Genomic DNA, 287,473 nt, shown 5'->3' with positions numbered 1-287,473 from the left:
GAAGCCTTTAATAAGTAAAATGCATGATGAATTGTGTTAACTTCAGGTGACTGACTTGGCCATTCAAGAACATTCCACCTCTTTGCTTTAACAAACTCCTGGGTTGTTCGGCTGTATGTTTTGGGTCCTTGTCCATCTGTTTTATGAAACGCTGCCCAATCAGTTTGACTGCATTTAGCTGGATTTGAGCAGAAAGTGCGTCTCTGAACCACCTTAGGATTCCACCCAAGCCATCGTACTGCCTCCACTCTGTTTTACAGATGAGGTACTACGCTTTGAATCATGAGCTGTCCCACACCTTCTTCATTCTTTCTTTCTTGCCATCATTCTGATAGAGGCTGATCTTGGTTTCATCTCTCCAAAGAATGTTCTTTCACAACTTTCTTTAGGTGCTTAGCAAAGTCCCATCTAGTCTTCTTGAGGCTTGTGAGTAACTTGCCCCTTGCAGTGAACCCTCTGAATTTATCTTCATCCAGTCTTTTCTTTATGGTAGACTTGGATACCTCCTGGATGGTGTTGTTCACTCGGTTGGCAGTAGTGAAAGGGTTTTTCTTCACCATTGAAATGATTATCAGGATGTACCAAACTGCAGATTATACCAATTCTAATATAGTAATTAGTAATGCATTTTTAAAACTTTTTGCAGCTTATGGATGGTGTGTTTCACCTGAGAGAATTGACAACATTTTGTCTGTTCACAGCAATATCATCTAAATGCAAGCACCACACCTCAAATCAACCACAGGCTTCTTAATCTCTTAATTGACAAGAGAATTGGCCACACCTGCCCATGAAACTTTGAGTCAACTGTCCAATTACATTTGTTCCCTTTAAAAAGAGGGTGGCACATGTTAAGGAAACTGCTAAATCCTTCCTCCAATTCGAATGTGGATACCTTCAAATGAAGATGACTGAGAATATGCATATATCTAACTACAGTATATTTGGAATATGTTTCAGTAAACAGTTAAAACATCACAATGTGTGTCAGTGTCCAAATATATTTGGACCTAACTGTAGGTTTTTATTTGAAAACAAAAATCTACTCTTAAACACCTGGGTTATGGATTTTAAATTTGCAGGAAGAACATAGCTTTATATATGTAGATTATGTGAATTGAATATGGAAATCATTTGAACAAAAGTGAGCAAAACGTAAGAATGTACAGTTCATCTGTATTGACTGGGACGGCACCAGTACAGCTGCTTTTAATAGTGGTGTAGATGACTGGAAATACAGGGTGAAGCACTATTAATATTAGTTCAAGGAACCTCTCAATCTCTCATACCTGACTACAGAGTATTAAATATAAAGATCATTATTTGTTCAGAACCCCTGTATGAAAGAGGGCCTTAACAAGAATTATCAGTTTGAATGTTAAGTAGCACACAGATGAAAAAAAAACAACATTAGTCCAGTAACTAATGAACAACAAAAAGAAGCAGTGTCACAACCCAGTCACTTCCTCACTTTTTCTGTGAAATAAACATTTTTTTAGATGGGTTTGCACAAATCGTGCTGTATGTTTAAGGTCCTCATCCCTGCATCTTAAAATCATTCACAAAGTAATAAATAGAAATATGAAGTTCGAGGTCATTGTGTTGAAAACCAGTGTAATGTATTTTGATTTACGGTGGAAACACCTAAATTAAGTTTGATCATTTGACTGCTGTTTGTTGTACTGAAAAGTGTGGGGTACATTTGTATTCAGCCCCCTTTATCTGATACTACTGAATAAAATCCAATGCAACCTGTAATGTAAGTGCCTCCTGTAAAACATTTTATAAACCCTGAATATATTTCTTATCCCTTTCACAAAACTACACTGCTTTGCTTTGGTCTGTTTCATAAAATATCAATACAATACATCAGAGAATTTTAAGCCTGACAGGTTTTCATTAATATCCATTATAAATCAAAATCCAGAGACCATGAAGTAAAGAAAATATATCCAATACAGTTAAATAACATGAATATTTATCTTATAACATTTTTAGTAAATCTATGAACATGCTTGTGTTACTTTCTTGTAGCGACATTCCTGCAACTCATCCATATTCAAAGCAAAACCGATCATTTTTGCATTCCTGAGCTTTTGGTTGGTGAGGATATTTTATTTTAAAGCAATTATGAACGTTACTAATGACACTGTTTATATCAAAGTGCATTCCTTCTCTTTATCACATCTTGCATTGTTTCAAAAAACATTAAAACAGCCATGTGTAAAAAGATTCGTTGATCTTTAGTGATACTTTGATCTTCTGATCCAATTTTACATGAGAAGTATGGTCTTTCACTTTCTGTCTGTTTAATAAGCAACAAGATATGTTGTTTTATGGTTCAAGGTTAAAGGTTAACAGTCATTCAGCTGACTTACAGGGCCATAAAGAAAGTTTATGATTGAAGGCAGTTGTGTTCTCCTTAGACAACCATCTAACAATACTTTTCATTTTGCTCAGACACTCATTTTCTACTTTGTCCACTTACATTACAGGAAGCAGTTAGTGTGCTTGTTTATAAACTGTACAATGCCAGACTTTCAAAGAGCATCAACCACTGATCTTCTAATTGGTTAAAGATGATTAAACATTTATTTCCCATAAATGTCAGGAGATTATGATTGTCATGGCACTCTCATATGATCTTGCCGTGCCATGCAAAGTTACCCCACTATAAAACAAAGTCCAGTGCCAGGTTTTGTACCTCAGGCAAGTGAGTTTTTCATTGAAGATAAAGTTGGTTCACAAATTTACCAAAGAAAGAAAAAGTTAACAAGACGTTTTCTGATTAACTTCATGATTCAGTTTTGTGATATTATATACCAGGCACCACTGTGACTTCACACTAGGCTTTGTATTAGACTTTATTATACATTGTTCTGCTGATACATTTTTATTACTTGTCTACAGCCTTATTTTCTGGAAACGTTACAGAAAAATGAGGCGGCCGACTTCTGTGCAGTGCTACCTTTTCTTTAGGGCACAGCAACTCATCTTTTATAAACAGCATCGCCTGCTTTAACCTAAAATGAAACACTTTTGAGGTTGGTAACTTTAAACTGGTATAATTAACACGTATTGTATGATTGAAAATATTATTTGCATAAAGTGGTTCAGTGGGTTTTTTTGTAATATACGTTTTCCACTAATGTAGCATGACTGTGGTCAGTAATACATTTTCGTAACAACTTGTTCTTCCTCTTTTTAGACACAGCAGAGATATCTCAAAATTTGACTCTTTTCTATGCAAATATATGTTAACAATTTAAGTTCCCCCCTGGGCTCGGAGGACATTAGCTCTTACTGATCTAGGTTTGTGGAACAGTCTGTGTGTAAAGTCCCAGTGACTGAACATCGCAAGAGATCTGGTTGAGCAATCTTGCATCTGTCTTTCAGGATGTGGCTAAACTCCATTATCTGAATTTCTCATTCCCTGGACAAAGTTTTCACAAGTTGGGCTCACTTCCTTAAACTACTCGCTATGTTAGCTAAAAGCTCTGGATTAAAACAGATTATTAAGTAAAACAGTTCTGATTAATTCCTCCTTGTTGTAACTCAACATTTTATGGATTCAATTCATCTGTCATGCTACATTTTTACATTTGTGCGTAACTCAAAACCTTTGTTCACAGCTTTAACCTTTTTTCTTCTCTCCTTTTCCTTTCTGCTTAGTTCTTTCAGTTTCCTTTAAACCAATAAAGCACTACTTCTCTAAAATCACATATCAAAGTTATTTCTGTACTTCAGTTGCATGGGTGGCAATTAAAGCAGTAAGCAGTTTCCGTAAGTCGGGTAAAGAAAAAGATTACGAATCACTTTTTAATGCAGCACACATTTAACAACATAAGACAAAGCTTAAACCAACAATCATTATTTTTGTTTCTTTAAAGAGAACTGGTGAAAATGTTTCAGTGTTAACTGACTGAAAAGCACATACAATGCTGTGAAGATGTATTTGATAGTACAGATTTGCAAAAATGTTTACTTTCCTGTCACATTTGAATATTTCAAATCATCAAAGATAACCTGAGTACAGGCAGAAAAAAATGTTTTCAAATTATAATGCCATTTATTAGGGCAACAAACACCTCTTCAAACCGTCTGACCCTAAGCCTAATGACTCTTTGTTATAAGTGGCAATGAATCTTTTACATGACTATATGAACTTTTGCCCACTTTCTGTGCCAATATTGGTAATTTCAGCCACACTGGAGGGGTTTCAAGCATCACCTGTCTAAGGTCATGGCACCTCATCTGATTTGGATTTAAGTCCACGTTTTGACTAGACCACTCCCAAGCTTAATTTTGTTAATTTTTCTTTTGTTGTGTTTGAGTCATTCAGAAGCGAACTTCCTTACAGGTATGTTACGGATTACCATGCTGCTAAAGGACCCAGTTGCATTTATACTTAGGATCCCAACTGATAGCTGGATATTCTCCAGTAGTTCAGGATTTTTTAAATAATCACAGAAAGTCCTCCTAATCCTGAAGCCACAAAGCAGCTCCAGACCATCACACTACCACCAAGTTTGATTCCTGGTATTGTGTTTTCTTCTTAAATGCTGTGTAAGTTTTAGTCCAGAAGTAAAGAGGCACTCATCTTCCAAAAAGTTCGTCTTTTGTTTTTTCATGTCCAAAGAATATTTTTCCTTCATTTTTAGGAATGATCAAGATATTGTTTGGCAAAAATCAAAGGGGCCTTTCAGAACTTTTAGGTCAGCAGTTCTTTGTTTATGTCTTGGAACTTTCTTATTGCTGTAATTTTTCCTCAGAAACTTTTTGACATTATTGAATCACGAATTTTGACCTCAAATAACAGCCTGCAGTGCTTAGGATGTTATTCTGTTTTTTTTTGTGACCTCCCTCATGCTCGTTGGTGTTCGTAGAAGTACTCTTGGAGTAATGTGCACTCCTGAGAAGGTTTTCAATTGTTCTAGAGTGGGTCTGACTGTGGTCCAATGGATTCCCAAAGCTTTAAAAATCGCTTTATTGCCCTTTCAAGAATGATGGACGTCAATGACTTTGTTTCTCATATGTTCTTGAATCCCATTAAATTTGGTCGGGTTGTGTTGCTTTTTAAGATTTGCATGCCTGCTTCATTTTGTCAGATGGGCTCTATTTAAGTAATTTCTTATTTCTACAGGTCTGGCAGTAAGCAAACCTGTGTAAAGATAACATCTGGTTTAATACGGTTACTTTTGCCCATAGGGGCACTGGTCCGCAGGTTTTTTCCTTTAATAAATGAAATAATTGTTTAAAAAACGTTAAGACAGATTTTTATATAAACTCATGTTACTTTTGTGTGATGTTAAAATTTGTTTCATGATCTACAACATATAAATGTGACAAAAAAGCAAATAAAGAGCCCAGCAGAAACTGTTAAGGGGGCAAACACTTTTTCCACAGCAATGTAGACATTAAAAGTTACTAGTGATATTGTGTTGATCTCATAATATTTCGTACTAGTACAAACAGGAAATAATTTAAGGTAGCCTGTAGGTTTGATTGGTGCAATACATGTAGCTTCACATTGTAAAAATACTGGATTTACAGCATCAGTGATGTGAATAATTAATCATTCCGTGTTGAACTCATAAAAAGAAAATTGCTATTTACATTTCAGATACACTTTCTGACTGATCAGAAATCCAGCTAGTACTCCTCTGATTTTATGTCCGACAGCATGTTGCTGCTGGTGCTAGGGCTGGTGGTAACATGGCTTTCATTAAGTGCACTGAGGACAGGTGGGGTGGGAGTTGTTGTGGAGGCCTGCTGGGAATGTTGCAGCTTCTTCCTGTTGATCTTTCTCTCTTTCGCACGTCTGTTTTGAAACCAGATCTTCACCTGACAAACACAAACAGAAAACTTTACCAGATGTTTACAAAAACCACAAATACCACATTTGCTATTTTTGTCACATTTCAGTCACAAAATTCAAAACATCTTATTTGGATTTTTTGGTGGACAGATTCTCTTCAGGGTTCACATGTGATCTGGTCTTATCTGAACCTTTGAGTGGTTCTATAACCTAACCCTTCTTTGGGCTTTTCCACAACTTTATGTCTGACCTGTTTATTGTGTTCCTTGGTCTTCTGGATGTTGTTTGTTTACTAATATTTTCTAACAAATCTCTGAGGCCTTCAAAGAACAGATGTATATATACAGAGACTACATTACATACAAGTGGAGTCCATTAACTAACCAGATGACTTCTGAAGCATTTGGTGGCACTAGATTTAGATTAGGGGTATCACGGTTTTCGCCTAATAGCCCAGTTAGTAGGACTGTTGCCTTGCAGCAAGAAGGTCATGGATTCACATCCCTTTCTGGGGTATTATAGCATCCAGTTGTGCATGCATGGGTTCTCTTAAGGTACTTCAGCTTCCTCCCAATGTCCGAAAACATGACTGTTAGGTTATTTGGTCGTTCTACATTGCCCTTAAGTATGAGTGTGTGTTTGCATGGTTGGTTGTCATGTGTCTGTGTTGCCCTGTGATGGACTGGCAACCTGTTCAGTGTGTACCCCGCTTCTTGCCCCACACCACTGGAGATAGGCACCAGCCCCCCTGCAGCCCTGTAAGGATAAGCAGGTGTACACAATGGATGGATGGAATACAATTTTGAGATGTTTTTAAAATGAAACCCATGCATAATTTTCCTTCCACTTCAGAAATATACATTAGCTACTTTTTGTTGGTATATTTAATTCTGATAAAATACACTGAAATTTGCCGTAGTGAGACAAAATGCAGAGAAGTTCAAGTGGTGTGAATACTTTTGTTTGGCTCTGTGGTTAAAGCAGCCTGCCCCACCCTTTTGACTCATGTAGAAGTTTAGTATTGTCGAAATTCTTAAGAATTACTTTGGGTCTTTCCCGGTATTACAGAAAGCTGTGGGTTTGGCTGACTAAATGAGCAGGCAGAAGAAACATTAATACAAGCTGCATAGAAAATAACAGTGAGCTATTTATGTTTATTGCTGCTGATGTATTTGGCCATAAAACATTAACAGTTTATGGAGATTTTTCAAAGGTTGGACATCTAAGCAATATTGAAAAAGTTTCTGTAAACTAACGCATCCTTGTTTGTTCTTATCTCATGTTTAACTGCAGTAAAAAAAAAAAAAAAATTAAACTAGAGCAGCACACTGTATAATAACAATGAAATCACAATATAGCAATGCATATCAATGATTGAAATTAAAGTGGCACATTCACACACTGTCAAATTATGCAACTGGAACATTTTATTTTAACTTTCTTACCACTGTGTTGCGTTTGTGCCTAACCACATCATGCAACAGACGAGAACCAACAGCTGTAGTCGAGAATGTGAGATTATTTCTCCTTTTTATGCCCGATTACAGATATTGTTAGCTTGGGTGTTAGCTTAGTCCAGAATATTGTCTCCTTAACATATGATAACCAATTATTGGCAGAATACCTTATGAACAGTAACAAAGAATGCTCAAAGATGTGTGTATTCAGTTTCGTATCATTGTTCCCTACAAAATCTCTCATGATGTGCACAAATACCATAAAATTTGGGTTTGTATTCTTGAACATGTGTGCAAAACTATTTTCATAAATGTAGATGAATTTTGGTAGCTACATTTATCACCTCTTATAATCAGTTTGACACAAACAATCTTAGATGACTCTGTGTCTGTTTCTGAATCCCTTTACTGTTAAAAAAAATACTCATTTTAATTAATTAAAGTTTCTTGGAAAATATTTGATATAAAAAGCCTTTAATTAGGCCAGTTCCCAAGTAGTCAATGGGTCTTTCTTTCCTTTATGTTTAGTCATGCTTTGCTGCTCTTAAACTATAGTGTTCACCTTATTCGCCTCACCTGTCTCTCAGAGAGTCCTAGAGCCATTGACAAGTCGGACTTCCTCCTCATGGTGATGTAGCGGTTGCACTGAAACTCCTTCTCCAGTTCCAGCCGCTGGTGGTCAGTGTAAACCACCCTATACTTGTCCTTTGTCCGAGTCTTTCCAACTGAATTGCAAAAAAATAAATAAATACATTTTAAACATAATTATAACGTTGAGTGCTGAGCCCCAAGGGACATTAAATAAAAATATATTAAAATGTCTATTTTCTGGATTTCTCAAAAGTGACTGTTAGTGTTTTTCACAAGAGTTTTGCAAGATCCAGAGCTACGTTTTGCAAGATTTAGTAGTTTTACTTGTTGCAAGATCCCACAAAAGTTTTCTGCAAACATGGCTGCACACCATACAGACAATGTTTAGCATTTCCATTCATCTGAACATAATGAGTTGCATGTCTCTCAAATGATCGATGACCACTGAAACAAACATGAAACTATAAGTGGATAGACTTCTGTTGGTAGAGATTAGACGTTTCTGGTCATGGAGGTATATGCCATGTGCAGCTGGTAAAGCTTCCTCTCATTGCTTTATTTCTACAAAGTTCCTTGTAGGTCTATGAAGCGGTGTAAGAGATGCATAATGTGTTAGTGAGTCACACGTGGTGGGGGAAGTGGCCAAACATGTCTGGAGCCAACTTCCAGGTCAGGCGCCGCTTAAACCCTCATCCGCTCTATTAATCACGCTTATACTAACTAATGTAAAGACTCCATGCGTCGCCTTGCTGCTTCTCCTTATCTGTGTTACTTCTGTTTACATTGGTGTTTTCACAGGCAGCCATTCTTTGAAAAAAATGTTCACATACTTACTGTGAGAGTTATTGATTAGAAAATTTTGAGCATGTGACAGCATCGATTGAGGCAGATCCATGCACACATACAAACAAAGGAAATAGGTGGAGCATGAACGCTTACTGTCAGTGGACGTTTAGTTTGACTTCTTCTACAAGTCCTGCAGTGTGATTTGACAATGCGTTGCACCCACACAGTGGACAGAGAGGGTGGGGAATGATAACTGTGCAGACTTCATGGCCCTTAATGTTAGCTTTGCATTGACATCTCAAAGCGTGCTGCCGGAAGGGAGAGGTGAACAGCATGATGAATGCATGAGTCCACAAACTGAATTAACTCCAATGCGCATAATGTTGCTGTTTAGGAAAAAAACATGCAGTCACCTGTCCCCTCTGCTGAACTGCTGTTTCTCATGTTGCTGCACTGCATATACTGCATATAGTGGTTGGAAAGTTTATCAAGATTGTGCTTTTCCTGTTAGAGTAATAAGCTGACATTTAAGGTATCTGATACATGATAGGCTGCAAGATAACTTAGTACACGTGTTTAAACTGCGTCAGATAATGGCTGTGTGTATGTCAGAGAGAGAACAAGTCTGTCTTAGAAGGTGTCCTGTGGAAATATTACACAACTAAAATAAACCAAAACGGGTTTTTTTCCTTTAGTCTTGTTAACAATAGATAAAGTCCTACCTGAAAATGTCTGTCTGATGGGTTCAGGTGGTCTCCTCCTGGAGCTGAAGGGGTCCTGCCCTGAAATGAAGCTGTAAGGGGTGAGAGACCCCCCTCCGCCAGCGGCTGAGGGGGCGCTGCTCAGCTCCGAGAAGGTATAGCTCACCTGCCCCGCGCTGGGGCTCGAACCCGGGAAGCTGTAGGGGTACTCCTCCCGGGGGGTGTAAACGGGGTTCCAGGTGGTCGTCGACGGGTCGGCGACCCCCGAAACTGTGTGGTGGTAACCTGGGAAGTCATAAGCAGGCGGAAGGTACTGACCGTTCAGGGTCAGCGTCTGAGCCTGGTGTCTCACCGGCTGGGAGTTGGGGTACATGCCGGAGTCCTCTCTCGACAGGTGGGGTTAGATCTCAGGTGAGTCAGGACTCTAGGCGCATGTTCGGCTGCGTTTGTATCCAGCAGACCTCAGTCGGAGGTTCGGGGCTATAACTGCACCTGAGTGGTGAGGATACACACCTTTATGGATTTACTGGCAAGGAGGTCAAAAGTATCGGAATGACGTCACGACTTACCTGAAACTCGCCTGCGTGTTAAGGCGACGCCAGGACAATGGCCATAACCTACCTGCTCTGCCCCGTAAGGTCCCTTTGATAAGAACAGTATGTGAGGAAAAAACTCGTGATTTTAACTATGATTGTAAATCAAACTGGATCAGATCAGGGTCAGGGCTTTATTTAATTACTGCGCATTTTACCTCCCTACACCCGGGCCTTATTTTACACTGACAGACAGCTAAAGCAAGTATTTAAGACGAGTTATTAGAACTCTCTTCCTATAGATTAAAGCTTTAAATATTCCCTACAAATGATTCTTTAAATTTCTTTTAATTTTCAGAGGCAGTTTTAAAAATTGCACCCTTTTCCTGAAAACACCTCACACAAATTGCACAACTACAGCTCAGATGGTAATAATATATATATATATATATATATATATATATACTCAGATTTATTAAAACTTTGTTTTGTTATCATATAGTTAATCACGTCTCATTTACTTCTTCTTTTCTCATTGTACAACTGTTTTACAGTTTTGCTTTAATACTGCGAGGGAAGAAAAGTACCCCATGCAGTGCAATAAATAAAGTGAACAATATATACTTGTATGTACATAATCGTACCACTTAATCCTCTCTCGCTGATTTTCTGCAGAACAGCACCCAATAAAATTTTATCTGCTTATGTAAGTTTCTTCCTGGGGGGTCTAGGGTTGGCAGAGAAAACTAAGAGATACCGTAAACTCTGTGATCATTGAAAACATTGGAAGGAATTTTATGTTTGTTAGAAATATTTAGCAGTACTCTCATGATCCTTCCACCTAAGCTTTGTAAGGAGGAAAAAAGAAGTACTGTTTGGCTCAAAATCAATTATAAACTGACCGATTGAGGTTTGAAGAAATCTTTAAATTTTACTAACATGTTTCCTCTGACCCGAAGTCATTACATTTTTAAGAGACCCAGTCAAAGCATCTGTGGAGGGAGCCTAAGATTAGAGTGAAGGCGAGGAAGAGATGGACCTCATCTACAAAGATGAAGGTTCAAAATGCAAGTGGAAACATGCAAAAAGCTGCTCTGCAGTTATAAGAAGCATGTGAGTGATGTAATTCCAATAAACATTTTTCCATCTATTAATAAAAAGACAATTTCTTTATTAAAATCTAAATAAAAACTTCTTTTTTTAAACTTAATACTCCTTTACATTTTTCCTTCACCATTTCCTAAAATGTTGTGGTTTTCATTGTTGTTTCAGCTTTGAATTGTTGCTATACTGAGGGATATTCCTGTATGACAACCGATTTCTAAAAGACTTTTTGTATTAGCTACGGTTTTGGAAATGTTAGGAAATTACTGATGTATCAGCAAATATTTAATTATTTCCCCATAATAAACATGTTTCCTTATTCGTTTCTTGCAATTAACATTTAATTACAGTCAAATATTGTGACTTCTTTATGATTTTTGCATCATCCCTAACAGTAAAGAATTACAAATGAGGGATTGCTGCAACGTCAATGCCAGTGACTGTCCACTGTCTCTACATGCCCATCCAGGAGGAGTGAATGCTAAAAGTCACTGATTGGATGCCATCTGCTGGGTTTCCTTAGATAGAAAAACTTTTTTATCCAATTTGAATAAATAACTGAATCTGACTGCATTATTCAATGGTTAGGATTAATTGGAATGCATGTACCTGGCATTCTGAAGTGCCTTGAGACAACATGTGTTGCGATTTGGGACTATATAAATACACTGAACTGAACTGAATTACATGTGCAGAGATTAAATTAAGTGATGATGTGTTTAGGGTGAAAGCTCCATCCTAATAAAATTTATGTTATAGAATTATGCTATAAATCTCTGTCCTTCCAAAATAAAAGCACTGGACTGTCACTTTGAACTACAGTCGCGTCATATGTGTTTAATACTTATAAAAGACCATTTAAATTTAAAGTTTAGTAATTACAAAGTGAATGTACACTCACCGGCCACTTTATTAGGTACACCTTGCTAGTACTGGGTTGGACCCCCTTTTGCCTTCAGAACTGCCTTAATCCTTTCGTGACATAGATTCAACAAGGTACTGGAAACATTCCTCAGAGCGTTTGGTCCATATTGACATGATTGCATCACACAGATGCTGCTGATTTGTCAGCTGAACATCCATGATGCAAATCTCTCGTTCTACCACATCCCAAAGGTGCTCTATTGGATTGAGATCTGGTGACTGTGGAGGCCATTTGAGTACAGTGAACTCATTGTCATGTTCAAGAAACCAGGCCCAAAGTGTGCCAAGAAAATATCCCCCACACCATTACACCACCACCACCAGCCTGAACCGTTGATACAAGGCAGGATGGATCCATGCTTTCATGTTGTTGACGCCAAATTCTGACCTTACCATCCGAATGTTGCAGCAGAAATCAGGGTTTATCAAACCAGGCAATGTTTTTCCAATCTTCTGTTGTCCAATTTTGGTGAGCCTGTGTGAATTGTAGCCTCATTTTCCTGTTCTTAGCTGACAGGAGTGGCACCCGGTGTGGTCTTCTGCTGCTGTAGCCCATCCGCCTCAAGGTTCAGCATATTGTGCATTCAGAGATGCTCTTCTGCATGCCTTGGTTGTAACGAGTGGTTATTTGAGTTACTGTTGCCTTTCTATCAGCTCGAAACCAGTCTGGCCATTCTCCTCTGACCTCTGGCATCAACAAGACATTTGCGCCCACAGAACTGCCGCTCACTGGATATTTTCTCTTTTTCAGACCATTCTCTGTAAATCCTAGAGATGGTAGTGCGTGAAAATCCCAGTAGATCAGCAGTTTTTGAAATTCTCAGACCAGCCCATCTGGCACCAACAACCATGCCACGTTCAAAGTCACTTAAATCACCTTTCTTCCCCATTCTGATGCTCGGTTTGAACTGCAGCAGATTGTCTTGACCATGTCTACATGCCTAAATGCATTGAGTTGCTGCCATGTGATTGGCTGATTAGAAATTTGCGTTAATGAGCAGTTGGACAGGTTGTACCTAAAAAAGTGGCCAGTGAGTGTACATTTAGTTCACCCTATGCCCTTTTTCAAAGTATACACAAGAGGGCAGCAAAAAGCAGGCATCCATATTTCAAGCAATCCATATCCAGGTCGAGATTCATCTTCCTTCAGTGACACTAAACGTGCTGTTTTCATTCACTGCACATTTCCTGCTGCTTTCTTTACATTTTTCTGCACTCAGCTGTCATCATTCTGTTTTCCATCAAGCCTTTCTTAATATTTCATGCTTGCAGCCTACATACATTTGAGTATAACAAACATTCATAAAAGATTCATGGCATTATCTTGGTGAAAACAGTCATTAATGTACAATCTGTTAGTAAGAAGCATAATCCTGTTAATGGAGGCAGAAGTGCTGCTGACCCAAGCATTAAGTGCACTATAAACATCAAAGACATACCATCAAAAGCTGGAAATACATTAAAGGTCGCCACCCAGAAAAACCAGTTGTCATGAAAATAGTTACATGTAGTTTAAACTCTTAGCAAATACACAGAGGATTATGTTACTGCACATCAAGAAGTATATCACTTCTGAGCTTTTCTATCCTGAAACGTCTACTAAAATTGCAAGCTTTTAATACCCAGTCAGCACCTAAAGGCCTGCTGATGTTTCCTGTAAATGAAGAGCAGAGGTGGGTTGCAGAAATACACTCCGCTTACCTAAATGAGGGTTTGCTTCCCAGGCATGGTCCATGTATAGAGATGTTGTTTAAACAGTGTAGGTTGAGCATAGTTTTTCTCATTAAAGCTCACTGAGGGAGAACTAATGACAGGCTTCTGTTTTCTTCTGAGCTCACATGTGTCAGACAGAGATCTGCCATCAGGGTCCTGGCTCTTTCCTCTCCGTAGTCTTCCTCTAAGAGCCGTTCTAACCCACAAACTGACAGAAACAACATAATTGACAATGGTTTACACGATTCAAACAGCGTAAGATATTTCAGCATTCTTTGTCACGTTTCAATTAGTTTTATACATTTTTATTTTTATTTTAGTTTTGACTAAGATGGCTAAGGTAGTTGCTCCATGTTTGTCACAAATTAATTTCTAAAAATTAAGGAAACTTGTGTTTGGTCGTTTATTTTCTTTGTTGTAACAATGCTTCTCGGCAATAAATCTTATATCATTGGAAAGCATGTTTGTTGTTTTTTGTAAGGGAAATACATTTATAGGTTGAGTAGCAGCACTGAGTATGCGGGTTGCACCCATGAAAAACTCTGCCACTCCATCCTCTCTGCCACTGCCATACATTTAGGTGGAGGCAGTGTGATGATGTGGGGCAGCATCATTGGAGGCAATGCAGCAAGATATCAAGATGATAACCTCCAACCAGTTGTTGGAGATCACACTCTGTCCTCCAAGATGTCAATGCTCACCTCCACAGAGCATGGTTTAACGTCTGAAGGCAATCGTTTGCGCTGAATTTCATTTTATGCGTAATAAAAAGGGGTGAATTTTTGAAAACCATGTTTCTTTTTTCTTCCATATGCTTCCAATTATATGCACTACTTTATGTGGGCCATAAAATCTAAAAACAAAAATACACTGAAGTGTGTGGTTATTATGTAAACATAGAGGAAAATGTTTGAGGAGTATAAGTACTTTTCAAGACCCTGTTTGGAGATGGACAATGCGTGTTGTTCTGTTAACTATATGGCTCTAAAAGACAGCAGGAGATAAAATGCTGACAGGATGAGAGTGCAGAGAGAGGAAATACTTTCAATAACAGCATAGGGCTAAGATTTGTACTGTGTATCCATGTGACAGCTGTGGCTACACATCAGTTTTTAACATAAACATTTCACACTTTATTAGTTTTAGTGACTAAAGGACATGCTTCCAATTCATTTTGACATTTGAAGTCTTTCTCTTGTGGCGTAAAAGTACAGGATCCATCATTGAAAAATCCAAAACTCATTCAGAATGGCTCACAACAACCACAAGTTAAAATGTCTAAAAAGGGCAGGAAGTATTGTTTAAAATAAAAGGACTTAAAGTTCAACTAAATCATGTTACATCTAGAATAGAAAAACATAATCTCAGACGTGTATATTTGAATGTAAATAATGAGAGTCCGCCAGAAAAAATGGAAGTATTAAGTGAGCTCAATAAAAGTGCAGAATAGTAAAATAAATCTAAAGATACTCATAATGCAAAATATAGAATTTAGAACAATTCATTAAGAGGGGAACATTTTTCAGGTTAATGATTATAATCCTGCTCTTATCCTGAAGTTGATTTTTGCATGAGCATTTTATTTATAATTCAGCATTTTTTTTACTCATGTTGCTAGTCTTATTTAAGTAAGTAGTTATTAAATAATATAAAACAGTTATGTCAATACGTAAACCAGAAGGACTGTAAATGTATGATCAGTTTACACTATAAAGCCCTATGGTAAAAAGTTTACAAAATGTCAAGTCTTTCAAATGCAGAAACTACAAAAACAGTGTTGCCTAGATGTGTCTAAACATTCTCTAAATCTTTTACCAGTAGGATTATTAATGTTGCTCTAATTTTGTCACTGACATGCAGAAAACATTGTGTGTCATTTTGGTTTTCAGAATGTGAAGTCCCAATTTTCATGTCTCAATTTTGGGGATTTATTTTCATGTCTTTCGAGTCTTTACCCGCACAGCTTAAAATGGAAGTGACTCCTGATGAAATGGTTCTCCATCTGTCATCATCATCAAGCTTCATCAATCAGAGGGGTTAGTTCCGCAACCCTTGCTGCTCCTTCCTTCCTCCACCCTCGTCATTGCCTCTCAGACATATCAAGATAAGTTTAAGTTTTATCAGATACCAAGTAAAAACAGCGTACGAGCTGGTTAGCACTCTGTTTGTAGCATCAGATGGGTTGGACAGTGAGAGGACACACCCTTTCAGATAGACTCAACATTGTAGTGGCAGAGTATTTTGAGGTCCAGCTCTTTAAGGGCTGCACTCTGCACAGCAGCCAAATATAGAGCAATAGATGGACCCTCTGTCTTTTCCCTGCTATACTCCATGGTAACTACAGGCTAAAATTATATATGATAATTAAATGCAAATAAGCTAAAGCTCTGCTCTGTGTTCCGTTATACATTTCTCATGTGAAAATTAATTTAATGGAATTTTTATTAATTTTGTTCATTTTTAAATAGTAAATACATTAAGCCATATTTTATAATCATGAGATATGGCTTCTAAAAGAACACAATTTCAGATACAAGGATCTTAAATCAGCTCCCTCTGTAGGTTCAGTCAAAGGGTGAGAAGCTTTGTCATTTTTTAGAGCCCCTGCTCATCTGCATTGAAAGGAGTTAGTTCTGGTGGCTCAGGCCTTCGACTGGGCTCCTTTTCTGGACACGTCCCACTGACAGCAAACGTCAGGGCAAACCCAAACATCACTGGATGGATGCTTGTGTCTTCTGGCCTAGGAATGCCTTGGGATCCCCCAAAATGAGGGGATGGATGGTTGAATGGATGGATGAATGGATGGATGGATGGATGGATGGATGGATGGATGGATGGATGGATGGATGGATGGATGGATGGATGGATGGATGGATGGATGGATGGATGGATGAATGGATGGTTTATTATTGGTATAAGAAATCAAGTTTTGAAATATAAATGTTTCCATACTTCTATTTTCTTTTCACGCAGTTCCTGAAATAGAAAACACCAGAATCACATACCTTCCATGCGTTGGAACTCTGTCTTTCATGCTCTGGGTCACAGATACATCTGTTGGGTGATCTAAACTCTTATTTTGTAATACCATTGATATTCTGTTTTTTTTTTTTTTTTAGCTTAAGGGCAGCTGTTTTAACAGGACGTGTTAATTACACAGGTAGAATTAGATGGTGATCTGCCTGAGGTGGTGTTTCTCCCTTTCTATCAAATAACTGGACCTCTCTATTTACTTCTAACAGGGCTTTTAGATTTACCCTCGCAATTAGAGGACAACATGTTACTGTCCAATTTAGCCCCTGTTACCTCCTCCCCTCACTCTGCCTGCTTGTTAGGGGGGAAAAAGCCTTCATCAATGGTGGGGTTCAACCCCCTCCTGTCCTGGGAAAGGATGAAATTAGGAGGAGAGCCAATATTTAGAACGTGTTGTGAGCATGCATGTCTTTGAAAGAGAGAGAGGATGAAAGGGCATGGAGAAGAGACAAAAGAGGGTGAGAACAGAGCAAGATTTGTGTCATTTTAAATAAGGCAAATTACAAAAAAGAAGGCAGAAACTGAAGTCATGTTGTGTTTGCTGACTCTTACACCTCATCCTGGTTGTGTACTTATATAAATGCTCTCCTGTTCCTGAGAAATTGAGACAACTGTTTGTTTCCATAGCAGACCACCAAGAGCTCTGCCAAAATCCCTTTTGCCTACTTCTCTGCCTCAACCTCTCACTCTTCTTTCTCTTTCCTTTTCATTGTGTTTGTTGTTTTTATGGCAGGGTTAGATGCAGTCCAGATCGCCCGTTGCCAATAGTGACTGTCTCAGTTCACCTCCAGCAGGCTCGCCTCTCCATTCATAAACAAATCGCTCCGGCTCGGGGGACCTCCGAGCTGCTACCTAAGAACAACAAGCAGAACCTGATCTGGGTTTTTGAAGTTTTGTCTGCCTCTTCTCTCATTTTCATGAAACTTGCCTCTGTTGTTTTTCTGTCTCCTCTTCTCCCACCTCTCTCTCTCTCTCTCTCACTACCCACTGAGGGGCTGGATCACTGAATGCTCTGCTCTGCTCTCTGTGAGCCTGTCAGGGAGGGAGTGTGGGTCTTGCATGTCTCCACTGGGAACTTTTTTCATTTTTTTCAAACTTAGACCACTCTTTCTAAGTGTTAGGCTGTTTAGTGAGAGTGAAGAGAGAGAGACCCCGATGTTGCTGTGATTTGACTAAACAAACAGCCATTCTCAGAGCGGTACCTCCTCCCAACGGACTCCTGGGACAGCAGAGATTAACCTCAGACTCTGAACATCTGAGAGAGCTGGACATTTGAAGCAGTGGACCCTGGAGGGACCACAGCTGGAAAACTCTTCTCTGATTTCCCTTTGTTGGCCGGCAGTTTTTCCTTTTTTTTGGGAGGGGGGTCAGACAGTGAAGACTCGTCCGTGTCTGCAGGAGCGCTCTGAAGGTAAGAGGTGTTTCTTGTCTGTTGGTCACGGCTGTTTGGCAGATGTTGGCAGAACAAAGCTGTTAAAATTCACCCAGACTGTAAAGGAAGCTCAGAGTTGCAGATATGATTTCACAGATATCTGACATGGAGAGGACACACACCAGAGTTTCTTGAATTGAATCTAATCAGATTTAAGAGAATGAGAACAACCTGTATGCCTTTCTGTAGTGCGATACCTTTATGTCTCTGTTACGGGGTGTCTGTTACCCGCATACTTCAGTGTGTACACACAAGCATTACAACAGGAGCAACCTGTTCAAACATCAACATGTTGATGGGCTCGCATCTCTGCACATCCACACCACTTTTGTCTTTGATGGAGTTTATCTTCTCGCAGAGAGAAAAGGTTTGACAAACATCCCGGTGGCACACACAGACAGACACACACACACACACATTCTGGACTTTACAACCTGTTTACACGTCCTCCACTTTGTCCGCTGCTAAAAAGCCTGGTTATACAACTGTCTTCTGTCACCCAGAATGACTCAAAAATCTTCCCACTAAACGCTCATTCTCTGCATACCTCACGACTGTGCATCGATGTCGGTCCCGGCATCCATCACTGTTTACAGCATCCTCTTCAACTACAAATGCATTCCTTTTGCAGTGATAATACATACGAGCTTTAATTGAATACAGCTTCACCCCTGCTGGAAGTTCTCCAGTGAACTAACAACCGGGTCAGTGAGCAATCTGTTAAACCATCTCTTGGCAGAAGGCTTTACTGGAGTGATTTTCCTTTTATGACTGAACAATATCTGATTTGTCCATTAACGTCAAGGCTACGATTTGGATATATTTGATTTAAAAGGGAATATTTTTGAGACGTCTAAAATCAACTTTTTAGCTGCTTGTCATCTCTTTAAATGCATGTTTTAACCTAAATCAAAAGCATAATTATGTCTTTTATGTGTTCTCATTGTTTTGTAGACATTCCTTGTTTTAGCTGTCAGATTTATTTTATAAATAAAGATGAATCCAGGTTTCGTGTCTTAGGGACATCCTGTTAGTGCTTCGTCATCTCAATGTTACAAGAGTGACTCAGTGAGTGAAGAGATTGATGAAAGTGAGCAGTTATGCTGGAAAGTCTGATGCATGCTGAAAAAAAAATCACATTTTGAAAATGAACTAAGCTATTATTCCAGACCATATCGGGAAGGGCGGCTGTTGTCATTGCAGAGTCTGTACAGATCAAATTGGCATGTTTGGGGAGGGACGTACAACAAACCAGATTAAAAAACAAAAGGCAATTGGGTTGAGGGTGGACTCAAATGTGTGTGTGAAATGTTGGAGGAGTTGGGGGTGTAGATGGAGGCACTACATAGTATCATAAATACTGAATCAAATTAAGCTGTTTTTAGGTTTTCTGGCATTTCTGCTTGATTTGCGGACTTTGTTTTTGATCCTCATAAATGTTTGGTTAATTGTGTGAAATTAATTAATTTAAACTACAAACCCTAAACTGCTCTGCCCAAATGTGACGTAAATCCTGGCTATTGACTTATCTTTGACTCATGTCTAAGTAAAGATATAAAGTACAACAAGTGTACCCTTGGTATTGGAATCAGGTCCATAGCTCAGTGGGACATGAAGGTGATGCTAGCTGTTTAATGGCAGAGACACATGTTTCCTCCATGTCGTTTCCATCTGAATTCCAAACGTTTTGCACCTGAACTTATTGGTCTAATTAACTGCACATCCATCTTCTGGAGAAAGATCATGTTGTTTTTGAACTGAGAGGATCTGATTAGGCATGTGTTTTCAGTGGGCTTATCCCCTCCCCTATATGAAGGAGTTTATAATGTAGTAAGACTCCGTCCAAGCCTGTTCTGCAGAGAAACTGTTGGAAAACGCCATTCCTGTCATAGTTTAAATATTAGTAGGGTGTGGCTGCAATGCATATCAGAAGAACTTTTTCCCCTGACATATCTCTGCAGCATTTTTTTAAAAATATTATAAAGTTACACATCTCCCATGAAGAGTGGGGATTTTCCTCCCTGTGCGTCAGGCCGCTGGTATGCATTGCAGCTTCTCTGCCGGCCTTGATGCTGCACAGCCCAGTCGGCTCTATTACCCCCCTGGCCTGGATCTAATCCTTAGTCATCAGCTGTTTCCTGGCTCTCCTGGCTCTCTGCATGTCATCTGCAATGAGAAAATGTGCTTTGCATTATGACCATGCAGAAAACATGCCAGCATTCTCTTCGGGCTCACATGTGCTCAGCAGCGTCGACATGTAAAGGTTTGAGCTCCACACAGAGTTTTTAAAACACATAGTGATCCCATTCTGTCCTGCAGTGATTTATTTGTCTCACTGAGAGCCGAACACGCAGCTGCTGAATAGCCAAAATATGAAAGCCGGTTTCACACTGTTCGCATCTGGATGAAACATTGAGTTTAGAGACTTTATTGTTGACATCTTATCACATGATAATCGATGCACTGAATGTATGTTTTCTCTGATTCATATCCTAGTGGTCAGTTATAGCATGACTCATGGTTCAACAGTCATATTTTTTCAGCTGGGACGTTGGTTTTCTATGCCCCTCTGCTTCTCAAACGTTAAAATTGGCTCATAAATGTGTAATGAAGAGTGCTTAAAGTTGCAGCAATCTTGTACGACTGCCTGTCCATCTGGCTTCTCTCCTTCTTTTTCTACCTCCCACCCACTCAGGGAGAGCTGACAGGCAGCTGCATTTTATCTTCAGTCAGGATGTTCAGCCTCTCTTGCAGGACAAGTCAATGAGGTAGCATTTACTTTATTGTATCTTTCTTCTCTCCTGTTGCTGTGACATCGTTCATTTGGAGGAAATAAAAACACATTCTTGAAACAAGAAATTGACATATGCAGTATAAAACAATGCAACATTTTGTTTTTATTGCCTGACATTAAATTAGAGTCTTTTTTCCAGTTTTAGGTCAGTTAGAATCACCAAAATTACTTCTGTTTGGTGAATCCCAGAATTATAGAGAAAGAGTTTTGTCCACAAATTTCCAAAGGGATTGACTTCAGGACTTCACGATGACAATTTCAAAACATTGACATTGATGTCCTTTGTAAAAACGTTTTTTTTACATATTTGTTAAGTGTCACTATGTCCTGATAATATAGTATGAGACAGATTATCTTAAAAAAAAAAAATCAAGACTCCTCCCCGTGGCTCCCTGCCATTTGCAGAAATACACTGCTCCCGGTCAGAACCAACCAATCAGAGCCAGGAGGAATGTCTTAGCAGTGCCAGTTACGTTCGTGTACACGCTGCTCACAACCCTCCCCACATACCGTCGCTCAAGCTCAAGATTGCCAGTATGCTGCAGCTGTGCTATGTCTGTGCTAATGATTTGAAGACCAAGTTTGTAATCAAAGTATAGGCAGGCCATAGTCAGCATAAAGCATATCGTTGATGTTTTGTCCCTACGTTCAATGTTTCGTCCCATAGCCGCTTATCTGCCGTCATCTGTGGCCCTGCTTACTACCTTGCACTTTCACGGCAGGCTCCGCTGTGAAGGCAGCGCTGTAGCACAGCTGAGTGTAAGGGGGAGGGACCTGCTTGTTTAAATGTTCAGGCCAAGTCCACAGGTATCTCAGAACTCCCATTGTCCATTTGTAGTACCCCATTTCTGTCCAAGCTTTAACTTCCTGTGTAATGTCTTGAGATTGTTCTTCAAAGCTATTTTGTGAAGTGTACCTCCTTCAGCAACACACCAATACATCATGATGCTGTCACCCCCATACCTGACAGTTGAGATGGTGTTCAAGGGCTTGCAAGCTTCACACTTGTTTCAACAGAGTACATAACAACTATGTGCTCAAAAATTGAGGTCTTTGTCCCTGAGTGCATTTGCAAACTGTAATCTGGCTTTTTATGTATATCTTGGAGTAATGGCTTCTTCCTTGTTGAGGGACCTTTCAGCAATGTTTATACAGGTCTTGTTTCTATGTGCAAATTAACACTCTCTTGCCAGACTTTTTTTTACTGGTGTTGATACTGACATTTGCACCAAAACATGTTTATCTCTGGGACACAAAACCTAATCCCTTCATGAGCAATATGATAGCTGGACATTACTATGGTTACTATTGACAGATAAATCTGGCATCTTCAGGCATATGGGAATTGTACCCAAGGAAGAACCAAACTTGTGGAGGTGCACTATTATTTTCCTAATACCTTTCCTGATTTCTGATTCATACAAGGAGGCAGCTTGTTTTACATGTTGCATAAGTTCATCAGGAGTCTACAAAGCCATAACATCATCATTTGGACTTTCACAAGTAGTTTGAAGGTATAGTAAACTTAGTATTATTTAAAGAAAGAAGAAATGGAATCCAAGGGTATGCTATTGAAATATTTAATGCCATGTTATGATGCTTAATTGTAGAAAGGACATCATAGTTGGGTTTGAATGGTAACTTTATGAGTTCATGAAGAAATATAATCTGTTTAAGGTATAACATTTTTAGATTTAAAACGTTGTAACACTAAATGTAAACAATTATATACAAATAAAAAAAGCATTTTCAATTGTGATGCATTGATGTATTGTTAAATGTCCAATCATCAATTTCTAGGTTGGAATAATATAACATATTTCCTGAATGTGGGTGATAGCTTTTAATTTCCAAAGCTGAAGAACGTCTGGTTGGTATTTACAATAAAACTGTATCATCATTTGTGCTGTACCTCTTTTATCATGAAGGTTTGGGTTCTTAAGATAAGATAATGTAAATACAAATGTATGTATGCTTGCCACATGATGTTAAATATTCTGCCAGTCAAGAGATGCACAAGAGTAAAAGCAGCCTTAATCTAGTTTTCTGAGGAAAAGTCTAAAAAGACAGGTTCTCTGTAGAAAATATCAGTTTCATTTTGACAGCTTCTTAACACCCTGCGTAGTTCTAAAATTATGAAAACATCACTGGTAAAACATCACTTCTCTAAATTCAGTGCCTAAAGAACCAGACAGGAAGTTTCGGTCTCCATCAGATTCTTTTCTCTCTCTGGCTGTATTCCCTCCAACAATAACATGTTGGAATTGGTGATACAGAGCAAAGGGAAAGGAGGACAAAGAAAAACAGCCCACAGCTTTTATAAGATAAGAATATTCTGAACAGCATAAAATAGAGACCAGGTTTTATCTCCATTCATGGGTAACATTTACACACTACAATGGGAAATCACACACTTTAGATGTTTTACCAGAACTAAACTAATTGCATGAACTGTCTCAAAGGGATTGTAACTTGCTTTTGTCTTTGTAGCCTATTTCCACTTTTAGAGTATCTAAGAGTATAAGAGCAATTTAAAGCCAGTGAGACCTAATTGTATTCAGCTGTTTCTTTGGTGGGTGTGGGTGTGTACAGGCAGGGAAGCTGGGTTAGGGGACTTCATTTCTTATGAAGTTTGGAGGTCTTGTATTGTCAATTTTCTAGAGATAATCAATGGAAAAAGCAAAAACTGTGAATAATTTATGTGCCTTTTATGCCAGAAAATACAACTCTCGTTCTGCTGCATAATGCTTAGTTCCCTACAAACATACAATTAAATGGACAACCTTATAATAATTAATTTCATGCTAGTAGCAACCGGGCATTTTAATGAATAGACAAGGGGCTCTTGCTTTATTATTTTACTTCGTTTAAGTTCTTGAAAGATTCAAATCTAGATCATTAAGCTGATATCTAAGAGCTGCCACATCTGAAGTTGCCACTGTGCAGCAGAAACCCCAAACATCCCCCCACCGCCACTACAAACAGCATTTACAACTCTGTTTGAAAGGCGAGCAAACCAAAATCAGCAGTTTCCTAAACATGTGCTGCTTAACCATGACTGCAGAGTCATTTTGGTTTATGAAAATGGACCTCACATGCTCTGTACCCAAAAACTGAACCAAACAGAAAATAGTATTATGAAAGTGGAATAACAGTGGATCTTTTTTTTTAAGTGCTGATAATGCAAACCTGACATGGCTTCGGTGCAGCGTGAGCCTCTTAAGTTACGACATACAAGTAATTTTTGCCTGGAACAGAGTCTTTTAAAGTTCAGCGTCCAGCTGTGCAACTCGGATCTAAATCAGGGTCAGTGCAACTCAGTCACAAATCTCCATCAGCTATTTCCGTCAGAAAGATACCGTCATAACAAACGAAGACCCCTTTATGGCCTCAGTCAGTCCTAAAAATATTTGAAACTTGGCAGAAAATGTTCTAAAGACGCAGTCTTTGGGGTACAGTATGTGCATTTTGATTCTAAAATAGTGGAAAAGCTGCTATATTTTGTACTCTAAGAAAGTAAGAACGGTAACACTGCTATTTTAGGTTGGAGCGACCCCAAGGAAAGTAAACACCTGTCACTTAATTTCTTTTGGACTGCACTCTGCATTGAGCCAATATTTTATTATTCTGGGTTTTGTTTTTTTTTGTTTAGTTTCATCCTGCATCATTACTATATCTGCATGTTTTTGACCACAGCAAGCAAATGTTTTTATTAAAAACACTACTTAGCCAGCATCAGAGTGTAGGAAAACATTGTTATCACCTTACAGTTGAATGTGAGTGTTGCTGAAGGGAAATACCACCCTGAGGCAACACTGGAGGCTAGAAATACAGCTGGAAGAAAAGAGAAAATAAAATGTTTCCTTGAATGAACAGAAAACACGTTTAAACCAGGGTGGTGTAGCAATGATTCAGGTGCTGGTTAAAATATTCATACTGCTTAAACTTTACCTTTTGTCATGTTATAACCACAAATCTCAATATATTTTATTCACTGGAAGTTTTATGTGAGAAATCAAAACAAAGTAGTGCTTAACAGTGAAGTGGAAGGAAAATAACAGCTGGTTTAAAAATGTTTTTCCAAATAAAACTGAATCAGTGTGGTGTGCATGTGAATTCAACTCTCTTAACTCAACACTTTGGAGAAACCACGTCTTGCTGCAGGGACAGCGGCAATCTTTGATGGAATGTCCTTAAAGGGTTAGCTATGGATGTGAGCCTCAGTTTGGGTTTTTCCATTGTGGCATTCTGCTATGGCCTTTTATCTATTCCTGATATTTTGAGATGTGGGCACCTGCTGTAGGTCTCAGTAGGTAACACCTCATTTCCTGAGATCAGCTCTCCCATGGCAATGACTTCACTGAACTCAGAGGATGCTCACACACCAACTTACTATGACAAATGCAACAAAGAAACTTTAGGAAAATAAAGACTGCTTTAAATAACAAATTAAATTTGGGTGTGTGTACTGGTGTGAACACAAATGGAAGGTGGAGAATGCAAAATTAATCAGGAAGCCAAGCCAATACTGAACATAAAACTGAAACTGTACAAAAAGAAGGAATGGAAGGAAACCAAGAAATGATCTGAAATGAAATGATCATTTAAACAAACATCTTTTTAAAACAAGGAAAAATATATCAGATTGTTAAAATCAAATCAGTACAAGCACTTCCTTCAGATCAAAAACAAGCAGGTGTAATTCATACATTTCATATAAACAGCAGCCTCCACATTTACTTGCACTCCTGTAAGGATACGCACAAAAAGCTTAAATAAATTGACTCTTCTATTTCCTTTACTGTCCTCCATACCGTGATGACAGCATAAACGTCCAGGTAAAGCCTAGTTTGTCACAGTTTTAGTTGTTGTAAACCGTTTAATTATTGCTCTGACTGTAGATATTGGAAAGTTGTCTCTACAAACACTGGAACTTCATGGACATCTTTTTATCAGGTATTTAAGTTTGAAAGCCCTTGGCTTTATTTAGGTCAGGAAAACATGTCCATAAATTGGACCGTCCAAATAAAACCTAAAAAAGACATTGAAAGTGAGACTTGGAAAGCCCACTTGAGCAACCCCAACCACCTTTCAACCACATTTAGAGACCAGTAAACATCATTATGTGGCTTTTCACTTTTCACCCACAATTTAATATTATTTAAATGGTAGGTAATGCTGTCTTCTCTGTGTCTATTTAGTGAGAATTTGCTCAAAAGGGGTGGCTTTTGGAGATCAACACACATCTGCCTTTCTTGAATGAAATGTTGCATATTTTCCATTTCGTAGAGTGGCACTGTTTCACGTCATGTTCGCAACCCAGAGAAACAGAAGGAGGTCTACAAAAACAAATTAATTATTGAATTACTAGATGGTTTAATTATCTTTAAAAAAAGTTTAGGATTAACTTAAATGATACAGTTTATAAAATGTTGTATCTGTTCCCATCAAGTTAAAAAGTACTATTCCTTAACATGGGATTTTTTTCCAAAAGAATAAATAGACTCAAATTAAAAGTTGGATTTTTCTCAATTTGTCGGTGTAAGATTGTGCCACTGCAGAAAAGAAACATTCATTTTATGTCTTTTTTCTACATCTTTTTTGGAGTTAATAATTAGGTCATTTAAAGGTTTTTCTTCATTGAAACACACTTTATAACTCATTTGAATGTTTTTCTTTTAAAAAGCTGAACTTGAATTGTGACATATTTTTAAGTTCTTAGTTTTAAGAAACGTGCCATTGTAAAGGAATCAAAGTATGGAACTCAAAAGGACAGCATTGTTTTAACACATAAATATTCTTGACTTAAATGAGGCTGAATTGAGCAGGAGCTTGTTTCATCGGGCTTCAAATATCCAGAAACACAAATACAGGTCCTTCTCAAAATATTAGCATATTGTGATAAAGTTAATTATTTTCCATAATGTCATGATGAAAATTTAACATTCATATATTTTAGATTCATTGCACACTAACTGAAATATTTCAGGTCTTTTATTGTCTTAATACGGATGATTTTGGCATACAGCTCATGAAAACCCAAAATTCCTATCTCACAAAATTAGCATATCATTAAAAGGGTCTCTAAACGAGCTATGAACCTAATCATCTGAATCAACGAGTTAACTCTAAACACCTGCAAAAGATTCCTGAGGCCTTTAAAACTCCCAGCCTGGTTCATCACTCAAAACCCCAATCATGGGTAAGACTGCCGACCTGACTGCTGTCCAGAAGGCCACTATTGACACCCTCGAGCAAGAGGGTAAGACACAGAAAGAAATTTCTGAACGAATAGGCTGTTCCCAGAGTGCTGTATCAAGGCACCTCAGTGGGAAGTCTGTGGGAAGGAAAAAGTGTGGCAGAAAACGCTGCACAACGAGAAGAGGTGACCGGACCCTGAGGAAGATTGTGGATTCCAGACCTTGGGGGACCTGCGGAAGCAGTGAACTGTGTCTGGAGTAGAAACATCCAGAGCCACCGTGCACAGGCGTGTGCAGGAAATGGGCTGCAGGTGCCGCATTCCCCAGGTCAAGCCACTTTTGAACCAGAAACAGCGGCAGAAGCGCCTGACCTGGGCTACAGAGAAGCAGCACTGGACTGTTGCTCAGTGGTCCAAAGTACTTTATTCGGATGAAAGCAAATTCTGCATGTCATTCGGAAATCAAGGTGCCAGAGTCTGGAGGAAGACTGGGGAGAAGGAAATGCCAAAATGCCAGAAGTCCACTGTCAAGTACCCACAGTCAGTGATGGTCTGGGGTGCCGTGTCAGCTGCTGGTGTTGGTCCACTGTGTTTTATCAAGGGCAGGGTCAATGCAGCTAGCTATCAGGAGATTTTGGAGCACTTCATGCTTCCATCTGCTGAAAAGCTTTATGTAGATGAAGATTTCATTTTTCAGCACGACCTGGTACCTGCTCACAGTGCCAAAACCACTGGTAAATGGTTTACTGACCATGGTATCACTGTGCTCAATTGGCCTGCCAACTCTCCTGACCTGAACCCCATAGAGAATCTGTGGGATATTGTGAAGAGAACATTGAGAGACTCAAGACCCAACACTCTGGATGAGCTAAAGGCCGCTATCGAAGCATCCTGGGCCTCCATAAGACCTCAGCAGTGCCACAGGCTGATTGCCTCCATGCCACGCCGCATTGAAGCAGTCATTTCTGCAAAAGGATTCCTGACCAAGTATTGAGTGCATAACTGTACATGATTATTTGAAGGTTGACGTTTTTTGTATTAAAAACACTTTTCTTTTATTGGTCGGATGAAATATGCTAATTTTGTGAGATAGGAATTTAGGGTTTTCATGAGCTGTATGCCAAAATCATCCGTATTAAGACAATAAAAGACCTGAAATATTTCAGTTAGTGTGCAATGAATCTAAAATATATGAATGTTAAATTTTCATCATGACATTATGGAAAATAATTAACTTTATCACAATATGCTAATATTTTGAGAAGGACCTGTAGTGTTTGCAGCATAGTGTTGTTCCTGGGCTTGCCCTGTATCATTATTTATTGTCGTTCTATTAATGCAAAGCTGTTTAAGGCCTAATGAACTTGGCAGATCCTGCACCCTCCTGGGTTGGGAACAGCGCATCATGGTTCTGCTGCTAAGGGACCCGAATGTTTTTCTCAGGGGGTGGTGGGAGTTATAACAAAGACACTCCAGGTCATTTCTTTCCACTCCGCCCCCCAGCTCTGCTGCCAACAGATACATCATAAAAAGCTCTTATCTCTCAAAAGATTTTAAAACGCATTAATTAATAAGAGTATGTGATATTGATGAGCTTTTAAAGTTATATACCTTATGCATGTATATGTCGAAACATTATCAGCGTAACTTTGATAAGGTAGTGTCAGATTCTGTGAGGTTTAAGTGTTTGTTTTGGAAATACATGACCCGCTAAATTGCAGATGTTTGTTTTGAAGATCTCAGTTTCCTGCACACTTTAGTAGGGTAAACATCAGTGTCTGTAATGTCAGACTGTGCGTGCACTTTTTCTGTTACCCCACAGTCTGCTTTGATCTAGTTTTTCTCATAAAGATTATTCCATATGTCTGAATGCTTTGTTGCTCTTTTATCCACAGTCTGGTGGAGGGTGCAGTATTTCTTTTGTTGCTCCGTTGGTTTTGCATGCTCTGTCACTGGTCGTTTTTTACATTTGATGGTACGTTTCACTTTGTTTTGCTTTGGTCTTCTTGTTTCTCCTCTCCTTTTACTGTGAGTTGACATTTCTTCTGGTGCATCTAGTTATTTAAAGATGTTTTTCTCTGTTTGGAGGAGTTTCAGTATTGTTGATCGTCCACTCATTGTGGCGTCCTTGTTGTCGGTAAGTATTTGGTTGGTGGTTCCGACGGTGCGCTGTGTCAGTGATGCATCACACCCACACGGCACCAGAACATTTCCCAATGCAGGAAGTCAGATCCCTCCAGCTGCAGCCTGTGGGGAGTTATTCATGCTTTTCTTGCTTTTGCTATAGATTATGCCCCCCCTTCTTCCAAGTGCAAGCTTCCCCCTCTTGGGATGCACTATTTCACACAATTGGCTGCAAATGCATTTTGGACAGTGGTTCCCACCTTATCGAGGACTGCTTTATTACAGCCAGATGTTTAAGTAAAACATTGCAGCCTCACTATATGTGTCTAATCCCAGGAGCAGGTTTAGCTGCATCCTGGGGCAGAGCGTGGGCCGTGCACCTCCTGCTGAGGTCGGCTGCAGTAATCCTTTCTTGTTAGCTGGTGACACTTTTTGGTTTGTTTATAAAAAACCGCCAAATTCCCAGCATCTGTGGGAAAATTCATGCAAAGGGATAGAAGTGGATCCCTTCTGGTGATTGCTGTGCCATTACTGGAGTGAACACAGTATGTTTTTCTCCTCAGACCTCCAAGATTACTGCGGGAATGCGTTGGCCCAATCCAGAGAAGGACAACAACAGAAATGTTGATTCTTTATGAGATCTCATATTAAGATAATGTGACATGACCCTGCTTTATTTTTGGACACTGTGGACATTCCTTACTGTAATTGACTGTTGTTGTGGCACAAACAGAATGCATCCTTGAGGTTAGGAGATCAAATAGCTTCCAGGATTTTGTTTTTATTTTTATAAAAGTCACTTTTCGATGCTTGACTTCTGCCCAGATGTTTGCTACTGTTTATGTCATTAAGCCCAAAAATCTTTTAAGACCGATCTTTTGACTGCTTCTTTATTATCCCAGAGTTCACTCCATATTTTCACGGTGAGATTTCTTCTCAATGATTTCTGTCCCCCAAATGCCCACTTTTCCTAATGAAGCCTTATCATGTTGGAGTAGCTAAGCATTATTTCGGCGACCCTTCAAAAGATTAGAAAAGTCTGCAGATGTTTGCTAAATATGGATTTTCTTCCATTGTTTGATCCCAGATGTAAAGTGCCTTGCAAAAGTATTTATTTTCCTTGAACTGCTTCACACTTCAATGTGTTTTATGTAGATTTTGAGTAATAAACCCATGCAAAGTAGTGCAATAACTAGAGTAGGAGTACTCCAATTATTTCCTCCTGGTAGGAGGAAACTGATGAATGTTTTTTTTAATCACAAGACATTTCATTTGTAGTTTGAAGCAAGCCATGCATGAGACACAGCAAATATAGTCAAGACGGTCATTCGTCAGATCGGACAAAAGTTTTACCTTTAGGCCTTCATCCAAAACACTGTGTGATTGATAGCTAAAATCAAACATCACCCTGAAGAAACCATCCCATAGTGGAAAATGATGGTGGTGGTATCATGCTGTGGGATGTGCTGCTTCAGTAGGAACAAATAATCTGGTCAGAGGTGATGGGAAGATTGATCTAGATAAAATAACTTAAATGCCTGTTAATGTTAGTGACTTTAAAATTGGGGTGGACCCTCCAGCAGTATGAAGCCTATATTCATTCAGCCAGAGCTGCAATAAAACGGTTTAGGTAAAATCATGAAGGAAAAACGTCTGGAGGCTACTTCTTTTGAATTTGGAACCTGAATCTAGGAGTAAAATGAAACCTAACTTGACCATGTTCTCATTCCAAGTTTGAAAGCAGTGGGTTTTTCCTTTTGATATTCTCAATGATCGGGCTAACTATTGTTAGAGCTGCACACTAATACTGTATTTGTTTGCATTTTGTCCATTTAAACACTGGAGCATATGAGCTAAAGGAGGCTGTATAGTTCTGTCTGTGTGAAAGATTTAATGAGAACCAAATTGTCAAGAATACTAAAACTTCTTTCTTACTAGCTCTAAGTTTTAAGGAAATCATATTGGATTTTTATATCATGGTTGGTGAGAAACCTCCAATTTTCCCACTTGGAAAGTTGACTTCAAGTGAACTGTTTTTAGATTTTATCCAGTGGATAGAAATGTATTTGTGTCTTTGTGTCTTTTATGACCTAACATGACTGACTGAAAAAAGTTCATGTCCTGTTGTGCTACAGTTTCAAAGTTTATGTCAAGACAACTAGGTTTTAACTGATAAATTTTTTCTTCTTTGTTCTTGAATTTCTTTAGTTTGGGCAACACATTGATCTTTTAGCTTTATTGTAAAAAGTATGAGATTTAGATCAAATTATATTCATGTGTTAGAATGGCCCAGTCAAAGTTCAGGCCTTAATTCAGCCGTGAATCTGTGGAGAGACTTAAAAATGATGTTTACCGACACTCTTGATCTAATAGTATGACAGCCTGACCTATTTTGCTGTGAAATTTTGCAGCAGATTTTCCTCTATTGACTCAGCAGGGCAGAGTATAAACATTCAACACACTTTTCAGATTGTTTATTTGTAAAAACCTTTGAAAAAAAGCATTTATTTTCCTTCCACATCAGAATGATGTGCCACTTTGTGTTACTCTATTACATAAAATCCTAATAAAATAAATGCAAAGTTGTGTTTGGAATGTGACCAAATGTGAAAAGGTTAATAATTCGGTCAATACTTTGGCAAGGAGCTGCACTGAACCCAAAAAACTCTGACCACAGCAGTTTGGCTTGTTTTGTCAAGCAGTTATCATTTAATAGAGGATTTGTTGGCCTTTTTACCATGTAAAGTGATACATGCCTTCGGCGTCACTTAGCTGTTGTCCTTCAAAGCCCTTGTCGCTGACAGTGAGGTTAAGGGCTTTATTTAGGCGCTGACGACTGGCTTCCTCACTGTGCAGACCCTCATTGCTCGCTGCTTCTGGGGCCCCTGGGATGAGGTGACCCCTCCGCTTCTGCCGTCATCACCAGCAGAGTCCCATGTGTATCAGTGGTCCTGGGAAAGTTTTAGATTAATACTGTGGGAACATGAACTGTACACACACACATCAGCGACTAAAAGGGAAAAAGGAGGGGGGTCTCTGCGTGTGTTTGGTTTAAGAGGACATTTGGGTTGTAATGTGTTTGTATGCCCATGTGTTGAGTTTGTTTTTGTGCCAATGTGAACTTTGAAAATTTGTGAGTTTCTGCTCATTATCCATCTGCCTTTCCTTCCACTCGTTTGATTAGAACCAGGAGGCGGGGGAGGAAATGGACCAGCCGTGTTTTTTGGAACTGCTCGAGAGCTTTGAGCTTTTCACTTTGGGAGCGGAAGTGCCAAAGGCTGTTAATTTAGGAAGACAATGTGTATCTGGTTTGAGTAACTGAGTAACTATTTCTGTAGTGCCAAACTAATAGGGACGTTTCAGCTGATTTGTACCTGAAAACAGAACTATAAAAACCACCAAAATTCTTAGATTCTCGGAAAAACAGCTGAGCAAATGTCAAAATATTACAGTTTAGTGTATGATGGATGAAAATATTGTATAAAGCAAAAAGGATATTGCCTCAAGACTGATTTCACAATTTGTTTCCACAGGCTCACTCCTTCTCTTCCTCCTCCACCCTCGCTCTTCCCAAGATTTGCTCTTCCACCTCCTTTTCTTTCCCACCCTCTTGTGTATAGGCCTGTGATCCATCCTTAACTGTTTCCAGACGTGTGCGTGTAGCCGGCCTTAACCCCCCTCCCAAACATAACAACAAACCACCCCTCCCCGCCCTCACCCGCCTTATCCTCTGGCCTGCTCAGCTGTGTGAAGTTACAAGGTCATTAGCAGTAATAAGTGAGTTCACTCTAGTTGGGATGTTGTATTTGCATCAGTGTAAAGCATGAAATCCCAAACCATCGCCAAACCATAGCAACCTTTCGGAGAAGCCTGTTCACTCCTGTCAGAGGCTTATGCGAAAGCTTTCATTTTCACTTTTGTTTCCACCAAAACTAATTAATGGCTCAGCACCACCCGAAAATAACTTGGACTCAGTACTGTTGCCGGTGAGCCTGCTGCAGACCTGCACACACTGACCCGTTTGTGAGGATGCAGAGTGCCGGTGAACCAGGAACAAAAGCAGACGGACATTGTCCTTCTGTCCTGGTGCAGCGAGGCATCAAATACCTCCAGATTGGGTCAGGAGCCAAGAAAGAAAGCAGTTTCATAATGAATCACGTATTTTTTGTTTTCATTTTGCCTTTAAGCTTTTCGAGAGCAACAGATTGTTCTCAAAAACATTTTGTCACTTAACCTGACCCTGTGCAGTTCGTGTCACTCCATACAAGTTTAAAAGTTGATCTCTTACGCTCTTTAAGTTGCGTGTCATAATTAAGATAACAAAAACTGAGATCTTTCTGTTACTTTGCTCAGTTTGAAAGGTATTTGTTAAAGATTTTGATTATTTTCCAAAAAAGGTCTCTAAATTTCATCACTGCTCTTACAGAATTATTCAGCAACCTTAGACAAAGCATGTTCTTCTATCCTTCATACAATAGATCACGATATCCTGATAAATCATTTGTAAAATTTAATCTGGCCTTGTTTTAAACTGGTTTAAAACATATATTGAATGAAGTCTGTTTTAAGTCAGCCCAGATGATCGTTCCTCTGAGCATTATTTTTCTTGGAGTTGCCCAGGGAAGCTTCCTTGGTCCTTTACTATTCTCACTATACGTGTTAGTGCTGAATAATTTTATTAGAACACAAACATTTGTTTTCATATTTATGCCACCAATACCCAGCTCATTTCTGTTGAGCCAAATTATATTCCAACCAGAAACTCTATCTGCCTTGAAGCAACTAAAAAAATGAACAGAGGGGGTTTACATTAGACACTAAAACTACACCTAAAAAGGTGTCAAAAACATTTTTTTTTTTCTATTAAACACGGCTTCAGTAAATTCATTGCTGGTACAAACACATGTGGAAAACTTGATTAATGCTCTTGTCTGTGGAAGTGCTCTGAGGATCTCCAAAACAAAAAAACTGTTGGAAGACTGCAGCTTATTCAAAACACATAAAGAGTTACTAGGCTAAGCACCCGAACTAAGAAGAGACAACATGAGTTGAGTTTTAGCTGCCATTTAGGATCCATTTTAAGGTACTTTTTAAAAACTTTTTTTAACATATAGATTTTTCAAGGACCAAGCTATATCTCAAAACTCCTTCTAGTTATGAACCACCAAGAAGATACCAGCTTACTAAGGGTTCCTTACAACTCCTGTAGAAGACTGGTGACTTAGATTTTGTATTATGCGCCAAAGCTTAGAAACTTGATACCAAATGATAGCAGAGAAGCCACTCCATCAAATACTTAAAAAAAGTTTAAAGTTTTTTTCTTTTATACTACAACAGTATATTTACCTTATATTTTTAGGCAATTCTGTCTTTTATTTTGAGCATTTCAGTGTTATTTTGTCAGTTTTCTTTGTACTGCATTTAAGCTGCATTTATTTGCATAAAAGGTGCTACATAAATAAAGACTTAGTTATGATTGCACCATCTTCCTTTTTTGCAGAATAGCGGGGTAACAAGGCAGCCACAATGAGGAGGCTGAAAGCATCTGTGCTCCACCTGATGGCGACTTTTGCAGGTCAGTGTTTAGTTACAATCTATAATTGAGAAGTAAAAACATGTGAGAAGATCTTTCAGGTGCTTTTGCAGAAATGATTAGTGGTATGTGAATAGTAGGTAAAACGTACTCGCTCTTCTGATGATGTGTAAATATTCTTTATGAATTCCAGTAACATAATCTTACAATGAAATGATTCGGGGGAAAAAAATCCTGTCTTAAGAAATAAATGTTTTTTGGTTTTTTTTACTAACTCACCCGTACCCGATTTGTACGGAGTTGGTACCCATGCCCATACCCAAGGTCTTTAATAAAGTCTAGTGATCTAGATGGTCTTGAAAGAAAGACCAATTTATGTGTTAATTTAGCCATATATTTTGGATCATTATCTTCCTGAAACACCCAGTTGCGACATATTCTGAAATTTGACAGAGCAACACAAATCCATTATTTGGTGCCCTTCTCTGGGCATTTCAAGGATAAACAGGCTTGCAGCATCACAGGTTCTCCACCGTACTTAACAGTGGACATGTGGGGCTTTTCCACACCAGCACATTTAATATTAGACTCATTTGATCATAGCGATTTCAGTAGGACCAACTCTACATGCTTATCTTTGTGATGGTATGACAGAAAATACTTTTTCCTGCTATGCCTCTGAAACGGCTGACATTTAGATGGTGTCGAGTTGTAATGGGGATTTCTTTTTTTTTTTTACCTCTTCTATCATACTCACCACGTGCTGGTAAGCCAACCATGCATCCTTGTCCAGTCTAGTTCCATTGAGAATAAGAATTAGGCCTCTTTGTCTTTTGATATTTATATCGCAACGAAACAAGAGGGAAAGTTCCTGGGCAGTCTGATCAACTTACAAAATAAAGTTTTATTTAAACAATTTCTTTAGGTATTCTGGGTGCCTACGAGTACAGTAACAAACATTTCTCAACATAGGACCTTTCCCCCACTAAATAAAAGTTCTTAAACTAAAGGTTTGACTTTGCTAAAATTTTCTCAACATTGGAATATGCGGCTGCATTAAAATATGTCTTTATTTTAAGACTTTGTACACATCTCTATCAGGGGTGCCAATAAGTGTGGAGGGATCTATGTAATTAATGCTGCTAAACAGATTGCATTTCCTATAACAACATATTTAATTCATAGTTTGAGAAAGAGACATAACATCCTGTAATGTAATGTTTAAAGTCCCATGTTTTTGTGATTCCAAAGTACATGCATCAATCTATGGAAAGTTTGTTAATTTAATGTACACAATATTAAGGTAATGCATTGTAAAAGAATATACATTTGCACTGTAACCTGTTTTAAATTAGCTGTTCAGTCTGTGTCTGTCCAACTTCACTTTGGGCCCGTCTGTCTCTGACACGTCGCCTTTATCCTTCCAGTCATCTTCTCCAGACCGCTCGCATCCTTCACCAGTCAGAGATAGGACAGGATCTGACTTACATTGTTGATTTAACCTCTGAACTTCTGCTATATCTTTGACCACCTCCCCCTCTTACATACTGACCTTATGTCTTGTTGTGCAAACTGCAGCTTTAGTGTATTTCTGCTCTGAAGTGCACGGCCTGGAGATCACCCCTCATGACAAAGAGTTTGTCCTGGCACAAGGCTCCTCTCTCAACCTAACCTGCTCGGGCTCCTTGGATGCATTGTGGGAATTTAAGAGGGATGATTCACAAAGGTTGCTTGAGGAGCAAGATGAAAATGGGAATCCAAGATACATAATATTTCGGAGTGATCCCAAGTCGATTGTTCTATTCCTGAAGAGTGTGAGCTGGAAGGATACTGGCGTGTATCAGTGCATTGATCATAATTCTAGTGAGACACGTGAAGTGGCAGTTTTTGTTCCAGGTAAGGTATACCTTCTTATCTTTGTTATGACCTCCTTCCTTAACCCTGACTGTCAATTTACAAGCCCCCTCTCGCTTCAGATCCTGAAGTTTGGTTTGTAAAGAGCGACCACGGCATGGTGACAAAGATCAGTGAAGAAAGCATCGTCCCCTGTGTGGCCACCAACCCAAACATCACTGTTACCCTGTACGAGAGGGACACCAACAGACCAATCAAAGGGCAGTATCTACCCGGCGAGGGGTATAAGGCACAGCTGGAGGACATAACATACGTGTGTCAGGGAGAGCTGAATGGGAAGCTGAAAAAGTCTCAGGAGTTTAATGTCGTCAGCATTACAGGTAGGTGTGCAGCTTAAAGTGCTGCCCACCATCAGAAATCCACAAACACATTTCATTTAGTCCAAGTCAAAAAATGAACTATTAAAATTGTTACATTTTTTTGCATTAAGAATAATAGAAGCACTGATTCTCTGGTCGTATTTTTGCATGTTTCTAGGTAAAATACTGTGTTTCCAGTGTTACAAATCCTTAATAGAATATTATAACCAAATTACTGAAGTTTTATTATTAGAATTTATCTGTTTGTCATTGATTTTGCAGATAAATAGATCAACTCTTGAAGGTCATGTTGTGATAAGGAGCCAAAGATCAAGTTCAGTCCTAAATTATTAGATACGAATATTGTTTTAAGACATTACTTTTATCTATTTTATTGACTGATTACTACGTTTTCTTCACAAAATGATTGGTTAAATGATCCCTCCTCTCCCCTACATCCTCTCTTTCCATCCTAGTGCCTGAGAACATCGACCCTTATATCAACACTTCAAAGACGGTCCTAAAGCAGGGCGAACCACTGACTATAAACTGCACTGTGCATGGAGTAGAGCTGGCGATTTTTTCTTGGCACATTCCCTTCACAGCGGTGAGTAGGAGTGAAGCAGAACAAGCACTTTTGTTCAAATTTCCCTTTGTGATTTCTCTCTGGCCTCATAACCAAGCCCAGATTGAAACAAGATGTGGAGACACACCTCAGTTTGAATTCTACTGTAAAATGGTTCTAAAAACATGAGGGGAGGGACGTTGTATTTTTAATTGTATTTTAGGAAGCTCTGCACTCTCTTTGATCTTATGCCTCACAACTTCTTGTGATCAAGCTTAAGGTGATTATGTCTTGCAGATGCCAATCATTTAATTACCTACAAAAACAACATATTTCAGGCATGCTTTGTTTTGGAAATGCCTCTGCTGCATTGTATTTGTTCTTCGAAACTGAATTTTCTGATTGACTAGTCAGAAAGACAACAAGAACCATCTCTAGAGTCAAAATCCCTGTTTGAAAAGTCAAAATATTCTCTTTGAGCCCCATGTCCAATATGGTATATAAAACAAGGTGAAAGTTACAGTAACAAACCATTCAATAGGAGGAAATGAGGTGTTACATTACTGTTTTGTTCTTCCTTCCTAAAGGCTGCCGAGGCTCATCCACAGACATATGAGTCCACAAAGAGCATGCACTCCTGCCTGATCTTCCCTCGTACTATGGTGGGCTACAGTGGAAACTACGTCTGCCACGTCAAAGAAACGGTCGAGGGACTCTCGGCGTTTTCCAGCGTCAGCATCACCGTGCTTGGTTAGAAACAGACGCACAAAATTCAAACAAACCGATGCTGTATGGGTTATTATTATGCGTTGCTCACCGCAAAAAAAGAGTAGTTATTAATATCAACACTGGGAGGTAAAGGATGGAGAAGACTTAAGTTTGAAGGAAGTAAAGAGGCATATTGTTTATTTTTATGGATTGGATCTGAAATAAACCTTTTGTGAGATCCCTGAGTGACCCTAAAAAACACACAGGAAAATCAGCACACACATCAGCTTTATATTTAGATTTTAAATGGAAAGATGTTTAACTACGACACATAAAGTCACCAACTTACAACAGCAGGCCAGTAAAAGCAAAGTTCTTCTACACTTTGTCTCTCGACCATCCTTCCATGTGTTTTGAGTCTATAATGCTAACCTCATCTGCAGTGAGGCGTGCTGTGTGTATAAAAGCCTTAAATAACCTGAACCTCCATGTTCGATGGAGACACAAGACCAGGACAGATTGTTGTTTTAACTGGACATATCAATGGAAAAGATCCACAAATGGATAAAGAAACACAAGTAGACTCAAACTTAAAGCCTCTTAATTGTTAATTTCATTGGTTGATTTGTTCTATTCGGATGAAAAATCTGTTTCTTGTCCCTACAAGGTCTCTCTAGTATATAACCTCATATACTTCTGTGTCTCTGGCCTGAAACAAATTCGCTTTAGCAGTACTTTAAACCAAACAATGCATACGGAACCCAAGGATTCAGCCATGACACTTTGGATTTGATGGAAATGCAAAAGTATGCATACCATTGAATTTGTTCATATTTTGTTACATTGCAACCACAAATTTAACTGAATTTCATAGAGATTTTATGTGAAATTGAAATGCAAAACATTATGTGTTGGGAATCGCTAACATTATACATCACCCCAAACTCATCTTTGAGACAGTAAAACATGGTGGTGACAGCATCATGATTTGGGGATGGTTTCTTCAACAGGGACAGGGACACAGGTTAGAGTTATAAGGATGGGATGGAGCTAGTTATGAAACTAACCTAAAGGCTGCTGAACTTCAGACAGGGGCAGACCTTCCTGCAGGACAAAGACTCTAAACATACAGAAGGAGCTACAGAGAAACATCTAGATCAAAACCAATTCACCTCTCAGAATGGCCCAATCAAATTCAACACCTAAACCCAACTGAGAATCTATTGTTAGACTCAAAAGTTCCTTTTCAGAGATGCTTTCCATCAGATTTTACAGTTTAAGTAAGTTGCAAAAAAGGAATAGGTAAAAATTTTTGTCTTTAGAGAAGTCAATGTGTTGGAGATATACCCTCAAAGACTTGTAGCTCTTTTCACAGCTAAAGGTGGATCTGCAAATTACTAACCTGGGTACCGAATGCAAATGTACTCCACACTTTTTAGATTTGTATTTCTAAAAACACAAATAACTATGTCCTTTTGCTTCACAATTACACAATAATATACAAAATCTCAATAAAATCCATTGATGTTTGTGGTTGCAACATGACAAAATATGGACAAGTCCGGTAGTATGAACAATTTTCTAAGGCTGACTGGCCTTAATCTGATTATTTCCATTGTTCATGTTTACCAAACAATGTTCTTTTCAATTATGCCTGTGAAGTATTTTGAATATCTTAATTTTATGAGAACCACTGATGCACAAAAAAAATCCAACATTACCATGCAACAAAAGACAAGACTTGCAAATGAGTTAAATTGAAGACAGGAACATGCTATTTGAGCTGGATGGTACAGTGTTTGTTAGCACTATGAGTTTACAGCAAGAGGTTTCTTGGTTCAAATTCCAGTGAGGGCTTTTTGTGTGCAGTTTGCATGTTATTTCAGGTATGCAAGAAAATTGAATTTAGGTGCAAGTATGTGGCTGGATGGTTATTTGTCCTGTATTGATTCTGTGGTGAACCGGTGACCCTTCCCGGGTATGCCCTGCGACCAGTGGAGATAGACACAATACCCCACGTGTTTTTCCATCAATAGATGAATACAGATTCATTAAAATGATTCCTGCATAATAATTTGGCATTGTTATTTAATTGGTCATGCTATAGATTATTTTCCCGATGGCCTGTCTTTCTATCAGAAAACGGTTTTGTGGAGGTGAAGCCTTCCCAGGGGCAGAACATTTCAGCCAAGCTTCAGGAGAATGTGGAGCTGAGAGTGGACATTGAGGCTTACCCTGCCCCTCAAGTTCGTTGGACCAAAGACGGGACCACCATCATGGGAGAAAAAACTATCACCATAAGACAGGAGCATGAAATAAGGTAGAAGATCCATCCTGAGCTTGCATCTGTGCCATTATTTTAGAAACACAACACATGCAACAGGGCTGCAGATGAGCTACACATCTAGCTCATGTCACTCAGCACACAATCAGGCCTCCTCAGAGGGAAATGCAATACTCTCCAGGGGGAAGAACTTCATCTGTCAACACATAGAAACCATAAACACAAAATACCTGTCACAACTCCCTAATGCTTTTCAGACAAATGGCCCACACAGAGCTGTGTTTTCACATTTTACACACTCTCAAATAAAGAAATTAGATGTTTATATCACATACTGCACTAAAAGATATACAACAGCTGCCCAATGCATAAAAGATAGAAACTTCAAATGTGAGAATGACATTTTTTTTACTTGTTATACAATAAACTTAAATACACCAAAGTATCTATTCTAAATGTTCTAAATATTTCTAAAGAAAGGTTATGGTGATAAACCAAAAAAACATTTAATCTGAAAACAGCTCAACTTTTTTAATGCACATAATGATGTTTCAAGAAGCCTGTTAGTGTTGGGTGAAGTAAAACACAACCTGGACCACATTCTTTATTTTTCACTGGTTTTACCATATTTGACCCAGAGGCTTGGTACAATTCTTAGAAATGTGCATTATCATCATTATCTGCATTGCACAGGAGCGATTTCATCAAAATATATCTGACCTTTTACAGAGAACATAGAAATATGCTATTATTAAATTCTTATACAGGCTCAAATTATTCATACCTATGGCAGATTTTTTATTATTTTCATTCAATAGGAAATGAGGCATAAATCTCCAAAATGTCATGTAAAACGCAGTAGAGTAGCAGTGTTGGAAAAAAAATAATGTTTCAATATTTATCTACATTTTATTAAAAATGGCATGTTTAAAATCATTTATACCCTTTTCAATAATCAATGGAAAAATCTTTATTTGCAACAGAGTACCCTTCTCATAATTGCTTTTGCAGTTTTCCACTGCTACTTTGATAATTTATCTTTGGTGATGAGCTCCAAGTCTTTGAGGTCGGAAGGCCTCCTTGCCATCACCCCAATCATTTGCTCCCTTCACAGATTCTCTATCAGATTCAAGTCAGGGTTCTGGCTGGGCCAGTCCAAAATGTAAATATTACTTTCAGTCAGAAAAAACATGCTGTTAAAATACAAGATTTGTTTAAACCTAAATCATTTTATGTTAATGTAGTGGAGCTGAAATGCAATGTATTTTGCGCAGAAAAAAAGTGGCTGACATGAAGTCATGCAAAAACAAAAAGTTCAATCATACCTGCTATTCCACTCAGTGCCATTCGATTAGCCATTAGTTTAACAGTGAGAATCAATGATGCGCTTTAAAAACCCCACATTTTGTTCCTGCTTGTTTTGCAACAGGTATGTGACCATTCTCACCCTGGTGAGGGTGAGGGCAGAGCAGAAAGGCCTCTACACAGTCATCATTTCTAATGGAGACGACACAAAGGAAGTTACCTTTGACCTGGAGGTCCAAGGTGTGAAGATGTGTTCAATAAAAATGCTTGCTGTTAATTTTCTCATAAATAAATCTATTTAAAAGCTGTGTATTAAATCAGTCTTTGTTTTTTTCATAATTAATGGCTGTCTTCCACCTTGCTATGTGTAGTTCCTGCTCAGATTAAAGACCTCACCGATCACCATTTCCCGGGAATGAAAGACGTGGTGACCTGCGTCGCTGAGGGGTTTCCAACCCCGACCATACAGTGGTACAGCTGTGACAGCATGCTCAAGTAAGTCACACCACCTTTTTATACCTGAAATGCCACAGAACGAACACTAGAGGGCTGACCTTACACACTCGTTCACATCAGAGCATCTGCTTTGACTTCAGCAATTTGTTGATGCAGCTGGTGGGATTTCTGTGATGTTCTGCTTTAGGTGTAGCAACCATACAGCCGAATGGCAGCCGCTGATGCCACAGCTGGAGGACCTGAGCATCCAAACCAACATCAGCTACAACGAGGCGCGTAAAGTCAGCTTGGTGAGGAGCCAGGTGACCTTCCACAAGCCTCAGCAGGTCACAGTTCGCTGTGAGACCGCCAACCAACCCGGGCACGTCAGCAGGAGGGATGTCAAACTGGTGTCCAGCAGTAGGTGTCCTGGAAATTTTTTCTTATTTAAGAGTGCCCTTTACGGACATTTTCACAGTACAAATGTAAATTTAAACTAACTATATAAAAGAGTTTTAAAGAGAGAGTTTATTTTTCAACTTTTATTGTCTCTTGACTAAATCTTGCAAAGCAAACCAAAGACAGGTTTTTTAGGAAGACAAAATATTTCCTAATTAAACTACGTGACAACATTTAATCATTGGTGTGACATTAACTTATAAATGGTATCAACTTTGTTGAAAGTTACCAGTTGAAATAAATTTTTTTGTGCTGTCTCAAATGTTTTTTGCTGCTTTTTTCTGTTTCAGCCTGGTTCTCCCAGGTGGCAGTACTGGCTGCTGTTCTGGCTTTAGTGGTCATTGTTATTTTGTCGATCATCATCCTCATCGCCGTATGGAGGAAGGTATGACAAATGTGACTGCATGAAAATACTTATGCCGAGTACACATTTTCAAAGAGAATATAGTAAAAATAATAAAGTGTATGTGTGATTTTCCTCGCTCCTTGACTCTTCTCAGAAACCACGCTATGAGATCAGATGGAAGGTGATAGAGTCTGTGAGCCAGGATGGACATGAGTATATCTATGTGGACCCCATCAACCTGCCCTATGACCTGGCCTGGGAGATGCCCCGAGCAAACCTGGTGCTGGGTGGGTCCTCCTTGCAAATGATGTCAATCTGCAGAGCTGATCAGATATAAAAATGATACGGGAGTCAAACACTGGATGGATGGATGGATGGATGGATGATGGATGGATGGATGGATGATGGATGGATGGATGGATGGATGGATGGATGGATGATTTTTATGATGATTGGATGTGCAACACTGCACATCAGCTAAAGCACATATCCCAACTGTGAAACATGGTGGTGGCAGCTTCATGCTTTATGGAGGCTGACACGACTTCACACTGGAGGGGTAGGTCCACCTTCCAGGACAATGACCCCAAACAGACAGCCAGAGCAACAATTGAAATATTTAGACCAAAGCATGTCCCTGTTTCAAATTCAATCGAATTCCAGACCTCAGAATTCATAGGAATCCGCTGCAAGAATTGAAAACTCTTGTTAAGAAACACTATCAATCCAGTCTGACTGAACTGGAGCTGTTTGTACCTTTGCAAGGCGTTGTAACTACATGTATCCAAACATTGTTTTTAAAGATTTTAAGCCATGATGGTGTGCCATTTATGTTTTATGCCTTTTTAAGGCAAAATGAAATATTTGACATCCTTCATATGTTTGTTTACTTTAAAGTTTCAGCTCTCAGTAGCTTTTTAGGCTAATGGCTTATTTATTATCTTTACCAGAAAAGGTCTTGTGATATGAAAACTATGCAAATACTCGTTTCCAAACCTTTTTAGGCAGCAATCAACAGCCATACTTTCAGGTTTTCTGAAAATTAAAAAAATAAACAAAAAGGGTCTTGAGAATATAGTGGATGGAAAATTGGATTTTCTAAAATCCAATTTTTTGATCTATTAATACACATGACTCTTTGGTTAAAATGTTAGTTTTGCCTTTATGCATTTTGCAATTTAGGCTTTCTTCTTTGATTCTGTGTGAAAATTCACAAAAATGATCATTTAAGATTGGATTAATTTAAAGTGAAGACAAAAAAAGCAAAACCAATCACTCCTGTTAAAACATATGATCTCTAAATAACACCTACATACAGCCATTGATTATTTAATTTATGATTCTACTATTGTATTGATTAGAAATATCATTATCTAATACAAATGTAATGTTCCCACCTGATCTTATTGTTGATTGATTTACTAAATGTTTTTGAGCTGCTTTTTGTTGTTCAAAAGTGTATTGACATGGAAGATATTTTTCCATATTCTGTGGTTGCAACTCAAATTTCCAACCTCTTTTCTTGTAGCTCAGAGGGAAAAACGCAGTTTAAACTGGAGGTGCCCCTCAAAGGCTTTTGTTCTGTAGGTGGTTTGGGCTGTCTGCACAGAGTCAGCTGCAGAATGCATAATGAAGCTTTTGAAATCTGTCTCATTGGCTTCAGTCCATTTTCACTTCTAAGCTGCTTTTTATAGTGTTTATGTCAGATGTTCTCTCTGATAGTTAGAAACTGCACTGCTAAGCAGATAACATGTGATGCCTGCTCAGTTAGACCTTAAAGTAAGATAAAAAGTCATCTTTAATCCACCATAAACACTTTTTAAAATTAAATCTCCTCTAAAAAGTGAAAATAAGTTACCTACTGATATTATAATGAAGTGTTTTTTTTTTCTTTTTGGTGTGCTCCATTCACTCTGTATCCCACTGAGCCCTTCTTTCTGTTTCAGGTCGCACGCTTGGATCGGGAGCATTTGGCCGGGTGGTCGAGGCAACTGCGTACGGTCTCACGCATTCCCACTCCAGCACAAAGGTGGCAGTGAAAATGTTGAAATGTAAGACACACAAAGTGAAATAGAAACAACAAAACATGGTGGAGAACCATGTGCGTAGTTTGTGTGAACAACAACAGGAGACCCCTGCATGGCTGTCAGATAATGTGACACCAGCACCATGTTCCTGTGAGCTCAGAGAGATCCGCAAGCCTGCTGAGTTTTAGTTTTGCTGCCAGCCTCGTTTAGCTTTCAGCTCGCAGGTCTTTAAGGCTGTTTGGAAAAAAAAAACAGTTTTCTCTGTGCTCTAGGTTCTCATATCTCACACTGTTCCACTTTTAAACATGTTCCTCCTATCTTCTCTCTGCTCTCATCCAGCCACAGCCAGGAGGAGTGAGACTCAGGCCCTGATGTCTGAGCTGAAGATCATGAGTCACTTGGGACCTCACCTCAACATTGTCAACCTACTTGGAGCCTGCACCAAACATGGTGAACATTATGCTGACAACTGTTCTAATAAAATAGCATGACACTGGTTGTTTTGTAAAGGTTATATACAGTTTAAGACTATATTAGCGTTTAATGAGTTACACACATTTCTGAGTTTATTAACTTCCATATCTTTTTGAAAACGTACCTAGCCTGCATCCCCACTTTTGCAAAAGTAAATACTGAAAACATTTTTTTAAATACTGTTCCTCACCCTTTCACTCAATATTTTAGATAGATTTTATGCAACCGACCAAAAGAAATGAGTACATACTTGTTTAGTGAAAGGAAAATGATACATGGTTTTCAAATATTTTAGCAATATTCTTTTTTACAAACAAAATTTAATGTTTGGTTTAAATGCAAAACAATAAAGTAAAACCAACACTGCACATTACCCTGAACACACTCTTCATACTGTGAAACATGGTGGTGGTAGAATTATGCTGTGGTGATGCGTACCTTTAGCAAGGAGAAGCTCCTTAGAGTTCATATTTGGATGGACTGCGGTCAGAGAGATCATATTTTTATTATCCTAAAGAAAGAAAGAAACCTGTTAGAGCTCCAAAAGACTTAAAACTCGGTCAGAAGTTCACCTGCTAAAAGGACAGTGATTGTAAACATAAAGAGATTGATGTTACATGGCTTAGATTGTAGCTAGAGCTACAATCGAAAGGTTTAGATCAATGCGCATTCATGTGTTGGATTCAGATTTTTCTTTGTAGAACATTTTGAAAACTATAATTTTGTAGAAGCGGGAGCAAAGTCAGTGTTGGTTTTTATGTGTATTCTATCATACATAACAGATTTTTTGTTTTTTAAACCGTTAGTGTGTTTTTGCTTTCTTCTTCTGCCTCTCAGGCCCTCTTTACCTGGTTACCGAGTACTGTCGCTATGGTGACCTTGTGGACTACCTGCACAGAAACAAGCACACCTTCCTGCAGTACTACGCTGAGAAGAACCAGGACAGCGGCTGCATCATCTCCAGAGGAAGCACCCCTCTCAGCCAGAAAAAAGGGTGAGAGTAGCAGAGTAAATGCATTCAGAGTTGCACTAAGTCACTGCATTATTATCCATAAAATTCTGCCATTGCAAATGATAGCCCCAGAAATGATACGCCCACTGATCTCGTGACTGCAATTGTTAAAGATGTTCCATGTGATGGAGGCTGTAAATTAAGTCACTTCAGGACTGACTCTGTTTATTTTCCACACATAATTTGTCCTTCCAGTTATGTGTCCTTTGGAACAGAGAGCGATGGAGGATACATGGACATGAGCAAGGACGAGCCCTCAATCTACGTGCCTATGCAGGAGCAGGTGGACACCATCAAATATGCAGACATCCAGCCGTCTCCGTATGAATCCCCCTACCAGCAAGACCTCTACCAGGAACAAGGTGTGACTTCAGCCTGGCCCATGAATGATTTTATTAAAGCAAATCTGCAGAGTAGGGGGAACAATCTGTTTTCCAGTTTAACAAAAGCATTAGAGCATAAACAATCACACATATGAGCACAAAGAAAATTTAAAAATGAGATAAACGCCAATGAAAAATATAGAGTGGAGTCATTCAGTAATTTTCACTTGCTTGTCATAGTTAAGGAATTTCTTTATGTAACAGACAATGCAGCTTAGTTTGGGCCCAACTTACAGAGTTAAACAATATAATAAGCATATGAGCATCCCATCATACCATCACAGGATATCACTGGAGATCCCCCATTAAAAGCTTGAAACAAATCCCCTCCTTTGATCTCCTACTGATTGTCTCTCCCTGTTATCTCCTTAAGGTGGAAGCAGACTGGATCTGGTGATCAGCGACTCTCCCACCCTCACCTACGATGATCTCCTGAGCTTCAGCTACCAGGTGGCAAAGGGAATGGAATTCCTGGCCTCAATGAATGTAGGATGTTGAACATAATGTTTCAAATAAAATTGTGAAAGTTAGGTCTGAAACCTGACCTGCTTTCAGATCACTGACAGGTAATATTTGATTGACTCACTTTGATGTTTCCACCACAGTGTGTCCATCGCGACCTGGCTGCCAGGAATGTGTTGATCTGTGAGGGCAAGCTGGTGAAGATTTGTGATTTTGGCCTGGCCAGGGACATCATGCATGATTCCAACTACATCTCCAAAGGCAGCGTAAGAAGCAAATCAATGAGTCTGCACATTTTATTACTAGACATTCACAAATCACTTTTTTACTGGCCGACACTAATATCCGTTTCACTGACTGCTAGTCCTATTTTCTCCCTAAGGGCACATGGAGACTCATCTGTGGAAACGTTGTTTTATTCAACACCTTAACGTAACAACCATTGACCTTAAGGAAAAAAAGTAATTTGAAAGATATAATAGCTTTAAATTCAACAAATTATCCCAATTTATTAAACACATCTCAAAATTATACTTACAGGCTCAAATATAGTATAAAGAAACCCCCACTAATATTTGGTTAAATGTCCCTTCAAGTTGCACCTTGAAAACGAGCTTTTTGCATCAGTGTCTGCAGTGAAGCTAATTCATCATAATACGAACTGGGGGAAAAAAAAAAAACCCTGTTGAAAATTGACCCCTTTAAGCTCCACTGAGATTTGTAGCTGCACACATGAACAAACCAAATGCTTTCTGGAAAAAAAGTTTTAGATTTAACTAGGTAAGATTTAACTATTTATTCACAATGACAAGAAGTATGTTTTAGGATTCAAAGTGAGACTTCCAAGAGTAAAAACACGTTACCAACTGTCAAGCACGGTGGTGGTAGTATCATGCTGAGAGTTTGCTTTGCTGCCAGTGGTACTGGTGCATTACCAAAAGTGGATGGAATAATGAAGGAGGATTAGCCTTGCATTTTTTTATCTTCACTTTAAATCATCATTTAGACAGTTTAAACTTGTACAGGATTTGTCTTTATATTTGGGCCTGTATGTATAATTCTGATCCTGTGTGGACTAAAGGAAATGCACAGTAAATGCAGTCTTGTACACCCAACTCTTGGTTTAGAAACTGTTTGAATTTGCACATTGTTTTCTCAGCCAACCTGAAAAAAAGACTGAGCCGCTCAACTGAAAATTGGCCAGTTTGGATCTCCCAGCTGATTAATCGGTGCATCACTAATGTTCATCTAACTTCATCTGTTGTAGTGAAAGCAGGAAGTGGATAGGGGGAGTAGCCGGCTGATACATGTATATAATATCGGACAAAAAACATCTCATAGGTGACTGAGACATTTATTCCATTAGCAGAAAGAGGTCCAATTTTCCATCTAAAGCAGAATAAAACTGTTCTGTAGTGAAATATCACGCAGCAAATGGATGGAACATGTAACGTTGAGAAAAATAAAAACTCCAGGCAACATCTTTCTGCCTCAGCTGAGTCATGTTCCAGAAAGCTCTATATTTTCTAAAAGGAAGTGTGTGTGTGTGTGTGTGTGTGTGTGTGTGTGTGTGTGTGTGTGTGTGTGTGTGTGTGTGCGTGCTTTCTTTTCTCATTTAGACATTCCTGCCCCTGAAGTGGATGGCACCGGAAAGTATTTTCCACAATTTGTACACCACCCTGAGCGACGTTTGGTCATATGGCATCCTTCTTTGGGAAATTTTCACTCTTGGTCAGTCTGAATTTCACAAACATCTTGACACACAGAACATGCAAAAACAGAATCAATAAGAAAAAGATCTGTACTTTTTTACCTGCCCAGAGTTCTTGTCAGACCCAGAATTATCCTTCTGTAAACAACATACATAAAACTGGGGCAAATCCTGTATGAACATATATAACTATTTGTTTGAAAACTCATATGTGGTCGTAATGATATTTGTCACAGTGAAGGGCTGAAATCAGCATTTCCTTGCACAGGGTATTGTAAAAATGTTTTTAACAATCTTTCCATGAAGTTTTGAGGCCACCGTGAAAACAAAGGAGACAGATTGCTTACTAAAAACACTCTCACAACCCAGCTTCTGTGAGTCCAAAAGAAAATCCTCTGTGCTTTCATGTCTCAATATGGCTTACACTGCATTTTTATAGGATCCATTTTTACCACACATCTGTGCAATAAATTCAACTTTATTGTACAAAAAATATGACTCAGATATTTTTAAACCAGTCTGAATCTAGCTTATCTTTTTTGGGTATCTTAAACTGTCCCTGCAGGAGGAACCCCTTACCCTGATTTGCCCATGAATGAAATCTTCTACAGTGCTTTGAAGAGAGGCTACAGGATGGCCAAGCCTGCCCACGCCTCTGATGAAGTGTGAGTCACCTTATCATTGTTTCACCCCTAAAAACCCTCTTCTACCTGACTGAAACCTTCTTCTGCTTGTTATGTTGCAGGTATGAGATCATGAAGAAGTGCTGGGATGAGAAATTTGAGAAGAGGCCTGAGTTTTCACTGCTGGTGCACAATGTGGGAAAGATGCTGATGGACAGCTACAAAAAGGTACATTATTACTATTTACTGATGACTGGAGTTACTTTTTTGAAGATTTCTGGGGAAATACTGTACTTTTAGTAAGTTCAATCAGAGCTGTAGAAGTTACATTAATGTGGGAAGAAACTTGTGCCATCAGAAACTGAATTTGAATTTCTCAGACTGAATCTGTATTTGTGTAATTTGAAATTAAATGCATTAGTTTGAAAATGAATTTCACTTAATTGAAACTGAATTTAATGGTTTGAAACTGAATTCATTTGCTCTGAAAATGGATTTTGTTGAACTGAAAATTCAGTTTCACTACTTTTACTTTCAGTTCTAAAATTCAATTTCAGTTCTAAAATTCAGTTTTTTGTGTCACACATCCGGGTCCTTGAAGCCACAGATTAATCAAACACAGATTCACTGATTCACGGATGTCATTCACTATTGCTGTGTCTAAATTGAAGAACGCATTTGTTGGCCGATTACATCATTGTGAGGCAATGAAGTGTACAGCTTCAAAGGCTCCTCCAAATAGGGCCGACAAATGCGTCCTTCTTTTCCCCAGATATGAAGGATGGGTCCGGTGTATCCTTCGTGGGCCACCCTATCCCATGATTCATTGCGGGTCAAAGTAGATTGTGCTAACGGAAGTAGCAAAGCCTGGAGGAGAGGAAAAAGCTGTGAACAAAGTTGGATATATTGCGCTTTCTGTGAAACAAAATGAATTTATTTTTAGACTAGAATGTAGCTGTGTAAACCTGAAATATCTGCTCGGTTTATCAAGATTTCGCTTAATTCCACACGTGCTCCGACGTGTTCGGAGACGTCCGCTTCTGCTGCCCTGACACCGGGCTCACAGCCGGCTCGCCTCGCCAGCGCACAGCTGACCCGGGGGGTTGAGGTGTGATGAACCCCGAGAGAACAGCTTACTCCCGGCACGTTGTTTTCAAGCTCCTGCTGGGTTTCCCCAATGGATGGAAGTTAAACACAGATATAATTCAGTCAGATGAAATCTAATATTGATGTTTGGTTTTATTTTTATGCTCTACAAATAAACTGATTTAAACGTTGTTCCTAAAGCTAATATGTTAGTGTTTAAATTGTTACATTTTTACAAATAGATTTACAAATAATTTTTATTTATTTTTTTATCTATGAACACAAAACTTTAACAATATAAATGGCTTAATAATGAACAAGATTATAAAACAAGAAAATAAGCCATTAGGGCTCCATTTGTTCAGCTTCACAGCTCTGTGCTTCACGCTATCACTGTTGCTAGGCAACATAAGTTATGCTGAGGTAAAGGCGGGAAACCCAGACCGACGTAACACCGGCCGCACCATGCTGATCTGGCATGTTTAGCTAATAGCTACAGGTAGCATAAGTGTTGCTGTTTGACCATCTTTTGTTTACATGATTTCTTATAGATGCTCATTTGACTTGGTGATTGACATCCGCTAAGCTCATGTATGCTGCACTGCTCCAGCTCAACATGCCGTAAAGGAAGTTTAACCTGATGTGAAACGTAAATCGATGAATCTGTGTTTGATTAATCTCATCCTCAAGGACCCGGATGTGTGACACAAAAAACTGAATTTTAGAACTGAAATTGAATTTTAGAACTGAAAATGAAAGTAATCAAACTGAATTTACATTTTCAATGCAAATTAATTCAGTTTCAAACCATTAAATTCAGTTTCAAATCAATGCATTTAATGTCAAATTACACAAATACAGATTCAGTCTGAGAAATTCAAATTCAGTTTCTGATGGCACAAGTTTCTTCCCATACATTTAGAGATAAAAACAAACCTACAATAAATATCTGCAACTTATTAGAGGGGGTTTAATAGCATACAGTTCTTAAGAGTCTGTTTTTCTATTCTAGTCTGTAGTTTTGATAGGAACAAGTGATATGTGCAGTGAGGAAATAGGTTTTTGATCCCATTATCATTTTTTGTTTTTTAAATGAATAAAACGTTTCTATTTTTATGGAAATTTTATTTTATAGAGAGAGACAGAAAAAAAACCAGAAATACTGAAAGATTTATCATTACATAAACATTAAAAACTGATTTCCATGTAACTGCATGAAATGAAAATAATTTGATTTTCCTGCAAAATATGACTTAACTTGCTGAAGAAGCCTTTCTCTCAAGGAGCTGCGGTAAGATGTTTCTTGCAGTTTGACGCTAGGTTTGCTCACATCTAAGGACGGATTGTGATCCTTTCCTGCTGAAGAAAATTTCTGTCTAAAGACAGAGAATAGTCTGTAGTAAAAGGTGCTTTCAGAATACTCGTACTCGTACTCGTCGTCTTCCGCTTATCCGGGACCGGGTCACGGGGGCAGCAGACTCAGCAGAGACGTCCAGACGTCCCTCTCTCCAGACACCTCCTCCAGCTCCTCCAGGGGGAGCCCAAGGCGTTCCCAGGCCAGCCGAGAGACATAGTCCCTCCAGCGTGTCCTGGGCCGTCCCCTGGGCCTCCTCCCGGTGGGACGTGCCTGGAACACCTCCCGAGGAAGGCGTCCAGGAGGCATCCGGTATAGATGCCCGAGCCACCTCAACTGGCTCCTCTCGATGTGGAGTAGCAGCGGCTCTACTCCGAGCCCCTCCCGGATGGCCGAGCTCCTCACCCTATTTCTAAGGGAGTGCCCGGCCACCCTACGGAGGAAGCTCATTTCAGCCGCTTGTATCCGGGATCTCGTTCTTTCGGTCATGACCCAAAGTTCATGGCCATAGGTGAGGGTAGAAACGTAGACCGACTGGTAAATTGAGAGCTTTGCTTTTCGGCTCAGCTTTCTCTTCACCACAACGGACCGGCACAGCGCCCCCATTACTGTGGCAGCCGCACCGATCCGTCTGTCGATCTCCCGCTCCATTCTTCCCTCACTCGTGAACAAGACCCCGAGATACTTGAACTCCTCCACTTGAGGCAGGAACTCCCCTCCAACCTGAAGAGGACAAGCCACCCTTTTCCGGTCGAGTACCATGGCCTCGGACATGGAGGAGCTGATCCTCATCCCAGCCGCTTCCCACTCGGCTGTGAACTGCCACAGCGCATGCTGTAGGTCTTGGCTAGAGGGGGCCAGCAGGATCACGTCATCTGCAAAAAGAAGAGACGAAATCCACTGGTCCCCAAACCAGACCCCCTCCGGCCCTTGGCTGCGTCTAGAAATCCTGTCCATAAAAGTTATGAACAGGACCGGTGACAAAGGGCAGCCCTGCCGGAGTCCAACATGCACCGGGAACAGGTCCGACTTAGTGCCGGCATTGCGAACCAAACTCCTGCTCCGCTCGTACAGGGACCGCATGGCTCCTAATAAAGGGCCCCCGATTCCATACTCCTGGAGCACCCCCACAGGGCATCACGGGGGACACAGTCGAATGCTTTCTCCAGTCCACAAAACACATGTGAACCGGTTGGGCAAACTCCCATGAACCCTCGAGCACCCTGTAGAGGGTATAGAGCTGGTCCAGTGTTCCACGGCCGGGACGAAAACCACACTGCTCCTCCTGAAGCCAAGGTTCGACTATTGGTCGGACTCTCCTCTCCAATACCCTGGCGTAGGCCTTACCAGGGAGGCTGAGGAGTGTGATCCCCCTGTAGTTGGAACACACCCTCCGGTCCCCCTTCTTATGAAGGGGGACCACCACCCCAGTCTGCCAGTCCAGAGGCACTGTCCCCGACCGCCACGCAATGTTGAAGAGGCGTGTCAACCATGACAGCCCTACAACATCCAGAGACTTGAGGTACTCAGGGCGGATCTCATCCACCCTCGAAGCCTTGCCACCGCTGAGCTTTTTACCACCTCGGTGACTTCAGCCTGGGTGATGAAAAGAGTCCAACCCCGAGTCCCCAGCCTCTGTTTCTACCACGGAATGCGTGATGGCAGGAATGAGGAGATCCTCGAAGTACTCCTTCCACCACTCAATAATGTCCTCAGTCGAGGTCAGCAGTCTCCCGCCCCCACTATAAACAGTGTTGGCGAAGCACTGCTTCCCCCTCCTGAGGCGCCGGACGGTTTGCCTGAATCGCTTCGAGGCCAACCGGTAGTCCTTCTCTATGGCCTCACCGAACTCCTCCCAGACCCGAGTTTTTGCCTCTGCCACAGCCCTGGCCGCAGCACGCCTGGCCTCACGGTACCCGTCAGCCGCCTCAGGAGTCCCACAAGCCAACCACAGCCGATAGGACTCCTTCTTCAGCTTGACAGCGTCCCTTACTGTCGGTGTCCACCACCGGGTTCTGGGATTGCCGCCGCGACAGGCACCACAGACCTTACAGCCGCAGCTACGGGCAGCAGCATCGACAATAGATGCGGAGAACATGGTCCACTCGGACTCTATGTCTCCAACATCCCCCGGGATCTGGTCGAAGCTCTCCCAGAGGTGGGAGTTGAATACATCCCTGGCCGAGGGCTCCGCCAGGCGTTCCCAGCAGACCCTCACTATGCGCTTGGGCCTGCCAAGTCTGTCCGGCTTTCTCCTCCTCCAGCGGATCCAACTCACCACCAGGTGGTGATCAGAATAGGCTAGCACAATAGGCTAGCACAATGTCAGAAGAACATATGATTGTGATAGTATTACTGAATACTGCGAAGATGATTACAATCATGATTTACCCACATTTTGCCTAATTCTTTCATTGTTCTCCTTCATCACAATGTTCCAACACTTTGTTAGCTCCAGTGTCTAAGCCATGTAATATCATACATCCAGTGTGGGCATCAAGAGCAGTGAAAGTCTAACAAATAAGCCAAATATATTACTGGCATGTTGACTTTGCAAGATGGCACTTGAACTATAATATTCTGCCAAATATTGCATTCAAATAGTCCTTTGCGATATTGCACACGGTGATGATTGAATTTCGATATATTATGCAGCTCTGTTGCAAACCTTAACAAGATTTTATAACTGGTCATAAGACATGACACAGAGTACAAATAAAACCTACCGATTTTTCTAAGCCGGGTGTATTAATAAACTTGAGAAGAAACAGGTAGACAAAGAATCGTGTCAAAGAAAACGAATAACTTTGTAAAGTCTTTACAAGCAGAAAATGCATGTAAAGAAAATGAAAATCCAATTATCTGGAAAAAAAAAAAGCCTGTTTGTGTGCAAACAAATAAATCTACAGAGGGGAATTAACTTTACATACCAGTGAGTTAAGCCATGATTAACACCTAATAAAAAATTAAAACCAGATTGACTAAAAAGAAACAGTCATGGAAAGAAAATGAGCCCCTTGCCACCGTCACTAATTACAGAAGGCGGCAAGTCATGTTAGTTTGGTGAGGTTGAAGTTGGTTTTTAGAATTATATTTTATCTTGTCAAAGGTCAAAATTGTTTTCAGGAAAAGATGATCTGTGACACAACTAGGAAATACGGCCAGCATCTCAATCTGACTTTATATTTAAATAAATAAAAACATTTCCATGATAAAACTCCATCCTGTAAGGCTGGTCTGTTAAGTGCTAATGTGTGAAAATGCATAGTTTTACATTAGTACCTCCAAAACCTTAAAAACAGCTTGCATAAAAACCTGGACGAAATGCAACAAATTACAGTTAATAAAGGGGAATATTTCAAGTAACTCATTTACTAAAATTCATCGAGGCAAATCTGATAACCGTGGATGCCAAGTGTGGTTATCCACTATGGAGAGAGACGGCGAGGGGCAAAAAGATGCATAGAGAGAATGACATGAAGTGTCAAAAGTATGGAATCACTTTAAACTTAACAGAAAGCAAACAGCATAGTGTGTGTACTGCAAAACTGAATCAGTGTCACATAAAAGCATGTCCTCGATGCTGCAACACCTGAGCACAAAACATCCCTATTTGTGACAAACAGGTGACATTTTAGGCATGGCTTAATTTTCAAGAAGTCACTTGATATCAAATTGGTTTGCATAGGATTTAAATATGAGCAACGTATTGCACATTTTCAGTTTCTGTGCTCTAAAGTGCATAAGAAACAGTTTCCTTGGTTTGCATTAATCAACCTCCTGTTCATGCTACAGTCCTCTGATTGACAAACCGTTCTCCCTTTTCCAAACAGAGATACAACCAAGTGAATGAAAACTTTCTGAAGAGTGACCACCCTGCAGTGGGTCGCACCAAACCTCAGCTCTCCTCTCCATTTCCCATCTCCAACCCTGCCTTTGGCTCTCCCTCTCCAATCACCCACTCCCCGCCGGGCCACCGCAGCCAGAGCCAGAGGCCTGGAGATGTAGGGCGAGAGGCAGATACACAGGAAGTCATACCTTCATACAACGGGTACATCATTCCGCTCCCCGACCTTAAACCTGAGGATGTTTTCACTGAAGTGCCATCAGAAAGCCCTGCAAGGTACGGACCCTCCGCCAGGAATTAAACAGAGGGTGAAGGAGAGATGGATGTGTATTTTTTTTTTTTTTTTACCACACGCCCACTCATCCAGATGTTGAGCTCAGACAGTAGTTGTATTATGTAGGTGGATTCAGAGATGTGTTTTTATAGCTTGTACAAACACGTTGCCAGGCAACGGCTTTACATGACAAATAAGCTTTTAGCCACATGGATTTACAGTGGTCTGTAATTTCCCCTTAAATAGCTGTCTGTCATATCTCATTATGAATTTAAACAGGAAAACTTAAACAGAGATATTTAAACAAAGATGTAGGTCTGAACGTATTTGGATTATTTGGAATTTCTTTTGCTTATAAAATGGCCCATGAGCTCTGCTTTCAACTCTGTGGTTTGGGTTTACGGTTGTTGCCACCCCACAAGATTAAACACAGACAAAACTTTGGTCAAAGGTCACATTTTTATTTATTTATCCTGGATCATTTTGATCTGGCAGAATACAAATATGTGTAGCTAGAATTTGTATTTATACCACAATAAATTAGTCCAACTGACATATTTTTAGTCCCCTGCTCCTGCATTTTTGAATATGGGGGAGAAAACTTTAAGAATAAATAAATTATTGCAATATCTTTCTGTATATTTAAATAATTTTTTCTGCTTTCAGCTCTCTGGCTCTGGGGGAGGAGGCCGACTTCACGTCTCAGGACACGGCTGAAACTCTTCCAGAGGAAGACAGGATGGAGGACACCAGCGAGAGGGACGCTCTGCTGGGCTACAATGGGACGCCTGAGGCAGAAGACAGTTTCCTGTAGCCCTACGTGAGAACGGTGAGGACACAGAGCCCCTTTCTTTAGGCTGAGAAGAAACCCAACTAAAACCGAAATGTAGCAAAAACTGAGACTGTGAAGCAATCCCTGTAGTTTCACCAAGCCCTCAAAAAGTGCTTCCTCCTTTGAGTTTTTTTTTACATATATAAAATTACAAATAATGAAAATGGTACAATCTATCTCACTCTTCTGGAAGCTTGTCAGGAGATGAATAAGGTCACATTCCTACACAATCAGTTTAACCAAAGTAGTGTTGGTGTTTACTGTAGTTCCCAGGTCCGTCAGACACAAAAGGCCTTAAGAAGTTAAGAATGTGCTTTATTTTAGAGGTGACTCTGTTTGATTGTCGTATCTGAGCATATGTGATCTTTGAGAAGCGGGTTGTTTTTGTTTTTTTTAGCTTTCACAGAGAAAAATAATGTGCAAAAGAACATTGTCTCACAGCAGTGACTAACACTTGTTTTAAAACATGATCAGATTTAGACAGTTTATTATTAAATTACACTTATCTTTAACTTTTTTTCTTATGTTAGGTATTATCAGCAGTCTTATTCATTATAGTATGTTTAAAAAGTTTCATTTATAGGATCAGCAATGGAGATCCCTTGGTGCACAGTTGTTTTCTTTTTAGTTAGTTTTTATTAACATCTGAGGCTTTTTTTTCAATTTTGTGGGCTTATTTCATAGTTTTGTATCAGATTTGCACTTTATTTAGAGAATATGAGGATATCTGCATCAAAGGTACAAAGTTACCCTCTTTGAATGCTAGAGAGCTGCAACACAAAGCAACTACAGCATCAATCTGTGAATATTAGATTGATTCGAATCAAATCTAATATCTGTGAAAGCAGGGGAAACACTCAAGCAGCATATCACTGCCCTGGCACACGAGTGCCCTTGTACTGACAGACTTTTTATTCATAGCTGTTGCAAAAGGGGTTGCTTTAATGTACAGTGGATATAAATTACTGTTAAAATGTCAGATTGATAAATGATTTCAGAACTTTTTCCACCTTTAATGTGACAATCTGCATTATTCAAACAAATCTGTTAAGGGGAAACATGAAGAAAATTAAAAAGCTGCAATAACCTTGTGCAGACTTGAACTACTGAAGCACATTTTGATTAAATACCAGCATGCAGTCTTCATGGATACATAGCGCCCATTATTTATAGAGAATCTGATTAACTGTAAAAAGATATCAGTAAGGTAAAGTCATTGTGAAGTCATCGGCCTCTAAAACTGGACGTTTTTCAATATTAGGTAAAAACACAATACAGAAACTGGTCATGGAGGCTGCTCAGAGCCTGCCAGAAGGAGGAAGGAGCTGCAGGGTTTTCTAGTAAGCACTGGTTGCGTTTTATATGACAACTCTCTCCTCTATTCTCTATATGTTTGGACTAAGTAGGAGTGTGGAGAGACAGAAACCATTTCTTCCTATGAAAACACCTTAACCTGGCTAAAATGTCCCATCACCTTGCAGGGGAATAAGTTATGATGTGGTGATATCAGACCTAAGCTTTTGGCCACAATTCCAGAAAAGGTTTGGCACAGAAAAAAGAAAAAGAAACAAGCACCACCAGAAAAACACATTGACCATAGTGAAACATGGTGGTGGCAGCATTATGTGCTAGGGTTATGTTTCTTCACGAGGAACCAAGCTTTTTTTCAAGTCGGAAAAAATCTTGAACAGTCAGTCAAAATGAATGGTGATTTTAGCTTTCAGCATACGTTAAAATCTCAAATAGACTCGCTGTGCTAAAGAGGAAATTAAAGTCTCAATGCTAGAATTAAAATAAAAGCAGCTTCAACCAGTTAATGTTTAAGAGTGTGCACACCTATGCAATCAGGTTATTGTTTCTCTTTATTTTTTAAATAATAATTTTTTTTTTTTTTTAAACAGATTCATTGGGAGTTTGTTGGTAAAAATATATAGAACACATCACTATAAAGGGGGAAAAAAATTGTCAAATTTTTTGTGTCGTAAATGCTCGGCATTTAAACAGGGGAAGGTATACTTTTTTCATCCACCGTACGGTAAAAGCCTAAAGTGCACCTATAAACATAATGCTGTTGCTTTGGGTCAATTTTCCTTACATTGTGTTTTACATCTCAGTACTTAGCATATCCATTAAAAGAGCACATCCTTATTTCCTGACGATGTAAAAACTACACAATCACTATGTCACAAGCTATGGTACCAAAGCTCTTGTTAACTTTTGTAAATGTATTTTTATATGTCTTTTTTGTATTCTGTAAATGTGTCAATAAATCAGTAATATCACAATATTTTGTGTTTTCTGGAATCTTTCATGTTAAGTTAGTAGTATTTGGAACAAGTTCAAAAATGTGAAACAAAACAAACAACAGAATTAATTTAGCTGGTTTCATTAAAGGCTTTGATTTTTCTGCTGAGGTTTTACCCACCCCACATCAAATACACTGCTCAAAAATAAAGGGGACACTCAAATAACACATCCTAGGTCTGAATGAATGAAATATTCTCATTGAATACTTTGTTCTGTACGAAGTTGAATGTGCTGACAACAAAATCACTCAAAAATCATCAATGGAAATCAAATTTATTAATCAATGGAGGCCTGGATTTGGAGTCACACAAAATTAAAGTGGAAAAACACACTACAGACTGATCCAACTTTGATGTAATGTCCTTAAAACAAGTCAAAATGAGGCTCAGTATTGTGTGTGGCCTCCACGTATGACCTCCCTACAACGCCTGGGCTCTTGATGAGATGGCGGATGGTCTCCTGAGGGATCTCCTCTCAGACCTGGACTAAAGCATCCACCAACTCCTGGACAGTCTGTGGTGCAACGTGACGTTGGTGGATGGAGCAAGACATGATGTCCCAGATGTGCTCAATCGGATTCAAGTCTGGGGAACGGGCGGGCCAGTCCATAGCTTCAATGCCTTTATCTTGCAAGAACTCCTGACTGTCATGATGTGGTTTGCAGGCGGACCAAAGTGCAGACAAGAGCTGGGCAGCAACATGTTGTAAAAGGTTTTAGCTTTATTTCCAGAGGTTTTCAAAAGAAACCAAACAAGGCACTGCAGATACAAAGTCCTGATCCAAAAAAGATAAATAATCAAATGGGGAATAAGAAAACTAGAATAATCATGACTAAAGTAAACAGAGAAACTAGAGGGAACATAGGAACAACAATAACAACCTGAGAACAAGCAAAGAACCCATAAAGAAAACCTGAATACAAAAGTAAACAAACCTAATCACACTGACTGAAATAACTGGAAAGGAAACAGAAAATAAACTAGTAAACAAGAAGAGTGCAAAGGAACAAATAATAAAACACAATTAAACACAAAGATACTAAAGAGAAATAAAACTAGAGAATCCAGGGAAGACCAAGAACTATAATAATTACAATAATAATAATAATAAACCATACAAAGTAATAAGAAAACAACCATAAAAGAACTTAAGAACTAAACACTAGGAGGCAGAAGAGGGAGAAAAGAAAACATGATACAAAAACCAAAATAGAAACATCTAAGCAAAAGGTAAACAAACACAAAGCCACAAACAAAGTCCACAAATGTCACTCCGTGACACTGACACACTCCAGCCACATGAGGTCTAGCATTGACCTGCATTAGGAGGAACCCAGGGCCAACCGCACCAGAATATGGTCTCACAAAGGGTCTGAGGATCTTATCTCGGTACCTAATGGCAGTCAGGCTACCTCTGGCGAGCACATGGAGGGCCATGACTAACAGAACAGGTGTGAATATATGGCGTGAAAGCCAGGTGGTGCAAGGAGACAGATTAACTTGAAGCAGGTGAACTGAATAAACTTAACAGAACAAAACGTGACTGGAGCAAAACAGAGACTCTTGAACACAAACTAGAAAAACATGAAGCAAAAGCATAACCAGATCCGAAAACAAAAACAGAGATCAGGCGGTCGACCAGGAGGTCGTCCCGAGCAGGCGCAGAGTTCAGGCGGGCGACCAGAAGGTCGTCCCGAGCAGGCGCAGAGTTCAGGCGGGCGACCAGAAGGTCGTCCCGAGCAGGCGCAGAGTTCAGGCGGGCGACCAGAAGGTCGTCCCGAGCAGGCGCAGAGTTCAGGCGGGCGACCAGAAGGTCGTCCCGAGCAGGCGCAGAGTTCAGGCGGGCGACCAGGAGGTCGTCCCGAGCAAGCGCCGAGTTCAGGCGGGCGACCAGGAGGTCGTCCCGAGCAGGCGCAGAGTTCAGGCGGGCAACCCGACCTGCACCAAAGACGTGGCGGGCGACCCGACCTGCTCCAAAGACGTGGAGACCGACCCGACCTGCATCAAAGACGTGGAGGCCGACCCGACCTGCACCAAAGACGTGGAGGCCGACCCGACCTGCACCAAAGACGTGGAGGCCGACAGAAGCGTAGAGACCATGGCGGCCTGCGACGGGAAACTGCACGTAGATCAGGAGGCCGACTGAGCAGAGTAGAGGACCTCCCAGAAACTATGTGGAACCCCGGAGGCATGGAGCCATGCGGCCCTCCAAAGAAATGCCACCCAACACCATTACTGACCCACTGCCAAACCGGTCATGCTGAAGGATGTTGCAGGCAGCAGATTGCTCTCCACGGTGTCTCCAGACTCTGTCAAGTCTGTCACATGTGCTCAGTGTGAACCTGCTTTCATCTGTGAAGAGCACAGGGCGCCAGTGGCGAATTTGCCAATCCTGGTGTTCTCTGGCAAATGCCAAGCGTCCTGCACGATGTTGGGCTGTGAGCACAACCCCCATTTGTGGACGTCGGGCCCTCATACCATCCTCATGGAGTCGGTTTCTAACCGTTTGTGCAGACACATGCACATTTGTGGCCTGCTGGAGGTCATTTTGCAGGGCTCTGGCAGTGCCCCTCCTGCACAAAGGCGGAGGTAGCGGTCCTGCAGCTGGGTTGTTGCCCTCCTGCGACCTGCTCCACATCTCTTGGTGTACTGGCCTGTCTCCTGGTAGCGCCTCCAGGCTCTGGACATTACACTGACAGACACAGCAAACCTTCTTGCCACAGCTCGCATTGATGTGCCATCCTGGATGGGCTGCACTACCTGAGCCACTTGTGTGGGTTGTAGAGTCCGTCTCATGCTACCACGAGTGTGAAAGCACCACCAACATTCAAAAGTGACCAAAACATCAGCCAGAAAGCATGGTTACTGAGAAGTGGTCTGTGGTCCCCACCTGCAGAACCTCTCCTTTATTGAGTGTATCTTGATAATCACCAAAGATTTCCCCCTGTTGTCTATTCCATTTGCACAACAGCTGTGAAATTGATTGTCAATCAGTGTTGCTTCCTAAGTGGACATTTTGATTTCAGAGAAGTTTGATTTACTTGGAGTTATATTGTGTTGTTTAAGTGTTCCCTTTATTTTTTTTTTGAGCAGTGTATAACAAACCCATTAAAATATTTTCCACACAGCATTTTACTGTGCATTATTTCCAAGCATTTTTGCCATTTTTTCTTTCCAGTTCGTCTATTTCCATAGAAAGCATCTGTGTTTAGCCATGTCTCCTGCTGGATGAAGCCACTAATCAAGCTGTACCTTTCATTAACTATGTGCTTTCTCAGTGTTTCTTCTGCAGCAAAAGTACCCCTGGTTCAGCGTTTCTGCGTTTAGGTGTGACTTTTTCTTGGGCAGAACCATTGACAGACAGATCTATTGCTGCCATTATTTATGTGTACTATGTTACTTAGCATTAGGGATTTTTGGAATGTCAACAGATCAGTGGATTCTGGTGTTTCTTAGATAACTTTTCAAAAATCAGGATTCAGACCAACTCACTCCTCCGGGAAGGTTTCTCTCATGTGTAAGGGGAGGTTAAGGATGTGGGATCCAGATGGTCCACGTTCAGGATCTACTTCGCAGATGCAATTTCCAGGAGCTGTGGCCAAAAGGACATTGGTTGCCTGTCACAGCCATAGCCAGAGGGCCCAATTGATGGACACCAGCAGTGATAGAAGCTGACAAGCTAAGAAAGAGGCCTTTAGGGCTTGGTTGTCCATTGGGACTCATGAACCAGAGGACAGGTATTGGGTGGACAGAAGGACTGATATTTTTTTAGTTGCTGAGGCACCAGAAAAGTCCCGGAGTTTCTGAGCATGACTCAGAGACTCTTAAACTGGGGTTGGTTTGAAGTGGGATACTGCTGATGGAGGATAAAATGCTCCCCAAGGTTAAAAAGCCCAGGAGTGAATTGGAAAGTAGCCCAGAGAGGCTGAAAACTCTAGATGTTGTGGGGATGTCATGGTTGACACACCTCTTCAATGTCATACTGCTCAGCATTCCTGAAAAGAATCACCGCAGGGGGTTGAAGAGGAGGCTATGACCAGTTGTTAAAGGTTGGATTCGGGAGGAGCTTGTCATGGTTTACTTGATATTGGACCTCAGAATGCAGACGAGCAGGCAGCGTGATGGTAAGTGAAAAAAAGGTTTAATTACGAAAACTCACACACAGCAGGAGGCAGGAACAAAACAAACGGGCAGGCAAGACAGGCATGGCATGATCAAAAAAAGACTAGACATGAGCATGAGAGCTAGACATGAGCATGAGAGATGTTTCCGCGAAGACTAACAGAACAGGTGTGAATATATGGCGTGAAAACCAGGTGGTGCAAGGAGACAGATTAACTTGAAGCAGGTGAACTGAATAAACTTAACAGAACAAAACGTGACTGGAGCAAAACAGAGACTCTTGAACACAAACTAGAAAAACATGAAGCAAAAGCATAACCACATCCGAAAACAAAAGCAGAGATCAGGCGGTCGACCAGGAGGTCGTCCCGAGCAGGCGCAGAGTTCAGGTGGGCGACCAGAAGGTCGTCCCGAGCAGGCGCAGAGTTCAGGCAGGCGACCAGGAGGTCGTCCCGAGCAGGCGCAGAGTTCAGGCGGGCGACCCGACCTGCACCAAAGACGTGGCGGGCGACCCGACCTGCACCAAAGACTTGGCGGGCGACCCGACCTGCATCGAAGACGTGGAGGCCGACCCGACCTGCACCAAAGACGTGGAGGCCGACAGAAGCGTAGAGACCATGGCGGCCTGCGACGGGAAACTGCAGGTAGATCAGGAGGCCGACTGAGCAGAGTAGAGGACCTCCCAGAAACTATGTGGAACCCCGGAGGCGTGGAGCTTGGCAAACCCTCAGAGGCTGAAGCAGAGCCTGGCGAACCCTCAGAGGCTGAAGCAGAGCCTGGCGAACCCTCAGAGGCTGAAGCAGAGCCTGGCAAACCCTCAGAGGCTGTAGCAGAGCCTGGCAAACCCTCAGAGGCTGAAGCAGAGCCTGGCGAACCCTCAGAGGCTGAAGCAGAGCCTGGCAAACCCTCAGAGGCTGAAGCAGAGCCTGGCAAACCCTCAGAGGCTGAAGCAGAGCCTGGCAAACCCTCAAAGGCTGAAGCAGAGCCTGGCGAACCCTCAGCTCTGGGTTCAAAGGCCAGAACGAGGACAAAACGTTCCTTAAACCCCTCAAGAACAGGGTTCAGCGGTGCTTCCTCCTAGAACCCCTCGTCGCAGGGTTCAGAAGCCAGAACAAGGACCAGTTCCTCACTGAACCCCTGCAGACTAGGAACAGGAGCTGAGGCGTCGACGGGATCCTCAGTGACATGAGCAGGGGCTGAGGCGTCGGCCGGACCCTCATTGACGTGAGCAGGGGCTGAGGCGTCGGCCGGACCCTCAGTGGCGTGAGCAGAGGCGTCGCCGGGGCCCCCAATGACTTGAGCCGGGGCGTCCCTCTTACGACGTCCTCTGCACCGTGTGGAGGGAGTTGAGGCTGACTTAGGGTCAGGCGTCATCCCAGGCTGTGGTGCGTCAGGCTGAAGACCTGGCTGTGGACCTGCCGTAGGCTGCTCTGCAGCAACGCTCTGGAGTCCTGGCGTGGGCTGCTCTGCAGCAGCACTCCTGTGGCTTGATGTGGATGAAGGAGGATGGCAGTAAAACAACCTTACTGCCGTTTCATACTGCATCTCTATCTGCCTTATCCTCTCCATCAGCTCAGGAGAGGAATACAGGAGACCAGTCGTCCTGAGGATCTTTATTTGGCGTGCTGTGAACCTCAAGCGCTGCTCCAGCTCGTCAGGTGTTGCCCCAGAACTCCGGGCTGGAGCGAGCGCAGACAGCATGGGCGGAGGTGCAGCGAGCCTGGGAGACAGTGCTGTGGCAGACGAAGATGCGGGACTACTTGCTGCAGCCCTCACGTAGGCTGGCTGAGAAACCACCTCCTCGCCAGCCGACCGGCTAGGAACCGCTGCACGTCGGCGTTTCTTGCGGCGGGAGGAGGACGTGGGCCTCACTGCCGGACCAGAGTGCACAACCAGGGGAGGAGGCGGAGAACGGCGACGAAGGGGACCTGTCCCCGGAACTGGAATCGCCAACCTGGATCCTTCATAAGCTGACTGCGGCACTGACAGCCCCGCAGACCGGCGCAACGACTTCTCCGCCTCCCGAGACAGGAAAGTAAAGAGGTCCATGGAGCCAGCCTGATGTTCCTCCGCGTGGTCCGTGTTTGGCGGAAACATTCTGTCACGGTTCTGTCAAGGTTTACTTGATATTGGACCCCAGAATGCAGATGAGCAGGCAGCGTGATGGTAAGTGAAAAAATGTTTAATAACAAAAACTCACACTCAGCAGGAGGCAGGAACAAAACAAACGGGCAGGTAAGACAGGCATGGCATGATCAAAAAAACAAAACTTGGTTTGAAAACAAGACATGAGCATGAGAGTGAAAGATGTTTCCGCGAAGACTAACAGAACAGGTGTGAATATATGGCGTGAAAACCAGGTGGAGTAAGGAGACAGATTAACTTGAAGCAGGTCAACTGAATAAACTTAATTAACAGAACAAAACGTGACTGGAGCAAAACAGAGACTCTTGAACATAAACTAGAAAAACATGAAGCAAAAGCATAACCAGATCCGAAAACCAAACTTGACAAAACATGAATAAGACGACAAAACAAAAGCATAACCAGGAAAATAAACAGAAACATGATTCAAAACTTGAACAGTGAAAAACATAAGGAAAAAACCCGAAACCAAAAACCAAACAATCCCAAATCATGACAGAGATGTGTGACCTTCATCCTTGCCTTGGAACACTGGAGCACAATTTTATTGTTGCAGAATTGTTAAGGGGGTCAGGGAGGTTTGGTTCTCTGGTATACGTGTGTTTTGTGCATCTCGAGAAGGCTTATAACCATGTCCCTTGAGACATGTTGTGTGAGGCAGCTTCAAGGGTATGAGGTGCCAGGCATGCTCTTAAGGGCAATCACATCTTTGGTTTAGCAGGGCAAGAGCTGTGCCCACATTATTGGAACAACGTAGAGGTTGTTAACAGTTCCTGTTACCACCCTTGTCACCAACCCTGTTTGTGTTGCTCATGGACAGGATCTCAGGACATAGTTTTGAAGATTAATTTGGGTTGTCTTAATGTAGATTATTTGGTTTGTTGGCATTTTCATGCCAGAGTCTTCAGCAGTTTATAGCAAAAGCGCAGTGCAAAGCAGGCACAATAAATATCTGTTCCTACACTTCTCAGCAGACCACCTATATCAACCAGATAGGATTGTGACTAAAAGAACGAGATCCCAAATGCAAACCTTAAAGATAGGGTGAGGAGCTCTTACATCCCTGTAGGCGGTATGGGGTGTACCCAGAATAGAGCCACTGCATCAAAAAGGAGTCAGCTGAGGTTATTTGGGCATCTGATCACTCTGATCAGATTCCCAACAGAGTGTTGCTGGCGAGAGAGAATATCTGGTTTCGCTCATGAGCCGGTCGCTCCCACCAATCGGATATCAGATAAGTGAAAAACAAAGGATGGTTGGATGGATGGAATAATTTGACTTTATAGTTTAACAGTTAAGATTGTTTTGAACTGTATGTAATACATATGAGTCCATTGTACTGGAATAAAGTGGATTCATTTGACGACAGCTTGGACTAAATATGATTCCAGTTGAATATACTCAACCTGCATTGAGATGACACTTGTGAATTGGTACTATATAAATTGAACTGAATGAAATCTACTTTAGGATCAATTGCTTCCATGATGCTTTAAGTGTCTTAAATCCATCAGTATCACATCTTTCCATACTTTTGCCAGCCAAAAAAAAGCCTTTCAGCCACATGTTAGCACTGATACAGATGATAAGTCCCACCACTACTGGGCCTCTTCTTGTCAAATTTGAACAGCCTCATTAATTTGTCAAGCATGACAAGTTGACCCGCCTCCTCCTTGACACATGCACAGTTCCCTCCACCCTCCAGCCTTTGTTCACTGATGTTTGCTGTGTGACCGTAAACAAGCAGAAAGGAGAAATAAGGGCACAGACAAACAGAGAGAGAGGAAAGGACTCGTGTGTCCATGTTTTTGGATGCTGGGAACGTCCAAAACCCAGGGAAGCTATCACATCCATCATTCAAGCTGAAGACATCTAAAGGTGAGAATATTTCACACATTTTAGCATTCATTAATGGAAAAGTTTACTTTATTTCAGTTTGCAAATAATAAGTTAGAAAATGCTTTCTTACGAACAAGGCTTCTCTAAGCGGTTAGAAAAGAGAAGTAAAAGAAGGAATCTAGTGATGACATAACTTGCTAGACAGGTTTTCCATTTTTCTGTCTTTCTTTTCCTCTAAAACTCCACAAATCAAAAGCAGAGTGTTTAGTAGCGTGTATTACTTTTTAACCAGCAGGGCTGGAGTTTATCCATGATGCAGTCCTACCTCACACTGTTGCTGGCACTCGTGGCCTCTGCAGCTTCAGGTAAGACGGGACAAACACTGCCAAGATAAATCTATGTGATAATCCTTTTTACTGTCCAATTTTAGTCCTCTTCAAGCGTGTATCCCAAAATTTAAATTGGGCAAATTGAGTAGTTCTGGTTTGGTATGAGTGTTTTCTGTAAGAACATTTTATTGCATTCACTTGTGGTTTCAGGAAATTGTACACAATACAGTGTCTAATAAGCAGTACAATTGACAAGAACATCATGAGTTTTTGTGGGGTCATTCTTGGCATTGTTTCTGCTTTTTTTTCTTTCCCGTTGCATTTCATCACAGCTTTGACTGGGATAAATGGTTATCACCGACAAGATATTATTTTGCAGTTTAAAGTATTTAAACTTGAACATGTGGAACCATCTTATTTTGGTCTGTTTGGGGGCTGAATCATAACCCTAACCCTAATTGGGGTTATTTTCAGCTTGGATGAAAAGTTTTCTCACTTGAACAAAAGAGGGGTGGGACAGAGAGGCAGCTCTTTAGGGATAAATGGAGATTGAACACGGAACTGCTGATTGGGGTTGAATAACATTGAAATCCCAGTTACTGTGAGGAAAAATTGCGGTGACTAGAGAAAATGCTGAACGTGGAATCTCAGTTCTCCTTCGAGATTCATAACACACAATCTATATGGAAATTTTTGTCACCATACTGAAATCTCCTCAATTTCAGTGGAGACTTAGATGAAAGATCCACTAACTTAATCTCTCTAAAATCAACCATCCTTGTTGCCTTGATTCATAACTCTTGCCTGTTGTGATCCCCAAAGTCCTTACTGAAGCCATACAAGAGATGATATTTCTTTGTGAGAAAAACTTTTTATTCCTAAGGGTCCCTATTAACAGTACTCAATCACAGATCTCTGAGTATAGCTATTATGCTTTCTTTTCATGTCTGAATTCCTTAACTGTGCTTCTCATGTTTTATTTTTGGTGTTAATTATATAGGCTTTAATACCACAGAAACAGTCCCTTGATCAGTCCCTGAATCACCAAACTATGAAAAGCAGAAGTGAGAATATTACAGAAAGGAGGTTGAACTTCCAAAATAAGTCTGACTCATTGATCGTACAAGGGGATGAATGGACTAAAACACATACTAAATCTTGATTGATCTGAAGAAAAATTTTATTTTGCTTAAACAGTGGAATGGAGGCGTCCGATAATCAAGGTCAATTCCAAGGTGGTGACAGACCCTGAGGTGGTGGTGAGGGTCGGGAAGCCTCTGGATCTGAGGTGTGAGGGCAACGGATCTGTAAGCTGGCAACCTAGGCTGTCCAAACACAGGCGCTATGTGTCCAGGGGCAGCGGTAACGTCTGCAGCTTCAAGGTTGAACGCCCCTCGGCAGAATTCACCGGAATGTACAAGTGTTTCTACACTGCTGGGCCCAAATCCAGTGATTTGGTCTCCTCGATACATGTGTATGTCAAAGGTGAATGAGATCAGTAAAGACTTGCTGTATGATTATAATTCAGTGAATATTTAAGCTGATTATTCACATTTTTATGTCCATTTCAGACCCGATGCGAGTGTTTTGGACAAGCAGCACATCTCTGCGTGTGGTGAGGAAGGAGGGTGAGAACTTCATGCTACCTTGTCTGCTAACAGACCCCTCAGCCACTGATCTGGGCCTCCGCATGGACAACGGCACCACCGTGCCACCTGGAATGAACTTCACTGTTGACAGGCACCGTGGCATCCTCATCCACAGCCTCCAACCAAGCTTCAATGCTGACTACGTCTGCACAGCTAAGGTCAATGGTGTGGAAAAGACCTCCAAAGCCTTTTCCATCAACGTCATTCAGAGTGAGATCACTTGGCCATGCAAAACCAATTCACTAAAACTTTCTAAATGTCTAAACACTCACACTTTTTTCTTCTTGTCTAGAGCTTCGCTTCCCTCCATATGTCTTCTTGGAGACGGATGAGTATGTACGGGTAGTTGGGGAAGAAATTAAGATTTGCTGCACAACACACAATCCAAACTTCAACTATAATGTCACATGGAAATATACCACCAAATCGGTCAGTGGGAAGCATTGGTTTAGACTTTTCTGTAGCATTTATCTGGACTCTGACTCAGATTTTTATTTCTCCTTTTAGAACCCAACAATAGAGGAGAAGGTTCGCTCCAATGGAGAGAATCGTCTGGACATCCAGAGCATCCTGACAATCTCTGCTGTGGATCTCGCAGACACAGGAAACATCTCCTGCATTGGTACTAATGAAGCCGGAGTGAACAGTACAACTACGTACCTGCTGGTTGTGGGTAAGAAACCAAATAGCCACATCTTTTATGGTTCACTTTTAATATCCATAAGCAGTTGATGATTTTCTGAACTTCTGATATGTCAAACAGATAAGCCCTACATCAGGTTGCTGCCCCAGCTCTCACCCAAACTGGCCCCCAAGGGTCTTTCTGTTGTGGTGAAAGAGGGAGAAGACCTGGAGCTCAGCTTGGTCATCGAAGCGTACCCTCATATTACAGAGCACAGATGGCTGACTCCCACACCTCCAAACACATCCACACAGGAGCACAAGTTCATCCGATACAACAACAGGTGCAGTTTTTTTGCAAAGCCCAGAGATTAACACAGCATTGTTCAACTGTTAGACTGTCCAGCAGAAGAGGAAGTTGTTCTGAAATGCTGCCAGTGCATTTTGTGTACATTTGACCAGAAACATGAAGGTCACCATATCTACACTCAGGTCAAAAAAAAATGCTAAAGGGAAGAGCCATGTTCTGTTTTTAAAATGAGGACTTTTGTAAGAGTGATACATAGGAACTGTCTGAATACAAACCGCAGAATTAGTCACTTCTTCATACTCCATAAATGTCTTCTTTCTTAGTTAAAATATATATATATTTTTTTGTTTTGTTTTGTATTAGATACCATGCAACTCTGCAGCTGAAGAGAATGAACATACAGGAACAGGGACAATATACTTTCTATGCAAAGAGTGATTTGACCAATGCATCCATCTCATTTCAAGTACAAATGTACCGTAAGTGACACAAACTAAAGTAAATTGTCTTTTTCCTGGTTTAAAAATAAGGATCTTATCCACACTGCAGAATTGTTTTTTGAAAGTACCTTTAGGAGAGGTTTCAAAGATCTCTTAAATGATTTGTAGGTTTCAGCAAAAATGTCCAAAATAGTCAGCTGACAATGTATAGCGATTGTATATAAATAACAAGAAATATAAACACATATCTATACATGTGTTGCGTTTCTTGTTAGAATTTGGAGATCTCTCCCTAGAAACTCAGGATTTTCTATCCATCCATTGCCTATTATCCTGTAATTGATTGATTGGCTATTATCCCTGCAGGGTCACGGGGGTGCTAGTACCTCTTTCCACCAGTCACCGCGCAAAAAGGCAGAATACACCCTGGACAGGACGTCAGTCCGTTACAGGTCAACATAGAGACACAGTACAAACAGGCATGCATGCATACGCTCATGTAAGCGCACTTTATAGAGACCAGTCAACCTAACAGTCATGCTTTTAGACTGTGGGAGGAAGCTTGTGTACCCTGAGAGAATGCATGCATGCATGGAGAGAACATTCAAACGATACGCACAGTGAGCACAGCCCAGAATCCATACCTATGACCTTTTTGCTACAATGCGGCAAGTTTGCAGGCATCACAAAAACCCTTGTAATTTTTGAGATCCTGGGTTTTGTCTCACAAAAGTACATTTTATTTTTGTCATCTCCAATATCCCTTGTGGGCTTTAGTCTAAAGTTCATTTATAAAAGAGAAGTTTATTTTTCACTGTTTGATCACTACCAGAGAGACCCAATGCGGTCGTTAGATGGGAAAATGTAACCACTCTGACTTGCACCTCATTTGGCTATCCGGCTCCAAGGATCATCTGGTATCAGTGTCTGGGAATACGACCTACGTGAGTATAACCTGAGTAATCTAATAAGTTGGCACTACGTTTACCCTTGGCATTTAGATTACTAAGATTGTCATTATTTTATCTTTCTCCGGCTGTGGTTTAGGTGCAATGAAAACACCTCAGGGTTGCAGCTGGCCATCCCTCTCCAGGCTTCCACTGTGGAAGTCCAGAGGGAAGAGTATGGAGCTGTGGAGGTGGAGAGTGTCCTCACAGTTGGACCATCCAGACAGAGGATGACTGTGGAGTGCGTAGCCTTCAACCTTGTTGGTGTGAGCAGAGATACGCTTGCAATGGAGGTGTCTGGTGAGGATCTGGCATTTAAAATCCCAGTTTCTCGTTTTGTTTGTTACAAACTGGTGTATTAATATAAAATGTTCTCTGTTTGGACAGACAAGCTCTTTACTACCACCTTAAGCGGAGCAGCAGGAATTCTGGCAATCCTCCTAGTGCTGCTGGTTATTCTGCTTTACAAATACAAGCAGGTAAAATGAATTTTAAATACTATAGTGCTCCACATAAACACTGGTTTTCATCCTGAATGAAAGACTACAGGAAAGTTTATTAATTTATTGAATTGAAAATCTGATTCCTGACTTTAATTTGCAGAAACCCCGCTATGAAATCCGTTGGAAGATTATAGAGGCGATGGATGGCAACAATTACACTTTCATCGACCCCACACAGCTGCCGTACAACGAGAAGTGGGAGTTCCCAAGAGACAAGCTCAAACTAGGTTACACACATGCCGATTTTTTATTAATTGAACAAATAATGCTAAATGTTCATTTTTGATTAAACTTGAATTCATTTCAAATAATTTCAATTGAGTGTATTTACTGTATAAAGCGAAAAACCGGACCAAGTGTCATCAAAAGGCACTTCACAAGACAAGATAGTCCAATTCATATCCAGCGATACAGAATTCAAGTCAGTGTGAATTTAATTCAGAATAATTTAATTCTGTCCAATCGAGTTTAGTGATATTGTCACATTCAAACATTGAATGCATACAATTAATTTTAATCCGGAGTATAATACTGTGCAAAGGTTGTCTACCTAATAAAGCTCAACTAATTGCATTGAGCCATTGACTTGAGCAAGCATGCGGTGGCAGTAGAGATGAATGACTCCCTTTTAAAAGGACCTCCCAACAGAAACAGGCTCATTGTGAACAACCATCTCTCCCACCCAGTTTAGCCTATAGCAATAGGTCGGCTAAAAATAAAGATAATTCATGGAGTGGAGAGTTAAAAATAATACTGTGAAACCCTGATCAACGCAGCAGAAGGCTCTAGAAATGTTGTCCCTGTGTGCTTTGTTTCTTCACAGGAAAGATTTTGGGTGCAGGTGCATTTGGAAAAGTTGTTGAAGCAACAGCTTACGGTCTGGGAAAGGAGGACAATGTCATGCGTGTAGCTGTGAAAATGTTAAAAGGTGAGATCTGCTATCTATCAGAGACAGTATTTTACTACAAGCAAACCCCCAAAAATGTTAAATATCACTTAAAAATGTTTTTTTTTTTATGGTCTGTATTGTGTACCTGCAGCCAGGGCGCATTCAGATGAGAGGGAGGCTCTAATGTCTGAGTTAAAGATACTGAGTCATCTGGGCCACCACAAAAATATAGTCAATCTGCTCGGGGCCTGCACTTATGGAGGTCAGATGGCATAAAAAATACTGCTTATGAAACTTTGTCGAATCCATGCAAAATTGAGCGTTACAAAGTAAATTGCATGAAACCACTTTTAAAGTGTGTTTCCTTTCCAGGACCAGTGCTTGTGATCACCGAATACTGCAGTCTTGGCGACCTTCTGAACTTCCTGCGCCAGAAAGCAGAGACATTCGTAAACTTCATCATGAATATTCCAGACATGGACGAGAGCTCAAACAATTATAAAAACATTTGCATTCGGAAGCAGTTTATCAGAAGGTCAGTCATCAAACATGGAACCTAATAGCACAGGATGCATTACAATGAAAAATCCACTTATTTTGATAATTCATTTAACAGTGACAGCGGGATCTCCAGCGTGGCCTCCAGCAGTTACCTGGAGATGAGACCTAGTCAGCCGCCAAATGCAGAACTATCTCAAGGTACACAGAGCTCCAGAGATTGGATCTACATAGCAGCAAAGCAAGAATAACTCATTAACCATCATCTTTCTCTGATTCTTGTCCAGAATCGGACTGCGAGGAGACTGGTGACTGGCCGCTGGACATCGACGACCTGCTGAGGTTCTCGCTTCAAGTCGCGCAAGGCCTTGACTTTCTCGCTGCTAAAAATGTAAGAGTACACAAAATCTATATTACAAAACACTTCTGTGAACATTTATAGGATCAGCTGCTTTGTCATTAATGAAATAGCTGATAGTAGAGAAAAACATTTCCACTGAGAAAGGAAGGCTGTGACATCATTCATGGGGTGTTAGAACGGGAATTTCCCACTTTGCTTTTTTATATCCATGTACTGGTAATAGTTTGGCAACTTTTCTCATGAAATTGCTGCTATATTTAGGAAACACAGTACACTGACTGCTTTTAAAGATGCAAGACTTTACAACTGAAGACAAACTGTGTGGCTTTGTCTTTCTTCAGTGTATCCACAGAGATGTTGCTGCCAGGAACGTCCTCCTGACCAGCCGCAGAGAGGCAAAGATTTGTGACTTCGGCTTGGCTCGAGACATCATGAATGACTCCAACTATGTTGTGAAAGGCAACGTAAGCACTCGAGTGGATGACAACTAACTTTGACTTCCATCCCAGGCAGGCAGGGGCCTGTATAAGTCTGACAGTATGATAACCTTAAGTAAAAACACTAAAGTCTGATGGTATCACAGCTTTATAATGTTATATTACAATATGAATCTAAAACATTTATCTGGTGTTATTTTGACACAGACTCAAGCAAGTTGTCATTGCACAGCATATTATACTTTTTCTAAATTAATTTTTCAACCCTACCCCTAAGCCCTTTCTGCTTGGGTATCTAGCCTCTACTCGGCTACTTAACAGACATGCCAGTCGTAGCTTACTAAATATTAAAGGTTTTCAAACGATAAATGTCCAGGCTTTTCTTAACCGAACATATTTCCCAACAGAAATAAAACTGGAAAACTGTAGTAGCCTTCTTTCAGCCAGCTGGCCAGCAGTGTGCAGCAACACATATCAAATTTACCTAAAAATGCTGAAAGAATCATAGTGAAAATTAGCTGAATATGAGCTAAGCATCTTTTAAATTTTCTCATCTATAATAAATAAACATGGCCAGTTTTATAATATTACAATGATAGTACCTTTGCCCTTTGGAAGTAGAAGCAGTTAATCTTCAATTTAATATCTATAATTTTAGTTGTGTAACACATTTAAAAACAACAAAAGTTGACAAAAGTGCTCTTTTTTTCAGCTTTGCAAGGATTTATTCATTAATTTATTTATTTATTTATTCCTTAACTCCGAGGGTTAAACCAGTAGTCTTTTGAAAGCAACTTTTTACTACAAAAGTTAGGCTCTGTCAGGCTGCTGTACACCACCAGAGTATTGGAAATAATACCAGATGGTTTTATCTGTGCTGTGTGAACCAAAATTGCATATCTATGTAAAATCAAATCAAAAAACCACAAACAACAACAGAACTTGGAGGTTGTAACAACGGTCTGCCCAAACTGCATTGACATGAAACAGAAAATGAACGTACCCAAGCAGCCAGTGCTAGTTAGTGTTTGATAAAATAAATGCTTAGCCTTGACTACAAGGATTATTTACATCCCCTGAAAGGGAAAATAGGACTTAAAGAAACCAGAACCAGAGATTAGAAATAAAATGCTGCAGAACATTTCTAGCTGATTCAAGTGACAGGTTTGCAATTAATACATCGAAAACACTAAATATTGCACTAAATACTTTAATGTTGACTCAAGAGAGCAAATGAGGCGATTGTTTTGAACTGTTCACATCCCAGTCTCTGTGGTCCCTGTTTAGGGAAATAGAAATGCTTGGGTGGACGGGGACGATATAGAAAGAGCTTAAACTGAGTAAAATCAATTACATCAATTTCCAGTACTTTAGTCATTTATGACCAAATTAAATTAAAATCTACTCATTTTATTGTAGTTAGTTTTTCCATAGAAAACATATGTACAGTTGTACCAGATATTTTCATACACTGTAACAAAGACATACATTTTTCTTTCTCACTCACTAACTTCCCGTGTTTAAGGTCAAATTATCATTATTTGCTAAATGCCATAATAATGAAAGTTTTTTTCAGAGATTTTAACTTTCTTTATATTCAGAAGTTAACAAGTAGTTCCTTGCTGTGGGAGAACATTACTTTAAAACTGTATGACTTGAGTCAAACCTTTTGAGTGTACTTTAACAAGCTTCTCACATTGGTTAGCTGGAAATTTTGGCCCACTCTTCCTGACAGAATTGAGTCAGGTTTCTAGGCTCTCCTTGCCTACAAAAAGTACCTTTTGAGCTCTGTCTACAAATTTTCTACAGGACTGACATCAGAACTTTGTGATGGCCCCTCCAAAACATTGACTTTGTTGTACTTAAAGCATTTTGTAACTAATGTGGTGGGATTTGGTGGGATACTGGCCAAACACTTCAATAGTAGTTTCATCAGACCACAGGACATGTCTCCAAAACTGTAAGTCTTTGTTCCTAAGGGCTTTTGTGAACTGTAATCAGGCTTTTTATGTGACTTTCAAAACAATGTCTACGTTATCACCAAGTAGCTTTTCAGCCCATGTGGATAATAACATCAGCTTTAGCCAGTATCTTCAGGGCTTTTGCTTTTGTTCTGGGTTGATAAGAACATCTCACTCCAAAACTTGTTCCTCACAGGAATCAGTCATGTTTTTTTCCAGAACAGTTTAATGGCTCCATTCCGACTATTATTATACTTTCTTTGAACTATTTATACCATCTAATTGTTTGAACAGATGAACATCTTCAGACATCTGGGAATTATACCAAAGGATGAACCAGTAATGTTGAGGTCCACAGTTCTCTTCCTCATATAATACCTTATTTATATAGATGTTTTCATGACATACAACAAAGCAGTGTGTTTGAGGTGTGCCTCCATAGGAATGCCTCTGTTTAACTGAAAATTACAAAGTCATTACATCATCATCATCTTTGCTTTCCCAAAATCTCTCACTTGTTAATCTGGCATTTAACAAATGCAAACAGATTTAAGAATCCTAACTGATCAAAAACAAGAAAAGTTCTGTCATGCCAAACAGTGAGAAAAATAGGTTTTGTGACTTTTTCATACTGCAAAACTTGGAATAAACATAGATTTTTCTTGAAATAACTGTTTGCCCTTGATTTGAACAGTTAAGTAAGGCAATTTGCCAATGCAATCAGAGTTTTTGCATTTAAAATTAGAAAAAACAACTCCATTATCTTATTTCAAGTGCATAACATCAAAATTCTCATTCTATTGACAAACAATTTTACTTACCTGCTCACATTAAGAGTAAATACACATATTTCTAGCAAACTTTACTTATTGTTAGATCACTTTTTGCACTTTTCATTTGTAAAACTCTTTCATTTATTCAGAGTGGTTCAATTTCATTTCATTTTTATGTGTGTGAAGGCCCGTCTGCCTGTGAAGTGGATGGCTCCAGAGAGCATCTTTGACTGCATCTACACTGTGCAGAGTGACGTCTGGTCCTACGGCATCCTCTTATGGGAGATTTTCTCTTTAGGTAGGAATCATTTTAAAGGATTCCTTGCATTCACCTATTCAGTCATGATGTACTCGCAAAAATGTTACGCTTTTTGGTTTTTCTCTAGGCAAGAGTCCATATCCCAGCATGGCTGTGGACTCCAGGTTCTACAAGATGGTGAAGCGTGGCTATCAGATGTCCCAGCCTGACTTTGCTCCACTTGAGATGTAAGCTTACATTTACAGCAACCAGCTCAGCCCCACTTTTACACTTTCCAGTTATAAAGCTCTGCCCAGCACTGCTTCGTTATCAGATGGGTTTTAGTGGGGCATCAGATGACTATCAGCAGAGGTTTTACAATTAACACATATTATTATTATTTGCCTCGCAGCACTCAGCTTAGTCATAGTATTTCACTGCTGCGCTTCCATGTAACTGACAGCATAACATGCAAGTGACTTTTAGAGCTGATGACATTTAAACTGATAATTAATTCAAAGCTGATTTGAGCATCACACAGATGAAGCAAATGTTTATTGCAGCCAAACAAAGAGGCTTTTTGTTTCTTCTCTAATGTCCTACTTACTGAAACAAGAGAACCACATTATTTTTGATTTTACTTCACTCAACCTCAAATTCAGCGAGTTCAAACTACAAAATGAAGAAGTGAAAACTAAAGGTTTGCTGCTCTGTATCCCGGGGTCGAAGGGACCGCAACATCTGAATGCACCAATTTAGCACAGCCGTCACACGAGTTGGAATCACTGAGCTGTGGAAATGGAAGGGACTGAATCAGAGTCAGGGCCTGAAAATCTGTTGTCCTGTTGTGAGTCAGGCCTTGGTTCTGCCTGTTAGCCACATGATCGCAGAGCCAGGAAGCCGTGTAACTTGCTGTTTCACGGCCTCAAAATGGGACTCGTGGGTCGATGGTTATTATGAACGAGCGTCTCTTATTGAACTGCGTCACTACCTTCTCTGGCTTTGCAGTGTGTTGCCTGAGTTTGGTTTTAATAGGGTTTTGCTGACACTACACTGAGACTCCTCTTCCTATCCTGTTTCTTTCCAGGTATGTCATCATGAAAATGTGCTGGAATCTGGAGCCTACACAGCGCCCCACCTTTAGCAAAATCGGACAAATGATAGAAAAACTACTCGGGGGGCATCTTGAGCAAGAGCAGGTGAGTTAGTAGTGCTTCACAGCTGGTTTACTCAAATCTGTGAAAGGAGCGAAACCATGTGACGCTCCAGACAAAACCTGTTTACTTTCATTTAATTCTCAAAGAAACAAAAGATTTTGCACTGTAGCCTGATCTGTTAAGTTAGTGGTTCACAAATATTTTACATCAAGTACAGCCTCACTAAATACAAATTTTCCAAAAACCACCAAACTGTCTAGATATTTTAAACTGGTAAAATAACCTTATTCATTTGTGCTACATGTTTGAAGTACGTTTTTGCAATTTCAAATGAAAAACGATCAGGGAGACCACCTAAAATAAGAAATCCATAAGGGAAAACTAGTAGTTTCTTTCTTATCAACCCAAACCCCCAATTCAAAAGTGGCCACTGTGTGTTTGAGATGCATTAATAGATGGAGAAACAAGCAATTGATTTTTGTATCTCATTAAACCTTCATGTGCGCATTATCATGAAAAAGAGTTTGTCTCATACAGATTTCACGTTTGTCCTATATTGGTCTTATACGATTCAAATCTACAAAAAAGTTTAATATCAAATATAAACTAAGTAAATACAAAATGCAGTTTGTAAATAATGAATTAATTTAGTAAGGGAGAAAATGTATTCAAACCAACCTGGCCATTTGTGAAAATATAATTGCGGCAGTTGTTAAATCACAAATTAACTAGTCACACCCAGGTCTGATTACTACCATAACTCCAGAAATCATTTAACTAGGATCTGTATGGCAATACGAAGTAGGCTAAGTGTTTTTAAAAACAATACAAGTTGCCCTGACCTAAAGAAATTTAAGAACAGATGAGAAACAATGATTGACCAGTCTGGAAAGGATTACAAAGCCATTTCCAAGGCAATGAGACTGCAGCAATATGGTGAACCTTCCCAGGAGTGGCCCACTGACCCATCCGGGATATCATAAAAGAAATATGCTTGAAATACTGTATGATCCATTGCACTTCCTGTAACAAACAAGGTTTTGGTTGCCCGGGCCTATTTATTTCATCTCAGTACCACCAAAGGCAGTCTAAGGACCACCAGTGATACTTACATATAATAGCTTGAGAACAATGGGAGAAAAGAAACTGGATTGAAGGACATCACAATCTAAAAAGGTCCTTGTCACAGATGAAACATGGAATCAGCAAAAGTGTTTTAAATAAAATATGTTGCACCTATCAGACCATTATATGCTTCCTTCCTCAGGTAATCTACCAGAATATGCAGCAGGAGGTCAAAGAGGCTGATGCGAATGACAAGCCCAAGTGTGGTAACGGCCCCTGTGACCAGTCTTGTGACCATGAAGAAGAAGAGCAGCCTCTGATGAAGACAAACAACTATCAGTTTCGTTGAAAGAGCCCCGAACAACAATGCATTTGTAACAAATTGAACACCAAACAGTAAAATAAAAATAAAAAAACCCACACAAAAAAAACAAAATAAAAATAAATCAAGAAAAGCGAGATCAGCTGCAGCCCGTGGCTGTGGCCTTTTTCACAGCGCTGCAGACTTTTACCCTCTCAGCTATTTTTCACTGTGTCTGCTTGCCAGACAAACGACTGGCTGCAGTGAAGCATGTGACTCGCTACTGTGCAGACCATGACTAGAAACTGCCATGTCTAACATCGACTGCAAACACGAAGGGAGGATACAAGCGTGCGAACTTTCAGAGCTGTATTATATTAAAGAGTTCACCCTGGGTGGACTGCTCATCAGTCTTAGCCTTACATATTCTGTTTATTTACTCAGTTATCTAATGTGCATTGTGAAGCTTTTTAAATACCACATTGATATTCTTGTTTTTGTGGAGGTTGAAATCAGCAGGATTTCTTCCTTTTAATTGTTTTTACTGCAAGCACATGCAGAAGCAGCAGGTATATAATTTCAAATACTGGATTAAAATATCCACGGTTTTCTTTACCTTTGTCGGTTTTTTTGCCCCTCTATAGGTGAAAGTTCAAATGTATTTTCCATCCCTGATCTGAACATGTTACAGCAACTGATATGAGAAGGCAAAGAAAGGCCATGTTGTTTTCCTCTCTCTGGGCCTCAGTTATGGCTGTTTTACTTGCGACACACTTACAATGCTCTTTAGTGGTTAGCAACATGTGATTGTTCTGCTTCATTTTAATTAATTTACCAGTGTTCAGCGTAGTTTAGTAGCAGGAAAATCTGTGGATCTCTTCTGGACCAGAGAAACCTTTCATGTCTGACAATGTGAACTTCTTTTTTTATCTACGTTTTGTTAGTCACCACTAGATCTTTTCGTTTCCAGCATCAGATAAATGTTTGGATACAAAGGTTTCACAGATGTCTGTATGTAGCAGTCAGCCTACACTGCCAAATGTATGTTGATTTTGAGAATGACTTATAAGCTAGGTGAGCGATACAGACTGCAGATTTGTGCGATGTCAGGCATTTTGTTTGTGTTTGCATCGGAATGAAACACAAGAGATGTCTCATGCTGTAAATGTATATATATATATATATATATATATAAATATAAATCAAAATCAAGAATAATCTTTATTTGCACTGAAATGTGGTAGATTGTAGCACAAGGGTATTTCAGAGTGTTTTTTGTCAAATCACTGCAAATGCAGCTATTGAATAAAGCATTTAAAAAAATGTCCACTTATGTTGGTGAACTTCTGGAGAACTTGCAGTTTATATTTTTTGTTTTCCTGAGCAGACAGAAACTGTGTGGCCTTTGTCTTCTTCTCTCCTCACTTCCTGTTTTTTATTGGATCTCATCCAATCTGCAATTCCACTGAAACGTTTCCCACAGTGTCTCTGAATTTTGCCAAACATTGCAATCGTTAAAAGGAAAGTATTAATAGTTTTATCTAAATGATGTTACAGCTTTTTTTGACAGTTTTTACACTTGCAGGCATCCCAACCATTTATTGATTTTGCTTTACTAGAAGCTAAAACTTTATTTTTAATGAGTCCTCATTGCCTTGTTTGTCCAGATATGTAGACTGCATCAAGATAAATACTCATTACAGAGGAATCCTGTTCTACTGTTTCTGTGAGCGGCTCATTCATCATTTTGAGATTCATTTTTTCTCCTAACTGAATTATGTCCAAAACAAATTTCTAAATAATTTCATTTTCCTTTTACTGATGGGAGAAAGAGTTTACATTGATTTTATGTTGATTCTTTGTAAGTTAATAGTTGTCGGACAGGTGCACAGTAGGGCACATTTACGGATGTGGATGAATGCAGATTTGACATGATATTGTATAATGGGCTCAGGACAATACCATAGAGGAAATATATATGTGTGTGTGTATGCATGTATATGTAACATTGTGTGAATCAATCCCTGATGGGAATCCCTGATTGTGTGGACATTTTGCCTGGTCCATACAAGGGGAAATGGGTTGTGTAGGTTAATGGTTAGGTTAACAACTAAGGTATGAATTGAGTTTAGGTTAGGTTTAGGGTAAGGGTCAGTGTTAGGCTATAGCAATAAATGGAAGTCAATCCAAGGTCCCTATAATGATATGAAAACACTACATGTTACGTGTGTGTGTGTTCTTGTTTTTGCTGCTGAGTGAGAACCATGTTTTGCATTTTACTAGCAAACTGAAAACATTTTTGGAAAGTGAGGACATTTTCCTGCCTGGTCCTTTTTTAAATACTGTTCTTGGTTTAGGGGTTAGGTTTAGGACTACATTTGAATTGAGTTTAGGTTAGGGTTAGGTATGCACTGATAATGGTTAGGGTTAGGGGTAGTGCCAGGGTGAAAATTAATGGAAGTCAATAGAACTCACTGAAAAATCCTCATAAAGATAGTAAAACACAGATGCGTGTGTGTCACATGAGGGCCGTTTTGCAGTCCATTTCCCAACAGTCAGCACTCAACAAGACTCCGAGACCACAGAGGCTGCAAGAATCCTGGTGTCATTGTAGACCGATGACCAAAACTTGAACACACACATAAACTGGATGAATAAGCTTACCAACCTAAAAACATTGTCAGAATAAATATTTTCCAGTCTAAACAGGACAATGAAAAATTGTTGTCCTTTTTTAAGAATAGAAATTAAACAAACTCACACCCAACAAATAGAAAAATCCTGTTTATCAACAACGCATGGCGTTAATTTTAAAATATGATCTAATTTGACGGGTATTTTTCCTTGGAGGACTGAGAGAACAATCACACTTCTGGTAATTAAGCTACAAAGACAAGACTGTAACCTCTATTTAAAAAAAAAAAAAACATTTGTCCCATTCTGTCAACGCCCTGGAGTTATGGTTTTTATTGTTAATAAACTCCACGGTGCTCTAGATCACCATCATGTTGATGACACTTCATACCTTTGTAGAAATACGGCAGAAAACCTGGCAAGTAATTTGGTGAATACAAAATCTCCAGGCAGTAAATTTTACAGGGACCTACATAGGGTTGTGAGTTTTCCCTTTTCTTCTCACCATGGTGGTTATATAAACACGTTCACATCAAAGAAGAGTTGTCACTACTGTAAATAAAGAGCGAATTTTTAACAAGAGGATAAAGTTTAACTTCACTGTAAGAGGATAAGAGGTTCTTATAGTTCCAAGATAATTCGGCCGTTTTGAGGCATAAATAATAAGTGTGGTCATCAAAACATTAATATTATGTACTTGTTTTATGTTTTTTTGCCTCACAACCTGGAATCAAAATGGATTGTTTGAGACAATTTCATTTACAGAACATGTCTACAACTTTAAAGACATCTTACTTTTTTTGATTGTGAAGCAAACAACACATAGGGGAAAAATAGCAGAAAACTTCAGTATGCAGAACTGTTCACACCCCCCCCCTGAAGTCAGTACTTTGTAGAGACACCTTATACAGCAGTTTTATGATGTCATGATTTAAAGGTGTTTGAGTTTTGTTTTGAGTTTTTCTTTGATTCTGTTTTTCAAATTGAGTTTTGGATCTTGCCTGATCATTGTTTTCCAGGTGGTGCTTTAGTTCTTTCCTTAGGTTTAGTTTCTCATTTTTCTTGTATTCTGTTCATAGTGCATTTCAGTTTATGTTCTGCTTTATCTGTAAGATGTCCCTTAGGGTTGACTGTGATCTTGTAGTCCTGTTTTGTTCCAGCTACGTCTCGTTTCCACTCCCTGCCACAGTCAGCTTGGAATCAGCTTTATTCGATCCACCTGCACTTTGTCAATCAGTCTCCTTGCATCACCTGTGTCATGCCCTATGTATACTCCTCATTTCTGTTTGTTCCTTGCTGGTTTATTCTGTTCTCCATTCATGCCAAGTCTGTTGTCCATGTCATGTCGGTTTACCTTGCCAAGCCAAGCCTTTCTATGTCCATGCGTGCAACTGCTTCCACCTGCCTGCCTGTAAGTTTCTGTTAAATTAAACCTTGCTACTCACCAAGCCACGCTGCCTCCTGCCTGTCTGCATTTGGGTCCACTCCAAGAGCCATTCATGACTGGATATGTTTCTATGAGCTTGCCACATCTTGCCTCTGGGACTTTAGCCAATTCCTCAAGGCAAAACTCCTCCGGCTCCTTCATGTTGGACAGTTTTAGCTTGTGAACAGTGATCATCAAGTCTAACCACAGATTCTCAATTGGATTGAGGTCAATACTTAAACTAATCCAGTCCTACATATTTAACAGTTTCCTCTTAAACCACTCAAGTGTTTTTTTAGCAGTATGCTTCAGGTCATTGTCCTGCTGGAAGATGGACCTCTTTCCCAGTCTTAAATTACAGGCAGACTAACACAGGTTTTGCTCAAAAATATCCCTGTATTTAGCACCATCCTTCTTTCCCTTGAATGGGAAACTGGTCCAAGTCCCTGCTGCTGAAAAACATCCCCACAGCATGATGCTGCCACCACCATGTTTTACTGTGGGGATGGTGTTCTTGAGGTGATGTGTTGAGTTTACACCAGACATAGTGTTTTCTTTGGTAGCCAAAAAGTTTAAATTTAGTCTAATATGAAGAGAGCACCTTCCTCCATACATTTGGCGAGTCACCCACATGCCTTTTAACAACCTCAAAACGTGCCTTCTTATTTTTAAGTAACTATGTAATGGTTTTTTTTCTGCCCACTCATCCATAAAGCCCAGCTCTATGGAGTGTACAGCTTATTGTGGTCCTATAGAGACTATCCTCCAGTCTCTGCTGTGGCACTCTGCAGCTCCTTCAGGGTGCTGCCTCTCTGATTAATGCTCTCCTTGCTCGGTCTGTGAGTTTTGGTTGGTGGCTCTCTCTTGGTGGGGTTGTTGTGGTACCACGTGGTTTCCATTTGAAGGTGATGGATTTGATGGTGGTCTGGGGAACATCAAAGATTTGGATATTTTTAACCCAACCCTGACTTGTACTTCTTAGCAACTGTGTCCCTGACTTGTTTGAAGAGCTCAGGTGTTCCAACCCGGCAACTAGGCATGCAGACTGCTTCCACTAATATTTGTGAAAAAAAATGTGCCACCTGTTGCAACAAGTGCAGTCGGTTAGTGCTGAGGTTACCAACTTTTTGCAGTCAATAGATACAGACCCAAGCTTCATGTGGCCTTTCAGAGAAGTGTAAGAACTGTGTGAAGAGAGCTTCATGGCATCCAAGCCTTATATCACCAAGAACAGTGCAATGTGCCAGATGCAGGGGTGTAAAGTACATGAACTGGACTCCAAAGCAATGGAGAATTGTTCTCTGGAGTAACGAATCATCTCTTTCTTCCTAATAATCAATGAAAGAATGTGAGTTTGGCACAACTTTGACCTAACTGCATTGTGCTAAAGGTAAAATTTTATGGGGAGGGGATTATGGTGTGGGGATGTTTTTCAGGTACTGGACTTGCCCCTTAGTTTAATTGAAAGGAACTCTTAATGCTTCAGAAAACAGAAACATTTTGGAGAATTTAATTTTCACAGCTTTGTAGAAAGAGGAAGGGATAGACCCTTACTCTTCCAACACGACTACGCATTAATGCACAAAGCAAGGTCCATAAAGACATATACTGTATGAGTACGTCGGGTATGGAAGAACATGACTGGGCTGCACCTGACACAACTGGGACTGAACTAGACAAGAGACTGCGAGCTAGGCCTAATCATTCCACATCAGTGTCTGACCTCACTATTTAACTTTTGGGAGGATGGTCAAAAAGTTTCCCCAAAACTATCAAAGAATGTTTCTGAAATGACTTAAAAGAGTCAAAGCGGTTATAACTGCAAAGTGTTGGTCCGACATCATTTTATACCCTATAGATTAAAAATGGAAGATCACTTAAGTTCATATGAGTGAACGCAGATGAGCGAATACTTTTGGCAATGCAGTGTATTTAGACAAGGTCTTATTTTAATCAAACTACTTACATCAAAAGCATTAAAGACAATGAATATACAATAGTTTCCTTTAACTAACTAACTAACTAACTGTTTTCTAAGAGTAATACTGGATTTCAAGTACAAGTTGTCATTTTGCTATTAAAAAATAAGTCATTAGGAGGTTTAAAACAACAGAAATTGTTTCCCTCAACTGGAAGGGAACTATTTCTAGACAAGTTTGCCCTAAATAAACATCCAGTGTCATAATCCATTGGCTTGACCTCTAACATTAAAAAGGCCTATGAAGAAAAATGGCTTAGATAAGAAAGAGTGAGCTGTTTAAATTGTGAAGCACGGTGGTGATAGTATCATGCCGTGGGCCTGTTTGCTAACAAACTAGAAGACTGCAGAAACTGATTTAAATTATAATGAAACCATTCCAAACTCTTCAATTTAACAAAAACAAATCTAAAAATATTGACATATGTTCTGATGCAAAAACACCAAATGCTGGCTAGTGCGATCTGAGCTATAAGGGAAAGTAATTCAGACTCAATTGTATTGAGACAAATATTAATCAAATATCTGCCTGAACTCAAGCCGTAACTTGGTGAACAGAACCCAGAAGCATCTGGGTCATGCTGGATATAAAGCTGTTGTATGATTTACAATGATTTCAAACCAGAACAACAAATAAACCATTACAGGTTAGATGTGATATTCCAATGGCAATAAGGTTCATAATTGTTCTGTATCTGATAGTCAATTGTGAGCTGCCAACCCAAATGCAAATGGGTCCTGCGATGTTTCTTGACATACAGCTGTACACATATCAACAGCCTGAGGCAGTTAAATTTAAGTTTGCTCTGTTTTAATAAGTACCAAGCAGATGATGTTGGTACACACAACATACATTGTTTCTTAAAGGCTGACAGAGTCATCCATATAAAAACAGCTCATATATATCTCTCAATGTAACTTTCACAAAATAATATGCAAATTAAACACTACCCTCTGAGGTCCACATTTATATAATAACTCAGTAAAACTGACCAGATACATGAAAATCTGCTCAAAAGGTCATATAAAGGCAATTCTGTAAAACACAAAGCAGAAACGTTTATGGTTATCAAAAATGCTATAAATATGGCACATGGATAAAGATGCAGAATAAGGTTGAAGTAGCTCAGTTTACATTCCTTTAGCTAGAAGTGGGCATGTGCCGACTACTGGTCTCAAAGTATCCCGCAGTTTTAAAAAGTCACAGTTTCAAAATTAAAAACATTCTCCACTGTACTGTTTCAACTGAGTCGATTCACTGAGATGTCAGAGAAAGTGCCAGTGAGTTTTCTCCAACTATGGGGAGCATAAAGAACCACAGCGCTGCCTCTTCCCCACCGATTGCTACGACCAATCAGCTGACTGAAAGAAAACAACGAACCGTTTATTTTCAAAATGATTAAATTTAGTGAGTGTTTATATTTTCTGTAAAAGTGTAATATATAATAAATCGTACCTGTAATAACCGATATAATGCATGATTTTAGTAGCAGACGAAAGGATTGTTACCTTTATGTTGTAAATAAAAGCAGCTACATCATGTTATATATTTTTATTTAAATGTCTGTGTAAAAAAAGTGAAAGCAAGGTAGCTTTATTACATCGTGAGAACCTCACGCCAACTGATGCCAGGTCAAAACTTGGGCCTTGGACCCAAGTTTGTATATTAACTTATTCTATAAACATGGTGGTAGAAAAGCAGAAATTACACTCTTGTCATTTACAGTTTAGTAAATAGCATCATCTTAGCTTACACTCTTAAGTCTGCAGTTGTATTAATATTAATCTAGTTTCTTGTTATACTTTGTCTCCTTGAAAATTTTAAAGATGCTTCCAAAATCCTTGTTGTAGCACCTAAATCTCTTGTTATGGCACTTATAAGTTCCAACCCTGATTTTTTATTATTATTATTATTATAAAAATATTATTATTATTTTAATCACCCAGAACCATCTGCTGTTTCTCTCCTTCCTCCTCTGTCTGTGTGTCTAATCTTCTTCCTTCATCTTCCTCGGCCTTTATTTGTGCCACTCCGAGTCGGTATAAAGAGTCTCTAATCACCACCTCGCCAGGCTGGCAAACCTTCAGGACCTGGCTGATCTGCAGGTTTACTATGTCTCTGCTGCTGAGGAAGTCTACAAGTCGGTTGTATAAGTAGTAATAAGCCGTGTTGTTGAAAATCATCGGCTGTTTGTCTGTATGGTCCTCCAGATCTTTTAAAGAGTCCCTCTCTGATGCATCAGCCTCCTCTTTTAGATTTTCCTCATTTTGATGCTCCTCTTTCTTCTCTGCGTCCAGCTCTGCCACCAGACTGATATATGGCTCCAGATCTCTGCAGCAGATCATGGCATGATGTTCCTGAGCAGGAGCCTCCTGAGCTGCTCCTGGTGGATGAACCAGCCAGCAAGAAGAAGATTTTGTGATGGGGTGAACCTGCTGGTTCTCTGCTACCAAGGAGAGGTCAGTGGTGTATGGCTGATTCTGTAGCTCAGGGCATGACACAAACTGAAACAGAAACAAAGGTTTGTCTGGATTGAAACAAACAGAACCACAAAATTCAAATTCAAAAATATTTATTCATTCCAAAAAGAAATTAAATGTTTTTGTAGCTCATATTATGCAGGTTTCTTTCTTATAGAGCCATTGTTGATGCTGATGGCTGTGAGCAGGAAGGATCTCCTGTAGCGCTCCGTCTTACAGCAGATCTGAAGAAGCCTCTGACTGAAGACACTCTGTTGTTGTACAACAGCCTCATGAAGAGGATGCTCAGGGTGTCCAAAATATTTTTTATTTTATGAAGAATCCTCCAGAGGTTCAAGAGGAGTCCCCAGAACAGAGCCAGCCTCCTGTATCAGCTGGTTGAGCTTTTTTAAGTCCCTGGCTCTGATGCTGCTTCCCCAGCAGATGATGGTAGAAGAGATCACACTTTCCACAACAGACTTATAGAAGATATGCAGCATCTTACTGCAAACACTGAAGGTTCTAAGCTTCCTGAAGAAATACAGTCTGCTCTGTCCCTTCTTGAATACATACGGCTTAACATCTCCACTCCAGTCTGTTGTCCAGGTGAACACCGAGGTATTTATACTCCTCCTCCACCTCCACTTCTTCTCCCATGATAGAAATAGTTTTTGACCTTTTCTTGTTTCTCTTAAAATCTACAATCATCTCCTTTGTTTTATTCATATTCAAGATGAGATGATTGTTTCCACACCATGCCACAAAGCGGTCCACCACCTTCCTGTACTCAGCTTCTTGTCCATCTCTGATCCACCCCACGACTGCAGAATCATCCGAGTATTTCTGCAGATGACAGGAGTCTGTCTTGTACTGGAAGTCTGAGGTGTACAGAGTGAAAAGGAATGGTGAGAGTACAGTCCCCTGTGGTGCTCCTGTGCTGCTGACTACCTGGTTAGACTCACAACCTTTCAGTCTCACAAACTGTGGTCTGTTTGTCAGGTAGTCTTTGATCTGGACCTTGTGATGACATAAGGCATTAAGTGTAAAGAAATAATAATATTTCCTGATAACACTGTCCTGTCTGACCATTTTTTAATAACCTTTGAGTTTAATTTAACCGAGTACTCCACACCTGAATAAGAATTTCATTATAGTAGATCATTATCAGGCGATGCTGTAGCAGCCTTTAAAGAATCTGTCCCACTTTTAATTTCCTCATTATCACAGAAAAACACAGTGGAGGACAATAATTTAGTTTCTTCCCTTTTACAAATTGATTCTCTTGTTCATAGTGTTACTTCATCATTGGGTGATGCATTAGACAATGGAGCCCCCTTGAAAAAGAAGTTAATTATTTATAGGAGGCTGGCTTCCTGGTTTAATTCAGAGCTGCGTACTTTAAAGCACAATGTTAGAGTTGGAGAGAAAATGGCGCTCTACACACCTAGAGGATTCCTACTTAATCTGGAAAAATAGCCTACTGTTGTATAAAAAGACACTTTGCCAAGCTAGAACAGCTTATTTCTCATAGGTTTCTCTTTAGTACAGTTGCTAAACTTACACAGAGTCATAGCTCTGTTGAGCCATCCATTCCCTCAGCGCTCAGCAGTCATGACTTTATGGGATTCTTCATAAATAAAATAGATTTTTTTTAAAGACAAAATCATCTGCATACTCCCAAAGACGATTACTTCATCCTCAGCAAGTGAGACAACATTGGAAATAACTGCAGAACCTGATCTGTGTTTGGACTGTTTTAAACCTGTGAAGCTTCCTAAGTTATCAGAAATATTAGCTTCATCTAAACCTTCAACTTGTATGTTAGACCCAATCCCAACCAAATTATTTAAGGAAGTGTTCCCTCTGATTACCAGCCCCATTTTAGATATGATTAATCTATCTTTAGTAAATGGATATGTATCACAAGCTTTTAAGTTAGCTGTAATTAAACCTTTACTTAAGAAACCTTCGCTTGATCAAGATGACTTGAAAAATTACAGACCTATATCCAATCTTCCATTCTTATCTAAAATTCTTGAGAAAATAGTTGCTAATCAAATGTGTGAGCATTTACACAGCAATGATCTGTTTGAAGAGTTTCAGTCAGGCTTCAGAGCTCATCATAGCACTGAAACAGCTCTGCTGAAAGTCACTAATGATATTCTTATGGCCTCAGATAATGGACTTGTGTCTGTTAAAATTGAGTTTTTCCTCTCCACTGTCGCTACATGCATGCTCAGTATGAGGGATTGCTGCAAAGTCAACGCCAGTGACTGTCCACTGTCTCTACATGCTCATCTGGGAGGAGGGAATGCTGCAAGTCACTGACTGGATGCAATCTGCTGGGTTTCCTTAGATAGAAAAACTTTGTAACCAATTTGAATAAATAACTGAATCAGACTGCACTGTTCAATGATTAGGATTAATTGGAATGTATGTACCTGACTTGAAATCTATATGATTTGAATGAATTGACTTAGCCCATTTTAAAGTTTACCCACCTTTCACACAATGCAACAGGAAACAACACTCTACAATTATTTTTAACTATGCCTTCCTCCCTCCCTGTTGGATGGAGTAAGGGGGAGTCAGGTTTAGCCTCTAGATGGACAAACTTTATCAGTTTATTATTTTACTTAGTACCCCTATACATGGCCCATTCTAAAATGGCCAAACTCTAAAACTCAGTAGTTTATTGTAACCTCCTCAACAACCCTGCACCATTCCAAACCCTTTGTAAAGTGCCTTGAGATGACATGTGTTGTGATTTGGCGCTATATAAATAAAACTAATTGAATTGAATTAGGCTGCACGGTGGCGCAGTTGGTAGCACTGTTGCCTTGCAGCAAGAAGGTCCTGGGTTCGATTCCCAGCCAGGGGTCTTTCTGCATGGAGTTTGCATGTTCTCCCCGTGTATGCGTGGGTTCTCACCGGGTACTCCGGCTTCCTCCCACAGTCCAAAGACATGCCTGTTAGGTTAATTGGTCACTCTAAATTGCGCTTAGGTGTATGAATGAGTGTGTGTATGGTTGTATGTGTGTTGCCCTGCGATGGACTGGCGACCTGTCCAAGGTGTAACCCGCCTCTCGCCCATAGACTGCTGGAGATAGGCACCAGCTCCCCCGTGACCCACTATGGAATAAGTGGTAGAAAATGACTGACTGACTAATTGAATTGAATCAAGGAGACTGTTGAGGCCTCCACTTGGGTCTTCTGGAGTTTCTGACAAAGCAAATCAGGTTGGATTGTATTAAATACACTGGAGAAATCAAAGAACATGATCCTCACAGTGCTGCTGGCTTCGTCCAGATGACAGTGGGTTTGTTGAAGCAGGTGTTTGATGGCATCTTCAACTCCACATAGTTTGTTTGCTTACTCAGGTGGGCCAACAGGAGTCCATCGGTCCTTCTGCTTGAAGCCTGTGATCTTCTTCATCCCTGTCCACACATCTCTGATATTGTTTTGCTGGAGCTTGCTCTCCAGCTTCTTCTTGTACACCTCCTTGCTGTCTCTTATCTTGACTTTAAGTTGCTTCTGTATAATCCTCAATAATTCTCTGTCTCCCTCTCTGAAGGCTCTTTTTTTCTTGTTAAGCAGGTCCTTCAGGTCACTGGTGATCCAGGGTTCGTTATTGGGGAAGCATCTTCCATTGATATCCTCTCCATGTGGCTGGCACAGTGTGTCCCAGTCTGTACCCTTAAAGCAACCTCACAGGGCTTCTCCAGCTTCGTGTGACCATCTTCTCATTTATCTTTATTACAAGTTGCCTCTGATCAAGGGGCTTATATTTAGAGCAGAGGAAAACAAGATTGTGGTATGATTTGCCAAGAGGAGGTCAAGCTTTAGAGATCTATGAATCCTTGACATTCGTATAAAACAAATCCAACGTTTTGTTTTCTCTGGTAGAGCAGCAGTTGTAATCACCAGATATTGCTGCAAACACATTGGGGTGTTGTGTCTGTAACTTAGCAACAACTGAGCTGATGGCATCACATGCAGTGTAGTTGAAGTATTATTTGAGCTTTTGAGATATTAATCAGCTGCTTTTTATCCACCACAAGAGCAATTTGAGTTAAAAAAAAAGAATGAATCAGAATGAGAATTAACAGGTCTACTCCAACCTGCTGCCATTCAAGAACATGAATGTTGTTTACAAAGAAAAAGTTTGTAATTTCACAAATATTTCATATACTGGATTAAAATCAAATCTACATTTGGTTAAGTTTTCAATCAATATATGCATGATGCTTTTCCCAGGGTAATCTGTGTAGTTTCTCTTGCTATGTCTCTCCTTAAATGATTAAATTGAATAAATGTTGATGTAGACACTTACTTCTGGCTTTTCAAAGGGGTCTGAAAAGCAGCCCTGGTTTCTGCCCCACATCTGTGTTGCCAACTCTGGATACTGCAGATCGGTGCAAAGCGCCACTTGACGAGGACAGTCACAAACGTAAACTGGAGGCCAGTAACGGGAGGAGAGGAGCAGGTCGACGTGGTCCCGAGCTGTCTCTCCTCTCACTAAGTACTTAGAGGAACATACCACCTACAGGCAGGTTGAGGAGACAACATTTAGTGTTCTAAAACCAGACAACCAGAAATGTGAAAGTTGGTATGTAATGGAAATTAATACCTTGTGGGGGCACACCTTGGACAGCTTGCCAGCAGTGAGATGAGCCGGTGGCTGTGAAGCTGTGGAAAGGCCACTGTGAACATGTGTGTACAGGTTAACCAGCGTGGCCAGAAGCTCATTCTAGAAGTGAGAGATAGAAAGCATTGTTTACACAGAGATGTGACAAGACAGAGCACATAGAAAAAAATCATTTGAAAGACTGATTAAAAAGCCAAATTAAAAGTGAATTGTTTTTCTTTAGAGAGAAATGATCCATTGTTCTGTGTATTAACTGCCATAGTAAGTCATAGTTTTGCTATTATTCACAGTCATATTACTGTATTTCATTCTCAATTAAAAAGGCAGGTGAACTTTGATACATCTGAGTAAATTTGAATTTGATAAACACATTGTTATTCTCCTTCCACTTCAGAAGTAATTTATATTGGTCTATCAGAGAAAATCCCAATAAAAAAAAATCACCTGAAGTCTGTGGCTATAAGGAGTGAAAACATGTAACAGTTCAAAGGGTGTGAATACTTTCGATAAAAGGCTACGGTAAGAGAGCCCATTAAGCACAACCCAACAATGTTCTCCTTCCCTCACAAATACACACCTTAGTGGAGCCAGGACTGAGCACCACCCCACAGCAATCCAGCATGGTTCTCAGCTCATCCTCAGTGTGATCTTCAACCCTGTCGAGTCTTAGCTGGCCATCATGGATAAGACGAACCATAACTGATGGATCTCCTGAAAGCACAAGAAGAACATCAGAAAACATTGTGATGGTCAACAAACTAACCCACTGAAAGCCGCACCCCATAAGTCAGAGAACATTTGTATTAATGATGATCAGCAGATGTGTGGACCTGCAGGCTGTTGTATTTGATGCATGAGTTTTTCTTTCTCTGTGTTAATAACAGTGGGGCTTCTCATCAAAGGGGGTGCGAATGGAGCAATGATGGAAGCGTCCACTCGTGTGATGGGGACGTCTGCAGGGAAGGCTGCCTGCTCGATCGCTTCACCCTCCATGGTCAGCCAGAAGTCATCAACGTGTACTTCATCTGAGACTGAACACTCAGGCCAGGTAAACTGCAGATGTTATGGAATAAATGGGCACATAGATCTTCCCAAATCTAAACACTTATTAGTATGTTGCAAAATATATCAACAGTCTGTCACCTCCACATTCTTCAGCTCCAGTGCGTCATGTCTGTGCCTCTGTGCTATCTCAACTTTTGGAGCGACGCCACAAATGCCACAGATCATGTCATTGTAATCCCTCACTGTCAAACACTCGAAGGCCCAGTAACCGCTCAGGAAAAGCTCTTGAACTTGAGATGATTCCTCCGGGGTAAGACTATGTACTAATGGGACAGCAAATAGATCGAAGGGCTGATTGTAAAAAAAAAAAAAAAAAAAAAAACCATCCTGAATAAATACATGTAGAGTTAAACTGGGACTTACCTGGATGACTTGGGATTTGTTCAAACACAGATCTGGCAGCTTGAGGGGGGGGTTGGCTCAGTTTGATGTTGGCTCTGATCTTCAAAAACAAGTCAAGACTTACGAGCAGTCGGTTCCCAACGTTGAACAAACCTGAACAAACCACAAAACGAAATATTATATTTATACGTTTGACTATTCTAACTTCAAGTGCTAAAGCTCATGCCTATGTCCATTACAGAAACTGTATTTGGCTCAATCTCCATGGATGTCTTGAAAAAAAGAAAAAGCAAAAGAAATCAAGATACAGATGGAAAGACCTACAACTAAAACAACATCCATTTATTGATGTGAGATCAGGAACACTCCGCCAAGGGAAATAAAAGCCGCTCTCAGGTCATCTGGTTGGCCAGGACCATTAGATAATGTTTGAGTTTTACAGAAATTCATTCGAGGTGTTTCTTACAAAACTGTAATTCATGAGAATGTAGAGCTACATTTATAGAAAAAAACAAAAACACAATGATATTTTTAGTGTTGCTTACACATAAAATATTACATTTCCACCAAACAACGTAAAACAGCAGTGGTATTTATCATCTACTGAGCTGTCTTTAAAACCAGACAAAAAGATGATGAAATGGGAATAAAATGCTAAGTGAAGTTGTTGTATTTGACTGATAAAATTAGGGAAGTATATCAAAACAAGAATCCTTTATTATTTAAAAACCCCCTGTGTATTAAATAAGATAAAGACTTTTGTAATACAATCACTCTGAATGAGCCTCACAGAGAAAAAAAAAGGTAGAAGCACCAGTTATGGTCCCAGCATTCAAATTAATCTGCATGTGAACCACATAATTTTGTGCTGGGGGGCCCCCTTGAGGCCAGTCAATAAAACACAACGTAAATGAGAAAAAGACCAGGTTACCCCAATTCAGCTGATCACACAGTGCATTTTCAAAACTGGTTTTCCTCAAAATTAAACAGAAATCTTAATCAAAATGATAAAAATCTGCCTAAACACAACAGCTGACTGTTTATGCTTACCTGTATGCAGATCTGTAAAGCAATGCAGGGCCAAACACTGAAGGTTGGGACACACTTTAAGCTGCAGAGACGCTGTCTGCATCAGAGTCTCAGTGAGCAGCCAGCAGTCCTCCTGCCCCGCAACAGTACTACAAGATCCAATCATAAACACACAGAGGTTCACATTATGGAAAATCTAAAAAAACAACATAAGAAGAGAAAAATAATGAGGCAAAACAAGGGAAGACTTCTCAAGTAGAGCCTTACCCCTGTCCTCCTTTGAACAGACGGCAGTTACACAGCCCACAGTGTGTAGCTGATGATTCATAAAACTGAGGCCACCCCGTCTCAAACAATGTCTCAGTTTCAGCGTCACTTTCCTCGCCGCTCTTAACCAAGACAATTTTAACACTGTTGAGCTCCTGGATGAGGCTCATTGTTTCCTGAAGCTCTATCTCACCCTCGGGAATCTGCAGGGTGCTGCGGATTAACTGCAGGGTGCTCTGGCGCTGGATGTCCTTCTGAGCAGCACTCAGCTCCTGATAGGGATCTAGCAAAGTCTCAGACTGAGGAAAGAAAAAATAATTATCCACAGACCATCCAGCATCAACCACTCATGCTTGCATATGAATGATTTTTGGTAGAATCTGTTGATTTAACACTTGACCAAGCCTGATCGTTGATCAGTCATAGACCAACCATTAAGGGTAAGGATGTTGCACTGAATACATCACTCTTCAGCATGGAAGTTGCTATTAAGGGAAGAAGAGGCAACTATTTACAGTATCAGTTCAAAACATGAGGTCATGTGGGGCACAAAGCTGTTAGAAGCTTCCAGAAAGGTTTTTTTTACGGAGGCGTGATGGCAGGCAGACGGTTAACTTAACTTAAACATGGACGAAAAGTTCAAGCAGCAATGTTGCCCTGCATTTATTTTGAACTGCCTGCCTGCCATGAAATATGCTGGATTTAGAAATGTTTGCAATAATTTAGAAATTTCAAGGTTTAGTTATTAATGCTAACCGTGGTAATTGCATGTGCGTCAAATATGGTAACATAACATGCCATCAATTCATCCATCCATCGTCTTTACTCGCTTATCCTTGCAGGGTTACGGGGGGGGGGGGTCATTTGGCCAGAGGCGGGGTACACCCTGGACAGGTCGCCGGTCCACCACAGAGACACACAGAACAAACAACACACTATTCCTCAGGGCAATTTAGAGAGACCAATTAACCCGACAGTCGTGTTGTTTGGACTGTGGGAGATAGTCAGAATACCCAGAGAGAACCCACTCATGCATGGGGAGACTATGCCAACTCCATGCAAAACGATCCTTGGACCTTCTTTCTGCAAGGCTAAAGTGATAACTACAATTCCACTGTGCAACCCCAAGTTTTAATTCTCACCACCTTCTTTGTTTTAAAATACCAGTGAGATCCTATTTAACAGCAGAGCTGCGTAGGATCAGCAAGGCTTGTTAAGGCTCCTATATAGATAGTCACAATAAATGAATGAACGGTTTAACATTTTGATATGTCTGACAGTTAAACTGAGGGCTTTTCCTCACACTTCTACATTTTGAGGTGCATATTGTAGGATTGTACAGATCCCAACATTTCAAACTGAACATTGTAACTAAGAAAAATACTCCATACCATTTTTGATACGCAGCAAAAAAAAAAAAAAGGTTCTTTCTAATTAAGAGCAAAAAAAATATGATTCATTACAATATGACAATATTTTAACTTCCTTAATTAGGGAAAAACCAATTAGTAGGATACAGTTCAGCCCTTGTTTAGAAAAATATATAATTTAAAAGTGTTAATTCCCTCTATGGCAAAACAGTAGACCAGATAACACTTAGTATAGGTGCTAATATCCTTTATGGAAGCTAGTACCTTTGATCCAATCATGCAGTTGTTTAATTTTATTATAACTGCTTATCTTCAGTGAGCCACTGTACATTTCCATTTGTCTGCCAATTTGATGATAATAAACATAAATTTTACTGCAGAGGGACAAATAAAGAATCATTCTGTACTTAAATAATGGTTTTTCAAAACAAACATGGATCTGGTGCATACAAAACATTTTTACACTGTAAACCAGGAATGGTCCATGCTAATGTTTTCAGCAGCAGTGCTGTACAATTTTTGTATTTGTGGTCATTCCTGATCTTGTCGTCAGCGTCCGTCTGGAATTATTATTATAAACCATACTGGCCTCCAACACCTTTACAACTAAAGGTAGAGTGATGGAGGGGATGCACTGGTTTGTTTTGTTGTTTCACGGACTAGTAGTCAACATTTTCCTGGGTTCATTTGTACAGCAGTAGAGTGGAGCGTTGTGTGGTTCGGAACTGAGAACCTGGGAAGGTCATCTTGACTGGGGAGCTCAGACCGACAGAGCACCATCATTAGGCTGTCCCTGAGGCTAATTTTAAACACATAACATTAGCTTATATCATCCAGGAGGTTTACTACTTTACTGTTGCTGATACAGGAGTGCTACAGACTCAGGATCAGAGCATGTTCTGCAGTTTGTTTTGTCATAAAAATGTAAAATGTAGTCTGAAAGCCTTGAGGAGAACACATCAAATATCCATCTTGTGTCTACATATGTAGCTGTCACAGCGCTATGGTTGTGCTGAGCTTCATTAGAAAGATCAAGATGCACACAGTCTGTGCACTATCTGCACCTCAGAAACAATCTGCACGTGCAGTGTTTCTCTTACCTTTGAAGGTTTGGTATTCTTTCTAGTGAGCTCGCTGCCACATTTTGGGCACACCGCAGGTTTGTGGCGGTTCTTATACATGTAGTCACAAGCCGGGTTCTTACAACGGCCCCTGCCTCGTGCTGTGGATAGCCCTAAATCCTAAAACAAAAAAATCTGTTACACAAACTTAAAAACCAAAAAATACACAGAAACTAATGTTCCATACAAAGCTGTAAGTTTACTTACAAAGCAGGAAACAGTGTGTTTGAAAGGCATAAGGGACACAACATTCACACCTCTGTCAGGGGTTGAAGTCTCATGTTGACCTTTGTCCGCTGGGACGGAGGAATCCTGCAGAGAAGGATGCAGTGAGTGAAGACAGTTCACCTCATCACTTTGATTCTGTGTTTTCAGTGTTGATGTGTGTGATTTCACCTGGTTGGTTGCGGTCGTTGGGACAGTCTGGCCGAGCTGCTTTAAAGTGCTGGGTTTGAGACCCGACAAACTCTCTCGAGGCACTGCGGCTAGAAACAGTAAAAAAAAAAAAAAACAACAGGGTAAATCCTCATTACATTGTTAAAGGTCACGAGCAGGAAAATAAACAATGTTTTGACCACATTCGCAGCACAAAGTGAAAAAAATGTATTAAAAACAACAAAACGACATGCAGAATACCTGCTGCTGCTGCATTCTTGCTTTTGGAGACACTTTGAAGTTTTTCTTTTTCAGGTGGGACAGTTAAGATCTGAATCACAGCACCGCCTGTGATTCAACCGGAACACAAACAAATATGTTGACCCATGTAAGTAAGTAAGTAAGTAAAATTTTATTTATATAGCACCTCTCAAGACACAGATCACAAAGTGCTTCACAACACTAAAACAAATTACAATTGGAATAATATATTTATATATGTAAAATAAAAGATAAAATCAAAAATAAACTAACCAAACGCAAGCCTAAAAAGATGAGTTTTTAGCTGTTTTTTTAAAAGACACCACCGAATCCGCAGTCCTTATAGACAACGGGATAGAGTTCCAGAGTCGGGGAGCTACTGTTGCAAAAGCTCTATCACCCTTAGTTTTCAGCCTTGCGTGATGTACAGCCAGTAGGACTTTATCGCATGACGTCAGAGACCTGGGGGGATTGTACGGATACAAGAGTTCATTGATATAAGTTGGGCCTTGACCGTGAAGACCTCTATAAGTCAGGACCAGAATCTTAAACTGAGCTCTGAAATTAATGGGGAGCCAGTGCGGCTGGATGAGTAACTGTGTGGAGTGGGAATACTTAGAAGATTTTGTCAGAAGTCTAGCAGCAGCATTCTGAACAACATGGAGACGTTCCAGGGAGTTTTTGCTAAGACAGGTAAATAAAGCATTACAGTAATCCAAACGTGAGGAAATGAATGCATGGATAGTAATCTCAAGTTCAGAACATGACACAATGGGACTTAACTTAGCAAGGTTCCGTAAATGATAAAAACAAGAGTTCGTCCTAACACGGACAAAGCGTGTGCTGCAAGGTTTTTGTCCCATGTTACCTGGGTTATAGAGGGCAGGAAGGATGGGTCTCACAGGCCTCCTCTGAACAACAGCACAGTTCTTCACTGGTTTCTGCGCTGCGTTTTTAGAACTTCCTTTTATTTGTTTACTTAATAACAGAAAAAACAAAAAGTCAAGTCAGAAACCAAGAGATAACTGGAATAATTTCTTCTTGGATAAAAAAAGAACAAAAGGTTAATTCACTGCATTCCCTTAAATAACCAGAAATATAGAGATATCTGAGCATATAACCAGCATATAAATAAAGAGAGAAGGGGTGTCAACACTTTGTAGTTGCACTGCAGAGTGTTAGCTACCTCTTGCTGCAGAAAGATAACAGAGACTCTGTGTCCTTCCTCTGAGTTGACTAATTAATACCTAACATGATCCAATCAAAATAACTGAGGGTCCTCCTGATGGTGTTTATTTAACTGTATTTCCCTACAGAGAACTAGCAGTAGAACATTAAAACTAACTTTAACAAAATATCTCAACTTCGTTTCATTTCATGTAACGCTGCATGATATCAGGAAAACGTGATATTGAAGTATTACTATTTAGTATTACAATAACAATTAACCCACAATTTCCACACTTTTTTCTTTATTTTGTAACACTGCAATGCCTGCATCACTTTCCCGAAGGATTCTGATCTTGGGTGCAGAAATCATGAACATCCTTGCATTTAAGGGCATGTATTGTTGGAAAACAGGGTTCTGATTCAAGGCAGCTGAAATACTACAGCCTAACAAATATTGAGTCTAAGCAGCCCTTTGTGATTCCCATATTGATACTGCACTTCTTCTTATTATTATTATTATTTTTATGCAGCTCTAATTTAATAGCAGAAAACGTTACATTCAAACCGAACAAAATAACACAGATACTAAATGGCGGCGGGGTGAAATGACCAGCACCCTCTTAACACATTTGACAAAGACGTTTACCATATTTGAGGAAGATGTGGGGTGGTGCTGCCCTCTGGTGGCGTTGCAGCTGATTGTGCAGGCGGTTCTCTGTTGTTCCCATGAGCTTGACTTTCCTTGTTACTCCCACTGGAATTTATTTTACTGGTGTCTGCAAACGCATCCAGTCTTGCCTGACAGCTTTCTTTACTCTTGTTGTCGGTCGTTAGCTCGGAAGCAGCAGCTTTATCTTGTGACCTTTTGGCCTAAAAAACAAATACAGTCAGAACACTTCATGTACTTTATGTCAAATCTTGTCTGCTAAAAGCAACTGGACCTTCGCAGCAGGTATCCATTTTCCTCCCAAATGGCTCCCACATTCAGGACATGTAGGCGGTTTGTGTCGAGTGACGTACATGAATGAGCAGCCAGGATTTAGACACCTCCCCCGACCTCTTCTTGTATACGTCTTTAAAGACTGCAGCAACAAAGAAAACTCTAAACTTTACATCTTTTTAATCAACAATTTATTTTAGTATAAATCTTGAATATAATGTGGAAAAAAATATTGAGTTTTTACCATTTTGTAAGGTTTGGGAATCTGGTCTGATTTGGCCCCTAAAGATATCATCATGACTGGGTGCAGAGTACTAATGCCTGCTAAAGGCTGAGGCTCTAGCGGGTTCTTGAACAAAGGAAAATTGTTAAAACATCTTATTTGTGTTTTAAGTTTTAAATTCCTATAGTAAATCACTCAAGTATGAGGGAAATGACACTGAATCTCACCTGGGTGGGCAAAATGGTTACCATCTGTGTAGCTTCTCTTTGCATCATTTGCACTGTTAGCCCACTGGTTTTTGTTTTTAGCGTGACACCATTCAGGGTCTTATCAGCAGAACCCTGTGAGCCCTGGATGTCTGTGGAGGTCAGGGTTTTCGATGGAGACCGGGACGAAGTTTTTCGGAGAGCCACAGAAGAAGACGATACTGTTTCCTCTGCTGCATCACGGGAAACAGAGGGGGGCTCTGAAATTTCCACCTCGGCAGCCAACCCAGCAGATGCTACTTGGGACTCAGGGACCCTGAGGGCGACCGAATGCAAGCCCCCTTCAGCTGAAATACCCAGTGATTTGACGCTGACCTCTGACCGAGAGTCTGCGGGCTGATAATTAGAGGAGGCACTGTTCTGCACCAGAAAGCAATTGGCTCTGGGGAGGATTTTGCGAAAGCCCGGCAGGTGTTTGCAGGAGCTTTGAGATGTCTGGGGGAAAAAAATCACAAGTAAGCAAGTTGCTAAAGGCTTCTGAAAGAATCATAATAATCGTGTCATAGCAAGCATGACAGAGATAAAAAAAAAAAAAGGAAAAAGCTGCTTAATCTCATTCGTTCAGGTGAAAACATGCCTAAAGCGATCTAAATCAAGGCAGAACTTGAAAAGATGGGCTTTACCTGAACGCTTGGCATAATAATCAGTCTGAGCAACGAGAGATAAAAGCTCCATCCATTATCACTGCAATTCTAAGTGCTTCTTAAAAGGCAGCTGGACTTTGTTGTCTATTGCTTTCTCAAGAACTGAAAAAGTCTTTTGAAATAAAAATTATAACATGTTGAAAAACTATGAGACAAAATCCAATTAAACTTACAATCTACAGGTCCTTCTCAAAATATTAGCATATTGTGATAAAGTTAATTATTTCCCATAATGTCATGATGAAAATTTAACATTCATATATTTTAGATTCATTGCACACTAACTGAAATATTTCAGGTCTTTTATTGTCTTAATACGGATGATTTTGGCATACAGCTCATGAAAACCCAAAATTCCTATCTCACAAAATTAGCATATCATTAAAAGGGTCTCTAAACGAGCTATGAACCTAATCATCTGAATCAACGAGTTAACTCTAAACACCTGCAAAAGATTCCTGAGGCCTTTAAAACTCCCAGCCTGGTTCATCACTCAAAACCCCAATCATGGGTAAGACTGCTGACCTGACTGCTGTCCAGAAGGCCACTATTGACACCCTCAAGCAAGAGGGTAAGACACAGAAAGACATTTCTGAACGAATAGGCTGTTCCCAGAGTGCTGTATCAAGGCACCTCAGTGGGAAGTCTGTGGGAAGGAAAAAGTGTGGCAGAAAACGCTGCACAACGAGAAGAGGTGACCGGACCCTGAGGAAGATTGTGGAGAAGGGCCGATTCCAGACCTTGGGGGACCTGCGGAAGCAGTGGACTGAGTCTGGAGTAGAAACATCCAGAGCCACCGTGCACAGGCGTGTGCAGGAAATGGGCTACAGGTGCCGCATTCCCCAGACCTGGGCTACAGAGAAGCAGCACTGGACTGTTGCTCAGTGGTCCAAAGTACTTTTTTCGGATGAAAGCAAATTCTGCATGTCATTCGGAAATCAAGGTGCCAGAGTCTGGAGGAAGACTGGGAAGAAGGAAATGCCAAAATGCCAGAAGTCCAGTGTCAAGTACCCACAGTCAGTGATGGTCTGGGGTGCCGTGTCAGCTGCTGGTGTTGGTCCACTGTGTTTTATCAAGGGCAGGGTCAATGCAGCTAGCTGTCAGGAGATTTTGGAGCACTTCATGCTTCCATCTGCTGAAAAGCTTTATGGAGATGAAGATTTCATTTTTCAGCACAACTTGGCACCTGCTCACAGTGCCAAAACCACTGGTAAATGGTTTACTGACCATGGTATCACTGTGCTCAATTGGCCTGCCAACTCTCCTGACCTGAACCCCATAGAGAATCTGTGGGATATTGTGAAGAGAACGTTGAGAGACTCAAGACCCAACACTCTGGATGAGCTAAAGGCCGCTATCGAAGCATCCTGGGCCTCCATAAGACCTCAGCAGTGCCACAGGCTGATTGCCTCCATGCCACGCCGCCTCGAAGCAGTCATTTCTGCAAAAGGATTCCCGACCAAGTATTGAGTGCATAACTGTACATGATTATTTGAAGGTTGACGTTTTTTGTATTAAAAACACTTTTCTTTTATTGGTCGGATTAAATATGCTAATTTTGTGAGATAGGAATTTTGGGTTTTCATGAGCTGTATGCCACAATCATCCGTATTAAGACAATAAAAGACCTGAAATATTTCAGTTAGTGTGCAATGAATCTAAAATATATGAATGTTAAATTTTCATCATGACATTATGGAAAATAATGAACTTTATCAAAATATGCTAATATTTGGAGAAGGACCTGTATACAAACTGAATGAAAGATAATCCACTTTGTCCACTTTATCTCCAAAGATATTAAAAATCTGAGAATTATTTTTTTGGAAATTATTATTGATAAATAAAATATTCTAAGCTAATTACACCAAAACTGTCAACTAGCACGTGGTTTGACATTAAAGATTAATGCATTGCTTCTAGGGGAACAATTAGAAAGTTCCTGAACATGACCTGCAGAGGGAGACTCTTGTCAAACTTTGTAGAAGTCCAGATAGAGGAGCGCTACTTAATGAATTTAGGACTTGACTCAACAAAATATCATTGCTGCTTCTGGTTGCATAAATGAGTATCCCCTATAATTAACACTTTGTTTAAAGACGCTTAGATACAGTTTCAGATTTTAGTCTTCTTTGGTATAAGTCTACCAGAAACATACGGACATCTTCATTAGACAACATCTACTCACTCTGCTTTGCAAAAATTCTCCAAATCACTCAGATTTAGAGGATGTCTCTTGACAAAAACTCTCTTTAGAGGAACCAACATAATTTTTACTGGATACAGTTTTGGATTTTGGCCTGGGTACTACAAAACTGTAATTTTCCTGTATTAATGTCCATGCTAGAGAAATATTTCTTTCTAGAAGACACCTGAAGGTTTTTACTCAAACCTGGTCTGTATTTGGAACTATTTGTGATTTCATCAACCACAACAAAGAGAAAAATGGGGAAAAAAGCAGTTCCAGGAAAGAACGGTGACCCCATAGCATGATGCTGCCAACACTGTGTTTTATGGTGGAAGTGGTGTTATTTGTGGTGGACTGTTGTTTTTTGCCGGACATCCACTTTAGAATTGTAAATTCTGGTTTCATCGGACCATTAAACACCATCTTGTGAGGTTTTGAGAGAGGCCCAAGAGTTTTCTTTAAATGAAAAGATTTCTCTCTTGCAACCCTTCTCCTTAGTTCAGACATATGGAGAACACAGGAGATTTTTTTCCACATGTAGAACAATACAAGTGACTGCCAGAAATTTCTGCAGCTGCTTTGGTGTTGCCATTTGCATCCTGGCAGCCTTTCTGACCCGCTTCCATATTGTGTTTCCATCGATTATGAAAACATCTCCAGTTTTTCTAATGTTGCCATTTACCCATGTCATTTGTATTTTTCTAAGAATGTCTTGACTGTGCGAAGGTATACACAATGCCTTTGTAGCCTCTCTGCAAACTATGGCTTTAGCTAAAGGATGCAAATGAGCAGCTGTCACGTAAATCCTACAAGAACATCTGCACTTTACTGAACGCTGAGACTGAATCAAACGGTGCATGAAACAATGTATTAGTTTAAGCATTGTACACCATTATGCAACCAGGTTATTGCAACTTTGTAATCTTTCACATTATTACCCTTCACATTTAAGGTGGATCCCGGTTTTCAAATATGTATCCTCACTCCAGATGGATACACAAGAATAAACAATTTTTTGGTCGGATCCACTGAGTTGATGTGTCTAACGTACTGTGTCTATCCCCTCCTTTTCCAGCTTGGCTCTCTCCAGATAGTAGTTCTTCTCAGCTACGCTCAGTCTTCTCCAGCTCTCACTAATTCGCTTATTGACCTCAGACTGAGGTAGATTCGGGGTTCCGAGTTGCATTATCTGGTGAACGTCGAAGTAGTACAGCAGGTAGGCAGACCTGGGACAGTTGTTGATAAATTAGAAATCGGACATTAACCAACAAAAGGAATTATTCCAGGTCCAGAAGAAGACAGTTGAAAGTGTCCACATTACCGGGGCTTCTTGGGTCTTTCATGACTGTTAACCTCAGCCTTGTTCCTCCTCTTTTTGGGGGAGGTCAACTCCATTTGGTTGTACACACTCTCAACTTCTTCAGTCACTTTCACAACCTCTAACACCTCCACGTTGTCCATGTCTTCCATGGATCTGGCAAAAAAAACAAACAAACAAAAAAAAACCGTATGGATTTAGTTTACTGAACCTTAAAATAAAAGCCTTTATTTGCAGCATAGTTGTGCAACTTTACCGCCCCCTACCAACAAATGACAAATAAACCAGGATAATAAAACTATAATTAAATAGTAGGGCTTGATTTAGCCATTCAGCAATGCATTTATTTGTCGATCTGTTTCTACATTAATTAGTGCATCTAAGACACCTTTGGTTAAAGAAATGTGGAACGTGGTGCTGAACAAATAAGCTAAAACTCATAATTGCGACGAAACACTGAGCAAAGCTCTACAGAAAGAAATTTATAGCCAACTTAACTACAGTAAAAAAAAACAACGTGCATGTGAAATCCACTGGTTTAATGGCGTGTGGTAATACTGCCTGCACACCCAGTCAACTATCCAATGAAATGCCGTCTTGTTGAAGCCTTACCTACAATCATCCGACCTTTAAGAAACTGTCCCAAGCCTCTATTAGAAGTCGCCGGAGAAGCCTAGCATTGCTGAAATGGCGAGTAACTCCGCAAGGTTAATTTTTATGCTTTAGTAAAGATTTACCACGTGTAAATGACTGCCATAGCTAAAATAAATCCCAGCTGACAGTACGTTTGGTAAGACAAACATGGCGATTTGTTGCCATGGGCTTCGTCCAATCAAATATCGCGATAGATACGTCTGATCCAATCACGTAAGACGTTTTTTACACGTGAAAATGACTCTTGCGTGTCGCAGACCTTCCTCGTTGCAGTCAGATAGGGGCGCTGTTCCTAAACACCGATTTAGGCTTAATTTTGAACTTCTACAAACGAAAAGTACGGTAACAATTATTTTAACAATATACGTAACACTAGGAACAAAATATCAGCAAATACGTCAGACGACTCATGTTAAAAAAATACATAAAAATTAAATACAGATAGATAGATAGATAGATAGATAGATAGATAGATAGATAGATAGATAGATAGATAGATAGATAGATAGATAGATAGATAGATAGATAGATAGATAGATTATTTCCTCTACTGTCCCTATCTCCAGTCCGCTAGATGGCGGTAGTGCACCCCTGCCTTTGTACCCGAAGAAGCAGACCGACCGACAAAAAATGGCGGATGACAAGGTGAGTGAGTTCAGCCTGGCTTTTAAAATATCAACACATTGTTTTTGCTGCACACGACAGCATTAATTAGAGGGGCATAAGAATAAAGTCTCAATGAGAAGATGTTAGCTCTGTCTTGAACTCACTAGGGGGGCTTTCAGAGAGAGAAAGGAAGGGAGCCGACCCTGTGAACAGCAAGGCAAAAAACTTCAGAGGAACTTCTATGTGTGCGATTAACGAGGCAGGCAAACTGTCGCTAGTGTAGTTGTGCTGTACTGCATGATCAGTTAAAGTCACTTATTTTTATTTTGGATTCAGCGTGTTCTTTTACGAAATAGATCTCAAATGAGCTGTCTTTATTTTAGGATCCTCTGAGACAGTTAAAAGATCTAACTCAACTCAAACATCAGTTGGAGGCGATTCAGAGGAGAGTGGAGAACGAGGTGTCCGCAGGAATCCCCCAGGTACGGTCCTATAGGCGCACCCGATCACTGATCACATGGGTACATCGCACTGAAGCAAAGCCTTCGTTTACCTCCTTACAACCCAATGCCAATAAAGTTGGGACGTTGTACAAACCGTGAATTAAAATAGAATACAATGATTTGCAAATCCTGTTCAACCTATATGTAACACTACAAAGATATTATATGTAATGTTCAAACTGATAAACTTGTTTGTTTTTTTTTTGGTAAATATTCACGCGTTTTTAATTTGATGCTTGCAACATGTTCCAAAAAGCTGGGATAGGGCATGTTTACCACTGTGTTATTACACCTTTCCTTTTAGTAACATTCAATAAGCGTTGGGAAACTGAGGACACTAATTGCTGAAGCTTTGTAGGTGAAATTCTTTCCCATTCTTGCTTGATGTCCAACGTCAGTTGCTCAACAGTCCAAGATCTCCGTTGTCATATTTTGCACTTCATAATGCTCCAAACATTTTCAATAGGAGACAGGTCTGGACTGCAGGCAGGCCGGTCTAGTACCGGCACTCTTTAACAATAAAGCCACGTTGTTGTAACAGGGGCAGAATGCAGCTTGGCATTGTTGCCGAAATAAGCAGAGACGTCCATGGAAAAGACGTTGTTTGGATGGCAGCATGTGTTGCTCCAAAACCTGTATGTACCTTTCACCATTCAACATTTTAAACTGTTGGACTATTTGCTCATGCAGTTGTTGAGAAAGTGGTGAACCTCACCCCATCCACGCTTGTGGATGCCTGAGCCTTTCAGGGATGCTCCTTTTATACCCAATCATGACACTCACCTGTTTCCATTTAACCTTTTCACCTCTGGAACATTCCAAAAACTGTTGTTGTTTTTTTGTAGCATTCCTCCACTTTCCCAGTCCTTTGTCGCCCCTGTCCCAGCTTTTTTTGCAATGTGATGCAAGCCTCAAATTCAAAATAAGTGAATATTTACAAAAAAAACAATAAAGTGTATCGGTTTGAACATGAAATATCTTGTCTTTGTAGTGTTTGCAGTTGCATATAGGCTGAACAGGATTAGCAAATCATTGTATTCTGTTTTTATTTACGTAGGTTTTACACAACATCCCAGCTTCACTGGAATTGAGGTTGTAAATATGTTTCTGTAAAATATATATTATTTCTTAACCATGTCATTAGTACCTTAAGAGAATCCTTGCATATAGTCGCAGCAGCCGTTTAGTCAATGTTGTTTTAGTAAATCTAGAGAGGCACAGATTAGAGATCTGTGATTGATTTCCAATCTCTGGTTTTGGTACCGATCTTTACTGATTTTAACAGATTCTGATTTCTCATGGGGAACAATAATTAAAGATTAGGTAAAATATTTTTTTCACATTGCCAAATTAGTTTTTAATCTAAGTGGGACAAAATGCATGGACCTTCCTTAAGCTACCTGTTTTTCCTTCTCTAGGGAAGCTCGGTGTTGGGATCCCCCTTCCTGAAGGGCTTTTTGGCCGGCTATGTGGTGGCCAAGCTGCGCTCCTCGGCCTTCCTGGGAGTGCTGCTGGGAACTGTCACCGGCATTTACGCAGCACAGAACTATCAGGTCCCTAACGTTGAAAGGACCGTTAAAGATTATATGAACACACTGAAAAAAGGGCCAAAGTAATTTGGGCTGACATGCACCAAATGAAGAAGTGTTCTTGGAGGTACTGGTCCATGACAGACTGGAATTGAATGTTTCTGTGTAAGGAGGATTACGGATACATTCTTTTAACCGGAATTCCATTGGGGACCCAAAGACTTTATTCGCTTTGGGTTCAGTTTAAGCTGCTTTAACTTCCACTTTTATCTGTTTAATGTTAACGCCTCACACATGCATGACATTGTGCCTACAAGGTTTTATGGTTTGTTTCTGAAGACTTTGTACCCCGACTAAGGTATTTTGACTAGAGCAGCTATATTTATATTAAAGCCTTTGGATTATAATGTGCAAAACAAGCAGAAACTCTTACTCATGTACCCCACAACTTCACTGTTCAGTTTACCATTAGAATTTTATCATAGAATGTGCTGGAAATAATATTTTAAAAATTGGTTTGTTTTGTTGCACTGAACTTAGCCTTCATATTTGTTAGAGTTGGTGTCTATTTTTATAGCTTAGAATGATAGTAATTGAGAATGTGGGGCCTCGATCCCCGGCAACAACTAAGAGACGGTGGGCAAACAAGATTAAGTGGGGGTTCCTCTTGGGCCTCATGGTGCTCATCTATGGCTCTCACGCACCGCTTATCACTCTCACCAAGGTTGATGGTCAAGTCCCATTCAACGCCTCCTCCTGCGTCCTCATGATCGAGTTAGCCAAACTCCTCATCTCCCTGCTGAGCCTGGCTCTCACCGGTTCCACATCAACCCTTAAATCTCCTCCATATCTGCTCCTCGTGGCCCCTTACGCTGTCCCCGCCGTGCTGTACACCTTTAACAACAACCTGGTTGTTGTCATGCAGGCCTACATGGATCCAAGCTCATTCCAAATGCTCTCCAATCTCAAAATAGCTTCGACCGCATTGCTGTACTCCGTCTGTCTGGGAAAAAGGCTACGGTCTGCTCAGTGGGCCGCCTTGGGGCTTCTCATGGCTGCAGGGGGCTTCCACAGCTACAGCACCCTGGATCTACAAGGTCCTCAGAGGGCTGACGTGGATGAGGGTCCCAGGCTTCACATTACTGCTTGGGGGCTTTTTCTTGTGCTGGTGTACTGCGGTGTGTCAGGGCTGGCTGCAGTTTACACAGAGAGGGTGCTGAAGAGCCAAAAGTTGCCCCTCAGCGTACAGAATCTCTACCTCTATGTGTTTGGAGTGGCAATCAACGGGCTGTCCTCTCTCTCCACTATAGGAAGTGACAAAAGGTTTCTGGAAGGCTACTCCTGGGTGGTTTGGGTCATCATCACAGGGCAAGCAGCAAATGGACTTCTGATGTCTGTGGTGCTCAAACATGGCAGCGGGATCACCAGGCTGTTTGTCATTTCCTCCTCCATACTGGTGAATGCGCTGCTATCCTGGGCCATCTTAGGCTTACAGCTCACTCCTTTGTTCCCTCTACCTTGTGCTATGATTGGACTGGCAGCTTACCTTTATTACAGATAACATAGAGTTTGTTAGAGAACGGCTTGTTTGGCTTCAAAGGAGCTCCAAACAAAGACTGCCTGTTGTTGACCATAACATTTGAGATTCATTTGTTGGTACTGTGCATTTCAAGACTATCCATATCCCTTGCACTTGTTTACATTTTTGTCACATTCCAACCTCAAACTTCAGTGCATTATGTTGAGGATCATGGTCCAGCTGGAAACCTTTTGAAGCCTCTGACCAGCCGTGTGCAGCATTAAGGTCCATCTATTGTCACCTAAATTCTGACTGGCGTCCCTGTCCTTACTTAAAGAAAAATGGAGCATGATTCTTGCAGGGTGTGTTATGGGGCTGGTATTTCTGCCACATAGTGTTTTGCAAATTGTTTCGTTTAACCAGAGCAGCTTCTACATGTTTGCTATGTCCCCTAAGCGGGTTACAGCAAACGGCAAACAGGACTTCTTATGTCTATCTTTCAACAATGACTATCTTCCTGACACTCTGCTATAATGGCCAGATTTGTGAAGTGCATCATAAATGGTTTTCCCTTTCAATAGGTTCTTCCACCTGAGCTGCGGATCTCTACAACTCCTCCAGTGTTACCATGTGCCTCTTGGCTACTCTGAGTAGTACTCGCCTTGTTCGGCCTGCCACTTCGGGTTTAGGGGCCATGTCGTGGTGGGTTTGTTGTCGTGCCGTACTCTTTCAATCTGAACAGTGCTCCATGAGACGTTCAAACCTCCACAACTTTAACCCCGACATGTCCTCTCTGTCCTTTGACCTTCATGATGCTGTTTGTTCATTAAAGTTCTCTAACTAACCTCTGAGACTTTCACAGATTAGATGGATTACTTCTGAAGGGTTGCACTAGATTTTTAGATGTACGTTGGTAAAAAAGACCTGAATACAAATGCACACTACGGTTTTTAGTTGTAGTATCATTTTCCTTCCACTTCACAGTTCTGCAGTACTTTGCTGTGGTCCATTAAACCCATGAAATGCACTGAAGTTTGCAGCTAAAGCGTGACGGAAAGTGGAAAACTTCAAGGGATATGAACAGTTTTGCAGGTTTTTTTGCCTTTTTATCTGCCTTCTGAGACTGAACTGCTTTAGTCAGATCCCGTCGCTTATTTCATTTACCAAAGACTTAAAAGTGTTATCTGTGGGTCATTGAAAGAGCTGACAATATGAATCAAATGTTGATTTTTTATTTCACACTGTTACATTGTTAAAGAGACATTCTGCAAGGATCCATAATCATAAATATTATGTCGTCTTTAAACAGCAGCATCATGGATAGTGTTACATGTTGTGTTGATGACCAATACATTTTCTGAACCATTTACCAATGTGTGTTTTCATGATTTTTAAGTATGCGCCTCATTGTTGCTGGTTTATCAGGTCAGCCACAGGATCGCCTCGCACAGCAAGAGCATCCTTTATCTCCCCCAGCGCTGCAAAATTAGAAGAACATGAGAATATTTTGACAACTCTGTTAAGAGTCTCTGCAGTTATGTGACCAGCTGCTGAGAAACTCTGACCTTTTCGAAGTTGCTTGTTTTCAGCTTGCAGCTGCTGGTTCTGAGTTGACAGGTAGATGGCATCCTGCACAGCTTCCAGCAGCACACTCCTGTATCTGCCCTCTGAAATCTTCCTCTGCTCCTCACTAACTTGACGAAACACCCTGAACACCTGTAGAACAGCCGAGCTGATAAGGAGCATGTTAAGGTGATGCAGTAAAACTGTTAATTGTAACAAGGCTTCCTGGTTGTAAATCATGTGCTGTTGGTCTGTTTACTTCACCTATAAATGGAGCCACATTTATATGTGAAGCAACAGGGTTCAGTATGTGGGTAAAAAAACTTGCTAAATCCTCAGTCTATGCTGAACAGCTTATTTTGCTTCACTCTTGGTGTTTTTTGTTTCTTTTTTGGGTGGGGATTTGTTGATTTATATTTGAACAAAAAAGATTAATTGGGAAGTAAAATGTTAGTCCTTTTAACAAACGGGGGGGCCTCTGTAGTGTGTGGGGAAACCATACACATCCACAGCAGCCTGGCGTCTCCATCGTGTGCTGGTCACTAGCTTGGTGACACACTGCTGTGTGATGGTTCCACCCTTCAACCAGCTTTTGTCTCAGGTTTATTAATGTGGTTGTGTTGGTCATTCTGGTGCAAATGGCACGCCCAAGAGAATCTATCATATTTTCTTTTAAGAGTCAACTGGGATAAGAACCACAATCAATAGAGACAACATTTCATAGTTTAATACACAGCTGTTTAAAATTATAAATGAGTTGGTTTACTGAAAATGATGCACAAATGTCAAATAAATGGGTACAAAGGTGCGTATTGACCGGAGCCACAACTCTAAAACATATTAAGCAATAAAACTTTCATATGACTGGAAGTAATTAATAAATAATGTTTGTCTTCTTCTTAATTAGGTTTAATTACAAATCATCTGATAATCATTATCAAACGTGCTGACGTTTAGTAATAAATTCTAGGCAGAATAAAGACAAAAGGGCAGAACACTGGAAAGGCCCTGCTTTGGCCAGTTTGTATTGGGGTCTTCTACTGATTTGTTACACGACTTCTTTTTACTGTTCACCGTATTGAGGCTGGCTATGAATCTTTAAATGAAACATTATTTCATAGTTGACCGAGCATTTCAGGCAGTTGGAGCCTCTTCTAGACAATAATGGCAAAGATTAGAGACAGGCACCCAAAATCCTGGTATTTTCCTCAGTTAATGAGAGGCAGTAATTTAATCAACACAACACTGACATGCACTTCTTTGAACTTCAAAAGGCAAAAGAAACACCGTATGAAAATAACTCCAAGCAGGTAGAATTTGTTAACTTCTAACAAAAGGCCCGTTTTGATCCTCAGGTTGGATTTCATAAATATCCAGAGGATACAGTGCTAAATGCTGCTCTGCATTGTAACCCAGTGTATTTTTTCTTTTCCTGAACGAAGCATGTTTTTTTTTTCTCTCAACTAAAGACTTGTATTTTTTTTATGCCAACACTTTTCTAACCCAATAAACACTCAATGTTTTGTGTGATTTAAACCCAATAAACTCCCACCTGCAGGTTCTCCTCCCTCAAGCAACGCAGCTCTGTTTGGTGTCTGTGATGCTGATCCTGAAGGTCGCTCTCTGCCTGCTGGGCCTCAGCACGAAGGGCCTCTATGTGCATCACCAGGACCTGCCTCTCTCTGCTCAACACCAGCAGCTCCCTCTGAGGGCTTTCCGTCTGACGGAGTAGTTTATAAAAGCAGTGGTTAAAAGGAAATAAAATTCAAGGGGATACCACAGTTAATTTGGAAGTGAAGCTATTTCTACCCACCATACATTCAGCCTGGCAGTTATTCAAACTGACTCAGCATTCTCAGCTGAGATAAATCAGAAACAGAATATTAAACAACAGGGTCTCATTATCTCACCGGTGACTGCTCCTGCGCCAAGTCTCTCTCCATCTTCGCCACCTCCTCCTGAATTAATCTCGTGTGATCCTCCTTAAGTTGCCTCCTCCGCTCCTGTGCTTCATTGTATTCTGACTGAGATTAATCATTAATTTGGCAAAATAAACTTCTTAGTGTGTGTTGCCTACTAATCCAAGCATAAATCGTATTTAGATATTGAAAAGACTCTGGACTTAGCCTTGTAAATGCGTTATCAAAGCAACGGTTGCATACATAAAGCTTTCTGCAAATAATTACCTTCAGTGGCAATAATTACAGCACTTTCTGTCAATGTCTCTGTGAATTTCTAACTAGATCCTGCTGAAGAGGGTTTTCACAAAGCTTTCAAGAGAGGTACTACTTACAGGAGTAGTAAGAATGACATTTAAGAAGCTTAAGAGTTTCTCAAGTGGAGAAAATAGTGTTGGAAAGGAAATGAAATGAAAGATTTGCTCAGGGTTAATATTTGAAGTTGAGCTCTTTAGGGATGAAAGAATTAAACTGTTTACAGTGTAAGAATAATAAAAAAAACTAAAGTGGGAAAGTTTGTTGCATTAAGAATTATCCTACCAACCAAGACTACCCAAGATAAAGAAGTTGATGTTTCATGTGCTTCTTGCATGAATGCTACCCTCATTTAAATATATACATTTGTGTCAAAATCGATACAAACTGAACCATTCACATTTGCCCAAATTGTCCTGCAGCAGTGCTGCAATAACAGAGACATGGAGCCCCTCCTCTCCCTGCAGCCTTGGGCTTTGTCTGACCAAAACAATGAGCTGCTGCTGGAAGTTTAAACTCTGCTAACATGGCGAGTACAACCAGAAAAAAACAACATATGTGACTCTTTTTAGCCACAAGGCATACAAAAAAAACGTTCGGAAATGCAGAACGAAGCCGTGTTCTAGTTGTGCTAACACTGATGTTAAAAACCAACATAAAAATGTCAGTAAAGCTCATTATCAGCAGTAGTTCAGTATTACAAATCCTGGACGCAAAAATCTAATGTCTGTTTAAATATTAGATCAATGCGCAGCCCAATAACAGTGCTCTGTCGGTCTGAGCGCCCCGTCGAGATGCGTTTCCCAGGTTAACAGTTCAGAACCACTCAACTCTCATTCTACTGCAGTACAAATTAAACTAGAAAAATTTGTATTTTGTCAGTATAGGTATTGAGTTGGCAGTTTTAGTATCATGACAACCCTTTTATTTATCACCACTGGGGCTTGTACAGCTATGGAGGTATTTAGGCCTGCACAGTCAAATTGTGTTTAGGTATCAATCACTGTATGTGTAAAAAAGCATTTCTAAAGTTTTCACAAGATAAATAATGAACAGAAAAGTGACCTTCCTAGAGAATTGACCAGATGACTTCAGTTGTCTGAAGAAGTCATCCATCTGAGGAAGGATTTCTTCTTGTGGGCTGGATTGAAAGAACCCGTACTCCAGAAAAACTGAGATTCTTTTGTCAGAACCGTACTTTCAATTGCGAAGCATGGTAGAGGTGGTGTCATGCTGTGGGGTACTCACAGGGACAGAAATTAAAAAAAAACTTTCACCACTAAAGACTCAGACTTGTCTCCTTGAAAATATGTTGCTTTTAATGCTTCAGTGTTATAAAAAACTGTAATTTGGGGGTTTTCATTTTACAGCCTTAGACAGACTATATACTTTTTGTTTTGGTATCAAGGCTTGGCATAAGCTCAGAAAGGAAAGATGCTGAGGTTGTAAAACCTCACTTGAGGAAATGCATTCACTCAGCAGGAGCTTTACATGAACAGCAGCAGGATTATATATTCTTCTGTAGGAAATCAAGTGTTTAAATGATCAACATATTTCTGGTATTCCATCCATTTTTCCCCCTTTAAGATGACTAGCATAATCAATCAAAGGGAAAATACAAACTGAGCTCTGAGTACCCTGAACTTAATCAGTGAAGAATATGGAAAATGCAGAATTTGAAACAATGTACATTACTTGTTGTGAGAGTTGAGACTTTCCTGGTACAGTCTCGTTTTTCAGTGTTTCTTCTCTGAGAGCTTCTTTCAGCTGTTGGATTCGGGTTACCCTCTCCTGGACCTTTTCTGCACTGCCTTTACCTTCTGCAAATATAGCACCAGACAGTATGCAGTCATGGTTATCCATAAATATAATATAACATTTTGAATTACAGCCTATTACCTCTAATGTGTTCCTCCATTTCTTGTCTCAACTTTTCCTGTAGAAATTTTGCTGTTTCGCTTCTTTCTTTATGGTCGAGACAATCTACAGAAAACTGCTGGCTGCTGATTGATGATTTCTGTCAAGTTAAAGAAAATATGAACTTTCATTCATGTAGAACAAATATAATTTGATGATTTAAGTAGATTGTACTTTGAGGAACAATTCAGACCTTAATTTTGAATTTTATCTTCTCTGACTCCTCTCTCCTCTTCTCCCATGACTGATTTTTCACTATCTATTTTAGAGATGGTAGAATTCATTTTTATTGCACTAAAATGCTTCAATGGAAGTCGTAGTTATGTTATTTACCTTCAGACTCTGAGTCAGCTGAGCTAACTTGTAAATGTTGTGAACCTCACTTTCTCCTTGTAGGATAACATTTTGTAGCTCCATGATGCTTTCACGAAGCTCTTGCTCCGCTGACCTCGGATTCCAGTGAACAGAAGTAGGTTTAGTGACTAATCCTCTCACTTTCTGAGCCAAATGTAAAGCAGATTGAGTTTCATCTAGGAAACCTGAGGAGAAGTAATACCCAGAGTTAGATTTTATTCACCTACTTCTCTCCATTATGTTCCTTTCGTTTGTTTTACCTTGAGAGTTGATGCAGTAGATGAGGACTGTCCTGTTGTTTCCTGTGAGCGCATCTTTAAGCAGTGCATGAAGGAGGCTGTCACTGACTACAGGAGGATTTAGGGTTTGGTCAAGGACCGTCAACAGTGGGATGACTCTGAAACCAAGTCGGCTTATATTAGTCAGCCGGATGTGAAATTAAGGAACAGCGAGTAGAAACTGTTCGCTTCCAATCTGTTATTGCTATTTAATAACAATGCCTGAGCACATTACTATGGTACTACTGTGTTGTGTCTTGTTTTTCTTTCTTTAGGCAGTACTCCTGCTTAGTGTTTCTTGTGTTTAGCTGTGTTTCTTTCCTGGACCAAGCCCTTCATGTAGTTATTGCCACCATTCCTTTAGTGTACTGTACTCCTATCCTTATAAAGTGCTCCTGGCCCTGTGTTTCTGTGTTTCTTTCCTTTATGGAGCCATTGACAGTTATTGGTTGTTTTTTCTCCTCATCAAATACCCCTGGGTTTAGCAGTGTTTTTTTTCTAGATGGTGCCATGGACTGAGGTTTTCCTACCATTAATTCTGTGTACTTTTCTTTTAGGGGTGTAATGGTACACAAAAATCACTGTTCGGTAAGTTTTCGGTGTGCTTCAATCCAGAAAAATAAATAAAAATATATGATTTTTTATTTTTTATACTTTGGTCAACAGTAAACAAAGAATCATTTTTAAATTCTAAAATTAAATTTATTTTATTATGTTCTAAAACCTAAAGTGAGTGGATGGATGGATGGATGGATGGATGGATGGATGGTCAATGTTAATGTTTAGAAATTCTTTAAATAAATATTTGCTGTACAAATACATGTACCCTTGGACCCCAAGTGTTCATACTGTACTGTATTCTGCCCTTACTGAGCATTTTCATCAATGTGCTGGTTAGTTTGAAAATGAATCTATGAATGAATGTATATCACTTGTTTAAGTAGAGATATGATTGTCGGAGAGAATGACATATCCGTGAGTCTCTGCAGGAATATGACAGACCTTATGGGGGAACATGCCAGGAGGTGTTTTTTTTTTTTTACAAGAAATCTCCCACTGTTAAAACATTGTATTGATTTATCTCACTTACTTGATTGTTACTTGTATGTAAATAGAAACTGTGTTCTCAGACAGATGGTGGTGATCCACTGATTATATAAAATAAGGATAATTTATCTAGGAGAAACTAATTCAGTAAAACTGAAAGCTGTAGTTTTAATCAAAAGGGCAATCATTTTTTTGGGACTAGTTCAAGCATAAAATGGCATGATTCTTCATACACTATATTCTATTTAGTTCAGATTAAATATAAAATTAATCTCAGATTAAATCTACAAGAGAAATGCGTCAGTAAATAATAGTTTTTCTTTTATTTGTTGGTTTAAGTCCCTTACCCTGAAAAATGAGCAAAGACTAAAAGCATTGTAAAGATGTGCAGCAAAACTATAGGGATGAGTCTACTAAAGCATATTTATTCATTTTAGTCACAAACAATAGTTCATAAAACATTATGATGTCTTCCTTCTCATTAGTGCTACATTTTAATAAAATCTTGAACTATTGCTGTGTTTAACTGGGATGACTAATACCCAAGCCAAATATTAATATCACATGTGTGTTGGACAGTTCATTGCTGTTCAGTGAGCATTGGTAGGTAAATATTTGATCAGTCACTCAGACTCATGTAACTGATAGGTCTGGACTTAAGGTCACTGACCCTCTGAGGTCAGTCTTGCTGGCTCCTCCTGCAAGGCTGAACAGCTGCAGTTTGCTGCGGCAGACATCCGACTCCACCTGCTCCGGATAGAGTTTCCACTCAGCTGTCACTGAGAAGAGGGAACTGCATCTGATAAAAACGTACAAAATGGACAATGAACATGTTTATTCACTCAGATAAACATGGAGAGAAAGCAAGCTCACTAAGACTGTTTTACAGTTCAAATACTCAAGTAAATATATAAATTTTGACTCAATCCTCTTCATTTAAGCCTTTTAAAGGGAATTGATGAAATTACGTATCAGGGGTTTCTTTGACTTACCGGCTGGAAATTCCTTCTGTGTTGGTTTTTATGGTCTCCCTGCAGGTTTTATAAAAATCACAGGCTTCCTCTGCTGAACATACACACACCTCACATAAACCTTCTACAACACTGAAAAAACAAAAGCGGAGATGCTTATTTGGTTTCATATTTCAGTCACATATTGATTGACCTGAGACATTAGTTTATATTATACCCTTTTAAATACTTTTACTTTTTACAGTGTATGTGGATCTACCTATGGATATAAATAAAGTAACCTTGAACCTGGAACTTTGTACTTGGGCCTTACATATTTTTCTGCCTGTCATGAGTTTTTGCTGAGTACTGAACTTTCTTTCCTTCATATTGTTTAATAACTAGTGAGGTAATCTATGGATTGAGCTTTTGTACATTTAAAGTTCAACTTCAGTTACTTTAATACCTGATAAAGAGCAGAACATTATGTATTTAAACCCCAGACAAAGGATGGTCTTTCTTTTTAACATGACTGTACTTCAGCATATAGAGTGCTGTGCAAGAAAAAGTAAAGCAACGATTAATTTCATTAAATTTTGCTTTCATCAGCCCAAACTTTCTTGCAATCTTTCAAAGTGATTTTTTTCCCCCAGGCTTTCTAAAGGTCTTTTTTTTTTTTTGCCTTTTCACATTAACTGATCGTGGGTACATTGTGCAGTGTATTCAAAAAGATTTTCTAGGCATACAAAAATAATATCTGCCTCCAGCAGTGAGAAAGTAGCACATGATGACAATCAAGTGAGAGGTTATTAAAGAATGTGTTACCTTCTCAAGGTTGCCTTCAGACAGTATATTGTTTATTTCTGTAAACTGGTTTAACTGGAAAAAGTAGGATTTTTATCCTTTTGTATTTACACAACTATTAGATCTTGTGTGAGGGTCAATTTTCACACCTAAACTTGTGAAAATGTTTTTTTGGTTTCATATGGAGACAGGAAAGTGAGAGAAAAAAGGTGATCCTGCTGGTGTCCTTGGGTCTAAATAGCATGACTTCATTCTTGTTCTCACTAAAATTTAGACCACTTCGTTCCATCCGTCTCCTGATGGCAACAAGGTAGTCCAGGTCCTTCAGTGGGGAATAACAGGCTACTACATAAACATTAAAGAAAATGAAATTACTAAAAAAAATATTTGCCCAAGTGGCAGCAGGTACGAAAAAAAGAGGTCTAAAAATGATACCCAGAGGGACTCCCTATGGAGATTAGCAGTAGTGAAGGTAAAATCATTGATGTGGACACAGAATATTGTCTCCCAAAGGGAAGATCTATTGATCAAGGCTGCTTTAAATAACACCAAGAAAGTTAAGCTAATATGCAGATATTTTTTTCGAAATTTAAATCAGCATGGTACATTAAAAGATAAAGGTCATATACCTTCCAATGACTGGATGTGTTACAAGCTGTAAAGTCTCTTTGTTGGGGCTGACGAGATCCACGGCAGCCCCGTCTGGGTAAAACTGCCACAGCGAAAAACAACATTTTAAGTCATGTTATGTCTAAGCTGTTTTGGGGTTAAGTTTTTCAACATCAGGACAGACCTGAAGAAATGATACAGAGATGAAGTACTCTGTTGTTTCCTGTGATGTCGTGAAGCTAAACAGATTTGACAAGACCTAAAACAAGGTCAGAGTTTCAGAATTTTGTGAAAACAAAAACATAAAATCTGCTCATGTTTAGACTATAAATGTTGTAGTCCACCTGTCTAGGGATAATTTTATCCATCAGGGATCCAACCATGTCTGTGGGTGTTCCACACATCAGCAGTGCTACATTATAACCACTTGATATGGACTCGGTCAGAGGCTGTAGGAGCTCGGAGTGAAGACTCTGCATGTTTAGGTTCAGATAGTTAGTTTTTATAAATTGCAATATTTAGTAGCAAACAGATATTAAAGAGGCTTAACCGAATATGTATAAAACAGAATAAGTGCATCAGAGTTTAGAAACTGTTTTACCTCCGCAGTGTCAGCTGTTACAACCTGATCAAATGTAAAGGACTTTGCTTCCTGAAAGCACACATGTTTGATTTGTAAGAACTTCTAGAAAACATTTTAAAAATTGTATTCTGATGCAGGAATGGGATTACCTTATTTGTTGCGGATTTGTGGTTAATTTTACATCCTTCAACTGCAAAAGCTCCACAGTCTGTATGTTCTGTGTATCCAAGAACATGCAAAGCTTCTTTAACTCAGCACTCAAAACCAAACCAATTCACAGATTTCTGTACTTTATTCACCTGGGCTTGTAATGAGTACAACTCCTACTTTTACCGTCTCAGCTGCCCCGCATGTCTATCAGTGGATGGAGATCAGTAGTAACTGTTACCAGAAACTCAAAGAAACCAATCTTTATTAATCTAAAATATTTCCACCATCGGAGGAAGTACTGTAAAAAATATATACTTACAGGCGTATTTATGGTTGTTGTGGCCATCCTGAGCTTGTGGCTTTGCTCAGCCACTTTCTGACCTGGATTTTATTACAGCAGGGTCAATTATTAATGAGACAGAATCTACTTTCACCAGTTAAAATCGTGAGGCTGTAGTTTTAAAGATGGATTTATTAAAAAAGAAAGGCCCCTTCTTAGCTTTATGTTGGGCAGACAGTCATTGAAAACAATAATGAATAAAAATGATTTTAGGTAGGTAGGGCTGCATGGTGGTGCACTTGGTAGCACTGTTGGGTTGCAGCATAAAGGTCCTGGGTTCGACTCCCGGGTGGGGGTCTTTCTGCATGGTGTTTGCATGTTCTCCCCGTGCATGTGTGGGTTCTCTGACTTCCTCCCACAGTCCAAAAGCGTGACTTTTAGGTTAATTGGTCTCTCTAAATTGCCCTTAGGTGTCAATGAGTGTGTGCATGGTTGTTTGTTGTGTGTGTGTCTGTGTTGCCCTGCAATAGACTGGCTACCTGTCCCGGGTGTACCCCGACTCCCACCCATAGACTGATGGAGATAGGCATCAGTTTCCCTGTGACTCACTATGGAAGAAGTGGTAGAAAATGACCGACTGATTTTAGGTAGTGATTTTCTTGAAAAGAGAAAGAATTACATGATTTATTTACATTTATTACAGAAGTCAGATTTATGCACGGTTAAGCCCGAAATGTTTTATACAACTGGCAGATTTAAGTTTAAAGTAATCTTTTAATATATCCTCTGGAAGTAATATTAATATTTTGGATTAGGGTGATGGCAAGGAGGCCTTCCAACCTCAAAGGAGCTTGACACCAAATATAAATCATCAAAACTTCAAAAGACACATGCAAAAGGCTGGTTTAGCAATTATAAGAAGGGATTGATATCTGTAATGCCAAAAAAGATTTTTCCAATGATTGTTAAAAAGGGTATAAATAATTTTAAATATGCAATTTTTTATTCAAATTTCACATTATTTTATAATCTTTTGAGAGATGGCCGTCTCATTCCCTATAAGAAACAAACTTCTGGGTTGAATAAAATAACTTTTAAATCTAAGTCTGCTGGGGTTATGAATAATTTTAAGCCTAACTACAGGATGTAAGCCAAAATTGCTTCACTGATCTGCTACACAGACATTTTCTGGCAAATCTTCCACAGACATACCATATGCTCTGTCCACAGACATGATGGGATCTCACTAATAAGCGCAGCTCTCTGCATTGAGAACATCCAAGTTCCTCCAGAGTGTTCAGATCTCTAAATCCTATAAACATTATTTGTTGTTTTGGCAGAAAATTCTTCTTTCTCTACTTTTGTTTTGGATGTTCTTACTCGATGTGGGCGAGAATAGTAGGACAGAGAACTTAGATATTTTAAAATATTAATACTTGTTTTGTTAACATGAGATACCCGGAGAGTTAAACAGTTTCTGAGGTTTTACATAATGTAAAAGTATATGGAACCGCTATGAGTGGCTGAGTTTAGAGCAGATATTTGCATCTGTTGATCATAACATAGTTTGGTGTTTAGATGTTGTTAGTTTGATGAATGTTTAAGAATTGTCTTTACTTTAACCTTGACTTTGAATCAGGAAGAATATTATGCTTTCCTATTTTGTGTACGAACAAAAAAAAAAAAAAGAACAAGTAACAAGATAATTCAGTTCATAGAAATAGAACTAGAAATATCCTTTATTGCAGTGATAATAAAGGATGAGTGACAACAAAAAAAGAGTTGGTTAGTGATTGAAGCATAAAATGTTACTGAAACAGGAATAACAGGTCTAAATGTATTCTAATAGGGTTGTATGTCATCCTTTTCTCTGTCGTTTATTAGGAACTACTGCCGCAGACTTTAGCATTAAACTAGCTAAAGCTGGATACAAACTTTAATCCTTGCTTCAACTCACAAGGCTCCTAAATCTAGGATTTGTTACAGAAAATAATTAATGTTTTTAGAATTGATCTATTATTGAACTTTACATATACAAGCTATGGGTGTGTAAAATTGAAACTGTGGAGGCTAAACTTTAATACCTTGCAAAATTCCTTTTTTATAGTGTGGGTTGGGTTATGAGTGGGAGTGATGAGTCCAAAACTGCCATAGTCAAGTAAAGGTCAGGGCTAACGTTTGCAGCTTTTCCTGTCCATATATTTATTGCTATTGGTCAAGACAATGAAAATGCTTAGCTTGCTGTGCTTTTAAACTATAGTTGATAAAAACATTTCAGAATGTCTAATTCAAACAGCCTCTTGTCATTGCAACACATGCTAACTCATTAGGAGCAACGAAGCTTATCTGTTTCCTGTTACTATGCATCTGTCTGCTGACTCTGTGGCTCCTCTCCATCCTATGCACAACTGAAGCATGCTGGGACGACATTGCAAATTCATAAAGTAGCTTTCTTTTGGAGCACTGCTGAGTGTCAGTAAGAGGACGACACAGACTCGCTTGAAGATGAAAGTATAGTAGGAGAAAGGAGAATTATTTACTAGACATATATTAATTGATCAGCCAGTCCTTCCTAAAAGCATTAGTTTGAATACAAAGTTGTCATTTATGGTTTTTTAGATTTATTGAGAAAAAACAAGTGCAGCTTTAAACACATTTTCATAATGTATTTCTTCATTCGGCAGCTGACCAGTCTTTTTAGCCAAGACGACAGTAGAGGAAGCTCCGGCGAAGCAACACAGGAAATGGGTTATTTGGCATATTCATAGAAGTACTAGATGGAGGCAAAGCTTTAATCTATACCAATTTAAAGCAAAATTTAAATATGCAGATTTAATGAGATTTTTGCTGCAAAATGTCAGTTCATCAACCTTTAAGTTTCAAGTGAGCCTTAATAGGTAGAGAAACTAAAAACAGACACACAACACAAAATCCAGAACTTAGTTAGCAATGCCATTGCATCTAATCATGTTTGTTTATTCAGGCCTTATTTCATTAATACCTTTAACAGTTGTTCAATCTAAAGACAGTGGGACAAATAATGTGATTGTTGGAAAGGAAAATCTTTATTTCCACTTTGTACTATACACTTTAAAAGAAAAAAAAGAAACACATCCTCGCATGTCTCTATCCTTTAACTGGCAGGTACACCAAAATTATGAGAATATTGCTTTTGTCAGTTCAAAAACCACAATTTGACTCAATGTCTACCAGGTGAAACTGGAACTATACCTCAAATTTATTCATTTATTTTGTAATTTTGGTGAACAGACCATTTAAGCAATCATCACAAACAAATACATGATAAAACCTCACAGAATTTAATTAATTTTATGCTATATAAATCATGACACCCAAGAAAAACATATTAAAAGCATTAATGTAACAGGCCTCTAATGATTTGATTTCAAGCAGAATGAATAGCATGAAGTGATTACATGGAAGAGAAGCTTATTGAGAAGTTAAACTGCTGCGATTCAGAGAACAGCGTCCAATTTTTAATAACCAGTTTCACATGTCTTCAAAGATGGTGTTAATAAGAAGAAATGCTTTGCTTCCAGCTTCTCTTATTTTGCGTTTAATTCTGAAAGACAAAGAAGAGAGACAAACAGTTTATTACAGCCTAAAATCCCTGCAAATGTTAGGGTTACTGGATAAATAAACTTTATCTATGGACCCACCCTCTACACTGTAGGTCTTCTGCATCATCCTTGGTGCGACCATCATGCGACCATACCCACCTAATTTAATAAAAAAAGGGAAGGTAAATCAATTTGTCATCTTTTATGATGACTAGACATAAATGTGACCTTTTATCCAAGTCTGCTACCTTTGCGACAGTCAGGGAGTCCACGCGTTGCAGAGCCCTGAATGGGGTTGCCAGACTCATCCACACACCAGCAGAAGCCGGTGGCGTGCCAGCACTGAATGGGCATGTAGCGGCCCTGCTCATCGCACTGGGGCTTGTATGAGCCGATCTTGCCCGCTCCAGATGCTGCCTCCATCTGGCATTTGGTCTTGATCATGGAGGCTGTTCAAAAATTGAAAAATTGAGGCGTGTGTGTTACGAGGGAGTTTGATATAGATACTGGAGCATTTTTGGTTTTGTACTAATAGACAAACAAAAATGTTAGGTTTCTATGAACTGATTGCAAGAAAGTTGCAGTAACCTGGCTGAGGGGTGGGGCCTGCAGGCTTCTGCTGGGCCATCTGGAAGATCAGCCAGTAACGCATCCAGGATTCGAAGCTCTGCAGCAGGCAAAACATCCAACAGACATGATGACAAAATCATTTAATTTAAATAACCACAAAGTTTTTCAGTCTCAACGTAAATAAGCGGGAAGCCTCACCTGCCACTCGCTGTCATTGATATGCTGCTTCAGACTCCTCAAATTGGCCAGGAAGGTCTCATTGAACTGTGGCAGACTGACATCCTGCTCAAAACAAGGTAAGTCTTGAGACATAAGCTCATTAAGACACCTAAAACAGCAAAAGGAACCACAATATCCTCAGTGCAACGTACCTTCACCAGATCCATTACTTGTTTCTCCAGACTGACGATGGCAGTGTCTTGCAGTTTCTGTGGGGAGTAATTTATGTAGATTAACAAGATTCATATTTAAGCTTGAGTCCCTAATAACTGTAATTCTTGTCACACTAAATAGGTTTTTCTTAGATGTTGGTGGGAACTAACAATCAAGGGTGTCTTGGAAGATTTGGAGTCATCTTCGGTAAAGTCCATCTGCAGAGGCAGGCTGTTCATGGGGATGGCCATCTTTGCTGGGGCAACACCTGAGAAACAGCCAGAAGAAAACCATCACAGTTAGAGAGAGCAGAGAAAACAAATATGTTTTAAAGAAATCAGTTACATTTAACCCATCTGACCACATGACGTAGACTAAAAGCCCTCAGAATGCAAAGAAAATCGTGTTCCGATCTGAAGTTTAAGCACAGATAAGAAACAAAGTCGTTTACGTCTATCAGCCTGAAAAGGTTTACAAAGCCATTTTTAAGACATTGGAACTCCACTGAAGCACAGTGGGAACTATTATCCACAAATGGAGAAAACATGGAATACCCATGAACCTTCCCAGGAGTGGCCAGCCAACCAAACTTACTTCAAGTGAGCACTGCAGACCTCACATGCCTCAATTAAGATCGGTGTTTATTATTAATCAGTAGGAAAGAGACAGGGCAAAAGGGCATCCAATTGGAAGGTCCCAAGGCAAAAAACATTGCTGGCCAAAAAGAACACAAAGGCCCCTCTCATATTTGCCGAAAAAATATATTTTGGGAAAATGTTCTGTGGACTAACGAGACACACGTGGGTTTTGCAGCAGCAAATTGATCCGAATTACACCAGCAAGTCCACATCTAAATAGATAAAATAAACAAAATTATAGTTCTTGAGTGGCCTAGTCACAGTCTGGACTAAAATCTAATTGAGATGCTGTGACATGACTTTCAACAGACCCTTAAAGATCAACAACCACCCAAAGAGCCTCAATAAAAACAGTTCTGGGCTAAGATTCCTCCCCAGTGACGTAAAAGACTAATTGCTGGTTATTGCAAATATGCTCGATGGCAGCAAAGGGTGGCACAACCACTTCTTAGGTTTAGGGGATAATTACTTTTTTCAAATAGGGTTGTTTTGGATGGCCGTTTTCAAAATAAATGAAATGCTGATTTGAAAACATCTTATTGAATTTACTCAGGTTAGTTTTGTCTGATGTTAATACCTGTTTAATGATCTAAAATATTTAAGGGTGACAAAAATAGCAAAACCATAAGAAATCTTTAACAATTTTTAGGACAATGAAATTGTATTATTGTTTTTTACCTGTATATGTCCTACATCTAACTTAAACATAAGCCCATCATGTAAGCCACGGACATTTCTAACCATATGGGGTCTAGAATCTGTATAAATAACTTGGAAATCGAAGCGTAAAGTTTAATGAAATGGTGATTATACATGAAGAAAATCGCTTTGCAGCCAGAGGGCAAATCTTTTCGCTGCTGGAAAAGACCCTGTTTTTTTAAATCTTCCTATTACCTATAAACACAAGATTTTGAACTTGAATGGATGCAAAAGGTATTTATATAATATCAAATGTCACAGCTTGACTAATGGTATTGTTGGTTTTTCCCCTTCATGAATCATCACAGCAGTTTAATTTTTCTGTCTCATCTAAAAACAAGACAAAAGTACCTTTTCAAAGTAATTTCCCACTTCCCTCCTTAGCTATTGAGCCCTCTCCCTGTCTGACCTCACACAGACCATCGCTGGTGATAAGACAAATTGATAAAAGTCTTTTTCTACCTTGGGAGGTGCGAGCCATCTGTCTGCCAATCCTCTCAGAGCTCTTCTGCAGCGTGTGGATCTGCTGCTTCTGGTCAAACAACATGTATGCAGTGAAGACCTGGCTGGCCACCAGCAGGCATGCCAGGGTGGTCAGGCCGGCAATCTTCAGGGCACGGCTGTTGGAGCCTCTGCAGAAATAAAACAAAAAAGTTTTATTATATTTAAATATAATTAAAAGACTACATTTAAAATACAAAAAAAGACACGGGCTATTTTAAGTTCTTTTCTAAATACCTCAAAATGTGTCAGTATTTGTTTCAGCAAAATGGTTTTTCATCAGGCCTAAACTCTGTTTCTCCTTGTCCTTCATTCAGCTTCAAACGAAAATAAAAAGTAAAATTATTGCAAACCTTTTTTGTTTGATTCACAATAATTTACATTCAGTCTAAAACCAGCTGAGACAGAGAACTGGTACAATATGTCCTATATTATTTTAATTTTAAATTACCTATAAATTGTCTTATTGAAATCTAAAAACTTTGGATTTGGGCTAAAGCCCCCAATGTTTTGAGACCCTAAAAACGCCCCTGGAGTGTAGTAAAGCTATTTCAAACTATAAATAAATAGACTAAACTAGAATGGATTAAATCTATACCAACCACCAGAGTGTGAAACTGCCCATGGCTTAATAAAAATGAAAGATCATGTTTTGGTTTGTTCTGCTCTTTTTAAAACAGCTTTTATTGTTTCTTTTATTCGCAGATATACATTTTACTTGTTTACCTTATGGGTTATTTTAATTATTTATTTTGTAAATGTAATTATACTAACCATTGTTCTCCATTGTTTTGCTTCTTTTAAAAAAGGTGTCTTCTAAGAAAGAACACTTTCCCAGGCAAATTTAGGATAAATTAGTAACTAAATAAATAATAAATAGAAAAATCGTTACTGTTACTATTATTATGATTGGTATTGTAGTAAAAAATATGTGAATATAATAAAAACAAAAAAGAAAAAAAAAGAAAAACGAGAATGTCGGATCTCTTTCTCCTTTTTTCCTGCTGTAGCCATATTATCGTCACGAGTTACTAGGCAGACTTATTTTTTCCGGTACAACGCGGAAGTTTATGTAAGTATTCTCGGGGTTTAACTCAGAACTATGGCCGAGTTTTGAAAAATATCTATTCTTAACCTTTATTCATTTTGACAATAACTTTGTTTTACATGTTCAAATTATCACTTTAGATATTAAAAAAAGCAATCTTGCCAATCCCAGTGACAGCGTCACTAGTTACTAGGTAGACCTCTAATCTGGAGAAGCTCTTCATCATAGAGAGGAGACATTTAATAAGGATACTTTTTGGAACTACTAAAATACTGCAAACGTTTATATAAGTAACACATTTTACTGGATGTTACAGTTAACACTTTAATGTTTTTAGGACCTGAAAAAGAAACCAAAACCTACACTTTCTTTTAGAAACCATACAATATAAATCAATTTATTGCAGTTAAATTAAGGAAGGTGGGATTCTGCTGCATGCTGTCCCCAAATTTAAAGAGAAGTAGCAGTCTGATCTACATTGTAATGTTTTACATCCACCCGGTCTAGAAAAATATGAAAAATAACCCTTTCGAGCAAAAACAGCATTTGTGAGATTTTTTTTTTTCAGAAATGTTGTGGTGTAAATAAAAATGAATGCATGATCAGTTCTTCTCACCCTCTAGGCCCCGCATTGTTGATCAGGACTTCATGGCTGCCTGAAGTACTTCCTCTGGCCAGGGGAGCATCTTCTTGATTATCAGCCATTTCTCTCTGGCAATATGTCTCAGCTCCTACAGAGAATCAATCTGAAGAAATATCCAGCCGTGTAAAGTATAAATCGCCTTCAGAATGAGGAAGGAGGACTAAACAGGTTCCAGAGAAGGTAAAAAGTGCCACTTTAAAAAAAAACCCTGTGGGATGGATCTGTGGGGCGGTTCCGATTGGTCGGATTCAACATCATCACTTGTTGATAGAGCAGATAACAGTGAGAGGACAGAGGTTTTGCTGCAGAGCTTGAAGTTTCTATTACTTATTGTGTGGTTTTAGATTTTCTACCAACTAGCTTTATAGAATAATTTTTTATCATGCCTGTCACTGGTGAAGCTCCTCTGCTGTTCCACTATTATGTTGTCATATATTTATGAATGTTTCAAAAGAAAAACAAGCAGGAAAGCATTTAACAATGTAACTACACCTGGGATATGACTGTTAAAATAACTGTGGCACCTTTCTTTTAAAACTAGCGCTTAGTGTCAGAAGCAAACACAATAACGCAAATTGAGGAAACTAAAACACTGTGTAAAAGTCCACAGTCACTTCTAATTTCTTTATACATTTCTTCCAAGAAGCCAGACTTTCTAGTAATCTTTTGAAGTGGTATTAATGTAATTTCCTAGTTTATCTGAAGATTTGTTTTGTTTGTTTTTATTTATACCTTGGCTGTTTTTTCAGCAATTTTGCATCTAGTACCTCACTTATTTCAGACATAAAAAAACCTTCCACTTTCTATTTAGAAATGATAAAATGCATTTATTATCGGCATGTATTACTCTGTTAATCTTGGAAAGATGTGTTGCTGCTGCATACAACTTTTAATGCAAAGTATGCTACCTAAAGTGTTAGACAATTCATTCACCCGATCACTAACCACTTTTGCTGAATAATAAAAACATTCTGCCAGCAAGAACAACAGACCTGAAACATTTCTGCAAGATCGTCATCTCACCATATTAGTTCTGCAGGGTATTAAGATATGCTATTTTTGCTGCATTAACAACCTAACAAAAAAGAAAAAAACTTTAATTAGATCTTAAGGCATTGTACCAGACCCTGTCAGAAAGACATTTGCTCCAACATCTATGAAAAACACCAGAGATGGCACAGTCAGACAGACAAGTAGTGTTTCAGCACCAACAAGGTGATTCCCTAATTAGTGGTCACAATTTTAGACTTTTGTCAAAGTTGATAATTAAAATAGTCCTTCCTTGCCAGTAACAACTCTGCTACATAGCCAAAATCTCAGATGTTTTGACTCAGTCTTGTTTCTTATGTGTAAGCAATAGCTTGAGACTTAACTTCATTTAATCTCACTGTCCAACCAGATATTGCTGCACATCTGTATCCAGGTGCTGTTTTGTGTAAGACCACGATTTGAAACTGAATTAACTTTGCAGTTAATTTTAGTATCGGACCTCAGATTTCAATGCAGATTTCTATTTATGAACGTGTGTTTATTTTACGTTTTGTAAAGAACAGGGTTATTGCCAGATTAAATCCCTAATTTAATCTAATCCACCCTGCTGTAAAAGGGGATGAAGAATAATGCTAAAATCACAGAACTATCCTTAAAGAAAGGAGTAGCGTTGTCATACGTAACAGGTTGAACAGCTAACCTGTTCACCTGCTTTTTACACTCTTACAAAAGACTGTAATCTACAGGGTTGGACAATGAAACTGAAACACCTGTCATTTTAGTGTGGGAGGTTTCATGACTAAATTGGACCAGCCTGGTAGCCAGTCTTCATTGATTGCACATTGCACCAGTAAGAGCAGAGTGTGAAGGTTCAACTAGCAGGGTAAGAGCACAGTTTTGCTCAAAATATTGAAATGTACACAACATTATGGGTGACATACCAGAGTTCTAAAGAGGACAAATTGTTGGTACACGTCTTGCTGGCGCATCTGTGACCAAGACAGCAAGTCTTTGTGATGTATCAAGAGCCACGGTATCCAGGGTAATGTCAGCATACCACCAAGAAGGACGAACCACATCCAACAGGATTAACTGTGGACGCAAGAGGAAGCTGTCTGAAAGGGATGTTCGGGTGCTAATTCGGATTGTATCCAAAAAACATAAAACCACGGCTGCCCAAATCACGGCAGAATTAAAAGTGCACCTCAACTCTCCTGTTTCCACCAGAACTGTCCGTCAAGAGCTCCACAGGGTCAATATACACGGCCGGGCCGCTATAGCCAAACGTTTGGTCACTCATGCCAATGCCAAATGTCAGTTTCAATGGTGCAAGGAGCGCAAATCTTGGGCTGTGGACAATGTGAAACATGTATTGTTCTCTGATGAGTCCACCTTTACTGTTTTCCCCACATCCGGGAGAGTTACGGTGTGGAGAAGCCCCAAAGAAGCGTACCACCCAGACTGTTGCATGCCCAGAGTGAAGCATGGGGGTGGATCAGTGATGGTGTGGGCTGCCATATCATGGTATTCCCTTGGCCCAATACTTGTGCTAGATGGGCGCGTCACTGCCAAGGACTACCGAACCATTCTTGAGGACCATGTGCATCCAATGGTTCAAACATTGTATCCTGAAGGCGGTGCCGTGTATCAGGATGACAATGCATCAATACACACAGCAAGACTGGTGAAAGATTGGTTTGATGAACATGAAAGTGAAGTTGAACATCTCCCATGGCCTGCACAGTCACCAGGTCTAAATATTATTGAGCCACTAGGGGGTGTTTTGGAGGAACGAGTCAGGAAACGTTTTCCTCCACCAGTATCACGTAGTGACCTGGCCACTATCCTGCAAGAAGAATGGCTTAAAATCCCTCTGACCATTGTGCAGGACTTGTATATGTCATTCCCAAGACGAATTGACGCTGTATTGGCCACAAGAGGCCCTACACCATACTAATAAATTATTGTGGTCTAAAACCAGGTGTTTCAGTTTCAATGCCCAACCCCTGTACGTATTGTTAAAGATACATATATAGCTACACATACATTTGTTAGATGTGTGTGGTTGCTTTCAGCAATTTGTCTCATAACTTTGTGGTTGTCTGCTGAGTTCATAACGGAGTGTGATTCCATCATTCTGGCAAACACAGAAAGGCAGATGGTTGTTGTTGCTGATCTCATCCATTTGTCTCGAGATGAGTGGGATGCTTTAAATTAGTTTAACCTTGCTGCATATGATGAGAGGATTCAGGAGTTAGTCAACTTCATTAAATATCTAACTAGAGATGCTTTGATTTCAGATGTTCTTTGTCAGCTTACCTTGTATCAGCAAAAAGCACAAATGAAAGCTGAACAATATTTTCAGTAACAGACTGACCATCAGATGGCTCTTAAAAGAAAGAATGCTGTGAAGCTTGAGCTCTCAAAAGCTAAGAAGAGGACAGAGAAAGTTGAGTATCTCAAGGCTTATGCTGTTAGAAAAGCTACATTCCAAAAAGGGGGACAGACCTTCACCTCTCAGGTACAAGATTTGCATAATCACTCACATCAGCTGCAGCGGTCACAGCAGGAGACAGACTCAGACAACAGGTATCCAGTTTCAAACTTAGTCAAAGTCAAAGAATTTAGTCTAATTTAGTCAAAGTGTTGGAAGTCAGATGGTCTTCAGAGGTATCCTGCCAAATCCCATTGCCGTGGACAACCACCAATATGACCAAGTGCTGGACTAAGCAGGTGCAAGTGGTCCAAGTGGGAGGGAAAAGCAGTTTCCCAACCTGATTTGCACACATGGTTCTCAGGTGACTCATTCCAACCTGACCCACCAACACAGGCATGGGTCCATTCGTTGGAAAGCTCTCATTTTAAGTAACATGATTATAATAATCACAAAACATCTCATCTTTTTGATGTGAGTATTATTTCAGAAATCTAATTACCACTAAAGGGAATCCAAGTAACCAACAGATGTACTGTAACCGTTTGAAAAACTTTGTCAGTTTTCCTCTCCCAGGTCCTGTGGAAAGTTTTAGCTGCAGTTTTATATTCTTACTCTATAAAGCTATGACTTTCAGAAACAGCTCACCTGCCGTAAATAGATTGTTTTATTCTTTTGTGCTCCACTTACCCTCCGTTGTATTTTAAGGAAAAGTTCTGTACTATGTAATGACATCTTTAGGGACTGTATAGAAAATGAGTACAAAAGCAGGTGAAATCCAATGAAACTAAACCTTCAGAAAACCAGGAGAATGTTACTACTTGGAAGCAAACTATAAAAAAATCAGCAATGGTTTAAAAATTTGGCACAGCACAGCAGGTTTATTGTTTTTGGATGAAGCTGTTCATTTTTTATCTCCCTCGAAAAGTTATCATACTCTAGAGACTTCCTGGTTAACTAAATTTATTCTGATTATTGTTCTGCCTTTGCCTGCTTTCAGGGGTTTTCCCTAAAAAGGGAATCAAACTTACAGAGCATGAACTTCACACAGCTTATTTACTTGAATGACACGATGTAAAAGCTTTCAAATATAAGATGTTGATTTGTGTTGTGGTTTTGACCTATGTTTCATATGATTTTGAGGAAATGAGTTGGGTCTACTTCTTAAAGTTATCTGAGGAGGAACTGAAAACAAAATTCAATCATTTCCTTTAAATCAGCTGTCAGGGTTCTAGAAATCTCTATTCCACTACTCTGCCTGCTTTAAATGTGTTTAATGGCAATTAACGTAATATATCTGTCACAGTTGTTACTGAATCCGATTACCAAAACAGAATAAACTTGTGGTTTTATTATAAAGTACAGACTCAAAGGTTTAACTAGAGGGTTTATGAATCTGTTTAAGGAGAATCACTTTAAGGAGCATAAAATGTTAAAAAAAATTAATATGAAAAGTGATTTTAAAAACTTTTTATCTTCTCATTATGCACAGCATAGCAGGTTTATTCAGCAGGTTCATCATTTGTTCTCAACCTCTGACGTGTTATCAGATTTTCTATTCTGACATTTAGTTTGTTGTGTGTCTTTTTGCTTTTATTTCTGCAGTGAGCAAGTGAAATGTGTCATAGATTTAGATTTAGTGATAGATTTGCATGCAACAGGTCACATCTCAGGTCATGCTCAGATGTTTTTGCAATTCACTTTGACTCTTGTGAACCAGAGAGATCAATGTAAGTTTAACAACTATTTCAGTGACCATGTGATTAGAATTTCATTAAAAACTTCGTTTCAACCAATGAGTCCGAGTGGTAGTGCGGAGTACCCGGCCTTCTTGGCGTCCCTGTCAGGGTTGCTGTATGGTGCCCCTCCCAAGGACTCCATTGCTCTCCTGGGGGACTTCAATGCCCACATGGGAAACCCCAGTGACACCTGGAGAGACGTGAACCGGAGGAATGGCATCCCCGATCTGAACCCAAGTGGTGTTTTATTATTGGACTTCTGCGCTAGTCACGGATTGTCCATAATGAACACCATGTTCAAGCATAAGGGTGTCCATCAGTTCACTTGGCACAGGACACCCTAGGCAGGAGGTCGATAATTGACATTGTTGTCGTGTCTTCAGACCTTTGGCCACATGTTTTGGACACTCGGGTGAAGAGAAGGGCTGAGCTGTCCACTGATCACCACCTGGTGGAGAGTTGGATACGCTGGAAGAGGAGAGAGCTTTGACCAGATTCCGGTTGGAGGTTGGAGACAGAGTCCGAGTGGACCATGTTCTCCGCATCCATCGTCGATGCTGCTACCCCTAGCTGTGGCCGTAAGGTCTACGGTGCCTGTCGCGGCGGCAATCCCCGAACCTGGTGGTGGACACCGGCTGTAAGGGAGAAGGAGTCCTATTGGCTGTGGTTGGCTTGTGGGACTCCTGAGGCGGCTGACGGGTATTGTGAGGCCAAGTGTGGTGCCACCCGGGCTGTGGCAGAGGCAAAAACTCGGGCCTAGGAGGAGTTCAGTGAGGCCATGGAGAAGGACCAACAGTTGGACTAACAGCATTTCTGGCAAACCGTCCTGCGCCTCAAGAGGAGGAAGCAGTGCTTCGCCAACACTGTTTATAGTCGGGGTGGGGAGCTGCTGACCTCAACTGGGGACATTATCAGGCGGTGGAAGGAGTACTTCGAGGATCTCCTTAATCCTGCCATTATGCATTCCCTGGTGGAAGAAGAGGCTGGGGACTTGGGGTTGGACTCTTTCATCACCCAGGCTGAAGTCACCAAGTTGGTTAAAAAGCTTCATGGTGGCAGGGCTCTGGATGTTGTGGGGCTGTCATGGTTGACACGCCTCCTCAACGTTGCTTGGCAGTCGGGGACAGTGCCTCTGGACTGACAGACCGGGGTGGTGGTTCCCCTTCATAAGAAGGGTGACCTGAGGGTGTGTTCCAACTATAGGGGGATCACACTCCTCAGCCTCCCTGGTAAGGCCTACGCCAGGGAATTGGAGAGGAGAGGAGAGTCCGGCCGATAGTCGAACCTTGGCTTCAGGAGGAGCAGTGTGGTTTTTGTCCCGGCCGTGGAACACTGGACCAGCTCTATACCCTCTATAGTGTACTCAAGGGTTCAAGGGAGTTTTCCCAACCAGTCCACATGTGTTTTGTGGACCTGGAGAAAGCATTCGACTGTGTCCCTCATGGTGCCCTGTAGGCGGTGCTCCAGGAGTATGGGGTCGGGGGCCCTATATTAGGGGCCATCTGGTCTCTGTACAAGCGGAGCAGGAGTTTGGTCCGCATTGCCAGCACTAAGTCGGACCTGTTCCCGGTGCATGTTGGACTCATGTTGGCAAAAGCACACAAATGAGGCGAAAAATTCGCAGAAATCGCGTTTGGTGTGAACGCACCATTAGAGATAGGCTGAGGAGTTCGACCATCCGGGAGGGGCTCAGAGTAGAGCCGCTGCTCCTCCACATTGAGAGGAGCCATTTGAGGTGGCTTGGGCATCTATACCAGATGCCTCCAGGATGCCATCCTCGGGAGGTGTTCTAGGCACGTCCTACCGGGAGGAGGCCCAGGGGACGGCCCAGGACACGCTGGAGGGACTGTCTCTTGGCTGGCCTGGGTATGCCTTAGAGCAGACAAGAGGCCCACAGTAACTCTAGAGGAGTTGCAGAGAATCATTTGAAACTATAAGAGCACTCCACAAATCTGGCCTTTAAGAAAGAATAAACATTTAAATTAAAGGTTAGATTTTTCATCATCTTTCTGTTATTCTAAGGCTTTTTACGAATCTTTGCTGGGGATGCCAGTGAATGTGGTTGGCTCTGTATTTCCAAGCCTGACTGCAGAAACCTGTATTAGAAAATGAGGCAACAAAGCTCTGACTAATGAAAAATACAGTGGTGTTTTATTTGCAAATTAAAAAGCACCAACAATATTAGTTACACTGTAAAAATTATTGACAACAATTACAAATCTGTATCATACAGTCCAGGAGATTAGTACCATCGTTGCTGTTATGTGTTTAATACTTTATATACGGAGAAACTCTGCACTTTTGTACAACAGTTGGCAGTGAGAGGAAACACTTCTGCATGATGAATGGATCCCAAATTCCCCTCAGCGCAGCACTGACGTTTTTAACGCTACAACAACAGGCTGATAGGAGCGTAAAACCCAAACACATTCAATAATTTAGGTCTACCCGGGGGTTTATGTACATTACAAAGTCAGGAAATAAACCGCCATGTGCGTTTGAGCAACGTACAAAACTATTGCAGTAAAAGCAGCTTTTGGTTACCAATGAACACCTAGTTGCAATGGTAACACCAGACATCCATATGGAAACACGCAAAGTACTGTTGGGTCTGTTTTTTTCTATTCTTCCCAGTTCTACACTCCTCTTGTAAGTAAAATAAAAAAAAAAGACAAAACAAATATACAATTTTAACAAAAAAACAAAAAAAAATGCCAAAAACATTTTGAAATGCACTTTTTTTTCCTTCTGTACACAATCTGAATCTGTAGGACCATGCATACAGTAGCTAGCTTATGATCTTCTTCACAGATTGTAGTAGGAGCCATGAACTTAGTGTGCTTTCCAGTTAACCTGTACGACCAGGGTCGACGCTCACCCCAGGGCCTTTGTGCTTTCTGGATCCGTCCTCCTGTTTCTGCCTAGGCCGGCTCAGTGGTCGCGAAGCTGACTGCAGAGCAGGCTGGGCCAATAACAGTGCTGTACATCCTGCTTGTGTGGAAACAATGCCTCTACCAGGTTTAGTTTTGGTACATTCTAACAAATATGCATTTCCATCAGCGCTACAGAAATGTTAAATGAGACAGAAGAAAACAAAACAAGAGCTGAAACAAAAGAAAAAGGAACCCTTCAAAAAAAAAAATCCAAGGGGTTGATAGCTTGAAGTTTCTGTCCTGGCACTTGTAAATGCAATAACTAGATTCTACCAAGGCCTATTGAGGAAGGCTACAAGACGCAGCCCGGGTCAGGACTCCTCATGTCCTCACTTACCACTCATACACTTCTATTGAAAGTAGCTTGAATCAACATGTCGAACACGCTGCCACTGGTTGAGTCAACACTGTGCTGCTCCACTATCACTGAGGACCCATGATAGTGTTTACATCTGTCACCTGTTTATAGAACTAACAGGAAAAAACTGCTCAAAGTTCATTTGCTTTTCATTTTTCAGTCTCAGGCAACAGTTCATGTAAAGATAGTTTGATTACTGGGACTGGGATTATCGAACACTGGAGAACCCCACTGTGCATCATCGAGTCTTTACTTGTTCAAATCCTCAAGACACAGTTTTAGGGGAGCCCTGAAACCAATCTGCTCTCCACAAAGAAGATCACGGTTAAGCTTCGAGTTCATGTTCGGCATACCGTGCTCAAATCTTTCAGCAAGCCCTGCAGGGTGGAGCAAGGTTTCGGAATGTGGAGCTGTGGTTTTCTCCTACAGCGGTGCTGCTACCTGGTGTGGACCAGTTCTTCTCTGAGCCAGCTGGGTAGTGGCTGACCCATCCTGTAGAGCAGTTTCGATAGCTCAATGTTGTGGTCCCGGTAGTAGTCCCTGAGGAACTCCTGGGACTGAAAGAAACAGAATGAAACCAGATGTAGGCAACTCACCAAAAACCAACTCGCATTATGAAAAGTTGTTTTAGGAGAGGATCCTACCTCAGGGTCCATGTCAGGGTACCGGCGTCCTTTGCTCTTTCCCAGACACTTGGTCTTTCCTCCCTCCAGCAGCTGACACCAGAAGCCTTTCTTGGGGTCAAACCTGCAAATGATGGATGTAAGAAATCCCTGAATGTCAAAATGTGACAAATTAAGAATGTATCTTCTCCTCTGGACTTAAAAACACATTTTCTTCACAGAGTCAGTGTATGACAGTTTCATTAGTAAAAGGAACAAACTCCAATATTAAGAGTTTTTCCTCAATATTCAATTATTAATGTGAGCGTTATTCAACAGTTATCAGAAACTATTCATGTTTCAAACAAATCAAACTCCAATAATATAAAGCAAAGTGGGTGCAAAAAAATAAAACTGCCTCAAACTCTAAGGCTCAAGATCTCAGGCTGATTCTATTACAAGTACTTTACTACATGTATTTGTAGCAAATGTTATGTTATTTATTTATGATTATTTTCACTTTTTATTTTAATTGTATAACTTCAATACAGTTGTGGTCTTATGTTACACTGCCTCTCAATGGGAAAAATTATTATACACAACTACAGAAACAGTTGCAAACAAAGTCAACTACAGACGTGGAAGACATTTTGTTGCTAATAAAAGGTTTGTTAAGTGATTCAGATAAGTATGATCTGTTTGAACCTTTTGACATTAAGCTTCTGTTTTGGAAAATGGTGGATTTGAAAATGTCAGTCTTTTGGAAATCTCACAGTCAAGGATCTACATTCTTTGCGAATACACACAGAGACTAGGGTTGGGCATCGTGTTTCAAGAATTGGTTTAAACCTGGACTAACATTTTGGTTCTTCCGGAATCATTTAAAATTTTTAATTTGGATTCCTAGTTTTGATACCCAGTCCACCGACTGGAAGAAGCTGCCAAAACAAATGAAAGAAGAAGAATCCCGGGGAAGCGTGTGCACAAGCATGGACAGTGTGCGACGTCGATCCAAAATGTGGCTTGATACGCTGCACCGGCCATCACTGCCTCCTACAACACTCAGAAAAGCACCACACTGCATTCAGAATCAGGTAAGTATAACAATATGTCTTAATACCAACACTGAGGCAGCTAACAAGTTTTACTCGACCTTAAACTCAAATGTAAATGCCCAGCTAACATTAGCCCTGGTGTTTTTTTTAATAGACAAATGACCTGAAGTTGCTAACGTCACCCAGGCAGTTGACCAGACTGATGATCTCCTTCGTTCACAGTGGCATCCAAAGGAAAGAACCAGCCAGCTCATTTAAACCGTAAAAAAACTTTTTTTTTGACCCTGCCTCTTTAAAGAATCAGAATTAAGAACCGCTGGGAACCGGAATCAAAACGAGGAATCGGAATCGTTCAATCATTCAAACATTGCCCAACCCTAAAGGTGACTGCAGCTTTAATAATGCTAGCCACGTTAACTGCTAATGTAAGATGCTAAAGATGGTTTAAAATGTCTACTTTGTAATGATTTTGCCTTTGTTTTAAAAGCGACTGTTCTCTCAGACAGCAAAGACCCAAATATAGGTAACTGGTGACCGCTTACAAAGCAAGCATTGAAAAAACATATCCTCAGTATAGTTATGCTACACAGTTCAGCCCTAAAGTATTCATACCCCTGGCAGATATACATTTTCTTAGAACCAAGAATGTTGTTTTTCATAGGAATTGAGAAATATCTCTTACAACTTAAGAAAACTAAGTAAAAGGAGCTTAATTTAAAAAAAATGTATCTCATTTCATTTATATTTTATGTTAATTTTATTTTAAGAAGTGGTATGTTAAAAATAATCTATACCCTTTTCAATAAACAGCTGTAAGAATTTCACTGGCACAGCAGCAATTAAACCAGTGTTTCTCAACCCTGGTCCTCTAGGCCCACCGTCCTGGATGTTTTAGGTGTTTCCCAGCTCCAACAAATCTGACTTTAATAAATGGATGATTTACAGGCTTCTGCAACACTTGATGGCGGCTGAGTAGGTAATGCAATCTTCTAAATAAGGTGTGCTGGACCAGGGAGACATCTAGAACAGGAAGGGCAGTGGGCCCACTGGGTCAGGATTGAGAACCACCAAATTAAACCCCTCTTATAATTGCTGAGAAGCTATTTGCATGCTTCCTCTGGTATTTTGATCATTTATCTATGGAGATGAGCTCCAGGTCTTTGAGGTTGGAAGGCCTCCTTTCCATCACCCTAATCTTTCGCTCCCCAAACACATTCTCCATCAGATTCAAGTCAGAAATTTGTCATTTCAAAACATCTACTTCCAGTCAGAGGAAACATGTATTTAGGGTCAAAGAAAACCACACCATAAAGCAGTAGATTAGGTTGTAAACCTGGCATTCGAAAAGCATCGCGTCTGAAGGGACAGGGGGATACTTACGCTAAGATCTTGTGGTAGTTGATGACATTGGGGAGGCCAAGAAACTTCTGGATTTTATCCATGACTGAGGCAGGCTCTGACTTCAGTATCTGTCCATCCAAAACCAACAACTGGAAGGAGACCGGAAGCCCAACATTAGAAGAGGACAGCTGTGTATACAACAGCATGATATAAAAAAAGTCATGTGCACATAGTCTTTCTTTTTTTGTTTGAACTACTTTTCTATAATTAAATTCAGACGGACTGCCTAAAACACTCAGATTAGAAGCAATCCTTCAGAGAGTTGGCAACAATTAATGAGGGAGCACCAAGTATTGAATGTAGGACAGATATTATCTCTCGGACTAAATGCTGTAACTGTAACTTTGTCGTTAAATGGTTTTTTTGACTCTTGCTTATTAAACCAGCTCATTAGGTAGCCAAACCACAGTCCTAAGGTCTTCACATCTATCTTTGTTGAACTGTGGAAACTGCTGACAGAAATCCCCTGGAATTTGTGCAATACCTGGTAAATGAATCAATAAAACCCATTTGGGAGAAAAATAGCAAATAGTCAATATCTCCCACCATTGCAATATTGATCATTTTTAGGGTTTCGGGCTCAAAATATAAATCCCTGATTCACAAATTCATTTGAGCAACACATTCTCCAGATGTTCGATGGCTGATTGTCCAGGTTTTGAAACTTTTATTGCTAATTTCTTGCCATAAAATATCTTGAAAAACATTTTGTCCAAGTGTTTGTGTTGTTTTTTTTTTTCATCTTTTACTAGCTTCCTCCTCTGGAATGTGGTTTTGTTGTGTATTTTTTGCTTATCTTCTAACATCGCCAGTGTCTTTGTTGATGGACACCACGCATTCTGTCAGTTTAAAGGTTTTTATCCTGTGCACACGATGCGAAGGGTTTAGGTTTGAGAGCTGAATCAGGCTGCATGAACTGAGCATTTACCTTATTAAGTGGAGCAGTGTTTTTTTAAAGATAACTCACTATTACTGAGACTCCTGCTGAGTAACACTGAACCCAAAACCTATCATTCAGACTGGAGCCTTGAAGGTTGGATTTTTCCTTTGCCAGTGTTCGTAAAGGTCAACTCTTGTCCACCAGGGTCAGCTGGATTTAAAATACTCTCTTTAACACTAGAACTCCCAGAGCCGTCAATTTGACGGTTTTGAAAGTTTGACATGCCATAACTCTGGTTTATTATCTGCCTGGCATCCTGACTTTTTCTAAACCTGTGTCTTGTGTATTCCTCTCTTTAAAAAAAATAATATATATAGTAAAAAAAAAAAATATAGTAAAAAAAAAATGTAGGTATTTTTACCTCTAACTACCACACCCGCTATTTTGACGGCCCTATTATTTACATTGATTTTTTTTTTTTTCGTAGCTGAGTATACGCGCGAGCGTTGCCTAGCAACCGCCACTGTAGCACGCAGTCTGAGAAGGAGATTGTTGGCATCCTACAAATGGCTTCTTGAAGGATATTTTCTGCTCAAGAGGCATTAGAAATGCTTCAAAAATTAGATGATCGCGATTCTGGGGTTGAGAGGGATTCTGACGGCTCTTGGTCAGCATTCAGTTCCAGTGACAGCGGGTCAGAGAGTGAGCCTCCCCCGGCTAAAAAACACGAGTCGTCCCATTAGCAGGAGGTTGTGGCGCATTATTTCAAGGTAGTAAAAGACTAGCCTATGTAACGATTTTATCATTTTAGGCTATAGTTTAGTAAACTAATAATATATAAACTATAGCAACAGTGCCACAATCAGCGTAGGTTCAGAGATAGGGAGACAAGCCAGATGATCAGTGCCCAGCTATAAACCCAGCAAACCAGCTCTCTGGCAGGAGAGAAACTAAAAAACAAGGTACTGATAATGGAAAAAGAAATAAACAATAAGTTAGGTCATAGATATAGTAGCCCAGTAACAACAATCTATTCTGTGCTTTACAGCGTTTTCATCGCAAGACGAGCGCACCCCTGGGAAGGAGGAGGAGATTGGAAAGGATGGCACTGTGTGGACAGTGGTAGGGGAGGAAGAAAGTAGAGGGAGGCGTCAGAGCCAGAACCCGTTGACAGAGTCCCAGATCTAAGATGCCCAGACCGCGTTCCTCTGCTTGGTGGATGCCGAAATGCTCATCCATGTTCAGGTCTGCAGGGTGGATGAGGCCCACAGAGTTTTAGGAGATGATTCCTCCTCGGACATGAGTGTGGATGACGTGAAGGCATTTTTAGCACTAGTTTATGTCCGCGAAGTGAAAGGGGGGCGTAACATGGAGCTGTCCAGCTTTTGGTCAGATTAGTAAAGCTTTTTTTTTTTTTATTTACCTGTTACCTTGTATTATTTTTCAGTACTATTTATAAATAATAATAAAACATATTAGGTTTTGATCAAATACTATTATTAATTCTTGTCAAAACCATAGTTTTATAGCGTGCAAGAAAACCTTTAGCATTCTGACCAATGTAATGCGATGACGTCATCGCCGCCTTGCATCCAGAATGCTCGCCGTCAAAATGACGGGTTTGGGAGTTCTAGTGTTAAAGGAATACAAAGGTGAGATCCTCCCTCCCCACCTATGGAAGCAAATCGTTACCATATTTCAAATGAAAAGGCATTTTCAGAAATGCTTTTTCATTTTAAGAATGCGGCTGCGTTATTTGACCCATAAATAAAATTAGTAATCAATCATCCTATTTGCATTTTCTTCTTCACGACTACCAGTTCTGCCTGCCACTGCCACAAATTGAGCTCGGCCCTGCTGCAATTCAATCAATTTCTCGGCACGTTTGCAATGTAATGCAATGCAGACGTGCACAGCGCCCCCTACCGAACAAGATGGGTAGCTCGGTCAGCGGGAGCTGAGGAAGAGCGGCTGCTGACGTCACTCTTCTGCGCCCGCAGCTCGGAATGCTTTTTCGTTTTCGAGTTCTGGGCAGTACTTTGCGGGCAGACCATGAAACAAAAAAGCAATGTCTGCTTTGTTTTCTTTTTGATTATGGCATAAAATGTGCAGTCATGAAGAAGAAAATGCAAATGCAAATAGGATGATTGATTACTAATTATATTTATGGGTCAAATAATGCAGCCACATTCTTAAAATGAAAAAGCATTTCTGAAAATGCTTTTTCATTTGAAATATGGTAACGATTTGCTTCCATACCCACCAACTCTCTGCTGTGAATCTTAATACAGACACTATTTATTTAACATAGATTTTAGTAACTAAGGAACTCATCATCTGTGTTTGCTCACTGATTACCACTTTGTGCATAGAAAACAAACTACCTGGCTCGAATGGTAGTGATTCAGCCAGCGCTCCAGGTGGACAGCGTACCATCCCGGCACCAGGCACCGGTTCTGTAGCACCCGCAGTTTGATTGGAGCATCGCGTGCTGCAGTGATGACTTCATGGAAGGAGTACTTCAGCGCCACGGGGTCGTCATGGGCTCTCTGATGCTGTGGGAGAGCGACTCAGGTTTCAGTGTAAAGCGACATCCTAAATGTAATGACTTGCGTTGTAAAAGGTGCGGGGAATTAGCTGCGGATGTGTGATCGGTGACAGACCTGGTACCAGGAGTAAGCTCTGTCTGCTGGGTTAATGAGGATGGTGGTGATCTTAGCTTTAGGTAGGAGAGCTGCAGCCCTCTGGGCAGCCAACTCAGAGTCAAAGTAGTTGGCACTCTTCTCAAAGTAGTAGTCTGAACTGGTGTTGGAGGGCAGAGGAAAGTATTCCATATACCTAACAAAAAACAAACACAAAGGATTTCAATCAGCCATAATGTCTCCATTTACTGTGTGGGTGACTGATCATGCAGCTTGGCCAAATAGATTTAGTGTTAGTGTTGCATTTTTTTTATGAATTTGAAAATACAAAGTACAGAAAGAAAGTTGCTAAATGTCCACTGTGAAGTTTCCACAGTTAGCGATGATTTGGAGAGCCTTGTCAGCTGCTGGTGTTAGCCCACTGTGTTTTATTCAATTTAAACTCAACACAGATTTTGAACAGAATATTTAGTATTTTATGCTTCCTTTTGCCTGCTTACACCACCAAAAGTACCAAACTCTGATATTACTACCGTAGCATTACTGTTCAAACCTGCCAGACCTAAACCCCACAAACAATTTATGGAAAGCTGTCAAGAAGAAGATGAAGGACAAGATGAGCATGCAATTAAAGCACCTTGGGCTCAGCAGAGCAACAGGCTGATCACCTCCAAGGCATGTAGCATGGATGCAGTATTACATGTACCCGGTTCTTGGGTGTACTGTCCACTACTGTTGTAGTCAATACCGCTTAACCCGAGATAAAGTCGAGTCCAGCAACTCCAGACTAACTGGTTGCAATGCCACAGCATTTATGATATTTGTCCAATAAATCTGTCTTTAACACGTCTTACCAGTCAATGCCTCTGTGATAGTTGTGTCCATTGAAGAACTGGATCTCCTCAAATGTCTCCTTGCTGGGATAGTTGCTGGTCAGGTCGGGATGCATGCCAAGAAATAGGTAAAGTGCTGTTGTCCCTGAAGGGGGGATTAAAGACTTTTAGGGCAAAGTCATACTAAAGATATACCACCAACCAACAGCATAATCGAAATGCAGCATTTATAGGATTTAAAAAAACAGTGCTACAATTTAGCACTGTTAATGTAATGTTTAAATTGACCTGCTGGGGGTGTTGTAGAGCTGTGTCTCACCTGTCTTCTGAGGCCCAATGACAAGCAGCTTTGGGAAGCGGTCACATGTTTTCTCTTTGGACCAGATGTCCTTGTGTCTTTTATCCTCACAAGGATCCTTAAGTCGCACAAAAACACAGACACAACCCTCTGTTGTAAGTGGGATTAATTCAACTCTCTCCTGAATGTGTAGAAATCAAAAGAATAGGCTGAGGAGTTAAATAATGATGATGACGTCCATCTGCAGCCACAGAAAAGCTAATGTTCAGGGCTCCAACACATTATTCATTTCGAAATTCTTTACTTTTCCATACGCAACCCAATTTTCACCAATTTTGTAATACAAAAATACAATCAATTAACAGCATATATTTCTACAGAGATCAGGCTGTAAATACAGAATCTGCAAAAACAGCAATCTCGGGTATGTATGAATGCATGTAGGTATAAATGTAGGTATGGATGGATGGATGGATGGATATCTGAAAAGGCATATATGGGAAAAACACATAACTAAAGACAGATGATGGCAAAATGTTTATATGTATTGATTGATGGACATAATGAATACATTTCAACCCTAGCAAAGGGAATAAATATGGAAAATGTGTAGGAACCCTGTATATCAGTTTTTCTGTGGCTGCAGATGGATATCCTAATCATCATTCAAGATATCTGCCTTTTCTTTTGATTTCTACACATTCCATGCTGTTCCAGATCATGTACGTAAAATCCTATGGGGGTTTATCCTAATGCCTGGAGGTTTATTGTTGAGAATAATCAAGGAATATGTGGAGACCGCTCCAGGGTAAAACCTGATAAAACAAATAAAACTGGCATCAGCCATGATCTCTCACCTGCCAGAGGGGATCTCTCTCAGATGGAAACAGGCTGAAGTACTTCTGGGCCAGCGGGATGGGCGGCAGAGTCTGCATCTTTAGGTTGGTCCATGTCTTCACAAACATCACCAAGCTTTTGAAGGTGTACAGACCGAGACGGTCGTTCCCATAGTTGGATAGATGGGTCATGAAGATGCTGATCTGTGAAGGGGAGGGCCAGACAGAGAGAGGTTTACTGAAAGAAAGTTCAGAGAAATCTGGGAAATGGTGGCTGCTTATCTCCACAATCAACCCTTGAATAAAATAGACAACCAGCTGATTAAACTGTTTAGACCATCTACAGAAAATGTTTTTTTTTTATATTATGCTACATTAAAGTATTAAGTTCAGTCCTTAATTCAGATGCATTTAATCAAGTAAAAACAAGCACATCAATCAATAATGAATGAACATTAAAGCCCTGTCCTTTCACCAGAGGAAAGATAAAAGCACAGCAGTCTAGTGCAACCTACTTAGAGATGAGCCGACTCAGACAAATAAGGATCAAATAATAATAATGAAACTACTGTGCAGCCTTTGTTTTGAAAAGTCACAATAATATGAATAACATTATCTGCAGTCTATGCAGAGATGGCCACAGCAGTGACCTTTGTTTAGAATCTGAAACAAAAATATGTGAAAAATAAAAAGATATTTTCACCTTTGTATTGTAGCTCTATTAAAAGAGAATTCTTGATGAAGTGAGATGCAAACACATCTGAGTCATTGTCCCGCACCCTGTTTAAATTTCAATTTGCACCACCGTCTAAATGGGTTTCAAAGCGCGCAAGACAAAGGCAGTGCTGTGTGTGGGAGAGCAGCTGACTCACAGGGTTCAGCAGGACAGTGAGGAAGAGCTCCCCCCCATTGATGAGCTTGTCCAGTTCGTTCGGGCTGCCCGGGTAGTCTTTGTAGAAGATGGTGTGCGTGAAAAGACCACAAGTCTGCCGGGGCAACACCTGCGACGAGAGCATACAGAGATCACAAAAAAATGAAGAAGCGCTGACGCAAATTTGAAGGCGACTCTCCACTCAGCCGTCACCCCTCCAGGAAGTTCACCCCCCCCACACACCCACATTGTTTGTTCACAACAATATTCTTATTATTCAGCTCATCATGCCAAAGCAAACCTCTTGTTCGCTCTGAGTCTATATGGTAATTCATGGAAATGCATTTACAGTGTGGAATGTCTGGGGAGCTGAATATCAATCATCAGTCAGTGGTGAACACTGTCCATTCAGGCTGCGCTATCTCAAGGACGGGATGGGAGTTCTGAGACCACCCAGGCCGACTGAGCGCTGGCGCAACAAAGAGAGTGGACTGCGGCTGTGCCGCTTCTTATCAGCACTGAAGGTCAACTTGGGAAGAAATAGATATGTTTTCTTTTGAACCTCATGAATATATTCAAATCCATTTTACTTTCTTTACTGAGTTATTCAAAAACCAACTAAGCCCGATCTTTTCAGTTTGCCTGTTGACCTTTCAGTTTGTCCAGACACTTTCTCTCTGATGTCAGTCCATACTCTGCTGCTGAGGCCTGTATGCCGGTACTTATGACACAGGCGTCTCATGCAAGGCTGGTTCTTTTGACTACATTATTACCTCCCACTTAATGGAAGGAGACAAAACCCAACAGCACAGACGGATGAAAAGCCTATTTAGGGAAGTCTGTTGCTTTCTGGTAAAAGAACATACAATTCTGCCAATCAAGTTGAGATCTTAAGGAAAAAGAGAATCGAAAAGTCCAAGTGGAGAGGACTGGGATGGAAAACAATCCAATAAATTTTGTTTTCTAAAAGAGGAATAAGAAATTGTTAAAATAAGAAAGTAAGGTGACAAAGTGTAGATGAAGAAATGCCAGAGAATGTAGAAAAGTAGTGTAATAGACACACTGAGACATTAACTGTAATGGACTGTAATGTCAACATGTGGTAACACAGAAATATATTATAGGAGCTATTCTAGTGCTCCACAATCTGAACAAATAGATGTTGAATAAAAGTGGCCCGAGAATAAATCCTTGCAGAGCATCACAAGTGATGCTTGTTTGCTCATGATGAGGCTTCATGGATGGCTATGAGGATTAAAACAGTCTTACGCTTATTCCGCTGTGGATGAACCCTCGTCGGAAGCGGGCAGGCTTTAGGTGAGGGTACTCCTCCGTGCTGGTCACTTTGATGCCCCAAACTTTCTTCCAGGCGTCATACAGCTGCAGGTGTACAGGATAGACCCCCGAATGGTGAGGGGCCACTGCGTAGCCCATGTTGGTGGGAATCCCGTGGTCCTGAGGGCAAAATTACATGAGTGGCACAGATCAAAAAGATCATGATACTGGAGTGATCTAGAGTTCCTACATAGACTTAAATTAGTAGACCATTGTCTGTATTTAAACTTATCTGGATCTGAAAAACACTATCATCTATTTACAGACTTTTCCAGATTGGGTAAGAACCCTGAACATCAACATCTGTGTTAATATTAGAAACCCGTATTTTTCTCTGAAGCAAACGGCAAAGATATTTATTCTTCAGCTGGATATGTTTCAACTAAACATGCATGGGAGGTTCAGAGAAAAAACAATGAGTCATATAATTCAGGGAAACTCATCTAAGTGAAGATAATATAAAAGTTTTTTGGATATCATCAGTAAGACAGAGGGGCAATGTAAGAAATTCTAGTTTTAGTTTTTTAGTCTTTCATGTTATCTCCATCACAGAGGCAGTACTACTATCATTAGAAAATAACTGATGTATGAAGATTAGACTCTGTCTGAGAGAAGAATGAAAGAAAGAAGCAGCTAAAACTTTGGAGTATTTTGGATTTTTATGCTTTTCATTACTCAGCTGTGGTTGTGTGTCATGGTCTCACAATGAATGAAAGTAGCAGCTTCCTCAAGACTTTAACAGAAAACTGTACAAGGCATAACTTCGGTTAAGTGGTAAAACACTTTGGTAAAGCACAGAAAGTACAGCTGCCCTGCAGTTCTACTTTAACCAAACCTGGAGGTTTTTAAGGCGGACGTGTGTTGGGGGTTGAACGGGTCGGAGGTGAATAACGAGATAAACTCGACATCTTGGCGAAGTCAAATACTTACATGGCAGTTTTTAAATACCTGAATAATTTAATTGCAAGACCTATGTGAATACAAATTAAGTAAGTCATGTACTTACTTGATACATGAAATTTCAAGTAATCTCTAATTAGTGTTTTTCACCATGAGACTCAAGTGGTTTTACACCTTGGCTACCTGAACTTGACACCTACACATATGGTATGCCTCATTAAACAGCCAACCGGCTGCTGTATTTGAAATCTTTGTCTTCAAGCCAAACCTTGATAAATACACTTTCCCAGGATTAAGGAACCGACAACGGATAACATAACAAAAACATATGGATTTTAATTGCCTTGACATGTTTGCATCAAAAAATAAATTCCGTTTTGGTTTTCATCGTCATGTATAATTCCTCAAAAACAACTAAAACACTGGAAACAAAAAAATAATCAAGTGCATGAAAAATAATGACCTAAATATCACTTATACTAAGTTTTAAAAAAATATGGAGATAAAATCACATTTTTTTAAATGTGAGAGTTCCCATGACCTTTTAAGACCTTGCTGTAACCCTGCACATTAATACATGTGGATCTTGCATGAAAACATAAAAAATTAATAAAACAGCCCTCAGCTAAATCCCAAACTATTTACTAAAACAACCCTCTCCAACTGAGAAAAAGTTGTACCGAAGTATTAAATCATGACTTAGAAAAATGGCAATATCTTAGGCTTAGTAACTAAATACCGGAATATTTCAATGTTTAAAGCTGTAGTCTGTCATTTTTATTTGTTAAAATAATTTAAGAAATGCTTAAATTTAACCATTTGACATGTTCTATAATAATTATTATTCTACTGTAGTCCCTTCCCTGGCCTCTACAGCTAAACAAATCGAAAGCTTTGACCAATAGACCTGCATATTCGTCTGGAGGGAGCTGTCAATCAACGAGCATGTGCACCATCGTGCGAGAAAGGGGTCAAGACCAACCAAATCAAGGACCGAAGTCACCGATTCCTCGACTACTTTCTACTTCTCAAAGAAAGTTTTGACCGTGTAAAAGTCCTTCTACAAAACTATTCGTGAAATGTTTACAACTCTCTAGTAGAATTTACATCAGAGATGTTTTTAAAAGATGGAGGGGGCTTCAAGATTTACAAGGACTCAGCTCCTTCAGGAGGGCAGGAGGAAGAGGGGCAGGAGCTAAAGCGGTTCCATTACAAAATCTCTCTTCTTGTTCAAGAAAAGCTACAGCTTTAAGGTTATTAGATCGTAAGAGAGAAAACGTTTTATCATTTAGTCACTGGTGCTTAGAGCTCAATTCAAACATGTTTGAGAAAGTGACAGTGAGAACCAGGAGGTGCTGCTCAGTTAAACAGGAACTCTACATCACTGAAGTCAAAACTTTAATGCACAATAAAAGCCACTAAGGAAAAAAAGTCTTAATCAGACAGGAGAGGGTGGAGCAACAAGGGGAAGACATACAGCAAATGGCCCAGGACCGGGAATGAACCCAGGACTGTTGCCTCTCTACTCTACCAACTGACCCACCAGCACCTCCAAAATGACAGCTTTCATGCAAAATCCCTGCAGTGACTCACAGTAGCACACCGGCCGTGCCCTGGTGTGTGAAACATAGTTTTTCTTTCTGTCAGCATCATATTTACGCATGTACAATCATGGTAAAAAGAAAGTCCACCCTCTTTCAATTCTAGAGTTTTATATATGGCCATAATGAGAATAAAACTTGATAAAAAAAAAACTGTTCAAAGTTTTTAAAACATAATCTTAAGTGTACAAAAACACACAGCAGAGTCCACAGTGTCATTTATTAAACAAAGACAAATCCAAAATGGAAAAGCTGTTTGAAAAACTAAGTACACCCCAGGTTTGAACAGTTTGTAGAACCACCTTTAGAAGCTATTATGTAATATATGTTTTTTTCAACCAGTTTCTCACATCATTATTGAGGAAGTTTGGTCTGCTCTCCTTTGGTATACAGAACAGTTCATGGTTGACTTGCTGAGAGCAATGTGCCCAGCTCCTGTGGCTGCAAAACAAGCCCAAATCATCAACCCACCACCACCGAGCTGGACAGTTGGTAGGATGCGTTTGTGCTGATGAGCTGTGTTTGGTTTTCCACCAACCAGCCGAACTCCTTTATGTTCTTGCTCATATCTGGAAGTCATGTGGTTTATTCAGATGTGGCTTTACAAACAGAAGTCATGCTGCCATTTTGTTTTAAAAGAGAAGAGGTTTCCTGGCAACACTTCCAAACAAGCCAAACCTGTTTGGTCTTTTTCTAACACTCCAATCACAAACGGTAACATTTAACTCGTTAACTGAGGTCCAATGATCTGAGATGGTGCTCTTATGCGTTTTGCAATTTTTCTAAGCATTGCATGCTGTGATCACTGGGTGAATTTGCTGAGACTTTTGATCTCGGGATGATTAGCAGCTGCCTTAAAATGTTTTCCATTGCTCCTCAATGTTAAATGATTGTCTTCAAATTGTTTGGAAATGGCCTTTAAGACCTTTCTGTGTTAACGGGCAACAAGAGTGTTTCTGAAAAAAATGTAAAATGTAAGACAATATGATGAACTGCCTGTTTATTCCAAGAAAGCATGGAGAGCAAGCTGCAGGTGTTAACACTCCTATTATAAGGAGTGGACTGTAAAAAGAAGGAAAAGGCGAAGAGGAGAAAAAGGGTGTGAAAGCACTCATGCGTGAAAAATAGAAACTAATCAGACGTTTGTCGCAGCACCAGTAATGCAGCGTGACTTTTCCATGAAGTTTCCACCCCTGCTTTATATTTGTTACAGGACATCTTCGGTTGTGTGAGTGCTAAATCGGCCGTCTGTAAATCTGTCACCACAGATTCAAGCACAAGTTCATGAAATCTTTTTATGATTCTTTTTAGAGCTACACAACATATAGAATCACAAACATCCTCACAGTATCAGTATGTGCTATATCACAATTGCAAAGGGCTGCTTGGATGCAATATTTGGTAGGATATTATATTTTAAGTGTCTGTATGTTAATGATCCAATTGGATGGACTCTCAATGCCCTCATTGGATGTATATCTTTAGTAGCTGAGCAGCTCATAGAAAAGGTGGAAACATTATATAATGGTGAAGAAGGTAAGTGTCAGGAAATGTTGGGTTTATCATAAACAGGTAAATATTTTTCTGTTGTACAGCCCCAATTCTTTTCCAGTAAAAGATTTCCTTTAAGAAGGCAAATTTATGGACAATGTGAACCCAGCCCAAAGTCGTTGCCATTCTCTTTCCTGCTTGGCATTGTTCTGCTGGCAAACTGTTGTGTTTCATAGCAACAAACAGCCAAAACTCTTGTTTGTAAAGCTACTGATGACCATATAATCAACTACATTTCATCAGTGGACAAAGGCAGCTACTTTCACTATTAAATCCAATTTAAGAAGCAACAATGTGTTCAGTTTTCACAAACTGTTTTTACAATTTGTCTTCATTTTAAGCCTGGTTTACATGGCAAGATAATTATGCCGATTTCTGACCCCATTTTCCCCTTCCGACAGCTGCACTGTCTCCACTCCTTTAACCAATGCCTTTCCATTTGTCCAAATGTTTTTTTACATCCAGATACATAGAACCTACAAATAAAAATAGTGTGCTACTTCTATTTCATTATGAACATAAGAGTGTCACCAACTTTACCATTTAATCTTGGGCTTAAGTGTAGTTTAACCTACAATTATTCATACCCCTGGCATTTTAAAATTCATAAATATGGGGCGCGGTGCTGGTGGTGCAGGGGGTTAAGCACGTGACCCATGCGCGGAGGCCTGAGTACTGTCTCATTACTGTAAAAAAAAACACAAAAAAAACACTAGAGCCTAAAGATAATTAAAAAAAATTTAAAGAAATTGATAGTATTATTTTTGCTTACCCAACAAGCTTTTTCAGACAGGAAATGAGACCGATATCTCAAAACAATGGAAAAGGAGTAGCAATTTTAAATCAAATTATTTATCTGGTTTTATTCACATTTTAGTTTAAAAATGTCTTTTAGAGAGATATTTTCATAATTATTAACTATATACCTTGTAATTTCAATTTAAGATCTACATGAATTCAGAAAAACAACTTCGGTTAACCTAAAAACTCGTTTAATTAATACATAATATGTAACATTAAGAATCAGTTTAATTTCCTAAACAAACTAGAAAAAGCCAGTTTCAGAGGTTGAATTATTTCTGTAATTTTGTTGCAGCATAAATTATTCCAGTTGAATAAATGAAAGTTTCCAATGCAGTTAAGAAATAAAATAAGTATGGAGGAAGCAAAGACTCAGGATATGAATGTCCAAATTTAAGATGAAACCAGATGTTTGACAATCTATTATGGAAACTCTTGTTGCATTTTAGACCTTTAAAAAGGTCTAGAATTGAGATGAATAAATCTAAGTATTTTTTATGACGCTACAAAAATCTTGCAAAACATTAGGAGAGACAAGATGTTTTTTGTCTAATGGACAAGCTGACAGGTTAGCTGCTACAATTTAAGCCATACTTTTTCTCACAGTAATGGATATAGCTAAAAATCAACTGGAACAGAATTCCTTCTCATTTAATTTTAAGCAAGAAAAAAAAAAAATCAAAGACTTGTGCTGCTTGAAACCTCCAGTACAAAGGGATAAACAAGGATGCCTCTGATCACAGCGTTCAAAGCCGTGACCTTTGCCCCCCCTGCTATGACTCACCATGGCAAATTTCTTGTTGAGCAACATCTGCTCGGCCAGCACGGACTGGTTGTGGAATAGATGGGGTTGCATGTGGCTCCACATGTGAGGAAACCACCAGAAATCCTTCACATGGGACAACAGCAGGTCATCTCCCAGGTCCTCCTCATCCGATCCTGTAGAGGTCGGGGGTGGAGGAGTGGGGTGGGGGATTGAAACAAGCCAAAGGCGTCGACAGGAAGAAGGGGATTTAAAGGGAAATTGTAGAAATAAAAATAAAACAAGACAAGTTGAGACAAAGGTAAAGTGGGAGCAGTGACGGAAGAAGGGAGGAAATGAAAGTCAGTGCAGCAAAAGGAGGGAAGGTTCACATATAGCAAAGGATGAGCAACAGCAAGAGAAGAAAACAACAGTTAAAACATAGCAGAGAGTAACAGCAGAAAAAGACTTAAAAACCTGTTTCAGCTTAGGATGTTTTTTGGCTCTGCATGAGCTAACTAGCATCTTACCAGCGTGAAAGAATTTCCCTGAGAAGCCCAGATTGAAGGTGAAGTTGGGCACATGGGTGCGCAGCTCCCTCTGCGTCTCTAGCAGGGCCTGAAACAGTGGGAGGGGAAGAAGAATGAGTCAACAGATGATGAGCTCAAACTGGTGCATGAGTGCATTAACGAGCAAAGCGTGCCCACATATATCTTTAATTTTGCAAGTTTCTCTCAGTAAACATCCAACATCCACTCCCAGCTGCCGCCTTCTCCTCTCCCCCATTCTGTTTGATATTTTGCTTTCCTCTGATTCGGGTGTTTGTTTTATTTCATCTAAATGCTCCAACAAAACTTTTTTCTCTTCCACCCGCTGCCTCCGCATGTGAGGGGAGGCTTTTTTGCTCTGAGGGGACGAAAGCAAGAAGCTTTTCGACATTCTTTGTATGCCTCCGAGCCCCTGAAATATTCATCGTTGCAGAGGTTTTGTGACAGCGCGAGCGGTGGGGCCTGTCAGCTTTGAGGAGCCTGCTGGGATGGATGCATTCAAAAAGGAAAAGAGCAGAGAGAAGAAGGGGTTTCTGTGTGACTGGCAGAGGATAGGACATGCTTTGTGTGAGGCCATTTTATTTTTAAATCATAGTGAGGTGCTGCTGAAAACAGCCAGATGAGAAGATAAGCAAGGCTTGTTTTGTAACTCACCTTTACATCCGGTACCTTCATGCGGGTGCCTTCCTTGCCCACAAAGATGTCATCTATGTCTACCAGGATGTACCGCTCCAGGGACAATGAGAGCCGCTTCCCGGTTAGAAAGGCCACAGCGTCCACAAACACCAGCTTGTGCAGCCAAAAGCTCAAATTATTGCCAAACAGGACCCTCTGGATGCCATCATGAAGCCCCAGGTCCTGCACCACAGACGGGAGCATGGCTGCGTTCTGCCCCAGCGACGCCACGCTCTCGGCCGACTGGGTCTTTGCCATTAGCACGGGCTCATAGGTGGAGTGATTGGACTGAAACACAGTCCAGTCATCCCCCGGGAGAGGACCGGGCAGGCTCTGGCCGACCCGGGTGATGAAGAGAAGCGGCGACTTGGGGTTGACCATGCAGTCCTTCAGACCCAGGTTGGAGTGAAGAAAAAGGGGGAAGCCTTTGAGCTGCGCACTGAGCAGACTGTTTTCATTGGCCTGATTGACACAAGGAGAGAAATGACAAATATTAATTACACACATTGCAAATAATTCCCCAATTTCTCGAGTGTCAGGCCTACTCGACGGGGAAGGCATTAGGCGGCTCCAACCTGCTACATTCAATCTCCTCTTTACTCTGATACTCCTAAATGAAACTAACTTTCTTCAAATCATCTAATTAGTAAACTGAGTCCAATTGTGCGGAATTTAACTTCAAACTCTGTGAATACCTGATTTATTGACAGGATAGGCAATTACAGCATTAACCAGAGAAGTACATACAGAGGCGATGGTAACTCTGGAGGAGCAGCTGAGCTTTAATCAGGAGTTTTAATCTATGCAGAGGACTTGCATTAGTTGTGCAATTCATAGCTCTGGCCTTTATGGAAGAGTGGCAAAAGGAAAACCATAATTTAAAAAAAAAGCACAAGTCCTTTTTAAATCCAAGAAAACTGAACCTTTTGGCCAATGTGTAAAATATGCACGATAGAAAACTAACACTGCACATTTTCCTGAACGCACTCTCCTTATGGTAAAACACGGCGGTGGAAGCGTCAATCTGTGGTGATGCTGCTCTTTGGCAGAGACAGCGAGGCTGGGTTAGATTTAATAGGAAAATGGATGGAGCAAAATACCAGGAAATCTGCTGGGGGCTACGAGACACTTGAAACTGGGGCAAAGGTTCCAAAGGTTCACCTTCCATTGGGACAACAACAAAACCTACAGCCAGAGCTACTGTAGCTCTCACCTACCATTACGCGAAGATTAGACCCTCAATGGATGAAGTGACACTAAATATGAAAACCAGTGCTGAAATCAATGTCTTTTAATTTAATTTTTCTTTGACCAAATCAGATTTTTTTAAATAAATGGAAATATTAAAGAACCACCAAAAACAAACCTACAAATTTGTCCAGTATTTGCAGACTAAAAACTTTGATGCACATAATTTTACCATGGTTTAACTTAAAGTAGTAACTTTAGTAGAGTTCTGCACAGCTAAAATAACGCAACAAAAGAAATGTCTTGTTTCCAGCTCGAGACCGACACCTTGAATAGAGACAATGCAGGAGGCTGCAGAAGCAGATCACATTTCCATAAAAGATAAACGAAAACAAAAACTTGACAACAAATATGCTCAGCATAACTGTGAGCAGGCAGGGGGGAACCTGATCCAACAGTGAATGCAAAAATAACCCTGTGCAAAGTTCAAGCACTTTTTCAACACCTAAAAAACTTTTAAAAAACAGATTTTAGGAACTTTAATCTAGTATTTAAGTAGGATTTGGTTTGGAAAAAATGTCTGATTTGGACCTCTATCAGTCATGTATTTACGAAACAGGAAGCCAATCAAGCAGAGACCTGACCCAGGACCTCGTGTTTCTACTGTACGCCACATTTATAGCAAATAATCCCCACGTTGGTCCTGAAATACTATTTATTTCTGGAGATGCACAGAGAAATCGGTTGATGGCAACATCCGACAATTATCAGCTTGATCGGCCCGAGTCTGACCAGTTGGAAACTCATACAACAAACAAAACAAATGCAGCATTTCTGATCATTACCAGGTCATCCTGATGACCTTCTTACATGTGGATGTTAGGAGGTGGTCCAAGGAGGCAGAAAATGTCGAAACGTTTCCGAGGTTCATTCAGGATGCCATAAGCGAGAGAGAGCAAGACTTCCAGCAGCTAACAGGAGGGCTAAACATATTACAGCAAAGTTCCCTTCATTCTTTTGAGTTCTCAACCTGTCTTAAGGAACTGGATTTGAAAATGTTGATAGTCTTTTGTAAATTTGTAAAGATGGTGAGGACAAGTTGGTTTAACATGCTAATCATTATTACAAAATATGAAATACAGCTTCAGAGTTAGTAAAAATTCTTAAATTTATATAACTTTTTATCTTAGTGAAAGCCTGTTTTACAGCAACTCCTCTTCCTCGCTCAGCTTGACGCCACACAAATAATTGATGACTGCAGGAAGGCTCCGAGAAAACATTTTAAACACCTGTCTTCTTAAATTATTATTATTATTATATAAGTAAAGTGAAATCAGAATCAACTGAAAATCAGTGGCAAGACAAGAAAATAGATCATCACAGACGCCCTGCATTAAATCTTACTAAACTATGCATTATTTCCCTTCCACCTCACAAAATCGCACTGGTCTAGCAAATAAAATCCCAATAAAATGCATTAAACGCACTTCTATCAGCAGATCAAACCTCTATAAAAACTGGTGTTGTGATTGATGGTTGGCAGCACAGTGCCTAAAGGTCCGGTTTAAGATTGGTTCTTTGTCAAGTTGTCAGTTCTGTGTCCACGACAGCGGTTCACCCTTTTCAGTTTAGCAACTTTTCTATGTGTGAATGACTCATAGGGCAGAAGAAAGTGCTTTAAAAGAGAACATGAGAGAAAGGCCAAACTTCCAGAGAGCCTGGAGAAATATTGATCAAAACTACTTCAAAAGCTTAGAAGAAAGTCTGGCTGCTTGGAAGAACGTATGAAGGAAAGGGGACTGGGTTTAAAACATTTGCACACCATTATATGCAATATGAACTTTAAAAGTGTTGTTACCAATCAGCCTACATATATTACGCGCTGATACAGGGGTTTTACAGCCTAAATTTGATCAAAATACAGAATCATGTTTGGTATAAATCTGATGGGAAATGTCCGTGCGCAAACAATTCAGAAAGCACATCTGTGATGTGACAGATCCATTAGGATGCAGATCCTTGCTCTCCTCTCGAACAGGCAGTAAAATCCCACCAGCCTAACTTTCATTTACAACATCTCCATCCATGCCTCTGCACTTCTATATTCTCTCCATGGCTCAGATAGGCTGATTAAAACCATAAGACCTGAAAACTGGCTCCAGGGCAAACAGAGGCCTCTGGGGAGAGCTCGGAGAGCAAGAAAGCAGGAATGAGAGATATAGACTGATAAATAAATAGAGGAGAGAAAAGCAAGAGACACTACAAAGGCAAAGAACAGAAAACAAGAATTAACAGACTGCAGGAGAGGAGCTGAGGAGGCCAGATTGCAGAAAAAGACAAAGAAACAGATACTATAAAGAAAACAGAGGAGAAACATAAGATGGAGCAAAGCAGCTGAGTGATATTTAACAAGGCAGGTCTTTCCAAAGCTGTAAATCCCATCTCCTTGGAGATGTTGGGAGCCAGATGGACAGGGCAGAAGGTGTGAGCGAGAGGAGGAGGAAGGCACGAGGTGTGCTGCTGTCCTAACCTTGAAGAAGCCGATGATGCCCACTCCGTACTCCACACAGTATTTATCCAGCAGCTCTCGGTTCCAAGCGTCCAAGTTCACATACTTCAGAATGTTCTCGTAAATCACCAGCGTGAAACGTCCCCTCTCTTTGTCCGTCAGGGTAGGCATATCCCCCTTCCCTGGAGAAATCTCTGTCCTGTACTTGAACCGGCCCGACTCCAAGATGGCCACGATCTCCTGCCCCAGTTGAGAATATTGGCTTTCCACAAACACCAGAACCACAGGATCTGTCCTGGTCCCTCCGAGATCCACCCCAGATCCCCCGGGGACGCTTCGCACGGGCAGCAGCCGGGAAGGAATGACCCTTGGGTAGTCCGAGTCTGCCGAGGCTCCCTCAGGCCCAGACAGGCCCACCGCCGAAGGCTCCGGCTCGCGCTTGACCCCATAGAGGAAGTAGGAGAAGATGAAGACGCTGACTGTGCAGAACAGGAAGAGGAGGAGCAGGGAGGTCTGCAGGGGAAGGAGGCGGACCAGCCGACGGAGGCGTGTCACGCATCCCAGCATCGTCTCTCGCCGCACTGCTCCGCCCCACCGGCCCAGCAACAAGCCTAGGGGACAGTTTCTCTCAGCGTGGGCAGAGAAAAAAAAAACAAGAGGCAGGCAGAAATTTCTCACAGCAGAGTCACGATTGTTACAGAGCTAAAAACAATCATCATGGAGGTAGCAGCTACAGCAGCACAAGATGGTCATGTTGGCGCTCCCTCATGTTGCAGCGCTGCTTATGTCACCATGGCAAAGATGTGGAGGGGTCGTGGGTCGCCGGTACACACTCGTGCCTGAGCGCAAGATACAGAGGAGGGCGAGTCACTGCGGGACACCGACGATGGAGGACTCCATCACCTATCCATCACACGAATCCTTCAACCATATCTTGCTGACAATTTGCTTTTCTCACTGGAGAAAAATCTCTATAGGAACCTGATGTCATCAGAGCAGCATTGCTTCCTCAGGATTAAATCCACTCCTAGAAAAACAGAAGAAAAGAAAAGAGTTCTGTTAAAATCCAGAAGCACGACACCAGCTCTTATAGAACAAGCAGCATACCACGTTCTGCTATTGTGTGGGTAAGTTAGCATGTGGGAGATGTGTGCATATAATCAGAAAGTTCACTCTGAAGTTATCCTACTCAAAGAGCTCCAGATTCACCCTACACACACACACACACACAAGCTTGCTAAAGTATGTACATCCCTTGTGCTTTTCACAGTGTGTCTCGTAACGACCACAAACATCACCGTACTTCAATCAGGGTTCATCCACGTTTTTATATAAAAATCCAATAAGTTTCCAAACCTGCAAAAACCAGAGAGAGAGAGAGAGAGACACATACAGACAGACAGACAGACAGACTGACTGACTGACTGACTGACTGACTGAGAGGAAGGAAGGAAGAAACAAAAGGAAGGACACAGAGATGGAAGGGTGGAGGGAATTAATGCAGGAAATGAAGAAAGAAGCAATCCAACTACGGAGAATGGTAGGCAGGAAGGAAGGAAGGATGCAAAGAATCAAAGAAAAGACAAGAAAGACTGAATGAAGGAAAAGACAGAAAAACAGAAACAGGTTTAGAGCACAAGGAAAGAGAGGAAGGACACAAGGAAGAAAAACTGGAGCGAATGACAAAGAAGGAAGGACTTTAAAAAGGCAGGAATTAAAGACGAGACAGAAAATTAGTAAGAAAAGAAGCAGATGAGGACAGGAAACACAAAAGGATGAGGCCATAAGGATAAGGATAAGGTTAGGTATTTCCACCTGAGCTGTGTTTCTCTGCAGCTCCTCCACATTTATCATACAGACCTCTGTGCATGCAACTCTAAAACACACAAATAAAGCAAATATTCCAGATCATACAGACTCAACACAACACACAGGATGAATAAGAGTTACAAAGCTCTACCACAAGCGAATTAACGATTCAATCCAGTGGAAATGTGTGACTGCACACGAATGAAGCCATCATCTGCAGCCTCCATTTCCCTAAAAACCCCCACACCGCGTCGGCACCACAAAAATCCAAGCTGAAGGAAGGGAAGCAATCCAAGTGCAGAGGCGTGGAGAACTGTGACAAACAGACCTGGCAACAATCAGACTCTCTTCTATCTGGCGAAATCCCTCAGCGCACTCAATATACATTTCTATACCCTCTAACATAAACCTCAGCCTCTATCAAGCCAAGTGTGAAAGACCCTGGTTGCAGCGTGAGAGCAGTGTAAAGCTTGGCACTTAGAAAAAACATCTTTTGTCCATTTAGAGTGCTGGTGGGAGAAACGAGACAGAGCATCATTACCTTTGCATAGAAAATCCTCTGACCATTAAGTTGGACAGCTATTATGGTGTACACCTCCTCTTTATAAAACCCTTGACACCACATTAGTCGCATCCTTCTTATCTCTGAGGCGATAAACACTGACCACCAAAACTCATCAAGACTGACACAAATGAACATAAAATAGAAGTAATAACGGCATCAAGGTTTAATTAATGGCAAGTAAACATATAGGTTTACTCAGTCCAACATAATTCCTTAAGCACAATCCATTGATTGCTAAAATAATCCTTACTGCAGACAAAGCATGGCATGAGGGGAAAAAAGTGTAGTATCTGTCTAATGTAATCGAGACCATCATTCTGGCATTTCTCTACAGCCTCCATCCTTCAAGACGCCTTAATTCTCACTGCGAGTGCAAAGGCAGAAATCACACGTCTGTTTCTCTGACTGGCGTCCAACTTTCCTCTTCACAGGGATGCAGAGACTAATGTAAAGAGAGAGACCATGAAAATAAAAATAAAAAGGTGGGTGTTCAGAGGACATATCGCGGTCCAACAGACAAAAACCAACAGTCGCGGTCGCCTCGAGATCTCCCGGGGCACTTTGTTTGTTCATTTCTAAGGGAGCCGAGGTTCGTGCCACAGCATATCAAAGTATGATTAGCCGCAGGAAGTGACTGCTGCTGGAACGAAGCAGAAGGCCACACGAGAGTGACAACTTAACATGACACAGAAGCCGAGGACGGCTTTTTTCAGACCTCTCTGGCAGAGGGCTTGAATCTACTTAACGGAAAATAAAAAAATATTCAGCTGCAAAAATGGGAGTGAAGCAACTTGGCATGGGTTGTTTAGAGAGTTAACCTTAGGTAAAAATACCAGATTCACAGTATTTACATGACCATTTAAAAATAGAAAATAATTGGGGGGTTTTTTCAACAGAAAAGTAGAAAGGATTGCTACTGCTCCTTAAAAAATCTAATGTGGATATTGCTGTCTATAATATTTATTGTTTTGCTACACATGCTTAAACAGGAATATAGAATAAACGTCCACAAAATTAAAACTAGTTGTTAAATAATTGTGCTTATTTGCAAAATAGAGATGCTCCAAGAAATCATCTGTTGAACAGAATTGGCAGATCTTTAGCCTGATCAACCTCGACCGTTTACAAGCTGGTTTGATCTGTGAAAGCACCATACTAAGCACTAGTACTACCAACTCGTCCCGACAACAAAACTCTTGTGTGGACACTTTTACTGAGCGAAGATTAGTCAAAATGAACCGTTTTTAGTATTGGTTTAAACTGAAGTCAGAGGAGAGATGAGATAGAAGAAGATATTAAAAAGAAAACCATATGTTCAACATGTCAACACGTCTGCCGATCAATCATGCTGTGACGGGGTGAGAGAGCAAGAATTTGAGTAGATAACAAAAGAGTAAAGCAACACTGCTCTATTTTATCATTTGGTGCTCTCAATCTTTGTCTGCAATGGATGTGGAAATGTTGGCATCATTTTGAAAATCTCTGTCAGGGTAAGGATCTTCGTTTTCTAAAATACAGTATATAAAGTGAGACTAATCTTCTTGCATCATCTCCTGCTGTATTTTTCAAAAAGAAATTGGAATAAAGCAGCTCGACGCTTTAAAAAAGTTTAAATCAGCCACAACAAAAGGATTAGTGCATTTCTAAAAACATTTTCTGGCTTTTTGCTTTTTACAGATTAACAAGTAAGTGCTATTTGATTATTTAGCTAGCTTGCAGTCAGCTGCTCAACAGATAGACCAATCAATTTTACAAGCGTAATTTTTAAAACAGTATTGCCCTAATGTTAGGGATAGTGGGCTCTCCTTTATGTTCCAAGTTATGTTTCTTTACAGTCAAAAATATGTACAAACACGTATTTCTTGTATATAAGTAAAATGTATAGTACCAGCCTTTTTTAAGCCAGCTAAACAGCAGTGTTCAACAAGAAAAGGGGCAGGGGGAGCGCTATGCTGCTCCAATCAGTAAGAAAAAACTCTGGTCACTCTGGCACATTCACTGGTATTCTCATTAAAATACTTTAAACTGTAGAAAACGTGGTGAAAAATATTACGCATTTTGAAGTTGCAACTTTTTAAAACAGTCTGATGCTGGTAATCGTCCCATGACTTGTTACAGACTATAATTAGCTTGCAGCAAAGTAGCATTTTAATGATACAGCCTTAAAAGAATACAAATTATTAAAAGTAATAAAAAACTTTTTACGTTAAATTAAAAATAGTTGTTTACTGTATATCCTGAGGACAAACAGTTTTTGTTTTGTTTTGCTGATGCTTAATTAAGGAATGTTCATCCTATGCCATTTCACAAACCCTTCCACTGACAACTGATGTGTAAACATCAATCAGTAGTTTTGTTGAAGATTTACAAATTTATGTTGCGGAAGTGAAGGGCAGATTGCATTTTGCAACATAATGGAGATCAATGGATATGTTAGAGGATAAGCCACCGGAAATGCATGAGCGTTGAGAGTAACCTGAAACTCTTAAAAAAATCAATTGTCCACAAAGATATTTTAAAAGTATAATGGTGACATATTTGAAGAAACTACTGAAAATGATCTCACATCCTAAAAAAGTCCCTTCTTCATTTCCTGCCTTTGTTGATTAGGAAAAAGGCTCTAATTTATTTATATTTTGTTTATGAGTAATCAGACTGAAGATGTGCTATCTTTGGCCAATGTCTGCGGGGACCCAATAAGCTCCGCTGTGACTCTAATGACCCTGCTGACATGACTTGGGAGCAGACTTAATGGTGACAAAACACACGCTGAGACCCGAACCTCTGTGAAGCCTTGCTTCTTGCCCAATTCACAGCAGACATGACCGCCTCCCGATGTTGACCTTCAGAATGATGCGCAGCTGAAAGAAAAGGACGAAGACGGTGTGAGAGATGGAGGGTGATGGCCTGAGACGGGAGGGTGAGAGCCACGGGGATAAATTAAGGGAGACCTCAAGGCCCTGACAGTGATATTAGGAAGGCTAAACAGAGAGCAGAATACTTTAGAACATGATGAGAATATTGGATCAACTGTACAAAATAATGGCTAATGGATCTCAAATGTCTACGCGCCCATCTCACCTAATGCAGCTTCCACTTTATCCTCTGCATATACCTTCGGAGAAGCCATGTGAACGTCTGAGCTCCCCTTTCTACAAAATAATTGATTCACGAATGCAGAGAGAGAAGAAAAGGGGAACATGAATATTTAATGTTTTTTGCAGAAGCCAATGAGATGTATAGCCGGCAGACATATTGGGGAGGTACGAACCAGCCAAAAGGTTTCAACACAACGGAGTGTTTCAGACTGCCAAAGAAAGTCAGAGTCTTAACTCATGCATAAAGAAGAAGAAGAGGATGGGGAACACGTGCGTTCTAACCAACCTTTTCATTCTCGGTGATGGAAGGAGCCCTGACTGAATATGAGCTATGTAATTGCACACGTGGACTAAGGGAAGTCTGGCAGGCGGACTGGCGAAGGAAGGGGAAAAGAACCGCAAGATTAAAGGAAGAAAAACAGTAAAAGGACAGAGAATGAAAAACAGTGAGCAAAAAGACGGAAAATCTAATTTAGGGGAAGAAATAAAGAAGAAGAATGACCCCTGAGGGCGACCATCAATCTGAAATATTCAAATGTTCCCCTCATTATTTTATGGCAGCTGAGAAATGGTTAGAGAATAAACAATAGCAGGTGACGGATGAGAAGACAGAATAGTGCTTTTCCTCGGAGTGGGTGGTCACTCAAAACCTGCTCGCTCAACAGTACGGGCAGCGGGCCAGAACCATACTGTTAGATTAATGAGAGATGAAGAGGAGCAGGGAGACAGAGGCGGCTCCTCAGCTGTAACAACTCTTAGAATAAACAACGCAGCAGTTGGCCATATGTAGCCTTCTCGCACATCCTGCTCCATACTTCACCTCCCTCTTACCTCTGCACTGCAGCTGCACTTTGTTTAAAGTGTGAATAAAACTAAGTGGCACTGGGATTTGCGAGGAGAGTCAGTACATTAACACCATCATACTACCTATTGGTGATTCCCTGGACAAATAAACTTCTGAAGGAGAGCTGGACCCTCACAGCCCGCAAGGGATCCGGCAGCGCCTTTGCCCCTCACCCATTCCTTTTTCCTCTCATCTCTCCTCCAATCTGTCCCCTTGTTGCTGACTGACAGAAATAAACGATGACCCTCTGTGATCAGCCGCCACAGGCCTTGGCAACCACACGTTCTCCATGGAAACTCTGGAGATGTGTCGTGATCAGACGGATGGAAGCGGCACAGAAAGGGGGCAGTAATCCATAGGACACTCATCAAAAGGCTGCTGCTGCTGTTATCACTTTTCTGTCTGTGTATTGATGTGGATGTACCAAAGAGGCTCACCCGCAAAAGAGTCAGACCTGGGAGACTCATTAGTTCAAGGTCTGCTTGTTTGTGTTTATTCCTGAGAATTTGTTCAAACGCTCAAGGCCTGAATAAAAAAATGGTAATGAGTTTCGTTTGACCGTTAAAATGTTTCAACAGGGCATGGGACAAGGTTAAATGGAGAAGAAAGATGCAGATGTAATCCCTAATCTGTAATCCTGTTAATGTCGACACTGCAAACAGTGCTAAATGTGCTTATGTTAGCTCTGCTAGTGTGGAAGATGACTTGAAAGGATTAACAAATGAAGCACAATGGAGCGACTATAGAGCAGATTCAACAAAAATAGGCATGGACTGGTGTCGGTTTTCAAAGATCTGAAAAGTCATAGATTAAATTATAAAAATTTTTATTATACAATTGTGGGTCATACTTGTCCTGGGTTTGAATTTCTGTTAATTAGATAACAGGCAGAGCAGGTTTTTCTCCAGTCAGTCAATCAGGACATGACACATCCCTCTTCCTCATCTTGTTGCATTGATCTGTCAATCAGCTGTATATGACTAAACAAGGAAAACCGGAAGGGGTGAATACTCAACGACTCCCATAAAGGCCACAAGCCAAAACGCATTGGTCTGTTGATGAAGTTGTTTCCCAGTACTTCAAGTGTTGCTGGAGTCTACAGCCCACCAGATCTTTGACCCACTCTCCATGCACCTTGGGAGATGGTGAAATTGTGCCAGAAACTTTTGGATCTGAACAAGGGAAACCCCCCTAATGTTTTCCCTTATTAAAAACAAAGTAACTAAAAAACATCCAGCCTGGCATGGCTTGGCTATCAGAGGAGTCCCATAGATCTTTTTTTCCAAGACAGGTTGGAAACAAACATTTGCAACAAGAGCTAGCATGTCTGTTTGTAAAAGGTAGCTGAGGCAGAAAATCTGACTAATTACCTAACTAACACCAGCTAGAAATACTAACAACTCTGATTTATAAAAGGCAGCTTATGGTAGGAAGAAACTTATGTTCAGAGCACTGTGTGTACTTTTAATATCAAAGAAATACAAAAATGCCATATTGAATTAATTTAATTTATACGGCAAAAAGCTTTCCAAACCAACCTGGCACTATGTAAAAAGTTAATTGCCGTCCTTGAAGGCAACAACGGACCTCAAGTGTTTCCGATAGCAAAAATGCAAAAATGAAAATATCCACATTCAAGTGTTTGAGAGTAGAGATGGGCCATAAAGACTTCAAAGTTTATCCCAATATGTTGTGGCATTTATTGCAATTATGATTAAAGTTATGACAAAAAGTATTTAGAAACTAGTCTTTGTGCAAAGTAGATTGTATAGCTAGTGTTGGACATCACTACAGCCAAAGTCCCACAAACACGAATACTGGTCTTTAAATAAAAATAAAATCAACAATTTACAGATTATTGATGATACCAACTGCGCAAAAAACCTGTAAATTAATAATCTCAACAATACGTTTTGCTTTTGCACACATCATGTAGAGTTTATCTTTGTTAGGGTAAATCAAAATTCTTATGGCAATAAAAAAAGTTCCCAATAACAATAAGCGGAACAAAAATTGGCCACCCCTATTTGAGTCACCAGCCTGTTTAAGGTCATACCACAGGTTCTCAATTGGATTGAGGTTTGGACTTTGACTGGGCCACTCACAAAACTCCATTTTGTTGCTCTTTGCCGTTCAGATGCGCAAAAACCAGTGTGCTTGAGCTTAAGGTAGTGAACTGATGGACGGACATTCTTTTTCAAGATTTTTAGGTAGGGAGCAGAATTCGTGAATCCATCAGGTAGGTAGGTCCTCTAGTTCCTGAAGAAGCAAGGCAGCCCAGACCATCGCACAACCACCACAATGTTTGACTGTCACTTTGCTGTTCTATTTCTGAAATGCTGCAGTAGTTTAGGCGTTTTGTTTTACATTAGTCAACAGAATATCTTTTCCAACTGCCTTTGAGATCATGGAGATGTGTTTTGGAAAATACTTTTGATCAACAGTGGTCCGAGGTTCTTGTGTGGCCTCCTGGATGAGTGATACATGTGCTCTTGGAGTAATTTAGGTCTGATAGACACCAGTGGCTTTGTTTCTCATCTGTTCATGTATTTCTTTAGAACGGGGCGTAATGTGTTGCTTCTTAAGATGTTTTACCCAACTTCATGTGGTCAGACAGTTTCTATTTAAGTGATTTCTTGATTCAACAGGTCTGGCAGTAATCAAGCCTTACGTATGGCTAGTGAAACTGAACCAGAAATGTGTTCTAACTTTGTTTTTTAATAAATAAAATCAGAACCAAAGAAAGATAACATGAATAGATGCAAAATGTAGTTTTTTTTAGATATTAAGAATTCTTTCATCATCTGAAATGTGTAAAAAAAAACATATCTGTAATACTTTTACACCGGTTTTATCAGGGGTCATTTTTTCATATTTCATAAAGAGCTGAGGGACCCAGATGGGGATTAGAACTGTAATCAAGGTAAATACTTTGCAATTCAAAACGTTTGAAAAAAATAACCCAAACGTGACACATGGGCGCATGATAGGGGTACAAATGAGCTCGGCATGGTCTGTCACCATTGTGTTAATTTCATTTCTTCAAAATCCCCACATCTTGTAAAACTGCCTCCTAGCTCGGTGGTGTTATAGCAGACACTGTCTTTGAATTTTACCTCCTACAATGAGAGCAAGTTGGGATTTAATCCTTCAAGTATGAGTTAACAGCCGGAATAATTAAAGCCGGTTCGTTTTCTCACTCTTGGTGCAACAAATAGGTCTAACCTCTAATAATTAGTGTTCTTCCTTTATAACAGAAATGTTATATGTTGATAGAGGTAGCAGTATCTTTCTTCAAACAAAAAAAGTAAGTAAATATTAGTAGACATATTAAATTTTTTTATTTTAATATTGTGAAAGTATGATTTTTACTCATCATGATCTCCTACTAGCCCATACATGAACACTGTATCAACAGAAGGTTTTGATTCCCTCTACTGTTTTATATTCTACTCATTCAGAAGACTTGAGACAATAAACTTATATTTTCGTGATGCCGATTATCCACAACTCCTAAAACCGCTGAGCTTCCATCAAAAGCAGCAAAAGGCAAAGCCGAAGTACATTTTTCATTTGCATTCAGACTGTTACCCTGTCTTTTGGGAGATTAAACTTCAAAAAGCGAGAATTTTCATTTTTTCTTTTGAAGCACATCTAAGACGACAAACAAGCACATGAGGGGAGCAAGAGTTAGTCTTCTTAGAGGTTACATTTAAAAGCCACCGTCATGTTCTGTTTTTTTTTTTTTTTTTCCTCTCCTCTTAAGCCAGCCTTGGCAATCACCAATATAAAATCAATCAATCTGAAATTTGAATTCCATTTTGTGCACCCATTGTGGTTGCCGTGATTAAAGGCTTAGGCTGTGAAATAGCGAGGAAAAAGAGGCACCGTGTCCTCACTCAGGCTTCTGCCTCCCACCCAATCTGAATGCACAAGCAGGCGGCTTCATTTCAGCTGCAAACATTTACAGCGACACTTCCCTCTCTCTCTGTCTCATCAATTCATTTCATGCTGCTGCGTGAAGGACAGGGGACTCGGGAGGGAAATGTTGTTTTGCCTTCTAATTCTCCAGAAAGTGACTTTCAGACAATTTGCCATACCGAGCCATGTGGCAGAATTATCACATCATTTTTCAGCAACTCAATTTACCGTCCCCAGGACTGAGGCAATTTCACGGGAGGAGGGAAAAAAAATGCCTGTTTTGTTCGCCGGAGCCCCGCCAATTACATCTCAAGGCCTTTCTTGAAGAGTGCGATCCCGGCACTGTCGTAATTGAAATGATTGCAATGTTATTCTTTGACACAATAATGGGACAAAGAGTGAAAGAATCATCTTCAAACACAGACAAGGGAGAGCAATCTTCTCCTAATAGCAATAATGAAGAGAATGGGAAGACAGCAGAAGTGCGTCCTATGGCAATTAGAGACATTTCTTTGCACTGCAACTGTTCTGTCATTTGTGCAAATGGTAGAGCAAGATCCTAGCCTTAGACTTCCATTAAAGGGTTCATGCCACAATTCATCAACATAGATATCATCCTCAGGAAAGATAGCTGGAGCAGGCTAAGGCTTACTGGACCAACTACACATTCATATTACGTGAGGATGATTAGGGCCAAGATGAATAAAAACAGGGAGGGCGGGACATGAAATATACATGGCACTGCTGAGCTATTTTAATCTCGAATAGGCTCCCTAACCTGCTGCCTTCTTTAAATCTCAAGCAGGTGGTATTCGAACAGAAGGATCAGAGGGCATTGGGAAGTGGAGAACGGATTACTTCAGAGTGAGAAAAGAGGCACGGCTGAGTATTAGGAGCCACGGGAGAACATGGGAGGAAGCCCGACTGGGGAACAGAGCAGAAGTGGCGGAACAAGAACCAGCAACTTCATCAGTACTCCCAATCCATTCCACATGTAGAAACATATAGATGTCTAACTGGGTACTGGCCATGGTGAGAGTCTCACAGTATAATAACCTTGAGTGAAAAGATAAGAAACACTAGTGACTCTAGTACTTCCTCTGGTATCTTATTAAAAGAACTTTAAACCTTAGAAACGATATAATGGAACATTTTTGTAATTTTTAAAATCTAGGGTCTTAAAACCCACCATGGTCCGCGTGGTATTAGGACAAACATTTAAAACAAAAATCAACATTTAAATCTATCACTTTTCCTCTAAACAGAAATTGCTGATACATATTACCTTCTACTTGAAAAACTCAGAGCAATCTGATCATTCCGGGCATTTTTTTCTTGCCTCTTTACTAGTAAAGATGCACCAATGAGGCCTTTTCTCACCAATACCAAGTTTTGGTTTTCTTTGAGGTCAGACCAGCCAATCCTGGTTTTGACTATTTCAGATGTTTTATTTTTATTTTTGGGACTATAACACGCAGAAAATATGTGCTGCATGCTCTTGCATAGAGGTAATAGAAGAGGCAGCAAGTTTGAATCCACCAAGAAATAAAGACCGGCAGTCTCCAGCAACAGGCGTGGGAGCAGGGATCCAGCCCTATACATTGTTTCAAACAGTCAGAAAGGTTTCTGGTTATTCCTGTACTTCATCTGGCCTTGTTAGAGGTGAAGAAGCACCAATCAGGCTTTCCCTGGCTGATACTGATGGAGGTAGGAGTTCTGAGTCCAGCAGAAAAAGTGCTGACAAGATTATTTTTATTTAGCCACTAAACTTTACTTGATTTTCATCAAAATCAAAATTGTGTCTAAATCCAAACTTGTAGCTGATGTGTTTAAAGAGCAAAAACGGTTGAAGTTCTAGGTTTTGATGCATCTAATGAATATGAAAACAAAAATCTATGATTTTTCAGGATTTAGCCGGCCAACCACAGATCACAGCCAACAGCCGATTCTGATCTCTGGCCGTTTAATATTTATTGTAATTTTGATAAGCAACACTTAATAACATTAAAATCAGCAGGGTCTTTTTATTATTATTTAATTTCTCAAACGTTTCTGCTCTTTATGGAGTAACACAAGTATAATAACCAGGACCAGAAATATGGCCAAATCGTTAACCGTTAGGGGAGGGAAAAATGTAAGAGGCTTGCTTCTTTTATCTGCAGTGCACAGCAACAGGTGGAGAACCACAGCACTACTCTATGCATTAAACAGCTGCAAAGTCAATCTGACGTTTTCTCTGGCATTAGAAGTAGAGGTGCAACAATCGGTCGTCTCCTGGCTGATACCGATTCCCGGTTTTCTTTGAGGTTTGACCTGCCCATTCTGATGTTGGGCCAACTTCAACTGATAAAAGGACTGAGCCATACAAACGGTATGACTAAAATACTGACATGTATACCCCAACATCAGAAATTGCCCCATGGCTGCATTTAACATTTCCGTATTCTTGTGCAGTCTCCTAGCAGCCACATTCTCTCTATTTATAGGCCCTCTGTGGCCCATTTACAGGCATGGGGATACTGGATGTGTGCAGTATAAAACATCAACAGCTCAAGATGGACAGTCACAGCATTGTTTAATGCAGGGTGATGTCTAAATTAACAACAGTTTAATTCATTTGATTACACACTGCACAAATCATGCAGATAATGATGCCACGACAAAAGAACAAACCGATTCAGCCAAACGGACAGAAATGATTGACCTGGCTTTGGAGACGGCCCACATAACTTCATCTTTGAGTGACACTGCGCACCATTAGGCAGGAGCCACAGAACGAGTGACCCCTACAGTGAAATACATTATCGCCCCCTTCATTTGTCTTTTTCTTTAACACAGGACATTGTGAATATGGATGTCCTGCAGCGCTGAAATTATGGCACCGACATGTTTGTGTTGAAATTACAGGGCGGCCCCTCTTACTCCTCCCTGAGAGAAAAGAAAAGGCTGCTCACTCGACTGGATTTCTGAGGGGCTAGAATAGGTTTGTAGTGGCTCGGACAGCCAACACGAGGCAGAGGGAGGTGGTAGCAGCAGGACGAAGGGGCTGGTCATTTATCATATTTGTCAGTCCTGGTGAAAGAAAAAAAGGAGTGTGTGTGTGGAAGTAGGGGGTTGCTTTCATATAAATTGAGCCTATGTGGAATCAATGTGGCGTTGGTGGTGAAAGCAGGGTGAGGGGAGAGCCAGATCAATACTGGTGGGAGTGACTGTTTGCTCCCATTGTTTATCCACTGTCATCTCAGGAAACTACTGAAGGACAAGTGAGCATGGCGGGCAGTATAATGTCTCCGCTGGGACAGAAGATTCGTAATGGGTCCCCTCCTCATGTAGATAATAAACATCACTCAGAGGTGAATGTCAAACTGGTTGTGGGAACGGCATGTCTGTGTCTGAATGAGAGCATTGCGTGGGCGTTGGGGGGGTTAGGGTTTTATCTTATTCTGATCAGTGAATGCATCATACCTTTAGAGCTATTGGGTCATGGTAACAACACTCTTCAGCGTCGAGGCCGACTGAAGGAGACGAGGTTAGTTATTTTTAGCATCAGTGTGATGTTTAAAAATGAAGTCATATAAAGAGATGTAGAAAAGCTCTTTAAATGAAACTGTGTTCTATAACACGTTAAGACATTTTTGCCGTTCATTCAGGCTGCGAGAGAGCAGGATTTATAGGAGATAACAGCAAGGTTGAACACATTGCAGTAAAAGGTACTGCTTTATCCTTTCGAGTCTTAAAAATCTGTCAATTATGGGACACGTAGGATTTGAAAATGTTGGCACCCCTTTAAAAAACTCAGAATGAAGGTAAGGATCTACCTTCTCTGAGGAATTCACACAGAAACGTAATGCAATGATAGAAACTGTTCAACAACTTCAAATTATTTTCTCTTTTTTTATATTTAAACCCAATTTTGCAATGACTGCAACATTGCATCTTATCTGTCTAATCTATTCAATCAGTCTGATGAATAACAGCGGAAATGCAGACACATCCTGCCTTGCAAAATAGATAGGAATAATCTCTGCTCATGAAATGACGAGTTAGATTCAAGAGGCTGCTGTGTGAAATTCAGGTACCTTCATACCCAGGGGAGCCCTTCCTCTCCTTTTCCCTTTCTCGCCTACCTCTTCCATCTCCGCCGCTTTCATGTCCAGATAAGAAACGGCCTGCACTGATCCGTCTGTGATTCGCACAGCAGCAATGCGTTCCCATGAGAACACCCCGACGCGGAAGAAAAGCTGACACAAGAATTTATATTGGACCGCCCATATTTTTGCGTGCGAGATCAAGCAGATGAGGAGTTTTTCTCCAGCATTAAAAGCTCACTTCTCCCAACCATTGGCTCGCTTTCACAGCACAATCTAGAACAACAGATAAACGGATGAAAGTGCAAATTTATCCACAGTGTGCTCTACATAAACAGCACAGATTTGACACTCGCCTCAGGTAAATAGAGCACAGGCACTAAACGTGTAAAAAAAAATTCAAGTGCAGAGAAAGGACCAGTATCATGATTGGCCTATCACAGTTACACCAATTACAATCCTAGTTGTAGGTCCAGTAATGAATCCCATTATAAATCCTGTGTGTATCTTTTACATCTAGCCTTCAGAGAAGCTTTTCTGCTCTCAACTACTGGCTACAGTTTAATTTTTAAAACGACTATTTTACAGCTTTGCTTTTCAACTTTCCACTAAATCTGCTCTTTCTTTATGCCAATACTGTAATCAGAAATTGGTCAAAGAGAAAAAAAGGTAGCAGTATGGGTTAACAGTGTCATCTTGGCAGCTTTCTAATGTTGCAAAGTGTATTCAACAGTGACAAAGCGCTCTGCATGGTAACAGAAAACCTGCAAAAACCTGAAAGAAAATAACTGATGCTTTCCACTTCATAAAAGAAGAAAAAGAAACCCACTAAAGAGTAATACAGAACATCTCCAAATCATACCTTTTTCCAGTAATTGAGAGGAGCATCTGTCTTACAGAAGGCCATCATCAAAACCTGATTACCTCTCCAATAAAGAGGCCAAAAGTCGGCATGGTTTCTGGACAGAACATTTAATAACTGCTGCCTGGGTGATTCACCAATCTGTTAGATGAGAACTAGGCTCAAAGTGAGTGTTTACTTGCTGGGTCGCTGAAACCATATTATCATTGGTCACACAATAACTGAATTATTAAGAAAATAAGTAGTTTAATTGTAGCAAAAAGTTAATTTTTTGGCTTTACTTATCAATCACCTAGGGTATTTCCCAAATGGTTTGGGTTTCATCTTTGGTAAATAAGAAAGACAAGGTGAGGGTCTGTGTTGTGTGGTTTTGTACACTAGAGAGAATACTTTTAGAACCTCATTAGGAGCGGATTTGTTGTATATGTTTAAACCCTAGAATTGACATAGGGAGAATGCATGAGAAGATTTGTTCTGATTAAGAGTGAAGGTTGCAATTCTGGATTTTGAGTTCAAGACATCACCTTTTCATTGAGGGTAGAAATACATTTAAACAACATTAAAAGGAGTAAAGTCACAGCTCAAACCTGAGTAAAACTGAGTATTAACTAAAGGATTCTAGAGGTGAAATTAGGGATGTCCCGACCCGTTTCCAGGTATCAACTCCAGGATCCTGATAAAGTCATTTTTAAATGATCGGTATCATGAATCGCTGACAAAATTCGCTTTCCAATATTGGTTGTTGGTCAAGCAGCTATGGTTTTGTCTGTCATGTTTAAACAACCACCACCTATTTTTGTGTGCACGGCTAGCAAATCTTTATTATAATTTGTGCACATTACAGGATTTGCTCTACCAGCTGCCCTCAGGTGTCCACAGCTGGTTAGGTGTAAGAGAGACAAACATTGTGTTTTACCACATTAAAAACATAGCCCAGAGTTTGTGAAGCAGGAGAGCAAATTCTTACTTAAGTTTTGTCTGCACACGTTTAAATGCTATCTCAATGAGGTATGTTACAAACCGAATCATCAACAAGGCATATGAAAACAGAGAAGACACGTGCTAATGTTAGCTTACCACTTTAGCAAAGTGCTCCGGGTAGTCAAACTTGTAGGCGCCATGTTGTCAGAACTTTATGGTATCTTTTTGTCATATCATGCTTGGTAAGGAACGTCCAATGCCTAAGAAATGTAGTGGGTTATTTTTCTGCGCTTTAAGGTTACAGAGTTTTTAAGCATAAAGGCACTGATGTGAATAAATTCAATTAATTATTGGTCCTGGACTCTGCATCAGTTGATGCTAATTATTTAAATGACTTTGACAAGTATAAGATTGAGACTGATTGGGACAACCTTAGTTAAAATGCGTGAGACTTGGCAGCATCCGTGCTGTTTTGGTATATCCACTAGCTAAATAAAATAAACATCGGATTAAAGCTGTAGTTTCCCATCAGTGTACGTTTCATATTGACCTCAACCACTTTGTAAAACATAACTTTGCTGGTAAAATGTTCCAGTTGAAAGACCTTGTGGTTACTATAATAATTCTTTCAAAATAACGTCAAAGTTTGAAGAGAAAAATCTCACGCCATAAAACATTACCAGGGAAGACATGTTATGTGTTTTAAACGTGTACAAAAATCCTAACTTTAGCTTCCTCTAGGTTTACATTTGAGAAGGCAAGCTCATTAATATACGCAATAATCAGAGTCAGTGTTTACACTGGAGCACTGAGTTTAGACCGAAGCAGAGACCACCAACTTCGGGTCTTTATGGTTGTGATTGTAAAGGAGGGGGAAAGTCCAGACTCAGAGAGATTTGTCCTTACATCAATCTTTACAGGATGTCATATCTACAACTAAATATAGAAATTGAGGGGATTGTGAGAAACAATATACAAAACAAAAGCTAAAAAGATGCTGAATAATTTAAGAGATTGTTTCTGGCTGATCTCCAAATCCCTCTCCCACAGGTCCTTCAAGCTTCCCTGAAATAAACAGCCCTGCCTCAGCTTACCATTATCGCCTTCATAGTTTTATTTTAAACTTTACCACCAGCACTCGCCGAAGATCTTTACCTGAACCCAACTGGGCTGCCTTCCCTTCCTCTGCTGCCGCTCTGGGACCAGAGTGTGAGGCATGCGTGGGTGTCACAAAGCTGACAGGTCTATCTGGGCTCTGTCTACTGTGCTGGCTATTCCCATTTCCTCTCTTCACTGCCGCCTCTACAGCTGCTGTGTATCCGACTGTGACACCACACACATGTATCAGTTTACAGAAGAAGGGGTTAGCTGGAGGCTGTGCAAATGGTCAAGTTTTTTTTACCGGTCTGCATGCTTGGTGCATGTATTGGCCTACGACGCTTTGAAACCAAATGGGTAAAAGCAGGGCATGAAAGAGGCAGAACTTCTTGCATTTAAGTGGAAAGAGAGCAATCATCCCAGCCTATTCAAGGCTGGAAAGCAACCTGTCAGAGTTATGGATTAAATGCTGCCGAGCAGCCTCGCACACACACACATCATGCCTGACAGTTTAATGGTGAGCATGTATATGTGCTCTCATGTGTGGAGAGGCGCAAACACGTGTGTACGAGCATGTGCATGCGGATGGTTTTGGGTCCTACCACCTGATTACTAAAGCAGATGGTAAATTTGCGGGTTAGCCTTGTAAAATCTGAAATCCGTCTCCTCCCAGCCATCCATGACGGGGCCGGGAGCCTCCTGAGTCAATGCAGCGAGGCGCACGCCGTCACCATAAACCCCATGTAACACATTTCTCATTTGATACGCCTCTCAGCCGTTTGCTCTCGTGAGCACACAAACAGTAATTTCCACTCTGTCACACACACACAGGCGCACAGATTTGTGGCACATTTGCTTTTCTTCCTGCTGGCTGTAACAGGTGTGATGACAGCAGTGAATGGTGAGAGGAAGAAAGCCGATCCAGTCCTGAAGTCTCGCGTCTTTCCAAGACATCTTCTGTCCCAATGTCATCCTTCACCTCCTCTGGGGAAACTTCCAATCAGGGTGACAGATCAATACACCCTAGCCTCAGGACATGAGGCTTGAAAGCTAACTAGGAGCACTTAAGGAGAGGGATCTGTATTGATTACAAAGAGTTAATGAGGCCTTGTGTGCTGGCTGGGCTCTTTTGTGACTAGAAACACATGACTCAGTCAGCTGATTGATACAAACCGACGAACAACTCTACTAATGCTGAAGATTTACGGCAACGTTTCTAAGATTATTACACTCAAAAGCAAAAACAAACAGTTTAAAAGAAAGACACCAAATCTTACAGCTTTATGATCTATAAACCTGAAGGTATGAAACAAATTAATCAATTTGAATGTTATTGTTATGCAGAGCAGATCCATAATTTTAATTTTTGATGGCAAAAGCACTTATGTTGTCGAACCTCAAACAAAACAGGAAGTGTGTAACATATGGATGACGATGAAGACTTTAAGGAACTTAAGGAAAACACTGAATTTAGTAATTCCAAAGCAAGTTTTTTTTATTAGTGCTCATGGTGCAGAATGCCATTTATTTTGGTCATTCTCCTGTTTATAGAATAACACTGATAACAAGCTTCAATTAGCTAGTTAATTAGATGGGCTACCTAATCCAATAGCGACCCTGCCATCTGGTGCTCAACAGATATGCGTTCTTGAATCTTAGCAAGCCAACTTTACTGTCAAAAAACATTACTTTAATAACAGAAATGGCCGATTTTTCAGTTGTTTCCAAGCCATGAGCTTATAAACAGACGAGTTAATCGTCCAGTATCCAGGCTACTACCTCAAGATAACATTATTCCTGACTTACTCCGCCTCATAGGGTAAAGTCTTCATCACATGAGCTCATGTTCGAGCTAGAGTCTTCGCTAACACTGCTGTCTTCCATTCTGGCTATAGGGCTAAGCCAGGTATGCCAGTCTTCATGTTTGGGCAACCTTGGACTGTGTCCTTAGCCTCTTTTCTTATTTTTTTCTTGTGAGCTGTGAGCTGGACCACATTGGAAAAGGACACAATAGAGAAATGATTAGATATGTTCCTTAACTAAAGTTGAAATAGTGACGACACAGCTCCGCATTAAATCAGTGCAGGCCTAGCAGAAGAAGAATCAAACTGGTGAATGTTTTGTCTGCTCCACAAGTATAAATTCAGAGTACAATAAAGTTCAGAAAGCCATGGACTCTTTGCTGCAGTATTAATTATTTACCATGGCCTTTTCTAACCCTTTAATTATACATCAATGTTAGAATAACAAAGGATGGGGATACTCGGTGCATTCCTGCTTACAAAGGTGGCGACAATGAAACCGGAAGGGGAAACTTTAGGCTGTAGGTACTAACAGGGGGTAAGCAGAAAGTCCTCCGGGCTGCTTTACTCTGCTGTCAACATTCGTCAAAGACACGTCCACCTCACCCGTTGTGTGATCAGAGATCAAAGGGTTAAAAGAAATTTGGCCTATAGCCTAAGCTTACATTATTCAACAGCTTGTTACAACAGCTTGTTCCCTGATCTCACACCACTGAGAGACAGAACTGGAAGCTCCAAGGATGGGAGGGGGACACTGGGGACGAATAGTCGGATTAAGAAAAAGAGACCAGGAGGCTAGAGAGACAAAAGATAGCACAGAATGTGGGGTGGACCTGGGGGACGAGGATTGAAGAGGTGAGCTGCTGAGGTTGGGGGGAGGGGGATGAATCACTAGGATGAAAAGAGGTATTGAAGAAAAAAGTAAAAGATGAGAAAGTGGTGAAAGATAACAAGAGCAAGCACAGGTGGATAACGCACAGTGGAGAGGTGCCCATCAAAATGTGCCTGGTGCCCTCAGGCAATTTCTTGATATGGACTTTTTATTTGTGTCCACATATCTATTTCGTTAGCTTAGCTCCCCATCTCTCGTCTAATATATACAACTAATGTGTTTACCAAGATTAAACAAAACTGCTGAAATGTGTTATATTTCCTATAGTTTAAAGTAGAGATGTATAGAGACGTTTGCATGTGTCGGAACAGGCCAATATTTAGCTTGAACTCAAATAACCATCTATATAATCTATCTATACCATCGGGACTCACCTTCAGTGTATATGTTGTTATTGAGTTAATTTGACTGAAATCTAACTATTTTTCATATAAGAGGGGTGTAAGAGGCACTTTATAAGCAAAACTTTTTTACGACATGTTGAGACAAATCAGTGGTTTAATTCAAGCTGCTCCTTTTAAACCGAGTGAGAGATTTTAAGTAAATAACATGAAGATCATTTTACTGTTTTTAGTTTTCAACTTATTGGCAACCTATTGGAAATGTTAACAGCATTTTTAAAATCTTCTTGTAAAAGTAAGGATCTAGACTCTTTATGGAGCACAAAGGGGGCAGCTTTCTGTAATACTATCAGCATTATTACTAACATAAGATGCTAAAAATAACGTAAAATGTATATTTGCTTACAAGAAAGACAAATTGACCTGTCTGGAAATATTTCTGACTATGACAAACCAATTAAAGGAGTGTCACCTAGCTCTATGGTCACTGTTTCAGAACTATAGCTAGTAAACAATCAGCGTGTGTAATGCAGCAGACTGCAGGCTGGTTATTCATGTAGATTGTTTGAATAACAGGTTGTAGAGCAAAACACTAAGTAGCATAAAATGGAAGCCAAAAACACGGCCCTTATTAATTTCAGGATCTACTTGAAATTAGAAGGGGCTTAAAATTTTATCAAATGTTTATTATATTTTTTGAAATTACAAGTATCAAAATAACTAGATCATGTTACATATTTTAGCATAAAAAGTTGCTAAATGTTCAAACAAAATGACTGCTCCGCTGCATTGATTTTCCAAGCTCTATGCGTAACCATTTTAAATAATTGTGTTTTAAATAACGAACAAAATGATTATAATTTTTTTACACAATATGGCAACCCTAAATTCATCCCTTTTTTACATTGCATTCAAATAACATATATTCTCTCGTTTTATCAGGCACCATTGAAACAGTACCTCACACCCACACAGAGAAAACAAGAAAGCAAAACAACATTTATCAGCTGAGCACTGAATTGACAGCAACCATGTTTTGGGAGCGCCCTGTTTATAGTCCCAGACTTGTGCTGCTGCTCACCGAGCGGGCTCCTTTTATTCATTAATTGATTGGCCTCCCCCGCTGGGTCTCAGTAACTAGGTTACACAGATCCATGAAAAGTGCAGGATTGCAACCCCTGGTGAAACGTGGAGGATAGGAGACTCCAGGAGCTGGAGCCCGACTGTTAATATAACTAATGGAGTGAGGACGGCTGTAACTTTATTGAAATCATCCTCATCTAATTAAACCAGAGCAGCTGATGAGCGCAGAGAGCTGAGATGGTGGAGGTGATGTCACAGTCATATCTGCTGAAAGGTCGAGGCTGCAGAAAGGCGAAGAGAAGTGACAGGGAGATGTTCCCCGTCCATCTGTAGCACATAGCTTTCAGAGTAGCTGTAGAGACCTTATTACATCTTACATCTCACCGCTCGTCTCAATGTTACACCTACTCCCAGCAGAAGATAAGCACAAAACACAAAAGCTACCACAGACGTCTTGTTCTGATATTTTACTCGTATTAATTGTATTTTTCAATCCAGCATGGCTCAACACTTTAGGCAGCCTTCAATTATTTACTGAGAACAACTTCCCGTGTTCAATGTTTCTGAAAGACGAAGGTTTTAAACATGGAAGCTAGCGCCCAGAATCAGTATTCATTCACTCATCCAGAACACGCAAGTGAAACTCAGCTTACAAACCTGAAATCTAAACAAACTTTTTAACATGCCTTATCTCTTCATGTATGAATAATGAACAAGTCTACCATGACCCATGACATTTTACACCGAGCGTATAATCATACACTCCTGTTAGCTCCTCCCTGAAATATTATTTGAAAAATTCCAGAAGGATCCAACCTCTAAGGGTCATATATGTTCAATTTCTCTTTTCTCTTTCATTTCTCTTAATTTAAATAGGTCTTGAACAAGGAGGGCAGGCAAATTGATTATATAAAACACAAACGCATTCAGACACAGCTAATAAAATACTTTCAATGGCTTCGTATGTTCCCGCAACAGATTAATACATCTTAATCATTTCTCTACATATTTTTTATAGTACCAACCTGTATTACATGCAAAGCAACAGAAAAAAACTCTTTATAGTACATAATTTGCATAAGGTGAGGAGCTCAGACCAACCTCTAAAATGCTAAAGTGATTTTGTTGCCATATTCCAACTCTGTGGCTCAAATAGTTGCTATTAGAATTGTACCAGGGGCACATTATGTTCAGAAAAGTCTGTCTAGCGGGAACTTTGTGATCCAACTACAATTTGCTGTTTGATTATTTTGTAAAGTTTGCAAACTGGGATACAAGATAAGATTTTGTTTAGACTTATGACTAAATCTACAACCAGAAAACCTGCTCTGAGGTTTTACAGATTGCTCCTTTTGTTCATGAGTTAATTTCCGCTGTACAACTCATAACATTTCTGTGCCTCTTACTGATTCCATCTAATTTTATGTAACTCAGCAGGGCATAAAAAAAAAAAGAGGAAGTGATTCTGCTGTGATGCAGCAGTTTCTCAATTTTTCCATTTGTTCACATATAAAACCTAAATATATTACCGAAAACGACAATGATGAGAAAGGGGAAAACATTTCAGTCAGTTTTTAAGACAACTTTCTTCTTTAGAGATTTACAGAAAGAGACTTAAAATGTGGGTCAAGCAGAAAAATGTGGAGTTTACTTTAAAGCATGAGGACAAATAACTCAGATTCTCAATGCATCTGTGCAGATGTGTAATAAATACTTTATTACAAGAGGCCTAAGAGGTTGCTAGTTTGACAGAATCAGAGGCAGCTATATTGTATTTAGCACAACAGCGATCTTTATCAATATACAAAATGTAGAGGTACAACTGTGTTTGAAAAAAATAGACACCTTCAACACCAACTTGCTAGTAACTTAGGCAAATAAAGTTGTTCATTTGATAAATTTGTGTTTTTTGTTCTTAGTAAAACAACATATCTCTAATTTACAATGAACAAATACCTGACAGTGTATGTCCCCCAGTTTAGTCAGTATTTTTGTTTCTTCACAGTAATTGATAGTAGTTGTACAACACATTATCACCAACTGTACTTCCAGGTATGTCCTGTAACTTCAACAATTAGCGGTGCACATTTGGGAGGGGGAAGTTCAAAGATAAGTGTGTACATCTGGTCACAGGGACTTGTTCTAAATGAGGAACAAGACTTTTACTTCCACGGTGTTTGATGAACTGCAGATTAATCATGAAGATCATCATGACCTCATCCTACCGGTACCGGTCACACTGTGATGCAAGGGCAGGAAAGGCTACCACGTTTCACTCATAACCAAAATGTTTTAGATTTAATTCCATGATCGGAGCACAGCCCTTACAAATATACAAAAGAGAGTTTATTGATAGTTTGACCTTACCCTTATGAATGTGCTTCTTTAAGAACTTTGGCCAACATCAATCGGGTCGACTAGAAGGTGTCTATAGTAAGACCCAAACCACCCGCTGACTCCAGAAAACAACAATGACAATGTGTCCAAGCTCAGAGGATGTATGATTACCAGCTGTAGATTAGTAAGAAAACATTTAGTTTATCTTACTCAGAAAAAAGCAACATCGATGTTTTACACGTTGAAGTTAACTGGTCCCTCACAACTTGTTGCACATAGACACCATCCTTATTGCTCCAGCCCAGAGGATAGCTTGTTAGAAGAAAATCAGGTTTTAAATCATCATTTATCACATTTCTAAGGGTGTAATGAGATTTCTTGATTTTAAAAATGCAGCAATATTTATCTTGAATAAAAGTTTGTCTTGCGAAAATATCAAGTTGTCTTTTTTTAAAAGCTCGTGTAACATATGCATCTCTAAAGTTTTAAACAGCGAATTAACACGTATGCAATTATGTAGCAAACACAAAAATTGTAAAATAACTTTAAATGTTATATTTTAGAATCCTTAAAGTAGCCGCCCTTTGCTGTGATGACTGAAATGTTAACCTTTGGCCGTCTCTCAATGAACCTCTGGGAAGTTATTTCAAGACTCTTTGGAAAACCATTTCAGGTGACCACCTCATGAAGCTCATGGAGAGAATGACAAGAGAGCAAAGCAGTAATCAAAGCAAAGGTTGGCTATTTTGAAGAATCTAAAATATATAAATGTTTAGAGTTATTTCACACTTTTTGTTTACTACATGATTCTATGTGTGTTTATTCATAATTTGGTTGCCTTTGGTGAGAATCTACAATGTAAATAGTCATGAAAATAAAAAGACCCATTAAGTGAGAAAGTGTATCTAAAACTTTAGAGCTAGACCCCATTTAATCATTTCTATGTTTAAGTCTAAAATATTTCCACTGAGCAAACCTGAACTGGATGATTCTACACTGAACAAGGTTCTTAAAGAAAGTTTTAGACGACTTTATGGAGTTTTTCAATGCTCTGTTTTGGTTTTACAAAAATTATGGATTACTCAAACTGGAGTCTTTAAAAACAGTGTGTGATTTGTGAAACCTTTAGTCCATTTATACAATGAAAAATAAGGGGATTCTTAGATGACCCTACAGTGATTACTCAGGTTTTGACCAAACTTTCACTTGCAGAATATTGTTCAGTGACAATAAATCTGCATACACTGAGAAAGGCTATACTTAGTATGTGATCTCAGCAGCAGATACATAAGAGTAACCAGTTCTGTCTGTGGGGCTAATAATGCCAGTAGACTGGTATGCTGAAGTCTGTCTGGTTGCGCATATAATGTAACTACATTGTGGTCCGTTTGTAAATATGACTAACATAATTGTATCAACATCTGTACGATCATATATGACACTTATTGGCAGATCCCCCATCGTGGCCACTGGCCAAAGAAAATGCTGGCATGACATGAAGTGTGTATATTTATATGATGTTCTGTGTCAAATGCAATTCTCTTGAGTGGAATCTGGTCTAAAAAAATTCAAGTGTAGAGCTTGAGGCAGTCGGGAGGAAAAAAAAACTGACACCCAGCCATAAACATTACAAAGAGGCTGACCTCAGACAAGCTGCCATAGTCATTAAAACCATGACCACTAACCAATGACTTAAAAAAATGCACAAGAGTTTGAAGATGAGTTTTTTTTCCATTTTCCACAGGATTAAAAGATACTAGCTCAGGATTTAAATTGGATAATTGTATATGCAAACACATTTACATATATTGACATTAAACTGCCACTGTGAACGAACCACCAGAACACATATTTAGATTTAAAGAGACATAAAAAGCTCTGTGCAAACCGTAAATGTCCTGCTCAGCCACATAACTTATCCAATAACAGACATGCTTTGGCTTTAGTGTCTGCACAGGAGCCGAAAGCCGAAGCAACACAGTGCCCAGGAATCTACCCTGCATACCACAGAGGATACAAGTTTCCATCATACAGTTTATCCCTCAGGTGACAAGTGCCCGCTCCATTCGCAGACAGAGATGAGCGCAGGCCATCGGGAAGGCTCTGTCAGATGGATGAGTATGGGAACTGTGTGTGCTGATGGCGATCAGCGTTCGGGATGAGTGGTGTGGATGTCACTGACAATGGAGTGGAATCTGAAATAAAATCAAACAAGCCCTAAGGCTGACTACAAAAAAAAGCCTATCAGGGTATTACTCTGCAGAAAATTTTGCTGGCATAGTGCTTTTCAACCTAATGTGGGGTGTGACAGCTCGCAACACGAGATTAATATATTATTTAACCCCCCCCCCCCCCTGTCCCCAAGTAACGGACCCATAATGCATTAGGAACTCCAGTAAGGCTGAAGACCCTGAGCAGTAAAACATTTGACCACTTCTCATATATGATGACATTCAGGTCACGCGAGGACAGTGAAGCAGTGATGAGGGTAATATTACTGTTACTGGTAGCCAGAGGGAAGGAGAAAGAGGAAAATGAGAGGATGGAGGACGAGGAATAAGTGCAATGCATTTCACTTTTTGGCACTTCAAATTACCTGCTCTGCGAAACACAATGAAGAAGCAGCCCACCCCTTGCTAACAGCTACTCTCATGGTGTTGTCTTTAAAACATTTATCATTAATTCATTGCCAAGAAAATTCCAAAGCAAGGCAGCTTTTGTCTTTAGCAAAACTGTAAACCAGAGGATTTAGGATCAGTAAAAGCCCAACAACAGTGATCTTTTGTAGAATGCTTAAACTAAAACCAGAATTATACTACAGGTAATTAGCTCAACTTCAGATTACTCTAATTTCAGACTATTCAGAGCAGTGATTTGTTGAGAAGGGAACATGTCAGGTGGTAATGAACACTGGCGTTTCCACTGTGTAGTAGATGCTTTGATTAAGTTCATGGCACATTCAAGGCTAGAATCTGAAATTACTTTCTGTACCACTTTAATCAATAAACCCCTACATGAAGAAGTCATTGTTTTCTTTCCCTGTATTTCTTTTCAAACATCTCACCACACCATCTCTTTGAACACAAAAATCCCAGGTAACTTATTATCCGTGTTGATATCCCTTAGAAACTCTCTCGTTTCCTCTAACTGAGAAGGTAAGCCACCGCAGCACAAACACCAGCCTCCAAATCAACGCAATTAGGCGTGGAGTGAAATGCGAGGCATGTTGTCACATCTCCAGAGCTTCATTAGGGCACGCAAAAAGACAAGCCGATGACAGACACGCCGCTGTGTGCGCAGATTTGGGAGGAGCATGAGCAGGTGTACTTAGCAAACCGGTTACCATGGGACCTGGATAGAGCTTGTCCTGGATAATACAATATCACCAGGCTTATTGCTGGCTGCAGGGATTATAAAAAGGAGCCGAATGGCCAGTTTATATTAGACACAGACACTGTTGTTGCTTTGCTCACTGATGATTAGAATTCAGCAGCATCAGGATGTCTACCACCATTTAGATGAAAGGTTTTTATGCAGTAGATCTGGGCAATAGTGACAGTTTATTCGGGGTGTCCCAATGTAGCAACTAGGGCTGCAACTAACTATGTTGCTTATCAATTAATCTGTCGACTATTTTTCCGGTTAATGGATTAATAATCAGATAGCAAAAGTATAGTCACTCAGCATTGTTGGCTCTACAGTTAGCTCACTTTGACACCAATGAATGACTATAAACTGGTACTAAAGCCATCAGATATTTTTTCTGTGATTTTTTTATCAATAATTGTAGTAAAAAGACGTCATATCACAGTTCGTCTATAGTAAAGTTAATAAATCCTCAGAGCAGAGGAAAGCTAAGGCCCTGTTTACGCAACAACAATCTGCTGAAATTGGATTTTTTCCCGTTTCTTTTAACACGTCTACATGACAACATTTTAATTATTGTATCCGTTCACACAGCAACAGTAGAGACGTAAAGATGGTGCAATTCCCCCGCCACAGCACTAATAGGTGGTATGTTTTTTTAAAACTTAACATGTGCAAACACTTCCTGCTTAAAAAACAGGGCGAGAAAATAGGCACTTTGTTGGAGAACCGTCGTTTGATTTCAAAGAGTCCGCACCAGAAGTTAGTACTCTGCAATCTGCCATTGTTATTGTTGATAACTTCGTCTCCTGTGGGTTTTAAACTGGTCGGGAGCCGTTATGTTGTGCCCTTGCGAATTAACTTTGACTGATTTCAGTCATGCTGCGTATGAGCCCGAGCTTCCCATAAGAATACATTTTTCCTATCTACACAACGGAGACCAGGAAGCTTACTAACCATTCCACACTCTGAAACCCATTTACAAATTGTGCCATTTTCAGAGAAAACATGCGGCGTTGTTGTGTAGACAAACAGTCGAAATGCAACTAAACTTTTCTATTTTCATCAGAAAACGTCCTGTAAACAGGGCCTAAGAGCTACCCAGACCGACACCCTTTGATACATTATTTTAGTCATTTAAGCCAACTCAAAGTCAAATTATTCCAATTTGTGTGAAACAGTACAATTTTATTGGATATTAAAGATCTATACTTTCACAAAAGTCTGTAGTTAAGTTCGTCTCTGCTTTCTCGGCCCAACAGCATCAGAATTACTACGTGATATTACATTAGAGGAGGCTGTTGGCTTCTGAATCTACCTAATCAACTGTGAACTATCAGTCTACTCTAACACCTGGTTTTTAACCGCCATTTCTGGCCTGATGACCGGCGTCTCCTGACGGAGGAGCACGAGCTCTCAGTGGGGGGCGTGTGTTGTCATGTGTTCCATGCCCCTCAAGCAAGGGAATAAAAGTCAAAGATACATTCTTCAAATCCAAATTTTCTCAACACATCTCACTTACTAAGGTATGTCTATGGAACCACTCTACCGGAGTTAACATTTGAATTTTGCGTCAGGTTGTCAATTTTGCAGAGGCATAGTCCATAGTTCTTTGGAAATAATCCAGACAGATTGACAATCAGCTGGTTGGGGCTAAGAAAAGACCATCAAGCTTACCAACAGTCTCTTACAAAAGCATAGGTGAGTAGTTGCTCTAAATTGCTAAAATAAATAAATAAATCAGCTAAAAAAATGAAGACCGTTAGCCTACGGTTCCAAAGATTTTTTTTCTTTCCTGCAAACACCTCTTCTACAGGCCAGGAAATGGTCACTTGTTCCTCACATAAGCTTACTCCAAATGTTCCAGTCTATCCCTTTAAAGTTATTTCGATAACATATCCTCAGTAAATCAACTAAGCGAAATTCTTCAATTTAAGAACACGCTGCTGCAACCCCAGCTAAGATCTAATGAGTCTAATGCACCAGTAGGTCAATCTTTAATAAGAAAATTTTTACTCCAATGTTGTGAAACTCATTTTCAAGCATCAATTTATCTTTTGCTTAGATCACCAAGTCCCCTGATAGAATTTCAGTGGGGAAAACAAAACAAAATAACATGTGCTGCATGTTTGATGTAACAAAGGCTCTCTAAGAAGCTACTGAACACCATACACTGTTGTAGTACGTTAGGAAGGCCCAACACTATGACCCAATCAGGTTTAAAGGTAGGAAACTACTAAAAGACTTATGATTGGCTTTTTATTAATGTTTGATTAAAGAACGATTGTCTGGATGGTCAAGAACTTTCCCATGTTCTAAGAAGGAGGACAAAACCCCAAACAAGCCAGGAATCAGAGGCATTAATGTAGTTTGACATGGATCCTGCTTAAGACAATCCATAGCTTCAAACTACTTCCAGATGCTCAGTCCTGTTGCATATTTTGGCCCTACTTAGCCATTCTTTCAATCTTTGGGCTTCCTATTAGTTCTCATCTGCCAAGCCACCACCCCAATGCATCTCTGAGACCCACTGAACCACTGGAAACTTTGGGGAGTTTTATTCAGAACTTTGCAAAAAGACAAAAACGCACAGCTGGGCAACAGTTTAATCTCTGTATCAAATGCCTGGAAAAAAAAACAACCAAACTAAAATACAATCTTCACACTCCACAACATTTTGAAAACAAGGCTGTTTCTTCTAAGACAGAGAATACATCCACAGAGTGAGGCTTTGTAATTTCATGGCAATTTAATTACAGATAACACTGAGAATCCAAACAGGACCCAAAGTATTTTGTGAATAGTTTCATCCCTACAGCTGTTCAACAAACATCACAGATGTTCTGCACTAAACATCAGCAGAGTGTGGCGATAGACTTCCACACCGAAGTGCAGTTAACACGCTACACATTGGTATGGACAGCTGTGATAAGAGTCCAGTTCTGGCATGGGAGATGCTGGACTTGAAAATGTTGGTAGCCTTCATAAAATCTCAAGGTTAGGTACAGGTACACATTCTCTATGACAGGGGTTTCCAAAGTCGGTCCCCAAGAGTCAGTGTCCTGCATATTTTATATGTTTCCCTGCTTCACCACACCTGATTTCCATCTATGGCTGATTAACAAACTTTTGCTGAAGTGCATTCAGGTGTGCTGAAGCAGGGAAACATCTAAAACATGCAGAACACCTGCCCTCAAGGACCAACTTTGGACATCCCCACTCTAGGAAATACACACAGACTGATGAACAATGCTAAATGCTAATATAAGATGGTAAAGATAGCTAAAACCATTAGGCCTCTAATCATTGTCTCTTTATTTTCAAATAACAGTGAAATAATGATGAACACCAGAGCTGTGCAACACTGACAAGACAAGGTATGCTGCCATCTCTGCTTCTAATTTAAATAACGATTGACCAGATATGGTTCTTCAAGCTCCAGTAAGTCAGAGCTTTGATTCTCTCAAATATTATTTTGAGAACACATTATAATAATTAGCTCTTGTAGAAAACAAACTGAATATCTTATTATAAGGTACACGCCTATATTAAAACAAAATGTTTGTGAGATATAATCTGCCTTGGAAAAGAGAAAAGGAGATGTGCTGAAATTCTTTTGGGTTTTTTCTCTCTTTCTAACTGGGTTTGATTTGCACAGGTCCCTCTGCACCACAACCTGGATGATTTTAATGTAGGTGTAGATTTTCAGTGTTGCAGAGACAACTCTGTAACCTTGGGCTGTTTTGAAGGAAATAGTTGTATTCTGCTAAAACATCAGATTGTTATGATGGTTACTTTTTCAAACTGTCAAGAAAGTACAGAGATTGAATGAATCAATTTGCTAAAATCAGGATCAGCGGGTCAGAGTTTTACATATTCCAGGACCTCAAATTGGCAGCAACACTTCTGATCTTTAAATACAAATCATCTACAAGTTTACATCTGTCTAGAACTTTCCCAGCATTTTTTGCTTTGTGTGATACCAAGCCTTAGCAAACAGCAATGGGATCAAAAGAGCAACAGTGATTGTGAGTTTTTAACCTGAATTTCCTTTTTTGCTGAGGCTATAACAAGCTCTCAAAACTAACCAGTCATGAAGGACATAAAACTAAATGAACACAAGGCTTCATTATATAACCAAATACGTAGAGAAATGCTTTAAAATACAAACAAATGATCGACCTATCACAACAAACCTCTGCTCCTTTCTGCTGTTTTCAGCAAAAAAGGCTGACAGTCCAGTAAAACAAAGTTTTGCTCTACACAGTGTTAACAAAGATGTCTGAGACATCCTTCAAGACTTATTTTCCTGCTTGTACCCTTCTGGTGATGTTTTCATTTACACCTCCAGACCACCTTCAGGCTCCCGGCAGGAGAAAAACGTTTCACTGCAAAACAGACACAGAAGGGAAGGCAAAGATATCCTCATGATCGGGATCCGCTGTCAACTGACATTAAAGCGCACAGCAAACATTTACAGCCTTCTTGAAATATCTGTGGATTCGTGGAGGATTGTCAGCCAGGAAGGATAAGCAACATGCTTACAAGCATCTCAAACCTCCATAACCAGGGCCCATGTAATGCATAAATCACAAGATTTGTGGCTGTGGATCAAAGAGGACCCAGCGTTGCATGGTGCAAGTGCAGGAAACACATGAGCCAAAAGAAAAAGGAAACTTTTTTTGAAAAGAGAGTGGAGCACCAAGGACCGGAAAACAAAAACAAACGTGCAGCTAATTGAGACATTTCGCTCAAAGACACGCTTTGGTGATAACTTGAGCCGCACGCTCAGAAAAATATGAGAAGGTAGAATAATGTTTGCAAACAAAGTAGAGCAGAGAAAGAAGAGAGAACCCCCTGACAAAGGCAACAGAACACAGTCAGAACACAGTGGTGCCGAGCACAACGCACCAGAACAGGCTGTAATTGTGTTGTGTGGGACTGACCCCAGCGCATCCCAGCAGGCACTGCATGATGAATGGGCCTGGCATGACTACATCCCACATCCACGCCCCCCTTCATCCACCTCCTACTCATCCTCACATGCCTTCTTCTCTTCCTCGCCTGCCTGCCACTACCACTAGCCCTCCTTCTGTCCCTCCCTTCCCTCTCTCTCCTCATCGCCCCCAAAAACCACACTCCATTCAGCCGCTGCCATGCTGCAGGATTAATTTGCATTCAGGGCACTTAGTCCTCGTATTGTGCTCTGACACAATGACATATTACAGTGCATGGCACACCTATTAAACATATAGTCTAGCATAAAGAACAATGCTTTTTTTTTTTTTTTCCTTTCTTGTTTCCTGCGAGATATTATGATGGAGTACAAATGTGTGGAGGGAGAAGCATGCGGGGATACAGCTTGATTGGTTAAGAACACAGAGCGGCTGACGCGGGAGACGCAGCAGAATCATTACAGGAACAGTTAGATAACCTCGATTAATGATTCACTAGAGCCAAACTAATAAAGTGGGTCAGTCTGTGTGCTGGCAGTGGTAGCGAGCACTCAGAGACCTCCAGGTTAGGGCCGTGTGTGAAGAACAGCAGCAGCGAGATGGAGCTAGTAAAGGAAAATTAAAGAGGGAGAGAGAAGCAATAGAAGTGTTGGTGTAGCCTCACTGTAGACCCTGAGGAATGAGACAGTAATGCATTGGAAATGGTTTTTTTCTTCTATCTTTGCACACTCCTGTTCTCCTTCCACTGATCCATCGTGCCAAAGTCCATAGGGAGTGAAAGAAAATAGGGAGGGGTGTGAGACGAAATTTAATTTGCTACACTGTCTCTAGCTATCACCCACTATGCCTGGGGGGCCCAAAAAGAAATAGATTCTGGAATTTAAAAAAAGAAAGAAAGTTAAGCAAAATAAAGAAATAAAATCAGGGACACATGGAGACAATAGCACAGGGGGTGGCTGGCTGGAAGGAATGAGAGCGGAGTTTGGGTGGGGGTTAAGTAGCCAGGAGGACGGCTATGTAGGCCAGATATTAACTGTGCGGTTATCATAAACCAGCTCTGAGGCCCGGCCATCTGGGGAAGCCAAGGGGTTATTCAAACAATCACATCAGCGTGGAGGATAGTCGCCCCTGTGGACAATGCAACAACCAAACTTAGAGGTAGCTGGGGGTGGGGGGTTAACAAGCCATTACTTCACCCTGTTGCTCTCCCAGGGCGGAGGCGCAGGATGGGGCTGTGTTGGTTCTTCAAACCCCACGGCGTACCTTTTTTGCTGTTGGTTGACAAAGAGGAGCTTTAGTGGGCCGACGTCGGCACAGAGGCCTCTGTTGGAGAGAAAAGAAAGAAGCTAGGGCGTCGACTATAGAGACAGTTGTGGATTATATTCGAGTCCCATTACTCGCCTACAGCTTTTCACTACCTGTCACACAAGCACTCCAAAAACTAAAACAGTAAAGCCACAGCCTTTCCAACTTCAAAAGCCACTATGCTGTGGTAGATGAGCAGCAAAGCAGAATAAAGGACGGAGGAAAAGAAGAAAGACGAATGTTAAATGAAAGAAAAATGCCATTGCCACAGCAGGATATTAACATGACTTTCATTGACAAGCTTAGGTTAGAGGTTAGAGCTGCACAATACACTGTAGGTATATTGCGAGTGTACGCAAAACTTTGTGTCACAAAGAAATGTTTGGAGTGCAGCATTTGTTGGCAAATATATTCCTTTCCCTATATTTTCTTACAGTTCTTAAACTTAAATAAAAAAACATCTAGAAGTGGTAAAAACTGAAATCCAAGTACAAAATTCTAATCTTTGCATCTTTAATTATCACCCTCATATTTTTTTACCCTTGTAACAATAAACAATACGATAATTACCCAACCCTAATAGCCACAGTGTTGGGTAATGGGATACCAAAATGAATTTCATTATCAGATTCTGAATCACTTCCACAGCTTCACCTCAGCCAATAGAGATCCAATAAGGCCGGGCTGAGCTGCAGCTGAGAGTTGGGTGGCCATTACAGAGAGAAAACAAACACAGACCTTTTGCTGGGCTCACACAGCTCGGTCCAGACACCTGTGTCCCATTCACCACTTATATCCGGCCACTTAACACTTCACAGACGGGGTAGACTGCTGTTTGTGTTTGCAAGCTTGTACTGCTCACTGAAGTTCTTCTAGTTAAGCTTTGCACGGCCTAAGAACTCCTCTGTAACAGCCGAATGGTTCTGCTGTTGGGTCCTTCCGCTTGGAGCAGCCGGCTGTCAGGCCACCCGACTGTCTCAACAGACCCCACTCGTAGCTGCGCCCTCTGAAAAGAAGTGTTCAAAACCTGGCAAAACAACTCATTCATCCTGCTGTCGTTCAAAATCTCCAGCCTTCCTTCTGCCCCATCTGTGCCTGTGCTGACCTCCAGGTTGCCAGCACCTGTCCTGCACAAACAGGGACAAGCACTGCACCAACATCGACACACACACACACACACACACACACACACACACACACGTCGGTACCACCCAGGATGGATGAGACAGCATTGCTGCGGATCACTGGAGGGTTGTGCTCGAAGCTGCCAGAAACTCCATCCTGGGGTCTGCAGCATTGCTCTTCTTTCCACCCCAGCAACTCAAGATAGAAAGTGGGTATGTCATCAGCTTAGGCCCATTTCCCTATGAAACACACTAATCTAAAATGGAGATGATCCATATCTCTGGCCATGCACTTATCTATGCAATACAACAATTGGGTTAGAATGAAGGCTGAGCTGTTTATATGTATTAATGTCCATTCGTATCCCAGGATGACTTCACTGTTCACAAACCAACTAGACGAGAGCCGGCCGGACATCAACCAACTAGCGGGTGCTCTGGCCCAAACAGGCAGAGGAAATAGGAAGAAAGGGTGAGCGAGGAAAATTTAGCTACATTTTAAATCTCTGGTGGGGCCGTAAAACACTCACACATGAGAAACTGAATGAGGTCAGAGACATACATGTTTTTAACATGCGCAGTTGTCCTGCGGACAATCAGTTTCTGTCATCGCAGGCTAACAAAGGAAATCCGAAACCCCTGCGTGACCTTTGTGTAGGCGTTTGCTCCTGGCTTTCTTCAAAGTATCACAATGAACAAACTGCCAGGTAAACATGGAGCATCGGTTTCCATCAAGGCAGCATCAGTTCATATCAGACAGCTCTTAAAGGCCTCAGGATAAAGAGTCAAACAATGCAAAACCACAAAAGAGGAAGACTGGTTACACTGTTCTTGTCACTAAAGTAGGTACGCCAGATAAAAGTCATTGGAATCCAATAACTTTACAGACACTGAAATGAATCCCTTCTTCTTTGGAAGCTATTAGAGATTAAACTAAGTTCATTCCAGCAACTGCATTTTGTGGCCCTGTTTAATCCCTAAGGATGATGTTTGACCTAATCCATTAAAATCACTGAGGTTAAACAGTATGATAAAGAACTTCTTGGTATACAAAAATACAACAGCTCCAGTATCATTACGAGTCATTAAATAAAGTGGTGAAAAATCTATTTTTGTTTATTTATAAAGAAATGTAAACATGAATACCCTAATAAGAAGTGCTGATGGTAATTTCCTTTATACATTTTAATTATTGATAACAACCATAAATGTTGAATTACCTTAAAAACCAAAACTGCATTTTTCACAGCTTTTCTTTCTGTGTGGCATAGAGAGACACAGAGATGCTTAAAATATGGACAAGGATTTATTGCCTCTGAGTTTAAAATATTTCATTTTAAATATCCTTTGGTATACTGTACAATAAACAGACCAGCTAAAAGATGAACCAGGATTTCTTCCTTAAAATAATCTGTATTTTGCATTGTCAAACAAAATGGAGTATGTTCTGTCTCCGAGGTTTTTTTGTAAGCAACACAAAATGATTCACATTTGACATTTTTTAACTGTTTACCATCTTATCTTGGCAATCAGAGCAGCTAGAGCGTCTAGAACTACTAAAACTCCATATTTCGTTTATATTTGCCAGAGAATGTAGATCCTTATTTTAACTCTAAGATTTTGAAATGGCTACCAACATTTTCAAAGCAAGCATTTTCCCTGACAGACAAAGGTTGAAAGCTCAAAAGCTCAAAACAGTGCAGCTTTGCTGTACTCTGATCAGCCTTCCTGTTATTTGTGGCAAGTCTTGCTCTCTCTTGCTCTTTGTGTTTTTTGACACATTAAGACATGCAGGCAGAAGTTTCCTTTTACATAGGAACATGCTTTTAAAACACCTGAAACATAAATAATGAACTTTTTCCTCTCGGTATGAGCTTTCACACTGAAGAGCGTTGTTGTGAGAGTTACCAGGAAATGCTTATATATGGTGTATAGACCAATCGGAAGAAGAGGTTGTCAGTACAGCTCTAATGCAAACAATTAACTGTAGCAGACAATAGCCATAAATTGTGATTGTCAACTTCAATTGGTTGCCATCTGATTGGTGAATCTACTTTTTTAATAAAATAAAAAGCTAAATTATGTCGAGATTACTCACATATGCAGTACTGCATTTTTTTCAGTGTGAGCTTTTCCTACATCCTAATTGCAACACATGCTGTCAGCTAATGGCATGAACAGAAAAGGTTGCACCCATTTTTACACTAGGTAAGAGCACGTGTGGCTTTTACTGTCAGCTGGGGCCACCAGACAACTGTATAAACATACGAACGCCCCTCCACCTATCTTCTCTGCATGTTCGGCTCACTGAACCTTAGGTCTGATAATACAGGGTTGAAGTCCAACACGCAATGCAAGAAAATATTTGTAGATCCACTGTTAGAACAGCATTAGCGAAGCTTCCGTTCCCCAAAAGTGGAAATCTGCACCCAAATTACAACCTGGTTAATGCTCACCAAAATAAGAGCTATGAATATCTTCATGCTTTGCATAACCAACTCTCAGGCAAACATCTTCAACTTTAGGTCTGAAAAAAGGCCAAACAGCTAAATGGACAAAGGAGGAGAAAGGATCTAATCAGATCCATTGAATGATGGCACTTACGATGAGGACGGGGTTAGAATATCCTGCAGTTGAGTGGTGTGTTCCCATTACCGCATCTCTCCGTCTCTGAAAATGGCTTCATTAACAGGGCTCATAGCCGAGAGCTCCCTAGCCGAGCTCATGAGCGCGCAGTAGCCCGAGGGTCTGTTGGAATGGCTGAGGTGAAGTCCATTAACATGCGACAGCTTGTTTTTTGACCGCTAAATAAAATGGGGCGTTTTTTTTTTCTGTCTCGCTGTAAAAATAGTCTTTAGTTCAAGGGCTTGAGAGCAAAAAAAAACCTCTGCTCAAACAAACAATTATATTAAATGGCGACATAAAACCAGGTGAAGTTGTAAAATGTAGTGAGGTGGCTTCTTGTTGTCATTCATCGGACATCATTGGCCGGAAAATAATTGATCAATGTGGCTGCCACTAAGGGCCTCATCAGAACAAAATGGAGGCTAATGCGATAAAGAAACATTGAAATCAGTGCACCTTAATGGGTGACATAATGCATCTAACAATGCCGAAGGGGAATGGATGCGATAAGACGAGCTACTGTATTAAGCAGGTCCTCTTCTGAGAAGCATTAATCCATATCTCACATAACCTCTTCTGCTCTCCTGGCACATTTCCTGATCTGTGAAGCAACCAAAGCTGGCCAACTGTGAGCCCTATGACATAGTGCTTACTTTCCCAGCACTTAAGCTTCAGTCATGTGGCACCTGATGAAACGCTACATCCCAGTCACCATTATTTGTCTGGATACAGGAGCCCGTGGAACGTATCGGATTCCTGCCTCAGGGAGGGGATACGTGGTCCCATCTCCAACAACTATCCTGTCAAAATCCACACCCCTGTCTGTCTGTTTCCATTCATCAAAATTACACCGCAGGCCCGCTAGATTTAAACTCCATCACCACGCAGTTTTAATGCATTTTTCCTGCATCCTTTAAGTTACAGCATAGCCGCTAAATGTTTACATTATTCCACTCCTGTAGTTTAAGAGTCCTTTAAATATGATGCCAAAAAACCTGGAGTGGCCAGAGTTTTCACCAGCTAAATGGAGCATAGAGTACCACTTTGCGGCCGTTCCCTCACATCTGGCTGCATCTGGCTATCGAAAAAAACTGCCACAAGAAGTTCAAGTTTGGTGCTTCCTCATCTGTGCTTCCTACACTGTGACCTTTGGCATTTTGAGCAATGCCTACTTTGTGTCCAATGTGAGCATCTGCTGTCATGAGACTGTCCAACTTATTAGGTGAAGAAGCGTCAAAGTGAGCCATTTTCAGTGAACATGAGTTGTTTCAAGCGGAGTCAAAAGAAGCACAAAGATGTAAGAAGCTCTTCAAAAGGAAACTGAATTTTCTTAAGACATGATGAAAGGTTTTGTTCATTCAGGCTGTGAGGGAGTGAGAGCAAGCAGGACATTTGGCCAGATAATATGAAGGCCAAAACTTCAGTTTTAGAAATCCAAACTGCAAAAATCTGTAATGTTAGATGCTAAAGTCAGTTTAACATGTCAAGTCCGCAACCATTGTACTAGCAAAACTTATTTCAGCAACTCCTCACACACACTTGTGTAATACTATATGTTGTGAGGACCTTGCATTGACTCTCATTGACTTCCATTCATTTTCAACCCTTTCTATGGCCTAACCCTGACCCTACACCTAAACCTATCCATTACCAGTACATAGCTAATCCTAACCTTAACTTAATTCACACCATAGACCTAAACCTTACCCCCTAGCAAAATAGCTAGTGAGGACCATGAAAATGTCCTAACTTTACAACAAACGGGCCTCACTTTATGGTGAAACACGAAAAATTATCCTCACTTAGATGCCAAAACACGAGCCCATACACACATACACTGTCAGAAAACCTTTGCTGCTAATGCAGAAAATTATTGATCACTCGTGCCATGAAGGCTAGTAAAGAAATATTTTGAATGCAAATCTTCTTATATTATGGTTCCTAAAGAGAAATCAGAATTAGCTTAAATCTGTAACTGCAGGTCAAAGCTTTACAGACACCCAGATTGGCCCCAGATTTTTGATCGGTGCATCTCTGAGTAACACCATGAATATTGGTTGCTCTTATGTTTAAAATGAATGCAATTAGACCATGTTATACATTTCTGTTTTAACCTAAATAACGGTAAATATTGGTTTAGTAATATAGTAATACTGGGCTGCACGGTGGCGCAGTTGGTAGCACTGTTGACTTGCAGCAAGAAGGTCCTGGGTTCGATTCCCTGGGGTCTTTCTGCATGAAGTTTGCATGTTCTCCCCGGCCATGCGTGGGTTCTCACTGGGTACTCCGGCTTCCTCCCACAGTCCAAAGACATGCTTGTTAGGTTAATTGGTCACTCTAAATTGCCCTTAGGCGTATGAATGAGTGTGTGAGTGTGTGCGTGGTTGTTTGTGTGTTGCCTGTGATGGACTGGCGACCTGTCCAGGGTGTACCCTGCCTCTCGCCCGTAGGCTGCTGGAGATAGGCACCAGCTTCCCCGCAACCCACTATGGAATAAGCGGTAGAAAATGACTGACTGACTGATTGGTATAGTGTTTAAAGTTAACATGTGGTGAGAATCTCATATTAGACTATGCTTAGTTCCAGCTCTAAAATGTACCTTTGCTCATCTGCTGAAGGTGGGTCCCAATGATTGAAAAATACCGTGTTTACTAGTGCAACAAGGGCAGTGCATATCTTCCCTTCTCCAGAGAGCAGCAGTTATGCCATGCTGTACTCTGGCCCATAGTGTGGAGTATCTGTGAGTCATTGGCCTGCGTAATTCAGTCTAGGGAATTATGACAGTGGAAAATCATTTCTCTGGGCCACGGATAGGAGGCCACAACTAATCGTTCAGTAATCTGATCTGCCCGCATACTGCAGCGTTCAGCATTGTCGTTAGCTTGGCCAGCCGGTCACACATGTGGACACCCCCTTAGTGCCTGCCAACTGTCTAATGGAGACTAGCACCATTCAGAAAAAAAAAGATGACTCTCCAGGTTTTCGTGAGGATTACAGATGCTATCGGATCATTTGCTAATACTCTGTTTTGCTGAGCGGTTTGAAATATATTTACTTTCCTCCTACTCCTAGGCACCCCTCACAATTGTAAAGCCCAAGCTCCGGCACCTAAATAGAAGCTGCTTCGCAGGCAACAATATTACAGCCTGCATCTTGCATTCTGGCATATCAGTCCAAGGGCTTGATTTTTAATGAGGAAACCTCCAAGTTTGTCGGTCAAAACAGTGGGACATTTTGGGAGAGCTTCCAGTTGTAGATACTACTGTCTAGCTGAGCAAGTGGTGTTGTAGTAGTATATGAATAAGAACCATCGGGGAGGAGTACTGAGGCACAAAGCCATGCTTATACCCAGCAGAGAAGGCTGGGGTGAAGGGGTGTGGGGTGCTCAAGTTTTGGAAAGATGCCTGGCTTTAGCCACACTCTGAAGAGAGGTCTGCTCCCCACACACTGAGAGTGCCTACAAGGGGCAGTGACATGGAAAAATACAAGAGCTGGCATGTTGTTGGTCCTGTAGCTCCCAACAATTAATCTGCTTAGCATTAAATGTGATGGTAGAGTTACTGCACCTGCACACCATTAACCTGACATCCAGGTGTGGAAATAACAACGACAGACAACTTCTGTTGGTTTCCCTTTCAGATGCAACAAAACATCCAATTCATGTCATAACTACAGAATCTGACAACCTGTATGTTTCAGCAAGACCATGCAACTCAATTGCATCATATCGCAGCTCTATCCAAGTAAAAACATGCTGATATATGATCGAATGCTTGCGGCAGCGGCAGCCTTCATCAACTAAAAAAACGCCAGACCACAGCATGCTTGGCAGCCAGCGGGAGCAGTCAGATGGAGGCTTAGAACGACCAGACAAACAGTTGGCACGAATAAACAGAACACAACTTGAGATTCAGCTCTCTGCAAATTTGACAAACGAATGACAGTAATCTCCAAATAGAAAATGCCAACCCCCCCCTCCAGCCCCACCGCTAACAAATACAGGGAGGAGCATGTGAAATATGACACATGGCTGGAGGATAACAATAATGTGAAACACTGATCAAATAATAAATCTTATGATACCAGAGGGACAGACACATTGCAGTTGCAAAAATTTGCTCTGCAGCTGAGGACGAAAACGCGGGGAAAAGTCCTTGTGACTTTGCCAAATACATTTTGAGCGTGAGTCATTCTTCTTCAGTAATCTCTTACTCACTTCGGTGGGCGCTTTTGCACGCGCATACACCCCCAAGGCAAAAGATTTCAAGCAGGTCTGGACGGCCCCTTTTTTTTTGCTCCTACAGAGCAGAGTCAAGTGTTTGTAGTGTTCAATAGATGCAGCTCTAGGTGTAGGCAAACACTCAATTTTAGTCCACAAAACAAGCCATATTGCAGGTAAAGTTGTAAAGACACCGACAGAAAGAGATTGCAATAAACAACATATTAAATCTGGAGTTTTTGGGGGTTTTTTTGATAAAATACACTACTTTCCAAATAAACTCCTCTGGGAGAATCATGTTCTACAAACAGCAGTTGTGTCTGTTTTTGTCAGGGGGAATTTTACTGAAGCTTTATCTAACTAATACTACACCTAAGTAATAAATATGTACAGGTTTTTAAAGTTCATAATACCTCAACAAGATCATTCCACAGCACTGTTCCTTTTATCCTCTATTTTATTTCTAAAGGGTATATATTTATACCTAATATCTGTATGCTGTGAGTGCATGAAACCAAAGTCAAAGTCCTTGTTTGTGCACAATCATGGCCAATAAAGCAGATTCTAAAAAAATCAGATATTTTGTTTCCTATTCATTAAATGTATCAAAACTGAGGACTGGAGGCCTTTTCAGTTAACAAATGCATTAACCACATGTAAGGTCAGGCACATATGCTTTCATGCATAAATGGTAATAATCTTGTAATTCCTTCATTTTCTGCAGGATTTAACCCTTTCTCCACTAAAAAAAAAAAAACCTGCAGCACATTTTTTCTGCGGTTTATGCATCACAGTCTATAGAAAAAAGAAATCAGATGCCGTCAAATTCAGAATGGGTAGGTCAGGGCAAATTTAGTAAATGGTATCAGCTGGGAAAATCTAATCGGTGCATTTCGCAAATATACACTAATTTGACATGTGAGCACATTTTGTTTTAAATCATGTTTATTTTTCATTTAATGCATGAAAACAAATTACTTCCACTATTTTTAGTCTATAGGCACATCACACCAACAGCATCTGGATGCTTTTTTTTTTTTAGTTACGCTAAAATAAGATGGATTGATCCATAAATGGGAGAAATCTTGTACTTCCTTAATTTTCTGTTAAGTGTCAAAACTTTCATCTGTCAAATAATGTGCAGCACATTGTTCCTCTTATATGTCTTAGCCCATAGAAGAAGAAAAAAAAACCAATAATTAAAACCAGAACAGACAAATCAGTGCTATTCAACCAAAAAATATTTCTACTGATTTAAAAGGCAATACTGCACATTTTAGATGATTGTTTTCAAAGGCTGTATGATCTTGATATTATTTGGGTGTTTATTGTAAGCTTTTAAATTCATTACTTTACTTTGACATTAAGACCCTCTGAAAAAGCTGCCAACATCCCTTCTGTTATCACAGATGATAAGTGAAATGTCTAAATCAATCCTAGCCTGATGGAAAGTTACAGCACTCATTGCATTCCTTTTCTAATCTTTTGTCCACCTCTAACTGGATGTTAATGTTTCTCCTGCTATATTGCTCATCTGTATCCCGGATTCCTAGCCCTTACTTGAGTCGAGCAGATCCCGCTGTGCACATCCAGGCTGCTAGAAAGTTACAAAAACAAGTTGCTCGGGTGTCGCTTTGCTTTGCCAGAACTGCCCTACAGGGACTAGTCTCCATAAAGGAATCCCGGCGATAAATCACAGAGCACAGCAGCCGGACACGCAGCTCTATCCCGGAGCACAGCCACTTCGACCCGACGGAAAGCGTCAACAATAACGCTAGCTTCCGACTTGGATCCCGCTGCCCGACGAGGCATATCGAAAGCCGCGCCGAGCCTCCACTGTGCCGCCAGGGCTTTGTGTTTCCAGCCGGAAGAGTCAGGCCGAAAAAAGCTGGCCTCATCTCCGTCTGCGCCAGACACGAGTCCCGGCCTCTGAGACCGAGCGGCGGGGCTTCTCGGTGCTGTGGCTACCAAACATGAGCAACCCTGAGCGGGCTCGCCTCGTGTGTCGATGGGCTCACCTTGTTAGAGTAGATTTTGTTCCAGACGGGGGCCGGCTGGAGGTGAATACGGCTTTAAACAAAGCTGGTAGCGGGTCGTCGCCTCAGCTCGCTGTCGTCCGTGTTGTAGAAGAGGCACAGCGGCGGTATTGGCCGGGAGAGATCGGGAAATGTGAGAAAGCCCGTCTCTTTCTGCAGCTCTGAGCACCGGCAGTAGCCCATAACTGTCTTCAGGAGGCGCCAGCGCGGCACATTTTTCTTTCATATGCGCATGCAAGCAGTCCTCATGAGCGACTGGTTTATCTGCATCTGCTCCTCTTCACTGCTCGGATTCTATTGGCCTGGACGTGCTCTGTGTCCTACTATTTTGGGAAAGAATTTAATTCAAATTAATGCTGCAATTATCTCCAAAGTGTTTTAGATTTTCTATTCTCTTGAAAGTGCGCTCAAATGCCGGCTCAGTCAGGGGCGCCTCCAGAAAGTGTCAAAAGGGCTGGCTTCATGGGGGGCCACCAATACTTGGTATGTCAGCCGCACTTTCATAAAGGTAGTGTGTCAATGCGAATATGAAAGAGTTTTAAAATAACTTTAAAACCATTCCAGCTTCCTGTGTGTTGGTTAAAAACATAACACAGCTGCAGCATTTAGCAAGAAATGAAACCCATGAAATTACAAAAAATTTCTTAATTTAAAAAAAAAAAAAAAAAATTATGTTGTTAATAATGTTCCACAAATGATATCTGATGAATGTTCTATATTTTTTAGTGGTTAGAATAAATCTAAGTTAACTACCTTGTAATAGTGCTTTTTATTCAACCAAAATGTCATGTTCATTACTGCAAAACATACTTTCACCTTTAAAAACATCGACAGAGACTATGCTGACTTGAAACAAAAATGATGTATCTATAGGACACAGTAACAATGAACCATATGAAGAGTAAACAAGACTCTAACGCACCTAAACAGAAACACTTGTGACTCAAGAGGTGTGTGATTTTGATTAGGAAGAGATTAAATCTTAGACAAAATCTTCCTTCAAAACAGCTCGGGCTGGCTCATCTGTGTCACATGACACAGCAATCTGAGTCACATGACTTATTGGGGAAGGTGATTCCCAGGAGATTTTAATTTCTTTGCCACAATAAAAGAAGACCACCATGGTTTATCCTAATAGGAAGGAAAACAACCTAATGGATGCAATGCATTTCTATTTATTATGTGCCATTAAAGTATGATTACAGAAATACCAAGCTTCTAAATCTCCATTGAAGACTATTTTTATATAGAGGACTTAGCTCTCCAGTCTTGTATATAATCATCTCTGCCCTTTGACTCCACAACCTTTAGTAAACTTATTTAATGTCCGACGGTCGTAATCTTTGACATGCTTTGCCACCCTAATCTGAGGTTCACAGAATAAAGACACCCTGACCTGGATTAGGCCAGGTGGATGGATCAATGGGAAGCGGATGGGTAAATTGTAAATGGACAACAATATCTCCCAAGCACCTGTTAATCCGTCTCTCCCTCTTTGTTTATCACAAACACCAACAGGTCAGCAGTCATGTGCTGGATAAAAGAAAGAAGATGTTTTAAATGATATTAAGAAATGTACTATAAGACATTCATTACTAGTTTTAATTTTGCTAATCAAATTCCTTGTGTGTTTCCCAAACAGCAAGACATTAAAAACATCATCTCTGTGACTTATGTACATAGAATACATGTATTCCAGTTGAATAACAATTTAATCACATTCTGACTATATCTTTCACATCATCGGCCCAACTGAACTGCCGTATCAAAATGAATTACTCCTGTCAGTTTAAATGTTACTTATTGTTTGCATTTGCCTCTAACTGTTTATTTTATTTTAATAACACAGTAAACAAATAAATTGTTGATTAAGATGCATAAAAGTAAGCTTTAAAACATGAATTTAATAAACCATTTAAATCTTAGACAGACTACTCTGTAAAATCAAGATATAGTTTATCTCCTACAAACACCATGTCATAGTCAGTTTCTCTGTCAGTTCTGCTGGATTGTTGTAAACTATTATTAAGTCAAGTTAAAAGTTAGTCCCCCAAAGAACAAGCTTTCATGCACACATGACTCTGGTGATGTCACATAAGTCAAATGATCAGAGTTCTTCTGAGTATGTCTGCATATTTTGTTGTCCTTTACCTGGATGTTTTTAAACAATTTTCTCCTTCAGACATGTTTACTTGTATTCTGTTCATAATGCTTACTAATGACAGCTGATCAGTTTGATTCTTCTGCCTCTTGTGATGTCATCAACCAAGATACACACAAAGAATAATTCAGTTTTGTTTCTTTTTCAGTGTGTTTTTAAAAACATTTTATTTTTAAAAATTTTGCTGTGGAAATTCGTACTTTACGACCCAGCTGTACTTTTTTGACAGAGTACATATTTAGTGGAGAAAATACTCCTCTGGATGAAATCTGTAAAGCTAAAATTTGTGTTTATGTATTTTATTAATCTTTTACTTTGTGTGTTGTGCTATAAGGATTTTCAGTTTTATGATTATATCTTAGAACTCTCTCTTTTGTCCAAAGATAAATTTTTACTTGGTGGACATTAAAGTGGAACTGAATTAAATTAAACTGATTTGAAATAGCCTTCAATTTAATTCATTTCAGTTTATTTATGTAGCACCAGTTCATAACATTTGTCGTCTCAAGGCATATTACGAAGAAAAAAAAGTCAATCCAATCAATAACAGTATCACAATAGTAATTTGATCCAGATGGCCTTAGGTTAAAAATAAAACCATAACAAAAAATTAACCAAAGAAACAATAAGCTACATATGTCAGAATTTATATGTAGCATGTAAAGCCCAAAGGTTTAGTTAAAGGCTATTTCATTTTCAATTAATACATTTTCCTGATTTCATTAATTTCTTCTAATAATGGATATAGTTACGTTTCTAAATTCTTACTTATAAAATTGCCATGTGATGCGACATTAATAACGGACTATATTTCAAATGAGCCGTATTTGTACTGTTATTTTGGAACCATGGCGACACCTTAAGGCAGAGTCAGGTACTGTAGCTCTGTGATTTCTCGTATTGGGCCGTTTGGCTTTATATTTTCCAAAATGGCGACCTCCCTGGGTTCAAACACCTACAACAGACAGCACTGGGAAGACGCGGTACGTTTAATCTATATCATCTTTTTTCACCGCAGTGAGTAAGGATGAATTAAATATATAGAAGCCAAAAGTCAAGAGGTGGTAGGTTCTAAAATGATCTCCGTTTGATTAGTAGTTTCCACTAGCTAGCGTCGGCTAGCTGTTGAAGCGTGGCTGCTACTTTCTTTAGCAGCCATCTGCATGTTGCGATTGGCTGTTATATAAACGTTACCTGAATAAAAATGAAAACGAGACTAATGATTCAGTGGTAAACAAGCAAAACAACGACTGTAAAGATCGATCTGTAAAGAAGTGTTTTCGAATTACACATAAATACGGCCTCTGTCAGAGCTAGCCATTGAGCTAACAAAGTTAGAGCTAGCGAGCTAACAAAGCTGAAATGATCGCAATCCGGTAAAATGTTGCATTCTGAAGTTGAGTTACAAAACCCGCCAATCAACATTATAGTGGTCTTATAATTTAGTCGAATAAATGAATATTTTTTCACTTAGAAATGTAAATATTACGTCTGCGCGGCACTCAAGGGACATACCTAAGCTAACTGCGTTACTGGGTAGACATTAGCTCCAACTTTGAAGTATGAGTAACTGAAATAAAATGTCGAGTTTTACTTTGTAAAAGACAGTTTTAAACTAAAGAAACCAACAGTACTGGCTGCCTGTAGCCGTGATTTATAAAACAGCGAGATGCCGGGCGTTTGACGTCTTGGTTTTCTTAAAACACCAGCCTCTTAACATTGTAACCTTAAAATACGAAGCTGACCTTTTAAACCACAAGAGCCACTTATATTTTGATATTTGGCTGTTGTTGTGTAAAGGATGGATTCAAGCCGGGTCAGGTTCAGCAGCGGGCACTTTGACTGAAACAGCATCCTTCAACAGATGGCAAAGTGGGAGAGAGCTTGTCTCAGGACTTCTTGTATTCACACATGCACATATGCTAACATACCGAAGCATTAAGTGAGATTGAGAGTATTTACTAAATGTGGATAAGTCAATGTAGGCAATGCTTATTTTGCTGCATAAACATCTGTTGTGATTTCTCTTCCAGGACTTCCCAATTCTGTGTCAGACATGTTTAGGGGAAAATCCGTACATCCGTATGGTAAGATTTCATGTACTGCATTGTGTTGACTGCACTCATACCTAGAGGTGTGGAAGTGTAAACGTATTCATGCTTCATTTTACAGACCAAGGAGAAGTATGGAAAAGAATGCAAGGTATGTTTTGTAACTGATCATGTATTACATTATGCTGTGAGACTTACTCATAAAACATCATTTTGATTGTAAGTACCTGCCTGAGATTTGAATTTTCCACCGTTAGATCTGTGCTCGGCCCTTTACCGTGTTCAGATGGTGCCCAGGCACACGGATGCGTTTTAAGAAGACCGAGGTCTGTCAGACCTGCAGTAAAATGAAGAACGTTTGTCAGACGTGCCTTCTGGACCTGGAATATGGTGAGTCTTTGATTATTTGCGCAAGATTTGGCCAGTGTGTCACATTTCACAGCCCATAACTCTGAGTTGAACCAGTGGTTGTGTCTTGTGGTTGGCAGGTTTGCCTATCCAGGTCAGAGACACCGGCCTCTCTGTTAAAGATGAGGTTCCTAGGTCTGATGTGAACAAAGAGTACTACACACAGAACATGGAGAGAGAGGTATGATTGCAAAATAACTGCTCTTTCAAGCACATTTTATACCAGATACAGTGTAATACAGTAACTATAATTATGGGTAATATTTGTTGTCTCCTGATTTTCTTTAATTAGTATTCAGTGTAATATCAACGTCTAGATTTTTTTATATTTTCCTACAACGCAACATTAGTTTCATTATGATTTTGGTGAAATAATGATTTTCAAAATTGCTTTATTCATTTTTATTAACTTTTCAGTTCTCGATCATGGATCTCTGTTTTAAATGTGTTAACAGATAGCCAATTCTGATGGCACTCGACCAGTAGGCCAGCTTGGTAAGGCTCCAAGCTCGAGTGATATGTTGCTTAAATTGGCCCGAACTACGCCATACTACAAGAGGAACCGACCTCATATCTGCTCCTTCTGGGTGAAGGGGGAGTGTAAGAGAGGAGAGGAGTGTCCCTACAGGTAAGGTTTATGCCTAAATGTTGTTTTCTAAGTAATAATGCATAATTTCTTTGTGGTTAACAAGAACATAAAAAGAGCACAAGCTATTTGAAAAGTCTCTAGACAGAAGCAGGTGTCTCAGACTATTGTGTTGGGTAAAGGGCTCAGTGCAGAATTCTGTAAGACAGAGAGCTCCATGATGTCTTGATGAAAGTCATAATGGAAATAACAAAACAAAGCAAAAATATAAGTTCCCCTCCTCTCTTCATGTCAAGGTGGTCCACCGAGAGAAAATGTGCTCTTTGTCTTTATTATTTAGGTTTCGTTAATTTGCCACAAGGGCAATGCTTCAGGGCTATAGTTAGGTTTAATGACACTATTATATTAAAAAATGGTTGTATTTATTTATTTTTCGTCCTGCGGATTTTTATGATGCAAATTAAACCTTTCTTCAAATGATCCTCTGTACCTTTTATTGTCCTTTTACCATCACTTAAACATTTCTTGAATCAGTGAATGCTCGATTTATTAATTTTCATACTCCCAGACCAAACGTGGCAGAGAAAAATTAGATCTAATTTAACTTGCTTGCTCAGACTTCCAGGTGATCGAAAAGAAATGAATTGGAGTCAGGAAAACATGTGGGCTGAAAATTAAGTAGAGAGGAAACATCTAACTTCCTGCTGCCATCCAACTTAAAGAATAATGGATCAAAGCTAATAAAGGAGCTAATGTACTGTTTAATGTTACCTTTTCAAGTATGCATTTTGTGCTCGCTAATTTAATCATGCAGCCAAGAACATCACAGGTTCCCATTTGTACACAGCAAGTCTCCGTGCTCTGAGTCTCAACCACAAAGTTAGAGCAGCACCACAATCATGTCCTATAAAATCAACTTGATCCCAAAATTCATTTTTATACGGTTGTATAAAAATATTTTAGTTTTTAGTAATCTGATGTTACTCAGTGTTTTATAATAGGCAGATTTGTACTGTTGCATCTTCTTTGAAACTTATGACATGTTTCAGCTGATCCATTTGTTTTGGTGGTGTGTGTGTCTCCCTGCGTTTATGCCCTTATATTCCTTCGTGTTGCGCAAACATTGTGTGAACGGTGTAATACAAATGTTTGATTTTGTGTAGTGGCCAGTTTGACATGTATTTTCTATCTTTGTTGAAAATCACTTTGTTTATCCGCAGGCATGAGAAGCCTACAGATCCTGAGGACCCTCTGGCGGACCAGAACATTAAAGATCGTTACTATGGCATCAATGACCCAGTTGCTGACAAGTTGCTGAAGCGGGCTTCAACTATGCCCCGGCTGGACCCACCTGAGGACAAGTCCATCAGCACTCTTTACATAGGAGGACTGGGAGATACTGTAACAGATGGAGAACTCAAGTGAGGATTTTATTACCAGCTCCCTTATGAATTCAAATAGCAATTTTTCTGTACATTATCTTTAGGTTACATTATGTTAACAAGTCGTTTCTTGTTAAACAGGAGTCACTTCTACCAATTTGGAGAAATACGGACCATTACTATAGTCCAAAGACAGCAGTGTGCCTTCATCCAGTTTGCCACTCGGCAGGCAGCAGAGATGGCTGCAGAAAAGTCCTTTAACAAACTAATCATTAATGGAAGGAGGCTCACTGTCAAGTGGGGAAGGTAAGATACTTTTGAACTCCTGTGCAGTCGCACCAAGCAGTGCCACTGTGAGGGAAGAGCTTTAATGTGCTTGTTCACGGTTGATGAGTGTTTGTAGCGGCCTGAGCTAATCCCAACATCGGTGTTACAAGTGTCAGTAAGATATTAACTACAGCGCCTTTACAAGGTGATTATAGATGACTCAGTGAGAGTTGGCTGGACACAGAGATTCTGTACGATGAATGCTGCTTTTAGGCGCCACACACCTTTCTAGGATGCTTTGCGAAAAGCTGTCTAACACAGATGCTGTGACTCTTTAGGTCTCAGGCAGCCAGAGGAAAGGATGGTGGGAAGGAGGGAGTGAGTGAGATGGGTACCAGACTGGATCCAATACCTGGCCTGCCTGGGGGTGAGTGCAGACTCAGAAAGTTGGAACTTATACACTGTGACAGACTTTGTTTCGTTAGGTTAAAAAAAATAACAATAAATCTCTCTCTGTCAGCACTGCCTCCACCACCAGCTCTAGATGAAGAGGCTCCCGCTAACTACTTCAACCTAGACCCAAGTTCCTCGCCTGCCATCATGAACATTGGTTTGCCCCCGCCGCCTGGCATAAATCCCCCTCCACCAGGTAAAATGATTCCCATCATTAGGGTTACTGAGGCAGAATGACTGCACAGGGAAAATATACTGAAATGTTTCTTTATCTTCAGGTTATGGCCCTCCAATGTTTCATCCCATGGCCCCTCCTGTGCCCCCTCCTATGACAATGAGACCACCAGGTACAATCCATTATCCGTCCCAGGATCCCCAGCGTATGGGCGCCCATTCGGCACATGGCTCACGCCACACCGAATAGATGCAAGAGTGATGTTGGGCTGTGATTCTCGCTTTCTCATGTCAAACCTGGTTGGGTGTATGCATGTTCAAGGCTTCGTTCGGGCTGAGGACAACTTCTGGAAGAAACATGCTGCACAGGAATTAGTTATCTTATTAAATACAACCTGCAGAGCAGCAAATGAATCCTGTGCCATGAGAGGTGACAGTGAGGGTTTTACTTAATGACTTTGGTCATTTTAGGATATATTAACAAAAAAAAAACCCAGTAAAAACAACCTCTCAACACGAGGATACTTGTTCAATATGACCAGGACCATATGGAGCCATTGTACATATAAAAAACTTAGTCTTTGGAGAATATTTGTCTCATTTTGCATTGTATCACCTGGAGTTGTACTGAGAAGAATTTTTAAGTCTGTGCATTTTCAGTTACATTTAGTTTTTTTTTTTGTTTTTTTTTATTGGACACAATCTTAATATTGAACATCATATTGACTTTATTGTAAATTTTTCTTTACATGTTTTCACTTCTCATTAAAATGACACTCTTGTCAATAATTATCATCTTGTACATTTATTACTGCATTCTCTTGGCGGTTGTATTTAGAGAAGAATTAAATCCACAAACTAAAACCAGAAGAGAGGACAGAGGAGTTTTGATGGGTAAGAAAACATGTAGGAATCACTTTATACAGCACCTCGCAAAAGTATTACTTCTCCCTAAACCACTTAACATGTCAAAACCACAAACTGCAATGTGTTATAATGCAATTTTCTGTTATACATCAACACAAAGTAGTTCATATTTGTGAGGTGGAAGGAAGTAGATAAATGGTTTTCAGCTCTTTTTTTTTTTTTTTTTTTTAAATAAAGTCTGAAAAATGGGGCATGCATTTGCATTCAGCCACCTGGAGTCATTACTCTGTAGAACCGCCTTTCAGTGCAATTACAGCTACAAGTCCTTTGGGGTATATCTCTACCATTTTTGCATATCTATAGAGATTGAGATTTTTTGCCCACTCTGGGTCAGGTTCAGTAAAACTAGACATCAAGATTCTCAACTGGATTCAGGCCTGGTTTTTGACTGGGCCATTCTAAGCTCGTGATCTAAAACATTCCACTAAAACTAAATATTTTGGGTCTACGCTCCATCTAGGTAAATCTGGTTTTCATTTCCCTGCTACAGAATAGCTTTCCTACAGCATGAAGCTCCCACCACCATGCCTTAGCCTTGAGGATAGTTGGTTCAGGATGGTGTGCTGTTAGTTTTCTGCCAAAAAAATAGGATTTTGATTATTGGGGAAACATTTTTCTATGCCTGATCTGACCAGAGTACCTTCTGCCACATGTTTGCTGTCTTCATTTCATGGCTTCTTCAAATTCCCTTCCTGCTGCTCTTCCTTAAAGACCAGATTTGTGCAGTGCATGTCCGATAGTTGTCCTGTGAACAGTTTCATCCACCTGAGCTATCAATCTCAGCAGCTCTTGCAGAGTTGCAGTAGGCCACCTGGCTGCTTCTCTGAATAATTATCTCCCCGTCTGAACTGTCAGTTAAAGGGGAAGACCATGTCATGGTAGATTTGTGGTTGCACTATACGTTTTCTATTGTCAGATGGTAGGTTGATCAGAGCTTTGAGGAATTATTCAAAACTTGCGATGTTGTTTTACAACCTATTCCTAATGGATATCAATACTTCTGCAAGGCATTGTAAACCTGTGACTCCGTCCATCAGCGCCTACCTCAGTATGCGCACAACACTCATCAGTTGCAAACCACTATTATGCTAGAGTGTTATTTTTTTCAGCCTCTCTTTTTGCTTGTAGCGATCAACAGAGGGATCATCGTAAGGACAGAGGTTCGTGCTTCAGGTTTGATCTCATAAAGTCACTGTCATAGCTCATTAGATTCAGGGCTGTAGTCAATTCCCCATCCTCGTGGTGCTCTGTTGAAGTTTGGCCGTCGGCACATGCGGTCCAGAGCAAGGCCGGGAAGGTTCTGGGACTCCACGGCCTCAAAGCCAATAACCGGGATGACTCTCTTGCTGGCCATTGTGCCGCCAAATGGCACTGGAGTTCTGAAGAGGGTGGAGAAAACAAGTGGATTACATCAAGTGTGTTTCAATGAGAAGTAGCTCTCCTTTAGATAACGTGGAAAAACTTTTACATGACACATGATACTGCTTTAAATAAGGTTTTATTTTATTCATTAAAACCCACCAGGGGCTGAACACCATTAAAACTGGGTGTGCCCTGAACTCAACCACTCTTCTCGACTATTAGAGTTTAGCTTTAAGATGCTGTAATTTCATAATAATCTTGAGGATGTAAGAGGATCTCTCCACAGGGGGTGCATCTCCTTATCTCCTTACAAGTGGACTGAATCAGCTTGACTGACAGCGTTTCTTTCAGTTTGTCTTTCGTGCCGTCCTCATTTTTCCATCTGCCTTGGCTTCACATTTGCTCTGTCTTGCATGTATGCCATGTGAAAGCTTTCGTGTGCTTATTGGGTCATGAAAGCTTGTAAACCCCCCCCCCCCCCCCCCCCCCCCCCCTCCCCCCCTCCCGCTCCCTTACTGTGGATCAACTGTCAAGGCCTAGAGTTGAAAATAGCCATCATGATGCCACAGTCTAAGGAGGTGAAAGCCAGAGACTGGATTCATTTTCAACCTGTGGAAACATGGACTGGAGCCTGGGGGAAAAGATGATAATGGATCTCTCGGGTTACGTCATCTGTGGGTCTATTTGGAGTGGATGGGCCTCATCATCCACGCTTAAAGCTCAACATGGTTTAACAGTGTTTGATTTATTTGCACAGACTTCTCAGTGGATGGAGATGCAGGTTTACCTGTTGAAGCACCTGTAATTGGCAGGCTGTAGTCTTTGTGGGGGTTGTGGCAGCTGGGTATTCAGGGCGTTCAGAAGCTCTTCGTTGCTTCCCAAAGCTTCCCTCCACGGAGAGCAGTAGGATTTGGGGATTACTGTTGTGTTGAACTTCTCATGTGGAATTTCCTTTGGGGGTCCGGAGTAGCCTAGGCAAGGAAAAATGTGATAGAAATCAAGTCGAATCCAAATAAAAGTACAGTTAATGATGTGTTTGAGTAATTTTGAATCATTTCAGTAGAGAAACTTAAATTGAATTCAACCCCCAACCGTTGAATAAAAGTAACATGCTGTTATGAAGTGCACAGGGATAAAAATGTACATACAAATCTCTCTGATGTCACTCTTGTCAGCAATAGGAATGCCAGTAATGAGATCTCAGTGTGAATCCCTGATAATAAACAGAGCTTAGTTGCTCATCAGTCAGACTGGAAGCAGTGCTATCTGCCAGGCCAAATATACAACAGCCCTCAGCAAAGATGCTCGCAAGATAATTGCTTTCTACAAACTGCCAGCTCCCACGGCTATGATTATAATAAAACAAATTAATGTGCTCAGAGTGTGATTGGAAAGGTGAGCTCTGGCATATCAGAGTGCAACAGTGTCCATGCATTGCTCAAGCGCTGGCAATGCTAAGAGCCAGTCTTGGCTTGTGGCAGTCCGTTCCTCACAGTGTGTTACCATTTACCTGGAGCCAGGACATCGGGACTGCCCTTCTTTGCTACAGTCTTCTGAAGGTTCATGACCAGGCTGTGCTTACCGGGGATGGAGAAAGTCTGGTTTTCTTTTCCTCCCTGCTGCATGGGGACCATATGCTGGGGGGGACTGAGCTCTAGAGGTACCTAGGAAACACACTGGGTAAGATCCCTGAAAATGTATCTAACCTTTAAATGACAATACATGACCAGTTTTGAACTTGAAAGTTGTAATAGTGATACTAGTCTGCCCCAGACAGCAACTTTTGGAGAGCTTTCCAAATGTTGAACCATGTGAATACTGACTTTATAGCAATAATGAGCACCAAAGACATCCATTCACTAAGATGTAACCGATGCAGACCTGCGTCCAACATATATTTGTATATTTATAGATTTTAGTGAAAAACTGAGAACACAATACCACATTTTTTGTTAAATCTGCCTTTGTAAATAAAAATCTTACAAACAACACCTAATTGATAAACCAATACAAAGTTGTGTGTAATTGTGAGGTGGAAGGAAAATAATGGTGGTTTTTATACCACTGCATGCTAACACTTCAGCACCCTGAGCCAGTACTGTAAGTCTTATCACAGACTCAATTGGACCTAGGCTTAGATTTAACTGGACCACTCTTAACACATGAATATGCTTTGATCTAAGCTCTTGTATTCTTGCTCTGGTTGTTTGTTCAGAGCTGTTTTCCTGCAGGAATGTGAACCTCCACCCCAGGCTCAAATCTTTTGTAGCCTCTTACAGGTTTTCTTCCAGGATTGGCCTACATTTAACTCCACCCATCTCCCCATCAAGTCTGACCATCTTCAATGTCCCTACTGAGGAAAAGCATCCCCACAGTATGATGCCTCCACCATCATGCTTCACTGTGGGTATGTTGTGTTCAAGGTGGTTCACAGCCTTAGTTTTCTACCACAAATTTCATATTTGGTTTCATCTGTCCAAATCACCTTCTTCCATATGTATCCTTACATGACTTGTTGCAAACTGTGAATGGGTCAGTGGGTTTCTTCTAAACCACGAGTCACCTCTATTCTGTATTGTTAATTGATTTCTTTATACCTACTGTGTAGAGATTTGGGGAAACACATACTAAAGCATTTTACAGCTGCTTTGGACATTACAAAAAAGCAACATGGATGGTTCATTAAGATGGATATCCGGAGCACACAAATTCACTATTTCAAAAGGCAAACGTTGAAATTTACGGATCTTGGCAAATTCAAAACTGGTCAAATAATGTATGAAGCATGAAATTAACAAAAAAAAATTCTTGCAACAGAAAGACAGGTTACAAGTTAAGAGGAGAGCTAAGTTTTAAAAAATAAAACACAAACAGAGGAGAATGTGCCTTGCGGTCTGTGGAGTGAGTTTGTGGAACAGTATGGATGAAGACTTAAAATGTGTAAATATAAATCAATAAAAAAATTATAGTAATAAATCACTATTCATATGGATGTGCAGAGTTTTATGCAATACTTGCTGGGTGAGCTGTACTGTACATTAAACACGATTGGATGCATTGAATGTGTATGGATATCTTATAGGAGACTGTTTGCATTTACAGGTGTAGATGCTGTTGGCTGTATAACAATGAATTGTGTAGGTAGATTTGTCGATCATGTACACTGGATAATTGTGACATGGAGGACAAATTATAAGTATAAATATTTATAATGTGGAAAGTATTAAGATATTCTAGAATGAAATGCGTTATTTATATGCTAGATGATTCAGATGGAGTTAGAATTTAATAAGCATTGGCTTTTTCTTGCTCCTTTTTAAACTGGAAAGAAGGTTTTAATTTATGTTTAATTATTATTCTTGTTTTTGTTCATTGTTTTTCTGCTATTGTTTGTTGTTTACCTGTTTGAAATAAAGATTTTATTTATTTTCTCTGTTATCTTGCTCCTCTTCCATAAAGGCCAGATTTATGGAAAGAACTAACAGGGGTCCTGTCAAGAGAGCAGACTCACATCACTGACCCTATGACTTCTGTTGGCAATTGTTGCACTGCATTAAAAAAAAAAAGAAAACTATGCATGATTTTTCTCCCAAGTCAAAATTATAAACCCCTCTGTGTTGGTCTACACATAAACTCCCAGTAAAAACGAATCCTTCAGCATTTTACCACCTGTTGGTCCCTCTGCATTTCTTACATTGGTGTTGTAAGGTCCATTGATAACATTCTCTAGCGTGAACTTCTCGGCTCTCCTCTGTCTCTCTTGGAACATGCGGGAGCCTCGATTGGACAAAAGGTTAAGCTCTTCCATCATCACGTCTTTAGGAACACTGATCTTCTTCCCCAAGTTCAACCCTGTCATAAGGGAACACAGACAAATGTCATTCAATGTGTGAAAACATACGTCAATGCATTTATTTGCTTCTATAATGTCACAAATAGTAAACTTCAATCCGTAAACGGCAGTAAGTGGGTGTATAGCTCATAAAGCAAGTATGGTTTATTTCAAACTTCTTCTAATGGTCCATCCATCCCTCGTGCCTCTCAATTGATTCAACCTCTGGCTCAGGTTGATATGCTGTATGTTTTAATGAAATCTTCTGTGGTTTTTGCAAATGTAGCTCCTTTCTGTCGTCTTTCAGGAAGTCTTTCAGGACGATTTTCCCTGTTAATGCATTGTTCATATGGAGATTGTAAAGGTGTCTTTTAAGGGGCTGGAAACCAATGGTTTCAAGTTCAAACATTTACCCATCCTCTGTTTGTGCCTCCAGATTCCTTTAATCTTTTTAATTATAGTAATTGTGAAATAAGAAATGTGTAAATGCTGTTTATTCTGTGTTTGTTTAATATTGTTTTTGTCATTTTATTTAATAATTCTTTGATATGTTAAAGATTCCCTGTCCATTTTGCTTTTTAAACTCACTGTTCTGCTTAAAGCTTTTGTAACAAATTGTGGGTACAATTAATGGCTGATATTTTACCTTTTTTTTCTCATTTCTTTAGTTTGTTTTACTAAAGAAGCCCTAGATTTTTTGCCTTACCTTTTTTATCAGGACTTCCAAATCTACGTTCATAAAATGAAAAACTTTGAACAGACAATTTGCAAAGAGAAGGAACGTAGGAAAGTAATTAGGACCCTTGGCAAGTCAAAGTCCCCAGTGCTCTTCTTGTTTGCGTCAACATGAAACAGCTGAGGTGGACTGATATTTAAAAACCAAAGCATGTGCGCCGTCACTAAGTATCCATGCAGCTTTTGCTTAGGGGTTCCCTTCTTGGGTTGTGTGATGAAGGACCTGAAATAGCCTCGAGATGATGTTAAGTGGTGTGTAATGTTTGTTGTGCTCCCGAGTTAAATGGGAAACTGGGCATATAAATAGGATCTTTGGATGAAAGACTTGTGTCAGAGCAGATGGTCCTTTTTACTCGCACATGATAAGTGTGTGGAGAAGTCTGGGCCTATGCCACCCTGGAGGAGCTGCCTTTGATCAGCCTGTGTATAATCCAGTGGTGGGAGTCACGTTTTGCTGAGTTTAGGAGAATAATTTTCAACGCCTTGCTAGCAGACGTCACCGGGGTAACAAACAGCGCAGCTGGGATAGTCCCAGCTGGAATGTTTGGAGACTTTCCTCCACCCATTACCACTCAAAGGGTTTTAGAGTATCAGTGTCCACATGTTTCTAAGGACAGAAGTTACACACTTTGATCTCTGGTTCAGTTACATCTGAAACACCCTGCTGTGATATCCCTTTATGTCAGGCAGAATAGGGAGTTAAATATATTCTAATTTTTGATGTTAAACTGCATGCTATAAACACATAAGCAGCAGTGGTTCTTGCAAACATGGCACCCCCACCTCCTTTTATGTGCCCTAAAAGTGCTGACCTGTCTGACACAGCTCTGGTGATTTACAAAATAATAATCTTCAGTAGACATATTGACAGACAGACCAGTCAAGGTATTCTTTGATATTCAATTGAAGATGAACATATGTAGTTAAGACTCAGTAAAAAACTAAGAAATAACCCATTCATTAAGCTCCAATAGCAACATTAATGCTCTTAGCCAGCTGGGGTGTACAGCCATATTTCCTCCTAGTTTGGACAGTTTTTACACAGCACAAAATAGGGCTGTGCCTGCATTCCCATGGAGCTGACATGGAAAATAAGGTCTTAAAAGCTTGTTTGAGCTGTAACTGAGAGATAACTTATTTGTGTTTGTGCACCTCTGTCGCCTTTCAGACCATGCCATCCTTGGTGATGAGCTATATAACCCTAAAAACCAAAAGTGAACATAAGTCCCTTGTGTCATTCTGTTAAATTCTTACCTCCTCGTGCCTCCTGAGACAGAGTTTTGGCTTGCAGCATCCTCTGCCTGGTCATTTCATCCAATCCTGAATGCATCTTCAATTTTTTTCCTTTGCAAAGGTGTATAATAAATACAAGAGAATGTGGTTTGTGTGACATAAATATTGAATAACTCCGAATTTCTTTAACAGCTCCAAGAAGAACAGGTTTAAGTTGTAAATTAGTTTTAATTTGATTTAGGGACATATCCATGCTGTTAACTAAAGCCTCTGATTAGGCAGTGTATAAACAGGATAATCAAAAGTCACATGATGTACTTCATTACAGTACACTTCGTTTAGTCTAATTGCGTCTCATGTCAAAGCCTATTGATGATTAGAAAGCCTTTATTTTCAAACGTACCTGTGTTTCCTTCTCGTTTCCCTGTGGTTTTGTGCCTTGTCCCGCTCCGGATCTGGGATGCTTCCCTGCTCAAGTCGGACACTCCTCAGCCCTGAAAGAACAGTCCGTATAAAACTCATCTCAGGATGCCTTGTGCACTTACCTCACTGAGTTTATTTTAGCAGAGAGCTAAGAGAGTACGGTTGAAATGAGGGGGTGTTTTTGTGGGGTTATAAAAAGGCGATTAGGGGGTGGGGGCAAGTACAAAGATTTACATCCTGACCTCGGGTTGCTTTGATTGTGAAAACCGGATCTCCTCTCCATGTGTGTGTGTGTGTTTGTGTTTGCAGCAGGTGTCCAGACACTGTCAAAGGGAGGTCAAGCACCAGCATTCCCACTGCAAACATAGATGCAAACAAATACACAAGTGTTTTTGTGGCAGCACCTTTGAAAGTGATGAGCTAGTTGTGATCGGAGGTTGTTGCTGTGTTTCCTTGTTTAGGGTCAGAAGTTTGAACCAAGCAGCAGGCTGGTACTCAATTTTCTGACCTTTTCCACTTTGAGTTACTGGGATTACCCAGCTCTCAGTTGTTCAGTGGGTGTAAAGCACTGAAAGAGACCACCATGTAACAAAGGCTTCCATTTGTTCTGCTATATACAATGTGCAGAGAAACTCCAATTTTGCTTTTGTTCTACCTTTTAAGTGACACCTTTTACATTCAGTTAGACTGTTTTATCTCAAGTGAGTTTTTTATCATGCTGTATTTTCTCACAAATTGATTCTCTGAACTCAGCAGAAGCCTAGTGGGGAAATAAAACAACATTTTCTTTATCTCCGCTGAGATTAAAAATTGATTTTGCACCTGCCTACCTCTATCTTCCAGCGGGAAGACTCCTGGGTTCTGAATGCGAACGTTAAGTCATCCTCAGTCACAAGCATCCAGCTGCAGATGCACAAATGAGGCTGAGAGGCAGTTGCTCTTTAATGGTTTATTAAGGAAGATTTTGTTTCGTGGAGACATCATTTCAATAAAGAACATTCCATCTTTTGTGCAGCTCTGCCTTTGTGAATAAACTGAATCTGTCACTTCCTCTTCAGCGCATTCAGACTCGTTTAGCAGTTTGTGACACATGGCGTTACTGTGTTCACGACAAATCACAATTGAATAGTTAATGTTTGAAAACCCAATTTCTAAGAATAAAAGCGAGGGGATAACAAGAGGGAAAAAACACAAACTCTTTCAATCATTGTGTCAGAGCTTCGATGCATTTAAAAGGCTTTATAAAACTAAATGTTTCATAAAATTTTGATCAAAACTTTTGGTGTCACAAACCTCAGGAGGCATAGATTTTGCACATAAAATTTTAAGGTTTTATCACAGCGCCCTCCACATTTGTTACACCCCCTGATAAAGATGTAAAGCCTTAAAATAAATCTCCAACTGATTTTTTTAAAGTCTGGCCTGACATTTGAAAACTGGGGGGAAAGAAAACAACAATTGATTTTGCCTGTTAATTGGTTAATCGGCCTCTCTAAATTGCATGAATGAGTGTGTGCATGGTAGTTTGTGTGTTGCCCTGCGATGGACTGGTGACCTGTCCAGGGTCTACCCCGCCTCTCGCCTGTAGACTGCTGAAGATAGGCACCAGCTTCCCCGTGACCCACTATGGAATGAGCGGTAGAAAATGACTGACTGACTGAAGTGGGCATGTCAACAATTGTGGCACCAGTGATTTTGTGAAAGCAATATTTTCTTAACATGGGTTTTTATGCCCTCACTATATATATTTTTCAGTGAGAGATTATGCTACTGCAATAAATGACTATTGCATATTAATGCTTTTTACAGGAGTCACGATGTGTGTGAAGGGAGCTGTATGTTTTTGTATCCCTATGATAAAATAAGAGCCTGAGCCCTGGATAAGACGACATGTTAGAATACCTATGAATTGTTGTAAAGTATATAAGAATTTGAAATAATGTGTGATGTAGACACAAAAATAACCTCGGATAGCTCTGAAGAAGGTTATTATTGATTGTGTGATAGACATAATATTTGCATCTTGGAAAAACTTAGAATGTTATAGATAATTATTAATAAAATAATGGTAAGTCTGTAAAAAACCAAAACAAACATACAAAAACCCTTTAAATGCTAACAGCAACAGCGATATTATAACAAAAAACTCCAGTAATCTCTGGCAATTTAAAAAAGCCAGAACTGTGTATTTATGAAAATTAGTGTAGTTCTACTTTAAGGTTTCCATTCATTCATATAGTTACAGGTAACATACTTAGATTATCGTCCATAATTAGCAGCATGTAAACCACAGATATAAATAGCATAAGTCATGAGAACTCCTTAGAAATGAACTTTGATTCCTGGCTGGCCACTATTCGATATGTCTTTAACCTTCAGTCATGCTTGATTAGGGCTTGATAATTGCTAATACAAACACAAAGCAGCGATTAAACAAAATAGGAAGTCCTGCTTCAAGAAATATTTCCTTCTGTATTTATAAACCAAAATATTTATGACCACATTGTTCCCAGATATTGCATAGGGCTTCAGTGAAGCATGGTATAACCAAGATGATCCTCGCTGACGCTGATGAGTGCCTGCTTTAGGCATTCCCATGCCGGCCATGCTAAATATGACAGAGGAGGCTCCTTATTTCCCCAGATGAGGGGCAGCTTACTGACAGCCTCTAACAGATATGTAGCTTGACCATCACACAGGACGCTATAAAAAGGCACTTTGTTGACACTGGAGCCCACACATGCAGCACTTGGAATGTAACTGGCGCAAACTCAAAGTTGAAGTTTGGAGAAACTGTGGAGACAGCAACAGAAGTTAACTGGCTAGGAAGGGATTGTGGATTTTACAGGGCCTCTGGTTTTATTGGGATTTTATATGATAGACCAACAAAAAGTGGGAAAACATTGTAAAATGCATAGTAAATCAGTCAGGTTTCTTTAATTAATTGTTTTACAAATAAAATCTAAAAACATAGAGTATTGCATTTTATTTAGCCCCATCTTTCTAAATTAATACCCTTGAATAAAATTCTATAAATTCACATTTTTAGTAAACAGAGGTACCTGTGTAATTTAATCTCAATATAAATCTAGCTGACAAAACTTTGGGATTTGTGTGCGCTATCCAGTCACACTGGGCTTGAGCCATTCTGCAATAAATAATGGTCTAAAACTTTCTGTCTCCAAATGTGCAAAGCTGGTATAGAAAAATTGTAAACACTTGCAGCTGTGATTGCAATGAAAGGTAGTTCTACAAATTATTGACCCAGAAGGGCTCATTTAAAATACCTGTAACACTTTTCTGAATTTTGCTTGAAAAAATGAGAAAACCAAGAACTATTTTCTTTTCACTTCTCCTTTGTTTTGGTCTGCTGCATGAATTGCAAAGAAAAGCCATTGAAGGTGGTTATAATGTGACAAAAGAACATTCACACAGTTTGAGTACTTTAGCATACCACTGTATGTGATTGGTCTTTTCCTGACAGTCATCTGAATATTACTATAATTTTCAGAGGTGAGAATTTGCAACTTTTCTTGACAAAAGGATAAAAAATAAAATTGTGTTTGTTCCTGAACAAAATCGCCTCTGTTTACAGCAGCTTTTATTCACAAAAACAATAAAGATGTCATGTTTTTCAGGTTATAGTTGTACCAGAAAAAAAATACATACACAAATGTGCATAAAGCCAATGTGTTTGATGTCAAAGAATAAGCCTATAGTAAATGAATAGGACTCTGTGTTCATGTCCTATAGCGAGCAGTGACTAGCCACCGGGGCCCGACATCTGGCACAAGAACAATGAGACTGAAGCGTCTGCAATACCTTTAAAGGATGTGTTCTGCTGGCCATGAGATAAGACCTTATTGGCTGCTTTGAGAGCAGGAGAGAGCAAAAGCAGCAAAATTAAGTGGCCCTTTTATCTCTTTGCACTGAGAGCTAAACTCATTAAAATTCATTTTGCAGCACTGAAGAAGTCGTCATATTCTGAATGTTTCCTCACTGCCTTTGGGAGAACGGCTGGAAGTCAATCAGATGGGGAGCCGGCCTGACAGTGCTCAGTTTGAGCTTCAATTCAGAGAGGAATAATGTGCGAACTGCTGTGTGAGACTCTCATCAAGGAGTCACACAGAGATGATGTCTGCATGCTTGTCAGAGAGAGTAGGTACCTGCCAGGTAAAATGTTCACAATGAGAAATGATATAATATGCGTGCATGGAATAAGAATCTCTGTGATGTCTGTCTACAGCCTGCTTTGTACTGTAACATTTTACTCTTTCAATGTGAGCAAAATACCCTGTTTTTCAAATGGTTTTCCTTTGTAGCTGTGTACTGCTGTGTTTGATTTCCAGCATCACAAAGACAGCCAGGCGATGAGCTAATAAACTCCTGCTGAAACTGCTTCCTCAGGTTAAAAGGCAAGTTTGCTCATGAAAGATCTTTAAGGTGCAAAAAAATATATATTCCTTGCTTCCTAAAAGTATGCCACACAGATTAAAAAGGTTGTTTTTACAGCAGGAGATTCTGGAACAAAGTCTCCTCATTTCTGCACTTGAATACATTTAGAAATGAGAATTGAGCACGAATTAGAAAAACTGAGGAAAATAGCTAAATAAATAAACACATTTTAAAGATGTTCGGTGGCAAGTAGCAAAAGATTTGTTTTTCTTCCAAACCAAATGATGCAGCTGCTGTCGGAGGAGATGGTTCAACTTTACTACCTTCTGCAATTATTGCCCCCCTACTTTGCCTTTGTCTGCATGGGGGATATTCTCACCATAAACAATTTGCTGGAATTACTTTATTAATTTTGTTCAAAGTTATTTCAATCTGAAAAAATTGACAAAGAGAGGGATGGAAATTAGAAAAGTTTTAATGATGTAAAATTACATGGTTATTTCTTTGGTGCTCTGACCTGGGAGGAAGACATGAATGCTGAGAATGACATGAGCTAAGATGATCATTTGTAAGGCTTAGATTTAAATGTCTTCCCCCTGATCTGACACTGGTGGTGGATTGGCGGCCAGGGATCGAGGAAGCCAGGAGTAGATGTGAAGGAAGATGGAGGTGGGGTGGAGGAGGGATGAGCTCAGCTGACAAGCGAAGATGAACACGGCAGAAGCTCCTTTAAAAGCAAGGCGTTGGAAGGTGAATGGATGGAGAATCAGACGGACAGGATGCTGATTGGAAGGCCGGGAGACGCACAGAAGAGTCATTGGAAGGTGGAGGCGGTGAAGGTGCGTCTTTCATTCTGAATTTTCGTCAAAACTCCATTTCAATCTGAAAAGACTCACAAAGAGAGGGATGGCAATTAGAAAAGTTTTAATGATGAGAAAATACATGGTTATTTCTTTGGCGCTCGGACCTGGGAGGAAGACATGAATGCTGAGAATGACATGAACTAAGATGATCATTTGTAAGGCTTAGATTTAGAGATGTCTTCCCCCCAAAAATAAGGGCCGAGGCCGGGATGAGACCTAATAGAGTACTAGAGGTGCATCTATCAAGAAAGTGGAATGAAATAAGAAAGAAAAAGAGAAGCGAAAGCCGCAGGGAAGATAAAAAGCAGAGAAAAGAAGTTTGTAAATAGGCTATGAAGCAAGTAAAATAATAAAGAAGCAAAGCCGATGGAAGATATGCCGTTTTGGCAAAGCTTTATAAAGCTTAGAGAGTAGAGCAAGGTGATAGATATGCTGTGATGGCAATGCGTGATTAGAGGTATATTCCGCTGAGGATTTGAATAAAGATATGAAGTTATGAACGGATCAGCTAGTAAAGAACAGATAGAACAGGTAATGAAGGAATAGAAGGAATAAAAGATGAAGGATGAAGAAAAATGAGATGAAGAAATTACGGAAATGCTATGGAGTGCTGAAAATGCCATTAAAGAAATGCAGATGAAGTTAAGAAATAAGGTTAAAATAAAGACCTATGAGTCGGGGTTGAGTAATTAGAGAACGTCAAAGTAAATGCAGGAAGATGAGTAAAATAATTGCACAAAGCATGAGAAGACAAGGAATAATCAGCCTCCAATTAAGGAAGGGCGAAACAAATAGAAGTACTTTTCGAGTGAGGGAGAAAATTAGACAAGACTGGCAGGTGCTGAGGGGAAGATACTAGCAAAACAGTAACATGACAACTGAACAAAGCCAATGATGGATAAAGGCCAACCACCACCAGGAATTGTTGGGAGCTCTTACCTGAGAGCTGATAAAACATTGAGCAGATAGAATGGAGTGGAAATCCAGGCGAACATAGGAAGAGAAGGATGAAGAAGACCAACGACCCAATTGCTGGAGAGCGCCTGAGGGAGAGACATTGGGTCACTGCAATAGTGGCTGCTCCTATTCTGAAGGAATGGCTTGAACACTGGATGGGGCGTGATTCATTGAACTGGGACATGCCTATAATATTTGAGGAACCAGTGTTGGGACCCAGCTATGGATTTCAACATTAAACTCCGGTACGGACTTTTCTGGAACTTTCAAAATAAATTGCATTTAACTGACTTCCAGCAACTGAGGAAAGGGGGGTAGCAGCAGACTTCCCATGATGCCTCTGTCTGAATAAGAGCACCCCCTCTCCAAGAAGCCGACCTCTTCCACACCGGTGTTCATCGGGATAGGAGTGGGACAAAGTGCGTTAATGTCTTTTGCTGGCAAAAAGACATAAACTCTTCAAACTGGATCCAAGAGTGTCATAAGATCACGCGATCATATGCACAAGTTAAGTATAAGTGAAGCACTGTTTGTGTACCCGGTGATTCCATTCGTAAAGAGGGGAAATTAAGGTATAAGCATTGCTGATTTTCTCTCCGAGCCCTGCAGAAGCAAAGGGTGTTCGAGAGAAGCCCCTGCAAAGACGCGGTCTCCCAGTCTGGAAGGAAGACAGCAGAGACCGCATCATCGTGTTAACCCGTGTGGTCAGCGGACAGGACGGGTCGCCCAGCTACAGCTCCGGAGCTAACCTTTTTGTTCACTGAGCGAACGCACCTTCAACCCACCGCGAAGCTACCGAGGTTAGCCGAAAGCTAACCGCTTGTTGACAGTGGACGTTTCTTCAAACTTCGCCCGTTGGACAACATTTCCTCACCATGGTCAGAGGTTAGGTTTGGGCAGATTAACAGTTAGGATGAAATGATCTGAACGTTTTCATTCTATGAAGTTTGGTTTTGTTTGTGTGAAACTCAGCAATCTTATTGCTAGCAGGCTATCTGCAGCACACGTGCCCTGTTTGTGTTCTGTGTTTGTGTGTTTTTAAGTTAAGTCAAGCTTTATTTGAAGGGTGATTTTTAAACACAAGATTGCTCATAACGCGCCGTCCGCGCTTATGCATTTTCAGAATCAGAATCAGAATCAGCTTTACTGCCAAATTCGTACATACAAACTAGGAATTTGACTCCGGTACACTTTGCTCTTTTGTTCTGTTTTTGCATTACAGAATATACAAATTTACAATGTACAATATACACATATATAATAAAAAGGTGCATTTGCAACATCTGTATGCTGTTGTTTTGTACTTTATTGAATGTTCATCAGAGAAACAGCCTGGGGGAAGAAACTGTCTCTGTGACGGCTGGTTTTAGTGAACAGTGCTCTGTAGCGGCAGCCTGAAGGTAAAGCTCTGAACAGTTTATGTGCAGGGTGTGTGGGGTCTGCAGAGATTTTAGCAGATCTTTTCCTGACCCTAGACCTGTATAAGTCCTGGATGGAGGGAAGTTTCAGCCCTGATTATTCTCTCTGCATTCCTGATTATTCGTTGCAGTCTGCACCTGTCCTGTTTTGTGGATGAGCCAAACCACACTAAGATGGATGAAGACAGGACAAACTGAATGATGGCAGTGTAGAAGATGACCAGCAGCTCCTGTGGAAGGTTGAACTTCTTGAGTTGCCTCAGGAAGTACAGTCTCTGCTGGGCCTTCTTTCGAACAGTGTCTATGTGTGAAGACCATCTGAGGTCCTCAGAGATGGTGGTTCCTAAGAACCTGAAGTGGTCCACGGCCGATACAGTGTTGTTGAGGATGGTGAGGGGGGTGTATGGGGGTGGTGTTCTCCGAAAGTCCACCACCATTTCCACAGTCTTGAGTGGGTTCAGTTCAAGGTAGTTCTGACCGCACCAGTGTACCAGCCGATCCACCTGCTGTCTGTATGCAGACTCATCACCGTCCTGGATCAGTCCAATGACAGTGGTGTCATCTGCAAACTTCAGGAGTTTCACGGACGAGTCCGATGAGGTGCAGTCATTTATGTACAGAGAGAAGAGGAGTGGGGATAGAACACACCCCTGGGGGGCACCAGTACTTATTGATCTGCTTCGGGAAAAGATGCTCCCCAGTCTCACCTGCTGCTGTCGGTCTGTCAGGAAGCTGTTGATCCACTGACGGGTGGAGGCTGTGACGTTGAGCTGGGTGAGTTTCTGGTGGAGGATGTCTGGTATGATGGTGTTGAAGGCCGAGCTGAAGTCTACAAACAGGATCCTGGCGTACGTCCCTGGATGGTCGAGGTGTTGCAGGATGTAGTGTAGACCTAAGTTAACAGCACCATCTGCCGACCTGTTTGCTCGGTAAGCAAATTGCAGGGGGTCCATCAGGGGGCCTGTGATGTTTTTCAGGTGCTTCAACACCAACACTCCAGTGACTTGTTGAAGATCCTTGTGAAGATCGGAGCGAGTTAATTTGCGCAGGCTTTCAGGCATGATGGGGAGATGTTATCAGGTCCCCCAGCTTTCTTTGTTTTCATGTGCTGAAAGAGCCTATTTACATCTTCCTCGGAGATCTTTAGTGCAGGCAGAGGATCTGAAGGTAGGGGGTTGGTTGTTTTACAGGTCAAATTTGTTCCTGAATGGGATGTGGAGGGGATGATTTGAGGTGTGAATGGCTTCTTGTCATGTCTGCAGTAGAAGCCATTCAGACGGTTGGCCAGGAGACGACTCTGTTCAGGATGGCTGGGGGGGCTCTTGTAGGCAGTCAGGTTTCTCAGACCGGTCCATACAGCCAAAGCGTCACCAGTAGAAAGGTTGTTCTTAAGCTTCTCAATGTAGCTTCTCTTTGCTGCTTTGATCTCCTTTGTTAGTCTGTTCCTGGCCTGCCTGTACCGCGCCCAATCTCCACTTTTTAACCCTTTTATTAACAGTATTTTTAAAAGGTGTGTGTTTGATTCTGGTGCTAAATAATATTTACCCAGAAAGATTTAGTCTTCAATCCAGTAAATAATAGTCCCTAAACATCATTTACTAGATTTGATAACTAAGTAAACACCATTAAGTCCCATTTCTCCAGAAAGATTTGACTCGTTTCCAAAATACTCCCTTAATAATATTTCTTCAAATAGTATTTCAATAAATAAAGGCAGCTAATGAGACACCGTTGAGAATTAGTCATCCAGAAAGTTGGTTTTATTCAGCAGATCATTCTTTAAAACATTATTTTATTAAAATAATATTTTATCTGATCTTGCATTGTGAAGGGTTGTCTAAACGTTTGCTGATTATTGCCTAAGTTAGTTCCAAGACTAACTTAACTTCATTTCCAGATTCAAGATAATCCTTGGTTCTCAAACATAAACATTGCATGGTAATGTTGCATCACTCTTTTTGGCCACGATTTTCAACCATCTTTAACCAACTTGTTTACAGGTCCTTCTCAAAATATTAGCATATTGTGATAAAGTTCATTATTTTCCATAATGTCATGATGATAATTTAACATTCATATATTTTAGATTCATTGCACACTAACTGAAATATTTCAGGTCTTTTATTGTCTTAATACGGATGATTTTGGCATACAGCTCATGAAAACCCAAAATTCCTATCTCACAAAATTAGCATATTTCATCCGACCAATAAAAGAAAAGTGTTCTTAAGACAAAAAATGTCAACCTTCAAATAATCATGTACAGTTATGCACTCAATACTTGGTCGGGAATCCTTTTGCAGAAATGACTGCTTCAATGCGGCGTGGCATGGAGGCAATCAGCCTGTGGCACTGCTGAGGTCTTATGGAGGCCCAGGATGCTTCGATAGCAGCCTTTAGCTCATCCAGAGTGTTGGGTCTTGAGTCTCTCAACGTTCTCTTCACAATATCCCACAGATTCTCTATGGGGTTCAGGTCAGGAGAGTTGGCAGGCCAATTCAGCACAGTGATACCATGGTCAGTAAACTATATACCAGTGGTTTTGGCACTGTGAGCAGGTGCCAGGTCGTGCTGAAAAATGAAATCTTCAATTCCATAAAGCTTTTCAGCAGATGGAAGCATGAAGTGCTCCAAAATCTCCTGACAGCTAGCTGCATTGACCCTGCCCTTGATAAAACACAGTGGACCAACACCAGCAGCTGACACGGCACCCCAGACCATCACTGACTGTGGGTACTTGACACTGGACTTCTGGCATTTTGGCATTTCCTTCTCCCCAGTCTTCCTCCAGACTCTGGCGCCTTGATTTCTGAATGACATGCAGAATTTACTTTCATCCGAAAAAGGTACTTTGGACCACTGAACAACAGTCCAGTGCTGCTTCTCTGTAGCCCAGGTCAGGCGCTTCTGCCGTTGTTTCTGGTTCAAAAGTGGCTTGACCTGGGGAATGCGGCACCTGTAGCCCATTTCCTGCACACGCCTGTGCACGGTGGCTCTGGATGTTTCTACTCCAGACTCAGTCCACTGCTTCCGCAGGTCCCCCAAGGTCTGGAATCGGCCCTTCTCCACAATCTTCCTCAGGGTCCGGTCACCTCTTCTCGTTGTGCAACGTTTTCTGCCACACTTTTTCCTTCCCACAGACTTCCCACTGAGGTGCTTTGATACAGCACTCTGGGAACAGCCTATTCGTTCAGAAATTTCTTTCTGTGTCTTACCCTCTTGCTTGAGGGTGTCAATAGTGGCCTTCTGGACAGCAGTCAGGTCGGCAGTCTTACCCATGATTGGGGTTTTGAGTGATGAACCAGGCTGGGAGTTTTAAAGGCCTCAGGAATCTTTTGCAGGTGTTTAGAGTTAACTCGTTGATTCAGATGATTAGGTTCATAGCTCGTTTAGAGACCCTTTTAATGATATGCTAATTTTGTGAGATAGGAATTTTGGGTTTTCATGAGCTGTATACCAAAATCATCCGTATTAAGACAATAAAAGACCTGAAATATTTCAGTTAGTGTGCAATGAATCTAAAATATATGAATGTTAAATTTTCATCATGACATTATGGAAAATAATGAACTTTATCACAATATGCTAATATTTTGAGAAGGACCTGTATATTGTACATAGCCCATTAGTCTTCGTTATTCTTTAATTCTGCTTGGTAGTTTAGTTGGATTGTTTTAGCATAGTAAAGAGTTTGTTGATTGAAATATGTTTGACTTTGAGTTGACTTATTTTTGTAAATAAATTCTTGTATTTTAAGAAATTGTGTGAATTCATTCCATATATGTGCAGAGTTTATGCTGTTCAATAATGTCAGAGCTCGTCTCACACCTTTCTATTTTGTTCTAATACCATCGCCTTACTGGACTGGTATTCACAGGACAACCCTTAACAGACTGAAATATTATTTGATAAAATTGTAAAATATTAATATTAAATAATATTCTCAGATTAACTATCACAACACCAGGATGCGGACATGGGGCTCCTTCTAGCGTGAGAAATGGGGCATGCGAAGGAAAAGGATATGAAAGTAGAAAAAAGGTTAAACCTGATAAATAATAGAATGCAGGTTGATATTAGCAAGGATGAAGAGATGGATTCAATCAACCTTAGACTTTAAAAGAGAAACTGAAGTAGACTGATGGGGAGTAACAACAGAAGACCTAGGAACTAAATAGAATAACCTGGAACATGATGGGCAAGAACATTGCTTAACTCCACCCCTGGACATAACCACCTGTTCACAGGTTACAGTGGAGCATGATGCCAGTTGCCACAGACAGGAAGAAAGAAGAAATGTTCAATGATCTCTTAGCCATGCACTAAGGGAACATAACGTGTTACTCAGATGATAAACACCTAAATTAATTTATAGCTGAACTCTTCTATTAAAATGACTCTCAAATCCTTTTGGGAATAAGACCATTAAGACGAGCCTTTCTCCTCAACTAAAAATCTGGCTGCTTCCGGCAAAAATAAGTGCTTACATATTAAAAGCTGCGTCGAGGACAAAGATTTGTCGCTCAAGTACAATTTCCTTTTTGCTGAGTCACAGAGAAACACACACAGGCTCTTCCTTCACAACTCTGTGTTTAAATAGGAGACAAACAGAAGAGAAGGAGTGTAGCAAGGTCATGTGCTGAGCTTATTTGACATGTGAATACCAAGTTACATTATTTATAAATTTTTTTTTTTTTTTTTTTAGTAAAGGGTGCCAATATTCTTAGTACGATTTGCACGCTTAATCGCAATACGAAAGTTTATTATGTTCGATATTATAAACTAAGTAAAGTCACAAACAGTTGAAATATATATTTTATATCATTTCATGGCACTGGGAAATATAGGGAGGTGAGATGTTTAATAAATATATGGTGAAAAAAGGTAAAAGTGTTATGGTTTGCAAGATATAGGACCCCAGAATGCAGACGAGCAGGCAGCGTGATGGTAAGTGAAAAAAGGTTTAATAACAAAAACTCACTCACAGCAGGAGGCAGGAACAAAACAAACAGGCAGGCAAGACAGGTATGGCATGATCAAAAAGACAAGACTTGGTTTGAGAATGTTTCCGCAATCAATGACAGAACAGGTGTGTATATATGGAGCATGGTACAGGTGGAAAACAAAACTGATTAACATGGTGCAGGTGGACCGAAAAAACTTAATTGACAGACAGAACCAAACGTGGCTGTGGCAAAAACAGAGACTCTTGAACACAAACTAACAGAAACTAGGAAAAACATGAAGCAAAAGCATAACCAGATCCAAAAACCAAACTTGACAAAACATGAACAAGATGACAAAGGAAAATAACAGAAGCATGATTCAAAACCTTAACTGTGAAAAACCAACAAAAACCCAGAAACCAAAAACCAAACAACCCCAAATCATAACATAAAAGCACTCAAGGGAAAGATTGTCAAGGGCGAAAGGGTTGTAATAATTAAAGATAAATAAGTCTTTTATGGTAAGGTAATGAGGCAAAGAGGCGCGTCGGCGATATCCTGACCATGCTTCCGAGCTTCCGTCTTGGCAGGGCTCCACGGTGTGTGGAGTGGCTGCATCTTCTGGGCATATTCACTGCTGCGTCCAGCATGGTGCCTCTGGGGCTTCTTTCATTGCGGCCCCTGCAGATGTGGCTGAACGGGGTCAGGCTGGACCCCTCCCGGCGTACTCACCGGCTCTGACGGCTTCGGGTTGTGCCTCGGTGCCTACAGTCTCTGTCCCAGTGGCAGAACGGGTCCTACATCATGGCGGGTGTCCCGCTCAGCCCCCTTCCGTGTCGGAGGGAAGTCGTCCATACGGATGCTTCCTCCAAGGGTTGGGGAGCAACCTGGCAAGACCGTGCGGCTCAGGGGGTGTGGTCACCGCGGCAGTGCGGGTTCCATATCAATGTTCTGGAGCTGATGGCTGTGATCCTGGCGCTCCGTGCTTTCCTTCCAGGGCTGCTGGGATGACATGTGTTGGTCCGGTCGGACAACACCACGGTTGTCTTCCATATAAATCACCAAGGGCGGTCCAGGTCTCTGAGACTGCTGTCCCTGGCCCGGCGGCTCCTGGTCTGGGCGGCACCACGCCTTGCCACCCTTAGGGCAGCCCATATTCCGCGTCCGCAGAATGTCTCCGCGGACTTTCTGTCTCGGCAGGTGCCACTTCCAGGCGAGTGGCGGCTTCACCTGAAGGTGGTGGATTGCATTTGGGCCACCTTCGGCAGGGCGGAGGTGGACCTGTTTGCCCCCAGAGATGCAGTTAACTGTCCCCTCTGGTTTTCCCTGTTGGACGATGCCAGTCCTCTGGGCTGCGACGCACTGGCGCACGAGTGGCCCCGGACCCTTCTCTATGCCTTTCCCCTGTTTCCCCTGATCCCCCAGACGCTTCTGATGGTTCTTCAGGACAGGCACGAGCTCCTGCTGGTAGCCCCCTTTTGGCCAGGGAGGACCTGGTTTTCTCTGCTGCGCAGGCTCTGCTCCAGCTTGCCGAAGCGCCTCCCCTCCAGGAGAGACCTCCTCTCCCAGATGGAAGGCCGGATTCTCCATCCCGATCCGGGCCGCCTGAAACACTGGCTTTGGCCTCTACAGGTGCAGGCTCTGCCTTCTCCCATTATGGAGGCAGGGTTGGACAGACCATGACTGGTGCATGGGCACCGTCCACGCGGGCCGCCTATGGTGTTAAATGGGTGGTCTTTGCCGGCTGGTGCCATGGTAAGGGACTGGACCCTATTCGCTGTCCTGTTTCCCATTTGCTGTCCTTCCTCCAGGAGTTGCTGGATCTAGGGCGATCCCCTTCCACCTTGAAGGTGTATGTAGCAGCCATTTCCCGTTGGCATGTTGGGTTTGGTGGTTGCTCTGTTGGCCGACATGGGGATGTCGCGCTGTTCCTGAAGGGTGCCAGGCGCTTGTGTCCACCCAGGCGCCTGTGGCCCCTACGTGGGATTTGTCGCTAGTGCTTGCGGCTCTTCAGTGACCCCCTTTTGAGCCCGTTACAGGGGCGGATCTCAAGTGGCTCTCCCTGAAAACCGCCTTCCTGTTGGCCATTGCTTCTGCCAAACGGGTGGGGGAATTGCATGCTCTGTCTGTGTCTGAACCATGGTGTCGGTGGAACCCGGATGGCTCCGGTGTTACACTGTGGACTAATGCTTCCTTTGTGCCAAAGGTGCCTGCAGTGGCTGGCAGTGTGCTGCCACTCCGGCTTTCCCGATTTAATCCTGGTGCCCCCTCTGAGCCTCTTTGCCCTGTCCGAGCGCTTGAGGCGTATGTCCGCTCCACGGCACCCATTCGTCGGACTGACTGTCTCTTCGTTTGTTATGCTGGCTCTCGGAAAGGTCAGGCCTTTTCTAGACAGCGGTTGGCACGTTGGATTGTGGAGATGATCTCTGTGGCTTACTCCTTGCAGGATCAGCCCCCGCCGAGTGGCATGCGCTGTCACTCCACTAGAAGCCTCTCCACCTCGTGGGCTGCCATGACCGGGGTGCCTCTGGAGGACATTTGTGAAGCTGCTTCCTGGACGGCGCCAAGCACCTTTGCCAGGTTTTACAGGGTGAACGTCGCCACGCCGCATCCCCTGCAGGGAATACTGGAGCAACCGCCTTCTGCGTCCCGCTGAGGTTAGTGGTGTTGCTGTGTTCCTTGGGGTCTCCGTGGGATCCCTCGGGACCCTGTTGGTATGCGTCATCCAGTGCTTGAAGCACCGCCTCTGGCGGTCAGTAGGGATGAAATAGAACGAAAGTTACGTATGTAACTACGGTTCTATGAATCCCGGATGACCGCCAGAGCGCTCGGTCCCTCGGTCTCCGCGTGCTCGCGAGAAGATTGTCGGGACTGGACTCCCGGTGTCATGTGACTATATAGACTCACGTGAGCCACCGGTAGGTCACATGTGACCATGTTGTTATTAATTTCTCGACCTGCGCATGCGCAAGAATGATCATTCAGTGCTTGAAGCACCGCCTCTGGCGGTCATCCGGGATTCATAGAACCGTAGTTACATACGTAACTTTCATTCTTGATGCACTTTCCACTTGCCCAGAGCTGAGACAAGGAAGAAATGAGCCATGAAGTGAGGCAAGCGCTCCTACGAGCGGTAAGGGAGGAAGGAGACTCTGTTACGAACAGTGCGAGGAGGCGTCGGAGTCGTAGATGAGCTCAGCAGACAAGCGAAGAGGATGCACATGGCCAGTAGTAATACAGGGTGCTGCATTAGTATGACTGATACTCAGTTGGCCCAAGGTGTGCCCAGGACATAACCCTCACCATTATACCACCAGCACCTAAAATTTGCCTAAACTGTAAGATAGGATTGATTCCTGGTTTCAGGTCTTTTAAACCAAATTGGACCCTGTTCTAATCTAATGTCGCAGCTGAAACCAAGACTCTTTGGACCAGACATTTTTCTGATATGTTGTTGCCTGATTTTGCTGGGCCTGTGTGAATTGTAGCCTCAGTTTCCTGCTCTTAAATGACTAGAGTAGCACCACATGTGGTGTAGTCCATTGGCTTCAAGGTTTGATGGTATTTATCATACTTTGGTTGGAAATTGTGTTTTATTGAGCTAATTTCGCCTCTTGTCATCAGACCAGTCTGCCTATTCTTCTGTGACCTCTGACATCAACTTGGGAGTTTTTCCACAAAACTGCCATTAACTGCATATTTTCCATTTTTCTGACTATTTTCTATAAACATAAAATATAAAGTAGATCAGCAGTCTGTCAAATACTCAGATAACTCTAGCTCTGATAACCATGTCCCATTCAAAGTCTATTAAATCCTCTTCCTTCCCCATTCTGATGCTAAGTTTGAACTTTTGCAAGTAGTCTTTACCACATCTAGATGCCTAAATGCACCAAGTTGGTGCCAATGACTGGCAGATTTGCTGAATGTGTTAACAAGCAATTGAACTGGTGTACCTAACATCTTAAGCCCAACCCCCAGTACTGGGGGCAGAATTTTACTTTTGTTTTTTTCTACTTTCTTTACTGCAAGTTCCATTAGATAAACATAAACATATGTGATATCCACAGAATTAGTAGAATCTTGGCTAAAAGATGATATAAACCATTTCTACAAACACCTAAACAAAAATTACAACTAAAGGCAGTTGAATCAGAAAATAAACAAACTCCACAAAATGATGTAACTGCAAAACTCGGTCTAAGCTGTTTACCACACGGCTTCTTCACACAACCAGCATGTCTGCTGTAAGCAGAGAGCTCAAAGATTTCAAAAAATACACTTAGTTGCAATCCACCCAGGTTTTAGTCAACCAGCAGCAAAGAAAGGCCAGAATTATCACTCCAATTATTAACATAATGATTGTTTAGATAGAGAATGTAATTTCTCAGACAAAATCAGTTAGATTTGCACATGTTATTTTGAGCTCAAACTTCACAAAACCCCTCGAGTTAAGAGGCTAATGTAGGGGCCGGTGAATTTAAATGGTTGTTATGGTAAGTTGCAGCTTTGTAGATTCTTTATTTTACCTCCTTCTGTGGTTATTGGCAATATAAACACGGTTTATCAAAGTTCCACTTGTTTGAAACTTTTTACAGTATATTTACTACTGTAGATATGGGTAGGTTCAGTCCAGTTATTGTTTTCTTTCAGCCATTTACTGACTTAGGAAAACTAATACATATTTGCCTTACTTTGACAGCATGTTCTTCTGTCTTGCCTATTTTGAAGAGTGGCTAAGAAAAATGGACATCTATGTCATGTCTTTTTTTATAGCCCAAGAAAACTGTAACACATTGATTGCCAAATAAAAGTTCCAAATACTCTGATCAACTCAAAAAAGTTATGTATACATAAAAAAGTTATTTAATAATATTTATTTAAACGATTTGTTTTATTTGAAATCATTTTTAGTGTGAGATTATGGGACTGAAACAAAAGGTAAATTTATCTTCAGGCTTTTAAATGTGGAGGGTGCTATGTTTACCTTGGCAGCACAATGAAGACCTTACTCAAAAATGGCAGCACTCAAAGGATGCTCTAGTGTTTTAAAAGAAAAGAAAACACGGATGACTTCTTGTTAGTTTGCGTTGTAAAAAAGGCTGTTTTATAACCTAAAATATATCAATCACAGACTCATTATCAGTGTTTATTTTAAGACATAAACTTCCTGTCTGAAAAAAAGTAGTTCATATGTAAACTTGCTGTACGAGGTTAATTGCTGTTGGATTTAGCCAGTCTAGCTATTCAAAGATTTCATTAATCTAAAGTATCCCAATCAGCAGCTGCTCCCTGCTACTAACCTTAGAGCGTTCATTTTGAAAAGCTAAATCCATTTGCGGGGTTCTATTAACACAGTCCAATTATTATCGGCTGCTAAAATCTAAAGAGCCATCGTTAAAGTTTTACCCTGTTTCCATTTGCTTACTCCTGTAAAAACTCTAAAGCCATGAAGAGCTGGAGCGAGGGCAGCCACGACTGCAAACTAAAAAGACAAATGAGATACATACCAGAGTGGAAGATCTTCATCTTCTTGGAAACGGCTGTGTATGAACGGCTCACATGAACACGCACACAAACACACACACACACACACACACACACTACAGTGATACGGATCTTTATTAAAAATGCTGTGGCTGAAAAGTAAAACATTCTAAAAATGCAGCAAGACCTAAAGTGAATTAGGAGCAGGGAAATAAAAGCCTGGGCAGTGAATCAAATCAGGGGCCCATTCTAGCAGCACTTACCATGCATGAAATGAGCTGCTAATTAGCTTGTAATCAAACAGTGCAGCTCTTGTGAGCCTAATGGGAACCCATTTGCAAGTGAGAGTGTTTTCCTCAGAGTACGTTACCAAAACATCTCCTTCCTCTTTGAAAACATTTTCTTATGCAAGCAAAAATCTCTGCTGCTCTGAAGGCTGTTATGGATTGGGCTACAGAAATGTTAACGGTGGCATATGTTTTCTTACAATATCAAAGCTGCAGCAAACCAAACGGGATGTAAGCCAATGATATCCGTCTTTTGAAACATTGCATGTTGCAGGCAACGCTTATGTTATTTTATTAACATTCCATTTCCATTATTAACCCTCCATTTCTGCTACCTGTATGACCCCCTCTCTTTTCCAATGGTTATAATCAGTCTGACAGAGAGAGGTATCCCGATCCTTGTGGTTTTTAGTATAACAATGGACATCAGTGGGCTCTAGATGGACAAACTTTATCAGTTTATTATTTTACTTAGTGCCCCTACATGTGGCCCGTTCTGGGGTGGCCGGGCTCTGACACTCGGTGGTTTGGTCTGGCCTCCCCGGCGGCCCCGCACCGTTTCGGATCCTTTGTGGAGTGCCTTGAGACGACATTGTAAATAAGCGCTATATAAATAAATAAACTGAAATTATCTGTGTAGTTATGCTGCTATAGGCTTAGGCTGCTGGAGGACATAACGACCACTTTCACCTTCTTCGCTACATTCTCACACTACTCTTCAATTTTGCATTATTTGCTGTTATTTCAGCTTTTAACTTTGTTCTCTCTTTTCTCTTCCTAGAAGCTACACCTGGCCTGGCTCTGTGTCTGCCTGTGACACCTTTCTGGAGAGGGGCCTCGTCCGAACTTCTGCTGGCAACAACTTAATGCTCACCCTCTACCGATGATCCACATAGCCCTATCTTTTAGTGTTTAACCCTTTCTCTCTCCTAGACATGGAAATTGACTGAGCTTTTACTGTGACTAACTCTATGTGCTCTCTTTCAGACTCTAACCTTGAAAACTGGCTCAGAGTTTATCTGTTCTTTCTTTCTAGGTGAAACGACTAAAGGAGCTACATCCATTAACATTTACTTTTCCTTCCCATAGAAAGTACTCCTGGATCAGTGCTTCTGTGTTATTTTTGTGTCTCGGCTCTGTTCTCTCAAACCCCCAGTCGGTCGTGACAGATGGTCGCTCACACTGAGCCTGGTTCTGCTGGAGGTTTCTTCCTGTTAAAAGGGAGTTTTTCCTCTCCTCTGTCGCTACATGCATGCTCAGTATGAGGGATTGCTGCAAAGTCAACGCCAGTGACTGTCCACTGTCTCTACATGCTCATCCAGGAGGAGGGAATGCTGCAAGTCACTGACTGGATGCAATCTACTGGGTTTCCTTAGACAGAAAAACATTTTATCCAATTTGAATAAATTACTGAATCTGACTGCACTGTTCAATGGTTAGGATTAATTGGAATGTATGTACCTGACTGTTGGGAAGTGCCATGAGAGCTTCCTAGCTGCCTTATTATGTCTTATTAAATTGAGTTATTCTTGATGAATTTATCTCTTTGCGCTCCCTATAATCATGTAAGACAGAGGGGTCCAAGCTCTCTGATGTGTTAAAGACCAGCCTATTCATCAATAACCTGCTCACAGAAAGCTTGAGGAGGGATGCGAGAAGACGTGTCTAAAAAAAGTGTCCATACACCTTGTGCAGTTTCTGATGTTTGAAGAGCACATTTGGCAGGCTGAATTTGCTTTTTATGCAATTCATTTGGTTGTTTGCAGCCCAGAATCATGTTTATCAGTTGATTATTTCTTGTTTACTATTAATTGCGGTAAGATAGTGTAAGATATAAAGATTTGTTTGAGCTCAGTCAGGATGATTTCTGTGAGATTGGATAAAAGGTCATGCAAAGCAGAGCTCTCTGCAAACACTTATAAGATCTGAATTACATTATTTGTTGTTTCTGTGGTCTTATGTTATCTTTCAACAATTTATTCCTAACCAAGTTCCCTGGTTCTTTTCTATAAAGTGTAAGCGCTGTGCTGTGTTCTTGGGGGAAAATGTTTTGATAGTCTGTGGTCATTAAATAATAGATAATCTGGATAAAAGTTACCATTTCTTACATTCTTCTCATGTCGTCTTCGTTGGACTCAAGTTTTCTTACCTAAAATATTAAAGACACAGAGTCGTCCCTCATATGGTTCACTTTAATTGGCCCAAATGAATTCTAACAGAAAGCATGATCAAAGACGAGGCATGTCTGTGCTGAAAGAGAGTAGTTAGAAAAGCAAAACAGAGATGCATTTAGGAGTAAAGGATGCCTTAATGGAGGGGTGTCCAAAATGTGGCTCGGGGGCCGTTTGCTGCCCTCTAAAAGTGTTTATGCAGCCCTCTCACATCAAAGATGACCTGAAAGCACAGTGGATTAATTTAGATGGAGAGTTCTTTTGTTTTTAAAGGTGACATTTTTCTCATTCAGTCACCAGGTTTCTGCATTCATCTTAATTTCATAGTAAATAGAACCACAAGCATCCAAGAACATTTACTTAGAAGCAGAGTTGGGCTAAGAAAACTATTGTCTCACAAAATGAGGAAAATAAATTCTTCCTTTATTGCAGAAGAATAATTTCAAATTGATAAAAATGAAAAATCCAACTTTTGATCATAAAAGGCACACATTAAAATCTTCTTAGAATAGAAAATATAAGGGGCAACACCAAATGTTCACCTTTTACCAACCATGTATTTTGCTTTGAATGTATTTTTTTAAAGTAAATAGGACCACAAACCTTCAGTGACTCACTGAAAAGCGGATTTGGGCGCATCCATTAATTAAACTTGACTAAATAAAGCCAAAGTAAGCTAAATCCTGTTCCTGTTACTGAAAATGCACACATGCACACAAAATTGACAAAGATAATCAACCTGAAAATGTTAGGACATTATATGTTTGTTTTTTATGGGCAAACCATAATGAGACCATATTTATGTTTCAATTTTCACTGTGTATTGAACTATATAATTTTCTTTTTTTAAATTAACTGAAATAATTGAACTTCATGAAGACATTCAAATTTATTCAGATGCACTTGTAATGTTAATAGTTGTGACAGTTGATACTGGGTCTTATTCAGATGCACATTTAGCTCAGCAGCGCCCCCAAGGAAGACAATACATCTTTGAAAACGGACAGTCATTCAAGACATTCATTCATGCATTCATAACTTAAAACAATGATAAGTGACTCAACATTTTGTATTATTTGTTATATATGAGCGACATTTTTGTAAATTTTCACATTGTGCATACTCTATTTTGCATGTTGCATTCACAATTTATTTCATTTTCACAGATTTTTATATTTTTACTCTAGTCTTTTGCTTTGTTGCATGAGCACTGATGGTTTCTGTTCAACATAATCATTTGCTGTTCCCTGTGGAATATATAAGTCTTACAGATGCAAAGATACTACTTAATAACACAGAGTATTTTGTGTGACAAAACAAGTTTATTCCTAAGCATACTTGCAAACATTAAAAAAATGGTGTAGACCTTTTTATTCTCAGCATGCGACCATAGCCTAGACTTTATCTTGTGTCAAAGATGTTGTCTCCTATTATATCAGCAGAAGGATTAACAGGACAGACACTAGCATGTTTCCACCAACGAAAAAAGGTTCCAGGGCATGTGTAGGTTCTCTCTGGGTACTCCTGCTTCCTCCCACAATCCAAAAACATGACCGTTAATTAAATCGTTAAAATTGTCCTTATGTATGGGTGTGTGCGTGCATGGTTTTCTGTCCTTTGTGTCTCTGTGTTGCCCTGTGATGGACTTGAGACCTGTACAGGGTGTACCCTGCTTCTCGCCCAATGACCACTGGGGATAGGCACCAGCCTAACCTTTTCTAAGGCTTTGGAACTACATAGTAAGAACCATTATCCACAAATTTAGAAAACATGAAACAATGGAGAGAGCAAAGAATGGGACAGATCCCCCCCACAGTGATGTAAAAACTATTTGTCAGTTGTTACAAATGATGGATGGTAGTTATTTCCACTAATAGTTGGACTGGATAGCTTTTTCCCTCAATAAATAAAATCACAGTTGGAAAACTGCTTGCTGAATTTTCTCAGGTTATCTTTGTCTAACCTAAAAATTTGTTTAATGTTCACAAACCTCTAAGTTTAAAAAAAAGCAAACACCAAAGAAATCTATAAGAGAGCAAATACTGTTTAAAATTTATCACCTTATTTATACAGTTCAGGTTGCGAAATAGTGTAAAGCTCAGGGGAGGCTTATCCTCCCCAGAGGGGGTAAGTTTCCCCATCTAGTCTGTGTAATAAGTGCCAAACATTTCCTCTCTTGGCAGTTTATCTTAGTTAGACACCTACAACTGTACATCATTTCTGTAACAGCAGTGCAGATATGCCTAGAGGAGGCCTGTAAAGACTCCACACAACTGAAAATTAGAACTGGGCTTCAGGGCATTTCACTGCTGTTTCATAGGCAGAAAAAAACAACAGTTTGAACCAAAGCTCAAAAGACCTCATCACATGAAAGGTTTCTGATATTTATCACCAGACTCAGTTCAACTCGAAGCATGAATCGTTGCTTTATAATCTGCAAGCTATAGCAAGTGAAATAAATGTCATATACAAGCTTCAGGAACTTACTCTCAAATATAGCCTTGATAGCCTTGCTTGATTAAAGTGGCCCTAAGCAATCGCCAAGGGCAGGCAAAACCCACTTAGCAAAAAAAAAAAAGATAGATGGCATGCTCTTAGCTTTGTCATGGCCAACTCTGACCCTGCCTTGACCCTCAGAAATTCTTTGGTCAAAAGGGTCAGACCATTTATGCACAGCTGTTCTGTGAATGGCTTCAATTTATATGAGGAAAAATTTGCCTTATAAAACTTACAGCCTTCATGATGGGAGTTTGTAGAGTCGTGATCAAAGTTACTTGAGCTTTTCAAAGAATCACTGACCTTACTACTGCAACACTGGCCTTTACAATGACTCAGACTGATTTCTACATAATTCGTTCTTTCTTAGAGTTGTATTTTAATAAATTGACATAAAAACTTATTTGTTCTGCACATTTCTTCTTTTAGATAATAGTTATTACATGTTTCTTAAATGTCCCTGCCGTAAAGCTTTGCTGCACACAGAATAATTTCTTGTATTGTTTGTTCTGCTGCACCTTGTGGATGTTTTGTCTCTTTATCATTATGGATCTCTTCTGCATCTCTGCATCATTGAAAAGCTCATCCACTCATAAGAGGGAGGCATTTGTCACTTCACACAGGATATTGGCTGCTGAGATGAACTACATAGATCAATTTGTTTTTCTTTATACTTGAAGACAACAGACTTCACTCATGTTAACACTTTCATTTGATTTATATTTTTTATTTAACATATTTCTATTTGGATATAGATTTATCTTAAAGTAATGTTGCACTTGTACACAAGGACCAACTTTAGTTAATTTTCAGAAATTCTACTGAACAGTCTTTTTTCGCCTCATTTTCTTTCTGCTCTAAAATACAATCAAACCTGTGCCATTTAGGGATTGCAAAGTTTTTCTTTGTAGTATCAGCTTCACTTATACATATATGTCTTTTCTCGGTCTAACCACTCAGACTACATTTTGTACTGACTGGTTTTCAAATGAGCTGTGCTTGTATGTAGTGTCCTCTGCTTCTACACTGCATCCGTTGGCCGATCGTGACTCTTTCCGGGTTGAACCAATGGAGCAATGGAAGCAAGATGCATAGAAGATGGCCAGCAGGAGCAGGAAGCAAACAATGCAGAAAATGACAATAATCACAATTGTGTGTAGTTCCATGAGGTGCCTGTCCTTAGGGAGGACTGTTGTGGGGGTCAGAAGGCTCAGTGCTGTTGGGGTAGCATTGAAACTGGTGGGCAACCATGGCTTGACAGAGGCGAAGTGGGTGACTACTGGCATGATGAGAAGGTGTGCTTCCTTTGGTGGGCTGGGCAGGCTTGCTGTAGATGATGCTGCTGTAGATGCTGTAGATGATGATTAAGAAGAAAAACACATCCAATGATTCAGTTGATTACAAATGTAAATGAGGCCCAATTACCTGAGGTCACTTTCAAACAGGCACATTAGATAGTAACACGGTGGAGTGTGGGCTGAAGCAACTATCAGCTTCCTTAAATGACTTTAATATCAAGAAACCAACCAGTCTCACTGCCTATCCAAAATCCAACCAATCTCATGGATTAACAATAAAGTTAATTCATCTCAAGATTAATTATTGACCTTTTAAGGAAGTAAAACACTGCACTCACAGAGGAGGCAGAAATACAATGTTTACGCTCCTTGATTTAGCTTTTTAGGGTCCAGTGGAGCTGCACATAATTTTCATATATAAAAAAAAAACAATACATTTTGAATTCTAAGTAAAACATTCATTATTTTTAGAGACTAACATATTGTATTGTAAAGACTTGTTGAACTAAGAGCCATTTTTTCTACTCTAAATAATGAAAAGCCCAGCTAAAGTGGGCAGGACAGCGAAGGACAGCAGAACAGCAAAGACTCTGGGGACAAATTGTCACTTTTCAAACATTTTTTCATGCTACAACAGGGTAATGGTAAAATTTAGCAAAGTTAAAGCACACTTTGAACCCCAAAATGATATACAATCATATAGCTTTGCACACAGTATGTAGATGGTTGTACAGAATTGTTTTAACCTTTCATTGTTTTTAAATTTGGGATATTAATTGCACAAGTATTTAAGACTAGTAAACACAATTGCTACAATATTTATCTAAAAATGGTTGACATGAGACAAAATAAAGGATTTTAAACAACGCCACAACCTACAAAGCAATGACTCATTCAAGTTTGGAATTGCAACTTTTCTAACTTCTGGTTGGACCTAGCTGTGCTGCATTGCTAATGCTGGCTGGTAACTAAACGGGAACAAGTGGAAATTAACTTTCTGCTGTGTTATTCCAGCATCTTTTGTTGCCACTTGTGTAGTTTTACTTTTACTTAATCCTTCACACACCACAGGAAAGGTTGAACAACAAGGAGCCCCCAGTTCTCTGCATCAAAATCTTTCCCATTGAAATTAAAAGAAATGCAAGCATGTTGGAGTGATTTTAATTTGCCTTAAAGAATTTTGTACCACCATTAGCAAACTGACAATGCTTTACTATGTTAAGCTTGTCAACACCTGACACTCTTCACTTTAAAGAACATCTTTACCAGCTGCGTATTTTAAAACACGACACAGATCAGTCTTCTGCTCCTACCTGCCGCATTCAGAAGCAGTACTGTTGTTCGATCTCCTTATTGTAGGATTCAAGGTTTTCTTTTGGTGAGCACAGGTTGGGAAAATGTCAGAAATGAAGGAAAAAGAAAGGGAGGGCTGGAGAGCAATGGAAAGGAGAGATGGCTGGAGGATCACGAATAACAGGCAGGGCTGCCATGGCAACACAGGCTCAGGGAGCGCCAGTATGACGGTGACATCACAGCACCCTAACATGCAGTTATTTATGATATACAGTGACATTCATGTAGATGTTTTGCAACAAAAGAAAGAGTTTGGTTAAAGCACAAACAGACCTAAAGCTAAAAAACTGTTGCCTTAAGTGAAGCCTATAATTTATTGACAAACTGCCAGGAGTTAAAGCTTTTGCCTAACCAGAAGGTCCGTGATAACGACAAACAGATTCCTCGGTGGCTAAGAGATTATTCAGACCCTTTGGTGGAGCCACCTGTTAGTTAAAAAAAAAGCCACAGTGCACGTTGCAAAATGCCAACTTAGCTCCCCTCCCTCCCCCCAGTGCCTGTGCTGTCTGTCTGTTTCAAACTACCATAATGATCCATTTTTCACAACTTGTAATTGGTGCGGCACCCCCTGGTGAAGTACTGCGGGGTGCTCAAAAGCAACTGAGGACTGAAAATGTTCAGTCTTGCTTCAGATTATATGTGCACGAGGAAAATCAACAAATTCATGACCATTTATCGAGCAACCTAAAACTCTACGTCAGAAAAAAGTATTCATTAGCATAATTCAATGTGTAAAAGGACACAGAATGGACTCTGCCAGCTGATGATTTCAGAGTGCTTTCAAGTGGTTAATTACAGCTTTACACAATAGAAACAAAAGATCTATTACATCCAAATGCAGTTAGGAAGAGTTTTTAGCTTACACCAAGGTCAGTCAAACAAAACAAAACATGAGGAATAATCACAGGGATGTGTGTGCCCTAAAGCCTGGAGGGTCTCTGATAGCTGTCCTCTCAAGAGAGACAGCTGACGAAGAGGGAGCTCTGAAAATCAATGGTCTGAGCACATCTTAAAAAGAACATAAAAACAGGCTTTCTCCCTCCGAGTTGCTCACATGTAGTAGATGATTTGCATTTCAGCTGGAGGAACAAATGGCGTTCACAGCTGGATGCAAGAGGTGTCATGTGGCAAACTGTCTCGGTGAAAACTGATGATGACAAACAGAAATGCTGCAGTGAGACGGGCAGTCTGCTATTTAATAGTCCCAAAATTAACATATAAAACGTTTCAGGGAAAAAAAAAGTCTCTGCTGAAATTACCCAGTCTCGCTCTGTGTGTGTAATTTCCTGCACTGTTTGCTCTGCTATGCCATTAAGATTTGATATCTTGTTTTCTATGCATGTAAGTGTGTAATTTTAAACTGTCTTATCTCAAAGTCTTGTTGCGCAATTTGTCTCTTTCTCACAGCAAAATGTAAGCACTTGTCATATTAGCTTGTAATTGTTTCACAGTCAAGTATGTACATTGACATTAATGCAGTTTCTGTCCATCAATGGCAAGTTGTTTTCCTTCTATTTTATCTTGAATGCGATTGGCCCTCCTGCCTGTGTTTGGTGCCAAGTAAAATATATAGACACCTTGATATATAGGGATGGATTTGATTCAAAAACAAGTAACAACAAAGCAGAAATCACAAATTTTATTGTCAAAATGTGTACTTTACACACCGACACACATGATTGTGCATGCACACACACAAACTGCTACTGCATGGCTACACACCTTTCTTGGTTATTGTAGTGTTAAAGAAAGCAAACAGATTCAACACACTGATATCTTTGGAGATAAAGCTGAAACATTTCACTACTTAAAATGTTAATACTCATTAGAGCTCGGGGTACTTCTTTATATTGACTACCTTTGTAAAATATTCATAAAAATAACAGTTCATAAAAACAAAGTTATTTAGATCTATAAGGTGAGCTGAATGCATCATAATAAAGTGAAGTGAAACATTTCAATTCCAGTTTGCGATCTTCATTCTCTGATTGTTTCTGGTCACTATTGTTTGGGATGGTGCTTTACTTCTTCTTGTTCACAATGTTGTTGCAAATCCAGTTCATGCCATCCTGTTGGTAAAATAAAATATAAGTTGTGTATGTAAATCATTACATGCATGAATTCAAATAGTCTCTGAACAGATCTGCTGTCCTGATTTTTCAGTACATCTTCATACTACATTTCTTGCAAAAAGCGTTCATGCCAGTTAAGCTTTTTCACATTTTATCACCTTACAACCGCAAAGTTTGATATATTTTTTCGGGATGTTTTGTAACAAACCACCACAAAGTTACTCATAATTGCTAAGTAGAAGGAAAATGATACATAGTTTTCAAAACAAAATGGTTTTACAAATAGAAATCTGAAAAATGTGGTATGTGTCTGAGTTCAACCCAATTTTATTCAATACTTTGTAGAACCATCTTTTGCCGTAATCGCAGCTAAAAAATCCTTTTACGGAATGTCTTTACCAGCTTTGTACATCTAAAATTAAATTTATTTTTACCCGTTATTCTGTGCAAATTTAGATTTGCTGTGAGATGGGATGGAAAGTGTTTGTTAACAGAAATTTCAATGTCTTAGCACAGATTCTCAATTTTATTGAGGTTTACACTTTGACTAGGCCATTCTTACACATGATTATGTTTTGATCCAGTATGTTTAAGGTTATTGTCCTGCTGGAAGGTTAATCTCCAACTCATGCTCAAGTGTTTTCTTCCACAGTTGCCCTGCCTTTGGCTCTATCCATGTTCCTAAAGACTCAGACCAGCTTTGCCGTTTAGGCTGAAGTATCCCCACAGTGTGATGCTGCATCCATGAAGTCTTACATGCAGGTCAGAAAGTTCTGTTTTGGTCTCATCTGAGCAGAGCACTTTTTTCTCCTTTACATGGCTGCCAGAAAACTGTAAACGGTTTGCTTGCCACTTCTTTCAATGTTTCTCGGATTATTGCTATTCCTATCCAGCCTTTAAGTTTAGCTGGTTTGTCATGTCTTGGTCGTTTTGCAGTTGTGCCATTCCTTTTCTATTTTTAGATTTTGTAACCTAATCCTGCTTTGAACCTGTATGAAATTTTGAAAACCATGTAAAAAGAGAGATCATATTTATCCATACAGAGTTTAAAATTCTCCATCTCACATATAAAGCCCATAATGATCTAGCTCCATCGTACCTCAGAGATCTGATTGTTCCATATATTCCTAAAAGAGCACTTCGCTCTTAGACTGGACTGGTGGTGCCTAGAGTCTCTAGAAATAGAATGGGAGGCAGATCCTTAAGTTTTCAGGATCCTCTCCTGTGGAACCAGCTCCCAGTTTTAGTCCGTGAAGCAGACACCCTGTCTACTTTTAAGGCTATGCTTAAAACTTTCCTTTTTGATAAAGCTTATAGTTAGAGTGGCTTAGGTTATCCTGAACTATCACTGTAGTTATGCTGCTATAGGCTTAGGCTGCTGGAGGATAGAATGGCCACTTTCACTCTCTGCTACATTCTCATACTACTATACAAGTTAGAGTTATTTGCTGTTATTTCAGCTTTTAACTTTATGTTCTCTCTCTGTTTTCTCTCTTCCTAGAAGCTACATCTGGCCCGGCTCTGTGTTTAGTTGTGGCACCTTCATGGAGAGGGGCATCAACTGAGCTGCTGCTGCCAACAACTTAATAGTCTCCTTCTACAGATGATACACTTGGTCATGTCTTTCAGTGTTTAACCCGGTCTCTCCTAGACATAGCTACTGACTGAGCTTCTACTCTGACTAACTCTATGTGCTTTCATACTCTTGACTTGAAAACTGACTCATTTCATCTGGTTAGCTGTCTTTCTCTCCTAGATGAAGCGACTAAAGGAGCTACTACTGTCTTTAGCATTTTACTTTTCTTTCACATAGAAAGTACTCCTGGATCAGTGCTTCTTTGTTCTCTTGTTCTCTGCTCTGTTCTCTCAAATCCCCAGTCGGTCGTGGCAGATGGCCGCTCACACTGATCCTGGTTCTGCTGGAGGTTTCTTCCTGTTAAAAGGGAGTTTTTCCTCTCCACTGTCGCTACATGCATGCTCAGTATGAGGGATTGCTGCAAAGTCAACGCCAGTGACTGTCCACTGTCTCTACATGCTCATCCAGGAGGAGTGAACACTGCAAGCCATTAACGCGATGCAATCTGCTGGGTTTCCTTACATTGTATTTTTTTTAATGAATTGGAATAATTAACTGAATTTGACTGCATTGTTTGATAACTATGACCAACGTGGATCAACTCTACGATTTGTCTGAATTGACTTTGTAAAGTGCGATGAGATGATATGTATTGTGAATTGACGCTATATAAATAAACTGAATTGAAATTGAATTTAATCATTTTCCTTCCAATGCACAAAGATGCACTACTTTGTGTTGTGTACGTTCTGTCCCATAAAATCCTAATGAGATACACAGAGGTTTGTTGTTGTAACATAACAAAAGAATTAAATAAATAATTGCTGCTCCTTACCTGAACTCCCTCCCCGGACACAGCTGAGCAGGCTTGAATTTGCCATTCGCGGTCCCGGTACGTATGCAGGTTGAGACCCTCAGCGATCTCACTGGCCGGTGACGCAGTGGCCAGATCCTGTTTATTAGCGAAGATGAGCACTGGAACGCCCTTTAAATTCTCCTCATCGATCAACTCAGACAGCTCCTGCACAAACAACTTTTGTGAGTCATGCAGACTGAATTAATGAAACATCTGATGTAGAATAATGAAAGTGTATCACCAACCCCAAAGTGGTAAATTAGATACAGATAACAAATTTTACCTGCTTGGTTAGAGATAGAGTTCAGCCATCTTTCACCCTGCTATATGATTAGAAAAACACCTTGTACTATATAGATACACACACACACGTACGCATATATATATATATATATATATATATATGAGATTGTTTTTTGCTCAGAGAATGAGTTCAAAATTGCTTTCTGTCATTGTAAGTTATCAGAGGTGAGATTATAAATAAACATCTCTTCCACATTTCTTCTTACTTGTGGTTATGATATATAAAAAGGATTTAGATAATTTAATCTTTCATTGCAGTAGCATGATATCACAATGAACAATTTTGCTGCAGTTTTCTAACAGTAAACCTTGCATATTTTTGGCCTTCATCATCATCCTCGCTGTTTGGTTTTGTTTTTCACTGTTCCAATTTTAAACTTATGTTTGTTTGTCTACTCAATAGGTAAGTTTAGACTAGTAGCACCTTTTGGTAGCTATTTACTGATACAAGTAGAGTAACAAAATTTTGGCTTATTTGAATGGCATCATTCAGGTCAGAAAGTGGCTAATGGGAAGGGGCCCCTGTGTCACATCATATTGATACCCCAGGGAAACAGAAGGTCATGGATTACTAACCTTATGCTCATGTTCAAAAACTATAGTGTAAATAAAAAAAAGTAATTTATTGTAAAGGAATTGTTTCATGTAGCATCAATAATTTGGCTGAGCAATTAATTCTTAATGTAGGATTTTGTTTCCAGTAAACAAATTAATCCAATTTATATTTTATAATTTTCTAAAGAGTGATAACGCAACTGCAATAATCTACAGTCTTATCTTGATGCTTTTTGCACATCTTTGTAAATAAATGGAGAGGACATCATGCATAAAGACAATACAATGCATGTATTATGTTGTATTTTCATTATTTCTCAAGACTTTATTGAAAATGGTCAACTCAGCAAGCAACCTGAAGATAATATCTTCTTCAGTTTTTAGAACCCTGATCTGCATATTTATGCAATAAAAATGTCCTGGATAAGAAAATTAAAATAAATTTTAAATAACGATACATCAGTCAGTTGGAAAATGTGTTTGAAAAGTCAAACTGCTTAAGTGCATCGGATAATGACATTAGAAAACTGTGATGCACTTTTATTTTTTGGTCAGAATGTATTTCCGAACTCACCAGTCCTGTCTCCTCAAACCTCTTCTTGTCTGCGCTGTCAATAACATAAATCTGAAAAATAAAGGGTATTCACTGAATTTCATGTCAAAGTTTGGCAATCTCCAAGAAGCCAGAATGTGTTATATGCTGTCTACATTTATATTTGCAACATTTCAGTCTGGAACTGCAGGTAGATGTTCCTTTCATCCTAAATATCTACAAACCTGCCATCATAATCATAAATCATAAAATCTTACAAGAAGTGAATAGGAGCTCTTTTTTCAGATGTGCATTACCATCCTTTATAAATAATCATACAGAATGACTTGAGTTAAATCAACATGGCTCACCAAGAGGTCTGTTTTTTCCAGGTACTTTTTCCAAAAGGGTCTGATCTTCCTCTGCCCTCCAATGTCCCAAACATTGAGTTTCATGCCATGAGAGGCCACGCTCTTTATATTGAAGCCCTGAAAGAAACCACAGAAAGCAACGTGTCACTACCTGCAATTCAAAATAGATGCAAACAGAAGAGAAGGCCTCCTAAGAAGTGTAACGTATAACCTAATCTTTGCTTGTCGTTCTCAGCTACAAACATATTATGCTTCAGTGAGAGAGTGATGTGTGCTTTAGTCATTAATGGAAAAACAGCCAGTGTGTTAATCCGCTGGTGTTTTTCATAACATCTCGCCCGTGTTTCACTCTGCAAAGTTGTATAACGACATTATCCCGAGGGCCAGCCGTGGAGCAAATCTAAGGATAAGACCAGAAGGATAAAGCGTAGAGTATGGGCTGATGTGTCAGGTCTGATTTACTTTTACGGACATCGTCGCCGCGTATTACTGGTCGACATCCTCCTGCCCGAAGAGCTGTCACACTTGTCTGGGACCTGGCAGTACATCAAATATTTTCTTGGAAAAGTCAGATAAGGGCGTCAGATAATGACATTAGAGATTAGATAATTGCATCAGCGCGAGACGATAGTAGGAATAAAAAGGAAAACTCAGTTTCATGAGAGTATATCTTTCACGTAAATGTGTTGCGAAGATACAAATCTGGACATGGTTAATGCTCTGATCAAATGTCATTTAAAGAATGTGAAGATGCCATCCATGTGTCATACTTTTACTACATTGTCAAAAAAAAAAGTTGAAAAAGTCTGATTCTAATACAAGAAAGCCGACATAAAAAAGACCGTTAATGCACAAGCACACACACTTCAAAAGTGAGAACCCATAGTTGGTTACCAAGCAGCCTGCGTGTCATTTAATGACTTCCTCATACCTGCGTTGGTGTGATTGTGTTCACGTCTTCAGAGGCGAGGCTTTTCAGCAGTGTGGTCTTGCCTGCATTGTCCAAACCCAGCAGTACTATCCTGACATCCTGCTCCGTGGATCCTTTCAGTTTCTCTATGACAGAGAGTAAGCCCTGCAGGGGAGTAGGTGTCAGGAGCAGGAGGTCAAACAAAAAAATATGGCAAGGAAAAAACTGTGTTCACACCAGTAAAGACACAGCATCTTTCAGTACTTGAGTACTTGTAGTGGGAATCAAGCAGGAGCAACAGAGATCAACCACTTCACCAACTGGTTGATTGTAATAAAACTGTCGAACAGCTAAATAAAAGACAAACATGGCTTCTACTTGAAAACTGACATAACCACTTGGACCTCTCTCTGATTCGAGGTCAAAGCTCTTCTTCCAACTCATGTTCACAGTTTCAATGTGTCTACAAACCCCTGTCAATTATGAAAAAAAGATTTGTCTGATGCTCCATTTAGAAAAGCACTGGCATCAGATGCTCCGTTCATACAATAGACCCCTGTTTAATGTGATTAGTCTGAGAGGTTGCACAACAGTTTACATAGCGCAGCAGGACTGCCACACTGCTGACAAGATGCACCAAAGCTTTGAACATTTCATTGGAAATGACGCATATGACGGTGCTTGTGTGATTAACTCTACATCAAAGAGCCCAAAGTAACGGTATAATTAAAGTTGAACTGACACAACCTGAGGAATTCGGATAATCCATCCTGGGTGAGAGCGACAAAGAGAAAAAAAAGTTAAATCCTGAATGGTTCATCTTCTTGGAGTCATAACCACTTGAGAGAAACAGATACATGTAAACTCACATTTGATTTGTTAAGTCCTGCTGTAGCAGATCAGATCACCTACCTTTTGAGCTTCTCCCATATTGGTGTGTGTCCTGTGGCCTTGCTAACAGGATGCAGCTACATTCTCCAGTGACACACACACAGGTGTGTAAGCAATCCAGGTCACACAGAGTATCTCTCTGGATAATTAACCTGCAAACGCTGCTTTTTTACTCTCTTCCCTTTTCAAAAAACTTGTCTAGGATAAGTGCTATGTGTGTAAGTGATAATGTCTACCTGGGCGTCAAAGGCTCCTTAGTGCCACTGCGAGCAGGAAGAGGGGGAGGGTGGATGGAGACTAGGATTAGGAGGCCAGAATTAGCCCTAGCCATCCATGCAAAGGCCGCTCCATCCTTCTCCCTTCCCCCCGCTCCTTGGTCCATCCTTCTATCTCCACTTTGCAGTGGCTTTACTTGGATTATCCATTTGCCACCTGCTGTGGGAAGAAGCTAAATAAACAGCCCTTCCCAACCCATTCACATAGACACATTGAAAAAAAAAAATCAGCCATATGGCTGCTGATAAAGGAAGACCACTCTGAACACTTTGAGGACTTCATGTGGACAAGGTTAACATGCAAATGTTAAAGGGTTGAATCAGTGTTGAATCAAGAGACTATTGCTGCTTTCATGAGTCTGATTTCTCATATGGTTGCCTTTTAGAGGGGAGAGCAAGTATTTATTGTTCAATATATCCATTACATTATAGCCACCGTTAAGCTGCTCCGGGTAGAGTGTGCTCCTGAGCATCCAGCAGGATTAGCGAGAATGTCTATCCTATGTTTGGATTAAAACATTTCTAGGCTCTTTTTGTCAACTTAACAGGGCAAATTGGAAGTAGTCTTATTTAATGAAAATTGTCCAAATGGCAGGGAACATGAGTATTTAACACATTGTTTTTCATAGTGTATATATTTTAAATAGGTCCACAAACATAAAATTCACCATAGATGTTGGTAAAAACCAGAATATTCCAAACATACAAAGAAATCAAAAAAGTAAATACATGCGTTAATTTGTATTGAACACCCTTAGTGTTCATAGTAAATAAAGTAAAAAAGGTTTTTAGTTAATGACAGCTTTAAGATGTCTACTGTATGGAAAAGAATACTAGTTAGATACATTGATTAGGTATAAATGTGGTACATCGTTTCACACAAACTGTCTTTAAAACTTAAACATTTTGGGAACCACTTCCATGAACTCTGATCTTTAAAATTGTCCATAGATCTTCAATCGGATTCAAGTTGATTGATTGACTAGACCAATCTAGCAGCTTTATTTTCTTTTTCTGAAACCAATTGGCAGTTCCCATGGCACTGTCTAGGGTTATTGTGGAGAAATTCACACTCAACTCATCTGCAGTTGTGAGATCTCTGCTGGCTGGTTCTGGCACTTCATTGTTCTCAGCTGCAACTCATCCAGCTAATGAGCTCATGGCTTTTTAAGACAGCTGCTGACACAGTCTGTTGCTGGAACATAGTCTCTGTTATGTGGACTTCTGTCAGCCTGCCTGATCGCTTGTTGTCCTGCCTTCCTGTCGATCTGCCCATCTGTCTGTCTGCCTGCCTGTCGCCATATGGAACTCTTCTTCAGGAAATCTGCACTGTAAATATTTCCACCGCCAGAACACTCTCTCTCTGCTCGGATCCTTGGGGCTTCCTCATCCTCTGGCTTCTAACAACTCTAATCAAGGTCTACCTAAGTTGGAACAATAAAACCTCATTTCAATCTAATTCTGTGCATCGAATCTGTGTCATCTTCTGATTTGGTTATATTTCGACAACCTGAGTAAATTAATGATAGTATGTTCCAGCCAGCAGACATGTCGAAAAACAAATCAGATGAAGATGAACAGACCTCCTGGAGGGAACGCCTCCAATCCACTGAGACCATGCTTCAACAGTTGCTACAACAACAAAGGACGACAGATGCCCATCTCACGGAACTTGGTGGTATGGTACATGCCTTAAGTGAAATATAACCAAATCAGAAGATGACACAGATTCGATGCACAGAATTAGATTGAAATGAGGTTTTATTGTTCCAACTTAGGTAGACCTTGATTAGAGTTGTTAGAAGCCAGAGGATGAGGAAGCCCCAAGGATCCGAGCAGAGAGAGAGTGTTCTGGCGGTGGAAATATTTACAGTGCAGATTTCCTGAAGAAGAGTTCCATATGGCGACAGGCAGGCAGACAGACAGATGGGCAGATCGACAGGAAGGCAGGACAACAAGCGATCAGGCAGGCTGACAGAAGTCCACATAACAGAGACTATGTTCCAGCAACAGACTGTGTCAGCAGCTGTCTTAAAAAGCCATGAGCTCATTAGCTGGATGAGTTGCAGCTGAGAACAATGAAGTGCCAGAACCAGCCAGCAGAGATCTCACAGCAGTACATTGTAGATGGAAGCGGATTCTCATCAAAAATGTCCCAGTGCATTTCTCCAGTTGTCCTTCTTTCAATTAGAAGTCTGCCAGTGCCAGTACCATATGCTGAAAAATAACTCCACACAATGATGCTCCCATCTTCAAACATCGCTGATAGCATGACCTTTTTAAAATGTTATTATCCCTCGAACATAATATTGTACTTGTATTTTATTGGCTTGTCCAAATCCTGTGCCAAAGACTTTAAACAAGCTTTAGCATGATTTTTCTTCAGCAGTGGAGACTTGCACAGTGAGTGTGCATTATAAATGCTTTCAAAAGATTCATTTGACTGCCTTGTCAGAAACCTAGTGGGAGCACGTAGTTGGGGGCAAATTATGGTGAAATTATCTTTCTGCTTCTGGATTATGACCCCAACAGTGTTAAGAAGAGCAATCAGAAGTTCAGAAATGTGTATGTAACCAAAGCCATCAGTTTGTTTTGCAACAATGAAGCAGTGAAAGTTTTGAGAGCCTTTCGATGACATGCTTGAGCAGCACCATGATTATGATAAACCCTTAACTGACTAAACCTGATGATATTATTTTGAACTGAGCAAAATTGTTTCAAATAACAACAGATTTCAACTATATTCTTGGTTTTTTTGCTTTTTTGCACCTCCTGTACTATATGTGTTCACAACTTATTCCCTGTGCGTTTCCACTTTAATTGACAACATTTTTTAACTTATTTAATTTTTGTGCATTACTTCTACATCTGGTAAGAGCTAACCTCTTTAGGAATGTATGATCTGAAAAAATAAAATGTATGTTCTCAAAGTATGAATCCTTGTAATCTGCCATTGGTGACACAGACTCAGACTGGAGACTTTTTATTTAACAAGCAAACACAATAAAAGTACATTATGAGACAAAGTTTAGTATCCCGACCAAAGGTCTGTCTGCATGAAGTATGCATGTTCTCCCCGTGCATGCGTGGGTTCTCACCGGGTACTCCGGCTTCCTCCCCCAGTCCAAAAAACATGTTAGGTTAATTGGTCTCTCTAAATTGCCCTTAGGTGTGGATGAGTGTGTGCATGGTTGTTTGTCCTGTATGTCTCTGTGTTGCCCTGTGATGAACTGGCGACCTGCCCAGGGTTTACCCCGCCTCTCGCCCATAGACTGCTGGAGATAGGCACCAGCTCCCCCGTCACCCACTATGGAAGAAGCTGTACAGAAGATGAATGAATGAATGAATGAGTTTAGTATCCATCACAGTTGAATGTATCAGGTCATTTCCTTTAGTATCCTCTTGGTAATGGTATGGGACCAGCATTCTGTGTATCCTGTGCCCTCTGCCTCATCCTCTCCTTGTGTTGAGCTGCGAAAAGGCATAAGATCAAACTGAGTTAAGTTCAAAATATTCAGCTTTAAGATTTGCAGTCATCGTTATAATGTTCATCTCTTCTAAATAAACACAAACACTGACAAGGGGAGGAAACAGAAAAGCGGACTCAGACCAAAACTAAATGAATTAATCAACCCTGACCTCTAAAGGTCTCAGACTGTCACATCATATCTAGTTTGTTTAATCTTCATGTTCCACTTTAATGTTTAAAACATGTGCAAATCTGACTTAAACTCTTATCTTACAATGCAGCTCGAGGCAAGAAGACAAATGAGTGTTAACTGCAAAATGTCATAAATCTTCTCATGCTGCTAACGATAAAAAACATGTTTGTTCTCCAACTGATAAGGACCGAAAAATAACACAGGCGAAAAACATGTTTACAGGGCAAGTTTTAAAATGTCTGAGGTATGCCTAAAAATGACCAGAAGGTATTTTATTCAAATAGCAATTAAAATGTAAAAAAAGACACAAAGTAACAGTTAAATGTAAAATAAATCACCTAAAGCATACAAAATCCATAGTCAAATGTCTTCTGTTCTAATTCCTGAAAACAAACTATTTGCTTTGCTTGCTGGAAATTTTTAGGACTTCTGTGCATCCAATATGTTGTGAATGTGCTGGAAAGTCCATGAACTGCTGCCTTGGAGTTAAAATGTCTGCGCTTGTGTGCGGTAGGTGAACAGAGCTTTACATAGTAGTAGCAGTATCATTTTAAATATGATGGAATGTGGCTGTATTTTTTATTTATGTATTTCATATCTTTCAATTTTTCTAAAAGAACAATTTGAGCAGCTATAAAGCTGTTTCTGCATGCAAAAATTCTCTTTAGGGGTTTCACTTGGCACAATGACTCTCTGTGTGTAAGCAGTCCAGCTATCCATGCCCTTTAGGTGTGGGCCATATTCTCACAGTTTGACGAGCTTTAGTAAAAATACCAGATTTTAACACATAATTTAACACAAAAAATGTACACTATACAATTGCTTTTATAATAGATTAACAGAACAGTTCACATTTTTGAGAACTTTGACTGAACGATATTTTTTAGGTGGTCAGCGAAAAGGTAACGCAACTCATGTTAATACTATTCAACAGACCTCCGTTTAGGTATGAACGAAACATTTAAGCTGTGTTTTTTAGAGGCAAATTTGGATATTTCACGGAGAAAGAGCCGCAGAAAAATTGTGATGGACCAGAATGAATTGCAAAAACAAATATGCTGTATTTCAATTTCAAAGCCTGGTTTTGCATTTCTAACCTCAATAACATTATACATAACTTCCTTTGAATTTATTATTATGACCTGATGTCGCTAATTTGCGTCATACCTAACATTCTATCTATTTTTGTGCAATATTCAAATTAACCATCAACCTAATTTGGTTTCTGCTGGCCAGCATAATTAATTCATTTTTTTAATCAAGTTTTAAATAACTTCAGACTGTAAGGGGTTGTGCACATTCATACCAAGGTTATAATAATTTAGGATATTTCATTATACTTTAGTTTTATTTTGTTGTGACTTTTTTCTCTAATTGAGTTAGTTTGAAATTCTTTTTAGAGAGGGTTTGCTAGTTTTTGTTAGTTATTTTTATTTTAATAATGCTTAGTTTTAGTTTAGTTTTTATTAGTTTAATTACGAGTTTCAGTTTATTCATACATGAGTTATTGTTAGGTGCAGGATTCAAATAGGTCAGAGTGTATTACATTTATGTAATTATGTATATATGTATTGGTTAATAAAGACTCACAAGATACCATTATCAAAAAATTAATTAAATTAGTTGTACAACCAACTGTTCACAAAAAGTTACAGTCCCCAAGATGGAAGCCTTCAGTGCAAAATGTGTCTAATACTGCAGCTGCTGAAAATAGTCCAAAGACAAACCCTGATTTATATCATATCTGTGTACATACTTTTGCTTTATGTGTACTTTATTATCAGACCTCTATAGGTTTTCATGTACTCTTATGCATCCAAGACACACCACCCATGGAAAAAAAATATTAAAACATGTTTGCTTCTGAGCTTCTCTGAATTTTACTATGTTTGCATAGAGGGAGTGTAGGTGTTTACCCATGTTTGAGTTTTTGTGCAGTTATGCTAAGTGACTGCTGACTACAGCCTTGTTTCTTAAAATAAGACTATAGCTGCTTAAGTCAGTTAATTTAACTTTTTAAAAAGAAAGGAACGGGAAGAGAAAGAAATGCTTAAACAATGAAAACAAAGCTCGTACCTTGGTCCTTTTTAAGCTTAATCTTCATAGCTATCCCCATTATTAGAATGAGGGCTACAGCTGAAACACCACAGACCACCAAGATCACAATTGAGTTGTCTGAATTATGGTATATGGAGAGTCGTAGAGAAAAAAAACAAAGAAAATATGAGAAGTTAAAACCTTTAAACTGTTCCTCATACTCAAAATCCATAACCTGAAATGTGCTTTAGCTGTTAAATCAGCAAAAGTTCGAAAATATTTCAAAGTAGATTCAGAAAATCTACTTACTGGCTACTTTGAGATCAAATGGTTCGGATTCACAGTTGCCACACCAAGTCTTCACACAGCATTTGTATTTACCATTTTTACTCGAGAGGACATTTTCCATAAAATAAGTTTTGCTAGAGTCTCCAGTTTTTACATTATCCTTGAACCAGGTATAGTTGAAGGTCAGGTCTGATTCAGGGTTGTTGTGGCTGCATTCTAGTTTTACATCATTACCCTCCTTTATAGTGGTTACAGAGCGATTGACCCATGGCTTGAGGTCTGTTGGGAAGATAACGAGTTTAGTAGGGATAGTGTTGAGGGATTGAGACAAATTTCTGACTTGCAGTACACTATCAGAGATAAGGATATTGTTAGACTTATTTCTGGATTTTAATGCTATTATTTCTGATGATCATATTTAAAGTATACATCTAGGAGACCAAGATCTAGAATGTTACCACTCCAGCCTATTCAGCTTTTTCCTTGGTTATGCAGGAAATAGTTATTATGAATAACATTTATGCATATTTAGTTTATATTTTGGGTCTCCTGTGTTTGCCACATTTGTGCTGACCTCCTTTTACTTACTGCACATGTGACTTTAAAACAATAACATCTGCTATCATATGTAAAACTTCCAATTCCTATCTTAAAGTAAATAAGAAAAAACAAGAAACGGATGTACTTTTACCACACTCAGTCTTGTTAAGTAGATGCATACAACAGCCTACAGAGAAAAATATTGGGGAAAAGTCATTAAGAGGACTTATCACTCTGTGATGAAATTCTGGCAGTAATATTATTTTTTTTACCTGTCATGTTACATCCATTACACTCAGCAGTGACAAAGGAAGAGCAGAAACAAGCTGCAAAAACAGAGAACATAAAAGATATTAAATACAATCAAATAAAAACACTCAATACCCAATTAGCAGAAATATTGAAGAATAACCACATATTTTCACCAATAACAAGTCCAAGCAAAAGATCTCTCTCTGTTCTGGCCATTCTCTGTCAACCAAGAGTGATACATTTAAGACTTAAATGCAAAGAACATCTAGCAATGTTTATATTTGTGAAGCATTCTACATAAACCATTCAATTTATACAAAGTTATATTTATTATAAGGCTCAAAGGTCTTGATTTTACCTGGATTGTTGCTATGGGCGCAGACTTGTGCGATCACCTGCTCTGCTTTGCTTAGCCTAAAGGTCTCTGCAATAGAAAAAGCTTGTGAGCTCTGAATACAAACACAGATAGGGATGCAAATTAATTCATTTCTGGAACTTGGCATCACAGACACTTCTACTGTTTATCTGTTTCAAAGGTGGAAATGACAGCTTATCATCACAGTATGGGTGCTGCTTTAACACAATTTGTTCAAATATTTTTTGTTTCCTTCAAGGCAGTTTAGACAGGGAGGTGAAAAGTTAACAGAGTTACAAACTCAAAAAGCATTCAAAAGGAAAAGTTTATAATTCTGTTAGGTTAAAATTATGATACAGGTATGCTTTTTTTAAAAATAGACAAATGTAAGGTCAAGTGAGACATATGCCTCACAGAGTAGTACTGAAGACCAGCCTGTTATCAGAACAAAATGTGTTTTTCTATGCATATAACGAGACCCATGTCAAGTATACTCTTATTTAAAAATATGTGGATTGCAAAACACTGACTGAATTCTAAGTATACACAAACATTAAAGTCATAAATGGTCTTTATGGTCAGTAATTTGTCCACACAGTGGCCACTAGAGAGTGCTGCAGATTATCTTTTCTTCCTTTATTGCTTCATTGAATAGATTAGATTGAAGGTCTCGTCTGATGATGTGCAAAATGAGTGAAAATCCACTGAAATGCAATTTAAGCACCAGACAAACAAAACAGAGAAAAGGGGATTGCACAGAAACAATTTTTTTCGGCATTTCTATTTGCATGTGGGTCACATCTTCACACTTTGGTCCATCTAATGTAAATCATGTTGAATGCATAATGCACTCTGCTGCTGTTTCCTTTTATCTGCCCTGATATTTTAAACTGCTCTACTCTACTCTACTCTACTCTACTGACAACTCACGTTTTTACACCAGCAGAAAAAGCCTACATTATAAGGAAGCACAAAGAAAAGGGAACATGCTTTTACACAAGTGTAATGTTTTATTGTTTTCCATATCTAAGCTTGTTAGAAACAAGCATTCCTATGTCAACTTTCCTGACTATTTTCCATGCTGCAACTCATCGGAGTTACTGAAATAGGTGGCAGGTAATGTTGGGGTTGAAGGAATAACTACATTACCACCTGCTGTCAGTCTAAAGGAAGTAAATCTAGACAGCACAAGCTTGGAGATAGCTTTACATTATTTGCATTCCTCCTGCATGTTTTTACTCATTACAGCAATTTAGCGGCTCAATTTGTTTTGGAGTTAATTCTGAGATATACTTAGGGAAAAAGTTGCCAGCTGAAACATTTCTTGCCATGTGAGTGCTTTATTGGCTTTCTTTGTACACCTTTCATTTTACGTCACTGATTATTTTGGGGAATCTTTAGATCTAATTAATTGTGTTGTTTCCTGTTATAGTTTGTAGCTGTTTTCCTTTTTACTGTCACCATATGCTTGCTCAGGATGAGGGATTGAGGCAAAGTCAATGATGTGATGCAATTAGCTAGGCTGTCTTATAGAGATAACTTTTCTATCTATTGATATTAAATAATCACCTAAATCTCACTGCATTATATTGTATTTAGTCAGTCATTTTCTACACCGGTTCTTCCATAGTGGGTCGCGGGGGAGCTGGTGCCTATCTCCAGCAGTCTACGGGTGGGAGGCAGGGTACACCCCGGACAGGTCGCCAGTCCATCACAGGGCAACACACACAACCAAGCACACACTCATTCACACACCTAAGGGCAATTTAGAGAGACCAATTACCCTAACAGGCACATGCACGGAGAGAACATGCAAACTCCATGCAGAAAGACTCCCAGCTGGGAGTCAAACCCAGGACTTTCTTCTTGCTGCAAGGCAACAGTGCCACCAACTGCGCCACCATGCAGCCCAGCATCTGAATCTTACCATATATCTGGATTGTTCTGAAATTGATTTAGTATTGATTTGGAAATAATATAATTGGATTTAAATTAGACCTGTTTTTCTTTTAAAGTCCCTTATGATGACATTTGTTGTAAGTTTATTTACTGTTTTTAGGGCATTTTTTGTGCCGCAGCATTTTGAGTTACCTTGCCCATGTTTCCTCTACATAAAGGACTTTTTTAAAAGTGACATTTAAATAACGTTTTACTGCGTGGGTTTCTTGCAAGTTCATGCAACATCTTTATCTCTGATGTCTAAAAGAGGAAAGTGGACTAACACTAACACTAGCAATGCTTCTCCTCTGCCCATAAAAATACACGCTACTTTTATTGTTTTTGCAGAAGTTTAGTGCCACACTCTAAACATGCTGGGATACAGTGGTGGCAAATTGTTCAACCAAGAGTTCCTTACACAAAGGTTTACTTTCAGTTCTCTCATCATTTGCATATTTCTCAGAGAGAACATAAAATAGCTAAATAAACAGGAGCATGACAGGGCCCTGTATGGCAGAGATGACAGTGGCCTATGCTTTGACATAGGTAAAGCAATCTAAGCATCACTAGCAGAAATAAAAATATTTGGATTTAAGGTTGCTGAGATAGAATACACCTTAGGGTATAGTTAAAATGCACTGAAGTATACTCAGTAACCCTTGAATGTAGAACATATAAACACGACACTGTAAAACCTGTGATAAAATGAGTCACAAGTTCAATGGATAAAAAAATATTGATGTGGGGTCTAGTTTTTTTCTCTGAAACATTACTGTGTATCATTACATTGAGCTTCCTTCAGGCCTATTTCAGTCCAAAAGCTTTCTTCGTAGTCAACCAGGATGGTAAATTAAAGAGTTTTTATAATTGCCAGGAAAATAATAAATAAAAGTGTTTGAATTTTTTTCAGGGTGTTGTTTATATTTGGAAACAACACCTCTAGCCCTCAGCAGGCCTCATTTTATCCAGGTGTGGCCAACAGCTATAAAAACAGCTTGCTGAATAAACATTATGCATAATTTAAAATAACCATCTTATCTTCAAATGTCACATATTTACGATTTTAAGGCAACCTTTGACATAATATTTGGGGCATAAATAACAAGAAATGGGCTCTGCTGGACCAACTAAGCCAACATTAATTAATACTGGCGAGTGCCACCTGTGGAGCTTTGTTGCGTACTTGAAAAGAGGCATGTCCCGAAGAGGTGCTGGATGTCGTCACCTTTCTGGTTTCATTAAACTTTTTTCCTTCTTGTCTCACTAAAAATGGTGGCTTTCAGTGGACTTTATCACAAGTTTTCCCGCCTGGCAAGCAGCGTCTCTCTGAAGCAACACAGGACGTTTGAGAAATGGCGCATCTTGGCCTGCAGCAACAGGAAGGACATAAAGGTGAGTTGATTACAATCTTGCAAATTTAATTTAGCAACTACAACTCTCAACTTATATAATGATTAACTTGCCTCAAAATTATTTATACTTGTTATAAACAGTCCTTTAGTTTTTGTTAGAAGCAAGAAAAGAGGTGACATTTGATTGCTTATTTATGAAATGAACTTAAAAATGTTTAGCTAACTAGTCTCTCTTATTATCATAACTGTACATAAATAAAATTATCTGTAAAGTATTTATTAAATATGTACATTTTACCTGAGATAGTTTGCTTGTTTGGGTTTTTTAAAGTGAAAACCTTTCAAAAAAGTCTGGAGAAATACAACTTATATGGCACTTGTCAAACTAAAACCTGGATGCATGCATTTTAAAGTACACCATACAGCAGCTGAACTGCACTAAAAGCATAGTGTGTCTGCCTGTATGCCCACATCATAGAGTTTCTCAAGATGTAGGTTGAGAACAGTTTGATCATAGTAACCATACTTCCTCTTCTGTGGCTTGTTGCTATGGCGAGACTTCCCTTCCAGGCAGGAAGTGACAGGAAGACCCAAGTGATGTCTGTTTGTTATGAGGAGCGTGCATCAAGCCTGGGTGGAGCACTTTGCTGTGTCCCTTTGACAGTCGGTACAGGGGTTTTTGGTGTTTGTAATCTGGTGTCAGGGCCACCATGGCGATGAACTGCAACGCTTTAGGGATTCCTGTTGGCCACATGGTAAGCATGTACCAGTCTTTTTAGGTTCGAAAAGCTTTCTGTAGCTTTCATCTGTTCAGTTCTTTTTGTGTTTTTGCATGGGATTTTTCACCCTTCCTTCCAAAATGAGAGCCTCATTTTTAGATCGTAGATAGTTAGTGGACATTTAGTGTGGAGCATCAAAAGGGTCGATGAGCAGTTGTTCTGTGCTGGCTTGTGTTGCCTGACTTCACTCCTCTGCAGGCCCAGAACCAATCAGGCTGTGTGGCTACAGTTGATCGCCACTGAAGACAGGCTGGTCTTTATGAGCCAGAAGCAGAAACGGAGCCATGCATGTGGTCCAATCTGTCCTGTGTAGGCAGAGTTGGCTTGAATTCATTCGCCATTTCCTGAAATGGCTCAGCTCTAAAATAAGTCTATTTGTAGATGCCTTCTGACGAAACAGGAAGGTCTTGGATGTTTAGTACAAAATCCTGCTCTTCTACTGCTTTGCATTCAACTGAAGATAATGTTTGCATGTCCGTTTCTGCTTCTGACTTAAGCAGACTATAACATGTGGTTTTTCAGGTCAAAATAAAAAAAAGGGGGGGGGGGTAATGGGGGAGGTCAGAGAGGAGCACGGTCGTCATATTACTGTTTCACACATTGTATTTATTACCACTGATAATTTGAGCTTTAAAACAGAAATGTTCCCTAGATCTGGTCTTGCATGTGTTATATTCTTTTTTCTTTAAGTTGGATTTAAACTGGTTTCAGCCCTTCTATTTTTTTTTTACCCTTTAATTTTACGTCACCTTTTTCCAGAGGGTTATGATTAAAATGGCTTAGGCCTGAGTTTGACCAGAGAGATATTAGTTAGGATAATATTAGGAGCTGCTTTTTGTTTTTATATAAATAAAAGCAGGAGTTTGATCCTCCACCTCCACATCAGGATGATGATGTTGCTCTATCAAATTTAAAACAACAATATTGTAACCAACTTCATACACACCGGTCACTTCATGTGGTGCAGCTGTTCAGTTGCCTAACACAAATATTTAATGATATGGCAACAGATCAATGCATTTAATCTAATTGGATGTGGTGGCAGTGTACCCATCTTCTAATGTTTACCTCCAGGTATTGCACAATGCCACAAAGCTCTAATGATCTCAAACTGTTGTGGAATCTGCAGCATCTTCATGGTACTATCATTTCTATATGGACCATAGGCTCAAAGGAACATTTCCAACACCTTGGTTAATCCATGAAATAAAGAATTAAGACACTTCTGAGGCAAAAGAGGGGGTCTGACTCGATACTACTGAGGTGTATTTAGCAAAGTGACGGCTTGGTGTAAATCTTAAGATTAAAAATTTAAATAAAAGGAAGATTAAAAAGGAAAAAAAAAGATTGGTGCAAACGTTCATTGATAATCACAGAACAGTCGAGGATATCTACCTTTTCTTGAGATTGTGCAGTTTGAGCTTTTTACTTTAGATTATGAGCAGAAGATGATGGGGGAACTGAGAGTCAGATACCATCTATGGTAATTATTTATAAACTAGCACATCAACCTTCATTGTCAGTGGACTTTTTTGTTTTTAGAATGATATCCTGCACAGATGAGTAGACACAGCAACATTCACACCTCAGAGTAATTTTTATTTACCAGCCTGAGTGTGTGTAGGTCATGGGAGGAAACGTAGCCCCCACATGAGGAAACCCAGACAGAACAACACAAAAAACTCCTTTTACAAATCCCATTCCGCTCTGTTTGAATAATATTACCATTTTATATCATTTTTAAGTAATTTCTAAGCTTAGTCTTTACTCTTTGTTATCTTGATTCTACAGTTACTTAAAACACAGTTGCTTGTCAGCTACTGTGAAAACACTTTTGCAAGATGTGAATTTTTTATGTGCTCTGAAACCTGAATGAGAGCTGTTGTCATCAGTGTTGCAACCACTTCCTGTGAAAACTGTCCTGACTGATTGCGCTACACTGACAGAACGAGCAGAAAGAACATGCAGCTGTTCATTTCCCTTCCTAAATGTGTCTATTGTAAGTGGTTGAATGCACTTTATAGATGTTGCTGAGATGTTAATTTTTGTCTAAACATCGTCAGACTTTCTCCTGTACCTATGCTGTACAAAATAAGACAATAAGGGCAATATTGATTAGAATAACCTTCTTTGAAGATTAGATTCAGAAACTGATTTGAAACACATGCAAGACCAGGATACAATCAGCAAAGTTGGTTTACAATGATAAATCCTTCCTGCATGTCGTGCTTCTGACTTTCTTCTCTTTTTGTTCTCAGAGTCAGGCAGTGTCAGACGGAGGTAAGCATGAACACAGCCAACGTTTTACATATCTCAACATGTCTGAGCATGAAAAGATCTGATTAAGCCTCAAACTCTGGCTGTCATTTTAGCGCTGATAAAGTGGGTGTGTTTGTGATTGTGTTTTAGAGCTGAACATGTCGGCGCGAGGCTGTGGAGGCAGCAGCTCCAGCCTTCCAGGGACCCCGGGAGGAGACGTCAACCCCGCCAACAGTGTCCTGAGCTGGGCTGTCTCCTTTGAGAAGCTGTTAGAAGACCCCTGTGGGGTTGCTTACTTTACGGTGAGACAGACTCGGCACTATTTGGAGAACAATGTTTGAACTATTGAAGTTATTTATTTACTGACAGTTTACTAACGTACTTTCACTAAGCAAGGCCTGTTTGCTCATTTTGCTTTCATGCTTCTCTACAGGCCTTTTTAAAGTCAGAAGTGAGTGCAGAGAACATTTTATTCTGGCAAGAATGTGAAAAGTTCAGGAAGATTCCAGCCACATCTTTGGATCAGGTAAGATTGCACTTGTTAGCTGCTGAATTTGTTATATTTTACTCGCTATTCTAAAGAGTTTAACACTTGGTATTCTAATTCATAAACATACTTTACCTTCACCTTTATGAAACTGTTTTGTTGAAGCAGAGCCTTTACATAATAATAATATATAGTAATAATTCTAAGTATAGCACTCCAATATTGGAAAGTAATTACTCAGGTTTAAAAGGGAATAATCAACGCAAAACGACCCACAAGGAGAAATACTGTTAATTTAAGGCAATTATAAGCAAGCAAAATCACAAAATTTTAAGTTTCTGCTTTTCTGGAAACTCAAGTCTTTGAGTTAAACTGTTGGTCTACATGACCTTCTGACCTTCATCTGTAAACGCTTGATTGTTGATTTTAAATTTAATACAGGAAGTACCTTCAGCCCTTGCATTGCCTTACGAAAGTATTTACAGCCCTTACTTTTCTTTCTACCTTCTAACCACAAACTTCAATGTTTTTTAGTGACTTTTTGTGTGATAGACTGACATAAAGTGATGTAAAGTTACTGTTGTGGATGGAAAATAATGCATGGTTTCAGAAATTATACAAAAAAATAGAAGAGTGTGGTGTTTTGTTGTATGGAGTCACCCTGAGTGAGTACTTTGCATCATCACCTTTTACTGTACTTGCAGCCACAAGTCCTTTTGAGGTATGTCTCTACCAGCTTTGCCCTTCCAGGGATGAAAATGTTTGTGTTCTTCCTCGCAAAATGATAATCATGACTGGTCAAACTGGACAGGGGGAGTCTGTAAACCTCATTTATTAAAACTTGCTGCATCATTTAGGCCTACACTTTGACTAGGCCATTATAACATGAGTATGCTTTGATCCAAACCATTCCATTGTTGCTCTGTCTGTGTGTTAGGAGTCAACGTCCTGCTGAAATGGTGAACCTCCACCAGTCCTTCCAGAATTGTCCTGAATTAAGCTTCACCCATCTCCTCATCGACTCTCTCCAGTTCCCATGTCCCTGCTAAAGAAAAGCATTCCTACAGTATGGTGCCATCACCAGATGAGACCAAAAGTTACATTTCGGTCTCATTCGACCATAGAACCTTCTTCAACATTGTTTACTGTGTCCTTGTGGAAAACAGCAAACATGACTTATTCTAGCTTTTTTCCTGCAATGGATATTGTTTTTTGTATCCCTGGACAGGTTGGTCTTCATAATACTGCCCATTCACTAATGTTCTCCAAACCTCTGAGGCCTTCACAGAACAGCTGTATTTATACTGAGATTACATTATCTACAGCTACAATGTATACTCATTAGGCTGACTTCTAAAGGTAACTGGTTAGACTGGTTTTATTTATTTTTTGTGTTTCAGAGTGAAGGACGCTTTCTACAAATTCATGGCCTACTTTTTTTCAGATTTTAAATAGCAAAAATCTTGAACACCATGTGTCATTTTCCTTGCACTTCACAATTATACACTACTCCCCTGTCGGATTAGAGTGCAACCAAAACATTTCCAAGGATTTTATCTGATAAAGTGGAAAACGTTTTAAAAATACATTTATTTTCATATTTAACAGCTTCTACATGTGTTTTTGGTATTTGTGGTCTCTATTGATTCATTCTAATATAACTTCTGTTTTTAGTTGAAAGCAGTAGCTCGCTCCATCTATAACACCTACGTGTCCGACAGCGCCCCCTACTGTGTGAACATCGATGACACCGCTAAGACAGAGGAGAAGGACCTGGAGCAGCCCACTCCTGACATGTTTAACAAAGCTCAGGCTCAGGTGTGCAGAAAGTTTACACTTCCATTTAATCAGTGGTAGCTACATGTATTTATTCCTTAAATCAGCTCAGATCTCCTGCTTTTTTTGTATCAGATCTTTAAGTTGATGAAGATGGACAGCTACCGCCGGTTTGTCCGGTCTCCTCTCTACCAACGCTGCACCTTGGCAAGTGTAGAGGGCATACATCTACCTCAGCTCTCGACAGAGCCTGTCAGCATCGGGTCGTGGGAGGACATGGTCAACAGGAGCCCCCCTAGTGACAAGAAGGTGAATAAAATAAAGCACAGAGCTAAGGAAACACATTATTCTTGTTAAATCTTGGTTTATCATTGGAAATCTGTCTTAACAGAATCAGAAGTCCAACTCTAACAGCCTACCAGTTGGTAAAAGTGCCTCAGAGAAACAGCGACAGGAAAGAGGATCCTGGGGAGGTAGTGGTTATTATTTGTTAAAAATCCTTTTTTTTTTTTTTTTTAAAGCTGTATTTTGAGTTTCTCACTTTTTGTCTGCAAAGATGCATCAAATCGCCCAGGCTCAGGTCCTTTGAAGGAGTCAAACATGTCGATCAATTCAACTAGCAGTGTGGAGCTTGGCTCCCTCTGCAGACAGATGGAGGTCAGTACATTTGTGACAAATATTCTGGAGCTGTTTGAGCTCCAAGTAAATCACAATTGTGTAAGATTATTGTTAAAAGAACACAACGTATTAAAATGTAAACACAAAAAGAGCAAATCTGTCTCTGTTTACCAGGCAGTCTCTTTTTGCTTTCAATCTGTTGTGTAGAATGGTCGACTGAGTCCCAGCTCCCGCGATCAGCGTGCTGGCATCGGGAGCCGTATGGGGATGGAGGGGGGTTACTGCTGTGTCTACCTGCCTGATGGCAGTGCCTCTCTGGCCCCTACACGTAACGGCCAGCCAATCAAGGACATGCTGGCCAGCCTGTGTGAGAAAAGGGGCTTCCCTTTGAAAGATGTCATAATTTACCTTCATGGCAAGGACAAGGTGAGATCTTCTTCTCTGCCTGCAGTACTCCTTGCTGTTTTTTTTTTAAATAAAGCTGCATAAAAGCAGCTGCAGTGCCACTCTTTAACCACATTTGATAAGTGTATGTAAGATGGCCAACCTCTTCCTGTTCCCACATCCTTTCAGTCTCATCTCAACCTGTCTTCTAACACATTTTGTTCAAGGTTGACACTTCTGTCTATTAAAATCAATCAATTTCTGTCTCATGCACTGTTCTCTCTCCAAAGCTGCCCTTATCCCTGGACCAGGACTGCTCCGTGCTAAGAGATCAGCAGGTCTCTCTTGAGCTCAGGGTGACGTTTGCGTGAGTCACCTTAGTCACTTCCTTTTTTTTCTCTCCTGTTTCAGTTACAGTTAGCAGACTTTCACACCCACATCACCACTACAACATGTCACATCTCACCATATTTGGGGGAAATCCTTATGTTGGTGTGACGCATATCAGCTGCCTTGTATTCATGCTTCAAACACAAGACCAAATTTGGTCAAATTTCCGGTTTATGCTAAGAAATCATTAGGTGGTAGCTTTGTTACCATCTCCATTGCTTTCAGTATGATGTGTGAGTGTTGTTATTAAAAATGCAATCGTGTCACAGGCTGGAGAATGCCTTTACTGGTAAAACAGTGGGAATCAAGGTGAAGTCCAGTAAGACAGTGCAAGATGCCCTTTCTGCAGTTCTGCAGAAACACCACCTAAAGCCCCAAGAGGCTGAGGTCACCATGGTAAGTGGGTATTATGTCTAAGTGAATCACTCATTTGTTTCCAGTCCTTTTTTTTTCTTCTTAAGCAATGGCTACTTATGTTTAACAATCTGGTTGATTAATTTTAATTTCTTAAACATGAAAATGCTGTTAAAAATAAAAGTCATGGTAGTACACACTAGCATTAGCATCATACAAAGTTTTGCTTGCAGTTGTCAGAACATCACTTCAAAGGTACACTTCTGTAAAATAAACTAGCATGGCTAGAGTGACATCATTTGCTTACTTTGGAGCTGGAATGTATATCAGATTGCAATTGTCATTGAAATATCAGTGTCTCCAATATTGCAAAACGCTGCTTGGACCAAATATTTTTTTCAATAAATTCCCCATCTCAGCGGGAACTTATAAAAAAAAAAAATCATTCCCACTGTGACCACTGTCCCTTCATCATCATCGTTTTCAGATTTCCCCCCTCAACTGATTCAGTGAAAAAAGTCACAAAACAGCCCACATTTTCTCAAAGAGTGCTTGATGTTATTCATTGAACACTGTACTCAGGCATCAATGCATTGCATTGCAACTCGTCAAGACGAAGTAGTAATGCCATCACCATGTTTCTGTCATAACCGTCTTGCCAAAAACTCGGATAAATTCCCTGTTTTTTTTGTGCCTTCGGTTTTCTCAAACCCCCAGTCAGTCGTGGCAGATGGCTACTCACACAGAGGCAGGTCCTGATAGATGTTTCTTCCTGTTAAAAAGTTTTCCTTTACATTGTCGCTACATGCATGCTCAGTATGAGGGATTGCTACAAAGTCAACGACACAATGCAAGCAACTGTCCACTGTTGCTACATATTCCTACATGAGGAGTGAATGCTGCAAGTCATTGCCTCCATGCAATCTGCTAGGTTTCCTTAGATAGAAAACTATTAAACCAATTTGAAAAATACATTGAATTTGACTGTATTGTTTGATACCAAGGATCAGTTGGAATGTGTATACTTGGAATCTGTATGATTTGATTTCAATTTACTTTTTTGCATTGTAAAGATGATGGGTTGTAAATTGGGGCTATAAAAAAAAATCAGAATTTTTAACTGAAACACTGGAGAGCAGTGCAGTAATAGAAGAAGCTAGAATTCTCACTTTTCTAAAATTACAAGGTTTTAGCAATGTTACTGTGAAAACGTTATACAAAGGATATGTGTGTTTCCCAGGCATAGTACAGTTGGCTCTCTAGGAATCTTTTTAGAGAGCAAAACAGTGGTTATTGTTTTTTGAAATGACAAAATTTTAGGACATCAACAGATGTTTTGTACTGACACAATACACTGAAAAAAGTGAAATCCATGATAAAACCCCTTTTTCTTACCTGAGAAATGTCATGCTTAAACCCCCACATTGTCTTGATGGTCTGGCTGCTGACTCCCTGATAGCTGTGTTTTTGCTCGAAACAAATACTGTAAAAGGTTTTTTTTTTTTAAATAAAAGCTGTTTTTAGTGGGTGAGAAGAAGCCTGTTTAATTGCACAAAGTTTACCCCCATCCTTTTCTATGTTACCTAAACGCATCAAGACATCCATTTGAAACCATCTCATTGAAAAGGTTTAGATCATTTTTTTTGGTCATAGAAACAATAAAATTTCTGTTTACATCAGTAGGCAGTAATGTCCTGTCTTTAACAGAGGAAACAAACCTCCATATATGATCATTCATTTCTGGTGTTAGTGCTGGAAACACAACACTTTACAAAAGTATTCAGTATGTCATTTAAACATGTTGGTTCTAGAACATTGTACAATACAGTCATAGCTAATAAATTAGAATATGCATTCCGATGAGGCTCGTTTGTCAGATTAATAGTATTAACTTAGTAGTAGTAACTTTTAAACCATTATTAAACATACTTTTCATTAAGCCCCCATTCCTGTCTTTAATGTTTTTTTTTATTGGTCTCATGTCATATTCTAATCTTAAATGTTTTCATTAGTTGTAAGCAGCATATCATCATTTACAGGAATAAAAGCCTGAAAACATCAGGTTGTGTGTAAATGTCTCTTTGTAAACTGAATTCTTGAAATGAATGAACTTTTCAATAATCTAGTTTAATGAATATGACTGTGTATATTGTGCCATAGTTGAGATTAATTGTATTATCTTGCAAAGCTGTGACTGTCAGACTGAGTTTAACAGGACTTCTCTTTTTTCTTGTTGGTTTCAGGTTGGAAGTGACGAGCTTGTGAACCTGAACTGTTCTGTGTACAGACTGGCCAATAAGAAGATACGGTTGGACAAAGCCAAAGGTTAACATGGATGACTTTTGCTTTTGGAAAATATAATAATTTTTGCTTAAATACTACTGTTTACAACAGTTCTGCCAGTGCACTGCTCAGCTTCCTGAAAAGCAGTTCAATGCAGGAGAAACAAGCCTGTTTAGTTGAATAACTTGAATCAATAAGAAAATGCACTCTGGTCTCCATCGGCTGTTATGCCGGTAATACACATGTCATTTTATGTGCTTTCTTATTGCATGCAATTCTTTGTTTTATTTATGTTTGATGGCTCATATAAAGTGTTGTTTTTTTCTAGCTCTCACTCCCTGCTTCTAGCAGGAAGGAGTCATTTACTGTCCCTCCAACTGTCCTGGTTTCTATAAATCCCTTTCTGCACGTTCCTTTCTCTTTATTTTCACTCCTCTCAGATTTTTTTTTTCTTCTGTGTGCTTGAACTGTCGCAGTGAATTTGATTTGTTTAACGCTGTCATTTTCAGTTTACTCATCTCATTTCCCAACTTCACTTCAGAGCGTAGTCTGTGCCTCAGCTCCCTTCCCTGCGATCAGGAAAAGCGATTTTACATTAAAGTGGTGTTTCAAACAGATTTATATCTTTCTGTGGGAACAGGTAAAGACCAGACCATCATTCCCAGAGGGGCAGGTTTGCCTAGCACACAGGTGAGACAACATTATTAAAATCATTACCATTTTGTCAATGCTTTAATATATATTTTTGAAGTTGATCTTAAGTCATTATAAAAATTAATGCAAAGGTTTGGGCACCCCAAATATCTGACAATTAAAATAACTCCTGAATTGTATCAAGGCTGCTTTGATGTTTGCAAACTTTTGGCTATAGATCATGTTGCAAATTATTTTAATTTCTTTTGAAAGATTAAAGTTTATTCTAGTGTTGGTGCTTGGTAAAACCTCACATCTCTGCCTCATGGGCTACTTGATCATCCAGAAGGTCTTTTGAAGTTAAATGCAGGTTTCCTTTTTTAGCAATCCATTGAACAAGTGTCACTAAACCTTTCTTAGTATTTCATGATACAAAGATACAACAAAGTGAGGAAAAAGACCATCATATTGTACTCCAAGTTCCTTCTTTTTGTGGGGATACATTCTAATTAGATTTAGGACCCTATTGCTACTAATTATTAGGACAAAGTTTAGAGTATTTATTGATTCCTCCACAATTATTGGCCACCCTGGTAAAGATGTGTAAAAAAAATAACTTTACACAAACTGCTGTTTGGAGACTTGGTAACCCCAAGATGCTTTTCAGTAGTTCTCCAAGAGTGAGCTTTACAAATAACAAATAAAAAAAAAATTCCACTGACAAATAAAGCTGGACAAGAACCTTTTTTGCCACTACACACAATTTTAGTTGTTTTTAAAATGTTTAGTAAGACTATGTATAGGTCTGTTGTTCTAAAAGCTGTTTTCTTGAAGCCATGCCCGTAATTATAAAGCCAAAGTGCATCTGACTTACTTGAATGACATGTTTTCTAGTCTTTCCCATGTTGAAGAGTGGTACATAGGAAATTGGACCCTGTGTCAAATCACATGTATACCCCAAGAAGACATGGATCACTAATTAAAAGTCCCTAGACAGCCTGACCAACTAATAGTAAACACTTTAAAATGCTTCATTTCCATTTAATTTTTAGGAATTTGAGGCAAAAAGACATTTGACAATGTGGGTTTTATATAAACAAAAATCTCATAACTTGCAAATAAAAAGTGTTCTACTAGTCAGATTTTGTTTAAGATGTTTAGATGTTCATTGTTTTTTTTTTTTACTTTTTAAATTATACCTGTAATTTCATTTTGAGTATTTATGTTCAGTTAAAGTTATGTAAAGTTAAATCATGTTTCTGGGATTTGTTTTTGTACCCAGTCAAGAGCAGTAAGTGCGGCTCTGGAGCCTCGATCATCAGTGCATACAGAGAGGGTCAGGACCCAGCAAAGACCCAGTAAGAACCGCGACATGGATGGTAGGGCACCTTACCTGTAGCTGGGATTTCAACACATACTGTTAGATGATTTGACCCATGGATCCCGGAATCACTGCAGGTCACTGATGACAAAAAAAAAAAAAATAAATAAATAAATATATATATATATATATATATATATATATATATACAGGTCCTTCTCAAAATATTAGCATATTGTGATAAAGTTCATTATTTTCCATAATATCATGATGAAAATGTAACATTCATATATTTTAGATTCATTGCACACTAACTGAAATATTTCAGGTCTTTTATTGTCTTAATAAGGATGATTGTGGCATACATCTCATGAAAACCCAAAATTCCTATCTCACAAAATTAGCATATAATTAAAAGGGTCTCTAAACGAGCTATGAACCTAATCATCTGAATCAACGAGTTAACTCTAAACACCTGCAAAAGATTCCTGAGGCCTTTAAAACTCCCAGCCTGGTTCATCACTCAAAACCCCAATCATGGGTAAGACTGCCGACCTGACTGCTGTCCAGAAGGCCACTATTGACACCCTCAAGCAAGAGGGTAAGACACAGAAAGAAATTTCTGAACGAATAGGCTGTTCCCAGAGTGCTGTATCAAGGCACCTCAGTGGGAAGTCTGTGGGAAGGAAAAAGTGTGGCAGAAAACGCTGCACAACGAGAAGAGGTGACCGGACCCTGAGGAAGATTGTGGAGAAGGGCCGATTCCAGACCTTGGGGGACCTGTGGAAGCAGTGGGCTGAGTCTGGAGTAGAAACATCCAGAGCCACCGTGCACAGGCGTGTGCAGGAAATGGGCTACAGGTGCCGCATTCCCCAGGTCAAGCCACTTTTGAACCAGAAACAGCGGCAGAAGCGCCTGACCTGGGCTACAGAGAAGCAGCACTGGACTGTTGCTCAGTGGTCCAAAGTACTTTTTTCAGATGAAAGCAAATTCTGCATGTCATTCGGAAATCAAGGTGCCAGAGTCTGGAGGAAGACTGGGGAGAAGGAAATGCCAAAATGCCAGAAGTCCAGTGTCAAGTACCCACAGTCAGTGATGGTCTGGGGTGCTGTGTCAGCTGCTGGTGTTGGTCCACTGTGTTTTATCAAGGGCAGGGTCAATGCAGCTAGCTATCAGGAGATTTTGGAGCACTTCATGCTTCCATCTGCTGAAAAGCTTTATGGAGATGAAGATTTCATTTTTCAGCACGACCTGGCACCTGCTCACAGTGCCAAAACCACTGGTAAATGGTTTACTGACCATGGTATCACTGTGCTCAATTGGCCTGCCAACTCTCCTGACCTGAACTCCATAGAGAATCTGTGGGATATTGTGAAGAGAACGTTGAGAGACTCAAGACCCAACACTCTGGATGAGCTAAAGGCCGCTATCGAAGCATCCTGGGCCTCCATAAGACCTCAGCAGTGCCACAGGCTGATTGCCTCCATGCCACGCCGCATTGAAGCAGTCATTTCTGCCAAAGGATTCCCGACCAAGTATTGAGTGCATAACTGTACATGATTATTTGAAGGTTGACGTTTTTTGTATTAAAAAACACTTTTCTTTTATTGGTCGGATGAAATATGCTAATTTTGTGAGATAGGAATTTTGGGTTTTCATGAGCTGTATGCCAAAATCATCCGTATTAAGACAATAAAAGACCTGAAATATTTCAGTTAGTGTGCAATGAATCTAAAATATATGAATGTTACATTTTCATCATTACATTATGGAAAATAATGAACTTTATCACAATATGCTAATATTTTGAGAAGGACCTGTATATATATTATATACTATTGGTTTTTACTTTCTTTTTTAAATCAGTGTGCCAAGTTCAGGCCAAGAATGAAGTCCAACGAAAAAACTACAATGCCTTGCAAAAGTATTCATGCTTAATACAACCAAACACCTTAAATATATTTATTGGAATTTTATGTATGCATGTAATAGACCAACACAAAGTAGACTTTTTGCTTTAAAGTAGAAGGAAAATTGTTTGTTCGAATCTTGTATGGCTAAAAATCTGAGGTGCTGTGTGCAATACTTTTGTAGAACTAACTTTTTCTGGAATCACAGCTGAAAGTTATTTGGGGTATTTCTATACCAGCTTTTCACATACAGAGATTAAACTTTTAGTCATTCTTCTTTGCAATGGCTGTGAATAGCAATTTTCAGGCCTTTTACAGATTCTATATTATTTATGTCTGGACTTTGAGCTGGCCACTGTAGCCCATGAATATGATTTGGTCCAAACTATGCTTTTGTAGCTCTGACTGTATGTTGTCGTGCTGGAAGGTGAACCTGGAAAAGTTGCATCTCAAAACTCTTTCAGCTGTAATTAAAGGGAAATGTCATTCTAGATAGTGAAAAAAAAAAGTACAAGTCACACAGTTTGGACTCTAATTTATAAAAAATATTTTCTAAATAACATTTTCCTGCAAATTAAATTATGCACTAAATTGTGTTGCTCTATCACTTTAACTCCCAGTGAAATAGTTTTTGCATAGCACTTTACCACATTTATCACTTATATATTGAAAATAGATGATTTTGATGCACATTGCTCAAAGCTGTTTGTATCTAAGGAATAACCTGCAAAATTAACACGATTGTCTTGATTTGCATCAGGGTTTCTGGACATGCTGACAAGAGCTCAGTGCTGCAGAGTAGAGGACCAGAGAGGCCTTCTGACCAAAGAACAGCTAGAGATCCCTTTATTCCTGCAGGTTTCTTCAGACCAAGGACAAAATACAGGCGACCCCAGTACAACCAGGTCTTCCACTAGTGACTCCAAAACAGAGTCGGAAGACAACAAATGCACTTCGGCTGCAGCCAAGAAATCCGAGGAAGATTCTAAAGCTCCTAAATCTGAATCTAAAGACTTGAGGGAAACAACAGTTTAATGGATAGTTGTGTGGAAAGACAAAATCTTGAAACCCACTGAATATCTAACAAAAATGTGAGGTGATTTATGTAAAACATACTTGTTGGTCCAGATGCACTTTTTAAATGAATAAGCTCAGAGTTAGCAGTATTTTCTTTGGTCTCAGCCTTTGATCAAATGGCTTTTTGAAGGCAAGTCTTGATTGAAAAAAAAAAAAAAAAACCCATTATGGCAGACATGTACGGTGTAATTTTGAAACACTACACATCCTCATTGGAGAATGTTTGCAATTAATTAATTCTGCATCCTTATATGCATAAATCGTTTGACCTTAAAACTGCACCCTGAAACATGCTGTTGCTGTACAGATTAATTCCGTCAAACTTGCAGTCGTGTTTTTAATGTTAACTCTAAAGCATAAATGTGTCAGCCGAGAAAACATGGACAATCCTGAACAATCATTTAAAAGTGATTTCCAGGACTGTATTTTCTGATTTCTAAATATTCTATGAAGATTAGCTTTTATTACTTGAAATTTGTGTTTTTATGCATGTGTGTGTGCACTTATTTTTTTTACTTTTTTCTATGCATGGTTTGCTGTGATGGCACTTTGATGCTCCGATCATTTCTTGTTTCCTGCCACCTCCTCACTCAGGGTCCAGATCTTTAACCAGTAAGGTGTTGAATCAGACATCAGGATGTCTGATTCAGTGTTGCATTACACAGAAAAAAAACATTCAACAGACAGCATCTGAACAAGTAACATATTTAAATATGAAATTAGATTGTTCATCTTTTGCAATGAAATGAGCCTGAACTGAGATGTTTTGGATAAATCACAGAGGTCAGTTTCTGCCAGCAGAAATGGCTCATGATTTGGTTTAAATTATACATTCAGTGTGCTATAAGCTCAGTGGAGTGGTTGGGTGACTCATGCAGAAGATTCCAAGTCTAAACTCACTGAATACCTGCTGTTTGATTATATTTCTCAGTTTTGTTGGTTTATCCTGATAAAGGAAAACATCCTTTAAGAACCCTTCATGTAATGTCATTATTGCCCAATGATGATTGGTTCCATTGATGGGCTTGTATGAATTGCTTGATATTTCTCCAGACTTGTTGATGGAAGATGAGCTGCAGTGTTTCCTTGACTGGCTAGGCATTATACAAGTTACAAAACCTATTAGATGACTCATAGATGATCTCATCCCCTTGGATGACGTCAGCAGTGTGAGTGTGTGTATATATATGTATATATATAATATATATATATATATATATAGATATAGATATAGATATAGATAATTTCCAAACCATGTGGCAGCACTTGGTTTGGAATGCATCCCACCTACCTTGCTTTTTTTATTATGTTTACATGCAATCACCATGAATCTAAGCATGAGCGAATGAACAGCACTACATGAATGTGCAAAGTATTCAGACGCAGAGATGTGAGTAGCACATCTGGCATTTGCGTGTTTTCATGTGTGCACGTCTCCAGCTGTGCGTGAGGGGTGCGTCGGCGGAGCTATGAATGGGCAGAGAAGGGTGTTCTCTCACACACACCGTCGCAGCTCGGGGATGAGGAGTGCCATCTACTCCACCGCGCGTCTGCTGTGCTGCTGAGAGGAAAGAAGACGAAGAGAGGGGAAGAAAAAAAGGTGAGCGTTTTCAGTTTATCCTCAGGATTTTTCTTTTTTTCCATTTCTAATGTGATTTTTAGAGGTTGCTCACGTAGAGTGTTATATGTTTGTCCTTGTCACTCCCCTCTTTTACCCTCTTTGCCTGTTTTGTCACACAGCACATAACTGTGCTTGATGAAATGCATTGTCCTGTCTGATGATAAACCTCCTCGTGGTTTGTCATGGCATTTATCTGTTGTATTCACTGCTTCATTGGGGTGGAGTTTATTTAAATGAATGCAAAACAGTTTTTGAATACTTCAAAGTATTAATTAGGAATGCAGAAGTGCTCTCAAAGAAAACCAGTCTGTAAAATTGATACATGAGTGTAAATTAATTCTGCTCTTGGTGACAAATGACTGTCTCTGTGTGATAAAATCGTTGCAGTTGGTTAACTGTTATCAGGTGACGGACGCACGGCTCAGCTGTCAGTCAAACAGGAAGCAGCTGTGCTGGGCGACCGCTGACTGAATTCATTCTAATGGGGGGGGGGGGGGCAAGTTGATGATGAGTTGTTACACCTGAATGTGGGAAAATAGATACCTTTATAATCAATTGACAGCTGCTCATGACTCCCTGCTTATGAGTTCTCCACTCTGGTGTTATCAGAGTTACTGCCCACCTTCTGACCTTGGAGCTCGATCATCTCTGTGTGCATGTCTGTAAGGTAGTAAAGTCAGACTGAGGTAGGGAGCTCTTCACTTGAACTCGATAATCACTTCTAAAGCTCATCTTTCATAAATAAAATGAACTCTGACTGATGGTTTGGTGTAAGGAAGGTTGTCCATTAGCATATGGGGAGACCTTTCATTCTAAGGTGTGAAAAAGAGGGGAAAAAAACATGCCCTAGGCCACCAGCAGCTGTGCTTATAGAGTTTTATGATTTCAGAAAGCTAATCACACATCTTAAGCTCAACCAATTCCTTTCACATTCTAAATCTTAGTTGGGGAGTTAATTACTCTTGACCTTACTCTAAAAAAATAGAGCAATGTCTTTGGAATAGCTTAGGCGTTCATTTAAATTTGATGCTGAGAGTATTTTAAGATTCTTAAAGCTACTACTTATTTTTTTGGCTTGATCTTCCTCCAGCTTTTCTTTACAAGTGGTGTAGGTAGAAGGCTGTTTAACTAGAAAACATTTGGTCTTCTCACATTCTTGCTCCTTTACAAATTTTACATGTTACCACCATAAACCTCATTGTAGTTTATTTGGGATTCTATGTGATGGAAGAACTCAAAAGTAGTGCATAAGAAAAAGAAAAAGGGTTTTAAGAAATAAAAGTCTGAAAAGTGTGGTATACATTTGTTACTCTTCTGTGAGTCAATACCTTGTAGAAACACCATTTTGTACAATTACAGCAGTAAGTCGGTACGTCTCTGCCAGTTAGCACATCTAGAGCTTGAAACGTTTTTTCCATTCTTCTTCACAAGACATTTCAAGCTCATAATGGATTAAGAGTTACTTTAAACACACATTTTTAAATATTGTTATGTATTGTGAGTTAGATTTAAGTCTGAACTTTGACAGGGCCGTTCTAACACATGAACTGATGTTAATCTAAACCCTTCCATCGCTTGCTCCATCACCACAGTGTGTTGCCACCACCATCTTTCAGTGCATAAAATATCTGCACACAATTAGAAAGATGAAACAGAAGGGCGTAAAGGTTAAGCAGAATGCACAAAAACAGAATGAAATCATACAGCCCAAATCTGGTTAAAAGCCAGTCTGAATAAATGAGTCATTAGCTACTACTTCAGATTCAATTGAAAGATGGATGCAATGCATTCCACAACCTTCGGTCCACCACTCTAAAAGATTTATCACCTCCTAAATATGTCCATGGAACCACTGAGAGTCTTTCATCAGAAGATTTCAGACTGCCAGAAGAGGTGTGGAGTTCTAAAGGGTAAGAGATATAGGCTATACCTTCTCCCCACATGGCTCTGAAAGTGAAGACTAAGATTTTAACATAAATTCTAAAATATATTGACAGCTAATGTAAGGAGACTAAAGCAGGAGTAATGTGTTGTCTCTTGTGTGTGTGTTTTAAAAGCCTTGCAGCTGCATTCTGTACTCACTGAAGATGGTTAGGATCCTTATTGAAACACTTAAAGAGGCTGTGACGATAATCAGGACATGATAATATAAAAGCGTAAATAATTATTTAATTCTGCTTCTGACTGCAGGGTTCGAATTTTGGAAAAGTCTCTTGGCTAAAAGGAACTATTTTATTATTGAGAATTATGATTGTTATCAAGTATAACAAGGTTTCTAAGGTTTGGTTGGATAAAAGAGCGCAATATGCCAATGTGATGCTTGATTTCAGATAATTTACTCTTTAGGGCAAAAAGTAGGGTTTCTGTGTTCTCACGTTTCATCTGCAAGTTGTCACAAAGCTGCTATTTGATGTTTGTATAGCATTTTATCAAGGGGGGAAACTTTAAGTATTCCTTCCATCCAATGTCTACACTTGCCTGTCCTTGCAGGGTCATCTTAAGTGAAGAGGCAGGGTACACCTTGGACTGGTAGCCAATCCATGCCTGCACAAACTCATCCCTTAAGGAAATTTAGATTAACCTGTTAACCTAACATATATGTGGTTTTGGACTGTGGGAGGAAGCCGAAGTACCACGCATGCACTTGGAGAACATGTAAACTCCCTGCAGGAAGATGCCAGTCCAGGATTTGAATCCAGGACCTTCTTGCTGCACGGCAACAGCGCTACCAACTGCAACACCGAGCAGCCATCTAAAACATTCTGTTGTCTTTAAAAGAAGAGAAGAACTGGATATCATTAGTGCAGAAATGGGACACATCCAGAAACTGCCTGATTATTTGGCTTAGGAGGGAAATGTACATATGAAGAAAGGTCCCTGCTCTGAACCCTGTGGTACCCCACATAACAGGCTCTTAGTGTTGTATTTAATTTGTTACACTCGATTTATTTAGGGTTTTCGGAGTAAATGGGGCACAATACAATTACATTTTTAGTCTAAAATCTTAAAAAAGCATCAATAATTTCTTCCTTCACTTCGTTAAGCTCAGATTTTATTTTGTCACTTAAAATCCTAATAAAGTACACTCAAATATGTTTGTAAAGTGACAATTGAAAGTCCAATGGGGATTCATATTTATGCACAGCATTGCATGCATTTTCATCACTTCATAGGTTAACATAGAAATTGTTAAATGTGTGTACTTTGCTGAAAAGCATTAATTGGTGACAAATTGTTTCTCTGAATGTGTTTCTTTTCTTCTTTTTAGAAAGAGAGATAAACTTTCCTACCTTCAGTCTATTCCCTGTCTAGCTTTGCTTTACATACAATGGAGGAGTAATTCTTTGAGACAAAGGAAAAGTGAAACAAGCCAACAAATCATTTTATTTAGGTCATCTCCCTAAGCGATCTGGCCAGAGACAGCACTCAGGACTTACTGAATGCCTGCCCTTTCATCAAGGCTGAAATTATTCTCCTTTGTCCCCTTCAAAGACCCATGATGTACATTTGGAGTAGATGTGCAGAGGTCAGCTGTTGGTTTCTTACCCCTGGGTGTGCTATCTGAAGCTTGTATGAACAAGAGTCCGAGCACTCCACTGAGTCACTTGTGTTGTTGCATGTTTTAGATCGCAGGCAGGTCCAGTTGGCACATATTTTACTCCAAGAATCTCTTTGTATTGGAGTTCCCTGCAGCATCAAATGCTAACGTGCTGTGACCACTGACGTCAGTCGTCACAGTGGGTGTAGGACCTCCTGTCGATCAGCTGCCATTCATTTTTTATAAGCTCTTCTTTAGAGCAGCAGGGTGATAGTTGGGTTTTAGTAAAATCCTTCCTTTCTATTCTGACTTTATTCATTCAATTTTCCCCCTGGGGTATGAATAAAATCTTATCTTTTTAATGAAATTGTATGCAGCTAAGAAACGTTATAGTAGATCACTTTTATGTCTTGTAAAGAAGTGCTTTTTTATGTTGTCAACTTTTTAAAACAAAGCAGCTTTAGTGAACCCCTTCAAATGTGAACTCATGTCTGCCAGTAACATTTCACCCTTGAATCTATGATGGACTGTGTGAGCACTGACAGAGGTAACAGAGACAATTGGTCTGTTATTTTGTTTTTTAAATAAAGACACGGTCTCTTGCACTGTGTCCTAAACCCAAGGTGTTTAGTCCCTTGGCAGCACGGCTCCTGACGCCAGCTGTGCCTCTGGCTATGACTGTTGCTTTGTATTCACTGTTGAGTTCAGCTTTTCTGGGACTCATTGTTTGTGCTGCATTGGTGTGCATGGGTGCATGTTCTTCATTTCCCTTTAGGAAACCTCTCCTCCTTTTATATGTTTTCAAAGGTAAAATCTTTATAATCTGCAAATTAATTTGTATTTCCTATTTGCACGTCTTACACAATGACTTTAGTTCTGAATTAGCCGTTTAAACTAATTGTGAGCATCATTTTAAACATTATTTTACAGATAACATTTGAAAGTTGAATGTGTAATGAATAACAAACAAATATGTGAAGCAGTTTTAAATTGATGCTTCTTTCCTCTGTAATGTTAAAACAGAATAACTATGCATAAGATTATCTGCCTGTAAATTGCTGCAGCTGCTCTTCTCAGATTATGTCTTGAATGCAGTGTGTAAACTGTTTAAGGTTCTCCATCAAAATTCTGCATATGCTCAAAAGGTTGTTTAAAAAATGCCACAGCTTTGGTAGTGCAATATTGGCAGACTTGGGCTTATTTAATGGTCACTGCTGGCGATGTAAGAGATGCAGTCAGTTCAGATAGTTACTACCATGCATGAACTCACAGGAGAAGATGGGTGTTCTATACAGTACCATCTTTCAGTTGAAAGTATTAAATCAGGTTGGCATGGGGGTAAAAAGAAAAGAAACATAATTCATCATGAAACATTGTTCAATGTTTCATGATTAGTGCACCTCTTCCAAACATCATGTAGACCTTATGGTGCATGGTGTCACAAATGCTGAAATACCAAGGAATTTTAATAAAAAAATCTCAGCTTCTGCAAGAAAGACAAAATAAACCACCTATCATCAGTTCTGTCCCCAGACCCAGATAACCTGTGGGATGAGCGTAAGAGAAAGAGTAAAAGAGAGGACCTTGGAATCTGGAGAATCTAGAGAGAGACTGTGCAAAAAGAAATGGTCAAAGCTCCTCGTTTCTGTAGTCTGAGGCCTTGTGAAATGTTACAGGGAATGTTGTTAAAAACATGTTGGTTGAATGAACTATTAACAGCAGACTTTCCTATAAGTAGTTTTATTAAAAACTGTTATGTCTTAACAAGTGTTTCCCCCATTTAAATAAATATACTAAAATTATAGATCAGATTTTTCTAGTGTGAGATTTTGCTCCTGCAATAAAAAAACAAATTTATTTTGAGGCTTTTTACACCTCTTTACTAGGTGTGCCAGTAGTTGTGGAGTACTGTTAATGATGGGTCCTATGATCTAAGTGTAGAGGTGAACAACTATTGTTCATGTGCCATTTGTGAGGGTTTCATGCAAACAGGTTTGACCTGCATCAACAAGGTTGAAACTGCAAGAGGAACTACAGCCGCTGCTTATTCTTTTCACTACTCTCTGCTGCTTCTGCAAAATATTATCTCAAAATGTATCATTTCACGCAATTCAAAAGCAGAACTTATATTTGAGCTATCAACTGCTGGTGTTTGCGATTCTCTAGACATTTCACATGCTCTTAGCCATAAAAAAAAAACATTGGAAACATTGGAAAAAACCCTTCAAAAAGCAAACGATTTCTTTTTAATTAAACTAACTTGCACTGAGCAGAATAGGGTGTGCATTATTTTTATTTTACACAAATCAGGTGTTTGCATCCCGTCGTGACAATTAACATAATAAACTGAAGCAAGGAAATGACTCAAACATTAAAATCCGTGTGACTTTGAAAAACTCGGTCAGAAAGGCCATCTAGTGACAATTGCCTGTAACTGCACAGTGATTCTGGTTGAGCATTTAACCTCCCATGGTTTTTACTATTTTATACAGTGGCATAAAAAATAAAAAACTGTATTTTTGTTTTTTTCAGCTTTACAGTTTGCAGTCAAGAATTACCAAAAGGACAAGGTGACCCATCCTGAAGCTGCCGTAGCACTGAACTAAGGAAATCTCCACATCAGCCATGGACCAAAAGACAAATGAGGTGTGTTAAAAATGTGACTCTTACAATATTTCATTATTCAGACCTGGTCTAACAAGATCCTGTCTCCCTATAGTGTCCCACCTCTACATCTCCTCAGAAGCACATGAAGAACAGGTCTAAATCCACAGAGGAGATGCAGCAGTCCAGGAAGGTGAGCAGCAGCTGGACAGATTAACATTATTTTCCTAGTTAGAGCTGATCTAACTTTACCATCTTCCTTAACAGGCATTTTCCTCACAAAAGTCTCTGCCAGGCAGACCAGATCTGGAAAAAGTGAAGGTAAGCCTTGTTTTTGTATTTGCTAATTCTACACTTGCTGTTCGTTTCATATGTCCTCCTAAGAAGCTTCGTAACGCTGTTGAAGCCTTTACATTCATTCTGATAGGGCATTAATTCTCCTTATGTTCTGCAGGAGTGTCCTGTTGGCCCTGACACACCTTCCTCCTCCACAGAAGAATTGAAGTGATCAATAAAATCAACATCAAACCACAAAAATTACTGTCATATAATGTATAATTGTTGACAAAGAAGAAAATGCTGAATATTTATGATCATAGATTGCTAGAATCTATTCAAGCTGTGAATTTCATGCTGAAACAGACGCCTGCATCTGATGAAGCTATGTCATTGTGCTGTGATTGATATTGATGTGTAGTAACAGTAAAGTGATGTTGTTGGATAAATGCATATTTTTTCCTGTTTTTAATTCACTGCAACAACCGATTGAGGGAGGGCAAAAATACATTTGAATTTTATGATTTAGGGACTCAACCTTTTCATTTTTCAACTTTAAAATTGTTGATGGTGGATTGTAGGGGCTGGGCAAGAACAGTGAACTTTCCATGTGTTTAAATAAAAGTGCTTTTTGATTAGGAGGCACACCTGCAAATAACCTCTTGCAATTTCATTATAACTGATTCCCTTGTTGTAGATTTTGGCAGCCCCAGCACTATTTCAAATATCAAAAGAATTGTTCACTGCAGCAGACAGTTCTGGCCATTAGAAAAGTACCAGATGCATCTTTAATACTCGGTGCCTTTTTCACATCATCAAGTTACAAGCACAAGCTCCAATGTGTTAGAAAATATGTGTGAGAGCTTAAAACAAAGTAGTGCATACATTTCAAGAGGAAAGACAAGGATACACTTTTATCAAAGAAACATCCCAAAAAGTGCCATTTTCTCGGAAAAACCTAAATAAAACCCAGTGCAACAAGCTGCCTAGAAGTCATCTAATCATGAGTCCACCAGTATAAATATAGCTGCTCTGTGAAGGCCTGGGATTGTTAGAGAACATTGGGCCACGCAGGTCAGAGATAAAGTTGTGGAGAAATTTAAAGCACGGTTAAGTCTTGCCCTTTTTTGAGGAAGAGTTGAAGATGAAAGAAAATACATGTAGGGGGCCCAGCAAACATGGAAGAAAGGGCTCTGGACAGGTGAGACAAAAACTGAACTTTTTGGACTACATGCAAAATGTCATGTGTGCTGGAAAACCAACACTGCACATCACCCTGAACGCACCGTTCTCACATGATACACGAAGGCAGCATCTTGCTGTGGGAATTCCTTTCTTTATAACACTTGAGAATTAGGAGGTGGGACTCCTTCTAGCAGAGCAGTGACCCCTGAACATATAGCCAGAGCTACAATCCGATTGGGTGTCTATGTAAAGATGGAACTTTATTACCTATTCTTGCTTCAAACTTTACGTCAGGTTTCTCCCTGACCTGTCTTATGTCTTTCTTGGTCTTCATGATTGGTTCTCTAATGTTCTCTAACAAAACTTCAAGGCCATCACTGAACAGCTGCATTTGCATTGAGAGCAAAGTGTGCCGGAGTCAAATTCTTTGTATGTACGAACTTGGAAATAAAGCTGATTCTGAAACTGATTAAACTACACACAGGTGGACAAATTAGGTGACTGGTTGTATTGGGTTTTATTTATTAGAGTAGAGAGGCTGAATACAAATGCATGCATGACTTTTAACATTTTTATTTGTTAAAACAGTGTAATTGCATATGTCATTTCCTTCCACATCGCAATTATTTGCTACTTCAGGTTGGTCTTTCACACTAAATCCCAGTAAAATAAACTGATGCAAAACGTTTACCAAGGCATTGTATGCCAGTTCTGTAAAAATGGTATGTTTTTTTCCTACTTCTTAAATACCTGACTTTCAGATAGTGTTCATCTTCATATTGTAGAGACTTCTTCCTCTGTCCTCCACATTGTCCATATTCCTTGATTTTCAAAGCAAATTAGAATCAAAATCAGCTTTATTGCCAAGTTTGTACCTACAACAAACAAGGAATTTGACTCCGGTACACTTTGCTCTCTGGGTTTTTTGTTTTTCTTTGGGTTTTTTTGCGTTATAAGATATATATCTTTATGTCCTTAAATACATATATACAATATACACATATGCAAGGTGGAATTGCGACTTCAGTACGAGGTTGTTTGGAACTCTATTAAATGTTCATCAGAGAAACAGCCTGGGGGAAGAAACTGTCTCTGTGGCGGCTGGTTTTAGTAAACAGTGCTCTGTAGCGACGGCCTGAAGGTAAAACTCTGAACAGTTTATGTGC

General features: G+C 40.0%; 13 protein-coding genes and 2 long non-coding RNA genes across 22 annotated transcripts; 7 read left to right on the top strand and 8 right to left on the bottom strand.

The window, feature by feature from the left end:
- Nucleotides 1-3,788: 3,788 nt before the first annotated feature.
- Nucleotides 3,789-11,529, bottom strand: LOC124860592 (homeobox protein CDX-1-like). Of its 2 annotated transcripts, XM_047354027.1 has the most exons (4): nt 9,923-11,529; nt 9,375-9,845; nt 7,852-8,000; nt 3,789-5,844 (listed from the first exon to the last, which is right to left on the bottom strand). In XM_047354027.1, exons 2-4 carry the CDS (start codon nt 9,724-9,726, stop codon nt 5,653-5,655), a joined length of 693 nt encoding a protein of 230 aa, XP_047209983.1. In that variant the 5' UTR covers nt 9,727-9,845; nt 9,923-11,529; the 3' UTR covers nt 3,789-5,652. The 2 variants fall into 2 exon arrangements, with proteins under 2 accessions (XP_047209983.1, XP_047209982.1); XM_047354026.1 differs by having other exon boundaries at nt 9,375-11,529.
- A 6,189-nt stretch (nt 11,530-17,718) lies between these two features.
- On the top strand, nt 17,719-59,429 carry pdgfrb (platelet-derived growth factor receptor, beta polypeptide). Its single transcript, XM_047353763.1, has 23 exons — nt 17,719-18,071; nt 34,710-34,784; nt 36,321-36,638; nt 36,719-36,976; nt 37,432-37,562; nt 38,108-38,270; nt 40,368-40,548; nt 41,942-42,057; nt 42,189-42,312; nt 42,461-42,672; nt 43,002-43,096; nt 43,212-43,344; nt 45,004-45,108; nt 45,424-45,534; nt 46,396-46,552; nt 46,766-46,932; nt 47,327-47,439; nt 47,559-47,681; nt 49,035-49,146; nt 49,692-49,791; nt 49,872-49,977; nt 56,023-56,312; nt 56,977-59,429. The coding sequence occupies exons 2-23, from the start codon at nt 34,736-34,738 to the stop codon at nt 57,122-57,124; spliced, it is 3,312 nt and encodes a 1,103-aa protein (XP_047209719.1). The 5' UTR covers nt 17,719-18,071; nt 34,710-34,735; the 3' UTR covers nt 57,125-59,429.
- Nucleotides 59,430-67,416: 7,987 nt separating this feature from the next.
- On the top strand, nt 67,417-81,358 carry csf1ra (colony stimulating factor 1 receptor, a). Of its 2 annotated transcripts, none has more exons than XM_047354510.1 (22): nt 67,417-67,593; nt 67,850-67,919; nt 69,081-69,368; nt 69,455-69,742; nt 69,825-69,961; nt 70,040-70,205; nt 70,296-70,497; nt 70,827-70,942; nt 71,736-71,847; nt 71,951-72,150; nt 72,238-72,329; nt 72,454-72,580; nt 73,177-73,281; nt 73,394-73,504; nt 73,615-73,777; nt 73,859-73,941; nt 74,028-74,131; nt 74,443-74,565; nt 77,459-77,570; nt 77,659-77,758; nt 78,598-78,709; nt 79,935-81,358. In XM_047354510.1, exons 2-22 carry the CDS (start codon nt 67,865-67,867, stop codon nt 80,079-80,081), a joined length of 2,943 nt encoding a protein of 980 aa, XP_047210466.1. In that variant the 5' UTR covers nt 67,417-67,593; nt 67,850-67,864; the 3' UTR covers nt 80,082-81,358. The 2 variants fall into 2 exon arrangements, with proteins under 2 accessions (XP_047210466.1, XP_047210465.1); XM_047354509.1 differs by having other exon boundaries at nt 67,847-67,919.
- A 5,507-nt stretch (nt 81,359-86,865) lies between these two features.
- Nucleotides 86,866-106,570, bottom strand: hmgxb3 (HMG box domain containing 3). Of its 3 annotated transcripts, none has more exons than XM_047353229.1 (21): nt 106,371-106,570; nt 105,762-105,914; nt 105,492-105,666; nt 101,570-102,043; nt 101,364-101,468; nt 101,121-101,261; nt 100,826-101,049; nt 99,878-99,987; nt 99,010-99,096; nt 98,770-98,861; nt 98,581-98,685; nt 98,353-98,493; nt 95,883-96,181; nt 95,637-95,764; nt 94,608-94,739; nt 94,323-94,507; nt 94,010-94,232; nt 93,757-93,890; nt 93,162-93,281; nt 92,865-93,074; nt 86,866-88,576 (listed from the first exon to the last, which is right to left on the bottom strand). In XM_047353229.1, exons 2-21 carry the CDS (start codon nt 105,908-105,910, stop codon nt 88,007-88,009), a joined length of 3,804 nt encoding a protein of 1,267 aa, XP_047209185.1. In that variant the 5' UTR covers nt 105,911-105,914; nt 106,371-106,570; the 3' UTR covers nt 86,866-88,006. The 3 variants fall into 3 exon arrangements, with proteins under 3 accessions (XP_047209185.1, XP_047209186.1, XP_047209184.1); XM_047353230.1 differs by having other exon boundaries at nt 98,770-98,858; XM_047353228.1 differs by having other exon boundaries at nt 98,581-98,858.
- Nucleotides 106,571-106,679: 109 nt separating this feature from the next.
- LOC124860190 (SLC35A4 upstream open reading frame protein) lies at nt 106,680-109,542 on the top strand. Its single transcript, XM_047353233.1, has 4 exons — nt 106,680-106,749; nt 106,979-107,057; nt 107,402-107,500; nt 108,940-109,542. Exons 2-4 carry the CDS (start codon nt 107,043-107,045, stop codon nt 109,135-109,137), a joined length of 312 nt encoding a protein of 103 aa, XP_047209189.1. The 5' UTR covers nt 106,680-106,749; nt 106,979-107,042; the 3' UTR covers nt 109,138-109,542.
- An 83-nt stretch (nt 109,543-109,625) lies between these two features.
- slc35a4 (solute carrier family 35 member A4) lies at nt 109,626-111,938 on the top strand. Its single transcript, XM_047353232.1, has one exon. It carries the CDS (start codon nt 109,634-109,636, stop codon nt 110,609-110,611), a length of 978 nt encoding a protein of 325 aa, XP_047209188.1. The 5' UTR covers nt 109,626-109,633; the 3' UTR covers nt 110,612-111,938.
- Nucleotides 111,786-121,671, bottom strand: si:dkey-201i24.3 (osmotic avoidance abnormal protein 3). Its single transcript, XM_047353231.1, has 18 exons — nt 121,357-121,671; nt 121,187-121,241; nt 121,037-121,104; nt 120,906-120,956; nt 120,649-120,777; nt 120,489-120,563; nt 120,325-120,407; nt 118,934-119,044; nt 118,612-118,740; nt 116,877-117,013; nt 116,596-116,801; nt 116,456-116,521; nt 116,245-116,362; nt 116,041-116,165; nt 114,043-114,156; nt 113,685-113,852; nt 112,135-112,285; nt 111,786-112,047 (listed from the first exon to the last, which is right to left on the bottom strand). The coding sequence occupies exons 1-18, from the start codon at nt 121,381-121,383 to the stop codon at nt 111,974-111,976; spliced, it is 1,887 nt and encodes a 628-aa protein (XP_047209187.1). The 5' UTR covers nt 121,384-121,671; the 3' UTR covers nt 111,786-111,973.
- Nucleotides 121,672-123,915: 2,244 nt separating this feature from the next.
- Nucleotides 123,916-129,539, bottom strand: cd74a (CD74 molecule, major histocompatibility complex, class II invariant chain a). Its single transcript, XM_047354099.1, has 9 exons — nt 129,343-129,539; nt 127,640-127,809; nt 126,011-126,108; nt 125,840-125,896; nt 125,667-125,750; nt 125,487-125,565; nt 125,147-125,347; nt 124,998-125,057; nt 123,916-124,900 (listed from the first exon to the last, which is right to left on the bottom strand). The coding sequence occupies exons 1-9, from the start codon at nt 129,429-129,431 to the stop codon at nt 124,884-124,886; spliced, it is 855 nt and encodes a 284-aa protein (XP_047210055.1). The 5' UTR covers nt 129,432-129,539; the 3' UTR covers nt 123,916-124,883.
- A 7,122-nt stretch (nt 129,540-136,661) lies between these two features.
- On the bottom strand, nt 136,662-204,535 carry LOC124860165 (bifunctional heparan sulfate N-deacetylase/N-sulfotransferase 1-like). The gene is made up of 15 exons (XM_047353188.1): nt 202,365-204,535; nt 159,113-160,118; nt 155,374-155,856; nt 154,702-154,789; nt 154,214-154,368; nt 148,511-148,696; nt 147,243-147,371; nt 146,392-146,574; nt 145,556-145,652; nt 145,258-145,381; nt 144,425-144,599; nt 144,146-144,316; nt 140,861-140,970; nt 138,468-138,570; nt 136,662-138,380 (listed from the first exon to the last, which is right to left on the bottom strand). The coding sequence occupies exons 2-15, from the start codon at nt 159,656-159,658 to the stop codon at nt 138,261-138,263; spliced, it is 2,670 nt and encodes an 889-aa protein (XP_047209144.1). The 5' UTR covers nt 159,659-160,118; nt 202,365-204,535; the 3' UTR covers nt 136,662-138,260.
- Nucleotides 189,326-192,966, top strand: LOC124860166. Its single transcript, XR_007036286.1, has 2 exons — nt 189,326-189,495; nt 190,470-192,966. It is a non-coding gene; the product is annotated as an uncharacterized LOC124860166 (long non-coding RNA).
- An 867-nt stretch (nt 204,536-205,402) lies between the features above and the next one.
- On the top strand, nt 205,403-210,656 carry rbm22 (RNA binding motif protein 22). Its single transcript, XM_047354373.1, has 11 exons — nt 205,403-205,526; nt 206,577-206,630; nt 206,716-206,745; nt 206,852-206,984; nt 207,083-207,183; nt 207,458-207,630; nt 208,809-209,009; nt 209,112-209,276; nt 209,576-209,664; nt 209,758-209,886; nt 209,969-210,656. Exons 1-11 carry the CDS (start codon nt 205,473-205,475, stop codon nt 210,112-210,114), a joined length of 1,275 nt encoding a protein of 424 aa, XP_047210329.1. The 5' UTR covers nt 205,403-205,472; the 3' UTR covers nt 210,115-210,656.
- On the bottom strand, nt 210,575-218,491 carry LOC124860803 (myozenin-2-like). Of its 2 annotated transcripts, none has more exons than XM_047354375.1 (6): nt 218,357-218,491; nt 217,975-218,064; nt 215,848-216,005; nt 213,664-213,817; nt 212,941-213,124; nt 210,575-212,170 (listed from the first exon to the last, which is right to left on the bottom strand). In XM_047354375.1, exons 2-6 carry the CDS (start codon nt 218,048-218,050, stop codon nt 211,987-211,989), a joined length of 756 nt encoding a protein of 251 aa, XP_047210331.1. In that variant the 5' UTR covers nt 218,051-218,064; nt 218,357-218,491; the 3' UTR covers nt 210,575-211,986. The 2 variants fall into 2 exon arrangements, with proteins under 2 accessions (XP_047210331.1, XP_047210332.1); XM_047354376.1 differs by having other exon boundaries at nt 213,736-213,817.
- A 5,113-nt stretch (nt 218,492-223,604) lies between these two features.
- On the bottom strand, nt 223,605-236,645 carry LOC124860804. Its single transcript, XR_007036443.1, has 3 exons — nt 236,466-236,645; nt 224,574-224,677; nt 223,605-223,653 (listed from the first exon to the last, which is right to left on the bottom strand). It is a non-coding gene; the product is annotated as an uncharacterized LOC124860804 (long non-coding RNA).
- A 9,026-nt stretch (nt 236,646-245,671) lies between these two features.
- Nucleotides 245,672-252,389, bottom strand: arl3l1 (ADP ribosylation factor like GTPase 3, like 1). The gene is made up of 6 exons (XM_047352953.1): nt 252,135-252,389; nt 251,244-251,387; nt 250,313-250,429; nt 249,984-250,034; nt 248,531-248,716; nt 245,672-246,116 (listed from the first exon to the last, which is right to left on the bottom strand). Exons 1-6 carry the CDS (start codon nt 252,150-252,152, stop codon nt 246,069-246,071), a joined length of 564 nt encoding a protein of 187 aa, XP_047208909.1. The 5' UTR covers nt 252,153-252,389; the 3' UTR covers nt 245,672-246,068.
- Nucleotides 252,390-262,617: 10,228 nt separating this feature from the next.
- On the top strand, nt 262,618-285,575 carry rgs14b (regulator of G protein signaling 14b). Of its 3 annotated transcripts, none has more exons than XM_047354132.1 (19): nt 262,618-262,852; nt 265,850-265,871; nt 266,001-266,152; nt 266,284-266,376; nt 268,012-268,155; nt 268,249-268,422; nt 268,505-268,586; nt 268,670-268,770; nt 268,939-269,157; nt 269,406-269,482; nt 269,775-269,901; nt 272,103-272,184; nt 272,783-272,832; nt 274,058-274,133; nt 276,767-278,683; nt 284,775-284,888; nt 284,962-285,039; nt 285,114-285,167; nt 285,301-285,575. In XM_047354132.1, exons 1-15 carry the CDS (start codon nt 262,730-262,732, stop codon nt 277,039-277,041), a joined length of 1,797 nt encoding a protein of 598 aa, XP_047210088.1. In that variant the 5' UTR covers nt 262,618-262,729; the 3' UTR covers nt 277,042-278,683; nt 284,775-284,888; nt 284,962-285,039; nt 285,114-285,167; nt 285,301-285,575. The 3 variants fall into 3 exon arrangements, with proteins under 3 accessions (XP_047210088.1, XP_047210087.1, XP_047210089.1); XM_047354131.1 differs by having other exon boundaries at nt 262,622-262,852; nt 274,058-274,154; XM_047354133.1 differs by lacking the exon at nt 262,618-262,852 and adding an exon at nt 263,418-263,567 and having other exon boundaries at nt 274,058-274,154.
- Nucleotides 285,576-287,473: the final 1,898 nt, after the last annotated feature.

The sequence above is a fragment of the Girardinichthys multiradiatus genome, chromosome 23, assembly GCF_021462225.1.
Source record: "Girardinichthys multiradiatus isolate DD_20200921_A chromosome 23, DD_fGirMul_XY1, whole genome shotgun sequence".
Lineage (NCBI taxonomy): Eukaryota > Metazoa > Chordata > Actinopteri > Cyprinodontiformes > Goodeidae > Girardinichthys > Girardinichthys multiradiatus.
Note: the sequence above shows the minus strand (reverse complement) of the source record. Positions and strands in the feature narration are given on the sequence as shown.

What these genes read in the sequence shown, in the direction of transcription:
- LOC124860165 (XM_047353188.1), bottom strand. Translation starts at nt 159,658, where the DNA reads ATGCTGGGATGCGTGACACGCCTCCGTCGGCTGGTCCGCCTCCTTCCC. An exon ending in TCACTGTCCTGCTGAACCCT is followed by an intron (nt 146,575 to 147,242) that starts GTGAGTCAGCTG and finishes TCCCCTTCACAG; the next exon opens with ATCAGCATCTTCATGACCCA. An exon ending in AGAGAGATCCCCTCTGGCAG is followed by an intron (nt 145,653 to 146,391) that starts GTGAGAGATCAT and finishes GTGCGACTTAAG; the next exon opens with GATCCTTGTGAGGATAAAAG.
- cd74a (XM_047354099.1), bottom strand. Translation starts at nt 129,431, where the DNA reads ATGGCTGATAATCAAGAAGATGCTCCCCTGGCCAGAGGAAGTACTTCA. An exon ending in GATGGCTCGCACCTCCCAAG is followed by an intron (nt 126,109 to 127,639) that starts GTAGAAAAAGAC and finishes GCTGTTTCTCAG; the next exon opens with GTGTTGCCCCAGCAAAGATG. An exon ending in ACTCCCTGACTGTCGCAAAG is followed by an intron (nt 125,058 to 125,146) that starts GTAGCAGACTTG and finishes TTATTAAATTAG; the next exon opens with GTGGGTATGGTCGCATGATG.
- hmgxb3 (XM_047353228.1), bottom strand. Translation starts at nt 105,910, where the DNA reads ATGGAAGACATGGACAACGTGGAGGTGTTAGAGGTTGTGAAAGTGACT. An exon ending in AACACACTGTTTCCTGCTTT is followed by an intron (nt 98,494 to 98,580) that starts GTAAGTAAACTT and finishes TTTTTGTTTTAG; the next exon opens with GATTTAGGGCTATCCACAGC. An exon ending in AGAATACCAAACCTTCAAAG is followed by an intron (nt 96,182 to 98,352) that starts GTAAGAGAAACA and finishes TTCTTTCCTCAG; the next exon opens with TCTGAGACTTTGCTAGATCC.
- rgs14b (XM_047354131.1), top strand. Translation starts at nt 262,730, where the DNA reads ATGGTGGCTTTCAGTGGACTTTATCACAAGTTTTCCCGCCTGGCAAGC. An exon ending in GCAACAGGAAGGACATAAAG is followed by an intron (nt 262,853 to 265,849) that starts GTGAGTTGATTA and finishes TTTTGTTCTCAG; the next exon opens with AGTCAGGCAGTGTCAGACGG. An exon ending in GAGCTCAGGGTGACGTTTGC is followed by an intron (nt 269,483 to 269,774) that starts GTGAGTCACCTT and finishes ATCGTGTCACAG; the next exon opens with GCTGGAGAATGCCTTTACTG.
- rbm22 (XM_047354373.1), top strand. Translation starts at nt 205,473, where the DNA reads ATGGCGACCTCCCTGGGTTCAAACACCTACAACAGACAGCACTGGGAA. An exon ending in AAAATCCGTACATCCGTATG is followed by an intron (nt 206,631 to 206,715) that starts GTAAGATTTCAT and finishes TTCATTTTACAG; the next exon opens with ACCAAGGAGAAGTATGGAAA. An exon ending in CACAGAACATGGAGAGAGAG is followed by an intron (nt 207,184 to 207,457) that starts GTATGATTGCAA and finishes ATGTGTTAACAG; the next exon opens with ATAGCCAATTCTGATGGCAC.
- LOC124860190 (XM_047353233.1), top strand. An exon ending in TGTCCGCAGGAATCCCCCAG is followed by an intron (nt 107,501 to 108,939) that starts GTACGGTCCTAT and finishes TTCCTTCTCTAG; the next exon opens with GGAAGCTCGGTGTTGGGATC.
- LOC124860803 (XM_047354375.1), bottom strand. Translation starts at nt 218,050, where the DNA reads ATGCATTCAGGATTGGATGAAATGACCAGGCAGAGGATGCTGCAAGCC. An exon ending in GTCTCAGGAGGCACGAGGAG is followed by an intron (nt 216,006 to 217,974) that starts GTAAGAATTTAA and finishes CCCTTATGACAG; the next exon opens with GGTTGAACTTGGGGAAGAAG. An exon ending in TCCCGATGTCCTGGCTCCAG is followed by an intron (nt 213,125 to 213,663) that starts GTAAATGGTAAC and finishes TTCCTTGCCTAG; the next exon opens with GCTACTCCGGACCCCCAAAG.
- csf1ra (XM_047354510.1), top strand. Translation starts at nt 67,865, where the DNA reads ATGATGCAGTCCTACCTCACACTGTTGCTGGCACTCGTGGCCTCTGCA. An exon ending in GCTTGCAATGGAGGTGTCTG is followed by an intron (nt 72,151 to 72,237) that starts GTGAGGATCTGG and finishes CTGTTTGGACAG; the next exon opens with ACAAGCTCTTTACTACCACC. An exon ending in CGGGGCCTGCACTTATGGAG is followed by an intron (nt 73,505 to 73,614) that starts GTCAGATGGCAT and finishes TTTCCTTTCCAG; the next exon opens with GACCAGTGCTTGTGATCACC.
- arl3l1 (XM_047352953.1), bottom strand. An exon ending in ACACAATCACACCAACGCAG is followed by an intron (nt 250,430 to 251,243) that starts GTATGAGGAAGT and finishes GGTTTCTTTCAG; the next exon opens with GGCTTCAATATAAAGAGCGT. An exon ending in TGTCCGGGGAGGGAGTTCAG is followed by an intron (nt 246,117 to 248,530) that starts GTAAGGAGCAGC and finishes TTTTACCAACAG; the next exon opens with GATGGCATGAACTGGATTTG.
- si:dkey-201i24.3 (XM_047353231.1), bottom strand. Translation starts at nt 121,383, where the DNA reads ATGGCCACAACAACCATAAATACGCCT. An exon ending in AGCTGACTCAGAGTCTGAAG is followed by an intron (nt 116,522 to 116,595) that starts GTAAATAACATA and finishes TCTCTAAAATAG; the next exon opens with ATAGTGAAAAATCAGTCATG. An exon ending in TGAGGGAGGAGAACCTGCAG is followed by an intron (nt 112,286 to 113,684) that starts GTGGGAGTTTAT and finishes GCTGTTCTACAG; the next exon opens with GTGTTCAGGGTGTTTCGTCA.
- LOC124860592 (XM_047354026.1), bottom strand. Translation starts at nt 9,726, where the DNA reads ATGTACCCCAACTCCCAGCCGGTGAGACACCAGGCTCAGACGCTGACC. An exon ending in CATCAGACAGACATTTTCAG is followed by an intron (nt 8,001 to 9,374) that starts GTAGGACTTTAT and finishes TTTGCAATTCAG; the next exon opens with TTGGAAAGACTCGGACAAAG. An exon ending in TAGGACTCTCTGAGAGACAG is followed by an intron (nt 5,845 to 7,851) that starts GTGAGGCGAATA and finishes TGTGTTTGTCAG; the next exon opens with GTGAAGATCTGGTTTCAAAA.
- pdgfrb (XM_047353763.1), top strand. Translation starts at nt 34,736, where the DNA reads ATGAGGAGGCTGAAAGCATCTGTGCTCCACCTGATGGCGACTTTTGCA. An exon ending in AGACAGGAGCATGAAATAAG is followed by an intron (nt 40,549 to 41,941) that starts GTAGAAGATCCA and finishes GTTTTGCAACAG; the next exon opens with GTATGTGACCATTCTCACCC. An exon ending in AATTCCTGGCCTCAATGAAT is followed by an intron (nt 47,440 to 47,558) that starts GTAGGATGTTGA and finishes TTTCCACCACAG; the next exon opens with TGTGTCCATCGCGACCTGGC.
- slc35a4 (XM_047353232.1), top strand. Translation starts at nt 109,634, where the DNA reads ATGATAGTAATTGAGAATGTGGGGCCTCGATCCCCGGCAACAACTAAG.